The sequence below is a fragment of the Tamandua tetradactyla genome, chromosome 11 (assembly GCF_023851605.1).
Source record: "Tamandua tetradactyla isolate mTamTet1 chromosome 11, mTamTet1.pri, whole genome shotgun sequence".
Lineage (NCBI taxonomy): Eukaryota > Metazoa > Chordata > Mammalia > Pilosa > Myrmecophagidae > Tamandua > Tamandua tetradactyla.
The window spans coordinates 94280348-94568705 of record NC_135337.1 but is presented as its reverse complement, the minus strand read 5'-3'; the positions used below and the strand labels follow the sequence as shown (position 1 = coordinate 94568705).

The 288358-nt window shown below is 44.5% G+C and overlaps 8 protein-coding genes, 1 non-coding gene and 2 pseudogenes across 29 annotated transcripts; 2 read left to right on the top strand and 9 right to left on the bottom strand.

Annotated features, from left to right (window-relative positions):
- Positions 1 to 15257: 15257 nt before the first annotated feature.
- LOC143649705 (olfactory receptor 10H1-like) lies at positions 15258 to 16208 on the bottom strand. The gene has a single exon (XM_077119632.1). It carries the CDS (start codon positions 16206 to 16208, stop codon positions 15258 to 15260), a length of 951 nt encoding a protein of 316 aa, XP_076975747.1.
- Positions 16209 to 34899: 18691 nt separating this feature from the next.
- LOC143649704 (olfactory receptor 10H1-like) lies at positions 34900 to 35850 on the bottom strand. The gene has a single exon (XM_077119630.1). The coding sequence runs from the start codon at positions 35848 to 35850 to the stop codon at positions 34900 to 34902; it is 951 nt and encodes a 316-aa protein (XP_076975745.1).
- Positions 35851 to 57647: 21797 nt separating this feature from the next.
- LOC143649703 (low affinity immunoglobulin epsilon Fc receptor-like) lies at positions 57648 to 66879 on the bottom strand. Its single transcript, XM_077119629.1, has 4 exons — positions 66796 to 66879; positions 66290 to 66441; positions 59791 to 59891; positions 57648 to 58063 (listed from the first exon to the last, which is right to left on the bottom strand). The coding sequence occupies exons 2-4, from the start codon at positions 66407 to 66409 to the stop codon at positions 57934 to 57936; spliced, it is 351 nt and encodes a 116-aa protein (XP_076975744.1). The 5' UTR covers positions 66410 to 66441; positions 66796 to 66879; the 3' UTR covers positions 57648 to 57933.
- Positions 66880 to 95275: 28396 nt separating this feature from the next.
- LOC143649702 (cytochrome P450 4F2-like) lies at positions 95276 to 104350 on the bottom strand (annotated as a pseudogene).
- A 5208-nt stretch (positions 104351 to 109558) lies between these two features.
- LOC143651023 (U6 spliceosomal RNA) lies at positions 109559 to 109665 on the top strand. Its single transcript, XR_013159769.1, has one exon. It is a non-coding gene; the product is annotated as a U6 spliceosomal RNA (small nuclear RNA).
- Positions 109666 to 121009: 11344 nt separating this feature from the next.
- Positions 121010 to 136712, bottom strand: LOC143650762 (cytochrome P450 4F3). 5 transcript variants are annotated; one of them, XM_077121960.1, is made up of 13 exons: positions 136657 to 136712; positions 135769 to 135996; positions 131799 to 131943; positions 130671 to 130724; positions 130452 to 130579; positions 128523 to 128644; positions 127514 to 127784; positions 126414 to 126480; positions 126160 to 126289; positions 122070 to 122203; positions 121910 to 121974; positions 121662 to 121744; positions 121010 to 121263 (listed from the first exon to the last, which is right to left on the bottom strand). In XM_077121960.1, exons 2-13 carry the CDS (start codon positions 135964 to 135966, stop codon positions 121065 to 121067), a joined length of 1596 nt encoding a protein of 531 aa, XP_076978075.1. In that variant the 5' UTR covers positions 135967 to 135996; positions 136657 to 136712; the 3' UTR covers positions 121010 to 121064. The 5 variants fall into 5 exon arrangements, with proteins under 5 accessions (XP_076978075.1, XP_076978073.1, XP_076978072.1 ...); XM_077121958.1 differs by having other exon boundaries at positions 135769 to 136044; positions 136657 to 136710; XM_077121957.1 differs by having other exon boundaries at positions 135769 to 136044; positions 136577 to 136701.
- Positions 136713 to 150905: 14193 nt separating this feature from the next.
- On the bottom strand, positions 150906 to 200375 carry LOC143650759 (cytochrome P450 4F2-like). Of its 6 annotated transcripts, none has more exons than XM_077121941.1 (13): positions 200266 to 200375; positions 167201 to 167475; positions 165318 to 165462; positions 162929 to 162982; positions 162710 to 162837; positions 160593 to 160714; positions 159540 to 159810; positions 156220 to 156286; positions 155890 to 156019; positions 152137 to 152270; positions 151978 to 152042; positions 151732 to 151814; positions 150906 to 151321 (listed from the first exon to the last, which is right to left on the bottom strand). In XM_077121941.1, the coding sequence occupies exons 2-13, from the start codon at positions 167396 to 167398 to the stop codon at positions 151123 to 151125; spliced, it is 1596 nt and encodes a 531-aa protein (XP_076978056.1). In that variant the 5' UTR covers positions 167399 to 167475; positions 200266 to 200375; the 3' UTR covers positions 150906 to 151122. The 6 variants fall into 6 exon arrangements, with proteins under 6 accessions (XP_076978056.1, XP_076978055.1, XP_076978058.1 ...); XM_077121940.1 differs by lacking the exon at positions 200266 to 200375 and adding an exon at positions 167882 to 167995; XM_077121943.1 differs by lacking the exon at positions 200266 to 200375 and adding an exon at positions 167882 to 167964 and having other exon boundaries at positions 167201 to 167428.
- On the top strand, positions 170552 to 172084 carry LOC143649701 (syntenin-1-like; annotated as a pseudogene).
- On the bottom strand, positions 181422 to 200425 carry LOC143650758 (cytochrome P450 4F2-like). 4 transcript variants are annotated; one of them, XM_077121936.1, is made up of 13 exons: positions 200342 to 200425; positions 199525 to 199800; positions 197189 to 197333; positions 194323 to 194376; positions 194104 to 194231; positions 192040 to 192161; positions 190980 to 191250; positions 189828 to 189894; positions 189507 to 189636; positions 182473 to 182606; positions 182313 to 182377; positions 182065 to 182147; positions 181422 to 181669 (listed from the first exon to the last, which is right to left on the bottom strand). In XM_077121936.1, exons 2-13 carry the CDS (start codon positions 199720 to 199722, stop codon positions 181462 to 181464), a joined length of 1605 nt encoding a protein of 534 aa, XP_076978051.1. In that variant the 5' UTR covers positions 199723 to 199800; positions 200342 to 200425; the 3' UTR covers positions 181422 to 181461. The 4 variants fall into 4 exon arrangements, with proteins under 4 accessions (XP_076978051.1, XP_076978054.1, XP_076978052.1 ...); XM_077121939.1 differs by having other exon boundaries at positions 199525 to 199752; positions 200342 to 200423; XM_077121937.1 differs by having other exon boundaries at positions 199525 to 199752; positions 200266 to 200379.
- Positions 200426 to 216638: 16213 nt separating this feature from the next.
- LOC143650761 (cytochrome P450 4F2-like) lies at positions 216639 to 283128 on the bottom strand. 5 transcript variants are annotated; one of them, XM_077121954.1, is made up of 13 exons: positions 283023 to 283128; positions 238053 to 238328; positions 236576 to 236720; positions 234058 to 234111; positions 233840 to 233967; positions 229778 to 229899; positions 228725 to 228995; positions 226186 to 226252; positions 225865 to 225994; positions 219038 to 219171; positions 218879 to 218943; positions 218631 to 218713; positions 216639 to 218235 (listed from the first exon to the last, which is right to left on the bottom strand). In XM_077121954.1, exons 2-13 carry the CDS (start codon positions 238248 to 238250, stop codon positions 218037 to 218039), a joined length of 1596 nt encoding a protein of 531 aa, XP_076978069.1. In that variant the 5' UTR covers positions 238251 to 238328; positions 283023 to 283128; the 3' UTR covers positions 216639 to 218036. The 5 variants fall into 5 exon arrangements, with proteins under 5 accessions (XP_076978069.1, XP_076978068.1, XP_076978070.1 ...); XM_077121953.1 differs by lacking the exon at positions 283023 to 283128 and adding an exon at positions 238966 to 239021; XM_077121955.1 differs by lacking the exon at positions 283023 to 283128 and adding an exon at positions 238966 to 239006 and having other exon boundaries at positions 238053 to 238280.
- On the bottom strand, positions 252046 to 285647 carry LOC143650760 (cytochrome P450 4F3-like). 5 transcript variants are annotated; one of them, XM_077121950.1, is made up of 14 exons: positions 285409 to 285647; positions 283937 to 284092; positions 282057 to 282284; positions 278591 to 278735; positions 276972 to 277025; positions 276753 to 276880; positions 275297 to 275418; positions 265940 to 266210; positions 265551 to 265617; positions 265229 to 265358; positions 254879 to 255012; positions 254712 to 254776; positions 254465 to 254547; positions 252046 to 254133 (listed from the first exon to the last, which is right to left on the bottom strand). In XM_077121950.1, the coding sequence occupies exons 3-14, from the start codon at positions 282252 to 282254 to the stop codon at positions 253935 to 253937; spliced, it is 1596 nt and encodes a 531-aa protein (XP_076978065.1). In that variant the 5' UTR covers positions 282255 to 282284; positions 283937 to 284092; positions 285409 to 285647; the 3' UTR covers positions 252046 to 253934. The 5 variants fall into 5 exon arrangements, with proteins under 5 accessions (XP_076978065.1, XP_076978062.1, XP_076978061.1 ...); XM_077121947.1 differs by lacking the exons at positions 283937 to 284092; positions 285409 to 285647 and adding an exon at positions 283155 to 283248; XM_077121946.1 differs by lacking the exons at positions 283937 to 284092; positions 285409 to 285647 and adding an exon at positions 283155 to 283209 and having other exon boundaries at positions 282057 to 282332.
- Between the last annotated feature and the right edge of the window lie 2711 nt (positions 285648 to 288358).

Here is a 288358-nt window from a genome sequence, read left to right as displayed (position 1 = left end):
AAGGAACAAACAGCAAAAAAGATGGAGAAATTGGAATTGGATCTCTGGGAAATGATGGGCAAGAAGAAGTACACAAACATAAGAATCATTGGTGTCCTGGAAGGAGAAGAGAAGAGTTAAGGTCTAGGAAAATTAGTTGAGAAGATAATGGGGGAAAACTTCCCAACCCTCAAAAAAGTAATAACTGTGCAAATCAAAAAAAGCCAGCTAAACCCAAATAGAATAAATCCAAAAAGACCTACTCCAAGACACATACTAATCAGGTTGTCAAATGTTGAAAAGAGGCAGAAAGTACTGAAAGCAGCAAGAAAAGAGCAACTCACCACATACAAGGGAAGCCACATAAGACTGAGTTCAGACTAGTCAATAGTCAACATGAAGGTGAGAAAGCGGTGGAATGGTATATTTAAGATTCTGAAAGAGAAAGACTTCCATCCAAGAATTCTTTATCCAGCTAAGCGTCCTTCAAAAGAGAGTGAGAGATTAAAATTTTCACAAACAAAGGCTGAGAGAATTTGTCAAAAAGAGACCTGCCCTACAGGAAATACTAAAGGGTATTCTATCAGCTGAAAACGAAAGACAAAAGAGGGAGGTCTGGAGGAGGGTACAAAATTGAAGAGCACCAGTAAGGGTAACTTACAGGATTAGAAGACAGAGAGGGAAAAGAATATACAGATATGACAAATAAAAATTAAATGATAAGATGGTAGAGTAAAAAATGCTTATTCAATAATAACTTTGATGGTTAATGGAATAAAGTCACCAAATAAAAGATACAGTTTGAAAGAGTGGATTTAGAAATATAACTCATCTATATGCTGATTACAAGAGAATCATCTTAGATCCAAGGATACAAATAGATTGAAAGTGAAAGCAAGGAAAAAGATGTTCCTTGCAAGCTGTAACCAAAAGAAAGCAGCAGTAGCTATAATAATATCAGACAAAATAGCCTTTAAATGTAAAGATATCATAAGATACAAAGAAGACTACATATTAGTAAAAGTCACAATTCCCCAATTAGAAAGAACAATCATAAATGTGCACGCTTCTAATCAAGAAGCTCCAAAATACATGAGCAAACATTGGCAAAACTGAAAGGAGCAGTTGTTATTTCAATAAAAATCATTGTAGACTTCAATATACCACTCTTTTCTACAGATAGAACCACCAGAAAGAGGATCAACAAAGACATAAATAACTTAAACAATATAATAAATGAATTAGACCTAACAGACATATATGGATGGGTACACCCCAACACACCAGGATATACATTCTTCTCTAGTGCCCATGGAATGTTTTCCAGGATAGATCATACACTGGGGCACAAAATAAGTCTTTATAAATTTTAAAAGATTGAAATTATTCAAAGTGCTTTCTCTTGTCACAATGAAATGAAGCTGGAAATAAATAATCACAACTTTCACAAATATATGGAGATTAAACAACATACTCTTAAGCTATCAGTGGATCAAAGAAGAAATTGCTAACAAAATCAGTAAATATCTGAAGATGAATAAAAATGAGAATATAATTTATCAGAACTTACAGGATGTGGCAAAGGCAGTGTTGAGAGGGGGATTTACTGCCCTAAGTACCTAAATTTAAAAAGAAGGAAAAGCAAAAATTGAGGACTTAACTGATTACCTAGAGGAACTACAGAGAGAACAGTAAACTAATGCAAAAGGAAACAGAGGAGAAATAACAAGGATTAAAGCAGAAATAAATGAGTTAGAGACAAAAAAATAATAGAGTAAATAAAACCAGAAGTTAGTTCTTTGAGAAAATCAAAATCTATGGACACCTAGAGAGGCTGACAAAGAAAAAAAGACAGAGGAGGTAAATAAACAAAAGCATAAATGAGAGAGGGTCATTACCATGGACCCTGAAGAAACTGTAAAAAATCATAAGAGAATATTAACAACTATACTCCAACATATTATACAAACTTCAATGAAATGTACAAATTCCTTGAAAACACATGAACAACCTGCACTGACTTAAAAAGAAATAAGATTTGAGGGGCAGTGAAGTGTGGAATTTAGTTTGTGCTCCAGAGCAGCTAGTGAATATAAATGGAAGAGAACAACTGTTGGGGTTACATCAATGACCAGACACACAGCGTACATCAGTCTGGACCAGCTGGACTGGCTGGGACCCCGCACAGAACTGTGAGGCCCCCAAGCCACAGAGGTCAGTGCCCCTCCCTTGTAGGCATAGCAGTTTGGTTTCCTGAGGGGAAAGAAAACAGGCTTTACTAGCAGCAAGGGTTTAGCAAACAAAGCTCCAATTTTGCAATTAATTAACGAATTATAACTACTGAAAATAGGCCCTCAGCACAGATAAAGGTGGAAGAAGCACCAAAGTTACTAGGAGCTTTTGCCTGGGCAATGAATTGACAGGGCTGACAGAAAAAAAAAAAAACAGAGACTTTTTGAGTCTGACAGCACAAAATACTGGAAAAGTGCTGAACCCCAAGAAAAGGGGACACATCATGCCTGGAGATACAGAGAGTCACATACCAACTTAGGATCATGGTTGGTAAACCCAAGGACTGAGGATCCCACTCGGAAAAGCCTTTTTTTGCCCCTTTTTTCCTGTCTTTTTTTTTTTTTAATGATGAAATGATACTCATTTTTATTTTGCTTCCAACATCCATCCCACAGTCCAGTATGAAAAGAAATTACCCTGCTAACACCATATGCAAAGGACCTTCCTTTCAACTATGAGGTCTGGGTTCTGGATCTTTTTGAAGTGAATGACTGTATCACACTTCTTCCCCTCTTGTTTTCCTCAGTCTAGTTCCCTCTGGTCTTCCAGATTTTTCTGTATTCTCTTCCCCATTAATTATTGGGGCTTCTTTTTAACTTGAAAGTTGCCAAAGGATCCACCCTCTTCCAAGCTGGAATTCCATGATTAATAAAGTATTATTTGAATTCTAAAATCTCCGCTGGATACTCTTTACACTTCTGTACTTAACTAAACCTTGGCTTTATTCTAAGGATACAGATAACTCCATCAGAAGCTGAATGCTCAAAGCTTCTTCAGTCTTCTCAAATCTCTAAGCATTTTCTTTCTTTTTCTTTCATTCTTCCTTCCTTCCTTCTTTCTAGTATTCATCATCCCAAACTCTGATTTATAATATTAGTCCCAGCAGATGATTTCATTTCTCTCTCTTCTGTCTTTTCGTATCTGACTCTAGTGCTCCCTTTAGTATTTAGTATTTCTTGCAGAGCTGGTCTCTTGGTCACAAATTCTCTCAGTGACTTTTTGTCTATAAATGTTTTAATTTCTCCTTCATTTTTGAAGGACAATTTTGCTGGATATAGAAGTCTTGGTTGGCAGTTTTTCTCTTTTAGTAATTTAAATATATCATCCCACTGTCTTCTAGCCTCCATGGTTTCTGCTGAGAAATCTACACATAGTCTTATTGGGTTTCCCTTGTATGTGACAGATTGTTTTTCTCTTGCTGCTTTCAAGATCCTCTCTTTCTCTTTGACCTCTGACATTCTAACTAGTAAGTGTCTTGGAGAACGCCTATTTGGGTCTATTCTCTTTGGGGTGCGCTGCACTTCTTGGATCTGTAAATTTAGGTCTTTCATAAGAGTTGGGAAATTTTCAGTGATAATTTCTTCCATTAGTTTTTCTCCTCCTTTTCCCTTCTCTTCTCCTTCTGGGACACCCACAACACATATATTTGTGCGCTTCATATTGTCATTCAGTTCCCTGATCCCCTGCTCAAGTTTTTCCATTCTTTTCCCTATAGTTTCTGTTTCTTTTTGGAATTCAGATGTTCCATCCTCCAGTTCACTAATTGTAGCTTCTGTCTCTTTAGATCTACCATTGTAGGTATCCATTGTTTTTTGCATTTTTTCTTCTTTGTCCTTCACTCCCATAAGTTCTGTGATTTGTTTTTTCAGATTTTCTATTTCTTCTTTTTGTTCAGCCCATGTCTTCTTCATGTCCTCCCTCAGTTTATTGATTTGGTTTTTGAAGAGTTTTTCCATTTCTGTTCGTATATTCAGCATTAGTTGTCTCAGCTCCTGTATCTCATTTGAACTATTGGTTTGGTCCTTTGACTGGGCCATATCTTCAATTTTCCGAGTGTCATCCATTATTTTCTGCTGGTGTCTGGGCATTTGATCAGATTTCCCTGGGTGTGGGACCCAGCTGGTTGAAAGGTTTTTCTGTGAAATCTCTGGGCTCTGTTTTTCTTTTCCTGCCCAGTAGGTGGCGCTCGTGGCGCTCGTCTGTCTGTGGGTCCCACCAGTAAAAGATGCTGTGGTTCCTTTAACTTGCCAATCCGAATCTCGCAGTCGGCCCGGGAAACCGCGTGTGGAGGGGGGGTCTCGGGCCACCGTGGCTTGGGGGAGTGCCGGTCCAAATTGCCCAGCTGGCCCGAGACACCAAGCATGGTGGGAGGGCCCCGCTATCCAACGTTCCCAGTCAGACCGGGGAGCCACGTGTGTGGAGGGGATCCCAGTCGCCAGCCGCCCCGGCCGGGAAAATGCGCGCCCCTCGGGTATCTCACTGCAGCGGATTCTCCCTGCCTGTTCAGCCATTCCAGAATGGGGTACGCTGTCTTTTTGGTCTCTGTCGTGGCTCTGGGAGCTGTTTCGTATTGTTTCTGTTTCTTTAGTTGCTGTTTTGGAGGAGGAACTAAGACCCGCGCGTCTTACTAAGCCGCCATCTTCTCCGGAAGTCCCCTTTTTTCCTGTCTTAACAGCACACTAGATAGAACTGGAAGCCTTCTCAGGCTCTAGCATTGCCCCAGGGAAGTGCAGAATTAAGTTTGTCTGAGAGGCAAAGTAACTAGTCAGGTGAAAGGAGTTAATTCCTTAAAGGTTGTACCTTCCCCAAGAAAAAACTTGGGCCCAGTTCAAGTGGAATCCCTCCTTCAAGGAATTCAGGCCCCAGGGACTGGAAAACTGAAGCAATTAATGCCAACCTAGTACCTCACGTCTGTCTCAACCACTCCCCCCAGCAGGAACAGTCTGCTAAAATTAAAGACACCACATAAGTTTATGCTGATGGAAAGCCACAGGCAGACAATTGCCACATGCTGGGCAGGGCAGGAAAAGCACAGAGTCTAAAGGCTTCTTAGGAAAGTCTGACAACCTGCTGGGTCTCACCTTCAGGGAAAATGATGCTGGCAACTCTTTCCTCCTAAGAGGAGGCCAGTCTGGTCTGCAAAACTCTGACTGGGGTCTATAATATATGAGGGCAGGTTACTGAAAAAAAAGTCTCCATATAAGCATGACAAGAAAGAGAAAAACAAGAATTGAAAAATTCTGGTAAGTTAAACAGAACCTATGTTACAGGACTAAAATAAATAACTTCAACTGAATGTCAAAGAACAGATAGTGAACAAAGCCATTCAGCAAGAAAATACTAGGTAAAAGGATGAAAACAACCTCCAGAATAAATTAATCAAGGAAATCATATTCCTAGATGCCAGCAAAAAAAAAAAAAAAGGAGTCATACTAGGAAAATTGAAGATATGGCCCAGTCAGGAATGAACCAACAACTCAAATGAGACACAAGAGTTGAAACAACTATTTCAGAATGTTTGAAGAGACATGAAAAATCTCATAAAAAATCAAATCAATGAGTTGAGAGAGGATATAAAGAAGACATTGGGCAAACAAAAAGAAGATATTGAAAGTTGAAAAAACAAATCATAGAACTTATGGGAATGAAAGGCACAATAGAAGAATGAGAAAACAATGGATACCTACATCAATAGATTTAAAGAGGCAGAAGAAAGGATTAGTGAACTAGAGGACTGGACATCTGAAATCTGACACACAATAGAAAACATAGTTAAAAGAAGGGAAAATAAGAGCAGGGTCTCAGGGAATTGAATGACAACATGAGTGCATGAATATACGTGTTGTGGGTGTCCCAGAAGCAGAAGAGAAGGAAAAAGGAAGAGAAAGACTAATGGAGGAAATAATCCCTGAAAATTTCCCATCTCTTATGAAAGACATAAAAACACAGATCCATAAGTACAGTGTACCCCAAACAGAATAGCTCCAAATAGACATTCTCCAAGACACTTGCTAATCAGACTGTCAGATGTCAAAGAGAAAGAGAGAATTTTGAAAGCAGCAAGAGAAAAGCAACCTATCACATACAAGGGAAGCCCAGTAAGGCTATGTGTGGATTTCTCAGCAGTAACCATGAAGGCAAGAGGGAAGTAGAATGATATAAGAGTCTAAAAGAGAAAACTTGCCAACCAAGAATTCTGTATCTGGCAAAATTGTTCTACAAAAATGAGGGTGAGATTAAGATATTTTTAGACAAAAAATCACTGAGAGAATTTGTGACCAGGAGACTGGCTCTGCAAGAAATACTAAAGGAAGCAGTACAGGCAGAAAGGAACTCCTGGCTAGGAGAGAGAAGTCTGGAAAAGAGTGTAGAAATGAAAACTATCAGTAAAGGTAAAAAGAGAAAAAAATTATATATGACATGTAAAATCCAAAAGGCAAAATGGTAGAAGAAAGTACTGCCTTTATAGTAATAACACTAAATGTCAATGGATTTAACTCCCCAATCAAAAGACATCAACTGGCAGAATGGATAAAAAAAAAAAAAAAAAAACAGGACCCATCTATAGGTTATCTATAGGAGACTCATCTTAGACGTGAGGGCAAAAATAGGTTGAAAGTGAAAAGCTGAGAAAAGATACTTCATACAAACAACAATTAGAAAAGAGCAAGAGTAGCTATACTAATATATGAAAAATTAGACTTCAAATGTAAAACAATTAAAAGAAACAAAGAAGAGAATTATGTATTAATTAAAGGAATGATTCAATAGGAAGACATAATAATCATAAATATTTATGTAACAAGCCAGTGTGCCCCAAACTACATGAAGCAAACACTGAGGGGAGAAATAGACACCTCTACCACAATACATTCCCCACTCTCATCAATGGATAGAACATCTAGTCAGAGGATCCATAAAGAAACATGGAATTTGAATAAAACAATAAATGAGCTAGACTTAACAGACATTTACAGAACATTACACCTCACAACATCAGGATACACCTTTTTCTCAAGTCCTCTTGGATCATTCTCAGGGATAGACCATATGCTGGGTCACAAAGCAGGTCTCAATAAATCAAAAAAGATTGAACTCGTACAAAACACTTTCTCAGATCATAATGGAATGAAATTGTGAATCAATAACAAGCAGAGGCCCAGAAAATTAACAAATAGATGGAGGCTAAACAACACACTGTTAAACAACCAGTAGGTCAAGGGAGAAATTGCAACAGAAATCAGTAAATATCATGAGGAAAATGAAAATGAAAACACAACATATCAAAATTTATGGGATACAGCAAAGGCACTGCTAAGAGGGAAATTTATTGCCTTAAATGCCTATATTTAAAAAGAAGAAAGGGCAAAAATCAAGGAATTAACTGTTCATTTGGAAGAACTAGAGAAAGAACAGCAAACTAACCCCAAAACAAACAAAAGGGAAGAAATAACAAAGATTAGAGCAGAAATAAATGAAATTGAGAACGTGAAGACAATTGAGAAAGTCAACAAAACCAGAAGTTCGTTCTTTGAGAAAAATCAATAAAATCGATATACCCTTAGCTAGGTTGACAAAGAAAAAGAGAGGATGCAAACAAATAGAATCAGAAATGGAAGAGGAGATGTAACCGCTGAAACCACAGAAATAAAGGAGGTAATGAGAGGATATTATGAGTAACAAAAAGCTAATAAACTAGACAAGGTAGGTGAAATGGACAGCTTCCTAGAAAGGCATGAACAACCCAAATATGAACTCAAGAACAAATCAATGATTTCAACAAACCAATCACAAGTTAAAAGATTGAATCAGTCATCAAAAAGTTCCCAAAAAGGAAAAGTCCATCACCAGATGACTGTACATGTGAATTCTACCAAGCACTCAAGAAAGAATTAGTACTAATCCTGCTCAAACTCTTCAAAAAATTAAAGTGGAGGGAAGGCTACTAACTCATCCTATGAAACCAACATCACCCTCATACCAAAGCCAGACAAAGATGCTACAAAAAACAAAGTTACAGACAAATCTCTAATGACTATAGATGCAAAAATCCTCAACAAAACACTTGCAAATTGAATCCAGCAGCACTTTAAAAGAATTATACGCCATGACCAAGTGGGATTTATTCCAGGTATGTAAGGATGGTTCAACATAAGAAAATTAATTAATGTAACGCACCATAACAACAAATCAAAGCAGAAAAACCACATGATCATCTCGATTGATGTAGAAAAGGCGTTTGACAAAATTCAACGTCCTTTCTTGATGAAAACACTTCAAAGGATAGGAACAGAAGGGAACTTCATCAAGATGATAAAGGGAATATATGTCTCCTATGTTCTACATTATAAGGTCATAATGGTGAAATAATACTGTATCTCCAGATGGTTCCTAGGCCAGATAAGTCCTGCTACGCAGTGGTTCAGCCTTTCCAAGAACAGCAATTTGTTCCATCCCTCTATCCCATATTGTCAGTACCTCTTTCCAACATGAAAAAAAGTTAAATTGTTCATAGTCCAAATACTCCTAAAGACTGGGAGAAGAATCAAAAGAGGAGAAGCTAAAGCAGAGAAGATAAGATTCAACAAGTGAGTATAGCTGCTGAATCATTATATTGATGTTTCTTTTGGTCTCCAGTGTCTTGGAGCAGCTAGAAGGAAAAACTTGAAATTGTGGAGTTGTAACCCATACTAAACTTTGAAATCTGTTCTATTACTACTGGTTACAATGTATCTTGAAATGTATTCCTTTTTGCTGTATATGTTATATTTCACCATCAAAAATGTTAAAAAAAAAAAAGAAATGATGACCGTTTTATTGGAAACTGGAGAAAAGGCAATCTTGTTATAAAGTGGCAGAGAGCTTCACAAGATGGCATTGTGATGGGATCAGTATATTTTGTATGTGGAAAGAACATGTCTTTTTGGGACCCAGAGGGCAGACAGTTGGCGACTGAATCAGGTCCTGGATAATGAGGCATGTTCAGGTCTGAATCCCTGGTCCGATGGGTGTGACTGCATTTGTAAATAGGACCTTTGAAGATGTGACTAGTTAAAATGTTCCCAAGCTGAATGAGGGCGGATCTTCATCCAATATGGCTGAAGTCCTTGTAAGCAAAGGAAATTTGACTTAGAAAGAGAAGCCATGGGTAAGCAGCCAGAAGCTGGAAGTCAATAGAACCCAGAAGAAAAAGAAGCTACTGCCATGTGCATTGACATGTAACAGAAAAACCAAGGAATTCAAAGATTACTGGCCAGCCAGAAGATACCAACCATGAAAGGAAGCAAGCCTTCTAGTTTCTGAGACCATGAATCCATAAACTCCCATTGTTAAGCCAACCCACTGGGTAGTATTTGTTTTAGCAGCTAGGACACTAAAACACCATCTCTACCTCAACCCAACACATTTGGCCTCATGGGGAATTTTCTATGATTGGTTGAATAAGGACAAAAACACTGTCTTGTTTTCAGATGATCCAACATGAAGTGGGCTTTATCCAGAAGTTACAGCATCACAGCAACCTTGTGAAGCAGGGGTCATTCAGGGCAGTGAGAGGAAATACCTCCCAGCAGGCATTTCCTTAACCACTGGTGTTTTCAAATAGTTGTTTCAAAATTTCATTCAAAAGCAACCAAATATTTCAACTGGTATTTTCATGGAAGGCCAGGTGGTCCAAAATATAGATCTGTACCGATTTATTGGCAGTAATTAATATTTTGACCAGAAGGTGACTTGGAAGGAAAAACATGATAAGATTTCTGCCAAAGAGGTCTGGGAATGAGCCCCCAGTGGACCCAGTGCGTGGGAGTATTTCTCTCCCAGTGAAGACTCTGCAGCAATGCTCACAGAAATGAGATGGACAAAAGATTGCTTCTCTGGTTGCCATACATTTCCATCTCAGTTCAAGGGTAAACAAAAATAAGATTGCATTTTCCCTGTTGCCAAAAGGGGAAGAGATGTTTTCCTTTTTGAAGCATATTTCCTTGAGAAAACTTGTATTTCCAAAGCTTTCCTCCCTCTCTTTGAGATGTAGGTAAATATTTGCAAAGGCTAAATAAGCCCCTCCCCAGCATTAGTCAGGAATGTTTTTCTTAAGACCTGGGCACCACCTCTTTGAAATGTAAACGTCAAGGAAGGTAGCATCCCTAACTCCCTGCACCATGGAAGAAGACACCTTGCTTCAATCTATAACTACTTGCTTGTCCTGGAGACAAGCGAAGTTTTCTTTTCTTTCAGATAAGGACATACAAAAGTGGCACAGATGGCCACACCAATGATCAGGTGAATTTGGGATGAAGGATGTATAATATTCTGTGCTGTCATGTTCTCTTACCTGAGGGCGGGTTACAATTTATCTTAGCATGTAGGCAATGGACTGTCTCTGTTTAACCACAAAAAGGGGTGATAATCCTTTCTGCATTTGCAATCTCATTAGCAGGTTGCATGTGATGTGCATTGCAATCTGGGTTAAAGCTTATTCAACAATAAAACTTTTTTTTCCTAACCAGGAAAACTGGTAAGGAAGTATGGAAATGGAACTAGGAAGGAAAGGAAGCAAAGTGAGAGGGTACCATTAATCCAAGCCCCATAGAGGGTGGCTTTGGCTTGAGGCCCCAGAGAAGGCTCTGGAGATGCTGAAGGTCACACCTTAATCAGGAGAGGAGTATTTGTGCTCTGAAGTCATTGGTTAAGGGCTGCTTCCAGGGGGAATGCAAACTACCAGGCACCCCTGGCTCTTTGTGGCCAACCAAAGTGCATTTGAAAAGCCCACAAAGCTTCAGCTGCTGGGTCTTGGAGGTGCTGGATGTCTGTGCTTGGAGATGCTGGATACCCCCTCAAATTTTTAAAGCCAGTAAAAGCTCAGCAAGCACCCTGGAACGAGAATGAATCACAGCGGACGACTCCTCTTGAGGGGGTGAACCCATTCCAGGGCACCCTACCCTTCAGGAAGAAAGCAGAACTTTCCCACTCTGGGATGGGTACATATGTGTACTGGACACCTCTCCAGTGGGAGCATCCACACTCCAGATTCGGGGCTCTGAACCCCATGTTCTTTCAATCATTGCCCATCCCCTCGGAAAGCACCAGCTGTTCACACAGAGCTGTCTCCATGGCAGACTTAAAAGTTCTCGCTTGAATATTTGTTGATACCAGGATCTGCTTGTGCAGTGGAGTGAGGCCACTGAGAGGACTATTGAGGGATCTTGCCCCATTCCCGAGTGTCGGTCATGTTCTGGGAAGGGTGGTTGGGGTCAGGGGGCCTGATTGGAGTGGATGCAGCAGTGGAAGAGTGCTTGGTGATGACCAGGTGTGGGGAGTTGGGGGATGACCCTGCCCTCCCTGCCCCCCACCAGCCACTTGAGGAAAGAAGTGGGGATGTAGGAATAAGCAGGAGGTGAAAGATTCATCAGACTTGGCCGACTGCCCATTTACCTCAAACTCTCTCGTCAGCTTTCTTTTCAAACTTCTCTTTCAGCACTTGCTGGCCTTCAGTCTGGCGTAAGCATTTGGCCTCAGATGGATTTTGCCACCACATGGGCTGCTTTTCCAAGTGACCCCTCCAGCATGCTTCCCCAGCCTCTGACTGTCTGTTGGATAAGCCTCATCAGAAAGGACCAAGGTTTTTAAAATCAGAATTCCTTTTATGTGCATGGTAAAGTTGTCCCAGGTCATCATTGTCTTTTCATTTTTGCTTGCAGAATTTCAAAGTCAAAGGTGGTCAAATTTGCCTTTTTCTTTGGACAAATTTTATGTCTAATTCAGATTTTAAAGTCTGCAGTTGCATTGCTTTTCTCTTCAATTTCCTTTCTTAGCCCTATCAGCTATTTTTCATCACATTGCATTGTTTCTTTTCTTGTTCCATAGAGTCTTTAAAATAAATTCCTTGGCCAATTGTCTAAAATATTTCTTTCATTTCCTGGAATAAATCTTTTTGTTCAAAAATTTGATTTTTGTCTATATTTTAAAAGTTTTGTTCTCTTTTCATGCATAATATACATTTTTCCCTAATTACTCACTTTGGGGAAACTTCTATTTGGGTTGGTATTTTCTAAATATCAGTGGCATGCAATCTCTTTTACTCTTGACCCTCTTAATCTAGATTCTGTTTGAATCTTCCATTGCAATTTATCTGGAGAGTTGACTATTGCTCCAGTAATTTACATTCCTTCCTAAGAATGGTTGAGAGAAACTGACATTGGCAGCTGCACATTGAGGATGCCATCCATGTATTTCCTTTTATTTGTTTAAGTATTTGCACCAAGAATCCAAGTCATTATTTGTGGGAATTCTACTTTCCCCATGGAAGATGCCCTTCACATCTTTTTTTTCCCACTCCATTTCAGGGTAAGCCAATATGAGGGGCGATATCTCCAGTGCCCACTTCAAGGCATTCATTAAATAAATTCAGCTCAGCAAGGGAATGACATGGCTTTTTACTATAAGTTTCATAAAGAGATGGGGAAAGTAAGACATAACTTACCATAACACCTATATTCTTTCCATTGAGCATTTCTGAGCCATCACCTTCTTTCTCTTCCCCTAAAGATCCCATCAGCACCTACTGCTAATAAGATTTTCTTCTGTCCCTTCCTTTTCTCACCAAGTAAATCCTCCAGCCCTATCAGGTCCAGCTACCACTTCTTCACTTTTCTGGGTTCTTGCTGTGCCTCTTTATATTCCATTGTCTTTATGGAGCAACATTTTTCTTCCTCTCACCATCCTCCCTTCTCTCTCTGCTCCCCCATCCTAATATGCAATGCCCAGATCAGAAACAGTCTCGTCCTAACACTCACTATCCTCTAAAGGCAGCTAGAGACTAAAATGACAACCCTTTGCTGATACAAATTGCTTTTTTTTCCCCTTCACAGATTTTTAGGACTAAAGGGATGGTGTTTAAAAAGCACTGAACATAGTAGGTACTCAACAGATTCTGACTGTTAAAATTACTTTTTTTTTTACTATTGCTACCATCATTATCACTATTATTGGAATGGCTATTGGAATGGCCAGGAAAAAAAGTTTCTGTTTGCTCATTCAAAACAAAAAAATTCCTATGCCCAGGCATATATGTGTGATAAATACCTCTCCCAATTATATAATCATAGACATGCATAACAGATGGGAGTTCACAGAGACAGTCATTTTCAAGGAGATTTTAATCACAATGAACCCAGGCAAAAGTAGGAATAGACCCCTACCTCACACCATGTACAAGAATGAACTAAAAATGGATTAAAGTCCCAAATGTAAAAGTTAAAATTGTAAAGTTCTTAAAAGAAAAAAAAGGTTTAATGCTTGTTACCTTGGATTAGGCAATTATTTCGTAGATATGACATCAAAAACACAAACAAGAAGTGAAAAAATAGATGAAATGGACTTCTCAATAATTTGAAACTTAGGTGCTTTCAAAGACACCATCAAGAATGTGAAAAGACAATACACAAAATAAGAGAAAGTATGTGAAAATCATATTCATGATAAGGTTTAATATCCAGAATATACAGAGAACTCTTACAACTCACTAATATAAGACAACACAATTAAAATATGAATAGATAGTCCCACAAAGAAGACAGAGAGATGGCCAATAGCCCATGAAAAGATGCTTAATGTTATTAAATTAAAATCAGAATGAAATACCACTTTACTCTCACTGGCATGACTATATTTTACAGATAATAATAAGTGGTGGTGAGGATGTAGAGGCATTGGAACTCCTATGCACTGCTGGTGGGAATGAAAAATGGTGCAGCCACTTTGGAAAACAGTCTGTCAGTTCCTTAAATGGCTAAACTGGAATCCGCAATTCCACTGCTGGATATACATCCAAGAGAAATGAAAATATATCCATACCAATGCTTGCAACTGAATGCTTCTAGCAGCATTATCCACAATAGAACTAGCAAATGAATTCAGCAAAGTTGCAGGATACAAGAGAAGTGCACAGATGTCAGTTTTTCAAGATGTCGATACTGCCAGAGATCCCACTTCACACCCACGAGGGTGGCTAGTATTTAAAAAAACAAAACTAACTAACATATGTTGGTGAGGGTGTGGAGAAATAGGAACCCTCGTGCGTTGTTTGTGGGACTGTGGGATGGTGCGGCCCCTGTGGGAAACAGTCTGGAGATTCCTCAGAAAATTAAACATAGAATGACTATAAGACCTGGCAACTCCACTCCTAGATATATACCCAAAGTATCGAAAGCAGATATTTGCACATCAATGTTCCTAGAAGCATTATTCACGACTGCCAGAATATGGAAGCAACCCAAGTTTTCACCAACAGATGAGTGGGTAACAGCATATGGTAGAGCTGTACGATGGAATATTAACCAGTTTCATCAAAGCAAGTGAAGTGCTGGCCCGTGCTAGAACATGCATGAACCCGGAAGACCTCATTGTGAGTGACACAAGCAAAAGCAAAATGACAAACACTGCATGGTTTCTCTTCTGTAAAACATTTATAATAAGCAAATTTATAGAGACAGAATGCAGAGGAGTACTCACCAGAGATGGTGGGAGGGTGGACTGAGGAGGGAAATTATTGCTAAATGAATGAGTTTTGCTTTAAGATGATGAAAATAATCTGGAAATAAGGAAAAGTGACATTAACGGACTTAATGTCAAAGAATTGTCCACTTAAAATGGTTAAGATTATTTTGTGTTACATTTATCTTCCACAATGCTTAATTCTTAAAGAAATGAAGTTCTGATAGATGCGACAACATGAATGAACCTAAAAAATCATTATGCTGAGTGAAAGAAGCTAGTCACAAAAGATCACACATTTTAAGATTCCATTTATATGAAATGTCCAGAACACCCAAACTTACAGAGACAGAAAGTAGATTAGCAGTTGCCAGGGTCTGGGAAAAGAAGGAATGGGTGAAAGTTAATAGATGTGGATTTCTTTTTTGGGTGATGAAAATGTTCTAAAATTGACTGTACGCTTTAAATGGAGGAATTATATGGTATGTGAATTACATCTCAATAAAGATGTCACAAAAAATTTTAATTAAGATTAAGACACATAGCCAAGAAGGAAGAAGGAAGAAAATGTTTAACACTCGTTGAGCACCTACCATGAAATGGTGTGGTCACACATGGATATCTACAGCAATCTCACAGATGGGTATAACCCCATTGTACAGATGAGGAGACAGGTATCCTCCATGGAACCCAAACACCACCTCACTGGCTGCTCAAGAACTAGAAGGATGGGGTTTGCTGAGGAAGGTCTTCTTCATGGTGATCTTCAGCTCCTGGTTCCTGAGGCTGAAGATGATGGGGCTAAGGAAGGGCGTGAGGACTGTGTAAGTGGTGCCCATGAGGGTGTCTCCTTCCAGAGACTGGGGGCCCTTGGGCTTGAGGTAGATGACAGAGGCGAAGCCGTAGTGCACGACGACCACAGTGAGGTGGGACGCGCAGGTGGAGAAGGCTTTTTGCCGACCCTCAGCAGATGGGATCCTCACGAGGGTGGTCACGATGAAGGCATAGGAGAGGAGGATGAGGATGAAGCAGCCCAGCAGGGCTGTGATGCACACCAGACCCACGCCCAGGGACACGACCGGAAAATCATCTCCACAGGCCAGCTTCAGGAGTGGGGGCACGTGGCAGAAAAAATGGTGGACCTCATGGGACTTGCAGAAGGTGAGGTGGAAAACGGACGTGGTCACCACCAGCCCCATGACTGAGCCTCCTACCCAGGACCAGGCCACCAGGCAGGCACAGCCTCGGGGACTCATGAGCACGTGGTAGTGCAGGGGGTGGCAGATGGCCACGTAGCGGTCATAGCCCATGACGGTGAGCAGGAAGGAGTGGGTGAAGCCAAACGTGAAGGAGAAGAACATCTGGCTGGCACAGGCCAGGAAGGTGATGGAGTGCCGTGAGAAGAGCAGGTCAGCCAGCATGCGCGGGATGATGGTGAAGGTGTAGAGGACCTCGGAGGTGGACAGGGCGCAGAGGAAGAGGTACATGGGCGTGTGGAGGCTGCGCTCACTCCAGATGGTGACCATGATGAGCAGGTTGCCCAGCAGTGTGACCAGGTACATCAGCAGGAAGAGCAGGAAGAAGGCGGGCAGCAGCTGCCACGGGAAGGTGGAGAAGCCGACGAGGGTGAACTCAGGCAATGCAGAGCGATTGGCCCCCTGCATGGGTTCTGTGCCTGGGAGGGGGTGGGACAGGGAGAGGTCAGCCTCTGCATGGGGGAAGTTCACCAGCTCCCACCATCCCAGGACCATAGAAGGGCTGCTGCTGAAAAATGATGACCTCTAGCATTCATTGAGCTCCCTCTCTCTGCCTCTTGTAATTTAATTCTCTCATCAACCTAGAGAGGAAGATGCATTTCTTTTTTAGCAAAAGAAAAGAAAACAAAGATGAAGCAAGTATGTCAAAGCACCAAGAACTGTTAAATAGAGTTGATGTACACATAAGCATTTGTTATGTTCTTTCTACTTTTCTTTGTCTCAAAAGTCTTGTAAGATATAGTAAAATATAAAAAGATAAGAAACTTTGGATCCTATAGTTTATTTTTGTATGTTTATTAAAGATTTACAGAAAAAATTTCTAGAATGTCCAGAGTTCCTGTCAATTACCACTACCCTCATTCACATTTTTTGAATTACCCACAATTACCCACAATTATTGAATTAATATCTTGCTTTAGTGTTTCAGTTTGCTGAAGCTGATGAGATGCTATATACTAGAAATGAACAGGTTTCTAACAATGGGGATACATTTGCTTACAAATTTATAGTTCTAGGCATAATTTGGAAAATGTCCAAATTATGGCATCAAGGAGATGATATCTTCTCCGAAGATAGGCTTCTGCCATTGAGGGTTCCTCAGTCAGATAGCAAGATACGTGACCAGTGTCTGCTAGCCTTTTGCTCCTGGATTTCATTGTTTTCAGCTCATGGTACCAGTGACCTCTTCTCTGAGATTCTATGAGTCCTCTCTTAGCATCTCTGTAACTTTTTTCTGTGTGGCTTCCTCTGTCATTTATCCTCTCAGAACAGAATCCAGCAAAAAGATTAAGACCCTCCTTGAAAGGGCTGGATCACATATCAATTGAAATAACCTAATCAAAAGGTCCCACCCATAATAGGTGTGTCCCAGAGGGATGGGTTAAAAGAACATTGCCTTTCCTGGGGACCCTAACTGCTTCCAAACTATTGCAATTAGTGGGATTCATTTGTTACAATGGATGAACTAGTATTGGTATATTATTAGTAACATAAGTTCAAAGTTTACACGTGAGTTCACTGTGTATACCATTCTATGGCTATCGACAAATGCAAAATGTCATTTATCCACCATTACAGTATCAGATAGAAAAGTTTCACTATCCTAAAATGCCCCGTTCCCCACCTATTCATACACCTGATCTCTTTATTGTCTCCATAGTTTTGCCTTTTTCCAATGTCATATAGTTGGAACCAAACAGTATGTAGCCTTTTCAGATTGGCTTCTTTCATTTAACAACATGCATTTAAGTCTCTTCCACATATTTTCATGGCTTGAGATTTCATTTCTTGTAATCACAGAATATTCCATATATGATTGAGCTACAGTTTGTTTATCGATTCAGCTGTTGAAACAGGAAGTTACCGTTTTCATTGTGCATAACTGAAAAGGAATATTGGGGTGCAGTGACGTCAAGCAGCTTGGTCAAGTGGAATCATTTGAAATGGTAGAGTCAAGACGTAAACCTAGGATTTGCCTTACTCCCAAGACTGTATCTTTTACCATCCCTTTGTATTTCCTCCAAAAATAGAATGATCCTTTACTTAGCTTCCAACCATTGCCACTCTCCCTTTATTCCCTTTTCTTATAGATTCTGACCTGCTCATGCCTCTGGCTACCACAAGTCATGCGGACAGCAACCCCCGCCCTGGGACCAGACATGCCTGCACTACACCATCCTGGCACCATATGTTCCTACCCCATCCTTGGATCACGTGTGCATACCCCTTCCTAGGACCAAATGTGCCTTCCCCATCCTACACCAGACATGTCTACACTGTTCCAGGACCTGACATGCTTCCCCATCCTAGGACCAGATGTTCTTACACCATCCTTGGACCCGAGAGCATCTGTGACTCATCTGAACCCCTCAGATTTTTTCTCTAGGGTTTTTAATGTAAGTACCAGAGTCAGGAGTTTCCCAGACTCCAAGGAAATAGTCAGCAATAACATTCCACTCATTTCCCTGTCCAAGTTCTGGGGCAATGAGACCTCGCAAACAAAAGAGTGGGAGTCCACACACCTGAGCTCGAATCTCTCTTCTGCCCACAATGTAGCCATGAGCAAGTTCCGCCTTTCCTTACTTCGATTTCCTCCTACCTACCTCTGGTGGTTGTGATGAGAAATAAACATGTTATTCTTAGAGCAGAGTCTGTGTTACATATGATAATCAAATCTATGCAATCAGTTTGAGCACACACACGTGATTAGTGCCCAGTAAATAACTTTAATCTAAGGAGATTACAATGTGTCTTTATCAAACACTTAACTATTTTAAACTACATTTTAATTAGGAAAGGCACAGGTTAAACTGTAGTAAGCCTATGGTCTTCTTTGTATCTCTATGGATTTGCCTATTCTGAACATTTTGATAAATAGAACCACACAACACATGACTTTTGCATCTGGCTTCTTTCACTCAGCATCATGTTTTCAAGGTCCATCCATGTCTTAGACGGGTCAGTGTTTCATCCTTTCTATACCTGAATAATATTCCACTGTATAGATGGACCACGTTTGGTTTATCCATCCACATGGTGATGGGGCAAGGGAGCTGTTTCTCCCTTTTCAGCTTCTGTGAATAGTGCTGCTATGAATATGTATGTATATATTTAACGACCAGTGATTGTAGGGTGGAGAAAAAGGAAGAACAGGGCTTGATTGCCCCTGGGGTACAGGGTTGCACTGGGGGTGATGAGAAAAGTTTGGAACTATGTGTGGTTACAGTAGCCCAATATGAATGTGGTTAATGCTACAGAATTGTGTACTTTAAAATGGTTGAAATGGCAAATTCTGTGTTATAAGTATTTTACCCCAATTTAAAAATTAAGGTATCAAATGCCTTTTTATGTGGTGTCGGGTCCTGAAATGAGCCCGACAGGGAGGAGATGAGAACCGAAGATGGAAGCCCTATTATGGGGACTGGAGGTTGCATCCCTTCAACATCGCTGGATTCAGGAAAGTTCTGGCCTCCCTCCCCAGGAGTTCCTTGCATCTTTCTTTACCTACAACAGAGCTTCTGCCCTTAGCTCCCCAGGGCACTGACCCCAATGAGCTACCGCCTGTCATGCCTCTCAGAGTTTATAGGAGGGAGACAAAGTCATTAGCTTAGAAAGAAGAGCCTTGAAGAGAGGCTGGGATCATGCAGGCTGATGTAACAAGTCTCCTGGGGCTCCCCAGTGGGAAGGGACGGGTTTCCCACCTTCACACTGTTGACACAGGAGGACTAATCATTCTCTGTTCCTGGGTCTATTCTGTGCACTGCAGGACTTTAGCAGCATCATTGGCCTTCACCCACTAGAGGCTGAATGCACTCCCCCAAGTTATGATAACACAAAATATCTCTAAACACTACTAAATGTCCCCAAAAAAGATGTGGGTCGAGGCAGAATTTCCCCTTCTTCAGAAGCTCTGATCGTGTGGGGGCAGTCAAATCTCCTTGACATGTTCCCTCTTCCTGAAGCCATGTCGTTGCCCATCATTTCCCTTCTCTGCCCAAAAAAATGCTGTTTATTGTTGATTCAATTAAATATTACTTCTTCTGCTCAGCCCTTTGAACTTTCACTTCCCAAAGCAGAATAAATTGCTTATTCCAAGGTGTCTGAAAAACAAGTCCCAAGTGGATTTAAAGCTCCTTGCTCATGACAGTGTCATGAGACCATGATTTGGAGACATGTCTATTTCCCACCCTTGGACTAAGTGTCCTTCAAGACTAGAGTTGTGATGTCCGTACCATCAGCCAAGTAGTTAGAGATTATGATGTTAATGGGGACAGCTGCCCTTTATTGGATGTGCGTGGTAGACCAGATGGCCCTCATTCACTTCTCACTGGGTCTTTACACCAACATGAAAAGGTACTGCAATGATCCCCAGACTGAGAACTTGAGCCCCACAGAGGATACTTCGGTTTCCAAATGTAGCACATCTCAGGGGTGGGGAAGCCAGGATCAGAGCTTAGTTCTGCTGCACCCCAAAGTTCTTTTTGAAACCTTTATATTATACTCACCACTTATTAGTGACTGTTAATCAGTGTCCGCGCCCCATCTCGGAACCAAAGAGAAGTTTGCTTTCTCATGGATGAGTGTACAACGTTCTCACTCCCAAGATCCCATTAAAATTATAACAAAAGAACAAATCACAAAAATCCACAGCTGTAGGGAAAGCAGGAGGGAGCTTTAGGAGTGCAGTGTCCACGCTGTTTAGGAGACGTGGCACAGAGCTGGGAATATCAGCCTCTGATGGGGTCGCAGACTACAGCTACAAGAGCAGTGGTTTATCACCCAGAGTCATGATGGGGCACGAGTCTTGGACTAAAGTGCACTCCTCACCATATCCTTGGATCCCCAGACTAACTACCTGGCCTCCCGACATTAGTCCACCAGCAGAATACCTAGCAGTTTCTTCTTTAGGTGAAGTGAACAGTCCCAGTGCAAGACTATTACCTGGAGCTCAAGTGAGCCCACCTGGCACTTAGAGGAAACCTCAGTGGAGCCAGCTGCCTACCAAGGGACCTGTCCATGGACAAGTCCTGCTGACATGTACCCCTAAGGCAGAGGTTCTCAGTCTCAGCACTAGTGATATTTGGGGCCAGATCATTGCTGGGATGGGGGTGCCCTGAGCATTATCAGGTATTGAGCAGCTTCCCTGGCCTCCACCCACTGGATGCCAGGAGAACCCTGCCCAGTCCTGACAGTCAAAAGTATCTCCAAACTAAATCCCAGTTCCGCTTTTACTAGTTGTATGACTTGGGGAAAACTTTAAAGTCTCCGTCTCTTTCCAACTGTCAAAGAGAGATGATAATGCTTGCCTTCTCTTATTTTCAATCACAGTTGCACTGGTGAAGTAGGATTGTTGATATAAAAGTTCTTTGAAAATTGAGAAGTACAATGTATCTTCAATGCATTTTTGGGAGAGATGGAGCATCTCTAGAAAAATTTGGTCATGGATAAAAAATTATTTGGTCACGTGCAAATCTACAATAAAACGTGTAATGCTGTTATGACATGCACAAAAAACTTCAGATATTTCAAATGTTTCCTAGAAGTTGGCATCGAAAGGGCCCCCAGGTATGGATCCAACCCTGGTGCCATGTGATTGACAGCACCTTCCTGACAAAAAAGAAAAAGAAGTGTGGGAGGGAAACTAAGGCATCAGTGGCTAGGAGGGATCAGTAGAGGTAGAGTTCAGGGGATATTTTGAAAACTATACATATGCAGCTTCACCTATATATTGCTGGTTTCCATGGTTTGCCAAACCCCAACCAACAGCACTTCTGTTAACTCTTGGCAACACCTAGGGCTCTGACTGAGACCCTATGGAAGTTTCATGCACCGTTCACTTTCCTGGAACCTATAACTTCCAGAGGCTTCTTGGGCCACCTAGATTCTGAAGCCCAGAGGAACCAGCATCTCCAAGATTATCATCTACTTACATATCCCGATCCTTTATAATTGACACATCTCAATAGGAGAAGATCAAGCTGGGCATTGCCCAGAGATCCCTATGGATTTGGAGAGGGATCAAGGGATAAGGAGGAGTTATAAAAAAGAAAATGGGACTTAATGAGTGAGTATGACTGCTGAATCACTACATTCATATTCCTTTTAGAAGCAGCTAGAAGGCAAAATCTGAATTGGTGGAATGATAGCCCATAGCAAACACTGAAATTTGTTCTTTAACTACTTGTTGTGGTGACTTTGAAAATTTTTGCTTTTTCTTTCTTTTCTCTGTATATATGTTATATTTCACAATTTAAAAGTGATATAAAAAAGAGCCCCCAGGAGAGAACAACAGACTTGCTCTGTCTTCTTTCCTTTTCCTGTTTGCCCACAAACTGGCTGCCTCTTCTCAGTGTACCTGTTTTGCCTCCCTGTCTACACAAACTCTCTGCTATCTCAGCCACCTCTTCTCTTCCTTTTCTCTTCCCTTTCTCATCCATACACCCTTCAATTCACCCCATCTTTCCCCTCTGGTCTTTGCAGTTATTACATACCCCTGGTTCAGAATACTCTTGCCTCCTTGCTCTCTCTCCCTAGTGTTTCCCATTGGTTTCCAACCAGGACAGTCAAAGGAAAGAAATAAAGAGAGACCAACATTCTGGGTAACTTTGAGTGATGTCTTACCTCTTCCTACACCTGAGCTTTCCCATCTGTCCAATGAACTTACCTCATGAGGCTGTGAAATCTCTATGTGAGTTCAGACGTGCAAAGCAATCACCACTACTGTGTTCTCCTCGGGCCCTGAATCCTGTCCCTTAGACATGAATCACCTGAGAAGTTGTACAAATGGGGCAATTTCTCTGAGATAGTGGCAGATGCTGCTCTACAAGTCTTCCCTGGTCAGGTGGATGGGAGAGAAGGAGACTCACCTGAGGCTTCAGCTCCTGCACCTGCTTCTGCCCCACCCCTGCAGGATGCCTTGGTTCAGAGTTTCTCTGCAGGCAGAGGCTGAGAGTGTGGGCTGGACGGAAGAAAGACCCTGGCCACCACCTGTGGCAGGGGCTTGCCTGAGCCTGAACCTTGTCATTTATGCTCCCTCAGCTCCTGCCCACTGCCTTCTCTCGCTGTGGTCCTGCCACTCACTCAGCCTCCATAAGGGATGCTGGGACCTCTTGGGACACACAGTTCTCAGGGGGTCTGTGTCCTCCCTTCCCTCCCTCCTGCCTGCCATGGTTGAGTCAATTATTGAGAATCTCAGGGGCTCAAGAAGAGTTTGGTGTCCATGTCTGCGGCTTGGGGCTTTGGTTGCTGATGTTGGCAGGAGAAAAGCTCAAAGATTGCCTGTTGGCGCCGAGAAGGAAAGCCCATATACCCCTCCCCATTCTTCTTTCCCCATCAGGGCCACTTGCACAATTAAATTCCCTTTTTTTTTTTTAACTTATTGAAAGAGTTTTAGTGATATACAATTCATATACCACACAATTCATGCACTTCAAATGCACAGTTCAGCAGCTTTTATTATATTCACTGGTTTGTGCAACCATCATCATGGTTAATTTCAAAACATTTCTGTCATACCAGAAAGAATCCCGTACTATTTAGCTATCACATCCCAATTATTGCACCTCCCCCAATCTACTACCATTCGTCTTCTCTCTGTCTCTAAGGATTTGTTTATTCTTGATGTTTCGTATAAATAAAATCATATGATACATGGAATCTTATGTCTGGCTTCTGTCATTCAACCTAGGTCTTTGAGGTTCAGCCATGTTGTAACATGTGTCAGAACTCCATTCTTTTTTGGGTCTGAATACTATCCCATTGGATGGAGGGACCACATTTTATTTATTCATCCATCTGTTGATGGATTGACATTTGGGTAGTTTCCTCCTTTTAGGATTGTGAATAATGCTATGATGAATATCTAGTACAAGTTTTTGTGTGGACATGTGTTTTTATTTCTCTTGGATATATAATTAGGAGGGGATATATTTCTATTTCGAGACTTTTAAAAATCAAATAATCAATGAAAGTTTGTGTCTTCTTATTAAGTAGTCAAAATGCTGCAAATAGGTCTAAGACTCGCCATGTCTCTGCAATGCAAGGGTGATGGTTAATTTGATGGCTGTCCTTCCAGAGTTTTAGGCCTGTGACATAAGAACCAATGCAAGCCCATAAAGCAAATGTAAAGAAGATGATGCTTTAATCCAGGTCGGGTTGTCCCATAGGGATCTTCCTGCAACTTGACTATTTCATTCAAGTCCTGGAGCAAAGTCCATGTGAATCCATGTAGAACGAGGTTTCTTAACCTTGGCATTGCTGACATCTGGGTTCAGTCCTTCTTTGCTGTAGGGATGGTCCTGGGCATTGAAGGATGTTTAGCATCTCCCTGGTCCCCGCTCACTAGATGCCAGGACCATTCCCTACTCCCAGTCAGGACAACCATAATTTCTCCACACACCACCAAATGCTCGCAGTTGGGAATTATTGCTATAAAGCCACCTAATATTTACAAAGGCATTTTACTATTCAATTTTTTTATTAATTACAGAAAAAAAAGAAATTAACCCAACATTTAGAAATCATTCCATTCTACATATGCAATCAGTAATTCTTAACATCATCACATAGATGCATGATCATCATTTCTTAGTACATTTGCATCGATTTAGAAGAACTAACAAAACAACAGAAAAAGATATAGAATGTTAATATAGAGAAAAATATATAAATAATAATAATAGTACAAAAAAAAAAGACAAACAAACAGACAGACAGACAAAAAAAACCTATAGCTCAGATGCAGCTTCATTCAGTGTTTTAACATGGTTACTTTACAATTAGGTATTATTGTGCTGTCCATTTTTGAGTTTTTGTATCTAGTCCTGTTGCACAGTGTGTATCCCTTCAGCTCCAGTCACCCATTATCTTACCCTGTTTCTAACTCCTGCTGGACTCTGTTACCAATGACAAATTCCAAGTTTATTCTCGAATGTCGGTTCACATCAGTGGGACCATACAGTATTTGTCCTTTAGTTTTTGGCTAGACTCACTCAGCATAATGTTCTCTAGGTCCATCCATGTTATTACATGCTTCATAAGTTTATTCTGTCTTAAAGCTGCATAATATTCCATCATATGTATATACCACAGTTTGTTTAGCCACTCGTCTGTTGATGGACATTTTGGCTGTTTCCATCTCTTTGCAATTGTAAATAATGCTTCTATAAACATTGGTGTGCAAATGTCCGTTTGTGTCTTTGCCCTTAAGTCCTTTGAGTAGATACCCAGCAATGGTAATGCTGGGTCGTATGGCAATTCTATATTCAGCTTTTTGAGGACCCGCCAAACTGCCTTCCACAGTGGTTGCACCATTTGACATTCCCACCAACAGTGGATAAGTGTGCCTCTTTCTCTGCATCCTCTCCAAATTTTATGAATATGTGCAGTGGGTATTTAGCTGATCCCCCACTGTTGGACTCCTTGTTTGATCCAGTATTTCATCCTTAGTAAGAATCAGACAATGGGCATCTTTTCATATCTTTCACTCCACACAAACAACTGATTCAAATCCAAATTAAGTAGCAGGATGGACACGTCTGAGTTCATGTGATTTTTAAATTTTAAGAAAAATTGCCAAATTAAACTGTCAGGAAAGACCAGTATGCCAAGCCAGCTCTGTGTCCCCTTTTCCACAGAAGAGGTAGTTCAAACAGATCTAACAGTGACACCCCCTGGTCTTCTCTTCCCATGGGTACTTATTTTTTGTGTCATAATCCTTCAAGGCATTGGCTTATCGTCATCCAACTGATACCAAGGTGTGAATAGTTCTTTTTGGTATAATGAGCTGACAGTTGCTTATAGTGGGTTATATGAATCCTTAACTCAAATGAATGAGTCCTGGGGAAATTTTAAAAACACTGGAAAAACCTTTAGAAGTCAGGTAGTAGAATAAGTGTACAAATTAAAGCCTTGAAATATTTGCAGGATTTTTTTATGCAGGAATCATATGACTTTGACCTAAAAAATTTGCATCTTATCTGTTCCAACCAGACTAAAAAGAACTTGTCTGAGTTTATATATAGACTCACACCAGGTTAGAAGTATGTGAAAATTTATTGAGCACCTGCTGTGTGTCTGGTACTCAGGTACAAAGATGAATGAGCCTGGATGTTTCTCCTACGAACAACATCACTAGGAAGCAAGACAAAAAAAATCAAATTACAGTTGTAATATGGTGTGATATATCCTGAGCTTGCATGAGTGGGCAAGTAGGACCTGAGAAAGTTCCATAAAGGAGGTGCTGAGAATCTTTAATTGCATAGTGATAGTCAGATATGGAGAAAGAAGGAGAGTGCTAACAGACAGAGAGAATAAAGCATGGAAGAGGATGTGAGAGACATGAGTAGTGTTGGGGCTGAATATAGTTGCCAGGCCGGGGAATGACAAAGACTGAAGATGAGATGGGGAGGTTGTCAGGGTCAATCTAAGTAACCTAAAGTGCTACTCCAAGGAGCTATGCTTCCATCTTGAAGTCTGGGGGTGTTGGCAGAGTATTTTAATCCTGGAAGTAACATGATCTGGTATCCTGGGGGAGGCTGAGTTGAAGAGAAGTTATCAGTGGCATGCTGAAGCCAACTTGAACCAACTCATATAAGTCAATTGGTACATTTTTCAAGAATGTTGCAAGCTAGTTGTCAAAGTGCTACTAAAAGGAAATTAGGGAGATGGAGCCCAAGAAGTAAAGGGTGGGGTGAGATGTTGCTTCAGACTGTGATTAATTTGTACAAATAGTATATATCAGATGTCTAATTTTTTCTTCACAACGTCCTTTGAGAACAAAGTAGAAGTGATGATTTAGAAGCTTTAGTGCACATGTTTAGGTATGTCTGAGAGAAAGTCTTCTTTGGTAAGGCTTAAAAGCTGACACATTAAAAGAGGGGTATCAGAAAATTGGAGATACAAAAGGAGTTGCACCAATAGAAGAGTGAGATGAAAATTTTACAGAAGAAATAGAAATGTATCTTCTTTATGTAAGATTAAATTTTTTTGAAATGCCAGACTATGACTATCTAAAAAACCACTGCTGAATGATTAAACTTTTTATCTGATAAAGGTTTAACATCCAGAATATATAAAGAAATCTTACATCTCAACAACAAAAAGAAAAAAAGCAACCAATAAAAAATGGTCAAAAGACCTGAATAGACTTTTTTTTTTTTTTTTTTTTTTTTTTTTTTTTTAAAGGAAAGACAGAGAGAAGGAAGGAAGGAAGGAAGGAAGGGAAACATTTTTAAACATTTTCTTGTTTTATTGTACTCTGTTTCTCCGTTTTTGTTACATGGGCTGGGGCCGGGAATCGAACCGAGGTCCTCCGGCATAGCAGGCAAGCACTTTGCCCGCTGAGCCACCGCGGCCCGCCCTGAATAGACATTTTAAAAGAAGATTTACAAATTGCCAAAAATCATAGGAGAAGATGTTCAACCTCATTTGCCATTAAGGAAATGCAAATTAAAACCATAATAATACAATTTCACACCCACTAGAATGGCTACTATTTAGAAAATGGGAAATGAGTGTTGGAGAGAATGTAGAGAAAATAGAAACACTCATTCGTTGATGATTTGAATGCAAAAACGGTGCATCTCTCTTGAAAAACACTTTGGTCATAACTTATACAGTTAAGAATAGAATTAGCATATTACCTGGGGTCCAGCTTCTAAGTATATACCCAAAGGATTGGAAGCTGGGACTCAAGAATGTATTTGCGCACCGCAGCTCATAATGTCATTATTCACATTTGCCAAAACATGGAAGCAACCCCCTCATCCATTAACCAATGGATGGATAAATATACTGTGGTATATACATGCAGCGGAATATCATTCAACCACAAAAAGGAATGAAGTTCTGAGACATGCAACAGCATGGATGACCTTTGAAGAAATTATGTTGGATGAAATAAGCCAGACACAAGATGACATATATCGCATGATCTCACTAATGACAAAAAGCAAATTCATAAGGTCAGAAATGAGAATAAAGATTACCATGGGTTGGAGTTTGTGCAAGGAATGGAAAGTTAATGCCTAATTGGTACTTAATTTCCTTTTGGGATAATGGAAATGTTTTGGTAGTGATAGACAGTGATGATAGCACAAGACTGTGAATGTAATTACAGCACTGAATTATATATTTGAATGTCATTTAAAAGGGGAAATTTTAGGTTGTTTTTATATTTCTAGAATACTTTTTTAATGCTATAAAACTGTACAATGTAAACTGTGAACCCATTGTTAAATATGGAATATAGTTAATGGCACAATTACAATACTATTTTTTATGAATTGTAACAAAAGACAACATTTAGGCAAGGTATTTGGAACAGGAGGAGTAACTAGGAACACAGTATTTTCTGCATCATTGTTCTGTGAGCTTACAAGTTCTCTAACAAAAAAATTACCATATAAACAAAAAAAGAACACAGGTCACAGTTGTGTACACTTACATAGGATGCATCCAGCTATGGGCAAATAGTACCTGCAGTTATGCAAATCAGTGAGCGTAACTGCTAATAATATACTTAGAACAATGTAACCCAGAACAATAATGATCCTTTCCACAGCGTTTTCATAAAAACTAAACGATAGAAGAAATCTCATAGAGCTGTCCTTGGGTGGGATGGAGAATGAAGCAAAATAATTAAATGAAGAAATCAACATGGTAACTTCCCAAGAAATGAGAAATTAGATAAACTAGCATTTGAATGTGTCTTTTCAAAAGGAGACAAACAAACCCTCAGAAAGAGGGCAGAAAAAGATGGAAGCAAAGAAGCCAGGAAGCAGGAAGAGAGAAAGGAAGGGACAGAGGAGAAAAAAAGAGTAAAGGGAGGGAAGTCAAGCTTGCAAATATACAAATCTCAAGTTTTGAAGGCATCTCAGGACATGAGATCATTAACTTTCCTTCTGATCAGAGGTCCCTCTACTGGGCAGCAAAATGAAGAGGGTAACCTAAATCATAACATTTAAGGGTTGGGTTAAGCAGAAACTTTTGAAACTAATTCGAAAAGGCCCTCAATCCCAATAGTAATGGGAACTTCAACTCTCTATGTCAGTCCTAGACACCCTGGTCGTTAGACGTAAGTGAAATGCAGAGAATTTAAAGCATGGGATTCATGAGCAAGGACAAAGTGTTATCTGTGCTTGTTTAGCTACACCTCGATGACAGGATGTAGCCCATTTTCTCAAGGAACAATGAACCACTCACAGAAACTCAAGATATGATAAGCCATGAGAAAACATCATTAAATTCAAGTATTGGAAATAGAGCAGACCATAACTTTGACCAAAAGTCAAGAAAATAACAAGTAGTAACAATAATAGAAATAGATCACCAAAAACCTGGGAACTAAACAAACAGAGTTCTCTTCGAAACAATAATTGAATCAAAGGAAACATCAAAACTGAGATTTAAACACATACAGATAAAAGCACAATCACAAAGCCTCTGAGATATCGTTAAATGATAGTCGAAAAAAAATCAGAACATGAAATGCTCATTGTACTAAGCAAATAAAAAGAAATTACCCATTCAGATGAAGGGGTTAGATGAAGAAGAGCAAACTGAATATAAGGAAAACAATTAGAAAAGAATAAAATCGGGAAATTTCAAAGTAGAATTTTGCTTGTTCTTTGAACGTTAAATCAATGAAATCTCTAGCTTCTTGAAATAATTACTGAATTTTTCTTAGTTCCTATGTCTCTGACTTCTTGAAAGAAAAGCCAAAATTGCTTTCTTGACATTTATCCATTCTCTATGTTTTGCAATTGTTTGTTCATTTCCATTGTAATGTAGCATTAAACTTTATATATATATATATACACACACACCATAAATATATATACCACTATTTTTATTTTATTTTTCACTGTAAACATATATTTAAACTGTTTCTAATTTGGGGATTTTACAAATATTATTGTAGTAGTCATTTTTATGCCAATCTCTTAGTAAAACTGCCTTCAACTTTGTGTTGGACGCATTCTGAAGTGTGAAGTTGCAGACACTAAGAGGTGGCGTGTTTTTGTTCTTATTTGTTACCACATTGAATACAGACAGACAGTTTCTCACTGTGAGTCCTCCGGTGTGTTCAAAGTTTACACGGATGTATGAAGACACTTGTGCATTCATGACATGTATAATGTAAGTCCCCACATGTCGTCTGTGGCCACACCATTGACCAGGGGTTTGCCACATGGGTGACACTGGTGTGGATTCTCGCCAGTGTGAGATCTCTGGTGCTCGCTAAGGAAGAGGCTTCGACTAGAACTTTTACCAGAGATGACTCTTATACGATTTCTATCCAGTATGAGTTATCTCATGTCTAAAGTTAGAACACTGACTGAAGACTAGCCACATAGATGACATCCATATGGTTTCTCTTCCATATTGAATTCTCTTGTCATCTCTCGGAAGAATATTTGACTAGTGGCTTTCCCACCTAGATGACATCCATATGGGTTCCCTCAAGTGTGGGACATTTTGTGCTAAGACCAGAGATTGGACTAAAGGTTTTCCCACATAAATGACTTTCATAGGGTTTCTCTCCAGTGGGAGACCTTTCACTCTAAGGCCAGAGAACAGACTAAAGTTGTTCCCCACTAAGTGACATTCCTATGGTTTCTCTCCATTGTGAGTTTTCTCATGTCACCTAAGGCCAGTGCAGTGACTAAAGGCTTTCCCACGTGGATGACACTGATATGATTTCTCTACACTGTGGGACCTTTTTTTTTTTTTTTTTTTTTTTTTTTTAGAAAGAGGGAGGAAGGGAAGGAAAGACAGAAAGAAGGAAGGAAGGAAGGAAGAAAGGGAAACATCTTTAAACATTTTCTTGTTTTATTGTATTTTGTTTGTTTGTTTGTTTTTTACATGGGCTGGGGCCGGGAATCGAACCGAGGTCCTCCGGCATGGCAGGCAAGCACTTTGCCCGCTGAGCCACCGCGGCCCGCCCCCTTTTTTTTTTTTTAATTAAAAAAAATTAACTAACAGAACATTTAGAAATCATTCCATTCTACATATGCAATCAGTAATTCTTAATATCATCACATAGATGTATGATCATCATTTCTTAGTACATATGCATCGATTTAGAAAAAGAAATAGCAAGACAACAGAAAAAGAAATAAAATGATAATATAGAGAAAAAATAAAAAATACAAAAATATATAAGAAAAAAACAACTATAGCTCAGATGCCGCTTCATTCAGTGTTTTAACATAATTACATTACAATTAGGTAGTATTGTGCTGTCCATTTTTTTTTTTTTTTTAGAAATCATACCATTCTACATATGCAATCAGTAATTCTCAACATCATCACATAGATGCATGATCGTCGTTTCTTAGTACATTTGCATCGGTTTAGAAGAACTAGCAATATAACCGAAAAAGATACAGAATGTTAATATAGAGAAAAAAAATAAAAGTAATAATAGTAAGAACAAAACAAAACAAAACAAAACAAAACACAAACCTATAGCTCGGATGCAGCTTCATTCAGTGTTTTAACATGATTACTTTACAATTAGGTATTATCGTGCTGTCCAGTTTTGAGTTTTTGTACTGTGGGACCTTTTGTGCTGTCTAAGGCCACAGGTTTGACAAAAGGCTTTCCCAAATAGATGACATGCCTATGGTTTCTCTCCGCTGTGAGTTCTCTTATGTCTAAGACAAGTTCAGAGACTGGAGCTTCCCACAGACATGACATTCTTATGGTTTCCCGCCAGTGTGAGAACCTCTGTGCTAAGACAAGACATTCTACTAAAGACTTTCCCACGTAGACAGCATGGATGTGGTTTCTCTCCAGGATGAGTCCTCTCAAGTCATCTCAGGACAAAGCATTGACTGAAGGAGTCCCCACATCACTCGCATTCGTATGGTTTCTCTCCAGTGGGAGACTTTTTATGCTGAGGATTAAGATGTGAACACTTTCCCACTTAGATGACACCCATACGATTGATTTCCAGTGTGAATTTGCATATATTCATTAAAGGGTGACTAGTCAAAATTTCTATATTGTTTGCAAAGATGGGGCTCCTTTCCCACAGTATTTAACAAACTTTGAGTAAATCTGGAACTCAAATGAAATCTCCAAAATCATTACAGTCAGGATTTTTCTTGCCTGTGTGATCTCTGCTTCGACACAATGGTGGCTATGTCCTTTGTGAAGATTTTATGGATATAATTTTCTGTTTTTAAGCCCACTTTCTCTGCCTGGACTCTGGCCCTAGAGACACTTTTTTCCTTCTCTCCTCTTTGACCCAACTAGAAAATCATGTCTGATTTGCAAAGATGATACCCACAGAGACCAGATGACTGATATTTTCCAGCGTTATGTCGCGGAACTGGTTTCTCTGGGTTGTGTCCAGCTGGCCCCTCTCCTCCTGGGTGAGGTCTGCTGCTGACCTTGAAGGCTGCTAATTCGTGTGGCTGTGTTCTCAATAACTCAGCCACCAGCTCTTTTTCCCTGGGTGTTCACTCATGGCGAGGTGAACACTGAGCAGTCAAACCCGATGGAGCAGTTAATTTATGTAAATGGTGCGAGGCAGGAGACCCCCTTCATTACCTTCCATGCCAATTCTACCTGCAGTGTTTGTTGAGGAGCCTATTGTTTCCCAACTGAAAGGACTTTGCACCCTTGAAAAAAATTAATTGGCCAGTATCTTATCTAGTTACATCTATAATGAGCTATTTCCAAAGAAGGTCAGATTCTGGAGTTCTGGGAAGCACATGAATCTGGGGTGGAGCACGCTATCCAGCCCTCTATGGTACCCAGCAACTTTCCAGGTTCTCTTTCCATGCCAGGAGGATCAGAAGCCAAGCTTTTACAATGTGACTGTGTGATTGTGAAAATCTTGTGTCCGACGCCTCTTTTAGCTAAGCTATAGCAGATGAGTAAAAAATAAGAATAAGAATAAAATATACATAAATAATAAAGGGAGATAAAGGGTAAAGATTGGGTCAATTGAAATATTATGGGTCAATGAGGGAGGGGTAAGGGGCATGGGATTTGTAAGTTCTCTTTTTCTTTGTATTTCTTTTTCTAGAGTGATGCAAATGTTCTAAAAGTGATCATGGTGAAGAATACACAACTCTGTGATGATATTGGGAGCCATTGATTGTATAATATGGTTGAACTGTACATTTGTGGATATTTCCCAACAAAAATATTTTTAAAAAAAAAAGAAAGAAAGGAATTCAGCTCCAATGCATGCTGGATTTCAGTTGCCCATGTGGGGACTTGAAAGAATGTTAGGATGCTAGGGAGTTTGATTTTGAGATAGACCAGTTCACCTGGACAGATGACCCAGAAAACACACTGTAGAACGGTAGTGTGTGAACTGTTGAATGGACAGGATTTGCCATCAGAATACCTAAACCGGAAACGTTGTTCTACGAGTAGTTTGCTCTTGGGTGAGCCATGCAACCATTTCACCCTGCTTCTCTTCTGAAAATGGGGAGATGATTGTAATCTCTGATCTCCTGATGTGAAACTATAAGGAGCTGATGTACATGAGAATGATAGGTAGACATGCAGTTCAGTATGTATCTACAAGGGTGGGGGCTGCTCTGGGCTCCTCTGTCTTCACTGAAATGGTTTCCCACAGCCTTCTAGTTCAGGTGAACATGGTATGTTTTTATACCCCCAGTTAGAGAGAGAGAGACTGAATTTACACTTGAGGAAGAATGATGACATATCGTAAACTACATATTCGACATAAAGATGAAAATACATATTTTTCAAAAAATTGTAACTCCTATGCAATATGGCCAACTTTAGATCCCTCCTTCTTGAGAAATAGTGACCAGTAAGCCGATGTGACAATGGAGTACGCCTTCACCCTGATCTCAGCTTTTACCATCAGGTTCAACAAAGAGTTCACAAAGGCCCATGTGCCACGTCTCTCTCTAACACAGTAGGTGATTCCTCATGGTGAGACTATTTTCCCTTCACTATTTGCAGAGACTTCTCTGTCTGACAATATCCAGTCAAGATCACCTGCCTTTTACTCTTTCGAACGGCTATGGCACACATCTCTACAATGCCAAAGTTTAGGACGTTTTATCTTCTTTGCTGTTTTCTTTTTTCATTAAATTTTTTATTTTGAAATAATTTTAACCTTGTACAGTAATTGTAAAAACAATACAAATCCACACAAATAACTCAAACATATCCCCATAGGCCCACGCCCACCGACTGGCTGTTTTCTCTTTCTCCCTCCCCCCTCTCTCACATCTCTCATCTATCTATCACCTATATAAATCATCAGTGTATCTAAATATTTGAAACTCTTCAGAGTAGGTTGTATACATCAAGCTCCTTGAACATATAATACTTCCAAGTTGACTTCCTAAGAATAAGGACACTCACTTACGTAAACACCTTAAGTGCAATTATCAAGTTCAAGTAATTTAACATTGATATAAAGCTCACCCTCCATAATCCAATTCTTTCCTATGTCTAATAATGTCTTTTTGAGCCTGTTTTCCACCACTGTCAGATCCCATCCAGGGTCATATATTGCAGTTAATTGCCATTGTCTCTTTAGCTGCTGCTTTTTTTAAATTATGGAAACAAATATACAACATAAACTTCCCATCTCAGCCACCTCCAAGCTCGCCATTTAGTAAGAATACATTTCACAGTAGTCTTTTGTAATCTTACAAAATCCATGCTGTTGCTACCTGTTGCTGACTAGTAGAGTACGGGTGTGGTGACGTTCCTCTCTCTTTGCAGTGTGGGTTCGTGTTTGTGAGAGTAATTAGACCCCCACACAGAGAGACATAACCACACACACTCAAATTTGGAAAGGAGGAGAAAAAGGTTCCAGATCTGGTGCTACATGACAAGGCATCCTGCAGTGGGTAGAAATCATCAAATCCGGTTTTCTCTGTGTCATCATTTCTCACACTGCCTCAACTGTGATACACACATGATGCTCTCTGATCATTTTCTGTACACTTGTGTTCTGTCTACAAGGCTCACAGTAAAGCATAAAACATCAGACAAATGCAGGTCATTACATGGTTATGGAGTGTCATCCAACAGTGGCATCTGATAACTCAATTTAGCTGTCCCCAGGGAAGTTCTTCCAAAGAAATCATCACAATTTTTCTGGGCAGAATTTGCTGAAGAAGGTCTTCTTCATGGCAATCTTCAGCTCCTTGTTCCTGAGGCTGAAGATGATGGGGCTAAGGAAGGGCGTGAGGACTGTGTAGGTGGTGGCCATGAGAGTGTTTCCTTCCAGAGATTGGGAGCCCTTGGGCTTGAGGTAGACGACAGAGGCGAAGCCGTAGTGCACGACGACCACGGTGAGGTGGGACGCGCAGGTGGAGAAGGCTTTACGCCGACCCTCAGCCGATGGGATCTGCAAGATGGTGGTCACGATGAAGGCATAGGAGAGGAGGATGAGGATGAAGCAGCCCAGCAGGGCTGTGATACACACCAGACCCACGCCCATGGCCACGACTGGCACATCATCTCCACAAGCCAACTTCAGAAGTGGGGGCACGTGGCAAGCAAAATGGGGAATCTCATAGGGCCCACAGAAGGTGAGGTGGCAAATGGCTATTGTCACCACCAGACCAATGACTGAGCCTCCTGCCCAGGACCAGGCCACCAGGTAGGCACAGCCTTGGGGGCTCATGAGCACGTGGTAGTGCAGGGGGTGGCAGATGGCCACGTAGCGGTCATAGCCCATGACGGTGAGCAGGAAGGAGTGGGTGAAGCCAAATGTGAAGGTGAAGAACAACTGACTCACACAGGCCATGAAGGTGATGGAATGCTGTGAAGAAAGCAGGTTGACCAGCATGCGAGGGATGATGGTGAAGGTATAGAGGATCTCCGAGATGGACAGGGCGCAGAGGAAGAGGTACATGGGCGTGTGGAGGCTGCGCTCACTCCAGATGGTGACCATGATGAGCAGGTTGCCCAGCAGCGTGACCAGGTACATCAGCAGGAAGAGCAGGAAGAAGGCGGGCAGCAGCTGCCGCGGGAAGGTGGAGAAGCCAATGAGGGTAAACTCAGGCAATGCAGAGCGATTGGCCCCCTGCATGGGGTCTGTGCCTGGGAGGGGGTGGAACAGGGAGAGGTCAGCCTCTGCATGGGGGAAGCTCACCAGCTCCCACCACCCCAGGACCATAGAAGGGCTGCTGCTGAAAAATGATAACCTCTAGCATTCACTGAGCTCCCTCTCTCTGCCTTATATAATTTAATTCTCTTATCAACCTAGAGAGGAAGATGCATTTGTTTTTAGCAAAAGAAAAGAAAAAAAGATGAAGCAAATGTGACAAAATGTGAAAGACTGTTAAATAGAGATGCAAGGAGGTTAAGAAACATGGTGAAGTTCAAGTTGTTGAAATGGCAGGTTCAAACCCTGAACCCACAGTTGGGCTTTCTCCAAAGATCATAGCTTACACCATCCCTGTGTTCATTCCAAGATGAAATGAACCTTCACTGAGTTTCCATCCATTGCCACTCTACCTGCTTTTTCTTTCCTCATAGATCCTGTTCTATCCATGGCTCCAACTACCACAAGTTGTGCCTCTCCCATCCTAGGGCCAGCCTTGCTTTCTCCATCTTAGGACCAGATGTACCCACTCTATCCTACGGCCAGCCATGACTTCCCCATGCTAAGACCAGACATACCCCATCCTAGGACCAGACATGCCTACCCCATCCTAGGGCCATCATGCTTACCCCATGCTAGGGCCAGACATGCCTGCCCCATCCTAGGGCCATCATGCCTCCTCCATCCTTGCACCAAAGACCATCTCTGACTTAATTTAAACCACTCAGATTTTTTTGATCTAGAGATCTTGGGGCTCTAAGGAAAGAGTCAGCAGGAACCTTCTGGTCATTTTCCCCCTCATGTTTCAGGAACAATGCAACATCTCACACAGACGAAGGAGTATGGGTTTGAGCTCTCATCCCCGCTCTGCCTGCAACATAGCCTTGAGCAAGCTCCTTTGCCTTTTCTTACCTCAGTTTCCGCCTACCTACTTCCAGTGGTCACTATGAAAAACAAGTTATTCTTAGAGCAGCATATGTGCCACATATGATAACCAAACCCATGTGGTCGAGTTGAGCACATGCCCTTGATTAATGCTCAGTAAATAACTTTAACCTAAAGAGAATACAATGTGTCCTTATCAATCACTTAACTATTTGTAAACTATCTTTTACTTAGGCAAGGCAAAGGTTAAAATGTAGTAAAGCTATGCTCTTCTTTGTATCTCTATGGGTTTGCCTATTCTGAACATTTCATATAAATAGAACCACACATCATGTGTCCTTTTGCACCTGGCTTCTTTCACTCAGCATCATGTTGCCAAGATCCATCCATGTTTTAGACGGCTCAGCATTTCATTCCTTTTTATGCCTTAATAATCCCACTGGATAGATGGACCACGTTTTGTTTATCCATCTACGTGGTATTGGGCAGTGAGCTGTTTCTCCCTTATTGACTACTATGGATAGTGCTGCTATGAATATTTGCATATATGTTCAAACATTAGTGATTTCCAGGGGCTGAGGGGAAGGAGGAATAGGGAGTGACTGCTTAGGGGGAACAGAGTTTATCTGGGGGTGGTGAAAGCCATTCAGGGACTGGATGGTAGCTCAATGTTATGAATGAAGTTAATGCTACAGAATTGTTCACTTCAAAATGGTCGAAATGGTAAATTCTGTGTTATACGTATTTTAACCCCCCAATTCTTTTTTTTAATTAGCAAGTATCTTCTTATGTGGGCTCGGGTTCATGAAAGAGGCCGACAGGTAGGAGATGAGAACCAAGGGGAGAAGTCACTATTTGGGGATCAGAAGGCTCCATCCCCCGCACATCACCAGTTTCCGGATGTTTCTGGCCTCCCTCTCCTGGAGTTCCCTGCAAATTTCTCCCACTGTCTGGGACAGCTACTACCCTTAGTTCCCTAAAACACCAATCCCAATGAGCTCCAGCCTGTCATATTTCTCTGCCAGTTTCGAAGACAGAATCAGAATCAGCAGTCTAGAAAGAAGAGCCTTGAAGAGGAGCCTGGGGTCATGCAGGCTGATCTAACAAGTCTTCTGGGGCTCCCCAGTGTGGAGGGGAAGGTTTCCCACCCTCAAGCCACTGACTTTTGGGTCTGATCATTCTCTGCAGAGGGGGCTGTCCTGTGCACTGTAGCAATGGAGTAGTATCCCTGGATCTCCACCCACTAAAGGTTAAAAGCACTCAACCCCAAGATGTGACAATACAAAATATCTCTAAGCATTACCAAACGTGCCCTGGTGTTGGGGGTCAGGGGTCAGGGCAGAATCACACCCACTTGAGGAACATGGCTCGAGAGGATGCAGTTGAAATCCCACGGCACATGCTCTCTGCCTGGACCCCCATCCTCCTCCATCACTGCACGACAAACGCCGGTTTCTCACTGACTCAGCTTAAATGTCACCTCTTCTGCTCAGCCCTCCTGCACGTTCTCTTCCCAGAGCAGATTGAACCGCTTGCTGTTGGGTGCTTCCAAAACAACTCCCAAGTAAATCTGAAGCTCTTTGCTCATGTCTTTGAAATTGGAGACACAGCTATTTCCCATCCTTGGATTGAGCATTCTTCAAATCCAGGACTGTGATATCCATTGCACAAGTCATGTCATCACCAGGGGCGATGTCAATGGGGACAAGCTGCCCTTTACTGGATGTGCACAGCACACCAGCTGGCTTACATGCATTTCTCACTGGATTTTCACACCAACACTTGGAGGTACATGCCATGCTCCACATTTTCCAAACACCAAACCTGAGTCCCACAGAAGACACCTCAGTAGCCAAAGGTACCCTGTCTCAGGAGCAGGGGAACCAGGGTCAAAACTTAGGTCTGATTCACCCTAAAGCTCTTTTCATAACCTTTGTATTATTCTCACCACTTATTAGTGGCTGTTCATGAGTTTCAGGAGCCAATCTCAGGCCAAAGAGAGGTTTGCTTCCTCATGGATGAGTGCACAGCACTCTCTCTCCCAAGATCCCATTAAAATTGTAACAAAGGAATAAATCACAAAAACCCACAGCTGTAGAGAAAGTGGGAGGAGGCTTTCGGAGTGCAGTGTCCATCTCGTTTAGGGCAGATGGCACAGAACTGCACATAGCAGCCTCTGTAGAGGGGGGGCAGGACACAGCAACAAGGGGGGCTGGTCCATCAGCTGGAATCATGATGGGGTCTTGCACTAATGCCCACTCCTCATCGTGTTCTCAGATTGCCGGACGGATTCCCTGGCCTCTCAACATTGATCCGCCAGCAAAACACCTGGCAGGTCCTGCTATAGGTAAAACAAACAGTCCCAGTGACAGAATGCTACCTAGAGCTCCAGTGAACTCACTGGCACTTAGAGGAACTCTCAGTGGAGCCAGCTGCCCACCCAGGGACCTGCCTGTGGACAAACCCTACTGACAGGTACCCCTAAGGTAGTTTCTCACCTCAGCACTAGTGATATTTGAGCCCAGATCATTCTCTGGAAAAGGGGTATTCTGTAATTATGGGGTGCTGAGCAGCTTCCCTTGCCTCGACCCACTGGATGCCAGAAGCACCCTCCCCAATCTGCATGATCAAAAGTCTCTTCAAACCAGACTCCAGCTGAACTTTTACTATAGTGGTATGACCTAGGGTAAATGCGTAAACCTCCATCTCTTCAACTGTACAAGAGAGATGACAATGCGTGACTTCACTTATTTTAAATCACAGTTTTGCTAGTCAAGTGGGATCATGAACATAAAAGTTCTTTGAAAACTGAAAGGTGTAATGTATCTTTAACACACTTTTTTAGTAGGAGAGCATCTCTAGAAAAATTTGGTCATGGATAAAACATTGTTCGGTTACCTCCAAGTCTACAATAATTTTTTTTTAATACAGCCATCACAGAAAAGCATCTTCAGACATTGAAATGTTCCCTGGAGGCAGGGGTCAATTCACACCTGGATGAGAATAATGGGTTAGCTGTCTTCTTTCTCTCATACTCTATCTTTCTTACCTGTTTGCCCCCAACCTGGCTGCCTTTTCTTAGTGCACCTGTCTTGTCTCCCTGTCTCCATGCCCTCTCCCCAGCATCAGCCACCTTCTCTCTTCCTTTTCTCTTCCTTTTCTCATCCATAACCCATTAAAATCACCCCACCTGTCCTCTCTGGTGCTTCCCAGGTACCTCACAACCCGGTCCAGAATTTTCTTTCTTCTTTTCTTTCTCTGTCTCTCTCTCTTTCCGATTTTACCATTCGTTTCCAGCCAGGACAGTCAAGGGAAAGAGATAAAAAGTGAGACCAACATTCTGGGTAACTTTGAGTGAAGACTCACTTCTCCCTGCACCTGAGCTTTCTCACCTGTCCAATGAGCCTACCCCATGAAGTTGGGGGTCTCTAAGTGAGGTCAGACTTGCGAAGCAACCCCCTGAAATACCACCTGAAAGCTTGGGACCACTCCCATGCTCTCCTCAGGTCCTCCTGCCTGGCCCTTGCCTCAAAGACCCAAATCACTTAAGGAGTTGTATAAATGGGGCAACTTCTCTGAGATGGTGGGAGATGCTGCTCTACAAGTCTCCCCTAGTCATTTGGATGGGAGAGAAGGTGACACACCTGCGGTTTCAGGTCCTGCACCTGCTTCCGCCCCACCCCTGCAGGACGCCTTGGTTCAGAGTTCCTCTGCAGACGGAGGCTGAGGTGTGGGCTGGACAGAAGAAAGACCCTGGCCACCAGCTGTGGCGGGGGCTGGTCTGAGCCTGAACCTTGTCATTTATGCTCCCTCCACTCCTGCCCACTGCCTTCTCTCGCTGCGGTCCTGCTGCTCACTCAGCCTCCATAAGGGATGCTGGGACCCCTTGGGATGCACAATCCTTGGGGGGTCTGTGTCCTCCCTCTCCTCCCTCCTGCCTGCCATGATTGAGTCAATTACAGAGCTTCTCAGGGGCTCAAGAAGAGTTTAATGCCCTCCCTGGGGCTTGGGTCCTTGGTTGCTGATGTCGGCAGGAGAGAAGCTGAGAGATTACCTGTTGGGGGCGAGAAGGAAAGCCCATGTACCCCTCCTCCTTCCTCTTTCCCCATCAAGACCACTTGCACAATTAAATTCCCTTTTTCCCATATTAAAATGGTTTTATTGAAGTATATTCATACACCATACAATTCACCCACTTAAAGTGCATAGTTCAGCAGATTTTACTATATTCACCGATAAGTACAACATCACCATGGCCAATTTTAGAACATTTTCGCCATCCCAAAAAGAAACCTTGTACCCTTTAGCTCTCACCTCCCAACCATCACACCTCCCCCAATCTACTGCCACTCACCTGCTTCCTGTCTCTATGGGTTAGCCTATTCCAGATATTTCATATGAATGGAATCATACCATACGTGGTCTTTTGTGTCTGGCTTCTTTCACTCAGAATAATGTCTTCGAGGTTCAACCTCACTGTAATACATGTCAGAACTTCATTCCTTTTTGTGACTGAATAATATTCATGGCATTGCATTGTACGGAGGGACCACATTTTATTTACTAATTCATATGTTGTTGGGATGACACTTGGGTAGTTTCCTTCTTTGGGGATTGCGAATGCCTCTGTTGTTAACATCTGTGTACAAGTGTTTTTGGTGGATGTGTGTTTTCATTTATCTTGGATATCACCTAGGAGTGGATGCATTTCTTTACTTTTTTTTCAATTTTATTGAGATAAATTCACAAACCGCATACACCATCTAAAGTATATAATCACTGATTCACAATACCATCGCATAGTTGTGCATACATACCTATGATCAACTTTAGAACAATTTTTTACTCCAGAACCTAAATAACAAGAAAAAAACAAAACCCAAATCCTGTCATACCCCTTATTCCCCACTATTGTTGACCCATAATATTGGTGTCATAAATTTGTTACTGTTGATGAAAAATATTTAAATATTTATGTTATCTAGAGTCTATAGTTTGTAATAGCTATATTTTTCCCATATACCTATCTATTGCTATTTTTTGCATTTATATAGTTCATGTAAGAACTTATTTATATACATGACTTTAACAACCTCTTTCAATCAAATTCACCTACAATATGTCACTATTATTTATAATCCCAATAGCAAGCTACCTTCACCTGTATCCATTCCCAAACATTTAAATTCACCTGGTTAATAAATCCGTACATATTAGATAACCTGTTCCCCTTCTCTAACTTCTGTCCATCTCTAAATCCTCTATAGTCTACATTTCAAGACTGAGTTTACACGTCCTAGTTGGTTCTAGTTAGTTCATATTAGTGAAATCTATCCTTTTGTGTCTGGCTTATTTCACTCAACATAATGTCCTCAAGATTCATTCACGTTTATATATGATTTAGGACATAATTTCATCTTATTGCTGCATAATATTCCCTCATATGTACATACCACATTTTGTTTATCCACTCATCTGTTGATGGATTTTTGTATTATTTCCATCTTTTGTCAATTGTTAATAATGCCACTATGAATATCAGTGTGCAAATGTCTGTTTGTGTCCCTGCTTTCAGATCTTCAGGGTATTTACTGAGTAGTGGAATTGCTGGTTTACAAGGCAACTCAGTATTTCGTTTTCTGAGGAACTACCAAACTATCTTCCACAGTGGCTGTGCCATTTTGCATTCCCACCAACAGAGATAAGTGTTCCTATTTCTCCACATCCTCTCCAACATTTGTAGTCCTATTCTAGTAGGTTTGTGATGATATCTTATTGTGGTTTTGATTTGCATTTCTGTAATAGGTAATGGAGATGAGCATCTTTTCATGTGCTTTTTAGCCATTTGTATTTCCTCTTTGGAGAAATGTCTATTTATATCTTTTGTTCATTTTGTAATTGTATTGTTTGTCCTTTTATCACTGAGTTGTAGGGTTTTTTAATATATGCTGGATATCAAACCCTTATCAGTTTAGATTACCGAATATTCTCTCCCATTGAGTTGGCTCTGTGTTCACATTTTTGACAAAGTCCTTTGATGCACAGAAGCGTTCAGTCTTGAGATTTTCCCATTTATCTATTTTTTTCTTTTGTGCTTTGGGTGCAAGATCTAAGAAGCTACCTCTTATCACTAGGTCTTGAAGACATTTCCTTTTATTTTCTTCTAGGAGTTTGATGGTACTCATTCTTATATTTAGGTCTTTATCTCCTTTGAGTTCATTTTGGTACAGGGTGGGATGTAAGATCCTCTTTCATTCGTCTATGGATATTCAGTTCTCCCAGCCCATTCACTGAAGAAACAATCCTGTCCCAGTTCAATGGACTTGGGGGCCTGATCAAAAATAAACTGACCACAGATCTAAGGGTCTATTTCTGAACCCTCAATTCTATTCCATTGGTCAATTCCTATCACTGTCTATCTTTGTGCCAATACTATGCTGTTTGGACCACTGTGGCTTTATGATAAGCTTTAAAGTCAGAAGTTTAAGTCCCCCTACTTTGTTCTTCAGTTTGATGATTTTTGGCCTTTCACGTCCCCGTCCCTTCTAAATAAACAGAATAACTAACTTTTCCAGGTCTGCAGAGTAGGCTGTTGGAGCTTTTATTGGTATTGCATTGAAACTGTAGGTCAATTTGCATAGAATTCACATCTTAACGACATCTATCCTTCCTATCCATGAGCACAGAATATCTTTCCTCCTAGTTAGATCTTCTTTGATTTCGTTTAGCAATGTTTTCATTTTCTATAAACAGGTCCATTACATCCTTGGTTAAGTTTACTCCTGGGCACTTGATCCTTTAAGGTACTATTGTGAATGGAATTTTTTTCTTAATTGCCTCCTTGTTCTGTCATTACTAGTATATAGAAACACGGCTGATTTTTTGTGTTAATTTTGTATCTCACCACTTTGCTAAATTTGTTTATTAGCTCAAGCAGCTTTGTTGTAGGTTTCTTGGGATTTTCCAAATATAGGATGATGTGATCTGCAATGCGAGAGTTTTATTTCTTCTTTTCTTATTTGGGTGACTTTTATTTCTTTTTCTTGCCCAATTCCTCTAGGTAGAACTTCTAGCATGATGCTGAATAACAGTGGTGACAGTGGGCATCCTTGTTTCATTCCCAATCTTAAGGGGAACGCTTTCAGTCTCTCACCATGGAGTATGATTGCTGGCTATGAGTTTTTCATATATGCCTTTTATCATGTTGAGGAAGTCTCCTTCGATTCCTACATTTTGAAGTGTTTTTATAAAGAAAGGATGCTGAATTTTGTTGAATGCCTATTCCACATCAATCAAGATGATCACTTTCAATTTTTTTCCCTTTCAATGTTTTAATGTGTTGTATTACATTCATTGATTTTCTTGTGTTAAATCACCTTTGCATTCCTGGAATAAAGCCCACTTGCTGTGGTATGTAATTCTTTCAATGTCCCATTGTTGAGAATTTTTACATCTACACTCATTAGAGATTGGTCTGTAGTTTTCCTTTCTCATGGTGTCTTTTTCAGGTTTGGATATTAGAGTGATACTTGCTCCATAGAATGAGTTAGCTAGTATTCCCTTTTCTTCCATTTTTTGGAAGAGTTTAGTAGGATTGGTGTTAATTATTCTTGTAATGTTGGTAAAATTCTTTTTAGGGAGGTTTTTGATGACTGATTGAATCTCTTTACTTGTGATCGGTTTGTTGAGATCTTCTATTTCTTCTCGAGTCAATGTACCTTGTTCATGTGTTTCTAGGAAATTGTCCATTTCATCTAAGTTGTCTAGTTTGTTGGCATACAATTTTTTCATAGAATTCCTCTATTGCTTTTTATGATTTTTTTTTCCCCTTTGGGGTTCATGGTAATGACCACCTCTCGTTACTGATTTTATTTATTTGCATCTCTCCTTTTTACTTTATCAGTCTAGCTAATGGTTTGTGAATCTTGTTGATCTTCTCAAAGAACCATCTTTTGGTTTTATTGATTCTCTCTATTGTTTTTTTTGTTATTATTGTTGTTCTCCAATTCATTTATTGCCCCTTTAATCTTTGTTATTTCTTTTCTTCTGATTGCTTCAGGGTTAGTTTGCTGTTCATTCTTATTTTCTTCAGTTGTTCAATTTAGGTCTTTCCTCATTTTTAATGTAGGCATTTAGAGCTCAGTGCTACCTTCACTGCATCCCATAGGTTTTGATACGTTACATTCTTGTTTTCAGTTCACTTCCAGATATTTACCGAGTTCTCTTGGAATTTCTTCTTTGAATCACCAATTATTTAAGAGTATTTTTTAACTTCCATATATTTCTGAAATTCCAGTTCTTTAGTGCTTATTGATTTCCAGCTCGTTCCAGTAAAATCAGAGAAAGTGCTTTGAATAATTTCAATCTTTTTAAAATTATTAAGACCTATTTTGTGCCTCAGCACATGCTCTATCCTGGCAACTGTTCCACGAGCAGTTGAGAAGAATGTATATCCTGGTGTTTGGGGGTGCAATGATCTGTATACGTCTGTTAGGTCTAACAGAATTACGATGTGGCTCAGCAATCCCACTTCTAGGTATATCTCAAAAGGTTTGAATGGAGGAACTTGAAGAGATATTTGCACACTGACGTTCATTGCGGCATTGCTCACAATTCAAAAGAAAGAAGCAACACAAGTGTCCATCAAGGAATGAACGGATAAACAAAATGTGATACGTTCAAACAATGGAATATTATTCAGCTGTAAAAAGGAAGGGAGTTCTGACACAAGGAAACAATATAGATGAACCTTGAAGACATCAAATTGAATGAAATAAGGCAGACACAAAAGGACATATCGTGTATGATCTCACCGATATGAAATAATTAGTATAAGCAAATTCATAGAGTCAGGAAACTAGAGTACAGGTTACTCAGGGCCAGAGTGAGGTTAGGGAATGGGAGTTGATGCTCAATTGGCACAGATGTTTTCTTTGGGAGGATGGAAATGTCTTGGTAATGAATGGTGATAGTAATAGCACAACAATGTGACTGTAATTAACACCACTATATTAAATATTTGGATACAGCTAAAAGAGGAAAGTTTAGGTTGTATATATGCTAGTAGAATAAATTTTTAAAAAAACTGTAAGAGCAAAGTTTCCAGGCACTAGGGTAACTTTCCAGAAACGTATGACCTCCAGATGGGTCCCTGGACTGGATAAGTTCTGAAACCCAGAGGATCCAGCCTCTCCAGAACCTCAGATAGGTCCATCCCCCTTCCCCATATTATTGACAGCCCCTTCCAACATGGAAAAGTTTGAATGGGCATAGCCCAAATACCCCTAAAGAGAGGGATGGAAAGACCAAAAGTGCTGGTGGAGCTATACAGAGAAAGTCGGGTTTAACAAACGAGTATGACTGCTGACTCTTTATATTGATATTTCTTTACTTTCCAGTATCTTGGAGTAGCTAGAAATAAAAACATAAAATTGCTGAATTGTAACCCATATTGTAGCCCATCTGTTCTACAATGAATTGTTGTGACGTGCCTTGAAATTTATTGCTTTTTAATGAATGTGTTATTTTTTACAAAAAAAAAAGAAACAAATATATTTCCTCTAGCCTCCAGTGTTTTGGATCAGCTGGAAGGAAAAATCTGAAGTAGTGGGATGGTAACACAAAACAAACACTGAAATCTGTTCTGTATCCACTTATTGAAGTGTACTTTGAAACTCATTGTTTCTTTTTCTTTTCTTTGTATTTATGTTATTTTTAATGATAAAAAAAGCATAGGAGTATTCAGCAGAAACAGTGAACCCAAAAGTAAACCATGGACTATCATTAATAGTACAATTATTAATAACATTCTTCCATCAATTGTGACAAATATGCCACACTAATACAAAATGTTAATAAATAGGGATGTCTATGGGAACCCTGTATTTTCTGCATTATTTTTGTCTGTAAAATTACAGCTTCTAAACTAAAATACAATTTCAAAAAATAAATTATATAAATTTATACTTAAATTTATAACTTCTGACAGGTCATTTCTGTCACTGTTGAGAAGGTTAATTCATTTTTCTTAGCACTGAAACCAATGGATGACAGGCCTTGTGCATATACGGATTCTAAGGAGATTGATCCTTTCATCTGAAAGTCTCAGAAGCAAAAAGTTCTGAGAGAAAAAATATTTTGCTTAAAGAGTGAAGGTTAATGGTGCAAACAGTAGCAAAATCTAGAACCTAAACAGAAGGAATTAAGTGCTCAAAATGCATCGTTTCCCAATTGTTTTATTACATTTTGCTATTAGGTATAATGAAGTTATCCATGACTACTGCATCTGTATTCTGGAAGTATTTTATCACACCCATTCATACATGCATGCATGCTGCACATCTCTTCAATGCCGTTAGCCAAGGTGGAAGTATTTACACCATGGAAAGTGGCAAGTGTCTGGAGACAAGCCTAAGGCAGGTAAGGTGGGGAAGAGGTGCAATGAGACAGAGAGTTGGAAATGGAGAGAATGGAAAAGGAAATCATTACCTCAGAGAAATATTGGAGATTAACAGACTTTGGTCGCTGAAGGTCAGTTCAGGCAAGCCATTTTGCATTCTAAAGTCCAGGAAGAGGATAAAAATCAGCAGATGCAGTAGAACTTGATGAGGGGAATAATGAAAAAAATTAAAACAAAGTCTCTGATAGTAAAAGTCACGTTCATGAGTTGAGGATTACTTTGTTATTATTTTTCTAAGCCCTCTCTTTAAAAATAAGCCTCTTATATCTCTGTTGGCACAAAACCTGGCATTATTTCTCCAAAGCACAGTAAGATCTTCGTTTAGTCAATGCTTTCTTCTCTCTTAAAACCCACTGATTCTCTTGAATTGACAAACTCTCAAATGCTGAGGATTCTTTTCAGTTCTTCATGGTTCGGTTTTTCTAAGTTGAAAACATTTTAAAATCAGTTCAATAAACAAGTTCGCAACTCCTGTTTGAAAAAAATACCCTTTTAAAAGCAATAAGCGTATGTCATTTTAAATGCATCTTTAAAGTGAATCTTTAGCTCCCTGAGCTTGTGGTATCAGTCTTTCTTTGCTTTTAACTAAATACATCCCCTTTTATTAAAAGCCAACCCATCTCTGGTGTGTTGCATTCTGGCAGCTTTTGCAGACTAGATGGTGTACAATCAGTGGCTCACAATATCATCACATAGTTGTATATTCATCACCATGATCATTTTTTAGAACATTTGCATCATCCAGAAAAAGAAATAAAAAGAAAAAAGAAAATGCTCATATATCCCATACCCCTTACCCCTCCCTCATTGTGGTTTTGATTTGCATTTCACTAACAACTAATGAGGTTGAATAACTTCTCACATGTTGACTGATGTTCCGACATGGTGATCCTCAAGAGCATTTGGCTCAGTGAAAAAAGGTAGCCACAAAAGGCTCCGTATTGAATGATTCTACTTTTATGAACTGTCCAGAATAGGAAAACGCACAGAGACAGACAGCAGATTAGTGGTTGCCAGGGGCCCGGGAGAAGGAAATAGGGAGTTGTTTCTTCATGGTAGTGGGTCCCCTTTGGGGATGATAAATATGTTTTGGAAGTCAATAGAGGGGATGGTTGCACAACATTGTGAATTTTCTGGATGTCGTTGAATTGTACGTCTTATGTTACGCAAATTTGACCTCCATAAAGTAAAATTGAAAAGATGCCTGACCTCCAGGAGGTTCCGCACCTGCCAACAGGAACACGATGTAACTTCTGTCCTGAAAGACTCACAGGAACGAAGACCACGGACGGCTCTCGGGACTGGCTTGGGGGTGGGAAACAAGCCCTCTGAGGCATGGTGGGGGGGTGCAAATGGGACAGCACCTTGGGGAGGGCAATTGGTGGGTGGAATCTGCCTCCCCTCTTGTGGAAGAGCCACCCTCCTCGGGGCCCCGAATACCAGAATGACAGCTTCTTCAGAGGTCCGCGGAGGACACAGCACTCAGGGTGTCCGCCAAGCCATGCCCAAGCTCCTGAGATGGCTTTGCAACCGCTCCTTCCCCACTACATTGTCTTTGTTCATCTAGACCCTCCGAGAAGGGGATGCGAAGACAGAATGAGATGAACAAGAGATGTATTAGGGAAAGCTCCCATGACAGAGAATTGGGGGAGAGCTAGAGGAGGAGAGAACCATCCAACTGCAGTGTATGTATGATCCCTGCGGAAGAGAGAGGCAAGGGCGGGTGGGTAAAAAACGTCTAAGAGCACAGTTTCAGGAAAGTTTTGGCAGGGCAGCCAAAGCCTCCTGTCTAAGGGGGCCCACATCTTTCGTGAGTGGGCCTTGTCATCCCAGCTGCACTCAGCCATCGTTCTGGGTATAAATTCAGCAGGAATTGAGGGCACCAGCCACTTTCGTCCCCTACATTCTTGACCTGAGAGCTTCAGGTTGGTAGCCATCGCACACATTCACTGTCCCTTCTCGGATGCCCACAAGTAGCCCAGTGGCCGGGACAGAGCAGAGACCTCAGAGTGGCATCAGGTGATTTCTATTCCTAGGCCCCCTCTCTTCCTTGAGCCTCATTGCTCATCAGTGACATGGATCATTTTGGTCCTTACCTTCCAGGTTTATTGTGGGACTTTGATGTATGAGTATGCGAAGCACTTAGCAAAATGGTCAGTGCCCACCAAATTCATACTTCACAAAAGGGTGGTCATCCGGCATGCGTGACCGCTGCAAATTCAGCATCTTCTGAGCCCCCCTTCCTTGGTCCTCTCCCAATATCATTTCCCACAACACGGTTCTGAATTTCCCACCCTGCCTTCCCAATGCCTGTGGCTCTGGGGTCTGGATTCTATCACTCCTTGAAAAGGAACTCAAGATTTGTCTGTCCTGAGATCACAGCAAGAACAGACCTGGTTCCATTTCAAACATACAACTACTTTTTTAAGAAAGAAGTCTTTCCTTTTGCTTTGTGACTCCGCAGATAAACTCCTCATGGGATGGGTCAAGAGGGTATTAGCATCCCCAGTAAAGGCGGCCCATCACTCCAGCTCACTTCCCCCTCCTGTCCTGGACGGCCCTGGGCAGCGGGTCCGACATATCTGTGAAGAGTTGTACCCTGTGCCAAGCAGTGTGTGGCTGCCGGATACATGCAGTCACTAAAGAAAGCCCCTTTGATCTTTGCACCTTCGCCCAGCTCTTCTTCTCCCAGGGCAGGACACATGGATTTCTGGGTCTCTCTACTGTGTCTGGCAGCCAGGAAATGACCAATGAATACTAGTTCAAATTGTCACAATTCCCCAAACACGCATCAGCCACTCACTCGGTGCGAGAACCTGTGCTCACGGCTGTGAACGAGGGGATGGGTCAGACCCCATCCCTGCCTGCAAGAGAAACTTCCTGCCACTGCCCTCTGCCCTTGAGCAAGGAAGTCACGGGGCAATGCTCATGCTTCTGTAATTCCACTCCTAGGCACATACTCCAAAGACGCGAGAGTAGGGACTCAGACATTTGCCCATTGCTGTTCATGGCAGCATATTCACAAAGGCCAAGGAGTGGAGGTGAACCAAGTGTCCATCCAATGGGTGAGGAAAACGTGATGGAATATTATGCAGCCATGAAAAAGGAAAGAAGTTCCGTACCTTGTGAAACACGGATGACGCATGAAGATGTCATGTTGAGTGAACTGAGCCATGCACAAAAGCACCCATATTATATGATATCATTTATGTGAAATGCTTAGAATATACAAAGTCATGGAGTCAGAAAATAGAGTGAGGTCACAGGGGCAGGGCTGGGGAATGGGAGTTAGTGCTTACTTGGTACCGAGTTTCTGTTTGAAAGGAAGGAAACGCTGTGGAAATGGATGGGGTGATGGTGGCACAGTGTGAATGCACCCACACCCCTGAATTGCACACTTGAAAGTGGTTAATTGAAACTTTTAGGTTGCATATGTGTTACCACAACAACAAAAAATTAAATCACTAAAAAAAGAAACAAAAAACCCACATTTCCAGTCATTCTCCAATCTGATTCCAAATACATGAAATCTGATAAATGTTCTTTTCTGCTAATGGTATCTTCATCGTGGATGGATTTCCTTTGGGGGCCATTTTATTTCAGAGGTCTCAGGGAAGGGGAGGGGCTGTGACCGCTCCAGGAGCCCGTCAGGTTATCCCGGCATCTGATCCTGGATCTGAAAGGCTCAGACTCTCCTGCCTCCCTTCCTAGCCCCGGAGCTGTGAGAGAGGGAGCGGGGCCGCAGGCGTACTGCACCTGTAGCCTGGCAGGTGCGCCCCACGCATTTCTAGGGTCCGCATCACACCAGGAATGGAGGGTCGGGTGGGCTGCGGGCTCTTGACGTTTCTGCTCGATGTCTTGCTCAAGAGGCCCCTCTTTTCCGAGATAAGCGGTTGCACGAGACCGAGCGGAGGAAGGAAGCCTCTGGCTGGGCTGTGCTCTCTGATAACTGTGGGAGGCAACTCGGGCCCCACTCGCTGGTCAGCGTGATAAGGATGACCGGCCTCAGGATGAGACTGCACAGGAGGTGACTCTTCCCCAGCGCCATGGAGCTGCCCCAGCTGCCAGGGCTCAGCAGAGGCACGTGGGCCCATCGAGGCAGGCGCTGAGCAGGGGCTGGAGATGGCGGTGAACCAGGCAGGCCAGTCCCTGCCCTCGTGGGCTCTACAGGCCGGGGGAGAGGAGAAAGGAGAGAATTTCAGACAAGGGCATGAGGAGCGCCAGGATGGAGAAGGTCATGAGCTGCAACAACCCAACAATCTAATCCACAGACAGCTGGGCTGTGGGGAGAGGGTCAGGGAGCTGTGGACATTGCAGATGGAACACCACGGGGATCAGCCAGAGGCTGGAAGTCCATGAAGAGAAAGGAGCGGACGCCCCCACGTGCATCGCCGTGTGGTGGGAAAGCCGAGGAACCCCAGATGGCAGGACGAGCCAGAAAACACTGCCGGGAGGAGGAACCTTCTGGCCTCTGGAACTATCAGCAATAAATTCCTGTGGGGAAGCCCACCCACTCAGCAGTGTCTGTTTAGCAGCTAGGAAGCAAGTGAAATGTTGAACAAGAGGCCAATGGGACAGTGTGCGGTGGGGTCCCGTGGAGGAGGGAGGCTAGAGCCTCCCCAGAGGCTCTCCGCGCCCAGCAGCCCTGAGCGTTCACAGCCCCCGACCGAGGTTGGATGCTTTGGGTTCTGTGTGGTGCCGCTGCCGCACTTGGCTGCTGGGAGCCTGGGAAACTTGGGTCTGGGGACAGGAGAAGGGAAGCCCGAATTCCGACGTGTGCCTCCTTACTGCCAACTCTCCGCAAGCCCGGGCTGAGGCTCAGTGGGGAACTGGGGGCCGTTCCTCTGGGCCGGGTGAGCCCGCGGCTGCCTCCACCTCCAGCCCCAGGCTATGGGGCATCAAACCCCGTCTGCCCGCGGCTCCAGGGCTGGCCCTGGGGACTCTCCAATGCGCACAAATGCGGTGGAGATGGGGATTGTGCGCCAACTTTTAATGAGATCTCAGGGGCCACGGAAAATCCCATGACTTTCCTCTAGCGAGGCGAGCCCCTTGGGCTCTTTATCACCAGACCCGCCTGGAGCCTTGTTTGCCTCAAATGTGTCCTTCAGGAAGGACGCCCAGGGGCCCGGGCGATGGGCACAAAGAGCATCCAAGTGGGGCAGGTGGCAGGTTCAGACCAATTCAGCGAATGACCTGGTGTGGAGACCCCGTGGCATCACCTCAAGTGAACTCTGTGGTGGCTGGTGTTTCCTTGTTCAGCGGAGACCAGCCGCCACCCCGGGGTGAATCATTCTACTTCCTTTAGGCTCTTAAATGGATTAATAGGCAAGGGGAGATTTGTACAGTAGCCTGAAGAGCCTCCTGCTTCAGGGCACCAGCTCCAATTGCACTGGCTCGGGTTCAAATCCCGGCCCGGCTGTTTTCTGGCTGTACGGTCTTGGGGAAGTGAATTTTCCTCTCTGAGCCGCCATATACAAATGGGGAGACCAATCTTATAGTATGTGCCGTGTGGACTTTCTGGCTCTCTGTAACTGCTCAATACACACTAGAATGTGTCCTGCCATCACCCAGGATAGTCCTGTGGGGTTTGCTACAGCTGACACAGCCAGCTGCCTGTCTCACTGACCTCTCCGCATGCCTTAGAACCGTGGGTTAAAACTTCAACGTGACACGTGGGGGACAATCCTCACCCCATAACAGTGTCTAGGGATGATGATGTAGGCGACAATTGCCCAATATTGCTAATGTAACTAATGCCACGGAATTGTTCAAAGTGGTTAAAATGGGAAATTTTGAGTTGTATCTGTTACTAAAATAAAAAGTTATATATCAGAACCACATTTTTTTTAAAAAAGTAAGAAATCACTCACTACCTTAAAAAAAAGGCAAAGCCGAAATAGAATATTTAGGCATGGTTATGATTCCATTCTCAATTCAAATACAGCAGCGCTTTCAGCAACTGCAGGGAACAAAGCAATAAATTTCTAAGAGGTTTTCATATCTTGAAAACTCTTTCATGCCATGCATTGTGATTTGAATATAAGCACTAACGGAATGCTGTTTCTGACACTGGGTGAATGAGACACGACTGTGAAAGAGAGTTTTCTTTAAGGCGTGATGTGATCTTAAGAACTGAAGACCACGTTAGAAATGGTGATCCCAGAAGCTCTGTCTTGGGGAGGTGACAGTCAAGGCTGAAGGAAGATGGAGCCATGTCTGTGGAGACCTGAAGTGAAGCTACTCCAGACTCAGGGAACAGCTGCAAGGGTCCTGGGGTAGGAAAGCAGACACTGGGTCAACACGGTGATGACAAATGGTGCATCCTCTGTGACGGTGAAGCTGCATCCAACAGAGGGAACCCTAGACTTAGGGGCTCCATGGAGGAAAGGTGCGCTAATGAGTAGGGACATCCAAAGAGGAAACAACCCACCCAAGGAGAAAAGGAAGCTTTCCACAGAGGCTGGACAAGCCCATCCCAACTGGGGAGAGGACCCTTGCATTGGGTGTGGATGAGATGACCATTAACTCGTTAGAATAGTCTCTTCTGCCAACAGTGAAATAGATTCCCAGTCCCTGCTGCTCCACAGCCTTGCTCACACTTTCTACAGACAACCCGTTGCATTCTGTCCTTTACTATCTCATTGATTGCTCATAAAAAGGAGCCTTATTGTGCTTTTAATACTGAACTCCCTGAATGAGATTAAGTCTGTTTTCATGTGCCTGTTGATCTTTAAATTTGTTACCCAGTGTTTCTCATTGATACTCAGGATTTCTCAATACTTGGGCACAAGTTCTTGTCATTTGTATGTGGTTTAAATATATTTTTCAATACTGTCACTGGTTTTTCCCTCCATGGTGTCTCATGTAGAACACACTTTATGCAGTGGAATCTGTCTTTTCTGAGCCTATGAGTTTCCTGGGCTTGTGTCTGCTTATAGCCTGAGGAGTGTCCTGTTACAGGAAGCCAAGTGCCCCCTCGCCTCCCTGGGAAGTAGACTTTCCCCCATGTTAGGGCTCTGCCTGTGACTCATGGTAGGAACCCACTGCCCCAGCCCACTCTGCCTGGGTGTTCCTTACACTGCTCTAGCTGTCTGCAGGCTGCTGCTGCTCCTAGGACAAGGCTTGGGAGAGTGAGATGAGTTTTCTGGCTCCGTCTTTCAGGGTGACCCCCTAGATTAATGGGCACCCCAGTGTGGGCAAAGGGGTAACTCTGCTCCCTCCAGAGCAGAGCCCTGCACCCCAGTGGGAGCACAGGCTGAGCTCCACACTGCACTGGGGAGGGAGCTGGGGGAGCCAGCAAGGGTTCCATGAGCTTCTCTTAGCACTTCTTAAAGCTGCTTTTTCCTGATTCTGCGCTCAGCCACTGCACGTTTTAAGTGTCTTCCTGGGTTCTGAGGTAGAGGCTTTGCTGGTTTTTACTTCCACTTTTACATTTATTGAATGATATTGACTTAATTGGAATCTGCAGGTGTTTAATGACCAGCCATGTACCCATATGTAGCTGTTTCTGGAATTGGTCATTTAGGAAAAGACTCAGGCATGATTGAAAAATAACAGTAATTATGGGAAAAGGGCAATGTTTAGCCCACTGTTTCTTCAGGATCTTTAATGACACAAACTCTTTTTAAAGTATATTCTTTGACCAAGGACAAAAAACATTTACACAACTACAGTTAAACTATAGAAGATTCTAAGAACAAATGGCCCCTTAATGGTTAAAATTTGAACCATAGTGACAAGTAGCAAACTGTAAAATCAGTCATCTCCAATGCTTTTCTTGTCCACCAAGTATGAAGCCAAAACAATGCATATTCTGGTGTCACTTTTTCAAGACTACACAGAGTCTAAGTTCAGTCTCCCTGGACAATACTGATAGGAGATGCTTCAACTGACAATTGTCTTATAAAAACCAGCTTCTTGCCACCACTGAAACTAGCTATCGAATAAATCCCTTGGCTTTAATCTAGCTCCTCGGTGCACTGGGGAACTGGAAAGCCGTAACAACGCACGTGATCACGGTCGGTTAATGAAAGATAAAACCCCATATTTACAATTAACATTATTCCCTCTTACTCTACTAAGTTGAAAAAGAGAATGGTTCATAACTGTTAAAAGAGTTAACAAAACCCATCTCTGGAATTCAAACTAGTGCCCTATTTCTCTTGGTTCTGTTCTATAAAGAACATGTATTGTCATGCTCTCTTAATATTGAACCACAAACCCAAGTTTAAGTTTCTGTGTTTCCAGGAACAGGAAAGATTTTTCCTAAAATGCTTATAGGAAATCTATCACACACTCTAGGAAAGACAAAGCTTTTCCCAAAGTGATGCCACTCACTGGGAGACACAAAACTTCCAGGTTATAATGACGTAACAAGCTCAGAACGTTTTCCCTGTCCTCCCTCATGGCACCAAGAAGTTTTTTTTTTAATATTTGACATTCTCAACAGATGCCATCCATTTTTTTCTCATGAGGAATGACTGTCACCACGGATGTGTCAGGCATATGACTTCTCTCAGTCTGGCCATCCTGAGATCTGGAACTTTTGAATTTCTTTTTTCTCTGTTTCTTTGTGTTCTTTCTCTTTGTTTTGCACTTCAATAACAGAAATAAAGCCATTTTTTCACCTCCTTCTCCAACTCGAGTTCATCTCACTGGGGTGACAGCTGCCCCAGGTCTTAATGGAATCCTTAATTGTGATCTCAGTTCCTCCAAGGAGTTCATTTAATTTGGACACTGGCAGCCTCTTTACTCTCTCTCCATACCTGCTTGGGCTTGACCACTTAAGGGTTTGGGTTTCCTAGGAAAGCACTTGAAAGCTGATCTGTTTCTTTTGGGGTTTTTATCATCTTTGGGTTTGGCGATTCCTGCATCATTTCATCTATTCTTCAATAACCTCAACTGCAGTGAAGTGGGACTTATCACTGGCTGACTTGAAGGCCAGCATTGAAGCACATCCGTCTGTTCTCTCAGTTCCCCATCAGCTCGTGGACCAAAGAGAAAACTGTCACTTTCCCCTTATTCTGAGAGGCTCAGAGTTAAGCAAAAGCCATATTATGGTATGAAATGACTTCACAGGCATGAGGTGTCTGCCATTATCAGACAGAGCATTCCAAATATCCCCTACAAGAGTCTGCCCCTCAGGCTGCTTGGTGCCCCCACCCAAGGGGCAGCAACTGCTCAGCTTCTCTTCCTTGTCTGCTCTTGTCATGGCCTTAGGGATCAGATTTCAGTTCTCCTGGTCCAAAGGCTCCAGGCCAGCTCCTAAGGTCAGGAATCCTGCTAGCTCCTAGGAGACGGCCATAGCCACCCCAGCGGACCATGCCCTCCCTCTGCTAAGTTCTGTTCATTGTTCAAAAATTCTGTAGGGGAGAGCACCCTGGAGCATGTGATACTACTGTCCTGGTGACCACAGATGTCTCAGGTAGCTAAAACCTTTACATAACTGTTTAGTATGCTAAAGTTGCCAAAGAAAGAATTGTTTTTTACAGTGGGGATGTACTAATGTGCAGTTCTAAGGCCATGAAAATGTCCAGCTCCAGGCAGCAACAGGACAATACCTGGACTCTGAAAACAGACTGCTGCCCTCTGGTTCAACTCCGTCATAAGGAAAGGCACATGGCCGGTGTCTGCTGGTTCTTCTCTTGTGTTTCGTTGCTTCCAGCTTCTGGTGCCTCCACGCTGAGCTTCTGTGGGTCCTCTCTTAGCTTCTCTGGGCTTTTCTCTAAGAGCTTTTCTTAATTTCATCTTTTAGCTTCTGCATGTGTCTTATCCTCTTATAAGGACTCAGCAGGAGGTTCTAAAAACGTCCTGAATAAGGCAGGTCCCATCTCAATTCAGATAACCAATCAAAAGTTTCCGCCCACAATAGGTCTACACCCGCAGGAATGGATTCAAAGAGCATGGCCTTTTCTGGGGGACACAACAGCTCCAAACCACCACACAGGATAAGGCGCTTCTCTTATACTCCAGTGAGCTAAATTTCTTCCTTAAATCATGTTTTCCTTTCTAATTAGTTTATATGATGAATTACATTGAGTACTTAAAATTTCACTTGTAAATTTCCAATGTACATGAAAGTAAAAGAAAAATATGAAGTCCTATATTTTTCAACAATCACCAACATTTAGCCTATTTCATTTCATCTATGTCCCCTTCCCACTTGTTTGTTTTAATATTTTATAATAAAAACACAGGCACAAACTATTTCAACCCATAATGACTTAAGCATAAATATCTAATCTATATCTTCTATTTAATATTTAAATATCAATCCATTAGCACACTAACAAATCCATAAGAATCTCTTCATATGTCCAATACAAAATCCATAATCAATTACTGTGATTGCCTGAAAATGTTATCCTGTAGGTGATTTGTTCAAATTAAAATATGAATGAGGTCCACATACCAGTTTACATTGCTTTAATCTCTTTTATTGAATGACAATCTCACATTATCTTCTAATCATTCCTCTTATATTAGAAAAACTGCGTCATTCCTCCTGTAAAAAGTTCCACATGCTTTACTTTGCCACAGGTTTTCTCGTGGCATCACTTGTTTGTTTCTCAACGCAGTTAAAGAGGACAGTAAGAGACAGAATGGGGAATGGCACTTCTGGGGTTTACACAGACTTGGGTTTTGCAGAGAAGTTAGGAAACCCTGCTGAGGTCACACACCAGGAGACCCGTGAACTACTCAGGGCCAAAGAGAAGGGAGCAGGTTCAACAGACCTGAGGCTTCTCACAGATCCATGAGTAGTGCCAATATGACTCACATTCGTCGCTCCACCAGTAGCCTGATGGCTCCATGTAGACACAACGTTCCCAATATGATATTTCAGGATTCCAGTTGCTGTAAACAGACAAACAACACCAACCACATTCCTAAACCATGCAGCATGGGTGAGGTACACAAGACCATGCACAGCTGTAACAACCACCCACAAGGTCTCAGCTGAAGATCAGCCTAACATAATCGACTTTAGGATACGTCGGAAATTGCAGGAAATTGGAAATGCAGGCTGTGTCCTACAGCGAGGTCCATCCAACTCAATATTGCTGACATTTGGGTCATTACTGAGGGGGAGCATCCCTGAGCCCTGTAGAATTTTGAGCAGGATTCTTGGACTCAACCCACCAGATTCTCGTAGCACCCACCCCAGTGTGAAACCCACAAGATCTCCAGATGTCCTTAAAATCATTTCTAGTTAAGAACCACAGTTTTATACCAACCAACTGGTCTAACCTCTTGGACTATCAATGAGGCCCCAGTGGGCATGCCACGTAACTTCTCTGGAACTCTGTTTAATAATGGGGTTGTGTGAGGGTATGATACATTTGAGTGTCTGGCATACAGTGGGTGCTCAGTGTATAAAATGTATCCTGAAATGTTGCAACTCGTTCATTTATTCCAAAACTGCTCATTGAGGACTGCTGGGTACAAAGCCTGTACAGGTGCTGGACCACAGAGACAGCCCAGAACTCCTTTCTGCCCTCAAGTAGAAGCTAGTCTGATGGAAGAGACAAGATTAAGTAGAGGTAGACCATAAAAAAGGTAATCAAAAGCATCTAAATAGAATGTAGTAAGGAAAAGGAAAGAGTGTGATTGATGCAACATTGGCACAGGAAGGACATCCCTAGAGCGGACATATGTCTTGGGCTCCACACACATTGTGCAGCTCACCAGACAAGGAAATGTGTCCTGGGCAGTAGACACAGTGAGAGGAGGACAGTGTGAGCCAACTCTGGGAAAACCGAGTCCTCGGGACTTACCGTAGGGCAAGGATGAGGAGAGAACTTGGAAGTATAGGAGATGGAAGAGTGGAGATGGAAGCTATCCAGTGTGCAAGCCTGGAAAACTGCCATCATAAAGAGTCTAGACTTCACGGTTGTATCACTGGGGCATGGGGGTATTTCCTTAAGATATGATTAGAAATATTATACCTTGGGCTTGAGTAGAGCATGGGTCAGTAAGGGCAAGATTAGATCTAGGATACATAGCAACGGTCCAGTCTAGAGAACATGAGACCTGAGATGAGAAAGTGCAGTGGAGAGGAAGCTAAGGAGGAATAAACAAGAGTGGCCCAGGAGTTATTGGTTGTGGTTGTGGTAAAGGCTGAGTGGAAGGAAAGGAAAGGACAAACTGAGGTGGAGACTAGAATGGGAGGGTCATTAAATGCTATAGAGGATGTAAGACTGGATCCTCCAGGCATGTCCCTTATGTGCGCTTTAGGGGATCCTAGTGTCTCCAGATGATGTGCCCTTAAGAGCTCTAGATCTCAGTGAGTTAGCAAATGAAGTATCGTCCCTTCCCCCATGAAAGTGCTATGAAGACCCCCAGCAATGAAGAGTTTCCTCTTCAATGTTCTTTAATCTACTGTTTACACGTATACACGTCTATAACTCATAAAATAACAAACAGTAAACCTAGTAACAACGGATGTGACAGGCAAATGTTTGGTTTATGTCAGAATGAGAACTGAGAGGCAGTGGAGAAAACTTCTGTAAGAAGACCTCTCTCACACTCCTGCAGGACAAACTGGGTGGGGTGAGGAGCTCTGAGCCAACAAGGACACTCACGCGTAGGTGACAGCTGAGCCATCTTGCCACGTGTAGGGGTCATTCTCATACTGTTTCCTGAGGCCGATCCAGGAAGTCACTCCTTGAGATGTCAGGAATTTCTACTTGGAGAGAAGGCAGAATTAGTCAAGAAATATCTAGGTACAGATATGGCACTGGGGTGGAGACATTGGAACATAAAGAGAATAAGACCAGACGGCATTCAGGACAGGAGATGCTACCTAGTGAAGCAGATGAGAACACTGATTGGAACCTCCAGACAGACCTCCACTTCCACCATGATTATGAAGCAGATGGTCAGGCAAATGCTGGGCAGCTATGATCGTCAGGGTCCTCTTCTGTAGCTGCCTCCTAGGATGGGCTGAGGTTTCAGTGAGTAAATGAGAGCACAGGAGGTGGCCATGCTAAGCACTGTTCAAAGGGTAATGGAGGATATTATAGGTGGTCATTGGATGACAGGATAAGGAGTTTGGACACTTCTACTGGAAAGGGTTCTGGGAATCAACCTCACCCCATTGACAAATCCTGGGTGCTTCTGCATGGCTAGCCTGATTCCAGGCACAAAGGACTCGATGATGGATTGGGTCCTGCCCCTGACCTGGGAGATTCCTGATGTTGGGGGGATTACCCACAAGCGGGCAGCCAGTCCATTGTTGAAGTGAAAGAAGAAGAAGGTAAAGTTGTTGAGAAAGTGTGTGTGGTCTGGGCTGCAATGGGGCAGGAAGTGGCCCTGTAGCTTAAAGGAATAGAGACCCACAGAACTTATGGGAGTGAAGGAAAAAGTAGAAAAGATTGAAAAAACAATGGATACCTGCAAAGATAGATTTAAAGAGACAGAAGATAGAATTAGTGAATTGGAGGATGGAACAATGAATTTCAAAAAGAAACAGAAACTATAGGGAAAAGAATGGAAAAATTTGAACAGGGGATCAGGGAACTGAAGGACAATATGAAGCACACAGATATACGTGTTGTGGGTGTCCAAGAAGGAGAAGAGAAGGGAAAAGGAGGAGAAAAACTAATGGAAGAAATTATCACTGAAAATTTCCCAACTCTTATGAAAGACCTAAAATTACAGATCCAAGAAGTGCAGCACACGCCAAAGAGAATAGACCCAAATAGGCATTCTACAAGACACTTACTAGTTAGAATGTCAGAAGTCAAAGAGAAAGAGAGGATCTTGAAAGCAGCAAGAGAAAAACAATCCATCAAATACAAGGGAAACCCAATAAGACTATGCGTAGATTTCTCAGCAGAAACCATGGAAGCTAGAAGACAGTGGGATGATATATTTAAATTACTAAAAGAGAAAAACTGCCAACCAAGACTCCCATATCCAGCAAAAGTGTCCTTCAAAAATGAGGGAGAAATTAAAACATTCTCAGACAAAAAGTCACTGAGAGAATTTGTGACCAAGAGACCAGCTCTACAAGAAATACTAAAAGGAGCACTAGAGTCAGATACGAAAAGACAGAAGAGAGAGGTATGGAAAAGAGGGTAGAAAGAAAGAAAGTCAGATATGATATATGTAATACAAAAGGCAAAATGGTAGAGGAAAATATTATCCAAACAGTAATAACACTAAACGTTAATGGACTGAATTCCCCAATCAAAAGACATAGATTGGCAGAATGGATGAAAAAACAGGATCCTTCTATATGCTGTCTACAGGAAACACATCTTAGACCCAAAGATAAACATAGGTTGAAAGTGAAAGGTTGGGAAAAGATATTTCATGCAAATAACAACCAGAAAAGAGCAGGAGTAGCTATACTAATATCCAACAAATTAGACTTCAAATGTAAAACAGTTAAAAGAGACAAAGAATGACACTATCTACTAATAAAAGGAACAATTAAACAAGATGACATAACAATCATAAATATTTATGCACCGAACCAGAATGCCCCGAAATGCGTGAGGAATACACTGCAAACACTGAAAAGGGAAATAGACACATATACCATAGTAGTTGGAGACTTCAATTCACCACTCTCATCAATGGACAGAACATCTAGACAGAGGATCAATAAAGAAAGAGAGAATCTGAATATTACTATAAATGAGCTAGACTTAACAGACATTTATAGGACATTACATCCCACAACAGCAGGATACACCTTTTTCTGAAGTGCTCACAGATCATTCTCAAAGATAGACCATATGCTGGGTCACAAAGCAAGTCTTAACAAATTTAAAAAGATTGAAATCATACACAACACTTTCTCGGATCATAAAGCAATGAAGTTGGAAATCAATAATAGGTGGAGTGCCAGAAAGTTCACAAATACGTGGAGGCTCAACAACACACTCTTAAACAACGAATGGGTCAAGGAAGAAATTACAAGAGAAATTAGTAAATATATTGAGGTGAATGAAAATGAAAACACAACATATCAAAACTTATGGGATGCAGCAAAGGCAGTGCTAAGAGGGAAATTTATTGCCCTAAATGCCTATATCAGAAAAAGAAGAAAAGGCAAAAATGCAGGAATTAACTGTCCACTTGGAAGAACTGGATAAAGAACAGCAAACTAATCCCAAAGCAAGCAAAAGGAAAGAAATAACAAAGATTAGAGCAGAAATAAATGAAATTGAAAACATGAAAACAACAGAGAAAATCAATAAGACCAGAAGTTGGTTCTATGAGAAAATCAATAAGATTGATGGGCCCTTAGCAAGATTGACAAAAAGAAGAAGAGAGAGGATGCAAATAAATAAGATCAGAAATGGAAGAGGAGACATAACCACTGACCTCACAGAAATAAAGGAGGTAATAACAGGATACTATGAACAACTTTGCACTAATAAATACAACAATTTAGAGGAAATGGATGGGTTCCTGGAAAGACATGAACAACCAACTTTGACTCAAGAAGAAATAGATGACCTCAACAAACCAATCACAAGTAAATAAATTGAATCAGTCATTCAAAAGCTTCTTAAAAAGAAAAGTCCAGGACCAGATGGCTTCACATGTGAATTCTATCAAACATTCCAGAAAGAATTAGTACCAATTCTCCTCAAACTCTTCAAAAAAATCGAAGTGGAGGGAAAGCTACCTGATTCATTCTATGAAGCCAACATCACCCTGATACCAAAACCAGGCAAAGATATTACAAAAAAAGAAAACTACAGACCAATCTCTCTAATGAATATAGATGCAAAACTCCTCAATAAAATTCCAAATCGTATCCAACAACACATTAAAAGAATTATACATCATGACCAAGTAGGATTCATCCCAGGTATGCAAGGATGGTTCAACATAAGAAAATCAATTAATGTAATACACCATATCAACAAATTAAAGCAGAAAAATCACATGATCATCTCAATTGATGCAGAGAAGGCATTTGACAAGATTCAACATCCTTTCCTGTTGAAAACACTTCGAAATATAGGAATACAAGGGAACTTCCTTAAAAGGATAGAGGGAATACATGAAAAATCCACAGCTAATATCATCCTCAATGGGGAAAAATTGAAAACCTTCCCCCTAAAATCAGGAACAAGACAAGGATGTCTATTATCACCACTATTATTCAACATTGTGTTGGAGGTTCTAGCCAGAGCAATTAGACAAGAAAAAGAAATACAAGGCATCAAAATTGGAAAGGAAGAAGTAAAACTATCACTGTTTGCAGACGATATGATACTATACGTTGAAAACCCAGAAAAATCCACAACAAAACTACTAGAGCTAATAAATGAGTACAGCAAAGTAGCAGGTTACAAGATCAACATTCAAAAATCTGTAGCATTTCTATACACTAGTAATGAACAAGCTGAGGGGGAAATCAAGAAACGAATCCCGTTTACAATCGCAACCAAAAGAATAAAATACCTAGGAATAAATTTAACTAAAGAGACAAAAAACCTATATAAAGAAAACTACAAAAAACTGCTAAAAGAAATCACAGAAGACCTAAATAGATGGAAGGGCATACCATGTTCATGGATTGGAAGACTAAATATAGTTAAGATGTCAATCCTACCTAAATTGATTTACAGATTCAATGCAATACCAATCAAAATCCCAACAACTTATTTTTCAGAAATAGAAAAACCAATAAGCAAATTTATCTGGAAGAGCAGGGTGCCCCGAATTTCTAAAAGTATCTTGAGGAAAATAAATGAAGCTGGAGGTCTCATGCTGCCGGACTTTAAGGCATATTATGAAGCCACAGTGGTCAAAACAGCATGGTATTGGCATAAAGATAGATATATCGACCAATGGAATCGAATAGAGTGCTCAGATATAGACCCTCTCATCTATGGACATTTGATCTTTGATAAGGCAGTCAAGCCAACTCACCTGGGACAGAACAGTCTCTTCAAGAAATGGTGCCTAGAGAACTGAATATCCATATGCAAAAGAATGAAAGAAGACCCGTATCTCACACCCTATACAAAAGTTAACTCAAAATGGATCAAAGATCTAAACATTAGGTCTAAGACCATAAAACAGTTAGAGGAAAATGTAGGGAGATATCTTATGAAACTTACAATTGGAGGCGGTTTTATGGACCTTAAACCTAAAGCAAGAGCACTGAAGAAAGAACTAAATACATGGGACATCGTCAAAATTAAACACTTTAGTGCATCAAAGAACTTCATCAAGAAAGTAGAAAGACAGCCTACACAATGGGAGACAATATTTGGAAACGACATATCAGAAAAAGGTCTATTATCCAGAATTTATAAAGAGATTGTCCAACTCAACAACAAAAAGACAGCCAACCCAATCACAAAATGGGAAAAAGACTTGAACAGACACCTCTCAGAAGAGGAAATACAAATGGCCAAAAGGCACATGAAGAGATGCTCAATGTCCCTGGCCATTAGAGAAATGTAAATCAAAACCACAATGAGATATCATCTCACACCCACCAGAATGGCCATTATCAACAAAACAGAAAATGACAAGTGCTGGAGAGGATGTGGAGAAAGAGGCACACTTATCCACTGTTGGTGGGAATGTCAAATGGTGCAACCACTGTAAAGGCAGTTTGGCGGTTCCTCAAAAAGCTGAATATAGAATTGCCATATGACCCAGCAATACCATTGCTAGGTATCTACTCAAAGGACTTAAGGGCAAAGACACAAACGGACATTTGCACACCAATGTTTATAGCAGCGATATTTACAATTGCAAAGAGATGGAAACAGCCAAAATCTCCATCAACAGACGAGTGGCTAAACAAACTGTGGTATATACATACGATGGAATATTATGCAGCTTTAAGACAGAATAAACTTATGAAGCATGTAATAACATGGATGGACCTAGAGAACATTATACTGAGTGAGTCTAGCCAAAAACTAAAGGACAAATACTGTATGGTCCCACTGATGTGAACCGACATTCGAAAATAAACTTGGAATATGTCATTGGTAACAGAGTCCAGCAGGAGTTAGAAACAGGGTAAGATAATGGATAATTGGAGCTGAAGGGATACAGACTGTGCAACAGGACTAGATACAAAAACTCAAAAATGGACAGCACGATAATACCTAATTGTAAAGTAATCATGTTAAAACACTGAATGAAGCTGCATCTGAGCTATAGGGTTTTTTTTTATTGTTTGTCTGTTTGTTTGTTTGTCTTTTTCCCCTTTTTTACTATTAATATTATTTTTATTTTTTCTCTATATTAACATTCTATATCTTTTTCTGTTGTTTTGTTAGTTCTTTTCCTAAATCGATGCAAATGTACTAAGAAATGATGATCATGCATCTATGTGATGATGTTAAGAATTACTGATTTTATATGTAGAATGGAATGATTTCTAAATGTTGTGTTAATTTCTTCTTTCTTTAATTAATAAAAAAAAAAGGAATAGAGACTCTTCAGACGCAATAGCTCCATGTGTTATGCCCACAAGAAAGACATTAAAGAATGGTAGCCAAGACTGCATGTTATCACAAGTCTGCATGGCTATCATGAAGGGCAGACTTAAAGACTCACACCTGTGGGGGTTGAATTATTTCTGCCGTAGGAGGAATGTTCAGTACCCAACTCCTGGTCTGTGCTATGAACCCATTTGCAACAGGACCTTTGAAGATGCTATTATTTCAGGTGTGCCCAAACCGAATGTAGGTGGGTCCTCATCCAGTAAGGCTGAAGTCCTCATGAGCAGAGGAATTGGACACAAGAAGCCATGCAGAGTTGCCAGGAGGTGGAAGTCAGTGGACCCCCGATGAGAAAAGAGAAGACATCACCATTTGCACTGCCATGTGACAGAGAAGTCACGGACCAATGCTCACTCATGCACAGCCAGCCTGAGAGCAGCACAGTCTTCACAGACAAAGCATTGTTTGCTCACACATCAGTTTTGAACTTCTCTTAGTCTCAAACCGTGAACCAAAAAATTCCCAGATTTAAGCCAACCCATTGCATGCTATTTGTTTTAGTAACCGGGAAACAAATGCAGACAGGGACGTGACCTCGCATTTCCTTTAAAAATGCCCTTACAGCCTCCTTTCCCTGGCCTACCTGCTCTGCTTCACTGTTGATGATGACCAGGTGAGCTCCTTCCTGGGTACAGGAGTTCCTGGCGTCAATCCAGTTCAGCTTGTTCGTGGTAAAGTTGTAGCAGGAGCCCTCAAAAGCCATCCACGCTTCTGGACAGGGATTGCAGGAGGATTCTAAAGGAAAGGGGCAGTTCTGCTGGGATCAGGAGCGGCAAAAGCCACTGATTCCAACCCCAATTCGATGAAATGATTTGAACCCAACCACACTGATGCATCCTTGACATGTTGCAGCAGGAGCTCAGTAGCTTCCCACATGTCCCATGCCAGAGGCCAGCATCAGCAGAAGGCAATGGAAATAATGCAGGGCTTCAGACTTATGTTAATAGCTATGATGAGTGGGGGTCAGTTAAAATGCCCTTTGCAGATTCATATGTTGCAAGGATTGCTACTGGTAGTGTTGCAAAAACCAGCATCTCTCCCCCAACTGTCACTCTCCATAAACCAAACTCCAAGGCCCTGTCTCCTCACCATTTCCTGCCTGTACAGCTTCTATTTGCCGGAACAGTTCTCCCCAGAAGGTGTCTTGATTGTGTCTTGCATCTGCCAGTCCCTGAGTAACTAAGAGACACATAGAGAGAAGTTGGTCACAGACCCAGAAGGAGGAAGGGCCATAGCGTGGGGAGGAGCCCCCCATCCCACGCAGCACTCACATTTCTTGCTCAGTTGGTTCAGCTCTTCCTGCATCTGGTGATTCACCTGCAAGACTTTGGTGTGGGGAAGAGAGGAAATGAAATGCCCCAGCTCTTCAGACCCCTGATGGATTCTATTCCAACCCTCAGAGTCCTCCAAGCCAGGGTGGGGAGGAAAGTTTCCATCTGAAACCAGGCGCTCAGCACAGCCAAGCTCACTGCCCACACCTGACCCCACCCCAGGACCTTCCCCTGAAAGCTGCACATGCTGGAGAAACCGGTTCCCTCTGACCCCCCATTCCCACTGGTTCATCAACTCACCATTTCCCAGGACCACACCAACGATCAAGACTAACAGAAGCATCATCAGGGTCAGTGCCAGGCTTAGAAACTTCCAGAGATCAACCTCGGGAATATTCTGGTCCCACCGTCCTGTGGAGAACGGAGAAAAGTTCAATCCACACCAGCTGGGGAAAGTGCTGGGAAAGGGAAGAATCAGGTACCAAGGAGGTACGAGGCTGAATTACTCGCCATTGGAGAGTGGAGTCTATGAGTGCTGGTTGGTACCAAGGAGAGGACCTAGGAGGGATGGGGGTCCCCAAGCTTCCTGCCCCCGCACGGTCAGAGCTTGGAAGTGTCCTCAGGACCCAGCACTTCAGGATGGGTAGCACTGACCCTTCCCACTCGCCGGATTCCCCAAGTGGGGACAGGGACTTGCCCCCCATTGGCGTGTGGTCCTGCTCTGGCTGCCACCCACCCTGCCTGCACTCAGCCATGGCTGCAGCTCATTCTGCTTTGAGTTGCTCACAGCCCACCCTCTGATACAAAATGCCCCCACCTACCCCCACGTAAACCCTCCCATGTTTTCTTTTGGGCTCATATGACACCCAAGTCCCTCCCACGTTTCCTTCCGGGCTCAGACCACACCCAAGATCTTTAGATGCTTCTCCCCAATCCATGTCATGGGACAGACATAGGCGTCTGGGAGAAGTCATTTAGTCCCACGTGTTTTCTGCATATTTGATTTTCTCCAAGTTAGTGGTGACAGAATTTGCCCCAGGAATGTGCCTTGAGGTGCTTTTGTCCTTGCAGGCTTCTGGTGACCTTAGCCTTAGAGATCTTGCAGTTTTGCAGAGATAAAGCTGTGGTGTTTACAACTGATAAGTCATCCTTATGTCTCTTCTCTCTGGGAAGGTGTCTCCAAAGACACTTCCCAACCCCTTTAATATTTAAACTTTAAATGGAGAATTTGCAGCACCTGTTGGAGGAAGGAGCAGTTGCTTATGAATTACCTTCCAGTTATCAACCCCCTTGGTGGCGAATCTACAAACATACCGTTTAGTTTGTCTTTTTCCATCCTTCTGTCTTCATGATTTCTCTTTTTCTTTGTTTTATTTTGGTGGTCTTTTGGGGGGGGCAGCTTTCCAAGGATGCATCGAGGTGTGTGTGTGCGTTTGTGCATTCACGTGCACACTCTTTGGAATTTGTCCTCCTTAGGATTCTCTGAGCTCCTTGCATTGATCGCTTGATAATCTTTCATAATTTTTAGAAAAGCAGGTTATTAGCCCCAGCACATCATGTGCTGTGACCTCAGATAAGTCATCTTATTCTGAAACTCACTTTCTTCTTGTGTAAGTAATAAAGGAAAGTAATAATACCTGTATCCAGGAATGTTCTTGGGCATGAAAACACGGTTCCTGTTTTCTCATGAACACTGGGTGAAGTTGGCTAAGATTATCGTTAAAGGGAACGATCCTTCCCACAGGCTCAGTCCAGCTGTGCCCCTCTCGGCCCTGCTCCTCGGGGACATCCGAGGAAGTCCTCTTCCGGTAGCCGGGCCAACCGGGTCTGTCACTGCCTCTAGGAGGGGCTCCCCAGGCCCGGCTGGAGCTGAAAGTGTCCCAGTCTTAGGGTATGCCTACCTGGAAAATGTGAAAGCCCCTCGATGCCCTGTTTCAGATAAGTCCCTACAGAAATGTCCAATCTAAGGCATCCAGGGAAAGATACCTTGGTTCAAGAAGGCTGATGAAGTTCAGGGTCTCTCTCTCAAGTGGAAGGGCACATGGTGAACACAGTCAGAGTTTCTCTCTCATCTGGAAGGACACATGGCTTGCACGGCATCATCTGCTAGCATCTTCTCCTGGCTTCCAGTTTCATGAAGCTCCCTGGGAAGCATTTTCCTTCTTCATCTCCGAAGGTCACTGGCTGGTGGACTCTGCTTCTCATGGCTATGTCATTCTCTGCTCTCTCAGAAATCTCTCATCCTCCAAAATGTTTCCTCCTTTATAGGACTCTAGAAACTAAACAAGACCCACCCAAATGGGTGGAGACATGTCTTTACCTAACCCAGCTTAACAACCACTCTTGATTAAATCACATCTCCAGGGAGATGATCTAATTACAGTTTCAAACATACAGTATTGAATAGGGATTATTCTACCTTTATGAAATGGGATTTTGATTAAAACATGGTTTTTCTAGAGGGTATACATCCTTTCAAATCAGCACAGTTATTTGAAGAGAAGGAGAAGCACAACAGAGAAAGAAAGGATTTAACAAATGAATACGACTGCTGAATCATTATATTGATATTTCTGTTGGTCTCCAGTGTCTTGGAGCAGCTAGAAGAAAAAAGAAGAAATCATGGAAATGTAACCCATACCAGACTTTAAAATCTGTTCTATAGCTAGCTGCTAAAAATGAACTTGGAAAATTATGGCTTTTTAAGTATATGTTATATTTCACAATAAAAAATTGTTTTTAAGTCTCCTCTGTGGCTGCAACTTCCAGAGCCAGTGCAGGTCCCCATTTCTCCCCTTTGGGGCACCCTTGACATTAGCCCCACTCGTGGGTTGCCAGATGCCCCATGTAGCTCTGTGATTTGTATCAATGCCGCATTGGTGTGGCATTTCTCTCACAGGTTTAGCCAGGGTTCAGCCATCATGGTGCTTCCTTGCTCAGTTATGTGTGTGTGTGTGCACATGTGTGCATATGTGTTTGTTTTTTGTTTTATTTTTTATTAAAGATGTCATAGCTGTACAAAAACAGCATAAAGAAAACACAGAATTCCCATAGATCCCTCAGATATGCAGTTTGCCCTATAATTCCATTCTTCATTAGTTTGGTAACTTTGTTACAGTTATTGAAATCATATGGTTCTAATTACAGTATTGAATGTGGTCCATAGTTTATAGTGGAGTTCACTATTGCTTTATACAGTTCTAGGTTTTTTATTTTATTTTATTTTATTCTAGTAATATATGCACAGCCTAAAATTTCCCTCCTTAACCCCACTCATTCATCCATTCCAGTGGTGTTAATTAATTCACAATGTTGTGCTACCATAACCACCCTCCATTGCCAAAACTTTTCAGTTACAATTTCTGTACAAATTAATTTGGGGATGGTTTCAGCAGGATTGGGGTTCATTCTTTTTGGGGCATTTGGCAAAATTCGCCAGTGTTGCCATCTGGCCGTGTGCTTTTCACTGTTGGGAGGTTTTTTATAATTGACTCAATGAATCTTTTTAATTGTCATTGATCTGTTGATATCTGCTATTATTTCTCGTGTCAGTGTAGGTAGTTTTTGTGTTTATAGGAATTCGTCTGTTTCATCTAGGTTGTCTGATTTGTTGGTGTTCTAGTTTGCTAGCTGCTGAACTGTGAACTACCAGACATGAAACAGCTTCTAAAAAGGGGAATTTATTAAGTTGCTGGTTTACAGTTCTATCACCATGAAAATGCCCAAATTAAAGCAAAGCTATAGAAATGTCCAAGCTAAGGCATCCAGGGAAAGATACCTTGGCTCAAGAAGGCCGATGATGTTTAAGTTTTTCTCTCAACTGGGAAGGTACATGGCGACATCTACTAGCTTTCTCTTCAATGGCTTCCCAGGGCTCTGTCCATTCTGTTGACTCTGTGAGTTCTGGTGGCTCTAAAGCTTTTTCAAAAATGGTTCCCTCTTAAAGGGTTCCAGTAGGCAACTTTGAATGAGCAGAGACGCATCCCCATGAAAACCACCTAATCAAAAACTACCACCCATCATTGGATGGGTCACATCTCCGTGGAAACAATCAAAAAGCTCCCATCCAGCAATATTGAATGAAGATTAAAGAACTTGTCTTTTCTAAGGTTCAGATTCACACTGGCACAGTTGGGTATACTGTTATTCCTTGTATCCACTTATGATCCTTTTCACTTCTGTGGGGTCAGTAGTAATATCCCCCCTTTCGTTTATGAGTTTTAGTTGTGTCTTGTGTTTTTCTCATTGTCAGTTTTGCCAAAGGTTTGTCGATTTTATTGTCATTGTCAAAGAACCAAGTTTTGGGTTCTTTGCTTCTATCATTTATACTCTCTATTTAGTTTATCCCCACTCCAATCTTCATTTCCTTCCTTCTGCTCACATTGGGCTTAGTTTTCTGTTTTTTAGGTCTCTAGTTTGAAATATTTCTTCTTTCTTTTAACAGAAACTTTATAGCTATAATTATAGATAATTACAGAGCTGTCATTGTCCCCTCAACACTGTCTTTGTGGCATACCCCTAAGTTTTTCCTAAGTTGGATTTACATTTTCTTCAAGATTCTTCCAAATTTCCTCTGTGATATCCTTTCACCCACCGGTTTAAGAATGTGTTAATTTCCACATCCTTGTCAATTTTCCAGTTCTACCTTCATCCCCTTATGATCGGAGAAGACATGTTGCATGATTTCACTATTTTTTAATTAATGGAGACTTGTTATGAGACCTAGCATTGATCTATCCTGGAGAATGACCCAGGCACACTAGAAAAGAATGTGTATTCTCTGTGGTTGGGTGAAGTGTCTACATATGTCCTTTAGGTCTAGTTGGTTTAGTTTGTCATTCAAATTCTGCATCCTTTTTGGTCTTCTATCTGGATCTAGTACTAACACTATTCACTGTGGTGTACTGAAGTCTCCTATTAATGTAGAACTGTGAACTTGTCCCTTCAAATCTGTCAATATTTGCTTCATATATTTTGGGGCTCTGCTGCTATGCCCATATATATATATATATATTTGTAATTGTTATGCTTTCTTATTGAATTGACCCTTTATCAGCCTCTAGTGACCGTCTCTGTCCCTTGTAATAGTTATTTTGACTTAAAATCTGTTTTGTCTGATATTAGTATAGTTGTCCCAGCCCACTTACTATTGGCATGGCATATTTTTTTTAATACTTTCAGTATCTACAACTTCTCTCTGAATTTAAGGTGAGTTTCTTGTAAATAGCATATACTTGGGTCATGCTTTTTATCCAATTGTCCAATTTCTGCCTTTGAACTATAGAGCTTATAATATTTATGTTTAAAATAACTACTGATTGAATGCAGGACATTCTTTAATTTGGATAGCTGGTCTTTGCAAATCATACCTTTTTCCCCTTAATTCTTCCATTCATACCTATTACAATGTTTCTTTGATTTTTTTTGTATTTTACCATATTGAGTCCCTTCTCATTTTTCACAGTATACATTTTTCACATGTTTTCTTTGTGGTTACTGTGGAGCCAAAATATAACATCCTAAATCTCTAACAATAACGTTTAATTTGATTTCAGTTGAACTGCAGCAGCATGGGCATACTCTGATCCTATAACCCCTTCTCTCAAAACCTGTTTGTTTCACTTGTTAAAAATTATATCTTTAGATTGCATAATGTTACAGCTTTCACAATGTGATAGTGTGATTGTGAAAACCTTGTATCTGATGCTCCTTTTATCTACTTTATCAATGGACGAGTAGAACATATGGAATAAAAATAAACAGTAGGGGGAACAAATGTCAAAATAATTTTAGTAGATTGAAATGCTAGTGATCAATGAAAGGGAGGGGTAAGGAGTATGGTATGTATAAATTTTTTCTGTTTTTCTTTTATTTCTTTTTCTGAATAGATGCAAATGTTCCAAGAAATGATCATGATGATTAATATGCAACTATGTGATGATATTGTGAATTACTGATTATATACTTAGAACGGAATAATCAAAATAAGAATGTTAGTGTTTGTTTCGTGTTTTTTGATATTCAAAAATAAATTTTGTAAAAAATTAAAAAAATAGATCATATGCTCAATAGCTTCAAAAAATTATATCTTATACATTGTATACAATGTGGTAGTCCTGGCATTTATAACCAAAGATGGCTGCAGGATACTTTCATTTCCTTACTCTGCCTCAGAGCACACTGCCTGGTGCCCTCTTCTCTCAGTCTGAAGAACTCCCTCTAGCACTGCCAGGAGGGCTGGGCTAGTGGTGACAGTGCAGTTTCTGTTTATCTGAAAACACCTTAATCTTTCTCTCAATTCTGAAAGATAGTCTTGCCAGGTATAAAAATTCTTGGTTGGCAATTGTTTCCTTCCTGCACTTTAAATATTCCATCCCATGGGCTTCTTCCCTCCCAGGTTTCTGATGAGAAATCATTCGTTGTTCTTACTGGGATTCCCTTGTACCTAACTCTATTCCCTTGTACCTTTCCCTTGGAGTGCCGTGAGGAGAGCACGTCAGATAGCATGCACTGGACAATGGTGACAGTGTAGAGGACCTCGGAGGTGGACAGGGTGCACAGGAAGATGCACATGGGCGTGTGGGGGGTGCGCTCACTCCAGATGGTCACCAGATGAGCAGGTTGCCCAGCAGCATGAACAGGTACATCAGCAGGAAGAGCAGAAAGAAGGCGGGCAGTTTCCCACACTTGTGCAATTCTTCTCCTAGGCTTTTCCTCCAAAGAAGGGAAATCAAGGACTCAGCTATTTGCACACTGATGTTCACAGTGCCATTATTCACAATAGCCAAAGGGTAGAAGCAAACCAAGTGCCCATCATGGATGGATGGGTAAGGAAAGTGCAGTTCATCCATGCGATGGAATGTGATGCACCCATAAAAAAGGAAGGAGGTTCTGATCTACGCTACATCATGGATGACACAGGATGACATCATGCTGAGTGCCATAAGTCAGACACGGGGGGATGGATTTTGCACGAGTCATTTATATGAAAGAATTGGAATATGCAAATTCATGGACTCAGACTAAATTACAGGTTACTTTTGTTTTCATAAGAAAATAGTTTATTGGAGAAAAACGGGAGAGAGTTGAGGTGGAAAAAGTGCTGAAAGGATGTGGGACAGGAATAGTGGGACAAGGCACAAGGCTGGCGAATGCGGAGTTTGGACTTAATTGGTACCAAGTTTCTGTTTGGTAGGATGGAAACGTTGTGCAAATGGATGGGGAGATGGAGGCCCAGTGTGAATGCATCCACACCCCTGAGTTGTATGCTTGAAAGTGGTTAACTGAAACTTTTAGGTTGCATATGCGCTACCACAACAACAGAAAATTAAATCACGAAAAAATAAGCAAAACACCCACAATTTCCTGTCATTCCCCAATCTGATCCCTAATACATGAAATATGACAGATGTTCTTTTCCGCTAATGATAACTTCATCGTGGATGTATTTCCTTTGAGGACCATTTTATTTCAGAGTTTTCAGGGAAGGTGAGGGGCTGTAAACACCCCAGGAGCCCATCTCATCGTCCCTGTATCTGATCCCGGGATCTGAAGGGCTCAGACTCTCCTGCCTCCCTTCCTAGCCCCTGAGCTGTGAGAGAGGGAGTGGGGCTGCAGGTGTCCTGCACCTGTAGCCTGGCAGGTGTGCCCTACGCATTTCTAGGGTACGCATCACACCAGGAACGGAGGGTCGGGTGGGTTGCAGGCTCTTGAAGTTCCTCCTCGATGTCTTGCTCAAGAGGCCCCTCTTGTCCGAGATAAGTGGTTGCACGAGACTAAGCATAGGAAGGAAACCTCTGCCTGGGCTGTGCTCTCTGATAACTGTGGGAGGCAGCTCGGGCCCCACTCGCTGCTCAGCTTGATAAGGATGACCGGCCTCGGGAGCAGACTGCACCCAAGGTGACTCTTCCCCAGTGCCACAGAGCCGTCCCAGCTACCACGGCTCAGCAGAGTCACGTGGGCCTATTGAGGCAGGTGCTGAGCAGTGGGCTGGAGACAGCGGTGAACCAAGCAGGCCGATACCTGCCCTCATGGGCTTTACAGGCCAGGGGGAGAGGAGGAGGAGAAAGGAGAAAATTTCAGACAAGGGCGTGAGAAGTGCCAGGAGTGCCAGGACGGAGAAGGCCATGAGTTGCAAGAACCCAACGACCTAGTGCACAGACGGCTGGGCTCTGGGGAGAGGGTCAGGGAGCTGGGACGTGAGATTCCCAGAGGCAGAGGCCAAGGGGAGGAGCACCAGGGGAGGGAACAGCACGTGCAAAGTCCTGTGGTGTGAAGGTGATGCCCATCTGAGGAGGGAAACAGGCCCACAGGACAGACACTGGGCATCAAGGACGGGGGATACTCAAGAGGAGAGGCAGGGCTCCATGAGCTGAGGGCAATTCCAGCTCCATGAGATGAGTCTCCTCTGCTCAGGATACTGTCTATAGTATGTGTGCAATGGCAAATTGGCACCTGTGGTGACAATCACACTTGCAAAGAGAATTCCAGTCACATCAGGGAATGGCCATTTGCATCTCAGAACGTTTCCATTCAAAGACTCTCCCTAGGGTTCTAATGAGAGGATCATTCATCTGCTTTCGCAAGAACTGTTTATCGTATTATGTAAAAATACTCAGCATATGTATGTAATACATGTAATATACACTCAGTATATATTACTGCATATACATAAGCATGTGTGCTATGCATTACATAATACATATGTATACTCACAACATATATATAATATATGTACAGATACTCAGGAAGTATTTCTTATGCATCTGTTCGATGCCTGGTGGTGGGAATAAAGGTGAGCAAGCCCAGAGGGGTCCTGGCCTTCTCAGGGTGCTGGTCCAGTGGGGGAGGGGTAGAAGTTTGTGGGGGGCTGGGTATTGCACCCCAGTTCAGACTCGTTCTTGGCTGTGGTCCTCATTCTGGTGGTGTGGACTCATTGTAAAGAGGCTCCCGGTTAAGGTGTGGCCCCTCTGAACCCATCTGGATTGAATCTATACTGGATCCTTTAATAGCAGAAGGAAAGTCAGACAGAGAAGCTGCCAGGAGCAGCCAGAGGCTGGAAGTCCATGAAGAGAAAGGAGAGGACGCCCCCACGTGCATCGCCGTGTGGTGGGAAAGCCGAGGAACCCCAGATGGCAGGACGAGCCAGAAAACACTGCCGGGAGGAGGAACCTTCTGGCCTCTGGGACTATCAGCAATAAATTCCTTTGGGGAAGCCCACCCACTCAGCAGTGTCTGTTTAGCAGCTAGGAAGCAAGTGCAATGTTGAACAAGAGGCCTATGGGAGAGTGTGCAGTGGGGTCCCATGGAGGTGGGAGGCTGCAGCCTCCCCATAGGCTCTCTGTGCCCAGCAGCCCTGAGCGCCAACAGCCCACGACCGAGGGGGATGCTTTGGGTTCTGTGTGGTGTCACCGCCGCATTTGGCTGCTGGGAGCCTGGGAAACTTGGGTCTGGGAACAGGAGAAGGGCAGCCCCAATTCCCATGCCGCCTCCTTGCTGCCAATCCTTGGCAAGCACGTCCTGAGGCTCAGTGGGGAACTGGGGGCCATTCCTCTGGGACAGGTGAGCCCGCGGCTGCCTCCACCTCCAGCCCCAGGCTATGGGGCATCAAACCCCATCTGTCCGTGACTGCAGTGATGGCCCTCGGGACTCATCAATGCACACAAATATGGTTGAGATGGGGATTGTGCATCAACTTTTAATGAGATCTCAGGGGCCACGGCAAATCCCATGGCTTTTCTCTAGCAAAACGTGGGACTGGCTTCTGGGGAATTGCTATGCTGAGGAGATCCAGAGGCCGTGTGGGGGTGAGCCCCTCGGGCTCCTTGACGCCAGACCTGCCTGGAGCCTCGCTCGCCTCAGATGTGTCCTTCAGGAAGGACGCCCAGGGGCCCGGGCGATGGGCACAAAGAGCGTCCACATGGGGCAGGCGGCAGGTTCAGACCAATTCCGCTAATGGCCTGGTGTGGAGACCCCGTGGCATCACCTCAAGTGAACTCTGTGGTAGCTGGTGTTTCCTTGTTCAGCGGAGACCACTTGGCCCCCCCAGGTGAACTATTCCACTCCCTTTAGACTCTTCAACAGATTAACAGACAAGGGGAGAAATGTACAGTAGCCTGAAGAGCTTTCTGCTTCAGGGCACTGGCTCCAATTGCGGTGGCTCGGCTTCAAATCCCAGCCGAGCCACTTCCTTAGGGAAGTGAATTTCCCTCTCTGAGCCTCCATTATACAAGTGGGGAGTCCAATCTTAGAGTATGTGCCATGTGAACTTTCTGCCTCTCTGTAACTGCTCAGTACATACTAGAATGTGTCCTGCCATCACCCAGGATAGTCCTGTGGGGTTTTCTACAGCTGACAGAGCCAGCTGCCTGCCTCACTGTCTTTTCCGTGTGCCTTAGAACTCCTCCATGCTTGCATTCCCTCATCAAACATTTATTCATCACTTGCTGTGTCAGGCTCTGCGAATTCAAATGCAGGGCAAAGAAGACAAGACCCCCTGCCCTCCTGATGCTTAGCTTCTAATGGGAAGAGCATAATTTATAGCCGTATGAGTTAATGAATAAAATGGTTACAGATGTGTATAAATGGGTGACTTAGATTCCTAGGACTGCCACCACAAGGTACCACACACGGAGCGACTTCAAATGGCATAAATGTGTTCTCCCAGAGTTCCGGAGGACGTTAGTCCGAATAAAAGTGTCAGCAGGTCCATGCCCCCTCCGAATCCTTCAGGCAAACACTGTCTTGCCCCTTCTAGCTTCTGGAGGTGCCCAGCTATCCTTAGGGCTCCCTGATTCACAGCTGCTTCACCCAACTCTACCTCCCTCATCATGCGGTCCTGTGTCTGTCTGTGCCTGCCTGTCCCTGTGTCCAGATTTCCTTGCTCTTGTCTGAGGACACCAGTCATTGGATTTGGAGCCCACCCTCATCTGGTTAGTCTCATCTTAGCAATCCATCTTCAGAGACCGTATTTCCAAGTAACACCGACCCATGGGACTGCGGGTTAGAACTTTACCATGTCATCTACGGGGACAAGCCTCACCCATAGCAGTGTCCAGGGGTCATGAGGTCAGCAACCATTGCCCAATACTGCAAATGTAATGAATGCCACTGAATCGTACAAAGTGGGTAAAATGGGAAATTTTGAGTTGTATATATGTTATTCTAGTTTGCTGCTGCCAGAATGCAATATACCAGAAACAGAATGGCTTTTAAAAAGGGGAACTTAATAGGTTGGTAGTTTACAGTTCTAAGGCCGAGAAAATGTCCCAATTAAAACAAGTCTATAGAAATGTCCAATCTAAGGCATCCAGGGAAAGATACCCTGGTTCAACAAGGCTGATGAAGTTCAGGGTTTCTCTCTCATCTGGAAGCGCACATGGCGAACATGTCATCATCTGCTATCTTCTTCTCCTGGCTTCCTGTTTCCTGAAGCTCCCTGGGAGGCATTTTCCTTCTTCATCTCCAAAGGTCACTGACTGGTGGACTCTGCTTTTTGTGGCTATGTCATTCTCCTCTGCTTTCTCTGAATTGCTCTCTGAATCTCTTTCATTCTCCAAAACATTCCCTCTATTATAGGACTTCAGAAACTAATCAAGACCCATCCAAATGGGTGGAGACATATTTCTTCCAATCCAGCTTAACAACCACTCTTGATAGGTCACATCTCCAGGGAAATGATATAATTATGGATTCAAACATACAGTATTGAATAGGGATTATTCTGCCTTTACAAAATGGGATGTAGATTGAAACATGGCTTTTCTAGGGGACATGAATCTTTCAAACCGACAGTTACTAAATAAAACTTTATATATATCATAATTACACAAAGACATTCAAAGATTTTTTAGGGGATGGCATCCTGGAACATGCGGTCATCTTAGTGACCACAAATGTCTCAGGTAGATAGCTTTCACAGAGTGCTTTAGTTTGAGAAAGCTGCCAAAATGCAGTCTACCAGTAGTGGGGTGATTTTGACAGTGGGGATGTACAGATTTACAGCTCTTAGGCCACGAAAATGTCCAAGTCAAGGCTTCAATAAGATGATACCTGGACTCTGAAGACAGGCTGCTGGCATCTGGGGCACCTCGGACACATGGGAATGCACATGGCCGGTGTCCATTGGTCCTTCTCTTGGGTTTCGTTGCTTCCAGTTTCTGGTTCCATGGCCTGCCCTCTGAGCTCCTGTGGGTCTCTCCTAGCTTCTCTGGGCTTTTCTCTAAGAGCTTTTCTTACTTTCATCTCTTACCTTCTGCATGTGTTTTATCCTCTGATGAAGACACAGCAGCAGGATCCAGAACCGCCCTGAATGAGGCAGGTCACATCTCAATTCAGATAATGAATCAAAAGTTCCCACCCACAATAGGTCTAGACCCCCAGGAATGGATGAAAAGAGCATGGCATTTTTGGGGGTACACAACAGCTTCAAATCACCACACAGGATAAGGCGCTTCTCTTATACTCCAGTGAGCTAAATTTCTTCTTTAAATCATACTTTCCTTTTTAAGGAATAATTTGATGAATTATATTGAGTATGTTAAATTTCATTTGCTAATTTCCAATACACATGAAAGTGAGGGAAAAATATGAAGTCCTATATCCCAGCTTCAACAATTACCAAGATTTAGCTTATTTTGTTTGATCTATACCTCTTCCCACTAATTTGCTTAATATTTTACAGAAAGTCCCAGGCACTAAACGTTTTAATCCCTAACAACATAAAGAGTCTTGATATTTAATCAACATCTTCTTTTTGATATTTAACTATCAAGCCATTATCACACCTAACAAATTAACAAATATCTCTTCATACGTCCAATACCCTATCCATAGTCAATTACTGTGATTGCCTGAAAATGTTTTTCTCCAGGTGATTTGTTCAAATCAAAATATCAATAAGGTCTACACGTAAATTTATTTCATTAAATCTCTTTTATTGAATGATTATTCCTGTTATTTTAGAAAAACCAGATCATACATCCTGTAAGGGTTCTACATGCTTTATTTTGTTCCAAGTTTCATTATGATGTCACTTGCTTATTTCTCAACACAGTTAAAGAGAACAGTAGGAGCCAGAACGGGGAAAGGCACTACTGGGGTTCAGACAGACTTGGGTTTTGCAGAGAAGTTAGGAAATCCTGCCGAGGTCACACACCAGGAGACCCTTGAACTAGACAGGGCCAAAGAGAAGGGGGCAGGCTCAGCAGACCTGAGGCTTCTCACAGATCCAAGAACAGCACCAATTCATCTCACAATCCTCGCTCCACCAGTAGCCTGACGGCTCCATGCGGACACAACCAACCCGATACGATGATATTTCAGGATCCCAGATGCTGTAAACAGACACACAACACCAACCACATCCCTAAACCACGCGGCACGGGTGAGGCACACGAGACCATGCACAGCTGTAAATACCACCCCCAAGGTCCCGGGTGAAGACCAGCCTAACATAATCAACTTTAGGATACTTGGGAAATTGCAGGAAATGGGAAATGCATGCCGTGTCCTACAGTGAGGTCCATCCAACTCAATATTCTTGACGTTTGGGTTCTTTGCTGTGGGGGAGCAGCCCTGAGCACTGTAGGATTTTGAACAGGATTCTTGGACTCAACCCACCAGATTCTAGTAGCACCCACCCCAGGGTGACACCCAAAACATCTCCAGATAGCCCTTAAAATCACCTCTAGTTAAGAACCACAGTTTTAAAACAACCAACTGGTCCAATTTCTTGGACTATTAATGAGGCCCCGTGGGCATGTCACGTAACTTCTCTGGAGCTAGTTTACTAATGCGGTTGTTTGAGGTATGATACATTTGAGTGTCTGGCATACAGTGGGTGCTCAGTGTATAAAATGCATCTTCAACGTTGCAACACTCATTCATTCATTCCAAAACTGCTCATTGAGGACTGCTGGGTACAAAGCCTGTACAGGTGCTGGACCACAGAGACAACCCAGACCTCCTTTCTGCCCTCAAGTAGAAGCTAGTTTGGTGAAGGAGACAAGATTAAGTAGAGGTAGCCCATAAAAAGGTAATCAAAAGCATCTAAATAGAATGTGGTAAGGAAAAGGAAAGACTTTGACTGTTAAAACATTGGCACAGGAAGGACGTCCCTAGAGTGGGCATATGTCTTGGGCTCCAACACATTGTGCAGCTCACCAGACAAGGAAATGTGTCCTGGACAGTAGACACAGTGAGAGGAGGACAGTGGGAGCCAACACTGGGAAAAGTGAGTCCTCGGGACTTACCGTAGGGCAAGGATGTGGAGAGGACTTGGGAGTATAGGAGATGAAAGAGTGGAGATGGAAGCTATCCAGTGTGCAAGCCTGGGAAACTGCCATCATAAAGAGTCTAGACTTCACTGTTGTACCACTGGGGCATGGGGGTGTTTCCTAAAGATATGATTAGAAATATTATACCTTGGGCTTGAGTATAGCATGGGTCAGTAAGGGCAAGATTAGATCTAGGATGCATAGCAATGGTCCAGTCTAGAGACCATGAGACCTGAGATGAGAAAGTGTAGTGGAGAAGATGGGAAGGAGGAATAGACAAGAGTGGTCCTTGAGTTATGGGGTATGGTTGTGGTAAAGGCTGAGTGGTAGGAAAGGAAAGGACAAAGAGAGGTGGAGACTTGAATGTGAGGGTCATTAAACCCATAGAGGAGGTAACACTGGATCCTCCAGGCATGCCCCTTACGTGCGCTTTAGGGGAACGTAGCATCTCCAGATGATGTGCCCTTAAGAGCTCCAGATCTCAGTGAGTCAGCAAATGATCTATCGTCCTTTCCCACTCCTAAAGGGGCTACATAGACCCAGTGCAATGAAGAGTTGCCTGTTTAATGTTCTCTAATCTACTGTTTATACACAGACACGTCTATGACTCATAAAATAACAGTACACTTAGTAACAGCAGATGTGACAGGCAAATGTTTGATTCAAGTCAGAATGAGAACTTTGTGGCAGTAGAGAAAACTTCTGTAAGAAGACCTCTCTCACACTCCAGCAGGACAAACTGGGTGGGGTGAGGAGTTCTGAGCCAACAAGGACACTCACGCGTAGGTGACAGCTGATCCATCTTGCCACATGTAGGTATCATCCTTGTACTGTTTTCTGAGGCCAATCCAGGATCTCACTACTTGAGATGTCAGGAATTTCTACTTGGGGAGAAGGCAGAATTAGTCAAGAAATATCTGGGTACAGATTTGCACTGGAGTGGAGGTACTAGAACATAAAGAGAATTAGACCAGAGGGCATCCAGGGCAGGAGATGCTGCCTAGTGAAGCAGATGAGAGCACTGATTGAAACCTCCAGACAGACCTCCACTTCCACCATGATTATGGAGCAGATGGTCAGGCAAATGCTGGGCAGCTATGATCGTCAGGGTCCTCTTCTGTAGCTTCCTCCTAGGATGGGCTGAGGGTTCAGTGAATAAGTGAGAGCACAGTGTGGGGCCTCGATAAGCACTGCACAAAGGGTAATAGAAGATATTATAGGTGGTTATTGGATGACAGGATAAGGAGTTTGGACTCTTCTATAGGAAAGGGTTCTGGCAATCAACTTCACCCCATTGACAAATCCTGGGTCCTTCTGCATGGCTAGCCTGATTCCAGGCACAAAGGACTCGATGATGGATTGGGTCCTGCCCCTGATCTGGGAGATTCCTGATGTTCGGGAGATTTCCCACAAGCCGGCAGCCAGTCCACTGTTGAAGTGAAAGAAGAACAGGGTAAAGTTGAGGAGAAAGTGTGTGTGGTCTGGGCTATGATGGGGCAAGACTTGGCCATGTAGCCTAAAGGAATATAGACCTTCCAGACAGAATAGTCACCATGTGTAACGTCCACAAGAAGGACATTAAAGAATGGTAGCCAAGGCTGCATATCATCACAAGTCTGCATGGCTATCACGAAGGGCAGACTGAAGGACTCACACCTGAGGGGGGTTGAATCATTTCTGCCATAGGAGGCATGTTCAGGACTCAACTCCTGGTCTGTGGCTGTGAACCCATTGCAAACAGGACCCTTGAAGATGCTATTATTTCAGGTGGGTCCACATCCAGTAAGGCTGAAGTCCTTATGAGCAGAGGAATTAGACACAGAAGCAGAAGCCATGAGGAGCTGCCAGGAGGTGGAAGTCATTGGACCCCCGATGAGAAAGGAGAAGACACCACCACGTGCACTGCCATGTGACAGAGAAGTCTGGACCTACGCTCACTCATGCACAGCCATCCTGAGAGCAGCACAGTCTTCACGGACAAAGCATTGTTTGCTGACACATCAGTTTTGGTCTTCTCTTAGTCTCAAAACCGTGAATCAATAAAATCCCAGGTTTAAGCCAACCCATTGCATGGTATTTGTTTTAGTAACCAGGAAACTAACACAGACAGGGATGTGACCTTGAATTTCCTTTAAAAATGCCCCTACAGCCTCTCTTCCCTTACCTACATGCTCTGCTTCACTGTTGATGATGACCAGGTGACTCCTTCCTGGGTACAGGAGTCCCTGGCTTTAATCCAGTTCAGCTCTTCCATGGTAAACTTATAGCAGGAGCCCTCAAACGCCATCCAGTCTTCAGGACAGGGATTGCAGGAAGATTCTAAGGGAAAGGGGGTCAGTGCTCCTGGGACTGGGAGCTGTAAAGGCCACTGAATCCAATTCCAATCTGATGAAACGATTTTAATCCAACCACCCTGCTGCATCCTTGACATTTTGCAACAGGAGCTCAGTAGCTTCCCACATGTCCCACGCCAGAGGCCAGCATCGTCAGAAGGCAGTGGAATGCAATGCAGGGCCTCAAACTTACACTAACAGCTACTGTGAGTAGGGTGGCAGTTAAAATGCCCTTTGCAGATTCATATGTTGCAAGGATTGCTACTGATAGTGTGGCAAAGACCAGCATCCCTCTCCCAACCATCTCTCTCCATAACCCAAACTCCAAGCCCCTATCTTCTCACCATTTCCTGCCTGTACAGCTTCTATTTGCCAGAACAGTTCTCCCTAGAAGGGGTCTCGATTGTGTCTCGCGTCTGCCAGTTGCTGGGTAACTGAGAGACACATAGAGAGAAGTTGGCCACAGACCTGGGAGGAGGAAGGGCCATAGCGTGAGGAGGAGGCCCCCATCCCACGCAGCACTCACATTTCTCACTCAGTTGGTTCAGCTCTTCCTGCATCTGGTGATTCACCTGCAAGACTGGTGTGGGGAGGAGAGGAAATGAAATGCCCCAGCTCTTCAGACCCCTGATGGATTCTATTCCAACCCTCAGAGTCCTCCAAGCCAGCATGGGGGGAAAGTTTCCATCTGAAACCAGGAGCTCAGCACAGCCACAGCCTACTGCCCACACCTGACCCCACCCCAGGACCCTCCCCTGAAAGCTGCACACACTGGAGAAACCAGTTCCTTCTGACCCTCCATTCCCACTGGTTCATCAACTCACCATTTCCCAGGACCGTGCCAACAATCAAGACTAAGAAGCATCATCAGGGTCAGCGCCAGGCTTAGAAACTTCCAAAGATCATCCTGGGGAAGACACTCATCCCACCGTCCTGTGGAGAACGGAGAAAAGTTCAATCCACACCAGCTAGGGAAAGTGCTGGGAAAGGCAAGAATTGCGTACCAAGGAGGGATGAGGCTGAAGCACTCGCCACTGGAGGGTGGAGGCTGTGAGTACTGGTGGGTAACGAGGAGGGGACCTAAGAGGGATGGGGGTCCCCAAGCTTCCTGCCCCTGCACGGTCAGAGCTTGGAAGTATCCTCAGGACCCAGCACTTCAGGATGGGTAGCACTGACCCTTCCCACTCACCGCATTCCCCAAGTGGGGACAGGGACTTGCCCCCCATTGGCGTGTGGTCCTGGTCTGGCTGCCACCCACCCTGCCTGCACTCAGCCATGGCTGCAGCTCATCCTGCCTTGATCTGCTCACAGCCCACCCGCTAATACTAAATGCCCCCACACCCCCCACGTAAACACTCCCATGTTTCCTTCCGGGCTCAGATGACACCCAAGATCTTTAGATACTTCTCCTCAATCCTTGTCATGGGACAGGATATAGGCGTCTGGAGAAGTTATTTAGTCCTACATGTTTTCTGCATATTTGATTTTCTCCAAGTTAGTGGTGACAGAATTTGCCCCAGGAATGTGCCTTGAGGTGCTTTTGCCCTTGCAGGCTTCTGGCGACCTCAGCCTTATGGATCTTGCGGTTTTGCCAAGATAAAGCTGTGGTGTTTACATCTGATGAGTCATTCTTATGTCTCTTCTCTCTTGGAACATGGGACCAAAGACACTCCCGAACCTATTCACTTAATATTTAAACTTTTAAATGGAGGATTTGCTGCAGCACATTGGAGGAGGGAGCAGCTGTTTAGGAATTATCTTCCAGTTATCAAACCCTGTTCTAGTTTGCTAGCTGCTGGAATGCAAAACACCAGAGATGGATTGGCTTTTAATAAAAGGGGATTTATTTTGTTAGTTCTTCAGAGGAAAGGCAGATAACTTTCCACTGGGGTTCTTTCTTACGTGGAAGGCACAGGATGGTCTCTGCTGTTCTTCTCTCCAGGCCCCTGGGTTCCAACAACTTCCCCCGGGGTGATTTCTTTCTGCTTCTCCAAAGGCCTAGGCTGAGCTGCAAGTGCTGAGATGAGGAATGCCGAGCTGCTTAGGCTGTGCTACCTTGCACTCTCTCATTTAAGCACCAGCCAATTAAGTCAAACTTCACTCACTCCAGCAGACACACCTCCTAGCCGACTGCAGATGTAATTAGCAACAGATGAGGTTCACGTACCATTGGCTTATGTCCGCAGCAAAAAAAACTAGATATGCTCACCTGGCCAAGTTGACAACGGAATCTAACTAACATGTCCACCCCTCGTCAACTTGGCAACTTCAAGCATCACCTTAAACAGGTGCAAAAAATTCTGTTCTTGCTGTGGACCTGTGAATCTCAATACAAGTTGTCTGATGCCAAGATGCAAAGGAGGATATTCACAGGATATAGGTTTTCATTTCCATCGGGAGAAACTGGAAGAACGCAGATGTACAACCTGCAAGGCAAACACCATTGGATTTCGAAGTCTGAAAGTCATTCATCCTTCAGCTTTAGAAAGTGGCAGTCCCACCCTTTCCAAGGGCCTATGCAGTGTCCCGCCTCTTTCCAAATCAACCTCAAGGAACATCGAGGAGACCACTTCTCGGGTCCACTCTCTCCAGGCATCAGGGCCACCCCTGGGCTCTCTGCCATTTCTGGGGCACACGCTCAACCCCTCCATGTGGTGGCAGCCAGGCTCTCCCAGTCCCCCAAGGAGCGTGCTCTACCTTCTCCAAGGCCTGAGGCTACACAACTCTTCCACTGCAACAAGATGAGAGGCTCATCCTCACTCTTCAGGGTAAACTCACCCTCTCCATGTATATGGGTGGGTCCACTCTCTTGGCCGAGGTTTCTTGGCTTCAGACCTGAGCTTCCATGGTTCTCACTCTACAAACTCCAATCTCTCCCTTTTGTGTCCTCCTTTGTCAAGATTGGCAGTGGTTCCATTTACACCAACAGTCTCTTCAAACACTCCAGGACTTCTTCATCAATCTCTTCACAATTCCTCCAAAGCCTTCCCCTTAGCCATCCAAAAAAACGTTCCAACATATCTGGTATTTGCAAACTGCAGCTGCACCCACTCTCAGGTACCAAATCTGTTCTAGTTTGCTAGCTGCCAGAATGCAATACACCAGAGACGGATTGACTTTTAATAAAAGGGGATTTATTTTGTTAGTTCTTCAGAGGAAAGGCAGCTAACTTTCCACTGAGGTTCTTTCTTACGTGGAAGGCACAGGATGGTCTCTGCTGGTCTTCTCTCCAGGCCCCTGGGTTCCAACAACTTTCCCTGGGGTGATTTCTTTCTGCATCTCCAAAGGCCTGGGCTGAGCTGCAAGTGCTGAGATGAGGAATGCCGAGCTGCTTAAGCTGTGCTACATTGCGTTCTCTCATTTAAGCACCAGCCAATTAAGTCAAACGTCACTCACTCCAGCAGACACGCCTCCTAGCCCACTGCAGATGTAATTAGTAACAGATGAGGTTCACATACCATTGGCTTATGTCTGCAGCAAAAAAAAAACTAGGTATGCTCACCTGGCCAAGTTGACAACTGAATCTAACTAACATAAACCCCTTCTTAGGGATCCTACAAACATGCCATTTATTTTGTCTTTTTTACTCCTGCTTGCCGCGTCCTCTTTTTCCTCCCCGGTTTGACATGGTTCCCTGGAAGGAAGGGCGGTGGCAAGGCCTTCAACGCCCCAAAAGAGGATGAGGCATAAAATGGTGTAATAGAAAAATACTGGGATTAACGACACTAATTGTGTGTTTCTTGTTGCTGGTTGTGCTCCAAGCATTATATCAAAACGAATCAGAAAGCAAAAATTTTGTATTAAGAACTGGAAAAAATTATACAAATTGTACAAATTGCAAAATTTTGTTAATGACTGTTTGGGAAAAATTAGGCTGGGATGCCCCCATTAAGCAAGTCATGCTGCAGATACAGCAGGCAGAAGTGCTTTTAGAACAAGTCACAGAAAAGTACCCCATAGAGAGTAAACACTTACAATTTAAAAACCCTGCATTGAGCCATCCTAGAAATTTACTTCCCACCACGCAAGGACCACCTAATGTGAAATATAAAATTGGAGACAGATGGTGGGAACCCCCTAAAGGAGCTAATGTCAATAAGAAAAGATTCCCTGACCCTCCATTACCATACACAGGAGTTTACAATGAAGATGGCCATAGAATTGTAAATGTCAACGGTAGGCACGTTAGATTTAACTCTTTATCATTTATAGAAAAACTTAGAAGAGCAAGCCCCCCTTGGTGTCTTTTTGGGGCCTAAAACGAAACGAGATCTTTTACAACAGTTAGTGAAATCACAGTTAAGATGGAGTTTAACATGCTGCCCCTGGTTCAGGGAACCTGTCCAAAAACTTCAAGAGGAAATAAAAGAATAAGAAAAACTGATACCTATCACCACCCAATCTCCCCCACCACGGCGCCGGTCCATGCCAATGAAACAATAAAAAATCTAAGTAGACAATGTAACCTTTTAATCATAAACCAGATTAAAATAGGTCTTGACATATAGCCTCACCTGTAGAATAATAGGAACAGAAAGTCTAAACTCAAAAAAACTGCAAACACAATGTCTGCGGCTTAAGCCAATATCTTGCTGCTATCGAAATCTTATGTACATGTTCCTAAGAAAATCAAAACGTGTACTTTCGCTTTGCTTCCCTGAACCTGTAACTTTACCTAAAATGTAAGCCATGACGCAACCATGATCCTGTGATACCTTTTTTTTTGCCAAAAATAAGGGTATAAAATCAGTTAGGCAAAAATAAATTTAAGCGACTCTTCTCAGAGCACTCTAAGCTGTCTCCTGGTGTTCTTCTCGCGCTGACGACCCTCCACACCTTCAAGCCCGTTCCCTCTGCTGCGGCTGGACCGCGGCACCTGCTGTCTTCATGATTTTTCTCTTCTTCTTTGTTTTGTGCCAGTGCTTTATTTGCTAACACTGCTGGGATGTAAAATATCAAAAAGGATTGGCTTTTATAAAGGGGATTTATCAAGTTCCAAGTTTACAATTCTAAGACCATAAAAATATGCAAACTAAGGCATACAGCGAAAGATACCTTGACTGTGAAGAAAGGTCAACTTCTGTCACATGGGCAGGCCTGTGGCTGGCATCTGCTGGTCCTTGTTCCTGGTTGGTTGCCTTTAGTTCTGATTCCAGTGGCTTTCTCTTTAAGCATTTGTGCGTCCTCACCTAGCTGCCCTGGGGTGAACTCTGGATTTCATCTCTTTGCTGCCTTTTGCTCTCTCCAGGTTCTTACTTGCTTAGCATCTCATGGAAAGGCACATGGCCACATGTGCTGGACGCTGATTTCTGTCCTGCTTCTGTCAGCTCTCTCAGCTCCTGGTGTTTCCTGGGGCTTCTGCCTTTCCAAATGTCTGTGCCTGTGCCTGCAACTCTGTCGACTCTCCAAGTGTCTCCAAATGCCTGTGCTTAGCTTTCTTCAAAATGATTACCTTCTTAAAGGACTCCAGTAAACTAACAAGGCCCACCTTGAAGGGGTGGAGTCACATTTCCATCTAATCAAAAGGTCACACCCACAATTGTGTGTGTCGCATCTCCATGGAAACAAACTAATCAAACGATTCCACCCTACAATATTGCATCGGGTGTAAAGAACATGGTCTTCTGGGGTACACAACAGTTTCAAACCAACACAGGTGGTTATGCTATGATGTGTCTAGATGTATGTGCATGCCTTTGGAATTTACCCTGCTTGGGATTCTCTGAGCTTCTTGGGTCTATGGTTGGATTATCTTTCATAATTTTTAGGAAATCAGAATTCTGAGTCCCAATGTATCATATGCTAGGATCTCAGATAAGTGACTTAATTCTGAAACTCTGTTTTCTCTTCTGTAAGTTTAAAAGAAAAATAATAATACCTACATCCAAGAATGTTCTCAGGACTGAAAATTCAGTTCCTGTTTTCTCATGAGCACTGGCTAAAGTTGGCTAAGGTTGTTGTTAAAGGGAACAATCCTGCCTACAGACTCAGTCAAGCTGTGCCCCTGTCAGTCCCTGCTCCTCAGGGACATCCGAGGAAGTCCTCTTCTGGTAGCCGGGCCAACTGGGGCTGTCACTGCCTCCAGGAGGGGCTCCCCAGGCACGTGGACTGGATCTGAGTGAGCCCCAGTCTTAAGATATGCCTACATGGAAAATTTTAAAATCCCCTCTGTGGTTGTAACTGCCAGAGCCAGCCCAGGTTCCCATTACTCCCCTTTGGGGCACCCTTGATATCAGCCCCACTTGCGGGTTGGCAGATGCCCCATGTAGTTCTGAGACTTGTATCTATGCTGCGTTGGTGTGGCATTTCTCTCATAGGTTTATCTGGGATTCAGTCACCAGATAGCACTATCTTGCTGAATTTTGGGGACACTTACAATGGACTTAGGATGAGTTCTGAGTTCTGGGTTACAAATAGACCAACATCAACCCTTTGACATGAGTCATATGTGGACCTGAGTGTCCACTCATCTGTGTTCATTTTCTGGTGCCACCTCTGGTCTGCAGTGTTTGAAGGGAGCAGAGATGCTGGCAGGAGTATTTCTCTTGTTCCCATCTTCTGTTGCCCTCTGTATGGTGACCTGTAGGTCAGTTGCTGCTCTGCACCCCTTGTCTAGTAGTCCTCAGGGATGGCCACACCAATATCTTCCAAGCGCTTTTTAACCTACAACACAATAGGCTTTTCCCATCTACATACTCTTTAGAGCCCTGGGTTTGTACCCCAAATCCATCATCAGCATGCCATGTAACCTCAGAAAAAAATGACTCAAATGTATTGACCCCAGTTTCCTCACCTGACAATTGGGGGTAATCAACCTTCCTGCCAGGGTTCTGACAATCAGATGAGTTCATATGAACTTGGCGTATGGCATTTATGACGTGCTCCAAATATTTGCACCTTTGAGTGTTATTACAGGGCATGGAACACCAGGCTAGAGACTTTAGACACTAAGCAACAGGAGAGGCTCTTTTGTTTACCTCCATACAAGAAGCAAGCTTTCAGTTGTTAGTGTGCCCATCAATGTTCTAGGCCCTGGGGACATAAAGATAAATTATATCTAATCTCAGACCCATGATCCAACAGTACAATGTGAAGGCTGGGATGGAGACATCTTTTAGGTGTTATGGGAAAATGTGGGGGAAGGAATATTTCCTTGGTGTTTTGAAGGATGAAGAGGAATTCTCTTAGTTGGTGGCAGGGAAAAAGGCATTGCAGGCACATGGGCTGAAATGAACAAAAGTATAGAGCAGGGAAGTGCATGGTTGGATCATATCCACATGCTGGCAGAGGAGGGAAGGAGAGAGAGAAGCATCTGAAGGCCAGATATGGAATTTGAACCAGATCCTTCAGGGTTCAAGGACAGGATCTTGCACTGTCTTATAGAAACATCCTAAAGGTTCCACCTGTCCTTACCACCTTTTCTATTTTGCTGTCGATAGTGACTTGGTGAGTACCTTACTGGGTACAGCCAGTCTTAGCCTGAATCAAGAAGAGTTTGTCAGTGGAGATATAGTAGGAGGAGTCTCAAACATCTGCCATCCTTTGGGGGTAAGAGTTCTCAAGTGGTTTTGGGGGACAAGAGGTCAGCTCTGCTGGGGCCCAGAGCTGGACAGGCCCTGGAGTCAAGCTTTCCACCCAGTCAGTTTTGAGCCATGCACCACTCAGCCACTGCATTCCTGACCATCTCTGCATTCATCACCGTCTCTGCCCGAATGTCCCAGGAAAGGACACCTCACTGCCGGGAGCACGGGGCTTGGTCTTTCGCTGAACTCTGGCATAAAGTAGATATTTTATGTGGAGAACTTCAAACTCATCGGTTGTAAACATTGTTGAGAAGGAGAGTCGTCTAAAATGCAACTTTCTCTGTGGGCACACATGTCAAGAAAGACAAGATAATGATATTAAGTAAAAGTGCCAGATACGGAATAGTGGCTCCAGTCTGCAACATTTCCTCTAAAACAGGTTGGAGAGTGAATGAATATATGCCCATATTTGCCATTTCTGCATTTAAAAAAAAACGGACACGAATACTTTTTCAGCTTGACTATACTAAATGTGGACTCATTTCACATGCTCAGGGTTGTTGTTTTTTTTTCTCTTTGTGCAGCCAGTAAGTCCCTCCCCACGCCCACCCTGCAGACCCCAGCAAGGTGCTCAGGCCTGGACTCTGTGCTCCAGGCATCCACCGGATGCACCTAGTCGGGCGCCCCCTGGCGGCCCGGAGGTTGTACCGCTGGGTGGCCGCTGTCCCAGGTGCTGAAGCAGGCGGGTCCCCTCGCGTCCTCTCTGTCCTCCTCTCACCATTGCGGCCTCTGCTTCACAGAACATCTGAACGAGAGTGCAAGTCCGAGTCGCACTTGGCTTCAGCCAGTCCATGAGTCGTTGGAAGACCCCGGGAAGTGCTGTCGGGGTCCGGCAGGGGTGGTGTCAGGACCCTGAGAAGGTTCCTGCTGTCTCCTGCCCCACTCACCTTCATTTCTCATCTCCTTCTGCACCTCTTGCTACTGATTCAGCATTGCCAAAACTACAAGTGTTCGGTGCCCAGCCTCTGACTAAGCCCAGGGTTCTCCAAATCCTGGAACCCTCCTGGATCTGTGGTCTTTTCCTTCCTCCTGTACCAGGACTTGGACCCCAAGAGGTGGGAGGCGGGCTTCCCAGCTCCACTGTGCACTGCCCCCAGAGCCTGCTCTTCTCACCCTTAACATGAGGCCACCGGCCTGCCTTCAGGATTTCAGAAGCTCCCCCAGTGAGCTGAAATTCACTGTGGTGGCTGACTGGGGCTAACGAAGGGGCATCAGCCCAGCCCAGATGGAGAGGGAGGGCAAGGTCGTCAGGGCTTTGCATGGGGTCCAGCTCAGTGGGTTTGTGGTCTGCCCTTATCACTAGAGTTGTTTCCTTTATTTCTAGAAGTTCACATACCCTCTTTTCACTCTCTTTCATCAACCCTCTCACCCACATCCACAAACACACCCCCGTTTCCTCCTATAGGCAACCACCATAGTAGTAATAATACCCATTGCTGCTCAGAACAGCCCAGCATGTGACAGTCCTTGGTATAAATACTGTTCATGCACCATCTCATTAAAGATTCAAATATCTAAATAAATTTAAGGATATTCCATATTCATGGATTGAAAGACTAAATATTGCCAAGATGACAATACTACCCAAAAGCAATATGCAGAGACAATACAACTCCAATCAAAATTTCAACAGACTTCTTTGCAGAAGTGCAAAAACAGTCATCAAGTTCATGTGGATGGGTAAGCACACTTGAATTGTCAAAATGATCTTGAAAAAAGAGGAACAAAATTAGAAGACTCCCAATTTCTGGTTTTGAAATGTATTATAAATTTACATAGTCAAAACAATGTGGTACAAGCACAAGGACAGGTATACAGACCAATGGAATTGATTGAGAGTTCAGAAATAATTCTTCACATTTTTATCCAATTGATCTTTGCCAAAGGTGCCAAGTCCATGCAGTAGGGAAAGAATAGTCTCTTCAGCAAATGGAGAACTGGACAGCCACATGCAAAATATCAAAGGTGGGCCTCTCTGTACCATCGTATTTAAAAAATAATCTCAAAATGGATCAAATATCTAAGTATAAGAGCCAGTACCATAAAACCATTGGTAGAAATTATCTCTCTGGTGGGGATAAAGGAAGAAGCTGTTTTTTATTTTAAGCCAGTTTGCACTGTTCTATTTTTTTTCCTTTACCAAAAGCATGATTTTGCTTTAAATCTTGGTTGTAAAAGCATTGGAGTGGAGAGAAACACCTCCAAAATGTCTCTCAGTCTAACAACTCCTCTCTGTCTCCCAGCACATTGCCAGGCCTTAGAATATGCTCCCTGGGCCCCCAGCTCTTCTACTACAGTTTTCTCCCATCCATCACCCTACAGGCATCTTTGTGATAGCCTAATATGACCTGCCCCACCCCTGGTCAAACATCATCCATGACTACCCATTACCCATGGATCAAGCTCAAAGCCATTGTGTGGTCTCGCTGATATGCAATGCCCAGAACAAGCAAATTCATAATGTCAGAGACTAGAGTAAAATTTACCAGTGGCTGGAGTGGGGGGAGGGAGTGGGGAGTTAGTGCTTAATTGGTACAGAATTTCTGTTTGGGGTGATGAAAAAATGTTTGTAATGGATTGTAATGATGATGGTAACAACTTTGGGAACATAATTAGCAGCACTGAATTATTTGCTTGAACGTGGTTAAAGGCAGAAATTTTAGATCGTATATGTATCACAAGAATAGAAATATTTCTTTAAAAAAATCATAATACCGTACAAACAGTAAACCGCAATGTAAAACATGGACCATGGTTAGTGGTACATTTATAATATTATTCTTTTATCAGTTGTAATAAATGTTCCACCGTAATGCAAGCTGTTAATTAGAGGGGTAAAAGGGAGCTCTGTATTTTCTGTGTTGTTTTCTGTAAACCTACAACTTCTCTAATAAAAAAATATGAATGAGTGAATAAAATTGAGGCCATTAGAAGTGCTTTCAGAGTATACCACAACCAGTCTCTGTTGCCATCTCTAGCATCATCTCGTGAGCCCCTCTGTCCCTCACACCACACACTTCAAAAGTATTTAGCTACCCTTTGTTGACCCAAATGGCTTGAATCACTTCCCTCTTTACCTCTCCTCTCATTCCCTGCCCCCTGCTTCTCTCCTTGGCCTTTATCTCTTTGATGTAAAGCATTGTTAACTAATTTCACTTAAATGGCTACTTATAATCATTCAAGGTCTTAGCTGAAAACTTTTCTCTAGACCACCACTATCTCCATTACTTTCTCTCAGCCCTAGACCTGTCCATGTCAGGTAAGAGTATCCTGGTTTGGGACTGTTTTCCCACCAGATCAGGAGCACCTGGAAGGCACAACCTGAGATCTGATCCCTCCTGGAACAGAATGAGGCTGGGAACAAAGACGAGGATGAGGAGCTCAGGATGGATAAATGAGGCAGGGGTTCTTCAACAAGGTATGGAAAACTTTTATGCCCACATGTCTCTTATGAATTCTTGAACTGGAACCCACCACAGGAATTAAGAGACAGAAGAAGGACAAATATTCCAGAGAGTGAAGTTCTTTGGAAAGCTGATTTCAGGAGAGAAAAGCAAGACCACAGCTCGGCTAGCATGTTCCCTTACACATTGCTGCTGATTCTCCAAGGACAGCTGGTCACTGTAGAGTGATCCCATAGTAGAGGAACAATCTCAGTCTCAGAGAGAAGAAATGACCCACTTAAGATAATGCAGCAGATTAGTGGAGAATCAAGCATTCAAAACCAAATCTCTCTACTCAAAAACAAACACCATTTCCCTTAAAAACAAACCTGCCCAGCCCCCGGTCAAACATCACCCATGACTACCCATTACCCATGGATCAAACTCAAAGCATTGTATGGTTTCACTGATATGCAATGCCCAGAACAAGCAAATTCATAATGTCAGAGACTAGAATAAAGTTTACCAGTGGCTAGAGTGGGGGTAGGGAGTGGGGAGTTAGTGCTTAATTGGTACAGAATTTCTGTTTGGGGTGATGAAAAATGTTTGTAACTCTGGCTCTCCTTCTCTTCCCACCAATAATGGAAGAATTTTTAAAATCTTCTTCTGCTCCACTTGGGAAGCAGAGCCAATGAGAGGGGGTTGGGGAACAAGAACCTGCACTCACCATTCAATATCCCCTGACTGGCAGTCCCTCAGCTCTTGCACCTCCTGCCGGCAGCGCCCCTGGTATTCTGGGTGTTTTGAAAGATTATACAGGACCCAGGAGAGGCCACTGGATGTGGTGTCATGGCCTGAGGGGCAGCCAGGTAGGCTTGAGTGTCTGGGTTGATTCAGCACCAAGGGGTGGACACCTCCCGTTGTCCAAAAGGGAGGAAGGGGGAGGATAGATGGGTGGCTTAGGGTCCACCTACCAAGTCCCTGGTATGGAGACACATTGCCTCTACCATAATCCCACCCCGGGACCCTCACCCTCGAACCTGGAGGTGTCAGTTTCCACTTGGATGTCCTCATCTGACAGTACCTTCCCATCTTCATCCTGGAGAGAAGGCAGGACTCTCAGATTCACTCCTACCCTGAGAGCCTCCCACACTAACTGACACATTGTCTTAAGAGCCATCATCCATCCTGAAACACAAGCCCGCCCTGCATTCTTAGACTTTGCTTGTTCACCATCTGCACAAGACCCACCCACAAACCACCTCCCTGGTATGTTCACGTCCCGTTTTGCACTAATGGAAGGAATCAGTGCTTCATGAGTATTTTCAAGCACTGCACGATGAGGCCTTTCTGAGAAAAAGATTACTACAATCTGAGTTATGAGATGATTGGATGGTAATGTGCCTTGGAAGGTAGAGATTGTGCCTTGCTCAAGACATTGTCTCACCATCTCAGAAAGTGAATCCAGAGGTTCCTTTATTATATCCCCCCCAGAGGGGTATAAACTAGAGACTTTGCCTTTGGTTATAGAGGACTTGTTTGCAGTTCAGAAATAAGGTATTTGTATCTATCTACTTATCTATCTATCTATTGATTGATTGATCGATCGATTGACTGACCAACCTACCTACCTTTGTTTCATCTTTGTAAAAGTACTCAGACAGGAAGATGGGCAGATGTGCCAGCTCTCCTACATAAATTCCAAGAATGATAATATCAGTTGTCTTCTGCTGTGGTGCAATCTCTGTGGCATGCACAGATGAAAATATGGGACCATATCATGTTGTCCTTGGTACTTGAAAATAAAGAAGCATCACGAATATTCTTCTGGTTACTGTTACTGAATTTAGTAATAAGTGGTCTGCTTTGCTCTCATAAGCTAACGTCTAATACATCTGTCAGTATATATCTACTGCATATCTATTTACAAATGTCATCAGGGCAATGTATTAGCTTGTAAGTAAGGTAAATTTTCAAGCCCTCCACAGCTTCAGACTGAACTATTCCCTGCAGGCTGCGTTCCAAAAAGTGGCCACTGATATAAATTTCTGCCTCATCCCTCCCTTTCTCAAAGAGCTCCCACGGCTCTCCAGTTCCCTCTGGATTGAATCCAAGTTCTTCAATCTGATTTGAGATCAAGGTCTGCTCTACCACTTGAAGTAAGATCCCCACCTTGGCCAGCAGAGGGACATCGATGAAGTCCAAAGTCTTGGTCTTGGCCTTGTCCATGAGGAAGTCATCAGCACCTTGATTGGGGAGGGTGCAGCACAGACGGCGTTCGTGAAGTCGTGCATCAGGCTGCAGGCCCTGTGGAAGCGCTGCCCGTCTGGAGTGAGGTGCTACAGGGAGTCCACGTGCAAGAAAATCTGCTGGTGGCGTTTCACCAAAGGGCGCTGAGCTCCAGGATGGTGGCAATATATTCACTGGGCTTCCTGCAAAAGGAGCGCATGACGGGAAGTAACAACTTAACATACCTGAAACCTGAGGAACTTCCCACGTAGAAGTTGGGAACTACCTCTCAGGAACCTGAATCTCCAGAAAAAGATGGCCCCAGGGATACATGGCTGGCAAGACCTAGCAGGTATGGCTCTCCCAACTGTCTTCTCTTCCTGCCTCCCCACCTCATGGAGCTGCCTCCAGACCCCCAGGTCCCAAGGGCAGACTTGGACATCTGGACTATCTCTCCCCTCCTGCCCAATATGCCATCCTGTCTCATCCTCCCACAACCTCTCCACCTGTCTCAGTTATCATCCACTCATTAGGACCGTGGTCCAGCCCTCTCCTTGGTATCTTCGTATCCAATGTCAGCACAAGAATCAGAAGGCAGACCTACACAGAGACAGATTACCAAAGCTCTGTTCTAACTATAGACTTCCTCTGATCACCCCTTTCCATCTTTTCCTAGAAACTTCAGAATAAGGTTCATACAACTTTGCCTGCTAGACCCTGTCTACCTCGTCAACCCCATTTCCAAGGTGCATCCTCTCTCTATTCATCATAACCTCCTCGCCTTTACTCAAATATTTCTACATATCTGGAAATTCCTGTTTCTCTCCCCCCACCAACCTTGTCCTTCAATGCAAGGTCTGGCTCACCTCCTCAAGGAAGACCCTTCTAGTTGCCGTGGTTTGTCCTCCCTCCCCCACCTACTCCCTTGTGTCAGCGAACCAAGTACCCAGAACCTGCTGAACTCACTCTTGGAAGTGGTTGTTGAAGCTGAAGACACATTTCTGAAGACTGTCAAGGGTCATCAGGCTGATGTGCTCAAATATGTCCAAGCGGCCAGGTGCTGTCACTTGGCCTGGTCAGAGAAGAGGGAGAACTGGGAATGGACCCGGTCTTCCCTGAGCCCCCTCCCCAACTTCAGCCACTAGGTCGGACTCATTCTGAACCCAGCCTTCTGGTCCTGTACCCAAGGCTCCCACTTTTAGGGAGGACAGGCTTGGATGAGAAATCTGTCACAAAGTGCATGAAGGTTCCATGACTGGGAGTCAAGGACACAAGGTCAAGTCCCAACTCTGCCTCCTGTGCTTTGTACAGCCTTCTCCTCTGGTACCAGCTGTCAAATCCTTAATAGCAGTTAGGACAACCCTCTTTTGGTGTTAGAAAAAGCAGCCTATTTACTAGCTAGTGACCCCGAGTAAGTTCCTTATCCTTTCTGAGCTTCAGTTTCATTGCTTGTATTAGGACAAAAGAAAATGACAAGCCTTTAGGGTTTTCAATATTAAAGTAGACAACATATATCTTAGAATGACACAGGTTATGATGTATACTGAGTGCTTAATAAATGTTAGCTTTCATTATCTCCTTCATCATCATCATCTTCTTCATCCTTGTCACAGACTGATTGCACATTTGTCCCTTATGTTGGGAAGGGAGCACATCAGGGGGCCTAAGCATCACTTCCATTCTGGCTTGGCATACCAAGGAAGCAAGGACCTGACACTCTTTACCTGGACTATTTCTCAGAACTGTGTTTGCGGAGATCAACCATGAGGGATGAGAGAATGTCTTTCCTTGGAAAAAATTCAGGTTTGATTCTGCTTACTATAAAAGTTGCAGATTCCCTAAACTTAGTGGTCCTCCCATATAATGCAGCCTTCTGCATGGGAAGTCATCCATTTTGGCCCATCTGTATCCTCCCTCTGAGTTTTCTGTGGTTTAAGATAGAATACAAAGCAACATGAAGCACACTCTGCTTACTGCGCTACAAATAGGAAAGTCCTTTGTTTCTAATCCAAGAGTCTTACATCTTCTGGCAAAGTTCATGAAATAGTTACAAGCTAAGTTATTAGATTACAATTAGGGAAAAATAACAGAATTTCAGAAAACTTTTTCCCCAGTGCTTCCTGTCACCCAATACCCACACCCTTTGCAATACTACTATGCAGCAACTTCCACTGGGAAGTGGAGACTATTTCCCCACCCTTTGATTCTAGACTGGTGTTTTAACTTGCTTTGTCTGATAGAATTTAGTGAACATGGTCACATGGTAATTTTAAACCTAGGCTTACAAAGACATTATGATTCCCTCTCACTCTCTTGGAACTCTGCCTCCACCATGTGTGCAGCCTGGCTGCCTGCTGGAAGGCAAAAGATCACGTGGAGAAGTCCAGTTGTCCAACAGAGGCCATTCTAGGTCAGCCTGAGCCAACCAAGACTCAACCATATGAGACAGGTGAGTCTGGATCAGCTGAGCTGCCTACCTGACCCCCAGCTGATCACAGATAAATGAGTGTGCCCATCCAAGCCCTGAAGAATGAGTCAACTGACCCAAACATTTTGAAACAATGATAAACTGTTATTGTTTCAAACCAGATAAGAAAATTGAGGCACAGAGAGAAAGAGCTATGGACTCAAACCCACCCAACAAAGCCAAGACTCCAGACCCTGTGTCTGAGGTATCTTTCTTCCAAGGCTACATCTGGGAAAGTGGGTTCAATAGACTCACATGCATGATGTCTGCACACTCCGTGAAATGTTTCACATAGGGCTTCAGGATGTTGAAGTGGAAAGCAGGAGTCAGCATGCAGCGGTGTTGGCTCCACTTGTCACGAGCCCTCAACAGGAGTCCATTCCCTAGTAGAGGCAGCCATGGGCTGTGGGTGAGATACCCCCTTCACCTGGCCCCCATGACTATCCCCAACTCCCATTTTCTGCAGTTACTCACCTAGCCAGGGCTTGAGGAAGTGGTAGAAGAACACCACTTTGGATGTGATTGTGACTGACATGGATAGATGGGTCATCAGGAGTCACAGAGGAGGTTGGGGAGGACCTTGGTTTGGGCTCTGTCTTCCCCCCACCAAGCCCAGCAAAATAGCAATGGGGCCATGCACAGGGAAAGCAGGAAGGAGGTTGAGGTGAGTAGGAACCAAATCAGGCTGCAGCAGCAAAACAAAGAGCAAAGGGACAGCCAACAGACACACCTCAGCATGCCTAGACACACTGACATAGCTCACCATGCCCCATCACACCACGACCTGTCTTCTCCACAGTATGTGTTCTGAACAGCTGAGTACACCCCAAAATGCATCACATGGGCCTAGGACACCTCTAGCACCTCAGAATTATATGACATCTCCTGACATGGCCTCAACTTACATGACACGCCCTGGTGTGTACCACATGAAACAACATGCTGTGACTAGGGACCATCTGACATGACTTCAGCTTGCCCCACAGACGTGCCCCAGATATAATAAGAATATGACCCTATCCATGCCCAAAAATGGAAAAGATGTTATCCAGAGATACCTTATACCTGCCTCATACATGATTCAAATAAGGTCCCAGATATTTCTCAGAGAAACCATAGGACCCAGACACATTCCAGCATTCACATCAAATAAAACATAAACATGATTCAGACATGGCCAAGACAGTCAAACTATCTCAAACTGCATCTCCAAAAAGATGCAGAGAGACATGTGCAAGAACCAAAGTGCCCTTGGCCACAGCTGAGCTCCAGACGTGACTAAAGCCATTTCACTATGATTCCAGGTGTAAGCACACACCAGATGGGACGAGATGTGTCAGCAGCAGACATCACACAGACTCGCTATAAAAAGGCATAGATGTGACCAATGGCGAGACAGGTGACCTGTCCCTCACCCCCTGGGTCACCCACCCAGCTGCAGAGAGCACAGAGACCTCAATAACGGGTAGGCTGTGCCTGTGGGGTGCCTACCTGGAGCAAAGGTGGCATGCTTGGTGAAGGTGCAGTGGGAAAAGAGGACGCTGTCATGACAGGCCCACTCACAGGCAGCACAGCTCTGCCCAGCTGCTTACCAGATCCCCCTATAGAGAGACCCTCCTCTGAGCTCTGGATCTGGGTAGGAACAAAGTGGACCAGAGTCACACTCTTACAGGCTGCCCGAGAGAAGTATCTGGAGGGCTGAGACCAAGTCCCAGCCCTGTGAACCTCACTAGCTGCTCACTCTGTCAACACCAAGCCTCCTTCTGGGTCCTACACCCTGACACAAAGCAATTTGGGATTCCTCAAGTAGAGGACAAAAAAGGTCTTTCTCAGGGCATGCGAGGGTAGTTCTGTGGAAGAATTCTCACCTACCATAGGGAGACCCGGGTTCAATTCCTGGTCCATGCACTTCCTAACAAACAAACAAACAAGCAAATACAAACAAACAAAAATTCAATAAATGGTGCTGCAATAACGGGATACTCACATGGAAAAATAATGAAATGTGACCCCGTCGTACAGCATACAAAAAGAAAAAAGAGGTCTTTCTCCATTTCATTCCCCAAATATCACATTCACCTTGGTTCTCTTTCCACCCCCTTCTTCCCCTAAGGGAAGTGATGATAAGGTCATTGTCCAGGGTCCTTCAGGTTGTAGCAGCTGTCAGAGACCTGAGCATAGGTACGTCTGAATCCAAGATCTGGTTCTTAATGTCTGGACTCTTGTGCCACCAGAACAATAGCTCTGAGAGTCCCCAATCCACCAAGACTTGGCAGTCAGGGACATGCAATTGTCACAGGAAGTGGTCCTGTGAGCCTGGCCAAGACAGGGATGGTAAATCCAGGCTATTTATTGGAATGGTAATTATGAATGAGCTTTTCCATAGGAATTGAGCTTCTTGGCTTCCTTGTTTACACCCTGAAGATAGAGCTGTCTTGAAAGTAGGACTGATGCAAAGACAAATGGAACTAATGGAGTTGGAGACAGATTGATGAAGACTAGAGTCTGAATCCTGGATTCTGCTGTCCCTGAGGATGGTTCTTCTTGGATTTTTCAGTCATTAGATTCCCTTTCTTTTCTTAGACCTCAGCAATTAGAGAGAAGGACCTGGGCAGCGCCACTCACTACCACTGCCCACTGCACTCCCTGCCACCTGTATAAAACTCCTACTCCTTGTTGCTGACCCTGTTCTTTCAATCCCTCATTGAGGAAGGCTTCCATCCTGCCTGGCATCTTCTCTGGGTTGTCCCAGCCCATCTCTGTCTCTCTGACTCCATGTCTGCCCACACCGTGTTGAAGGTATCTCTACCCAGATCTGTCTCCCAACACTGGGAGTTTCTCCAGAACTCGGTTTGGGTTTGAAGCTTCATTAGACCCCAGCAGTGCCCAGAACCCTAGGTGGGGGCCAATGGTGAGATGGGGTTTGGTGTATAAATAGGAGGAAGGGAGCTGAGAGAGAAGATGGGAAGAGGGGAACAGACTCCCAGGAGAAGCCCTTGGAAGATTGGGGTGAAGGGTCTCAACACCCTAGAAACCCCTGCAATGCCTATCACCACAAGCTTTGCATGGGTACCTGAGGCACTGCTGACACACTGTATGGTGTCTGGGTGCCACAGACTTATGATGGGGTAATTGGCCCCAAACAGGACACAAGAACCTGGGGGCAGGTAGGTGGCTATCAACAGAGCCAGTGCAATCAAGCTCTGCTTGGTGAGGGTTGCAGTCAACTCCCCAGGAGGACCCGCTGGCAGGCTCCATGCTCAAGCCATGGGGGGTGGCACTGCCTCTGCAGGAAGCAGTGTGTAGGGATGCTACAGTGATGGCGAGAGCCAAATGAAGTCTTTGGATCCTAAGGGCATGACCAACAGAACAGAAAAAATTTTCTCTGCTCACTGAGAGGGAGAGCTTGGGTGAAGAAGGCAGTTTTTCTCATCTGAGAGATGTTCCAGCACAGAGGACAGCTAGAAGGTCTTGCAGAAGGACCCTTGGGAGAGTACCAATGAGGGTCTTGTAGAGAGGGGTAGATGGAGTACCTTCCAGTTTGGATGACTCCCAGAGATGGATCTGAACTCTGTCAGAATGGTGATCCCAACTGGAGGACCATCTGTATGCCAGGCTGGAGGCAGAGTGTCTCCTTGCACTTTCTCCCTTTAACTTACAAACATGCCCAACAAAGGGTCTAGGCTGTGACGGGCAGGTGGACAAAAGCCCCCGTCACCTTCGTGAGCCTCTACATCCTTCCTAAAGACTGTGGGGCAAAGATTCAATGTGCTGGGTGAAACCGGTTCAGAGAGGGAGAATGACAGCAAGAGAGACTGGAGGAGGGAAAAGGTAACTAAGACCAGCCTTCAAGGCCACATTAGGAGGTGGGACTGCGGTCACTCTGTGACATTCCCATCGCCTCCAGGACGTCCAAGACCCAGATGTCATAGGCAACATTCAGGAAGACCTTGTGAGCATCACCTTTCCCAAGCTGTAGTTCTTATCTCCAGGAGAGAGGGCAGCTGGTCAGTTATGCACGTTCTATAGTTGCCCTGGGGGAGGGGAGCTGCTGGGGGTGCATCCTGCTGAACTTGGTGACCCAAGGAGGTGATGCAAAACAACTACTAAGATATCAAGTATTTGTTGAGCGCCTCCCGTATGCCAGCCCCCTTGGCTGAGCATTGTGGATAGAGTGTCTGCTTCCCAGTTTAACTGAGGAGATAGATGATTAACTAACACTTACACAGTTAACTGTTTACATACAAGTGTGTGCAAGGCCAAGCCATAGGACGTCAAAGATGGGGTGTTAAGAAAGGCTTCTGCGAGGGGAGGTGGCCAACTTTCACCCAGATTGGCGATGGGGTCACTGGCACAGTATGGGATTGGAGGGCAAGATCAGAAGAGGGAGGTGCCCCAGGAGAGCTGGGGCTTAGACACCCCCTCCTCTGGCCCAGCTGTTCCCCTTGTCCCAGGGAAGGCCAGGCACTGCCTGACGTCTGCTGAGAGGACCAGGCAGGGGCACAGCTTGCATGTTGCCCCTAGGGTGGCCCCATGTTCAGGGGAGACTGTGGGCTGGACCGATCAGCCATGTCCATCCAGCAGCCCTGGGACCCCCCCAGGGGAGTCAGAGGTGCACTAATGTGGAAACAATGGCAGGAAGGTGGCCCAACAGGCTTGGTGGGGTGGGGGTTACAAATGGGAGAGAGGCCTCAGGCATGGGGTGGACCTAGAGTGAGAGCGAGGGGCTCCCCTCGGCCTCCCTGGGTCTCTGCTGTACCCAGTCCATTCCCCAATCCCTCAGCTCCCTGAGCCCCATCCTTGAACCTTCAGAAAATCCAGCCCATTTACAAGGTGTAAGTGATGGTAAAACCAGTTCTGTCTGGGGGGCTGCCGGAAGCACCGGAGGCGGTGGCACATGTCGTAGAAGGCAAAAGACCGGACCAGGGCACGGGCCAGGAGCCAGGAGGCCCCAACCATCAGCAGGAGCAGCCACGGGGAGGGGGCCACGGGCCCGAGTCCCAGCCACAACAGGCTCAGCAGCCGCATCCTCAGGACAGCCGGGCAGAGGGTGAGCTTCTGAGGGCAGGAAAAGGGGGTGGCGATGGAGGGCTTGGAGGGTGGGACCTGTGGGCCACACGGTAGAGGGAGAGGGCCAAGGAGGTGAAGGGCAGGACAAGGGGCGGGCAGGGAGGGGGAGGGAGGGAGGAGACAGGGATGGGGAGATAGAGGGATCAAGGAAGGGTAGAAGGAGGGGAAGAGTGAGGGGAGGGGAACCAGGAGGGAAGAGTGAGGGAGACAGGAGGGAGACAAGGTAGGGGCGGCAGAGGGAGGGGCAGAGAAGAGTGAGGTGGGTGGATGGAGGAAGGCTAGGGATGGGAGAGGACAGGGAAGCAGAGCACTGAGCCAGGGCAGCAAGAGTGCAAGAGTGTAGAGACCAGGGAGCATGGAATCCAGAGAAATTCGGGGGGCAGAGGCAAAGGGAGAGGAAGAGGAAGACAGACAGACAGACAGAGAACAGAGACAGAGAAACACAAAAAAGACCGAGAAGAAGAAAGTGAGAGAGAAAGGAGAGCTAAAGAGACAGAGGCAGCTGGAGTCCAGAAAGGTCCAGCCTGAGACAGCAGCCAGGGGGAAGAGGTCAGGGGACCAGTTCACCCAAGAGCCACCAGTGTTCTGGGCCAGGGCACTCACCCAACCTCAGCGGCACCCTTCTCAACAGGGGCCAAGAAAAAACACCCCCAGCCCTGCCACTCCCAGGCAGGCACCTTCTGTCAGAAGAGGCTCTTCCAGGGCAACCTCCTCATGTCTCATCTGGGAACGTCTCTGCCCCTGGACCCTGACCTGGGGATGGCTGGGAAGGACAGAGATAGACCAGCCAATCCCCACTGGCCTCCTGCCTTCTCCCTGCCTGGCAGCCTGCCCGAAATAGGGGGAGGGAAGGTATTGAGAGAAACTTGAGCACTGGCTCAGCATCCCACAGCCTGGGCCAGGGATCCCCAAGGCTCAGCAGCTACCAGCAGGGGAGGGGAAAGAGCTGGGGACAGAAGGACAAAGGTCCCTGGCCCCTAGGTTTACAGCCACCCTGCACTCTCCAGGGCCAGGGCGTGGCAGGATGAAGCAGGAGGTCAGGGGCCAGGTGGGCATTGCCAAGCCACGTCCTCTTCCCAAAATGCCTCCCAGCACCTGGACCAGGAGGAGGTCGCACAGGGCTCTCAGCCTGGCAGGAATCCAAGTCTGACTCCAGCCAGCTCAGTTTTTTACATGCAGAACCTTCTGTATGCCTACTCTGTATCAGACGCTCTGCACAGAGTACCTACTGTGTGCCAAACACTCTACATAGAACGCCGACTGTGTAGCAGGCACTCTACATAGAGCACCTACTGTGCACAGTGGTTCTACATAGAATGCCTACTGTGTGCAGGGACTCACATACAGTCACATACATTGTGTCCTGGCCATTCTGCATACCGTGTGCCTAATGTGTACTGGGAACAGTACATACAGCACCCACAAGGCACACCTACTGTGTGCGAGACACTGCACAGCGTGGGCCTGTGGGAAAATGGCCACAGGTCAGCATGCTTCCACAACGCAGGTAAAGGTGTGGACCTCGGAACACCAGGTACGGCCAGGGCGGAACGCTGTCCTGCGAGTACATGATTGTTTGCAGAAGGAAATATCTGAATCTTGGCGTGCCTGAGATTAATGTGGATGTAGCAGTTGGGGCAAAAAACAACTTACTAACAACCTTGAAAGATACTTTCTGTACTGAAGTTCCCCAATACATATGACGAGGAGCTCGGGGTCGATGCTCTTGTCCTTTGAGACATGAGTCCCCTGATCTCATCTTAAAAGACTTTTCTGCGTGAGCGTCTTTAGTTTTCAGATCCGTGGTGCCTTCCTCGGCGCCTCGTGCCAAGCTGGTCTCAGCAGGTTGCGCCCAAGGTGGGGCTCAAAGAAGAAGATTCGCCAGAGCAAAAATTGAAATTGTCACATCATGAATCCCCGAGTGGATTTAGAGACCTCTTGAGTTCAGGAAACAGAAACTAAAGGTACAGACACTCTCGGGTAAAATGAGCAGGGCAGCCATGGGGACTAGTGCTAGCACTATTAAATATCACCCCTATGTCTGCCTCTGAAACAAATCCTCCGAGCAGGAGGAGCTAGGGCCAGTAGGTCCTGCAGTATGGAATTTTGCAAGTTATAGAAAAGCACTGTTCCTGGTTTCCAACATAGGGCAGTTCAGAATTAGGAAGATTGGGAGCCAGTGGATAAAGAGTTACAAAAGCTACATATTCAAAGGGTCCCTCTCCCAGCATTATCTGTCTGACCTGGACTATTAATTAAATCTGTTCTGGAGCCTTGGCAGACTGATAAGGAGGACGAGGAAGAGGAAAAAGTATTTGATAAAGTTCCTCCTATTAAATCTTCTGAGGATTCTAATGTTAAAATTAATTTGCCCTCAGCCCCTATGTTAATTCATTTTGGAGGGACTGACTTAGTCTCCACCTCCTCCCCCAGCCCCTCCGCTGATGCCCGGAGACACCCGATGACCCCAAATTTGTGGCTCCCCTTTAGTTTTATATTCCATATTTTTAATTTTAAAGGAGCTGTTTAATATTGAGAAACCCCTTGCTTACTGTTTTCCTTTACTTTTCAGTTAAAAAATCTGTTAACTTTCCATTATATAAATTGGACACCAGTGAAAAATAACTTAAGGTTGACACTTGAAATTTCAATAGCATCTTGTAATTAGATTTGTTTTATAAAAGAAATATAATCAAAAAACTTTTTAAAAAGTGAAAATTCTTCTTAAAAATTGTATCTTGATATGCATTAACTAAAGTATTTTAAGTATTTAACATTATTCTAACAAATTTGACTTTGATGGTAATTGTATGGGGTGAAATGTTTGCTTGAAGTAATGACTTATGTATGAAGAATATAAAGGATGTGTTTTTGTTAATAGGAAAAAGATAAGTTTTGTCTTAAGATAAATTAAATGACTGTTACAGTATGAGAAAAATGTAAGACAAAGCCTAAACAGATATAGTAAGTTGCTGAAGGTTTGTGTAAATGGAAATTATGGTCAAAGTCAAGAAAGATTTAATGGGTCGATCTATAAATTTTTTTTAAAAAAACTTTAATATCAAATAATATAGTGATGCAAGACTAAAGTTTAGTTTTCTCTCCATTGAAGTGATAAAGTTTTCTTGAACTGTTGGCCTGTTCTAGTGAAAAGTTATAAAAGTCTTTTCTAAGTTATCAATGTAAAAAGCCGAGAGTCTGTGTTTTATCTGAATAACTTCTTATGTTAACTTTATCATGCCCTGGGCTGTGTAAGAAAAAGAAATCATCCCACTGTTTGAAATAAAATGTACTGATTCACAAACAGGGGCTCATGGATGAACTATTTGAATGTCCATCTGAAAATAGAATAATTAAGAAATACATGGAAGGAAATTATGGGGAAAAAAACCATTATGGAAAAGGAAATATGGGAAATCATTCATTGTGTCAATGAATCCGCTTTTCATGTAGATGCCTACTGGATCCTAAATTCACCTGAACAGGAGCATAATGCTACTGTAGATGTCACAGCAGAAATTGCTGTAAATACTTTTACTACAGATTTGTTCTTTCATGAGGAATGTTTAAACAATGCTATAAAAATTAAAAGAGGGGACAACCCAAATCAATAGGCCAAGGCCTCAATCTTGGGGTTGCCCCCTGTGAAACTTATCCCCACAGAGGATAGGCTAAGCCTACTTAAAAATAGGCCTAAGAGTCACCCCCCGAGAACCTCTTTTGTTGCTCATATGCGGCCTCTCCTTCTCAGCCAACTCAGTAGGTAAACTCACTGCCCTCTCCCACTACATGGGACATGACTTCCCATGTGGGACATGACTCCTGGGATGAGCTGGGACCTGGAATCAAGGGATTGAGAAAGCTTTCTTGGCCAAAATGGGGAAGAGAGAAATGAGACAAAATAAAATTTCAGTGGCTGAGAGATAACAAAGAGTGGAGAGGTTATCTTGAATGTTATTCATATGCATTATATAGATATCCCTTTTTAGTTTATGGTGTATTGGAGGGGCTGGAGGGAAGTACCTGAAACTGTTGAGTTGTGTTCCAATAGCCTTGATTCTTGCAGAAGATCGTATAAAGATATAACTTCTAAAATGTGATTATGTGATTGTGAAAACCTTGTGTCTGATGCTCCTTTTATCCAGGGTATGGGCAGATGAGTAAAATCATATGGATAAATAAATAAATAAATAATAGAGGGATGGGAGTAAAATAAATTAGGTATTTGGAAATATTAGTGGCCAGTGAGAGGGAGGGATAAGGGGTATGCTATGTATGAGGTTTTTTTGTTATTTCTTTTTCTGGAGTGATGCAAATATTGTAAAAAATGATCACAGTGATGAACACACAATTATGTGATGATATTGTGAGGCATTGATTGTACACCATCTATGGAATGTATGTGTGTGAAGATTTGTCAATAAAAAATATTTTTAAAAAAATTAAAAGAGATCATCTAACCTATTGGTTACTGGTCTGCAAAATATTAGACAACAACATAATGTTGCTAGTTATAGTTTTATTTATTTTTTAAAAATGTTATATGTCACAGAATAAAGCAAATTTCCCTGTCAATTTACATGGTTTTACTCTAATGCTCCTTTGAAAATGTTTGCAGCCAGCCAAACCTTCATCTTCAGCAAAAAGAGAATTTTAAAAATAAACTTGGTACTCAAGCTTCACCTAGATATTGCTATTTACTATGGCTTGCCAAACCTCAACTAAAACCATGCCTGTCAATCCTAAAGAACACCTAGGGCTCTATCTAAAATTCTAAAAAATGTTTCTTGCACAATGGTTACTTTCCAGGAAACTACAACTTCCATATGGTCCCTAGACCAGATAAGTCCTGAAACCCAGAGAGTTTCAGCCTCCCCAGAACATCAACTAGTTCCACTGAGAATGGAACTGTTCCATATTATCGACAGCCCTTTCCAACATGAAACAGTTAGAATGGGCAGAGTTCAAATAACCCTAAAAATTTGGAGAAAGATCAAAGGGAAGAGTGGGATTATAACAGAAAAGATCAGATTTAACAAACGAGTATAACTGCTGAATCATTACATTGATATTTAGTATCCAGTGTCTTGGAGCAGTTAGAAGTAAAAACCTAAAATTGTGCAACTGTAACCCAAACCAAACCCCTAAGTCTGTTCTGTAATTACTTGATACAATGTGCTTTGAAATTTATTGATCTTTTGTATATATGTTATATTTCATAATTTAAAAAGCATGGCAAGGTGCTTGTTTCGGCAGCACATGTACTAAAATTGGAACGATAAAGAGAAGATTAGCATGGCCCCTGCACAAGGATGACATGCAAATTTGTGAAGAGTTCCATAGTTTTTAAGCTCCAATTGTGGAATTAATTCACAAATTCTGACTACTAAAAATAGGCCCCCAGCTCAGCTGAATCTCGTCAAAGTGGAGGTTGCTGATTTTTGCCCCAGTGCCAAGCAGCAGGGCTGATGGAAAAAGAAAAAAAGAAACAGAGATGTTTTGGATCAGATAGCACATAATACTTGAAAGGGTCTGGGCCCTGAAGGAAAGGAGGGGGCATAAAGGATCTGTAAGTACACAAAGCAACATATCAATTTATGCTCTTGATTGGGAAACCCGAGAAACAGGGGTCCTGCTCTGAGAAGGATTTTTCTCTTTCTTTTTTGTGGTTGTGTTTCTACAAAGGCTTGACTGCCTTTGGATACAGCAGCATGGGCTTCTCAAGTTACAATTGCCCCAGGCATAGGCAGAAACAAACTTGATTGAGAGCTTTTCTGGAGCCTGTGCCTTCCCCAGGAGAGGGGTAGGGCCCAGCTCAGGTGGATTCCCTCCCTCAAGGAATTCAGACCCCAGGGTTTGGAAAATTGAAGCAATTAAAGCCAGCCTACAACCTCTCCTCTGTCTCCACCATGCCCCCTGCAGGGATAGTCTGCTGAAGTTAAAGGTACCACATCACCTTATGCTGGTGGGACCTGCACACAGACAAGCACCACATACTGGGCAGGACAGGAAAAAATGCAGAGTCCAGAGACTTCATAGGAAAGTCTTTTAACCTGCTGCATCTCATCCTCAGGAAAAACTGATGCAGGTGACTTTTCCTCTTGACAGGAGGCCGGTTTGGTCTGGGAAAATCTGGCAAGGCCTATAATACCTAAGTAGACCCTCCTAAGGTTGGGGGGGGAGAGAAGGCACCATACAGGGAGGGCAAGGAACAAGAAAACAAGAACTGAAAAATTCTGCTCTGTTAAACAAAATGTAAGCTAGTGGTCCAGAATAAGCTGAACTGAATGCCAAAGAACAGATAGACAACAAAGTATCTAGCAAGAAAATCCTAAGTAAAAGAAGTGAAAACAATCTCCAGAATAAACTAATTGACGTAACTGAATGCCCAGACACTAGCAAAAAATAACACTAGGAATCACACTAGGAAAATTGAGGATATGGCCCAGACAAAGGAACAAACCAATAATTCAAATGAGATACAGGAGTTGAAACAATTAATTCAAAATGTTCAAACAGACATGGAGAACCTCATCAAAAATCAAATCAAAAAATTGAGGGAAGATATAAAGAAGGCAAGGAATGAAAAAAAGAAATCAAAAGTTTTTTGAAAAAAAAACACAGAATTTATGGGAATGAACAGCACAGTAGAAGAGATGAAAGAAACCATGGAAACCTACAATGTGGATTTCAAGAGACAGAAGATAGGATTAGTGAACTAGAGGATGGAACATCTGAAATTCAGCAAATGAAAGAAAACATAGGGAAAAGAATGGAAAAATATGAGCAGGAACTCAGGAAATTGAATGACAACATGAAGTGCATGAATATATGTGTTTTGGGTGTCCCAGAAGGAGAAGAGAAGGGAAAAGGAGGAGAAAAACTAATGAAGGAAATTATCACTGAAAATTTCCCAGCTCTTATGAAAGACTTAAAATTACAGATCCAAGAGTGCAACGTACCCCAAAGAGAATAGATCCAAATAGATGTACTCCAAGACACTTACTAATCAGAATTTCAGACATCAAAGAGAAAGGGAGAATCATGAAAGCAGCAAGAGAAAAGCAATCCATCACGTAAAAGGGAAGCCCAATAAAACTATGTGTAGATTTCTCAGCAGAAAACATGGAGGCAAGAAGACAGTGGGATGATATATTTGAATTACTAAAAGAGAAAAACTGCCAACCAAGAATTCTATATCCAGCAAAATTGTCCTTCAAAAATGGTGGGGAAATTAAAACATTTTCACACAAAAAATCACTGAAAGAATTTGTGACCAAGAGACCACTCTGCAAGAAATACTAAATGGAACACTAGAGGCAGATATGAAAAGACAGGAAAGAGAAGTGTGGAGAAGAGTGTAGAAATGAAAAATATCAGTAAAGCCAAAAGGAAGAAAAAATTAGATATGACACATAAAATCCAAAAGGCAAAATGGTAGAAGAAAGTACTACCCATACAGTAATAGCACTAAATGTTAATGGATTAAACTCCCCAATCAAAAGACATAGACTGGAAGAATGGATTAAAAACAGGACCGATCTATATGCTGTCTACAGGAAACACATCTTAGACCCAAGGATAAACATAGGTTGAAAGTGAAAAGTTGGGAAAAGATATTTCATGCAAATAACAATCAGAAAAGAGCAGGAGTAGTTGTACTAATATCGAACAAATTAGACTTCAAATGTAAAACAGTTAAGAGAGACAAAGAAGGACACTATGAATTCATTAAAGGACCAATTTAACAAGAATATATAACAATCATAAATATTTATGCACCGAGTCAGAATACTCCAAAATACATGAGGCAAACACTGAAAAGAGAAATAGACACATCTACCATAATAATTGGAGACTTCAATTCCCCACTCTCATCAATGGACAGAACATCTAGACAGGATCAATAAAGAAACAAAGAATTTGAATAATACAATAAATGAACTAGACTTAACAGACATTTATAGGACATTACCCCCCACAACAGTAGGATACACCTTTTTCTCAAGTGCTGATGGAACATTCTCAGGGATAGACCATATGCTGGGTCACAAAGCAAGTCGCAATAAATTTAAAAAGATTGAAATAATACAAAACACTTTCTCAGATCACAAAGGAATGAAGTTGGAAATCAATAATAAGTAGAGAGCCAGAAAATTCACAAATATGTGGAGGCTCAACAACACACTCTTAAACAACCAGTGGGTCAAGGAAGAAATTACAAGAGAAATCAGTAAATATCTTGAGGCAAATGAAAATGAAAACACAACATATCAAAATTTATAGGATATATAAAAGGCAGTGCTAAGAGGGAAATTTATTGCCCTAAATGCCTATATCATAAAAAAAGAAAGGACAAAAATCAAGGAATTAACTGTCCGCTTGGAAGAACTAGAGAAAGAATAGCATACTAACCCCACAGCAAGCAAAAGGAAAGAAATAATGAAGGTTAGAGCAGAAATATATGAAACTGAGAACATGAAAACAATTGAGAAAATCAACAAAACCAGAAGTTGGTTCTATGAGAAAATCAATAAGATTGATGGATCCTTAGTGAGGTTGACAAAAAGAAGAAAAGAGAGGATGCAAATAAATAAAATTAGAAATGGAAGAGGAGACATAACCACTGACCCCATAGAAATAAAGAAAGTAGTGAGAGGATATTATGAACAACTTTATGCTAATAAACTCGACAATGTAAATGAAATGGACAACTTCCTAGAAAGGCATGAACAACCAACATTGACTCGAGAAGAAATAGATGACCTCAACAAACCAATCACAGGTAAAGAAATTGAATCAGTCATTAAGAAGCTCCCCAAAAAGAAAAGTCCAGGACCAGGTGGCTTCACATGTGAATTCTACCAAACATTCAAGAAAGAATTAGTATCAATCCTGCTCAAACACTTCAAAAAAATTGAAGAGGAGGAAAAGCTACCTAACTCATTCTATGAAGCCAACATCACCTTCATACCAAAGCCAGACAAAGATATTACAAAGAGAAGAAAACTACAGACCAATCTCTCTAATGAATGTAGATGCAAAAATCCTCAACAAAATTCTAGCAAATCAAATCCAGCAGCACATTAAAAGAATTATACACCATGACCAAGTAAGATTTATCCCAGGTATACAAGGATGTTTCAACACAATAAAATCAATTAATATAATACACCATATCAACAAATCAAAGCAGAAAAACCACATGATCATCTCAATTGATGCAGAAAAGGCATTTGACAAAATTCAACATCCTTTCCTGTTGAAAACACTTCAAAGGATAGGAATAGAAGGGAACTTCGTCAACATGATAAAGGGAATATATGAAAAACCCACAGCTATATCGTCCTCAATGGGGAAAAACTGAAAACTTTCCCCCTAAGATCAGGAACAAGACAAGGATGCCCACTATCACCACTGTTATTCAACATTGTGTTAGAAGTTCTAGCCAGAGCAATTAGACAAGAAAAAGAAATACAAGGCATCAGAATTGGAAAGGAAGAAGTAAAACTATCACTGTTTGCAGATGATATGATACTGTATTTTGAAAACCCTGAAAAATCCACAGCAAAACTATTAGAGCTAATAAGTGAGTACAGCAAAGTGACAGGTTACAAGAGCAACACTCAAAAATCTGCAGTGTTTCTATACATTAGTAATGAACAATCTGAGGGGGAAATCAAGAAAAAAACTCCATTTACAATTGCAACCAAAAGAACAAAATATTTAGGAATAAACTTAACTAAAGAGACAAAAGACCTAAACAAAGAAAACTACAAGAAATTGTTTAAAAAAAATCACAGAAGAGATAAATAAATGGAAGGGCGTACCACGTTCATGGATTAGAAGACTAAATATGATAAGGTGTCAATTCTACCTAAACTGATTTACAGATTCAATGAAATACCAATTAAAATCCCAAAAACTTACTTTTCAGAAATAGAAAAACAAATAACTAAATTTATCTGGAGGGGCAGAAGGGCAGGGTGCCCTGAATAGCTAGAAGTACCCTGAGAAAGAAAAATGAAATAGAAGGTCTCACGCTACCTGGCCTTAAGGCATATTATAACGTTGCAGTGGTCAAAACAGCATGGTACTGGCATAAAGATGGATATATTGACCAATGGAATCAAATAGAGTGTTCAGATATAGAACCTATCATCTATGGACAACTGATCTTTGATAAGGTAGTCAAACCAACTCACCTGAAACAGGACAGTCTCTTCAATAAATGGTACCTAGAGAACTGGATATCCATATGCAAAAGAATGAAAGTTGATCCATATCTCACACCCTATATAAAAATTAACTCAAAATGGATCAAAGACCTAAATATTAGATCTAAGACTATAAAACAGTTAGAAAAAAATGTAGGGAAATATCTTATAAATCTTATAATAAGAGGCAGTTTCCTAGACCTTATACCCAAACACGAGCATTGAAGAAATAAATAAATAAATGATAACTGGGAACTCCTCAAATTAAACACTTTTGTGCATGAATGAACTTCATCAAGAAAGTGAAAAAGGCAGCCTACACAATGGGAGACAATATTTGGAAACAATATATCAGGTAAAGGTCTAGTGTCCAGAATATATAAAGAAATTTTTCAACTCAACAACAAAAAGACAACCTAATTACAAAATGGGCAAAAGACTTCAACAGACACTTCTCAGAAGAGAAAATACAAATGGCCAAAAGGCACAGGAAAATATGCTCAACTTCCCTGGTTATTAGGGAAATGCAAATCAAAACCACAATGAGATATCTCACACCCACCAGAATGGCCATTATCAATAAAACAGAAAATGACAAGTGTTGGAGAGGATGTGGAGAAAGAGGCACACTTATCCACTGTTGGTGGGAATGTCAAAAGGTACAAGCACTGGTGAAGGTCGTTTGGCAGTTACTCAGGGAGCTAAGTATAGAATTGCCATATGATCCAACAATACCATTGTTAGGTATCTACTCAGAGGACATGAGGGCAAGGACACAAACGGACATTTACACACCAGTGTTTATAGCAGGATTATTTACAATTGCCAAGAGATGGAAACAGCCAAAATGTCCATCAACAGACGAGTGGCTAAACAAGCTCTGGTATATACATACTATGGAATATTATGCAGCTGCAAGACAGAATAAAGTTATGAAGTATATAACAACATGAATGAACCTTAAAGACATTGTGCTGAGTGAGATTAGCCAGAAACAAAAGGACAAATACTGTATGGCCTCACTGATATGAACTGACATTAGTGAATAAACTTGGAGAATTTCATTGGTAACAGAGACCATCAAGAGATAGAAATAGGATAAGATATTGGGTAATTGGAGTGGAAGAGATACAAATTGTGCAACAGGACTGATTGTAAAAACTCAAAAATGGATAGCACAATACTACCTAACTGTAATACAATTATGTTAAAACACTGAATGAAGCTGAATGTGAGAATGATAGAGGGAAGAGGCTGGAGGCACAAATGAAATCAGAAAGAAAGATAGATGTTAAAGATTGAGATAGTATAATCTAGGAATGCCTAGAGTGTATAATGATACTGACTAAATGTACAAATTTAAAAATGTTTTTGCATGAGGAAAAACAAAGGAATGTCATTACTGCAGGGTATTGAAAATAGATGGTAATTAATATTTTAAAATTTTACCACGTGTGAGACTAAAGCAAAAAAATGTTTGTTTGGTACAAAATTTTTATTTTAACTAGTGCAGTTCCTAATATAACTTATGTGAACAGCTTAATCGAACACCATAAGTACATGGAACCTTGAGTAGGGCATAAGATTTTGTAGGTTTGTCCAGAATGATGCCCCAAGAAATCCCAGAGTGATCTGAACAGTTAATTTAAAAAGTATTTGCAAAGTGGAGAGAAAGGGGGAAAATTCAACTTCCCCAAGTGGAGAATTCTTGATATTCTCACAAGCAGTGGGGACAACCAAAGCAACAGGCTGAGCTCCCAATCTTGGGGTTTGTTCATATGAAGCGTAACCCCACAAAGGATAGGTCAAGCCTACTTAAAATTAGGACTAAGAGCCACCTCCAAGAGAACTTCTTTTATTGCTCAGATGTGGCCTCTCTCTCCAGCCAACACCACAAGCAAACTCACCGCCCTCCCCCTGACTACATGGGACATGACTCCCAAGGGTGTGGATCTTCCTGGGTACGTGGGACAGAAATCCTAGAATGAGCTGGGACTCAGCATCAAGGGATTGGGAAAACCTTCTCAACCAAAAGGGGAAGAGTGAAATGAGTCAAAATAAAGTGTCAATGGCTGAGAGATTCCAGCCTGGAGCTTATTCTTACGCATTAAATAGATATCACCTTGTTAGTCAAGTTGTAATGGAGAGGCTGGAGGGAAGTGCCTGAAAATGTAGAGCTGTGTTCCAGTAGCCATGTTTCTTGAAGAAGATCATATAATGATATAGCTTTCACAATGTGACTGTGTGATTGTGGGGGGAAGAAAAGCATGGCAAGTATATAAACTATGTTTTACACGCTAATTAACATAACCCTAGTAAAAACGTAAAAGGAAAAATTGAACCTGTGTTTTAACCGAAATGCTTACATTGAACCAGACACCCTAGAACTGTGCATGCTGTCTCCCCATCTGAGTTATTGGGTAGACCCATTTCTGTGGTTCCTAAAACTACAAAGGTATCAGCCACGTCTCATGGACATGCCCCAGAAGTAGATGAGAATATGCTGTTATTGCAAACACCTTGATATTACAGACATCTTTAGCTCCACCTGCTGAAAAAGGCTCAGTCGCTTTAGCTCTTCAGTGGACACTGCCTCCAGACTGGTTCTGCTGCAAGTGCCAGAGGGCATTATGAGGCAGGCCATTGGAAACCTGAGCCCACCATCCTGTTTTCCAGAAAACCAAAGATGCTGCAGTACAACAATTGTACAAAGAACATACTTCCCAGAGCTATAATTGCCAGAGTGATGTGGTTAATACCTAAAATGTCACAATTAGCAGAAAGTCTGCTCCTACGAGGGGAAAGCACATTTAGGTTTGTAAACTTAACACCCAATGAATCTCAGGAAAAAAACATTTGTGCATTAATTACTCTTACGTGCTGCACATACATACCAGGTAAATATGACAATATCTATTAAATACTAAATCATGTGTAAGATAACGTTAATCATGCTAAAAATTATAGCAAACTAGACTCATTTTCTGAGTAATTAATAAAACTACCTGTGAAATGTAGAGTAGCATTAGCATAACTTTTATTTTGCTTACCATATGTTTATATTGCTGTTGCTGCATTGTATCTGTGGGTTTATGTCCAAAGCATCTTCGGATTAATATAAAAACTTCTTCACCCTTTCCCAACAGGGAATGGTTACAGAAAATTGGAATATTGCCCACTTTCCCTTTATAAGAAATGCTCACAAGATTCCACTTCTTAAGAATAAGGAGCTAGTACATAAAAGAAGAGGGATTTGAAAGCTTGGAAGATAGGAAAAAATACTCGATACAGTCCTTTAGCTGGAAAATGCTTAGTGTAGTCTTCAGTCGCTAGAAAACTAACACGAACAATTCACTCAAACAGCCTTGATTTATTTTAAGCATAAGAAGTCCTTTGTTGAAATAGTTTGCTGTTGGTCTAATCTCAACAAAAAAAGAAAAAAGAAACTTATGCTCTGTTCCAGGAACCCTCTCTTGCTCTGCTTGCAGGAATGAAACATCCTATGAACTAATATCAGCCCCTTCCTCCTGCTAAAGGACAAGCTCAAAAGCCCAAATAGTGAACAAGAAAGGCTATCAAATAACAGAGCATGCTGGCCAAACAACCTCTCCTCTTCTGTGTTTTTTTCTCATCTGCTTTCTTCTGGATCCGGCCATTTCTTAGTCTGTTTGGGGTTATGGAAGCCCAAACCACACTTCTCATTGCAAGCTAGTCTTGGAAAGTTTTTCTTCCAGTTCCTTACATGGGCACCTGTCAGAATCTGACCTTGTCGAGACAGAGAGACTTGTTTCTCTGTTTAATGTGGGATCAGGCAATCTGACTGTCTAGGTCTGTGTTTTCTGAAGGAAATACGAATATATTACTATATGAAAACCCCAAATTAACAAAATGTTATATGGTAAAAATAGTATTTTTTTAACAAAAAAATTACATGTGAATAAATTAAGGGTAAATTAGGATATTACGGGTAAAGAGATCACATGTAAGTAAAACCAGGAAGGATATGCAAGAGAATATTAACTACTTATTTTTACATGTTGGAATTGGCGATTTTTATTTCTCACTTTTGCTTAACTTCATCATTGCCCTAAATAGGCATCACTTTTAGAAAAAGAAAAATATTTTAAATAAAACCTAAAGGCAAAGAAAAACAAATTTGACTTTCAGTTTTTTATACATTAAGTATTTTTGCATCTCATTTTGCGGTTTTCCATTCCTACTTTGCAGCCAGTCATCTTTCCCCTCCCCAACTCTGCAGCCCCAGCAAGGCGCTCAGGCCTGGACTCTGTGCTCCAGGTCCCCATGGGATGCATCTACTCGGGCGCCCCCTGCAGGCCCGGAGATGGTATCGCAGGGCTGCCGCTGTCTCTGGTGCTGAAGGGGCGGCACCTCTCCCTCTCCCCCTTCGCCCTCCCCTCACCATTGCGGACCCGCGTGGCCGCCACTTCACGGAACATCTGGGCGAGATTAAAGTCTTGATCGTGATTCGCCGGGCAATGCTTTGCTTTATTTTGTTTTGTTTTCTTTTGTTTTCCCCTGTTCTCTGCTTCGGGCCAGCTTCACATCAAAAGCTCTTGTAGTTTCTCAGATATCTAAGAATTTTTTGAACTTACTGAAAAATCTAAAGATGGTTTTCTTTACCAGCATGTTGCCACATTTCCCATAATTTATGTTTATGGTTCCTGAATGTTTGTGATTGCTGAATCATGGCAAAACTTAAAATGGGATGCAAAAAGGAAGGTCGAAATCCATCCCAATGAATGTTAATGAATATTGTGCACTGATTAAGGCATGCTATACAGGCTGCCTTATTCAATCTTCACAGCAACCCAATAAGGCAAATGCTATAATGTAGTAAATAAACAGAAGCTTAAACAACTGTCCTCAAATCAAACAACTATTAAGTAACAGACAGGTACTCAAACAATGATGTTTACAGCTCCAGAGTCAGTGAATCCAAGGCAACAGAACATGGCATGGTTCTAGCTTTCTACTCCCCCACCCCTAAAGTGCACTATTTGTCCTTATTGCCCAGTATGAACTTCCAGCTGCCACATCAATGTGTCAACCATTAGGAATAAGGAATGGGAAGAATAGACAGAGAGATTTCCTGGCTTCCTGTTAATGAAGGTCCTCAGAATTACCACGAAATCATCTACTTCTCCATATGTGAGAAGAAACTATTATATAAACATTCAAGCTTCAAGTGGGATCAGATCCCACTTGTCTCAGATGACAAATGTATCAGGCTGCCATGCAACCAGCTAAAAGTTCTGGATTCTAAAGGGGCTAGAATGCCACTCAGTTCCTCTGACGCCTTCACTTGCTTGCGCTTCCAGGTGCCCCCAACACTCTCAGAAAAAAATATTTCTCAGATGCACAGCCCTCAAGGGAGAAAGATGATTCAGCGAACCCAAAGATTAAAATTCTTGCCTCTTGGTTCCAAGACACCCTTAAAACTCATAACAGAGATACTAATCTAGAAAGGGCAACATGTTTTTTATTTGAAAGAGGTGGACTTCTGAGCAAGAAAGGAATAGTAATCACATGTATTAAGTATTTGATGCACTAAGAACAGCATCAAGTCATTCATGTTTTGCCATTAGGATACCCCAGGTACTGTTGTTGGTTCCATTTTAAAATTAGGGAAACTGAGGCATGGAGGAGGAAATTAACTTGCCTAAATCACACAGCAGAGCCAAGCAATCTGACTCCATGGCCCATTACTCTTGGGTTTTATTTTTGCTTCCAGTGCTTTGGCTATGAATATCTGGGGTCAAACAAGATGACCCTGTCCCACACTTCATACCAAGATGAGAAAGGGTGGCCTGCGACAAGAATGAAGGAGGAAACTGTAGGGGGAAGGATCCAGATGAATGCTTCCCCTGGTGCTCTTGAAGAGTGCCTGGTACACAGTGGGGACTCAGTTGGTATCTGTTGGCCAAGCTGCCTGGGCAGCCTCAGGTCTCAGAAGAGAAGAGGGAGGAGACTCCCTGAATTCAGGGGAAGGGGACCATGGATGGACAATTAAGAAAGGCCAGGCACATGGGTGGGAAGGTAGGGAACTGTGAGCCCTGGACAGACTGTCAGGGTGTGGGCTGCAGTCCTCCCTCTGTGTTCTGTGCAGCCAGGGGCCCTTATCTTTGGGGAGACCCAGGTCCCAGGGAAATGGATCTGCCACTATGGGATCTTCTCTTCCTCTGCTCAGTGCCTCAAACTTGCCCCTTGAGTCCGTCCATAACACCAGTCCCTCTCTTGCACAAACACCTTCCATGGCTCTCGTTGGTTCACAAATAATGTCTGTGACTGGGCTCTGGGAGAAACCTCCCCCATCTATATGTGGTCCCTGTGGTCAGCCTCCAGAGAGTCAGGTTCATAGGTTCAGAGTCTGCAGACAAGCACCCGCCCAGCCACCCCCACTCCTCAGATCCCGGCTGTCCTCAATCACACCCGTGAGACTCCAAGAGACCTGAGAGCAAACCTTTATTCCTCTGAATCTGCAAAGGTAGATAGATGGTCAGGGATGGAACTAAGGCCCTGGGGCGGTGGGTGCCAGCAGACGCGCGCTCAGCGGCTCCACCCGCAGCCAAAGTCCGCCCTCCGCGCGCAAGATCAGCTCCGGCTTCCTCCGTGGCTCGGTCTCGTCAGGCAGGACGCGGAAACGCAGCAGCGTGAGCGCCAGCACTGCCTTCATCTCGGTCATGGCGAACGTCTGCCCGATGCAGTTCCTGCCGGCGGCGGGAGTGCGGCTCAGACAACACCCGGGACTCCCATACACACCCCCATTGCCCCTGGACCTGGCCCGGGGCCCCCACCCTCTTCCTCATCCGCCTGAGGATAGAAGGGGGCTAACCTTGCATGGGCCCCCATGTGGACTTCCATGTCCCCTGAGCTTGGCCCAGCTCAGACCAGCAGGTGTGGAGGAGGGGCTCTGAGCACACCTGGGATCCCTCCTTGGGCCCCACCCCTTTTCTCCAGATCCTTGTCCATCTTTCCCAGGAGGGGAGAGAAGGGGAAGGAACTCTGACCACCTGTAACCTCCTCTTGGCCCACAATCAGACCAAGACCAAGTCCAAGACACATGCCACCTGTCACCCCATCCCTGCTGAGGTACCCCTGGCCTCACCTGGGCCCCACTGAGAAGGGAATGAAAGCCAGAGGTGACCTCTTCTGGGTGTTCTCTGGGTCGAAGCGGAAAGGGTCATAGACCTGGAGGTAGATGAGACAGGACAGCTGGTGGGGGTTCTCACAGGGCAGCAAGATCCCAAGAGGCAGATGTGTGTAAGGTGGAGGAGGCGGGTCTGATTTCCCGGTAGGACCTGCACCATCCCCCGGGTCTGCGCAGTGGTTACATCAGTGGGGGAGGGGCAGCACCTCAGGGTTGGGCCAGACAGATGGGTTGTGATGGGTCCCGAATATGCTGATGAGGCAGATAACACCTACAGGAGAGGAAGGGACAGTCAGGAGGAGGTCCCCGCTGCCTGATGGAACCCCCTTCCTTCCCAGGAGCCTCCCGCGCCTGCCATTTAAGCACCTTTAGGGATGACCCGTCCATCTGGGAGCACAATGTCCTGGGTACAGCAGCGGGAGACAATGGTGACCGGGGGATACAACCGAAGACTCTCCTTGATGCACATGGTCAGGAAGGGCAAATGGGCCAGGTCGTCCCTGTTGAACCCCCCACGAGTTCACCAGGAAGCAAAGACAGACTCCCTCCAGCCCCCTGCTGCCTCATGACAGTCACCTCTCTCTGACTCTCACTCCCATTAACAAAATAAATCCCAGATAAATAATAGATTTGAGCATTAGAAAAGCAGTATCACAAAAGTACCAGACAAGATTTCGACACCTAATAAGCCATCCATGAAAAGGTTAACAAATTTGCATAAAAATAAAATATTCTTCCAACCGCGAGAACAAAACCAAAAGACCAATAAGGAAGAAAAAAACACACACACACAGTATTTTATTTTTATTTAACATTGTACTAGAGTCACTAACAAATACAATTAGACAAGAAAAAGAGAGAAAAGTATAGTAACTTGAAATGTAGCAGAAAATGTATCATTACTGACTGACAGTGGTTTCATTTTGGGGAAACTCAAGAGAACCCAGGAGAAAATGTTTATAAACAGTGAGAACTCAGTAAAGGGGCTGAAATTTTATCCCTTTCTTTTTGTGTGACAATTTAAAATTTCAATAGATGATAAAGTGAAATGGTTCAAAATTTGAAAACTCTAAAGGAACACCCCTATGTCCCAGCATCACCCACTGGTCCTCCCCACAGTTTGTCCAAATTATTTTTCTTTATATACCCTTCCAGAGTTACTTCTCTTAATTTTAAAAAAAATTACATAGTAACCTACTCTTTACACACTACTCTGTACCTCTTTCATTTAAAACTGTACTGATCTCTTCTTTTATATCTCCTGAGTCTTGTATCAAATTAAGGGCTTTAGTATATTCCCATAGTTTTTCTCGGACTTTTAAGACTTTACATTTTTAACAATCTCCTAGATTTGGGTAACTTTAAAAATATATATGTCTTTGTATCATCTGAATGTTATCTTGTTATTAGATATGAAAATCAGATTGGAGTAATGTTTCTCCTGGTAATCCTTCAGTTTCCCAAAGAGTTTTATTAAATGATCCATATTTTCCCCCGCTTATAATAGGATGCCATCTCCAGCACTCACTAAGTTGATAGAAATTTTTTTCTCTATACAGAAGTCACTACTTGTTATAAAAGATAATGAAAGAACAAAAGCTAAAATGAGAATATAAAGTACCTGGATTACATATGACAAGAAATGTAAACGCTCTTTGCATCAGTTTGAATCTGTGATGTACCCCAGAAAAGCCATGTCCATTAATCTTCATTCGATATTGCTAGGTGGGAGCTTTTCGATTGTCCACGGAGATGTGACCCACCCAATTGTGGGTGGTAACTATTGATTAGATACATTCCATGGAGATGTGTCTCCACCCATTCAAGGTAGTTTTGCTTATTGGAGCTCTTGAAGAAGGAACCATTTTGGAAAAAGCTTTAGAGCCATTAGTGCCCATGCCACCAGAGACCTTTGGAGAGGAAGCAGGAAATTGCCTCTGGGGAGTTTCATGAAAAGAGTAGCCTGGAGAGAAAGTTAGCAGACTTCACAATGTTTGCCCTGTGCCTTTCCAGTTGAGAGAGAAACCCTGAACATCGTCGGCCTTCTTGAACCAGGGTATCTTTCCCTGGATGCCTTAGATTGAACATTTGTATAGACTCGCTTTAATTGGGACATTTTTTTGGCCTTAGAACTGTGAACTAGCAACTTACTAAATTCCCCATTTTAAAAGTCATTCCATTTCTGGTATATTGCATTCTGGCAGCTAGCAAACTAGAACAATAACAAAAACATCTAAATATTAATTAACAATGCATGCATAAGAACTCTAGGTAGCAATTTTAAACGCTACTGGAAGACTTTATGATTATTTGATAAATGGGGATCCATTCCACACTCTAAGATAGTATGTGCTAATATCATGATATAACCAGTTTTCCACAAGTCAATCATGTATTCAATTCAATCCAAGCGAAAATCTGGCTGAATTCTTTTAGGAATTTGATAAAATTATCCTAATTTTTTTCTTGAAGAATGAGAGCAGAAAAGATCTAGATCAATTTAAAACTTAAAAAATCCAAGAAGGAAAACTTACTCCACTAGATATTAAGACATATTATAAAGCTGCAGTAAAGAAAAAAGAAAGAAAAGAAAAACAGTGCTTTTCTGCTGTAAGGACATGAAAATGGACCCATGAATAGCAATAGAGAACTCAGACACAGGCACATAAATAGGTGAAAACATAACATCTGGTAAAGGAGGACCAAAATATCCCAGTGATGGATTGTCTGGTAGAAGGTGGTGAAACAACTGATTTGCTTTCATGATGACATGGAAACAAATATAACTGGATCCTCATCTGCTCCATATAAAGGGAGACTCTAGATGGCTTAGATACTTATCATGGAAAGGTAAAGCTATGAAGTTAAAAAAAAGATAATGTGAGACAACTTTGTGACCTGGGGGAAAGAAAGAATTCTTAAAATTCCAAAAGTGCAAGCACAAGACCCCCAAAAATGGATAAATATGCATCAAAATTAAGGAAATAACAGACATTTCAATTATCATACTAATAAAATTATGTTGATAATAAATACAGACACCATAGACCAACTTAGCCAGATGAGACATTGAGAGAAGCTTTTGTAAAATATTGATAAAGAGGGAAATTTTAGATTGTATATATACTACTAGAATAAAAATACTTGCATAGAAATCATAAAGCGGGAATTTTATATTATAAGGGAGAAATTTTAGACTGTATGTATACTATTATAATCAAGTATTTTTAAGCAGTCATAGTACTGTAAACACAGCGAACCTTAATGCAAATCATGGACTATGGTTAATCGTGCAATTATAATAATATTATTTCATCAAATGTAAAAACATGTACCACACTAATGCAAGTTTATATAATGGGGGGTGTATAGGAACTCTGTATTTTCTACATGTTTTTTCTGTAAATCTACAACTTCCCTAATTAAAAAAATGAATGAATAAATAAAATCGAATTCACTAACAGCATTCTCAGAATTTTCTGCAGCTGGTGTCTGTTGCTATCACCACCATCATTACCTTGTGAGCCCCTCTGTCCATCACACCACACACCTCAAAATGATTTCGCCACCCTTGGTTTACTCAACAGGCTTGATTCACTTCCCCTTTTCACTCTCCTTCCTCTACCCTCTCTCTCTTCAGACTTTGTCTCTTGGCTTAAAGCCCTGTTCTCTAATTGCACCTAAATGGGTAATGATAATCATTCCAGGTCTTAGCCTAGATCTTTTTACCACCGACAACACCAACTGGACCTTTATTCGCTTTCTCTCATCCCTGGACCTGTCCATATGAGCTAGGAGTATCCTGTCCTGTGACTTCTCCCACCAGTCCAGAGCGCCTGGAAGGCACAACGTAAGTCTCCACCCCTCTTGGGCCAGACCAAGGCTGGAAGCAGAGGTGATGATGAAAAGCAATGCAGGATGGATAACTAATGCAGGTGTTCCTCAACAACAGATGGAAAACTTTACCCCCAAATGCCTGCTGTTATAGGCAGGATTTATGGGGGTGAAGAAGAGAAAATATTCAGGAAAGTAATGAACTTTGGAAAACTTATTTCAGGGAAGAAAATTGTGGGAGAAGAGGAGATCAACATTGACCGATCACATCCTAACCAGCAGCTGCCCTTATATATTGCTGCTGATTCTACCAGAAGATTTGAGGGCTGGAGACTGGTCCCATGTTAGAGGGAGAAATTCAGGCTCAGAGAGAAGAAATGAGCCATGTAGGATCACACAGAAAATTTGTAAAGGATCAAGGATTCAAAACCAGATCTTTCTCACCCAAAAGCCTACAGCATTTCCCTTGAAAGTGAGGCTGGGTGCAGCCCTGCCTCTGGATTCTCCTCCTATTTCCGGAAATCAATATTGGAAGAATCAACAAAAAGAATATCTGTCCCCACCTGGAAAGCAGAGACAATGAGATGGTATTGAGGAACGGACTATGAGAACCTGCACTCACCATTCAATCTCCTCGGACTGGCGGTCCCTCAGGAGTTCTTGTACCTCCTGCCGGCAGCGCTCCTGGCATTCCGGGTGCTTTGCAAGGTTATACAGGACCCAGGAGAGGCCACTGGCCGTGGTGTCATGGCCTGGGGGCAGCCAGACAGGCAGATTCAGACCCACCAGGTGGACAGCTCCTTTACATGGAAGCCCTCAAGGAGGAAGGTAAGGAAAGCCCCTCCCCCTACTGTAATTCCAAGCTGGGATCCTCACCCCCAAACATGACGGTGTTAGCCTCTGCTCGAATGTCCTCATCTGACAGTACCTTCCCATCTTCATCCTGGAGAGAAGACAAGACTCCCAGAATCACTCCAGCTCTGAGGGCTTCCCACCCTAACCAATCATTGCCTGAAGAGCCATCATCCGTCCTGAAATCCAAGCCCACCCTGAACTCCTATACTTTCCTTCCTTACCATCCCCACAGCCCGCAACCACAAACCATCTCCCTGGTGTCCCTGAGATGTCTTTGGCCCTAATGGCAGGAATCAAAACTATGTAGGAATATTTTCATGTTTCTGCAATATGAGAGCTTTCTTAGAAAAAAATTGCTGGCAATCTAGGCTATGAGATGATTGAATAACAGTATACCTTGGAAGTTAGAGATTGTGCCTTGCTCAAGACACTTTTTCTCACCATCTAGCACAGCGAATCTAGAGAATTGTTTTATCTCTTCTTAGAAGAGTTGTAAACTAGAGATTTTGCCTTCTTGCTATAGAGAACTTGTTTATACTCCATGACAAAGTACTTGGCATCTATCTGTCTATCTATCAATCTCAGTCTCCACTCAGTGAGGGAGAGGAGCAAACATACCAGCTTTCCTATATAATCTCCAAGAATGATAATGTGGATTTCCTCTGCTGTGTTTGCAAACTCTGCTGCATATACAGGAGAAAACAGCAGCCCACATCATCTTGCCTTCAGAGTAATTGAGAATAGGGACCATCACAACTATTCTACTGGCTGATGTCATTGCATTAAGTAATAAATGGTCTGCTTTGATCCCAATGTTGAAGGTTTCATGCCTCTGTCAGTAATCTGTCAGATAAATGTATATATAAGCAAGCCTCAGCAGGGTAACTTATCAGCATGTAAGTAACATAAATTCTCTTGCCCTTCACAATTTCAGGCTTAACTATTTCCTGCAGGCTGGGTTCCACCAGGTGGCCCCTGATATCATCTCTGCCTCATCCTTCCCTTTCTCCAACACCCCCCATGGCTCTCCAGTGCCCTCTGGATTGAATCCAAGTATTTTGATATGACATTTTAAATCAATTCTGGTCTACCTCTAGAATTCAGATCCCAAATGAGCCCACCTTGGCCAGCAGGAGCACGTCGATGAAGTCCAGCGTCTTGGTCCTGGCCTTGTCCATGAGGAAGTCATCAGCGCCCTGGTCGGGGAGGGTGCGGCGCCGCTCCTGGATGACGGCGTCCGTGAAGTCGTGCACCAGCCGGCAGGCCCTGCGGAAGCGCCGCCCGTCGGGACTGAGGCGGTACAGGAAGTCCGAGTGCAGGAAAATCTGCTGGTGGCGTTTCGCTACGAGGGCGCTGAGCTCCAGGATGGCGGCAATATATTCACTGGGCTTCCTGCAGGAGGACGGCATACAGGGAGGCAACAACGTAACACACCTGAAGTCTGAGAGCACATCCCACCCGGAAGCTGGGAGCTACCTCCTGCCAGTAATCTGAGCGTCCAGGAAAAGATGGCTCCAGAAACACATGGTGGCCAAGATCTGGAAGCATGGCTCTCCAACTTTCTTCTCTCCTTACTTCCCTGCCTCAGGGAGCTGCTTCCTGGTCCCCATGTTCTCAGCTCAGGGCTTGGACATCATGACAAACTCTCTCCCCTCCTTCCCAAGATTCCATGCTCTTTTCTCCTCCCCTAACCTCTCCACCCATCTCAGATATCATCCACTCAATGAAACCCTCCCCTTTCCCATGTCTCTTCATATCCAATATCAGCATAACAGTCAGAAGATGGACCTACACAGAACAGGATCTCCAAAGCTCTGTTCTGGTCATGCCCTTCATCTTCTCACCCCCTTCCATGCATCCTAGAAACTTCAGGATAAGGTCCATCCACCTTTATCTGGTTTTGAGAGACTTGTCCACCTCCATGACAGTATTTCCTTCCTTGCCTTTACTCAAATATTTTTACCCATCTGGAAGTTCCTATGCTTCTCTCTGCCCTCCCTTGTCCTTCACTGTCCCAGCACTGACACACTCCACCAGGCAGGTCCTTCTGATTGCCCTATTCAGTCTTCCCTCCCTTACCTACTCCCTTGGGTCAGTAGACCAATTTCCAAAGACATGGTGAGGACTCACTCTTGGCAGTGGCTGTCGAAGCTGAAGACACATTTCTGCAGACTGTCCAGGGTCATGAGGCTGATGTGCTCAAACATGTCCAGGCGGGCACTGCCCTCTGAGGCCAGGCGCTGCCACTTGGCCTGGTCAGAGAAGAGGGAAGCATTGGGGCTGGACACTGTCCACCCTATTTCCCCTCTCCAACTCCAGCCACCAGTTTGGACTCTACTCTAAACTCAGCCTTCTGATAAGTCATCCTAGACACCCACTATCAGGGAGCAACAGGCTTGGGTGAGAACACTGTCACTCATAAGACATGAAGATTCCATAACTGAGAGACAGGAGACATGGGTCCCATTCCAAGCTCTGCCTCCTGTGCTTTGTATGCCCTTGATTAAGTCATCCTCCTTCTCTGGCTACCAGCTGTCAAATCTTTATTAACAGTTAAGATGACCTTCTTTGGTGCCAGATGTAGCAGCCTACTTAGTAGCTGAGTACCCTGGGCGGGTTCCTTAATCTCCTTGAGCATTAGATCCATCTTTTGTAATAAGCAGAAGAAAATGGTCATCTCTAGCTCTTAGGGTTGTGAAAATTAAATGAGACAACAGATATCTGAGAATGGTACAGTTTCTGACATATAGTAAGTGCTTAACAAATGTTAGCTTTCATCCTCTTCTCCCTCATCTTTATCATCATCATCATCATCATCATCAAAATCCTTGCTACAGACCAATTGCAAAAGTGTCCCCAATGTCCATCTTGGTCCCTAGGCCATACTTCACATTTCTGCTGTCCACTCCAAGAATGCAAGGACAAGACACTCTTTTTCTGTACTGTTTCTCAGAGTTTTGTTTGAAGCAAGTAACCCTGTGGGATGATATAATGTCATTCCTTGGACAAAAATCAGGCTTGCTTCTGCTTCCAATAAGTTGAAGATTCCCTAAACTTAGCATCCCACCCCTATAATGCAACCTTTCACATGTGCAGGAATCCATTTGGGCCTATTTGTGCTACTCCTATGAGATTTGGGTGGCCTAGGGAAAGAATAAAAACCAGAATAAAGCATGTGTTCCATGATGTTCCTTGTGTCTCTGACCCAAGAGACTCCTTCCTATGGCAAATCCATGAAGTAATTAAACTAATTCATTAAATTACAAGTAAGGAAAATTACAGAAAATCTTTTTCCCCAATGATTGAACTCGCCCTGCATTCATGCCCTTTGCAATGCAAGTTTGCAGCGAATTCTACTATTTCCCCACCCTTTGATTCTGCCTGGTGTTGTGATTTGCTTTGTTTAATAGAATTAGTGAAAATAATGACATGGTAATTGTAAACCTAGGCCTGCAAAGTTATTGCTGTTTTCTCTTACTGTCTTGGAAACCTCACTCTGTCATGTGGGCAAGCTGGGCTGTCTGCTGGAGGGTGAGAGATAACATGTAGGAAAGTCCAATTGTCCCAGCAGAGGCCATCCTATGTCAGCCTCAGCCATCCAAGACCCAACTGTGTGGGACAGGTGATCCTGTCAGATCTGCCTAACTAACCCACAGCTGATCACAGATAAGTGAGTAAGCCTTTCCAAGTCCAGGATCCAAAAATTTTCTGACCATTAAGAAACAATTATTTTTTTTAAACAAATGAGCTTTGATGTGGTTAATCAGCAACAGCTACTGTGCACTCTTCACCTTTATCATGAATCAATTCCGAGCAAGATTAGAAACCAACACCTTCTCATCACCTCCTATGTACTAGGCACATGATTCCATTAAGTTGTCTTGATCCCCCTTTGAAGCAGAGATCGTTATCCCCACTATGTGGATGAAGAAACTAAGAATCAGAGAGAAAGAGCAATGGCCTCAAAGCAACCCAACCGAGCCAAGACTCCAGACTGGGTGCATCTGAGGTCCCTTCCAACCAAGTCTCCATCTGGGACCATGAGTTCAAAGGACTCACATGCATGATGTTCGCGCTCTCATTGAAAATCTTCACATAGGGCTTCAGGATATTGAAGTGGAAGGCAGGCGTCAGCATGCGGCGGTGGCGGCTCCACTTGTCACCAGCGCTCAGCAGTAGACCATCCCCTGATAGAGACAGCGATGGGCAGTGGGTGAGGACACTCTCTCCCCTGGCTCCCAAGGTTGTCCTTGACCCTTTTTTCCTGGAGTTACTCACCCAGCCAGGGCTTCAGGAAGCGGTAGAAGACCATATCTTTTGGTGCGATGGCGGCTGACATGAGAGATGGGTCATCAGAAGCCACAGAGGGGTAGGGGAGGGACTGTGAGGGCAGGTCTACCCTTCCTCCCACCAAAACCAGCACAGCAGGAAAGGGACCATGAACAGAGGAAGCAGGGAGGAAGGGAAGGTAAGGGGGAAGCAAACCAGGCTGTAGCAGCAGAAAAGAGAAAAGTCAAAGTCCACAGACACCTCGGCAGACTGAGACACACCCTGACGTTGCTCCACGTGATACAGAACAACACAACATGTCTCCACATAATGCATAACAACACATGTCTCCACATAATGCATAACAACACAACACGTCTCCTCCATAGCCCAACATGTTCTGAAACACCAGAGTCCAGCTAACATTCTACAGAAGGCATCATGTGGACTTAGAACACACTGACCTCCCCAGCATTGTATGACATCTCCTGACATGTACCTTGCCACAACAAACGTGACATGCCCTGACATGCATAACATGAAACAGCATGCTCTGACTAGGGCCAAAGACCATCTGACATAACTTCAGGTCACCCACAGTCAGACCCTAGATGGAATAGAAATATGGTCTTATGTCCCAAAACGGACCAGATGTGATCCAGGTGTACCGTATACCTGCCCCAAACACAATCCAAATCATGTCCCCAGACATTTCCCCGAGGAACCATATGTCCCAGACACATTCAAGCTCTGATTTCAAACAAGAAATAAACATGACTCGGACGTGAACAGGAGAAGAACCAGACTATCTCAAACACCATCTCTGATAAGACCCAGACAGATCCTGACATGGCCCAAATGTTCTTGGCCACAGCTGGACCACAAACATAACCAAGACCATCTCCCTATGATCCCGGGTGTAAGCACACTCCAGACTCAGCCAAACATATCTACACAGCAGAGATCAGACAGACTCGCCTTGGACAAGACTAGACATGACCCGTGGTCAGGCAGGTGGGGTTCTAGGTAGGCAGGAGGCAGTGGCTCCTCCTGTCCTTCATTCCTGGATTATCCACCCAGCTGCAGGGAGCACAGAGACCTCAGCAGTAGTCAGGCTGTGGCTGGTGGGAAGTCTACCTGGAGCAAAGAGGACCGGCTTGATGAAGGTGGGGTGGAAGATGCGGACGACCGCGTGACAGGGCCCCACCCACCAACAGCACACCTTCCCATAGGTGCTCGACAGATCCTGCGTGTAGAGAAGACCCTCCTCTGAGCTCCGAATCTAGGGAGGGACAAAAGAGATAAAATTCACACCTTCCAGGCTGCCCGAGAGAAGCACCTGGACGGCAGGACCCAGATCTGAACCCTGTGAATCCAGCCAGCTGCTCAACCTCTCTGTGCCCAATCTTCTCCTGGGTCACATAGCCTGACACGCAACAATTCAGGGCCCTCTGGGGAGGTGCAGAAAAGGTCTTTTCCAATTTTGGTCCCCAAACATCACATTCAACTTGGTTCTCTTCCTATCCCCATCTTCCCAATAAGGACATGAAGATTGTGGCAGGAATATCATTGTCCAGGGACCTTCCAATAGTAATGTGGGTGCCCAAGACCTAAGTTCAAGTATGTCTGAACCCAGGACCTGCATTCCTCACATTTGGGCAGTTTTGTGCCACCAGAACAATAGCTCTGAGAGTCCCAAGTCAGCCAAGACTGGGCAATCAGAGACATGGCAGTTGTCTCAGGAAGTGGTCCAGTGACCCAGTTCAGAACATGGAAAGTAAATCCAGGCCATTTATAAGAATGGGAACTATGGAGGAGCTTTTCCCTAGGAATTGAGCTTCTGTAACTCATTACTTACACCAGGAAGAAACAATTGCATGGAAAGAAAGACTGATACAAAGAAAAGTAGAACTAAGGCTTAGAGACAGATTTGTGATGACATCACTTAAATCCTGCATCCAGCTGTACCTAGGATGGTTCTTTCTGGACTATTTAGTCAATGGATTCCCTTTCTTTGATTAGATCTCAGCAACCAGAGAGACCAAGAACCTGGTAGAGTCACCCACTATCAAAGCCAACTGAACCATGGTGAACCCTTCATAAAAATTCTTACTCTTTGTCCAGACCCAGTTCTAGCAACCCCTCCTCCAGGAAGCCTTCCAGCCTGTCCAACAGAAGCCTGGCATCTCCTCTAGGCTGCCCCATCCTGTCTCTGTCTCTCTGGCTCCATTCCTGACCACACAGGATTTAAAATATCCCTACCCAGATCCATCTCCCCAACACTGGGAGTTCCTTCAGAACAGGGTTTTGGATTCAGGCCTCATAGGATTCCAAGAATATTCAGAACACCCGGGAGGGGGTAGGGCCATGGTGAGGTAAGGGCTGGTAAAAATGAAAAAGAATATATAAGAGAAATAAATGTAAGAGTATAAAGGGGAGGAGAGGTCTGGAATCCCTGCAGACGCCCTCAGAAACTTGAGGCTGAAAGGTCTCAACACCCTTTAGATGCCCTCAGTGCCTGTTCTCACAACCTCAGCATAGGTACCTGAGGCATTGGTGACATACCAGACAATATCTGGGTGGTATAGCCTGATGATGGAAACTGGTGCCCCAGCCAGACCATAAGACTCTGGGAGCATTTGTCTACCCACTGAGACAGTTTGATCTTGCCTTGCTCATTGGGGTTGACCTGCAAGTAAGGAGGTGTGGTCACTGTGCTGGTTTGAAAGGAAGTATGCCCCCTAAGAAAAGCCATGTTTTAATATGGATCCCATTTCTTAAAGGTAGAATAGTCTCTATTCAATGCTGTGTATTTGGGACTGTGATGGGATCATCTCCCTGGTTGATGAGATTTAGTTAAGAACGGTTGTTAAACTGGATTAGGGGATGACATGTCTCCACCCATCTGAGTGGGTCTTGATTAGTTTCTGAAGTCCTATAAAAGAGGATTGAGAGACTCAGAGAGAGCAGAGAATGCTGCAGTACCATGAAGCAGAGTCCACCAGCCAGCAACCTTTGGAGATGAAGGAGGGAAATGCCTCCCGGGGAGCTTCATGAAACCAGAAGCCAGGAGAGTAAGCTAGCAGATGACGCCGTGTCTGCCATGTGCCCTTCCAGCCGAGAGAGAAGCCCTGACTGCGTTCGCCATGTGCCTTTCCAGATGAGAGAGAAACCCTGAACTTCATCGGCCTTCTTGAACCAAGGTATCTTTCCCCGGATGCCTTTGATTGGACTTTTCTATAGACTTGTTTTAATTGGGACATTTTCTCGGCCTTAGATCTGTAAACTAGCAACTCATTAAATTTCCCCTTCTAAAAGCCATTCCGTTTCTGGTATATTGCATTCCGGCAGCTAGCAAACTAGAACAGTCACCTTCCCAAAAGAAGCCATTGGCAGGTCCCCATAAACCTCTGTCTAACCTTAGAGTAAACAGTGTGTAGAGGCTCTGCAATGAAGGAGGGAATCAAGTGTCCCTAGGGCCAGAAGATCCTGGAGTCCCCAAATTCCAAGCGCATAACCGAGGGCCGATAGAGAAGACAACTTTTCTGCTCACTGAAGCAGAGTTTGGGTGAAGACACATATTTTCTCATCTGGGAGAGGTTTCAGAACAGAGGGCAGCTGGAAAGAGAGGACTGTGGGACAGGACCAGTAGGGGTAGTCTCATGGGGGGTGGTGTCATCCAATAGGTAGGAGCAGAAGGAGCAGATGGGGCCCCTTCTGGCCTTGGAAGCCCCCCGGAGATGGACATGAGGTCTGACTACCTATCAGAATGGTGGTCCCACCTGGAGCACCCCCTGAATAAAAGGCTTGGTGCACAGTGTCACCATGTACCTTCTCCCTGAACCGACAGATGTGCCCAGATATGCCCTCAAATAAAGAGTTGAGCTTCATGCCCCAAAGACGCTGGGTGCACTGTCCTCCCCAGTGCCACAGGATGCCCAGGCTACTCCAGGCATGGACATAACTCACCATCACCTTTGTAACTGCCTACATGCTCCGCAAAGACCGTGAGGCAAGGATTCAATGTGCTGAGCAAAATCAGTCCAGAGAGGAAGAGTGACAGCAAGAGAGATGGGAGGGAAAGGTGATGAAGGCAGGCCTTTTCAGAGGCCATGCCCGAAGGTAGGACTGTAGTCACTTATGACACGTCTAGAAGCCTCCTGGAATTCCCACACCCAGAATCTCAGGAAACCTCTAGGAAGAGTTTGGGAGAGTCATCTTTCCCGAGCTGTATTTCTCATCCCTGGTAGAGAGGGAAGCTCTTCAGTTATGCACATCCTCCAATTGGCATGGAGGGAACCAGGTGGGATTTCGTCCCTTTGGCCTTGGATGTCCCAAGGAGGTGATGAAAAACCCAACCACTGGAACATCAAACCTTTGTCGAGTGCCTGCTGTATGCCAGCCCTTCGGATGAGCATTGTGGACAGACTACCTGCCCGTGTAATGGGAGAAATAATTAACTAAAAATGAGACAAGTTACTGTTTAAGTAGAAGAATGTGCAAAGTTAAGTCTGAGAAGGTGAAGAGCTGGGAGTCAAGGTAGGTTTCTGAAAGGGGAAGTGGCCAACTTATATCCAGGTTGGGTAATAAACTTATTGGCACATCTTGAGAGTGGAGGGCAAGATAAGAAGAGGGAAGTGTCCAGGAGGGGTGGGGGATGGGGAGGCACCCCTCCATTGGCCCAGCTGTACCCGTTGGCTGAAGAAGTTTAGCCACTGGCCTGAAGCCCACTGAGAGGACCGGACAGGAGCTGACCCTGTACTATGCCCGAGGGTGGCTCCGTGTTCAGGGGAGACTGTGGTGCAGGACAGGTCCCCATCTCCATCCAGCAGCTCTGGGAAAGTGCACTAATGTGGGAACGACAAGCGGGAGGGTGACCCAAAGAAGGTTTTGAAGGGGTGGGGGTGACAATGAGAGAAAGGAGTCAGGGTATGGGGAGGACCAAAGAGGAGAGAAATGGATCTGGATGTCTGGAGGCTGAGTGAGGAAAGAGGGGCTCCCCTCGGCCTCCTTGTCTTCTCTGCTGTGCTAAGCTCAGCTCTCAGCTCCCTGAGTCCCATAACTGACCCCTCAGGGAGTCCAGGCCTTATCCTGGGGCCCCACTCACCAGGCCCAGGTGACCCAAGAACCAGTTCCGTCTGGGGGGCTGCGGGAAGCACCGGAGGTGGCGGCACATGTCGTAGAAGGCAAAGGACCAGGCCAGGGCGCGGGCCAGGAGCCAGGAGGCCCCAACCACCAGCAGGAGCAGCCACGGGGAGGGGGCCACGGGCCCGAGTCCCAGCCACGACAGGCTCAGCAGCCGCATCCTCAGGACAGCCGGGCAGAGGGTGAGCTTCTGAGGGCAGGAAAAGGGGGTGGCGATGGAGGGCTTGGAGGGTGGGACCTGTGGAGTAGAGGGAGAGGGCCAAGGAGGTGAGGGGCAGGACAAGGGAGGGACAGGGAGGGGGACAGGAAAGGGAAGAGATAGGGAACAGAGGGAGGACAGAAATGGGAGGAGAGTGGGAACCAGGTACAGGGAGTGAAGGGTGGAAGGAGAGGGAGATGCAGAAGGGAGGGAGGGAAGGAGGGATCTGGGCGGACAGGATAAACAGAGAAGGGAGAGGAGGAGAGGGAGGGGACCACTGAGCCAGGGCAGAGAGGGCTTGGACATGGATAAGCATGGGACAGAGGGAGGGACGGAGTCCACAGAAATCAGGGGGCAGAGGCAAAGGGAGAGGAAGAGGAAGACAGACAGACAGGGAAAGAGAGACACAGAAAGAGACAGAGAGAGGGAGAAAGGGAGAAAGGGAGAAATGAGAGATACAGGGACACAGGCAGCTGGAGTCCAGAAGGGTCCAGCCTCAGCCAGCAGACAGAGGGGAGGTCAGGGGACCAGTTCACCCAAGAGCCACCAGTGTTCTGGCCAGCACGCTCACCCAGCCTTGGTGGCACCCTTCTCAATGTAAGTCAAGACAGAAAAAGAGGGCAGTGCAGCCCTGCCACCCCAGGCAGGCACCTTCTGTCAGAAGAGGCTTGTCCAGTGCAACCTCCTCCTTCCTCTTCCTGGAATACCTCTGCCCCTGGTCCCTGACCTGGGGACGGCTGGGAGGGACAGAGCTAAACTGGCCAATCCCCGCTGGCCTCCTGCCCCTCCCTGCCTGGCAGCCTGCCCAAAATGGGGGAGGGGAGGGTTTTGAGAGAAACTCGAACACTGGCTCAGCATCACACAGCCTGGGGATGAGCCGAAAGCTCAGCACCTCCTTGCAGGGGAAGGTAAAGAGCTGGGGACAGAGGGACAAAGGTCCCTGGCCCCCAGATTCATAGCCACCCTGCAGTCTCCAGGGGCAGGGTGTGGTGAGACGAAGCAGGAGGTAAAGGAGCAGGTGAGCATCGTCCAGCCACGTCCTCTTCCCAAAACGTGGGCCAGGAGGGGGTCGCTCAGGGCTCTCAGCCGGGCAGGAATCCAACCCTGACTCCAGCCATCCAGGAAGAAAGAGTCCAGCCTCGCCAGGGATTATGAGGATCAGAATTTGTGGATTAAGGGTGCAGGGCAGCAAAGGATGCAGAGAGCTGGGGGTATGTGATGGTTGGGTTCATGTGGCAACTTGGCCAGGTGATGGTGTCCAGTTGTCTGGTCAAGTAAGCACTGGCCTGACCATTACTGTAAGGACATTTCATGGCTGGTTAGCAAACCAGAAGGCAGGCTTATTAAATCATCAGTCAGGTGATTGCATCTGTGGCTGATTGATATGCAGTCAACTAAGGGACTATCTTTCTCAAGGAGAGAATCCAATCAGCTGGATTTAATCCAGTCAGTTAAAGACCTCTTTAAGGGAAAAGAGAATTTAGTTTCTCCTTCAGCCAACCAGCTTTCCCTAGAGTTCATCAGTGGTCTTCCCCAGAGTTGCTAGCTAGCGGCCTGCCCTATAGAGCTCGGGTTTGTGCATCCCCACAGTTGCGTGACACACTTTTTTTTTTTTTGCTTTCTTTTTTTTTATTCAACATAACAACATACAGTCACCAGCACTCTTACCATATGATCATTCCATTCTTGACATATAATCAATAACTCACAATATCATCACATGGTTGTACATTTATCATCATGATCATTTCTTAGAACATTTGCATCAATTAAGAAAAAGACATGAAAAGAAAACAGAAAAAAAGTTCATACATACCATACCCCTTGCCCCTCCCTTTCATTGATCACTAGCATTTCAATCTACAAAATTTATTTTAACATTTGTTCCCCCATTATCTGTTTATTTTTAACCCATATGTTTTACTCATCGGTTGATAAGGTAGATAAAAGGAGCCTCAGACACAAGGTTTTCACAATCACACAGTCACATTGTGAAAGCTGTATCATTATACAATCATCTTCAAGAAACATGGCTACTGGAACACAGCTCTACATTTTCAGGCACTTCCCTCCAGCCTCTCTGTTGCGCCTTAACTAAAAAGGTGATATCTATTTCATGTGTAAGAATAACCTCCAGGATAACCTCTCAGCTCTGTTTGGAATCTCTCAGCCATTGTCACTTTATTTTGTCTCATTTCTCTCTTCCCCCTTTTGGTAGAGAAGGTTTTCTCAGTCCCTTGATGCTGAGTCTCAGCTCATTCTAGGATTTCTGTCCCACGTTGCCAGGAAGGTGCACACCCCTGGGAGTCATGTCCATTACATGAGACACTTTCATAAAATCTCTCATTTACATGTATCTCCAGTTGGTCTGTTTCTCTGGAGACTCCTGACCAATACAGGTGTAAGCCTGAGAGGGGCCCTGAGCAGTGTGGTCCAGGTAAGGGAGAGGCAGACCCGAAAACCTTGAGAGGCCCCCGTTCTGCCCCCTGCTTGCTCTGACTATGGGCGGCCCTGGCCCTTTCTGCGACCTCAGTCTTCCCATCTGGAATGAGGCATGGGTGGGGCTTAGACGGGGACAGGGTGGGTGGGGTCTTAGATGGGGACAGGGTGGGTGGGGTCTTCTTAGATGGGGACATGGCCGTCCTTCAGGAGGTGGAAGGATCAGAAGCTCCGAAAACAGGGAGAGAAGGGAAGGGACTGGCAACTCGGACTGGAGTGGGCCAGTACTGTCCATAAAGCAACCTACTCTGTGCAGTGAATTTTACATAGTATGCCTACTGTGCATTAGGCACTCTTGATAGAGCACATGCTAAGGGCAAGAACTCCTCATAGAGTACCTATGTTACAGACGCTCTGCATAAAGCACCTAGTGTGTCTGGGAACTCTTCATAGGTCATCTACTGTGTGACAAGAACTCTTTACAGAGACCTACTAAGAGCCAGGAACTCTTCAAAAACACCTACTGTGTTCCAGGCACTCTACATAGAGCACTTACAGCATTATAGGCACTCAAATAGAGCACCTACTGTGTGCCAGGAATGCTTCATAGAGCACCTATGCTGTGGCAGAACTCATCATACAGCACCTACTATGCTCCAGCACTGTTCATAGAGCATCCACTGTTTGCATGGAACTCTTCATACAGCAGCTACTGTGTTCCGTACTCTTCATAGAGTTCCTTCCATGTTCCTGGCACTCTATTGTGTGCCAAGCAATCTACATAGAGCATTTAACGGTGTTCTGCACTCTTCAGAAAGCACTTCCAGCGTGCTTGGCAGTCTACACTGGGCCTAAGGCACTCTATAAAGCGAATCCGCTATGCGTGAAATGCTCTATGTGGAGCACCTGCTGTGGTTCCAGCATCCATCATAGAGCATCTGCTGTGTCCCAGACTCTGTACAGACAGCCCTTACCATCTCCAGTCCCTCATTAGAGTTGGTGCTGGGGAGTCTGTGCAGTGTGCCTACTGGATGCCAACTCTCTACACAGTGCACCTAATGTGTGCTGCTCACTCTACGTAAGTCAGCCCTATGTGCTGGACGCTATGGACTCTCTACACAATGAGCCAATAGTGTGACAGGCACTCTACATAGGATGGCCTACTATGTGCAAGGTACTCTAGGTTGTGCCTATTGTGCACCAGGAAACCCACAGTGTGCCTGCTGTGTGCCAGAAACCCTACATAGAATGTGCCTACTCTGTGTCTGGTATTTTACCCAAAGCATGCCTACTGGGTGATGCATAGTCAGCTAGAAGCAGGCCTGCCCTTCCCCAGGCTCTCTGCATGAAGTGAACCCACCATGTCTCAGAAACTCTGCCTGCAAGACAACATCCAATGCCTCCCCACCACCCTCCTCTCAGCTTTCTAGGCCAGCACGCAGAGGCAAGTCTGAGAGACCCAGGTGGCATCCACAGGAGGGGAGATGCCCATTTAACAAAAGAGGTAACTGAGGCTCAGAGAGGGGAAGCCTCTGGCCCAAGGCTGCACAGCTGGAATGAACAGTGATCTGTCAAACTCCCATTCCCAAACCCCTTCTCTCTGCCACGCTCACCACCCTGTTATCCAGGGACATTTCTGCTGGCGGAATCTCAGGCACCAAGGTGGCCCCATGGGGAAAGTACCTCAAGGCCTCATGCCCCTGCCTGGCTCCTGCCCCCACAGCCAGGATGGAACACCCAGTAGGACTAGTGCCACCGTCCTCTCCCTCCCTGGCTTCTGCTCGGTTGTCCCCTGAGGGGTGGTCCCAGGTGAGGGAGAACTTGAAAGGTGAGGCTCCCAGCAGACCTGCTGAGCAAGAAGCTTGGAAAGACAGTTTTCCTGAGAGAGGGGGAGGGTGGGGAGACTCCAGACCTCCCTCTCCTCACCCACACTGCCCCGTCCAGCCCAATCCAGCTCCAGGCTTCAGGCACCAGGTCCTGGCTGGAGCTGTGAGCAGGATGGACTGCAATCCCTTCACACAATTCCCTTCACCTCTACTGGGGCTGACTTCTTCTGACTTTGCTAAACTAGGCAGGGTCTTGGGAGACACAAGAGAAAGACCCCAGAGGCTAGAGGGGCTCAGCTCACTGCAGACCTACTATGTGCCTAAGGTGGAAGCAGCAGGAGTGGGGCCACCACCAGCAACAGCCAACATAAGCCACAAACTATTTTAAGTCCTTTAAGTATATCAGCCATTTTCTTATTTTTCCATTTTACAGATGAGGAAACTGAGGCTGAAAGATATTTAAATGACTTGCCCAAAGTCACACAGCTGGTAGTGAGTGGATTGAGACGTGCACCTGGGAAGGACAACTCCCCACGGTGCACCTTTCAGCCTGAAGCTGGACCCTGCCCGCCGGTAAAGGGGCATCCACTAGCACCCAGCTCTCAAGGGAGTGGTGACTATGAAAAGAGATGGTGCCTGCAAAATGCTTAGCCATAGTAAGTGCTCAAGAACACTGGTCATTGTTATTGTCATTCTTGTTGTTGGTTAACCATCCAACAACCTTGCAATCGCACGTTCACAAGCCTGTTTTCCTAGAAGGGGAACTGGAGATTGAGAGAGCTGAAGCAACTCTCTCCAGCCACACATCTAGCCACACACCTAGATAGAGGTGCTGACTGCCCCACCTTGAGAACGGACGTAAACACCACTGAATTGCACTCCATAAAAGGTTCGTCGCTAATTTTACGTGACATGAATTTTACCTCAATAAAAAACTATCAGACTATGAAAAGTGAAGTCAGAGTGGGGACTTAGCTAGTCCCAAATTTGGCCAGGGGTCAGGGAGGACTTCTAGGAGGAGGTGTCTTGGAGCAGGGACATAGATGAAGAGGGAGAGCTTCCGAGGTAGGACATGGGGTGGGCATAGAGGGTATGTGGGAGCTTTCTCCCTGGACTTGTGCCAAGGCCCCCAGTAAGCAGGAGAACTTCTCAATCAGTGTCCTTGGGAAACGCAACATTGGCAGCAGGGTCTGGCCAAATATTCGACCAAAAGTGGGCACTGAACATTCACGAGCCATGACCAAGAGCTCAGAACCCAGCGGGTGGTGGCAGTCTTGACTGGGATCCATGGAGCTGGCACCGTGGGTTGCTGGAGAAGGTGGGGAAAAGGGAATCAGTGTGAGAGGTGGGAAGCCCTGAGGGGAATTCCCTTTTCTGGGCTCTTTCCCCGAGGGGACTGGAGGCTCCCTGGTGCTTTCTCACGCCAGGAGTGTCTCAGCTGCCTAATCACACACTTATGACTCATGGAATGTCCCTCGTGGGTGTGGATGGAAGGGAAACACATATGGGGAGACTGAGGCTCATTCATCTACAGGGTCCCTCCACCCCACCCAGAGTGGGGATCTGGGAAGGTGTGTCAGAGCAGTGGGGTCTGTGACCTGTAATGACCACCCCCAGGCACAGCCCTTCACCCTTCTGAACCTTGGTCTCCTCATCTGAAAAATGTAAAATCTGTAAAATGGGTTGATAGAACTTCAGAGAATGCGGAACAGGTTCTACCAGACACAGGCAGACCTACAAGGAAAAATAAGCTCCAGAATGATTTGTGTGCAAAGATCCCATACGGACATAAAACGTAGGAATGTGTGTGCCTGTGGCACATGTTTTATGTGCACAGGAGAAAGATCCAGAAGATTCCACTCACACAGTTGGAAGCAGAATTGGAGGAAAGAACCTTTCAGCTGTCTACAATCTCTATTGCTTTGTTTTTCACACTGAGCAGGTGTGCCTTTCATCATTAAACATGACTTAAGAGGAAAAAGGAGCAGGGGCAGAGGGAGGGTGCACTAACCAGTGAGGGGTTGGTAGTTTCCATCACCCTGAAGACACACCTCCCAGGAATCAGAGGATCCTCTCTTGGGCCACGGTGGAGGCTGCTCCAGGAGCCAGGATGGACAAAGTTACAGTGCCACAGTGCTCACGTCTGATGGGGGAAGCCAACACGTATTGTGACCAAGTCAGACAGTGACGGCAAAGCACTGCAAAAGAAATTAGTAGGTGAGTAGGGTAGAAATGACAAAAGGGCTGCTCTGCACAGGGTATTCAGGACAGGCCTCCCGAGAAGGTGGCACTGGAGCAGATCTGCATGGTGCAGAGGAGAGGACCAGCCCCTGTAGATGCGTCAGGAGTCTAAAGGCCCAGCCACATGTGGGACCATCGATGAGCCTAAAATGTGTCCGTTCTTGCTTCCTTCCTCAAACAAATTCAGATAAACAGAGAGCATCAGGGCACCTGAAGAAAACAGGAACCAGCTGTGCTGGGAACCCAGGTTGGTGATGAAATCTGAACCAAGACTCAATACGGAAGCTTCATTGCATTTCACATAACGTAATAAAAATAATGAAATCCCTAACCATCCCCTGAAGCCAAGTCAGGAGCTGGATCCATTGGCCAAGGGAGCCAGCCTCTTCCCAGAGGTGCGGGAGATCAAACAGCTGATACAGGAAACTCCAGAAAAGTCCAGAAGACTCATGGATGGGATTTGTTGGGTGAAGCCACGTCAGGAAACATGGACTCACGGAGGCTCAGCAGAAGGTGCCCCTGTGAGGGAGGAAAAGAGAGTTTCTTATCCAAAAGCCAAGGATGGGTGTTCTAGTTTCCTAGCTGCCAGAATGCAACACTCCAGAGACAGATTGGCTTTTAATAAAAGGGGATTTATTTCGTTAGTTCTTCAGAGGAAAGGCAGCTAACTTTCAACTCAGATTCTTTCTTACGTGGGAAGGCACAGGGTGGTCTCTGCCGGCCTTCTCTCCAGGCCTCTGAGTTCCAACAGCTTTCCCCTGGGGTGAATCCTTTCTGCATCTCCAAAGGCCTGGGCTGAGCTGCGAGTGCTGAGATGAGGTATGTGAGCTGCTTGGGCTGTGCTACATTGTGCTTTCTCATTTAAGCACCAGCCAATTAAGTCAAACATCATTCATTGCAGCAAATATGCCTCCTAGCTGACTGCAGATGTAAATCAGCAACAGGTGAGGTTCACGTATCATTGGCTCATGTCCACAGCAACAGAACTAGGCGCCTTCACCTGGCCAAGTTGACAACTGAATCTAACTACCACAAGGGGGTACCCCCCAAAATTCACACTTCCCCTTCCCATCTCCAGTCATTCACCTTTGTGGCACTTAGGGGAAATTTCAGAGCCTGCTTGGAGTGGGGGAGGAGAAACTTGGCACCTCAAGTATACGTCATTTTTAGAGGAGTTCTACTGTACAGTGAAGAAAAGAAATGGGGCATTTGGTGATGAGAAAGGGGGATCAAAGGATTTTTAAGTTTGTAAAACCTAAAGTTTGTAAAAATAACAGCATTACTTATATTTCAGTGGAATGATCCAATGGAGAATAGACCTGAATGTAAAATTGAAAACTATAAAACTTTGAAACAAAAATATGGGAGAAACTCTTTGTGACCTTGAGTTACATAAACAGTCTCATGTATAACACATAAGCATAATCCAAAATAAGAGGAAAAGTTCATAATCTCTACTTCATACAAATTTAACACTTTTTGCTCCCTGCAAGGCAGAAGAGAGTTAAAACATTAGCCATATTTTTGGAGAAAGTACTTGCAAATCACTTTTCTGACAAACGGCTTCTCAACAGAATACATAAACAACTCTCAAACTCCAACAATATGAGTGCAAACAACCCAAAGAAAAGAAGTGAACAGAAGATGTGAACAGACATTCCACAAGAGATATGGATGGCAAATAGGACTTGAAAAGATGGTCAACTACATCAGTCATTAGGAAATGCAAATTAAACTTGCAGTGATACACCGCTGCATGCTTACATGAATGGTTTGTTTTTTGTTTTTGCTTTTTGTTTTTTTAGCATAGGCAGGCACCAGGAATTGAATCCAGTTCTCTGGTATGGCAGGTGAAAACTCTGCCTGCTGAGCCACCGTGGCCCACCTTCCATAAATGGTTTTTGAAAAAACTGAAAACACCAAATGCTGATATGTATGTGGGACGACGAGAACCCTCGTATGTTACTGTTATAAATGAAAAATGGCAGGCACTTTATGACACAGTCTGGCAGTGTCTTATAACACTAAACATATACTTCTCATATGACCCAGCAATTGCATTCCAAGAACAATGAAAATTTATGTTCACATGAAACATGTACATGAATGATCACAAAAGTTTTTCAAGAAAGCAAAAAACTGAATACCATCCATGTATCCTTCAGCTGGTGAACATGCAATAGAATACTAGTTAGTAATAAAAAGAAGCAATGTATTGATCCACGAAATATGGACGAGTCTCAAATGCATTAGGCTAAGGGAAAGAAGCCAGACACCAGGGCTATATGCCATAGCACCTCATTTATACATTTACATAACAAAACTAAAGGGATGGAGAACAGATCAGTGCTTTACAGGGGCAAAGGGTGCAAGGATATTTTGACTACGAGACGGGCAGCATGAGAAGATGCTTTGGGACAATGAAACTGTCTGAATCTTGATTATCGAGGTGGTGGTTTCACAACTCCAGGCATTTTTCCAAACTCAGAACCATTCATGAAATAAAACACATTTTTCTGCATCTAAATTTAAATGCAATGCTTAAATGGCATTGAGGTTGATTGCACAAATATACTATGAAAGGATTCCAAAAATAAAAGTGATTACCTGAAAGTCAGGAATCTGGCAAATGAGGTACATAAGTGTTTCATTTATTATATTTCATTTTTTATGTCAGTGAATGTATTACCTGTCCAAAATGTTAAATTAAGTTTTGGGCACTACCTGTCAAAGAGTATCCCCTAATAAGCCCTGGGTGATTTTCCATTTGATGCATTTAGAGTTGAGGCACACTTTGGAAATCGCTCCCTTTTTTAGGTTCAGGCAAAACCTCTAAAGCTAAGCTGACCAAATCCATCCTTTGCTCCACCTCTGAGTGACCTTGGACAGCTGAGTTAACCTTGCCAATCCACAGGACTGGTGTGAGGATGCAGTGAGTTTTCACCAGGGGCAGCAGAGTGTTGCCTTCCCCTGCTATTGGTCTCCTGAGGACAAAGAATTCAGGGTCTGTGAGGGCCTCCGATCCATACGTGTTACAGGAAAGGTGTTTAACCACAGCTCCATCATACATGAAAGTATGTGCATCTATTACCGTAAAAATGAAATTTCTAAAACAAAAGGTACATATTCAAGAGTAAATCAATTTATAATGGGCAGTGATATCGCAAGCCATCAACGTGCATAAAGAGAAGTCTTGGAAAATGAGACGAAATGACGGTTCACATTATTTTCTAGCATAATGCCATTTAAAAAATACAGTGTCAGGCTTGTTGCACTTGGCATCATGTTCTCAAGTTTCACTCCTTTTGTTGCATGTATCAGAACTTCATTCCTTTGTAATATTTCATAGCATATATAGACCACGTTTTGTTGATCCATTCATCTGTTACTACCAAGAGTTCAGGGAAGGATGAATGCAGAGGTATTGCTATAGGGTACACAGTGTCAATTGAGGTGATGAAAAATTTAGAAATAGATCGTCGTGATGTTTGCACAATATTGTGAATGTAATTAGGCTCATGAGTTGTACACTTAGAAAGGTTAAAATGGGAAATTTTATGTCATATGCATTAAAACAATTTTAAAAATTGAGTGGCTTATATACTTAATGTTTAAAGATATCAAGATGCACAATGACATCTCAAAGATTATTTAATATGCTGGAAAGACTTCAGCATATTATAGATCATAAATATAAAAGTTTAATATATAGGAATATATTATTATATGAAAACCCTAAATTAACACAATGTTTCACGGTAAAAAAAAAAGTGTATTTTAACCAAAAATGACGTGAATGAACTTACGTGTACATTAGGATATTTTGTATGGAAAGATCGCATAAAGCACAAAATTTGAACGATATGCAAGAGAGTATTCACAGTGATTTTTTTACATGTTGGAATTGTAGGGGATTTTTATTTCTCATTTTCGCATAATTCCATCTTTTCTTTAAACATACATCGCTTTTTGAAAAAGAAAAACATTTGAAATAAAAAGTCTAAAGACAAAGAAAAACGGATCTGACTTTCAGCTAATATACATTCGGGTTTTTTTGCATTTCACTTTGCAGTTTTCCTGCCAGATTGAAGCCGGTCGTCTTCCCACGCCCACTCTGCAGCCCCGGGAAGGCGCTCAGGCCCGGACTCTGTGCTCCAGGTCCCCATGGGATGCACCTGCTCGGGCGCCCCCTGCAGGCCCGGAGGTGGTATCGCGGGACTGCCGCTGTCCAGGTGCTGAAGGAGGCGGGACCTCTCCTACCCCTTCAGCCCTCCCGTCACCATTGCGGACCCGCGTGGCCGCCACTTCGCGGAACGTGTAGGTAAGATTAAAGTCTTGGTCGTGATTCTCTCGGACATGCCTTTGCTCTTCTTTGTTTTTTGTCCTTTGATTTTCTCCAGTTCTCAGCTTCACATCAAAGTCACTTCGTAATTTCTCAGATTTGACTTTGAGTATTTTGAATTTACTGAATAATCTAAAGATGGTTTTCTTTACCAACAGGCTGCCACATTTCCCAAAGACTACGTTCATTTAACTTTTGTGGTTTCTGAAGCATGGTAAAATTGAAAATGTGTTGCAAAGTGGGGTGGAAAGGGAAAATCAACACCCAATGAATGTTAATGTTTAAAAGGGCTAGAACGCCTCTCATGGTGCACAGTTAGTGTCCCTGACACAGCCCACCGCTTTGGCTACTCAAGCATCTGATGTACACCCTCTTTCCTGTATATAGAACACACTCATCACAGCTATAAGGGAATCAAGACCTAAGTCCAACTGACACCCCCATTCAATTCAAATTCCAGGATATCTGGGTGAGGGACAATGCACCCCCATATCCTTGTGTGGGTTTTTGTGGTCTGTAAATCTATAAACTCAATGTCATTGTCATCCAAGAAGAATGTATTAACCAGATAATGACAATTTGAAATCCCATTTGAGACTTCTTGTTTCCATTATTGGCTAGGTTATTTGAATAAACTATCCAACATTTTAAAATTTTAAACCTGAATACTCTTACAATACTATTAAGTGAATGAATTAACTGAAAAGACTAATAGGATTTACAAAAACACTACTCAAATGAAAGCAGAAACCTAGATATAAAGTGAATATGAACTATACTTTTACTTTAGTGGCATTTTTCAATTCAGGAAAGTGAGAACCTCTCTTTTGATGGCCTCCTAGTAAGGGGACAAAGACTCAAAACCCAAGGGTGTTATAAGGAAGAGAGTCTGTAGAGATACCCTCCTCACATAAGAGGAGCTCTCAAAAGGTTAAACCTCAGGGTGATATAAACTGAAGTATAGGAGCCCTCCTCAAGCATGGTGACAGTTTGAGATTAAACTGCCTTGGTCATTTTGGCACCCCAATCCCTGAGCTTCATGTGACATAAACCTTGATTAGCAGGGTTCCAAAGACTCCTCTCTTGAAAAGGATACCTCCTCCAGATTCTACAAATATTATATCAAATATGACAGTTAATACACAAGGACATCCGCTAACAAGGACACTGACCCCGTGAGTGAAAAACCTGCAAAAAAAAACAGAGAATATAACAGACTCTCAAGAACATCAGTTGTTGCAGCAATCAGACACACATTATAAAATGGCCAGGCTTGTTATACTCAAATAAATGAAGTAGCATAATAACTTAATGACCATAGAAACATAAAAAGGAACCCTGTGGTGAGAAGACTGGGAATATTAGGAGAACAGGAAAGAAACCAGGCAACCTGGGATGTCATGAGGAATAGGAGATCAGCTGGAGAGGAACAGAGGCTCAGTGGTGCAGGGACCCTTGGGATATGAAAAGAGAACAACACTGATGGGATGTTATTCTGATATAGTAACTGAAATTTACCTGACAATCTCAACTCCTCACACTTCTCCTTGCCCCAACCACTTTCAGAGACAATTATTTTCCATATGCACAGCTCTCAAAGGCTTGGGGTCCTGATTTCATGAATACAAAATTTAAAATTCTTGCCGTTGGGTTCCAAAACACCCCTAAAACACATAATAAAGATGCTAATCTTGAAAGGCAGATGGTTTTTATTCGCAAGAGCCAAATTTCTGAGAGATAAAGGAACAGTCATCACATTTAATTAGCATTTCCCTGTACCAGGAAAAATTTTAATTCATTCACATTTAGTCATTGGGCCAACCCAGGCGCTGCAGCTGGTCCCATTTTACAATTGAGGAAACTGAGGCACAAAGAGAGGAATTCACTTGCCTAAATCACACAGTAAAGCTGAGCCATCAGACTCTGCAGCCCATGGCCTGGGCAGGTTTATTTTTTATTCTGGTAGTCTGACTATGAATATCTGGAGTTAAACAAGATAGCCCTGCCCCTCATTATACACCAAGATGAGAAATGGTGACCTGTGACAAGAATGAAGATCTGAAGGTGCAAGGATGGGATGAAACATATCCTGGTGACTTGGGGGTGTAGTCCGGCACACAGTGGGGGCTCAGCTGATATCTGCAGACTCTGCTGCCTGGGCAGCATCAGGGAGTGCAGAGGAGAAGGAGGAGAGCCCAAATGCCTTCCACGGCTCTCTATAGCCCAAATAAAAATGTCTGTGACTGGGTGCTGGCAGAACCCAGCATCAGTGTGGCGGTCCCTGTGGTCAGCCTGCAGAGAATCAGCCTGGTTTACACTTGAATACACCAGAGGTGGTAGTTAGGTTTCCAAGGGAAGGTGCCTAGTTCTTTTGCTGCAGACATGAGCCAGTGGCATGTGAACCTCATCTGTTGCTGATTACATCTGCAGTCGGCTAGGAGGCGTGCCTGCTGCAATGAATGACATTTGAGTTAATTGGCTGGTGTTTAAATGAGAGACTCAACGTAGCACAGCCCAAGCAGCTCAGCATACCTCATCTCAGCACTCACAGCTCAGCCCAGGTCTTTGGAGATGCAGAAAGAAATCGCCCTAGGGAAATTTTGGAACCCAGAGGTCTAGAGAGAGGCCAGCAGAGACCACCCTGTGCCTTCCCATGTAAGAAAGAACCTCGGTTGAAAGTTAGCTGCCTTTCCTCTGAAGAACTAAACACTTTTAACCAAATAAATCCCTTTTTATTAAAAGCCAATCCATCTCTGGTGTGTTGCATTCCAGCAGCTAGCAAACTAGAACAGATTTGGTAACAGAGAAGTGGGGTGTTGCTGCAATTTGCAAATACCAGTCATGTTGGACCAGTTTTTTTGGATGGATAAGGGGGCTATTTTGGAGGAAGTGTGAAAAGAATGATGGAGAAATCCTGGAGTGCTTGAAAAGACTGTTGGTATAAATGGAATCACTAACAATCTGGACAAAGGAGGACACAAAACGGAAAAATTGGAGTTTGCAGAATGAGAACCATGGATTTGGGTCTAAAGCCAAGAAACCCCAGCCAGCAGAGTGACTTTGGATATAAATGGAAAGGGTGAGTTTGCCCTGAAGGGCAAGAATGAGCCTCCCACCTCATTGCAGTGAAATGGTCGTGCAGCCTCAGGCCTTAGAAAAGGTACAACACTCTCCTTGGGGACTGGGGAGAGCCCGGCTGCCACCACATGGAGGGGTTGAGCATGTGCCCCTGAAATGGCAGAAAGCCCAGGGGTGGCCCTGATGCTTGGAGAGGGTGGAACCAAGGAAAAGGTGGTCTCTTCAGTGTCCCCCGAGGTTGCTTTGGAAAGAGGCAGGCCACTGTGCAGGCCCTTGAAAAGGGTTGGACTGCCACTTTCTAAAGCTGAAGGATAAATGACTTTCAGACTTTGAAATCCAATGGCGTTTGCCCTGCAGGTTTTCAGAATGGTTTGGGTCTTGTGACTCCTGTGTTCCTTCCAATTTCTCCCTATGGAAATGAAAACCTGTATCCTGTGAATGTCCTACTTTGCATATTGTCACCAGGTAACTTGCTTTGAGATTCATAGGTCCACAGTCACAAGAGAATTTTTCTCACTTTAATATCATCTAAGGTGATGTGTATAGTTGCCAAGTTGGAGAGGGGTGGACATATGATAGTTAGGTTCAAGTGCCAACTTGGCCAGGTGAAAGTGCCTAGTTCTTTTGCTGTGGACATGAGCCAATGGCATGTGAACCTCATTCGTTGCTGATTACATCTGCAGCTGGCTAGGAAGCATGCTTGCTGCAATGAATGATGTTTGATTTGATTGGCTGGTGCTTAAATGAGAAAGCTCAAGGTAGTACAGCCCAAGCAGATCAGCATAATTCATCTCAGCACTCGCAGCTCAGCCCAGGCCTTTGGAGGTGCAGAAAGAAATCACCCCGGGGAAAGTTGTTGGAACCCAGAGGACTGGAGAGAAGGCCGGCAGAGACCATCCTGTGCCTTCCCACGTAAGAAAGAACCTCAGTGGAAAGTTAGCTGCCCTATTCTCTGAAGAACTACACGTTTTTAATGAAATACATCCTCTTTTATTAAAAGTCAGTCCATCTCTAGTATATTGCATTCTGGTAGCTAGTAAGCTAGAACACCAGGCCCCACTTTCCATCCAGCCACCCCTACCCCTGAATCACTGTGGTCCCGGGAGCACCCTCTAAAACTGCAGCAGAAGTGAGAGCAAAGTTTTATTCCTGGGACTCTGCCAAGCCCAATGGGTGGAGTCAGGGATGGAACTAAGACCCTGTAGCGGGGGATCCCAGTGGACTCGCACTCAGCGGCTCCACGCGCAGCCAAAGCCCATTCTCCGCGCGCAGGATCAGCTCCGTATTTCTCCGTGGCTCGGTCTTGTCGGGCAGGAAACGGAATCTCAGCAGCGTGAGCGCCAGCACCGTCTTCATCTCGGTCATGGCGAACGTCTGCCCGATGCAGTTCCTGCCAGCGAGAGTGCGGCTCGGACCACGCCGGGGACTCCCATCCGCGCCCCCTTCGCCCCGGACCTGCCCCGGGGCCCCCACCCTCTCCTTCATCCACCTGAGGATAGAAGGGGCTAACCATGCTTGGGCCCCCTATGTGGACTTCCATGTCCCCTGAGCTTGGCCCAGAATCCAACCCCCAGCTCAGACCAGCAGGTGTGGAGGAGGGGGCTCTGAGCACACCTGGGATCCCTCCTTGGGCCCCACCCCCTTTCTCCAGATCCTTGTCCATCCCCTAGGGGAGGGCAGAAAAGGAGTTGGAACTCTAACCGCCTGCAACCTCCTCTCCACCCACAATCAGGCCAAGACCGAGCCCCAGACCCCCACCACGCTTCCCCCATCCCTGCCTGAGATGACCGCTTGCTTCACCTGGGCCCCGCTGAGAAGGGAATGAAAGCCAGAGGTGACCTCTTCTGGGTGTTCTCTGGGTCGAAGCGGAAAGGGTCATAGACCTGGGGTGGATAAGACATGACAGCTGGTGTGTGGCTCTCATAGGACAGCAAGACACCGAGAGACAGATGTATAAGGCCGGGGAGGCAGGTTTGATTTCCCGGTAGGACCTGCACCATCCCCCAGGTCCCCGCAGTGGTTACATCAGTGGGGGAGGGGCAGCACCTCAGGGTTCGGCCAGACAGATGGGTTGTGATGGGTCCCGAAAATGTCGATGAGGCAGATAACACCTGCCGGAGGGGAGGGGACAGTCAGGAGGAGGTCCGCACTGCCTGATGGAACCCCCTTCCTTCCCAGGAGCCTCCCGCACCATCACTGAAGTACCTTTGGGGATGACCCGTCCTTCCGGGAGTGCAATGTCCTGGGTACAGCAGCGGGAGATGACGGGCACCGGGGGATACAACCGCAGACTCTCCTTGATGCACATGGTCAGGAAGGGCAAATGGGCCAGGTCATCCCTGTTGAAACCCCCAAAAATAGACCAGGAGCAAAGACACTTCCCCTAGCCAGTACTGCCCTGTGAGTCTCTTCCATCACTTCTCCCTAATGTTCACTCTTTATAATAAAATAAATCTTAGATTAATCATTTGAGCATTAGAGAAGCAGCATCACAAAAATACCAGAGAAAAATGAGCCACCTAATTTTAAAAGTTCTGAGTAAAATCCAAGTTGACAAACTTCCATAAATATAAAATATTCTTCCTGGTAAAGAAACAAAATCAAAATCAAAGGTAAGTAAGAAAATAGGTACATCCAATGTTTTACTGTTATTTAACATTGTACTAGAGATACTAGTTAATGCAATTAGACAAGAAAAAAAGAAGAGTATAGTAATTTGTAGTATGGGAGAAAATATATCATTATTAGCTGATAGTGGTTTTATTTTTGGAAAGCACAAAATGACATGCAAAATACCTTTAGAAACAGTGGTAATTCAATTAGGTAACTACGTTTTTTGCCCCTTATTTTTGCATAGATATTTTAAATTTCCATAGCTGATAAAGTCAAATGGTTCAAATTTTGAAAACTCTTATAAAGGACACCCCTATGGCCCAGACCACCCACTTCTCCTCCCCAGAGGTTTTCCAAGTTATTATTTCTTTGTGTATCCTTCCAGACCTAATTTTCTGCATCAAAAAAAATATAGACTAGCATAGTATATACACACTATTCTGTTTCAGTTTCATGTAAGATTGTACAAATCTCTTCTTGCATATCTCCCGAGACTTGTATCAAAATAGGACTTCACTATTTTCCCATGTCTACTTCTAGGACTTTTAAGACTTCTTCTTCTTCTTCTTTTCTTTTTAACAATCTCCTAGTTTTGGGTAAGTTTTTTTGTTTTATTTTTCTTTCAAGTGCAAATCTTTCTTTTATCTGAATGTTATCTTGTTATAAGATATGAAAAGCAGATTGGACTCTTATATTTCCTAATGGTTCTTCAGTTGTTCCAAGGGCTTCTGTTAAATGATTCATATTTTCCCCCACCTATATAAGAAGACTTCTTTAGCATTTACTAAGTTGTTAGCTTTCTCCAGGGATTACATCCCAGGGAAATTCTTGGGCAGGTAGGTGGAGACATTTAAAAGGAGGTTCACTGCAGTGGAAAGTTTACAGCAGCCTGGGTCCACATGTTAGAGGAGGGGAGAGGACAACACTACCCAATGGTTTAAAACAATGAACTAAATGTATGTGGCACCCTGGTTGGTTGATAAAATCACAGTGATGTGTGAGAAAGAAAAGGAATTGAATGAGCTCAAAGCATTAGATATAAAGTCATGAACTGTAAAAGAACTAAGAAAAAGCATGCCACAGTTTTCTGTTTTAATATTTCAAGAAGTGGCAGGCTTCCTAACAAAGATGCAAATCCCAGAAGCTGTAAGTGGTGACTTACCTCAGTCTTATTTAAAGATGTGTGCACCACAAGAAAAAATAGCAATGGCAACGACAGATAGAATTCAATAGTACACTCTATAAGAAAAGGTATCATCAGACTCTGTTGTCAGGAATGGATTTGCTATAGTTACAAAATTTTAAAATTTGGAGGGTCTTTGATTCAGCAACTGCATGTCTAAGAATTTGTTCTACAGAAAAACAAAGAAACAACGTTCAGCCTACATGGATGTCCAATTATGTTATTGTAACCAAGCCCTGGAAGCAATCCAAGTGCTCATCAGAATGGGAACAGGTAGATAAGTCATGGTTCTGCCATAAGTGGAATACTATACAATTATCACAAAGGGAGAAATAGGGTCATGTGTTGCCTAACACAGTGAAAGCAGTTTGGAAGGTATTTTGGCAAAATCTATTCTAATTGGAAATAGACATACAAATGTCCTCAACAAAGGAATGGGCTGAGTCCACTGGAATGCTAGGTAATGTGCAGAAACACAAAAGTTTGAGTGAAAAGGACATGTGACAAATGTATGTGCAAATGTAAAGCGGAAGGTCTGGGAGGAAATATAATAAATTGATTGTTCTTGACACCCCTCAGGAAAGAGGGACATGATTTTTGGTGGGGGATGTCAAGGGTGACATTAGTGTCTCTTCAATTTTTTTGTAATTTTATTGTAATTTTTAATTACAATAACAACAACAAGAACAAGTTTTTTCTTGCATAAAAAGAGACATTATTGTCTCTTCAATAAGCCATATTTCTTGAAGATGATTGCATAATGATATAGCTTTCGCAATGTGACTGTGTGGTTGTGAAAACCTTCTGTCTGATGCTCCTTTTATCTACCTTATGAACAGATGAGTAAAACATATGGATTAAAAATAAATAAATAAATAATAGGGGGAACAAATGTTAAAATAAATTTAGTAGATTGAAAAAAATTCATTTTCCAAACCTTGTATTATGAAAGAAAAAGAGAATATTTTGAATATATATATATGTACATATATATGTGAAGGGCCCAGGGAGAAGATTCTGAAGTCTGAGCCAGGGCAAGGGATGGAAAGGAGTTGTTAGATTGAGGGACATTTTGGAGGTGGTGCCCTCCACTCCAAGCCTTTAAAACCAAGATTTAAAGCAAAATTATGCATTTGGGAAAAGAAACAAACAACAACAACAAAAATAGTACGTCTGGCTTATCACAAGAGGAGCTACTTATTGAACCCCACCAAAGTAAGGACTTCCACCAGTGGCTATCTGGGTGTCCTTCGAGAAGATAGCAGTTCTTTTAAGACTTCAACAGGGACACACACACACACACACATGAAAACACACACACACATCTCTCTTCATGGCCTGTGTCTCTTTGGCAGAAGAACTGTTCCCTCATTGCACCTACATGGTTCTCAAGAATCACTCAGGGTCTTGGTTGAGAACTTTTCCCTACAACAACACTATCTCTATCACTTTATCTGTCCTAGTTGAGTCCATGTGAGCTGGGCAGATCCTTGTCTGGGACTGTTCTCCCAGCTGGCTGGGAGCACCTGGAAGGCACAACCTGAGGCATGACCTTTCCTGGACTAAAATGAGCCTGGAAGCAGAGATGAGGAGGACGGTCAGCATGGGTGGGATGAATGATGGAGGTGTTTCTCAGAGAGAGTTGGGAAACTTTTACCCCCAGGTGTCCCCCATGAATCTGTGTCCTGAAAAACAGAGCAGGAAATATGGGTGAAAGGAGAAAATATTCAGGAAAGTGAAGATCTCCGGAAAACTACTTTCAGGGAAGAAAAGCATGGGAGGAGAAAAGAATCATATTGACTAAATATCCTGACCAGAATCTACCCTTCTGTGTGCCTCTAATTCTCCCAGAAGCCCTGGAAGCTGGAGACTGGTCCCATATGAGAGGAAAAAACTCAGTCACAGAGAAAAAGAAATGAACCATATTTTAGATCACACAGTAAATTAGTAGAGGATCAAGTACCCAGAACCAGCTCTTTCTCGTTCAGAAGTATACACCATTTCAAATGGCAGCCAGGCTGCATACACTCCTGCCTCTGGCCTCTCCTCCTGTTCCCATTACTCAATAATGGACGAATCAACGAAAAAAACTTCTATCTCCAACTGGAAAGCAGAGCCAGTGAGATGGCGTCGAGGAACGGCCCATGAGAACTTGCACTCACCATTCAATCTCCTCGGACTGGCGGTCTCTCAGGAGCTCTCTCACCTCCTGCCGGCAGCGCTCCTGGTATTCCGGGTGCTTTGCAAGGTTATACAGGACCCAGGAGAGGCTGCTGGCGGTGGTGTCATGGCCTGGGGGTGGGGAGGGGGCAGCCAGGTAAGCTTGAGTCTCTGGGCAGTTTCAGCACCACTGGGTGGACAGTTCCCTCCCAGGGAAGCGCTTGGGGAGGGTGGTAGAGGGTGGTGCAGAAGGGGGGTTCAGGGTCCACCCGCCAAGTCTCCGGGATGGAAACACTCCTTCCCCTACTGTGGTCCCAAGCTGGGACCCTCACCCGCGAACATGACGGTGTCAGCCTCTGCTCGGATGTCCTCATCTGACAGTACCTGCCCATCTTCATCCTGGAGAGAAAAATAGACTCCCAGATTCACTCCAGCTCTGAGAGCCTCCCACGCTCACCAAGGCGTTGTCTGAAGATCCATCCTCCATCCCGAAACACAAGCCCACCCTGCACTCTGACACCTGCCTTCCTCTCCATGCCGCAGGACCCACCCACAAGCCACCTTCCTGGTGTCCTTACCTCCTGTTTGGCCCTAGTGGAAGGAATCAATTCTACATGAATATTTTCATGCATGCTGAGAGCTTTCTGAGAAAAATATTGCTGCAGTTTGAGTTATGAGATGATCGAACGGCAATACACTTTGGAAGTCAGAGCTTCTGCCTAGCTCAAGACACTTTTGCTTGCCATCTCAGAAAAGGAATCCAGAGAGTCCTTTATTCTCCCCTCCAAGAGGGAATGTAAACTAGAACTTTGCCTTCCTGCCACAGAGAACTTGTTACACTCTAGAACAGAAGTCTTGGTATCATCTATCCGTCTGTCTGTCTGTCTATCTATCTATGTATCTATCTATCTAGCATCCATTTCCATCTCCCCCAGAGGAGAAGAAGGGCGGATGTGACAGCCTCCCATACAAACTCAAGGAATGATAATGGGGACTTTACTCTCCTGTGGTGCAAATTCTAGGCAGGTACAGGGAAATGCATGGGCCCACGTCCTGTTGCCCTCAGAATAATTGGAGAACAGAGAACTGTGCTGGTATGAAAAGATATATGTGCCCTAGAAAAGCCTTTAATCCTAATCCCATCTTGTAAAGGCAGCCATTTCTTCTAATCCCTATTCATTACTGCATGTTTGAATCTGTATATAGATCATCTCCCTGGAGATGTGACTCAGTCAAGAGTAGTTGTTAAGATAGATTAGGTGGAGATGTGTCTCCACCCATTCAGGTGGGTCTTGACTAAGTTACTGGAATCCTATAAAGGAGGAGACATTTTGGAGAATGAAAGAGATTTGGAGAGAGCAGAGCAGAACGACGTAGCCATGGGAAACAGAGAGTCCACCAGCCAGCGACCTTTGGAGATAAAGAAAGAAAATGCCTCCTGGTTCATGAGACAGGAAGCCAGGAGAGAAAGCTAGCAGATGATGCCGGATTCACTACGTGCCTTTCCAGATGCGAGAGAAACCCTGACCATGTTTGCCATGTGCCTTCTCACTTGAGAGAGAAACCCTGAACTTCATCAGCCTTCTTGAACCAAGGTTTCTCTCCCTGGATGCCTTAGATTGGACATTTCTATAGAGTTGTTTTACTTGGGACATTTTCGCAGACTTAGAACTGTAAACTTGTAACTTATTCAATTCCCCTCTTAAAAATCCATTCCCTTTCTGGTATATTACATTCCAGCAGCTAACAAACTAGAACAGGAGCCGTCATGATTTTTAACTGGCTGTTGTTATTGCATTGAGTAATCAATGGTCTGCTCTGCTCCCAGGTTCTAATGTCTAATTCATCTGTCATATACATCTGACAGTATAACCGAGAGAATAGGATTGGGCAAACACGTATGACTGCTAAATCACGGTATTCCTATCCGGCCCAGCCTTCAGTGTTTAGGAGCAGCCAGAAGGAAAAACCTGAGACGGTGGAATTGTAACCCATGGCAAACTCTGGGACCCGTCTGTAACTACCAGTTGAAAAGTGCTTTGAAAATTATTGCTTTTTTCTTTCTTTGCTTTGTATATATGTTCTATTTTACAATTAAAAAAATGTCAAAAAAAAACTGAAAAGGACTCAGAGTTAGAGCTCTGAAGCTAAGAAAGTCAGCAGTACCCCATACGTGAACTGTTTAAAAAGTTGAAAAGGGGATCAGACCTAAACTAGAGATAAGAATGAAGGTGATCTGGACAGGTAAATCAGAACACAAGGCAACATTTTAAATCTTCCACTTCTGTGTGAGACCCAAGGGAAGGCTGTTTATTTGGTGCAAAATTTATACTTTGGGTAGTGCATTTCCTAATTTGACTTGAATAGTCAGTTTAGGTAAACACCAAAGGTACATGGAATCTTGAATAGGGCGTGAGATTTTGTTGATTTGTTCAGGTTAGTGTGATGCCCCGATATATTCCAGAGAACTTTGCACATTGAATGAAGAAGTATTTGCAAAGTCCCTTTGGGGGACTGGGGAGAAAGGAGGAAATATTCAACCTCTCCATTTGGAGAATTCCTCATATTTTTGCAGGCAGTGGGTACAACCAAATCAATAGGCCGAACCCTTGATCTTGGGGTTTGCCCCTATGAAACTCATTCCTGCAAAGAATAGGCTAAGCTTACTTATGATTAGGCCTAAGCATCACACCTAGAGAACCTCTTTTGTTGCTCAGATGTGGCCTCTCTCTCTCTCTAAGCCCAACTTGGCAGGTGAACTCACTGCCCGTCCCCCTTCGTGGGACATGACTCTGAGAGGTATAAATTTCCCTGGCAAAATGGGACAGAAATCCCAATCAAGGTGTGTTAGTTAGATTCGGTTGTCAACTTGGCCAGGTGAGCATACCTAGTTCTGTTGCTGCAGACACAAGCCAGTGATACGCGAATCTCATCTGTTGCTAATTACATCTGCAGTCAGCTAGGAGGCATGTCTGCTGCAATGAGTGACGTTTGACTTAATTGGCTGGTGCTTAAATGAGAGAACGCAATGTAGCACAGTCAAGCAGCTCGGCATTCCTCATCTCAGCACTCGCAGCTCAGCCCAGGCCTTTGGAGATGCAGAAAGAAGTGACCCCGGGGAAAGTTGTTGGAACCCAGGGGCCTGGAGAGAAGACCAGCAGAGACCATCTTGTGCCTTCCACGTAAGAAAGAACCTCAGTGGAAAGTTAGCTGCCTTTCCTCTGAAGAACCAACAAAATAAATCCCCTTTTATTAAAAGCCAATCCGTCTCTGGTGTGTTGCATTCTGGCAGCTAGCAAACTAGAACACAAGGGATTGAGAAAGCATTCTTCACTGAAAGGGGACAGGGAGAAATGAGACAAAATAGTGTCAAATAGAGCCGAGAGGTTATCCTGGAGGGTCTTCTTACACATTCTATAGATGTCCCTTTTTAGTTTGTGATGTATTGGAGCAGCTGGAGGGAAGACCCTGAAACTGCTGAGCTGTGTTCCAGTAGCCTTGATCTTGGAAGACGATCGTATAATGATACAGCTTCTACAATGTGACCGTGTGATTGTGCAAAAAAAAAAAATCTCAAAGGACACTTAGGAAAAAAAAAAAGGGAAATCAAATCCTAGTCTACGTCTAGAATTGAGGTCATAGAGAAGCCCACCTTGGCCAGCAGGAGCACGTCGATGAAGTCCAGCGTCTTGGTCCTGGCCTTGTCCATGAGGAAGTCATCAGCGCCCTGGTCGGGGAGGGTGCGGCGCCGCTCCTGGATGACGGCGTCCGTGAAGTCGTGCACCAGCCGGCAGGCCCTGCGGAAGCGCCGCCCGTCGGGACTGAGGTGGTACAGGAAGTCCCAGTGCAGGAAAATCTGCTGGTTCCGTTTCTCCGCGAGGGCGCTGAGCTCCAGGATGGCGGCAATATATTCGCTGGGCTTCCTGCAGGAGGACGGCATACAGGGAGGCAACAACGTAACACACCTGAAGCCTGAGGAGCACGTGCCACCTGGAAGCTGGAAAGCTGTGCTTTCTCCCAGGAACCTGAGCATCCAGGAAAAGGTGGCCTCAGGGACATATGGCGAGCAAGACCTAGTAGGCATGACTTTCCACCATTCTCCTCTCCCTGCTTCCCCATCTCAGAGACCTGCCTTCTGGTCCCCATGTCCCAAGGGCATGCCTGGGACATCATGACTAACTCTCCTCTCCTGCCCAATATTTCATATTGTCCCTTCTCCTCCCCTAACCTCTCCACCCACTTCAGACATCACTCTTCAACAGAACCACAAGCCCAGCCCTTGCCGGTGTCTCCTCATATCCAGTGTCAGCACAAGCATCAGAAGACAGGCATACGCAGAGACACATCTCCAAACCTCTGTTCTGACCACACCACCCATCAGCTCACCCCCTGCCATTCTTCCTAGGAACTTCAGGATAAAGCTCATTTACCTTTGCCTAGTTTATGAGAGCCTTAGGATGTAGCCCTTACATGTCCCCAATCAGTTTTCCTAAGCGCATCCTTGCTCTCTTCATCCTAGCCTCCTTGCATTTACTCAAATATTCCCATTTCTTTCTGTCTGCCCCCCTCCCCCACACTGTACTCCAAAGCCCAGCTCTGGCCCACTTCTTCCAGGAAGACCCTTCTGATTGCCCTGGTCAGTCCACCTCCCCCACCTATGCCCTGGGTCAGTGGACCACGTTCCCAGGACCTGGTGAGGACTCACTCCTGGCAGTGGCTGTCGAAGCTGAAGACACATTTCTGCAGACTGTCCAGGGTCATGAGGCTGATGTGCTCAAACATCTCCAGGCGGGCACTGCCCTCCAAGGCCAGGCGCTGCCACTTGGCCTTAGACAGGGAAAGAACTTGGGCTTGGCTCACTCTGCCCAGAGCCTCCTCCCCATCTCCAGCCAGCAGATTGGACTCAACCCTGAACTCATCCTTACTGTCCTTCACCCCGGACACCCCCTTTCAGGGAGGACCAAGTTTTGATGGGAAAGCTGTCCCTGTGAGGACATGAAGACTCCATGACCGGAATTCAGAAGACATGGGTCACGTCCCGGCTGTGCCTCCTGTGCTCTGTGTGCCCCTGATGCAACCTTCCTTCTCTAGGGACCAGCTGTCAGATCCTCAGTAACAGTTAAGATGACCTTCTTCAGTGTCAGATAAAGAAGTTTACTTACTGATTGAATGACTCTGGGCAAGCTCCCCAATATCGCTGAGCCTCAGTTACCAATACTGGTAATGACAAACTCTACCTCTTATGGGTATGAGAATTAGACAGCATAGATCTTAGAATGGCGCTGTTTCTGATATATACTGAGTGCTTCATGAAGGTTTGTTTTCATTCTATTCATCAGCAGCAGCCTTGCTATAGACTGACTGTAGAAATGTGCACCTTTGTTGGGAAAGAGGGTCCATCATGGATCCTGAGCATCACTTCCCTTCTTGCCAGGCATGCCATGAATGCAAGGACCTGAAGCTTTGTACTTGGACTCTCTCTCAGAGCTGTGTTTGTATTGCGCAACTTGAGGGATGATATGTCTTCCCTTAGATAAATATTAGGATTGCTTCTGCTTACTACGAAAGTTACAGAATCCCTAAACGTAGTGGTTCTCCCCTATAATGCAATGTTCTCCATGTGAAGGCACACGGTTTTTTTGTATGCTGTATGGCAGGGTCACATTTTGTTCTTGCAAAACGGGATACTCACATGGAAAAAGAGTTCACCATTTGATGAATTTTTGTGACTTTGTTTTGCTTGTATGTTTTTTGGGTAGTGCATGGGCTGGGTATCAAACCCAGGTCTCCCTCATGGCAGGCGAGAATTCTACCACTGAACTACCCCTTCAGCCCACATTTTGACCCACCTATATCTCCTCTATGAGATTTGCATGGCTTCAGAAAACCATACAAAACAACATGAAGCAAACGCTTCTAGCTGTGTTGTGAATGGGAAAGTCCTTTTTCTCTGACTCAAGAGCCTTTTCATTTAGGGCAGGATCTGTGAAATAGTTGCAAGCTAATTTATTAGATCACATTTAGGGAAAATCACAGGCAGTTCACAAAGTATTTTACCCCAATGCTTCCCTTAGCCCTGTATCCACGGCCTTTGCAATGCAGATTTGCAGCAACTTCCAGGAGGAAGTAGAGCTTATTTCCCCAGTAAAATAGCCTGATGCCATGACATACTTTGTCTAATAGAATGTAGTGAAAATGATGAAGTGGCAATTCTTCCCCTAGGCTTCCAGAGGCATTTCCATTTACTCTCACTCTCTTGAAAACCTGCCTCCACCATGTGTGCAAGTCTGGACTGCCTGCTGGAGGGAGAAAGATCTCATGGACGGAAGTCCAGTTGTCCCAGAAGAGGCTATCCTGGGTCAGCCTGAGTCAACCATGATCCAACTGTGGAAGACAAATGATCCTGGACTAGCAGGTCTGCCTAACTGCCCCCAACTGACCACAAGTATATCCAAGTCCAGGAGAACCAGTCACCTGACCCATGGACATCTAAGCAAGAATAAACTCTTATTGTTTTAAACCAGTGAGTTTGCCATGGTTACTCAGCAACAGCTACTAAGTCCTCATCACCTTTATCATTGATCAATCCCAAGGACTGTGGGAGGGAGATAGGAACTGACACCTTTTGATCACTACTAAGTCACCGTGACCCCCTCCGACATGGAGATAATTATCCCCTTAAGTATATGAGGAAACTGAGGCACAGAGAGAAAAAGCAATGGCCTCAAAGCCATCCAAAATAGCCAAGACTCCAGACCACATTTTGTCTGAGGTCCCATCCACCCAAGGCTCCAGCTGGGATCGTGGGTTCAAGGGACTCACGTGCATGATGTTTGCGCTCTCGTTGAAAATCGTCATATAGGGTTTCAGGATGTTGAAGTGGAAGGCGGGTGTCAGCATGCGGCGGTGACGGCTCCACTTGTCACCAGCACTCAGCAGGACCCCATCTCCTGGTAGAGGCAGTGATGGGAAGTAGGTGAGGGCACCCCTTCCCCTGGCCTCCAAGGTTGTCCTCCACCCCCTTTGCCCACAGTTACTCACCCAGCCAGGGCTTCAGGAAGTGGTAGAAGATCACATCTTTGGGTGCTATGGCGGCTGACATGAGAGATGGGCCATCAGGAGTCACAGAGGGGTAGGGGAGGGGGTCTCTTGTGGGAGCCTGTCCTTCTTCCCACCAAGCCCAGCAAAGCAGGGAAGGGGCCTTGGACAGAGGAAGCATGGAGGAGCGAGTGCTTAGAGGGAACCACACAAAGCTGCAGCAGCAGAGAAGGGCACAGAGAGAGCCACAGACACACCTCAGCTTACTTAGACACACCCTAACACAACCCAACACACCACTCTAGCATGACACGTCTTCTCTACAGTCCAACATGTTCTGAAATACCTGAGTGTAGCCAACATTCCACAGAATGCATCGTGTGGACCAAAGACACCCTGACTGCCCCGTCATTGCACGACACCTCCTGACATGGACCTCAATATCTGCAACGGCCACAACATATACAACGTGCCGTGATGTGTACAACATGAAACAGCATGCTCTGACTAGGGCCAAAGGCAATCTGACATGACTTCAGGTGCCTCACATATGGGTTCCAGACATAACAGGAATATGGTCTTGTTCATGTCCCCAAATAGACCAAATGTGATCCAGGGATATCTTTTAATAAAGGCCTTATTTTAATTTTCCTTCATTATCACTGCTTATCAGCAAGGATTAATATTGCATTCATTAGAATTCATCCAATACAAAATAAACTTGTTCCTCTAAAGTTGCTTTCCACATGCTCCTTCTGATGCCAGATATTTTTCTACAATGTCTTTTGTTACATAGCTTGATGGAGACAGAGCCCATACTTATTATTCCTATTAATACAGCAAAAGATTGGGAGGAAGGGACAAGCCGGAGGGCAGCAGGACCCAGGTTTCTTCGCTCCAGCAGAGCTGACATGATGGATACTCTATTGGCCACATTACCTCTCCTAATGGATGTGCTGTTCTAATTGGCAGGTTAAGTGCCCTGGGAAAAAGGGCTTGAGCCATTAGCATCTACAAAGACAGCATGGTCATGACTGATATCTTATACCTGCCTCATTCATAACTCAAATAAGGTCCAGACATTTATCAAAGAGACCGTGGGTCCCAGACCCATTCCAGCACTGACCTCAAGCAAGACATAAAACTGACTCAGAGGTAAGCAGGAGGAGAACCAGGCTATCTCAAACAGCAACTCCAAAAGAGACCCAGAGAGACACCAGCGCAACCTAAATGCCTTTGGCCAGAGGTGAGCCCCAGACATGAGTGAGGCCAAGATGATCCCAGGTGCCAGCACACACCAGCCTTGTCCAGATGTGGCAAGACAGCAAACATTACACGACCTTTACCCTAGGCAGGACCAAACGGAACCACTGGTCAGACAAGTGGGGGTTCAGGTGGGCAGGAAACAGCAGCCCCTCCCTTCATACACCTGTGGGCCATCCACCCAGCTGCAGGCAGCACAGGGACCTCAGCAGTGGTCAGGCTGTGGCTGATGGGAAGTACACCTGGAGTAAAGAGGATGGGTTTGATGAGTGAGGGGTGGAAGATGGAGGCACCTTCATGATCGGGGCCCCCCACAAGCAGCCCACCTCCACAGGTGTTCACCAGACCCTGTGTGTAGAGAAGACCCTCCTTCGAGCTCTGAATCTGGAGAGGAACAAAAAGGATCAAATTCACACCCTTCCAGGCTGCCCTAGACAAACACCTGGAGGATAGGACCCAGACCCAAGCCCTGTGACCCCAGCCAGCTGCCAACCTCTCTGCACTAAGCTGTCTCCTTGGTCCCACAGCCTGAGGCAGGAAAAAGTACTCATGATGCATATTGGATGGTTCTTCCTAGACTTTTCAGAAAGATTCTCTTTCTTTGCTGAGACCTCAGCAACCAGAGCAACCAGGAGCTGACAAGAGTCACCCACCACCACTGCCCTCTGCACCACCCTGTCCCCAGCATTAAAATTCCTACTCATTGTTCCTGACCGAGTTCCAGCAACTTCTCCTCCAGGAAGTCCTCCAGCCTTCCCAGCAGAAGCCTGGCATCTCCTCTGGACTGTCCCAGCCCATCTCTCTCACGCTGTGGCCCCATTCCTGACCACACATGTTTGAAGGTATCTCTGCACAGATCCGTCTCCCCCACACCGGGAGCTCCTCCAGACCAGGGTTTGGGTTGAAGCCTTATTGGGTGCCATCAAGACCCCAAACATGAGGGTGGGTGGCAGATAGTGAGTTGACGGTTGGTGCATAAGTAAAGAAAGAGAAGGAGAAAGAGAGCTGAGAGGGGAGAGAGTCGGAGGTTCCTGGACTCCCTGCAGAGGCCCTCGGAAGCTTGGTGGTAGGGGTCCTAACACCCTTGAAGCCCCCATGGTGCCCATCCCCACAAGCTCTGCATGGGTACCTGAGGCGTTGGTGACACACCGGACAGCGTCTGGGTGGAACACACTGATGACAGGGTTGAAGGGCCCCAACCAGATCATGAACGTCTGGGAGTAGGTGGCCACCAGCTCAGTCACTTTCATGATGCCTTCTTCATTGAAGATGATCTGCAAGCAAGAGCGTGTGGTCACCTTACCAAGAGGAGCCGCTGGCAGAGCCCCCCACTACCTGGTCCAGCTTCTGCAGTGAACAGTGGGTGTAGGGGCTCAGCAATGATGGAGGGAATCAAGGGTCTCTGGGGCCAGAAGATCCTGCAGTCTTCAGGTCTCAAGGGCATGACTCAGGGCAGAGAGAGAAGACAATTTCTCTACCCGCTGGGAGGCAGAGCTGGGGGAAGAAGACAAAGGTTCTCATCTGGGAGAAGCCTGAAGGGGAGGGCCTGTGGGGCAGAGCCGGTGGAGGAGGTCCCGTGGGGAGGATCGTGTAGGGAGGTCTGCAGAACGGGCACCATGAGGTGTTGGACGGCCCCCGGAGACAGACATGAATTCTATCAGAATGTCGCCCCCCCTGGAGCACCACCTGTATACCAAGCTGAGTGCAGAGAATCTCCGTGTACCTTCTCCCTGAGCCTACAGAGATGCCCATCGTTGGGGCCGTTCACAAATCAAGAAACTGCGGCCATGTCCACAGAAGAGGCCAGGTGAACAATCCTCCGTAGTCGGACAGGATGCCCAGACTCCTCGGGCAAGTGGGCACAGATCATTGGCGCCTGTGTGACCCATCATCTACCTGCAACAACCCTGGGGCAAGGATTCCATGCACTGGATGAAGTCTGTCCAAGAGAGGGAGAGTGACAGCAAGAGGATCGCAGGAGGGGATAGGTGATCAGGACCAGCCTCCAAGGCCGCTCGGGGAAGCAGAACTCCATAGCCTCTGGGAATTCCAAGACCCAGAATTTCAAGAAACCTCCAGGAAGGGTTTAGGAGATTCGCGTTTCCCGAGCTGTAGTTCTCATCCCGGGCGCGGGGGGGAGCTCGTCATCTACGCACATCCTCCAGATGGTGTGGAGGGGACGAGGTTGGACTCCGTCCTTCTGGCCTTGGATGTGCCAAGGAGGTGATGGAAAACCCAGCCACAAGGACATCAAACCTTTGTAGAGTGCCAGCTGTATGCCAGCCCCTTGGGTGAGCATTGTGGATCGATAACCTGCCCCCCAGTCTAATGGGAGAAATAGATAATTAACAAACAATTAGACAATTAGTTGTTTAATTAAAAGTGTGAGCAAGGTCATGTCAGAGGAGGTCAAGGCTGGGAGTCCGGGAAGGCTTCTGAGAAGGGAAGTGCCCCACTTTTATCCAGGTTGGGACATGCAATGATTGATCCAATCTTGGGAGCAGAGGGCAAGATAAGAAGAGGAATTTGCACCAGGAGGGCTGGGGGAGGGGAGGCACCCCTCTTCTCGCCCAGCTGTTCCTCTCGGCCCAGCAAAGGCCGGGCACTGCCTGAAGTCCACTGAAAGGACAAGACAGAGGCAGACCCTGGACTTTGCCCCTGAGGGTGGCTGCATGTTCAGGAGAGACTATGGGTGGGCAGATCAGCTGTGAGTCCTTCCAGCCCGCCCTGGGAGCCGCCAGGGGAGACAGAGGTGCACTAATGTGGGGCCGACGGCAGGAAGGTGACCCAAAGCAGGCTCAGTGGGGTGGGGTAGGAATGAGAGGCCTCAGAGCGTGGGGTGGAGTAAAGGGGAGAGAAGTGGCCCTGGAGGCTGAGTGAGGAAAGAGGGGCTCCCCTCGGCTCTGAGCTTCTCTGCAGTGCTGGACCCAGCCCAGCCCCCCATCTCTCAGCTCCCTGAGCCCCATTTCGGACCCTCAGGGAGTCCAGGCCTTGTCCTGGGGCCCCACTCACCAGACCCACGTGACCCAAGAACCAATGCAGTTTTGGGGGCTGCGGGAAGCACCGGAGGCGGCGGCACATGTCGTAGAAGGCAAAGGACCAGGCCAGGGCGCGGGCCAGGAGCCAGGAGGCCCCAACCATCAGCAGGAGCAGCCACGGGGAGGGGGCCACGGGCCCGAGTCCCAGCCACGACAGGCTCAGCAGCTGCATCCTCAGGACAGCCGGGCAGAGGGTGAGCTTCTGAGGGCAGGAAAGGGGGTGGCGATGGAGGGCTTGGAGGGTGAGACCTGTGGAGTAGAGGGAGAGGGCCAAGGAGGTGAGGGGCAGGACAAGGGGCGGGCAGGGAGGGGGAGGGAGGGCAGAGGGCAGGGTGCACCAAGCCAGGGCAGGGAGCCCATCGAGCTGAGGAAGGGTGGGGCCACACGGCAATTCAGGGCATGGGGAGAAGTGAGAGGAAGAGGAAGACAGACAGAGAAACAGAGACAGAGAGGCACAGAAAGAGACAGGGAGAGGAGGAAAGGGAGAAAGAGATGCAAGAACTAGAGACAGAGGGAGCTGGAGTCCAGAAGGGTCCAGTCTGAGCCAGGAGCCACCAGTGTTCCGGGCCAGGGCGCTCACCCAGTCTCAGTGGCACCCCTTCTCGACAGGGGCCAAGACAAAACACCCCCAACCCAGCCAGCCCCAGGCAGGCACCTTCTGTCAGAAGAGGCTCTTCCAGGGCAACTTCTTCCTTCCTCTTTCTGGAATATGTCTGCCCTTGGTCCCTGACCTGGGGAGCCTGGGAGGGACGGGGCTAAACCGACCAATCCCCGCTGGGCTCCTGCCTCTCCCAGCCTGGCAGCCTGCCCAAAATAAGAGGAGGGGAGGGTGTTGAGAGAAAGTGGAGCAGTGACTCAGCATCCCACAGCCTGGGCCAGGGATTCCCCAAGGCTCAGCAGCTCCCAGCAGGGGAGGGGAAAGAGTTGGGGTCAGAGGGACAGAATTCCCTGGCCCCCAGGTTTCCAGCCACGCTGCAGTCCCCAGGGCCAGGGTGTGGTGGGACAAAGCAGGAGGTCGGTGGCCAGGTGAGCATCGCCCAGCCATGTCCTCTTCCCAAAACACCTCCCAGCACGTGGGCCAGGAGGGGGTCGCGCAGAGCTCTCAGCCGCGCAGGAATCCAACCCTGACTCCAGCCAGCCGGGAAGAAAGGGTCCAGGCTCCCCAGGGATTATGATCATCAGAATTTGCGGATAAAGGGCCCAGGTTGGCACAGCACACCTGATGGGCTGCAGCAGTGAGCCTGAGAGGACGGAGGGGAAGCGGTGGGTCAGGTGAGAGAAGTGGTGAGCACGTGGGGTCCAAGCAGGGGAGAGACAGACCCCCAGGGCCCCAAGTCAGGCTCCATTCTGCCCCCTCCTTGCTGACTGTGGGCAGCATGGGCCCTTTCTGTGGCGTCAGTTTTCCCATCTGAATGAGGTGTGGGGTTCGGCCTTAGAGGGGTGGAGGGGTTTTCCTCAGGAGGTGGAAGGATCAGGAGCCCCGAAAAGAAGGAGAGAAGGGAAGGGACTGGCAACGTGGACTGGAGCTGCTTGTGGGCCAGTACTGTCCATAAAGTGGCCTACTCTGTGCAAAGAGCTTCATATAGTGTGCCTACTGTGTGTCGGGTACACATTGTAGACCACCTACTGTGTGCTGGGCCCTCTTCAAAGAGCACCTACCATGTATCAGGAACTCTTCATAGAGCACCTACTGTGTTCAGGGCACTCTACATAGTATACCTACTGTGTGCCTGACTTCTACGTAGAGCAGCTACTGTATTCTAGGTGCTGTTAATAGAATATCTACTGTGTTCCAGCATAGAGTGCTTACAGTGTGCTGAGCAGTCTGAACACTGGGCCTACTGTGTGCCGAGCTTCTGCTGTACAAGACCAACTGTGAGCCCGGTCCTCTTAATAAAGCACCTGATGTGCATGGGACACTCTTCATAGTAAGCCTACTTTATGCTGATTTTCAATACAGGACACTTACTGTGCGCTGCACACGGTATACCAAGCAAACTGTGTGCTGAGCATTCTTCATAGCGCACACCTATTGTGTACCAAGCATTCTACACGTAGCACCTACATGTAACCGGCACTATACATAAAGCACCTATTGTGTGCTGGACCCTCTGCATAGTAGCACTCTAAAAAAAAATGCCTACTTTGTGCCAGGCACTCTATATAGAGCATTTACTCTGAGCTGGACACTGCACAGTGTAACTACTGTGTGCCAAATAGTTTATGGAGAGTGCCTACTCTGTGCCAAGTGTACCTTCTATGTGCCAAACACTCTGCACAGAACACCTACTGTATGCCTGACTTCCACACATGCTGTGCCTATGGGTGCCAGACAGCCTACTTGGAACACCTACTTCTGTGCTGAGCACTACAGAGTGCACCTACTGTGTGCAGAATCGTCCACATAGAATGCTAAGTGTCTCCTGGGATTTTACACAGAGTGCACCTCCCGTGTGCCCAGCAGTCTTGGTAGAGCATCTACTGTGCGCTAGGCACTCTACATGAGGCACCTGCTTAAGCACCTACTGTGCACCTGGCACTCTGCATAGAGTGGGCCTATTGTGTTCCATATATTCTACAGAGGACATGCGTGCTATATGTCCAGCACTCCACACTGTGCCTGCTGTGTGCCAAGCACTTTGCATAGAATGTGCCTACCTCTCGTCTGGCATTTTCACTAAAGCATGCCTACTGTGTGACATGTAGTCAGCTAGAAGCACACCTGCCCTACCCCAGGCACTCTGCATGAAGCGAGCTCACCATGTCTCAGAAACGCTCCCTGCAAGACAACGTCTAAATCCTCCCTGCCACCTTTCTCTCGCTTTCTAGACAAGTCAGAGAGACCCAGGTGGTATCCACAGAAGGGGAGATGCCCATTTAACAGAAGAGGAAACTGGCCTTGGAGAGGGGATGCCTCTGGCCCAATGCTGCACAGCTGGAATGAACACTTGTCTGTCAAACTCCCAATCCCAAACCCCTTCCCTCTGCCACGCTCGCCACCCTGTTATCCAGGGACATTTCTGCTGGCGGAATCTCAGGCATCAGGGTGGCCCCATGAGGGCAGTACCTCGAGGCCTCATGCCCCTGCCTGCCTCTGCCCCCAGATGGAACACCCAGTGGGACTACTGCCACCATCCTGTCCCTCCCTGGCTTCTGCTCAGTTGTCCCCTAAAGGGTGGTCCCAGGTGAGGGGGAGCTTGAAGGGTGAGGCTCCCAGCACCTCCCAGGATGCTGGCAGGAGTGCTTTATCTTCCATGAATTTCACGGTTTTTCCAGTTAAAAAACCAGGAGAAACAGTTATACATCTCTCAGGTTTTGAAGTCTGTACAGAGAAAGTGATGGTGAACAGTCCTGCCACCCAGAAAATCACTGCAAAAATGTCTTTGTATCCATCTCTTGAAGACCTGAAAGTAAACAAAGTAATTGAAGGTCAAACTGCCTTTTCTGCAAACCCTGCCAACACAGAAGTTTTGTCAGAAGCTTCTGCTCCCATCGCTGAAGATGGAAGTTTCTATCCTGAGCTGTATCCAGCGCTCTCACAATGCATGGACTTGAGTCTAAATGAAGAAGGAGTACGTGCAAATATGGCCACGGTCCCTGAGAACCAGCGCAGAGGTTGGTAGTAAGACCTTCCAGTGTGAATTACATGGTGGCTCCAGTAACTGGTAATGATGTTGGAATTCGAAGATCAGAAAATAAGCCACGGATTTGTGAAGTTAGTTTTTGTAAGGATCACGATGGAAAATTTGGCCTCAGATTTAAGTCAGTAGATCATGGTGATTTTATCTAGCTAGTCCAAGCTAATTCTCCAGCATCTTAGGGTTGGTCTGAGATTTGGCGATCAAGTACTCCAGATTAACGGTGAAAACTGTGCAGGCTGGAGCTCGGATAAAGCACACAAAGTGCTCAAACAGGCTTTTGGAGAGAAGGGTACTGTGATTATTCATGAAAGGTTCTTTGAACGGACTGTTATCATGCATACAGATAGTACTGGCTTGTTGGCTTTATCTTCAAAAATGGGAAAGTCGCATCCAAAGTGAAAGATAACTGTGCAGCCCAAAACTGTCTTCTCAGAGAACACATCTGTGAGGTCACTGGACAGAATATCATCGGATTGAAGGACTCTCAAATTGCAGACACAATGTCAACATCGGGACTGTAGCTGCAATTACAGTCATGTCTGTTTGTGTCCTTGAATTTATTCTTTAAAGAAAGATATCCAGCATTGCGAAAAGCCTGTTGGATCACACCATTCCTGAGGTTTAAATGCCGATTACATCATGGAAACTAAGCTGAACCATTCCACTGCAGTGCACTTCTCCAGCAACTTGTACATTTGGCACATGAAGCTTTTCCAGAGCCAAGGAACGTATGCTGCATGGAGGACTTTCTGTCTTCCACAGGGCTGGGAATCTTCCTGTAAGACTGCCCAAGCTTCAAGAGAGTTGTAGCCTTATCCTGGTTTTACAGGTGCGGAACTTTCAAAAGATACGCAGACTTTCATAGATTAATTTATCTACCAGAAACTTGATGTTTTCTGTAAGCCATCGTAGTTAAAATGACTGATACTGGGACCTTAGTTCTGTATTGGAATCACCTTTATAGAATGAGTCCATCCTATCACTTTATTTCTATGGTAAATTGCATTTGTAATGTGTTGCCATGTGACATTTAGAATGATTGCCTTTGATAGTTTTTCCCTTAGGTCTTTTTTATGTGGGTATGTGTGTGTATAAGACACCAATGAAGTACACTGATTTAATTCCATTGAAGCATTATACAATATGTGTGGATTGCAAAAAAGAAAATGCGGTGAATGTCATTACCTTCACTTAAAACTGTTGCCTTAACGTGTTCATGAAGCATATAAAATAAAAGCCAAAGTGTAATTAATTGCTGTCTTTGTAAAATACACAGTGCAGTGCTATACTAAACTGAAATGTACACTAATGATTTCATGGTACTTATTAAGCTATAGCAGAGCTATTTGGTTGCATTTGAGATTCTCTAGCCGTTGCATTTTGGTATTCTTAACATTATAAAACTAGCTCCTTTGGAACTGTCTCCGAAGGCTGGCACTGTTCCATTTCCAGGCTCCTCCCTGCCAACAAAATGGCAGGGACACTTTTTCCTGATATTTTTGCTTTGTGTTTATTCTAATTACACATGTGCAAATAAAACTTAATTTAAAGAGAAAAAAAAAGGCTATACCTCCCAGAGCGTCCATCCTGCCATATGCTACTTAAGAACCTGCTTGTGCTCTAGACTCTGAGATGCAGCAGTGGCTATAGAAGACAGTCTAAGCCATCAAGAAGATGACATGCAGTGGGGGGACAGACAATTGTCACATCAATGAGCCAGAGCCTATGAGACCACCCTCGCCCAGTGCTGGTGGGAATGCAACATGGTGTGGTCGCTTTGGAAACAATTTAGCAGTACCCCTGCAGGTAAACCAGAGTTACCATAAGACCCTGCCATTCCACCGCCAGCTATTTATCCAAAAGAATTCACAGAAGCACTTGTTCAAGAACGGTCAGAGCCCAAAGTTGAAAACAACCCTAGTATTCATCAGGAGATGAATGGATAAACAAAATGTGGTCAGTCCGTGCAATGGACTATTACTCACCCATAAAAAGAAAACAAGTTCTGACCCATGCCACCACATGGGGGAACCTTGATAAAATCATGCAAGGGAAAGAAGCCAGACACAAAAGACCACATATTGTACAATTCCACTTTTTTGAAATGTCTGGAATAAGAAAATCATAGAGATAGAAAGTAGATTAGTGGCTGCCAGGAAAAGGGGGGGAAAGAGGAGTGACTTCAGTGCATATGGGGTTACCTTTGGGGTGATGAAAATATTTTAGAACTATATAAAAATGATGGCTGTACAGCCTTGTAAATATAACTAAATACCTCTGATTGCACACTATAAAATAGTTAATGGTTAATTTTATGTTATGTGAACAATATGTCAATTAAAAATACTATATCCGACAGTGATGTTATGTCAGGGTGGGTACTTAAGACAGCCCCACCTTAGGCCAAAGTGAAGGACGGCTACCAGGGGGAGGTGTCTTGGAGCAGCGGCACGGATGAAGACGGAGCATCTCCAAGGTTGGGGACCATATGGGCACAGCAGGTGTGGGGGTGTTTGCTTCCTGGACTCATGCTGAGTTCTCCAGCAAGCGGGACCTCAATCAGTGTCCTTGGGAAAGTCGACGTTGGCAGCAGACTTCTGACCTATTATCCAGCCAGAAGCAGGTGTTGAGTGTTCACTAGCCATGACCAAGAACTCAGAACCCAGCAGGTATCTGCAGTCTTGACCAGGAGCCATGGAGCAGGCATCCTGGGTTGCTGGAGAAGGTGGGGAAAGGGAATCAGTGTGAGAGGTGGAAACCCTAAGGGGAATCTCCCTTTTCTGGGGGTCTCTGCCTGAGGAGGCTGGAGGTTCCCCAGTGATTTCCCATGCCAGGAACGACTCAGCTACTTAATCACACAGGTGAGACTCATAGAAAGTTCCCAGTGGGAGAGAGAGGACATACAGGGAGATTGAGGCTCCTTCATTGCCAGGCCTCTTCCACCCGCCCAGAGCAGGCTGGGGGGCAGGTGTGTCAGAGCAGGGGGCCCATGACCTGCAGTGACCAGCCTCAGGCCCCATCATTCTGCTGAACCTCAGTTTCCTTGTCTGTAAAATGGGCTGACAAGGATTCGACCAGACACAGGCAGCCCTAAGAAAAAGCAAGTTCCTGGATGATTTGTGTGTAAAGATCCCATCCAGATATAAAACTTGTGAACATGCGTGCGTGTGCGCACCTGTCTGTACGAGCACTGGAAAAAGGATGAGAAGAATTTACACACAGAATTGGAAGCAGAATGGAAGGAAAGACCCTTTTAGCTTTCAATGTGTCCCTATTGCTTTGTTTTTCACACTGAGCAGGTATGCCTTTTATCATTAAACAGGAAAAAGGAGCAGGGGCAGAGGGAGGGTGCACTAACTAGGTGAGGGGTTGGCAGTTTCCATCACCCTGAAGACACACCCCCCAGGAATCACGGGGTCCTCTCTCAGGCCACTGTGGGGGCTGCGCCAGGAGCCAGGATGGACAAAGTTACAGCTGTCACAGTGCTCACGTCTGATGGGGGAAGCCAACAGATCTTGAGACCAAGTCAGATAGTGGCAGCAAAGCACTGCAAAAGAAATGAGCAGGTGAGCAGGCTAGAAATGACCAAGGCGCTGCTCTGCACAGCATATTCAGGCCGGGCCATCCATTGGAATCTGCATGACACAGAGGAGAAGACCAGCCTCTGTAGATACGTCAGGAGTCTAAAGACCCAGCCATGTGTGGGGCCATCAAAGGGCCTAAAAAATGTGTCAGCTATTGCTTCCTTCCTCAAACGCACTGAGATAAACAGAGACTGTGGGACAGCTGCCTTCAGGGCAGATGAAGTAAACAGGAAACAGCTGTGCTGGAAACCCAAGTCGGTGATGAAATCTGGCCCGACACTCATGCCAGAAACATTTGCTGCATTTCACTTAACATAATAAAAATAATCAAATCCCTAACCAACCTCTGATGTCAGCTCTGGGGCCAAATCCGTGGATCAGGGAAGCCAGCCTCTCGGAGATCAAAAGAGCTGACGTGAGAAACTTCAGAAAAGATCATGGATGGGATTTGTTGGGTGAAGCCAGATCAGAAAACATGACTTAGGGAGGCTCAGCAGGGCCCAACCCTTGGGGGAGGAAAAGGGAGTTTCTCATCCAAAAGCCAAGGATGGGGGGCTCAAAAAAATCAGGCCTCCCCTGCCCCCATCTCTATTCCTTCACCATCACGGCTTCTAGGGGAATTTCAGAGCCTGCTTGGAGTGGGGGAGAAGAAATTTGACACCCCAAGTGCACATCATTATTTAGAGAAGGAAGAAAAGAAATGGGGTATCTGGTGGTGGGAAAGGGGGTCAAGGGGATTTTTTTTTTTTTAATATAGGCAGGCACCAGGAATTGAACCCGAGTCTCTGGCACGGCAGGCGGGAATTGTGCCACTGAGTCACCGTCGCACCACCCCCAAGGGGATCATTTTTAAGTTTAAGAAAATATCAGCATTACTGGTATTCCAGTGGGGATGATCCAATGGTGTATAGACCTAAATGTAAAATCTAAAACTGTAACGGGTTGAAGCAAAACTATGGGAGGAAATCTTTGTGACCTTGAGTTAGACAAAGAGTCTTCATGTATAACATGTGAGCATAATCCAAGAAAACAGAAAAAGTGGAAGATCTGTACTTCATATAAATTTAACATGTTTTTGCTGTCTGAGAGACACAAGAGAATGAAAACACAAGCCACATGTCAGGAGAAAATACTTGCAAATCGCTTATATGACAAATGGCTTGTTTTCGGAATACATAAACAACACTCAAAATCCAACAATAAGAGGGCAAACAATGCAAGGAAAAAGAAATGAACAGAAGACGTAAACAGGAATTTCACACAAGAAGTATATGGATGGCAAATAGGATTTGAAAAGATGGTCAACAGTATTAGTCACTAGGAAATGCAAATTAAAGTTGCAGTAATACACCATTGCATACCTATATGAAAACCTATTTAAAACACTGAAAATGCTAAGTGCTGACATGTATTTGGAAGGACAAGAACTCTCATATGTTACTGACAGAAATGCAAAATAGCAGGCGCTTTAAGGTACATTCTGGCAATTTCTTATAACACTAAACATGCACTTCTAATATGAACCAGCAATCACATCCCAAGAGCAATGAAAATTTATGTTCACAGAAGAACCCGTACATGAAATACTCATAGAAGTTTTATTTATAGAGCCAAAAACTGAGCACAGCTTATAAATCCTTCAGCTGGTGAATATACAATGGAATACCACTTGGTAATAAAAAGAAACAAAGTATTGATCCAGAAACATGGATGAGTCTCAAATGCATTAGGCTAGGTGAAGAACCCAGACACCAGGGCTACATACCATAGAATCTCATTCATGCATTTACATGACAAAAGTAAAGAGATGGGGGACAGGTCAGTCGTTTCCAGGGGCAAAGAGTGTAAGTATATTTGAACTACCAAAGGGACAGCATGAGGAAATGTTTTCAGATGATAAAGCTGTCTGTATCTTGATTGTGGAGGTGGTGGTTACACAACTCTAGGTGTTTTTCAAAACTCAGAATCATTTACCAAATACAGCACATTTGATTGCATGTATACTTAAATGCAATGTTTAAATGGCATTGAGGGTGATTGCATAAATATACAATGAAAGGATACTGAAAAATAAAAGTTGTTGACCCAAGAGTGAAGTAGATCTGGCATATAAGGGACATAACTATTTTATTTATTGTGTTTTATTGTTCATGTGAGTGAATATATTATCTGTCAAAAATACTAAATTTAAAATTGAGGCACCACCTATCAAAGAGTCTCATCTAGTAAGTCTTGGATGATTTTCCACGCGATGCACTTAGAACTGAGGCACACTTTGGAAATTGCTTTCTTTGTAGATTCAGGCAAAACCTCTAAAGCTAAACTGACCAAACTCATCCTTTGCTCCACCTCTGAGTGACCTTGGACAGCTGAATTAACCTCTCCAATCCGCAGGATGGTGTGAGGATGCAGTGAGTTTTTACCTGGGGCAGCAGAGTGTTGCCTTCCCCTACCCATTGGTCTCCTCTGTCATAAGGACAAAGAATTCAGGGTCTGTGAGGGTCTCAGGAAATACGTATTCTAGAAAAGGTGCTTAACCACATCTCCATCATACGTGAATGTATGTGCATCTATTGGCCACAAAAATGAAATTTCTAAAACAAAAAGCATTTATTCAAGTGTAACTCAATTTATAACTGGCGGTGATATCACAAGCCATTCACAAGCACAAAGAGAATTTTTACAAAACGAGACAAAATTACTGTTCAAATTATTTTCTAGCATAATGCCACTTAAAAACTAGTGTCAGGCTTAAATCATTTGGCACAGTGTTTCAAGGTTCATTCATGTTGTCGCATGTATCACAACTTCACTCCTTTTATGGCTGAGTAATATCTCATTATATATAAGTACACATATTGTTTATCCATTATATTTGTTGAAAAACATTGAGTTCTTACCAAGTGTTCAGAGCGGGTTGAATGGAGAGCTATTGCTGAAAGGGTACAGAGTGTCTGTTGGGGTAATAGGGGTAATAAAAAATTTGGAAATATTCTGACGGTTACACAACATTTGAATGTAATTAACGCTCTTGAATCATACACTTAGAATGGTTAAAATAGCAAATTTTATGTTATATACATTTTACCACAGTAAGAGAATTTAGAGGCTTGAATGCTTAACATTTAAAGATATTAAGATGCACAATGATGTTTCAAAGAGTGATGCAAACGTTCAAAAAAATGATGAATAGAAAACTGTGATGATATCACGAGCCATTGATTGTGCACCATGTATGGAATGTTTGTATGTTACAAATGTCTGTTTGTATTTTGCTTTATCAATGAAAATATTTTTTAAAAAACAAATTTAACTGCAAAAAAAGGAAAACTTGAGGCCCTACAAAGTTGTTAGAATTAAAAAATATAAATTTACATATTAAAACGTATGAATAATGCTGTATGGTAAAATACTATTTTTAAGAAAAAAATTACATGTGTATAAGTGTATGTGTTAGATTCAGTTGTCAATTTGGCCAGGTGAGCATACCTAGTTCTGTTGCTGCGGACACAAGCCAATGGTACGTGAACCTCATCTGTTGCTAATTACATCTGCAGTCGGCTAGGAGGTGAGTCTGCTGCAATGAGTGACGTTTGACTTAATTGGCTGGTGCTTAAATGAGAGAACGCAATGTAGCACAGTCTAGCAGCTTGGTATTCCTCATCTCAGCACTTGCAGCCCAGCCCAGGCCTTTGGAGATGCAGAAAGAAGTCACCCCAGGGAAAGTTGTTGGAACGCAGGGGCCTGGAGAGAAGACCAGCAGAGACCATCCTGTGCCTTCCACGTAAGAAAGAACCTCAGTGGAAAGTTAGCTGCCTTTCCTCTGAAGAACCAACAAAATAAATCCCCTTTTATAAAAGCCAATCTGTCTCTGGTGTGTTGCTTTCTGGCAGCTAGCAAACTAGAACAGTGTACAAATAATTTAGGATATTTGCATGTAACAAGATCACATGCAAATAAAAAAACGGAAGGATATGCACGAGAATATTCACACTGATTATTTCCACATGTTGGAATTATGGGGGACTTTCATTTCTTGCTTTTGCTTAATTTTATCTTTTCTATAAGTGTGCCTCACTTAGAAAATGAACCGTTTGAAATAAAAATTCAAAGGCAAATAAAAACAAATCCGACTTTCAGTGTACATAAAGTAGTCTTGCATTTTTAGTATGCATTACGTGTTCTTGCATTTCGCTTTGCGATTTTCCTTTCGTTTTTTGAAGCTGGTCATCTTTCCCCGCCCCCACCCTGCAACCCCAGCAAGGCGCTCAGGCCTGACTCTGCTCCCCGCGTCCGCAGGATGCACCTACTCGGGCGCCCCCTGCAGGACCCGAGGCTGTAGCTCAGGGCGGCCGCTGTCCCGGGTGCTGAAGGAGGCGGTGCCTCCCCAGCCACTTCCGCCCTCCTTTGCGGACCCTCATGGCCGCCAATCCACGAAACATGTCGGCGAGATTGAAGTCTTGGTCGTGGATCACTGGGATATGCATTTGCTCCGCTTTGGCTTTGGCTTTCTTTTTCTCTGTTTCTAACTTCCATTCAGCTTCCCATCAAAGGCTCTTGTAGTTTCTCAGATAGGACTATGAGTATTTTGAACTTACAGAATAATCTACAGATGGTTTTCTTTGCCAGCAGGTTGCCACATTTCCAAAAATTTATGTTTATTTAACATTTGTGATTTCTGAAGTATCTTAAAATAAACATGTGATCCGAAATGGAGGGGGATAATCAACCCCCAATAAATGTTAATGTTTGAAAGGGTAGAACGCCTCTCACAGTGCACTGTTAGAGTCTCTGGCACAGTCCACTCCTTCGGCTATTCTAGCATCTGATGGATGCTAGGAACACACTCTTTCCTATATATAGGACGCACTCATCACAGCTATAAGGAAATCGAGACCAAAGTCCAACTGATACCTCCATTCAATTCAAAGACCAGGATATCTGGGTGAGGGGCAATGCACCCCCACATCCTTATGTGGGTTTTGTGGTCTGTAAATCTATAAACCCAGTGTCATTTTCACTCATAATACATCCAAGAGGAGAGTAATAACCAGGTAATGACAATTCAAAATTCCATTTGAGACTTTCTGTTTCCATTAGTGGCAATCTAGGTTATTTGAATTAATCATCCAACATTTTTTAACAACTTTAAAGCTGAATTCTCTTCCAATGTTAAGTGAATAAATGTACTAAAAATTACAAAAAGGAATTACAAAAAAAAACACTACTCAGATGAAAGTGAAAACCTTAGCATGAAATGAACATGAATTATATTTTTATTTTGGAGGCCTTTCTCAATTCAGAAAAAAATGGGAACCTCTATTCTGATGGCCTCCTAGTAAGGGGACAAAGAATCAAAACCCAAGGGTGTTACTAGGAGGGGAATCTGTAGGGAGACACTTATCACACAAGTGGAGATCTCAAAGGGCTAAACCTCAGGGATAAAATAAACTCGAATACAGAAGCACTCATCAAGTGTGAATACAGACTGAGTTTAAACTGCCTTGGTCATTTTGGGCACCCCAAACCTTGAGCTTCATTTAACATAAAACTTGGCGAGCGGGGATCCAAAGACTCCTCTCTTGAAAAGGATACCTTCTCCAGATTCTACAAATATTATTTCAAATACGATAGTCAATGTTCAAAGATATCAGGTACACAAGGACATTCACTCCATGGGTGAAAACCTGCAAAACAAGAGGCGACATAACAGACACTCAAAGGCTTCAGTTTTTGAAGTGACCCAGACACACACTAAAACAACTAGGCTCGTTATCTTCAATTAAGCAAATTAGCATAATCTTAGTAACCACAGTAACTTGGTAAAGAACACTGCGGTGAGAAGATTGGGAAGATTAGGAGAACAGGAAGGAAGCCAAGGAACCTGAGACATCATGAGGTAGAGGAGATAAACAGGAGAGGAGGTTTGAGAGTCAGCACTGGCTCAGTGGTACAGACACACCTGGGCTATAAAATAAAGAACACTTGTAGCAGGATATTGTTCTGAGATATTAACTGAAGTTTTTCTGAAACTCTTACCACCTTGTCCTTCCAATTGTCCCCCACTTTCAGAAACAATTATTTCCCATATGCACAGCCCTCAAGGGGCGGGGGAGCTGATTCAACGAACACAAAGATTAAAATTCATGCCCTTTAGTTGCAAGACACACTTAAAACATGGCACAGATAATAGTTTTGAAAGGCAATATACATTTTATTCACAAGGGGAGACAGACTTTCTCAGCAAGAAAAGAAAAATAATCACATTTAATTAGTATTTGCCTGCACCAAGAACAGGTGCAGTTGACTAGGCTGCCTAGGCAGCATCGGGGGACCCAGAAGAGAAGAGGGAGGGGACTCCCTGAATTCAGGGGAAGGGGACCGTGGATGGACGATTGGGAGGGGCAGGCACATCCGTGGGGCCTTTGGCAACAGCAGGAAGAGAAAGGCAGTCCTAGACAGGCTGTCAGGGTGTGGGCTGCGGTCCTTCTCCCCCGGTGTTCTGGGCAGGACAGGGACCTTTTTCACACCCTGAGTCCCAGCAATTTTCCAAACGCTCCTGTTGAATCCCAGTGAAGCTTGGGCAGAGACGGAAGCAAAGTTTTATTTCTGGGAGTCTGCAAAGGCAGGGGAATATGTCAGGACTGGACCTAACGCGGTGCAGTGGGTTGTCCTGACCCGCAGGACAGTCAACGGGGTCCGCCACCTGCTGAGGGAAGAATGGCTATGGGACAGAGAGACGCAAGAAGGACAGCAAGACAGGATTCTGATCAAGCTGCAAATTTTATTAAGCAAGCCGGGTGTATATATACCGGCTTGGGGAGGGAGTAGGGTATGTGGGGCATTATGATAGGAGGGAGTTGCGCCAGCGGGAAGGGCTGGTTAGATAATTGGTGGGGAGTTCGCCGGCGGGAAGGTCCTGGCAGGAACCTATTTCCGTGAAGAACCTTGTTGTACTATATAAATGCCATTGCATTAGCCGGGGTGGCCATGTTGGCTCAATCGCTATCTTAGGTTAGCCTCTGGTCCCCAACAGTGGGTCCCTGCGGACGCGCGCTCAGCGGCTCCACCCGCAGCCAAAGTCCGTCGTCCGCGCGCAGGATCAGCTCCGGCTTCCTCCGCGGCTCGGTCTCGTCCGGCAGGACGCGGAAGCGCAGCAGCGTGAGCGCCAGCACCGCCTTCATCTCGGTCATGGCAAACGTCTGCCCGATGCAGTTCCTGCCGGCGGGAGTGCTGCTGGGACCGCGCCCGGGACGCCCATCCGCGCCCCCTTCGCCCCTGGACCTGCCCCGAGCCCCCACCCTCCTCCTCCTCAGCCTGAGGATAGAAGGGGGCTAACCGTGCATGGGCCCCCATGTGGACTTCCATGTCCCCTGAACTTGGCCCAGCTCAGACCAGCAGGTGTGGAGGAGGGGGCTCTGAGCACACCTGGGATCCCTCCTTGGGCCCCACCCCCTTTCTCCAGATCCTTGTCCATCCTTCCAGGGAGGGGAGAATAGGGATTAGAACTCAGCACCTGCAACCTCTTCTCCACCCAAAATCAGGCCAAGACTGAGTCCGAGACCCCCATCACGCTTCCCCCCATCCCTGCCTGAGATGACCGCTCGCCTCACCTGGGCCCCGCTGAGAAGGGAACGAAAGCGAGAGGTGACCTCTCCTGTGTGATTTCTGGGTCGAAGCGGAAAGGGTCATAGACCTGGAGGTGGATGAGACGTGACAGCTAGTGGGGGTTCTCACAAGGTAGCAAGACCTCGAGAGATAGATGTGTGTAAGGTGGGGGAGGCGGGTCTGATTTCCCGGTAGGACCTGCACCATCCCCCGGGTCCGCGCAGTGGCTACATCAGTGGGGGAGGGGCAGCACCTCAGGGTTCGGCCAGACGGATGGGTTGTGATGGGTCCCGAAAATGCTGATGAGGCAGATAACACCTGCGGGAGAGGAGGGGACAGTCAGGAAGAGGTCCCCGCTGCCTGATGGAACCCCCTTCCTTCCCAGGAGCCTCCCACACCTGTCATTTAAGCACCTTTGGGGATGACCCGTCCATCCGGGAGCACAACGTCCTGGGTACAGCAGCGGGAGATGACGGTGACCGGGGGATGCAACCTCATACTCTCCTTGATGCACATGGTCAGGAAGGGCAAATGGGCCAGGTCGTCCCTGTTGAACCCCCCACCAGTTGACCAGGAAGCCAAGACAGACTCCCTCCAGCCCCTACTACCCCATGAGACCCTTTCATCACCTCTCTCTGACTCTCCTACTAATAACAAAATAAAATCCAAAAAGATCATAGATTGAACATTAGAAAGGCAATATCACAAAAATACCAGAGCAAATTTAGCCAGCAAATTTTTGACATTCTCTGCGAAATCCAACACCCAGAAACAATCCATGGAAAGGTTAACAAATTTACGTAAAAATAAAAATATTCTTCTTGGTAGGAAAATAAAACCAAAAGATGAATGAGTAAGAAAATAAGCGTATCCAATGCTTTCCTCTTATTTAATATTGTACAAAAGATATTAGCTAATTCAATTTGACATACACACAAAAAAATAAGAATAAAGGGTATATATAGTGATTTGAAATGTAGGAGGAAACACATTGTCACTGGCTGACAGTGGTTTTATTATAAAACCACTGAAAAAGAATCCACTGGAAAACTTTTAGAAACCATGAGAATTTGGTAAAGGGGCTGGATTTTTATACCTTATTTTGTGTGGTGTGCCGGTTTGAAGCTATTACGTACCCCAGAAAAGCCACATCCTTTAATCCTCATTCAATATTACTGGATGGGATCCTTCTGATTGTTTCCATGGAGATGTGTCTACACCCATTCAAGGTGGGGTTGCTTACTGGGGTCCTCTAAGAGGGAAACATTTTGGAAAAAGCTTTAGAGCCAACAGAATGGACAGAGCCCCAGGAAGCCATTGAAGGCCTGGAGAGAAAGCTAGCGGACATTGCCATGTGCCTTCCAAACCGAGAGAGAAATTTCAAATATCATTGGCCTTCTTGAACCAAAGTAGCTTTCCCTGGTTGCCTTAATTTGGACATTTTCATAGGCTTGCCTTAATTGGGACATTTTCATGGCCTTAGAATTGTAAACTTGCAATTTAATAAATTCTCCTTTTTAAAAGTCATTCCATTTCTGGTATATCACATTCCAGCAGTTTATAAATTAGAACATGTGGCTATTTAAATTTTGATAGCTGATAAAGTTAAATCATTCAAATTTTGAAAGTATAAAGGAGAACCCCTATGGGCTATCACTACCCACTTCCCTTCCCCAAAGGTTGTTTAAGTGATTACATCTTTATGTATCCTTCCAGGGCTTCTTTTCAGCATTTTAAGAAATTATATAGTAGTATACTATATACATGCTACTCTGTATAATCACTTCATTTAAGACTGTACCAATCTCTTCTTGTATATTTCCTGAGACTCTCAATATAAGCTTTCACGGTTTTCTTATGGTGAGCTTTTAAGACCTTCTTTTAAAAAAAAATCTCCTAGTTTTGCCAACTTTATCTTTACAAATTTGTAAATGTTTCATCTGAATGTTACCTTGCTACAACATATGAGAAGCAGATTGAATTAATTTTCTCCTGATAGCAATTTTGGTTGTCCCAAAAGCTTTTATTAAACAATCCATATTTTCTCCCAACTGATACATGATACAACCTTAGCATCTACTAAGTTGAAAGAGCTCTCTCTATATATTAGTTTCTCTATATGGAAGTAACGACCACTTAAAAAATAAAAGAAATTATGCTAACAATAATAACATGAAATATTTGTATTAAATGTAAAAGAAATGTGAATGCTCTCCATTCCAAATTGTTCTAGTTTGCTAGCTGCAGGAATACAATATACCTGAAACAGAATGGCTTTTAAAAAGGAGAATTTAATAAGTTGCATGTTTACAGTTCTAAGGCTGAGAAAATGTCCCAATTAAAACAAGTCTATGAAATGTCCAATCTAAGCCATCCAGGGAAAGATACCTTGGTTCAAGTAGACCAATGAAGTTCAGGATTTCTCTCTCAAGTGGAAGGGCACATGGTGAACACAGTCAGAGTTTCTCTCTCATCTGGAAAGGCACATGGAGAACACGATCAATGTTCCTTTCTCTTCTGGAAGGGCACATGGCGAGCACGGCGTCATCTGCTAACTTATTCTCCTGGCTTCCTGTTTCATGAAGCTCCCCAGGAGGCATTTTCCTTCTTCATCTACAAAGGTCGCTGGCTGGTAGACTCTGCTTCTCGTGGCTATGTCATTCTGCTCTGCTCTCTCTGAACCTCTCTCGTTCTCCAAAATGTTTCCTCTTTTATAGGACTTCAGAAACTAATCAAGACCCACCCAAATGGGTGGAGCTATGTTGTCACCTAACCCAGTTTAACAACCACTCTTGATTAAATCACATCTTCAGGGAGATGATCTAATTACAGATTCAAACATACAGGGTTGAATAGGGATTATTCTGCCTTTACGAAATGGGCTTTTGATTAAAACATGGCTTTTCTAGGGGACATACATCCTTTCAAATGAGCACACAAATGAACTTATAAATTTTATCCAGTGAAATATCAGTAGAAGATAATATTTGCCATAACTCCAAAAGCATTTAAGGGTTAGTTTAACAAGGCATGCATAAGATCTCTAGGAAATACTTTTTAGGTCTATTAAAAGACTTCAATACTATTTGAATAAATGGAAATTGACTCCACACTCTAGGATGCTATGTGCTAATATGATGATGTAACCAGTTTTCCACAATTCAACCACATATTCAACTCTATCCAAGTGAAAATTTGGCTGAATTCTTTTAGAAACTTGATAAACTTACTCTAAATCTTTTCTAGAAGAATGAAAGATCATGAAGAGCTAGGTCAATTTAAAACTAAAAAATCAAGAAAGGGAAACTCACTCCACCAGATATTAAGACCTACTACAAAGTTGCAGTAAAATAAACAGAAGAAACAGCGTTTTCCTGCTGCAAGGACATGAAAATGGACCTGTGAATAAGCCTAAAGAGCTCAGAGGCAGGCACATAAATAGATGAAAGCGTAATAGCAGATAAAGTAGGACCGAAAACCTTGGGAATGGATGGATTGTTTGGTAGAATATATCCAATCAACTGATGACTGGAAACAAATCGAACTAGTTACTCATCTAGTCTATATGCAAGTGTGCTCCAGGTGAACTAAATACCTATAAGGGAAAGGGAAAGTTGTAAAGTGAAAAGAAGATAACAGGAGACACCTTTGTGATGTAGAAAAGAATTCTTTAAATATCAATACAAGAAACTTCAAGACCAAAAAAAAGATAGCTATGCATTAAAATTAAGGAAAAACAGGTATTTCACTTGTGTTGATACCATTATGTTAATAATAAACATTAATAACAAGTGTTAATATTATTTCTTTCTGAAAACAGAAATAACAGACACCATAGGCCAACTTAACAGCCGCATGAGACATCATGAGAATTTATTTGTAACATATCTTCAACACTCAAGGAATTCCTTCAAATCAACAAGAGGAATAACAGCAAAACCAAGAGACTTTCAACAATATGAAAAGATGCTCAAAGTCATTGGTTATCAGAGAAATGAAAGTCAGATAAAACTGAGTTGATATTTCACACACATTCGAGCAAGAATTAACAAAATGTGGATGCTAAGGGCATCTATTGGCATATGTTCAAGGAAAGGTGAGGTGTGTTTTATGGCCAACCTAGCTTTTCCCAGGGTATGCATTCCAGGAATATTCTAAGCCATGTAGACAGAGACATTTAAATAGGTGTTCACTGCAGTGTAAAGTGGGAGGCAGTCTGGGGGCACATGACTGAGCAGGGGAGAGGAGAATACTACACAATCGTGTGAAGAAATGAACTAAATGCACATAGCACTCTGGGTGACTGATAAAATCAGTAATAACTAAAACAGAGAAGGAACTACAGGAGCTCAAAGTATTAGGTATAAAGCAATAATTCATAAAAGAACTATGAGAAAGTGTGCAAACTTTTATAGTTTAATATCTCAGGGGTTGGCAGGCCTTCTTCACCCAGATACAGGTTGTAAGATAAAAGATGGATGAATTTGACTACTTAAAAATTAATCAAAAGTAACCCCCTGAAGTATAAAAAGGCAATTTCTTCCAATAGAAGACAGAAAAAGGATTAAGCTGCAACATATAATGAGTTATCACAAGTAAAGAAGAAAAAAGTGAAAGAAAAAAAAAACCAAAAAGGTACTCAAAAAATAAATTGATCACCCACAGAAAAGGAAAGACAAATAACTTATCAACATGTCTGAAAGATGCTTCACATCACTCTTATCTAAAGACAAGCTCAGGACGAGAAGAAATAGCAATGGCAAAGATATAAATGCGATGACACACTATCATAAAGGTGTCATCAAACTCAACTGATAGGAATGCATTTGCAATAATTATGGAATTTTAAAACTTGCAGGGTCTTTGACTCAGCAATTGTACTTTCAGAAATTTGCCCTGCAGAGACACACACATGAAAACCAAGCTCAGTGTATGCAGACACTCAATTTTCTGCAGCTTATTTTAACCAAATACTAGAAACAACCCAAGTATACATAAAAAATGGAAACATCTAGATAAGTTATAATGCCACCATTCAATGGAATAATATGTAGTTATCAAAAGGGGAGAAATAGGGGTCATATGTCCCATCACGCACTGCAGACTGGAGGGTAAATCAGTACAGACACTCTGGAAGGCATTTGGCAGTATCTATTCTGATTGAAAATGTCTATAGAAATGTCCCCAACAAAGGGACAGGCTGAGTCAACTGTGGAATGCTAAGTAACATGCAGAAAGACACGAGGTTGAGTGAAAAAGAACATGTGACAAATGTACAGGCAAATGCAAAGGGAGAGGTCTGGAAGGACATATAATAAATTGATGGCTCTCGTTACCCCTCAGGAAGTGGACGAGATTAGATTTGGCAGGGAGGATGTCAAGGGGAAGCCTTGTCCTTTCAATAATATCTCATTCTATGCAAGAAGAACTTGTTCTCACTGTTGTTTCTGTAATTCAAAATTAATTTTCAAAGTTTGCTTTACCAAAGAAAAAGAATTTTTAAGATAAACATGTGCAATGTGAAGACTTGTGCACATTGTACATACAGAGAGAATGTGTTTGTGTATTTGTGTGTGTGTATCCATGGAAACGTGCTCATAAGAATTGATGTCTTCTATAAGAATACCAAGAAAGCCACTGCATGGATGGGGATCAAGGAAGCTCCTGGATCCCCATAACCATAAACCAACTTGCACTGTTTTGTTTTTGTTTCTTTTTCCATATGCATAATTTTGTTTTAAATCTTAATTTTAAAGCCTTGGGATGGAGGGCACCACCTCCAAAATATCTCTCAGTCCAACAACTCCCCTCCATCTTCCAGCACCTGGCCTGGCACAGGCTTTTGAAGGTCCTTGGGGCCCCCAGCTCATACACTGCAGTTTTCTCCTGAATCCAGCCCTTCAGATATGTTTGTGATAACTTAAGACGATCTGCCACTTCGCTGCTCAGACATCTGCCACAACTACCCATTGCCCTTGGGTCAAAATCGAAGCCATTTATATGATCTCATTGATCTGAAGCAATTAGAACAAACAAATTCATAAACTCATAAGTTAGAATACAGATTACCAAGGCCTAGAAGGAGTGTAGAGATGGGGAGTGAAGACCTAATTGGTACTGAATTTCAGTTTGAGGTGATAGAAATATTGTGCTGATGATAGCAACAATTTTGTGAATATAATTAAAATCACTGGATAACATACTTGGATAACATACTTGAAAGTTATTAAAGGGGGATATTTTAGATTGCATAGATACTATTAGATTAAATATATATTTTTAAAACCTTGGTACTGTACATACCAAACAATGGATCCTAATGAAAACAATGGACCATGGTTAAAAGTACAGTTATAATAATATTCTTTCATCGGTTGTAACAAAACTACTCACTAACACAAGGATTTATAACAGGGTGGTATATGGGGACTCCATATATTCTGCACAATTTTCCAGTAAACCTACAACTGCTCTAACACAAAAATGAATGAATAAATAAAATTGAAGTCATTAACAGCACTCTCACAGTTTCCCACAACAAGCTTCTGCTGTCATCTCCAGCATCATTATCTCAGGGGCCCCTCTATCACTCACAACACACACTTCAAAGGGATTTAGTCACCTGGGTTTACTCAACGGGCTTGATTCACTTCCCCCTTTCCCTCTCTATCTTTCTCTTTGGTCTAAGGCTCTGTTCCCTAACTACACCTCAACGGCTACTGTTAATCATTCAAGGTTTTAGCAAAGACGTTTTCTCCACTACCACCACCATCTCTATCACTTTCTCTCAGCCTTAAACCTCGCCATGTGAGCTGGGATTATCCTGGTCTGGGACTGACCTCCCACCAGGCTGGGGGCACCTGGAAGGCACAACCTGAGGCTGGATCCTTTCTGGACCAGAACAAAGCTGAGAGTAGAGGTGGGTAGGAGGACCAATGCAGGATGGATGGCTAATGCAGGTGTTCCTCAACAAGAGAGGAAAAACGTTACCCCAGGATGTCTCCTGTGCATCCCTGGACTGGACCACAGGGGAGGATCTATGTGACTAATGGAAATGAAATAATCAGGAGAGTAATGATCCTTTGGAAAGCTGGTTTCAGGGAGAAAAGCATGAGAGGAATGCAGAAGGTCATTGACTGAACACAATCCAGTCTGCCTCTGCACTTTCCCAAAAGACATAGGGTCTGGAGACTGGTCCCATATTAGAGCAAAGGAGCTCAGTCTTGGAGAGAAGAAATGGGCCATTTAAGATCACACTGCAGGTTAGTAAAGGATCGAGGATTCAAAACCAGAATTTTCCCACCCACAAGCCTACATCATTTCCCTTGAAAGCCAAGCTGGGTGCCTTCCCTGCTCTGGGCACTGCTCTTACTCCTACTAATGAAAAATGGAAGAGCCAACAAAAATGAGAGGGTCTAAGGGATCAGGGAACAAAGTCTGCACTTACCATTCAATCTCCTTTAACTGGCGGTCTTTCAGGAGCTCTTGTACCTCCTGCCGGCAGCGCTCCTGGTATTCTGGGTGCTTTGCAAGGTTGTACAGGACCCAGGAGAGGCCGCTGGCCGTGGTGTCATGGCCTGAGAGGCAGCCAGGTAGGCTTGAGTCTTTGTGAAGATTCAGCACCACAGAGTGGACAGATCCCTTACATGGAAGCCCTCAGGGGGAATGGGGGAGGATGGTGTAGAAATGGTGGTTGAGGGTCCACCCACCAAATCCCTGGGATGGAGACATGCCTTTCCCTACTGTAAACCCAAGCTGGAGCCCTCACCCTCGAACATGAAGGTGTCAGCCTCTGCTCGGATGTCCTCATCTGACAGTACCTTCCCATCTTCATCCTGGAGAGAAGAAAAGATTCCATGATGTACTCCAGCTCTGAGAGCCTCCCACCCTAACTGAGACATTGTCTGAAGAGCCATCATCCATCCAGAAACACAAGCCCACCTTGCACTGCTTACTTCTCTTCCTCACCACTCCGCAGGACCCACCCGCAACCATCTCCCTGGCGTCCCTGCCACCTGTTTGGCCCTAATGGTAAGAATTGATGCTCTGAATATTTTCATGTTTCTGCATGCTGAGAGCTTTCTGAGAAAAAGATTACTGCAATCTAGGTTATGAGATAATCGAACGGCAATGTGCCTTGGAAGTTAGAGGTTGTGCCTTGCTCAAGAGGCATTTGCTCACCGTTCTCAGAAAATGAATCCAGAGGTTCCTTTATTATCTGCTGCCCCTCCCCTGTAGGGTGTAAACTAGAGATTCTGCATTATTGCTATGGGGACTTGTTTGCACTCCAGAACAAGGTCTTGTTATCTGTCTATGTATGCAGCTGTCCATCTATCTATCTTTATACATCCATCGCAGTGTCAACCCATTATCTATCTTCAGATTGATCTCCCCCAAAGGGGAAGAGGGGCAGAGTGCCAGCTCTCCTATATTTTCTCCAAAAATGATAAGGTGGGGTTTCCCTTGCCGTGGCGCAAACTGTGCTGCATGTACAGGTGAAAACACGACCCACATTGTGTTACCCTCAGAGTAATTTGAGAAGAGGGAAGCATCATGATTATTCTACTGCCTGCTGTTATGACATTGGGTAATAAATGGTCTGCTTTGCTCCCAGGGTTAATGTCTAAGTATGTCTATCTACATCTCCTGCATATCTATACACAAACTTTAGCAGCCTGACTTATTAGCTTGAAAGTATAGACAATTTTCATGACCGTCAGTTTCAGACTGCCACAATCACATATCCCTACAGGCTGCATTCCACAAAGTGACCGCTGATAGAAATGCCTGCCCCATCCTCCTTTCTCAAACACCTCTCATGACTGCCCAGTGCCTTGTGGATTGAATTCAAGCTCTTTGGTCTGACATTTGAACTCAAGATCCCGTCCACTTCTTGAGGTCAGGTCGCAGAGAAGCTCACCTTGGCCAGCAGGAGCACGTCGATGAAGTCCAGCGTCTTGGTCCTGGCCTTGTCCATGAGGAAGTCATCAGCGCCTTGGCCGCGGAGGGTGCGGCGCCGCTCCTGGATGACGGCGTCCGTGAAGTCGTGCACCAGCCGGCAGGCCCTGCGGAAGCGCCGCCCGTCGGGGGTGAGGTGGAACAGGAAATCCGGGTGCAGGAAAATCTGCTGGTTCCGTTTCGCCACGAGGGCGCTGAGCTCCAGGATGGCGGCAATATATTCGCTGGGCTTCCTGCAGGAGGACGGCATACAGGGAGGCAACAACGTAACACACCTGAAGTCTGAGGAGCACCTCCCATCCAGCATTTGGGTGCTACCATCTCCCAGGAACCTGGGCATCCAGGAAAAGATGGCTCCAGTAATACACGGTGGGCAAGACCTAGGGGGCATGAAGTTCTAAACTTTCTACTCTCCCTGCTTCACCACCTCAGGGAACTGCCTCCTGGTCCCCATGTCCCCAGGGCAGAGCTTGGATGGCATAACTATCTCTCCCTTCCTGCCTACCATTCCACCCTGTTTCTTCTCCTCCTCCAACCTCTCCCACCAAATCAGACATTATTTTCTCATAGGATTCATGGGCCCAACCCTCACCCTAGTTCCCTCCTCCCTGATTTCAAACAACAGTCAGAAGTCAGACCTACACAGAACAAGATTTTCAAAGCTATGTTCTGACAATGCCCCTGATCTGCTCACCACCATCTATACCTTCCCCAAAACTTTAGGGTAAAATTCACATATCTTTGCCTGGTCTTCATAGCTTTAAGGTCTAGCCCCCATCCACCTCCCCAATCCCATTTCCAAGGTGCATCCGTGCCCCATCATCCTAACGTCCTTGCCTTTAATGCAAATGTTTCTACCCATCTAGAAGTTCCTGTTTCTCTCTTCCTTCCCTCGTCCTTCAATGCCCAACTCTGGCCCACCTCCCATAAGAGGTCCTTCCAATTGCCCTAATTGACTCTCACTCCCACACCTACTCCCTTGGGTCAGTGGACCAAATTCCCAGGACTCAGTCAGGACTCACTCCTGACAGTGGCTGTCGAAGCTGAAGACGCATTTCTGCAGACTGTCCAGGGTCATGAGGCTGATGTGCTCAAACATGTCCAGGCGGGCACTGCCCTCCGAGGCCAGGCGCTGCCACTTGGTCTGGTCAGAGAAGATGGAAGAACTGGGACTGGACCTTCCCTGACTGCCTTGCCAACTCCAGATACTAATGTGAACCCAGCCTCCTGCTCTTTCACCCCCAACACCCACTGTCAGCAGGGAACAGGGCTGGGTGGGAAAGCCGTTACTGTTAAGATATGAAGATTCCATGACTGGGAGTCAGGAAACATGGATTCATGTCCCAGCTCTGCTACCATGCTTTGTATGTCTTTGATCGAGTTATCACCCTTCTCTTGGTACCAGTTGTCAAATATTTAGCAATAGTTAAGATGACTTTCTTTGGACTCAGATAAAGCAGCTTACTTACACGCTGAGAGACCCAGGGCAAGTTCCTTAATCTCTCTGCACCTCAGTTTCATCATTTGTTAAAAGGGCGAACAAATGACTATCTCCACCTCTTAGGATTGTGAAAATTAAGTTGGCAATAATATCTTAGAATCGCACACTTTCTGACATATAGTGAGTGCGTAATAAATGTTAGCTCTCATCTTCATCACATCAGTACCAGCTTTGTTTATAGACTGATTGCAAAAATGTCCCCTATACTGAGAGAGGCAGTCTTTCCTAGGTCAAAAACATCATTTCACGTTCTTGCTGAGCATTCCAAGAATGCAAGGATCTGACACTTTTGCCTGGACCATATGTCAGACTTGTATCTTCAGAAAGCAGCTTTAACACATGAAATGAGGTCTTCTCTTCCATAGCAATCAGGCTTGCTTCTATTACCTATAAAAGATGCAGGTTCCCTAAACTTAGTGGTTCTCCCTATTCACACAATTTTATGCATGTGCAGGTATCCATTTAAGCCCATTTGTGTCGCCCGTATGAAATTTGGGTGGCTCGGGGAAAGAATACAAATGAAAAAGAAGAAGTCACAGCTTGCTGTGCCATGAATAGGAAAGTCCTTTGTCTCTGACCCAAGAGACTCCTGGCTTCTGGCAAAATCCATGAAATAGTTACAAACTAATTTATTAGATTACAAGTGGAATCTCAGAATCTGTAAAATCCCAGACAGTTCACAAAATCTTCCCCTCCCACAATGCTTCCACTATTCTTATATTCACGTCTTTGGCAAGAAACTTCCTAAATGAAGTGGAGCCTATTTCTCCACCCTTTGATTCAAGCCTAGTGTTGTGACTTGCTTTGACTAATAGGATGTAAGGAAAATGATGGTATGGTAATTCTAAACCTGGGCCACCAGAAGCACTGCAGTTTTCTCTCACTCTCTTGGAACACGACCTTTGACATGTGCAAGCCTGGGCTGCATGTTGGAAGAAGAGAGATCACTTGGAGGATAGTCCAGTTGTCCAAGCATAGGCCATCATAGGTCAGACTGAGCCAGCCAAGACCCAGCTGTGTGAGATAAGTGAGATGGATCATTTGCCTACCTAACCACAGCTGACCCCTGATACATGAGTGAGCCTATCCAGGTCCTGGGAAACCAGTCAACTGAGCCATAGACTTCTAAGCAATCATGAACACTTGGACTTTTAAACCTATGAGTTTTGAAGTGGCTATTCAGCTACTGTGCACTCTCCATTGTTATCATTCATCAGTCCCAAAGATTCTGGGAGGAAGATAAAAAACCAACACCTGGGTGGGCCACAGTGGCTCAGCAGGCAAGGATGCTTGCCTGCCATGCCCGAGGACCCGGGTTCGATTCCCGGTGCCTGCCCATGTTAAAAAAAAAAAAAAAACCAACACCTTCTGATCACCCTGTATGTCTTAGGAACGTGGTTCCATTAAGTCATCTTGATCACCCTCAAAGTAGAGATCATTATCCTTATCATGCAGATGAGGAAACTGAGGCACAGAGAAAAGACCAATGGCCTCACGGCAACCCAACAGAGGACTTCTGACAAGATGTGTCTGAGGTCCCCTCCACCCAAGGCTCCACACGGGACTGTGGGTTCAAGGGACTCACGTGCATGATGTTTGCGCTCTCGTTGAAAATCTTCATATAGGGTTTCAGGATGTTGAAGTGGAAGGCAGGTGTCAGCATGCGGCGGTGGAGGCTCCACTTGTCACCACTACTCAGCAGAAGCCCATCCCCTGGTAGTGTTATCCATGGGCAATGAGTGAGGGCACCCCTTCCCCTGGCCCCCAAGTTTGTCCTCGACCCCCATTTCCTGCAGTTACTCACCCAGCCAGGGCTTGAGGAAGTAGTAGAAGATCACATTTTTGGGTGCGATGGTGGCTGACATGAGAGATGGGCCATTAGGATGCATAGAGGAGGTTAGAGGTGGACCTCGAGTGGTGGTCTCTCTCCCACCCACCAAGCCCAGCATGGAATGGGGCCATGAACAGAGGAAACAGGGAGGAGTGGGTGGTTACGGGGAACCAGACGAGGCTGCAGTTGCAGAGAAGAACAGACAGAGCCCAGAGACACGTCGGCATGCTTAGACACACCCCGACACAATTCAACACACCCCACCATAGCATGACATGTCTCCTCCACATTCCAACATGTTCTGAACAGCTGAGTGCAGCCAACATTCTCCAGAAGGCATCCCATGGACCTAGGACACCCTGTCCACCCCAGCATTGTATGACATCTCCTGACATGGACTGCTCTAGTCTACCAGAGCTGCCAGAACGCAGCACATCAGAGATGGATTGGCTTTTAATAAAAGGGGATTCATTCTAAAATGTATAATTCTTCAGAGGAAAGGCAGCTAACTTTCATCTGAGGTTCTCTCTTACACAGGAAGGCACAGGGCAATCCAGGTCTCTGGGTTCCAACAACTTTTCCCAGGGGTAATTCCTTTCTGCATCTCCAAAGGCCTGGGCTGAGCTGTGAGTGCTGAGATGAGGTGCTGAGCTGCTTGGGCTGTGCTACGTTGAGTCTCTCATTTAAGCACCAGCCAATTAACTCAAACGTCATTCATTGCAGCAGACACGCCTCCTAGCCAACTGCAGATGTAATCAGCAACAGATGAGGTTCACATGCCATTGGCTCATGTCCACAGCCACAAAACTAGGCACCTTCACCTGGCCAAGCTGGCACCTGAACCTAACTCCCACAAGGACCTTGATACCTGACACAGCCATAACATACATGACGTGCCCTGGTGTGTACCACATGAAACAGCATGCTCTGACTAGGGCCAAAGACCATCTGACATGACTTCAGCTTGCCCCACGGACATGCCCCAGACATAATAGGAATATGGTCTTGTTCATGTCCCGACCAGATGTGATCCAAGGGTACCATATAACTGCTTCATACACGATTCAGGTAAAGACCCCAATATTTACCTGAGGGACCATGAGTCTGATATACTTTCCAGAACTGAGCTTAAAGAAGACACAAACATAATGCAGATGGAACCAGGATGAAAACCAGACTATCTAAAACAGATTCTCCGACAAGACCCAGCCAGACCCTGACATGACCCAAATGGCCATGGCCACAGCTGTACTCGAGCACTGAGTTAGACCATCTCCCCATGCTCCCAGAGGTAAGCACACATCAGACATGACCAGATTGGGCTATACAGCAGACATCACCCAGACTTGCCCCAGACAGGACCAGAAAGGACCAATGGTCAGACAGGTGGGGGTCCAGGTGGGCTCCCATTGTCCCTCACCCCTGGGTCACCCACCCAGCTGCAGGGAGCACAGCAACCTCAGCAGTGGACAAGCCATGTCCAGAGGGAAGTCTACCTGGAGCAAAGAGGGCGGGCTTGATGAAGGTGGGGTGGACGATGTGGATGACCATGTGACAGCGCCCCATCCACCAGCAACCCACCTCCCCACAGGAGCTCCCCAGACACTGCATGTAGAGAAGACCTTCCTCCAAGCTCTGGTTCTAAGGGGGAACCTAGAGGACCACATTCACACCTGTCCGGATTGCCCAGGCTGACCCTGACCACTACTCACCCTCTTTGCACAAAGTGTCCCCTTGGGTCCCACAGCCTGATGCACGCAGCTCAGGGTATCTCAGTTACAGTCACAGAAAAGGTCTTTCCCCATTTCAGTCCCCAAGCATCACTGTCACCTTCGTTCTCTTCCCATCTCCATTTTCCCAGTAGGGAAACGAAGGTTGTAACGATGCTGTCAACTGTGCAGAGTCCTTCAGATTGGAAGCGGGGTGCTGAGACCCAAGCCCAGGTATGTCTGAACCCAAGACTTGTGTTCTTCACATTCTGACAGTTTCGTGCCATGAGAACAATCGTGCTGACAGTCCCAAGCCCACCAAGACTGGGCAATCGGGGACATGGCAATTACCTAAGAAAGTGGTCCCGTGAGCCAGGCCAGGACATGGAAAGTAAATTCAGGCCATATGTACAAATGGGAACTGTAGGGGAGCTTTTCCATAGGAATTGAGCTTCTGGGACTGTTTACACCAAGAGGAAAGAGCTGCCTTGAAAGTAATATTGATGCAGAGAAAAGTAAAACTATGAGTTGGAGACGGATTTGTGATGACATCGCTTGAATCCTGTATCCAGCTTGGCCTGAAGATGGTTTTTCCTAGACTTTGCAGGAAGACTCCCTTTCTTTACTTAGACCTCAACAACCAGAGAGACCAAGGAACTGTCCAGAATCACCCACCACCACCGCCCTCTGCACCACCCTCCCCCAGCATTAACATTCCTACTCATTCTTCCAGACCAGTTCCAGCAGTGCCTCCTCCAGGAGGACCTCCAGCCTGCTCAGCAGATTCCTGGCATCTCCTCTGGGCTGCCCCATCCTGTCTGTGTCTCTCTGGCCCCCTTCCCGACCACAGATGTTTGAGGGTATCTCTACCTACATCCAACCACAGTGCTGGGAGTTGCTAGAGAACAGGGTTTGTATTGCAGCCTGATTGGGTGTCAGCAGAACCCAGAACACCAGGGTGGAGGGCAGATGGTGAGAGGAGGGCAGGTACATATAAAAGAAGGAGAATGAGAAAGAAAGCTGAGGGTGGGGGCAGGAGTCCTTGCAGAGGCCCTCGGAAGATTGGGGAAAGGGTCTCAACACCCTTGAAGCTCCCATGGTGCCCATCCCCACAAGCCCTGCATGGGTACCTGAGGCGTTGGTGATACACCGGATGGTGTCTGGGTGGATCAGACTTATGGCAGGGATGAAGGGTCCCAGCCACACCAAAAAAGCGTTTGAATAGGTGGCCACCAGTTGAGACAGTTTGATCATGCCCTCCTCATTGGGTTCCACCTGCAAACAAGGGGGTGCAGTTACCCTATCAAGAGGAGGCACTGGCAGGTTCTGCATGCCCCTGTCCAGCCTTAGAGTAAGTAGTGTATAGGGGCTCGGCATATTGGAGGGAATCAAGTGTCTCTGGAGGCAAAAGATCCTGAAGTCTCCACATCCCAAGGGAATGACTCAGGGCAAACAGAGAAGACATCTTCTCTGACATGAGAGGCAGAGCTCAGGTGAAGAAGACAGATTTTCTTATCTGGGAGAACCTGAAGGGGAGATCCTGTGGGGCAGAGCCCATGGAGGCGATCCCACTGAGGGAAGATCCTGTAGGGAGGTCTACAGTTGGGGGATCTTCCAGCCTTGGAAGCCCCTCAGGGATGGACGTGAAGTCTGACTGTCTATCAGAATGTCACTCCCACCTGGGGCACCATGTTGATCCCAGTCTGTGTACAGAGTGTCTTCATGTACCTTCTCCCTGAACCTAGAGTCATACCTATCATTGGAGCCATTCACAAATAAGGAAGCTGAGGCCACAGTCCTGAAGAGGGCAGGTGAATCATCTTCCCTGGTGCCACAGGATGCCCAGGGTCCCCCAGGCAGGTGGACATACGTCATTGTCAATTTTGTGCCCTGCCACATGCTTCCCTGAGTCCTGGGGCAAGGACTCAACATACTGGGTGAAATCAGCCCAGAAAAAGGAAAGTGACATGAGGAGGGTGGAAGTAAGGAAAAGGTAATCAAGATCAGCTTCCAACCTAGGCCAGAAAAGTCTAAAACCTAGAGGAGCCAACCCACATTACCAACATGAGAAAGTAATGATGGGCATAGCCTAAATACCCCTAAAGAGAGGGAGAAAGATCAAAGGAGAAGGTGGAGTTCTACAGAGAAGGCTGGGCATGACAGATGAGTATGACCACTGAATCACTACATTGATATCTCTTTTAGTCTCCAGTGTCTTGAAGCAGCTAGAAGTAAAGACCTAAAACTGTGCACTTGTAACCCATACCAAACTCTGAAATCTGTTCTGCAACTAATTGTTGTGGTGTGCTTTGAAATTTATTTCTTTTTCATATATGTTATTTTTCACAATAAAAAAAATTCAAAATAAATAAATAAACATAAAGAATAGCCTTCAAGGCCAAGCAGAGAGGTAGCTCTGCAGTGACTTTATGACACTGCCACAGCCACCGAGGGTTCCTAGACCTACCATCTTAGGAAATCTCCAGGAAGGGCTTGGGCCATCCCCCTTTCCAGAGCTGTAATTCTCATCCCCGGCAGAGGGGGGAGCTGGTCAGCCTCCGTGCATCTACAGTTGGTGTGGAGGCGGGGCCCAGGTGGGAGTTCACCCCTCTGGCTTTAGATGTCCCAAGAAGGTGTTGGAAAACTCAATCACTAGGACGTCAAACCTTTGTAAGCGCCTTATGTATGTCAACCCTTGGATGAGCATTGTAGATAGATTACCTGCCCCCCAGTCGAATGGGAGAAATAGATAATTAACCAACAATTAGACAATTAACTGTCTAATTAAAAGTATGAGCAAGGTCATGTCAGAGGAGGTCAAGGCTGGGAGTCCAGGAAGGCTTCTGAAAGGGGAAGTGCCCCACTTTTATCCAGGTTGGGACACGCAATGATTGATCCATCTTGGGAGCGGAGGGCAAGATAAGAAGAGGAATTTGACCCAGGAGGGTTGGGGGAGGGGAGGCACCCCTCTTCTCGCTCAACTGTTCCCCTCTGCCCAGCAAAGGCCGGGCACTGCCTGAAGTCCACTAACAGGATCAGACGGAGGCAGAGCCTGGACTTTGCCCCTGAGGGTGGCTGCATGTTCAGGAGAGACTGTGGGTGGGGCAGGTCACCTGAGTCCTTCCAGCCCGCCCTGGAGCCTCCAGGGGAGACAGAGGTGCACTAATGTGGGGCCGACGGCAGGAAGGTGACCCAAAGCAGGCTCGGTGGGGTGGGGTAGGAATGAGAGAGGCCTCAGAGCGTGGGGTGGAGTAAGGGGAGAGAAGTGGACCTGGAGGCTGAGTGAGGAAAGAGGGGCTCCCCTCTGCTCCGGGCTTCTCTGCAGTGCTGGACCCAGCCCAGCCCCCCCCCCCATGAACCCAGCCCAGCCCCCCCATGGACCCAGCCCAGCCCCTCATCTTTCAGCTCCCTGAGCCCCATTTCGGACCCTCAGGGAGTCCAGGCCTTGTCCTGGGGCCCCACTCACCAGACCCAGGTGACCCAAGAACCAGTTCAGTTTTGGGGGCTGCGGGAAGCACCGGAGGCGGCGGCACATGTCGTAGAAGGCAAAAGACCGGACCAGGACGCGGGCCAGGAGCCAGGAGGCCCCAACCATCAGCAGGAGCAGCCACGGGGAGGGGGCCACGGGCCCGAGTCCCAGCCACGACAGGCTCAGCAGCCGCATCCTCAGGACAGCCGGGCAGAGGGTGAGCTTCTGAGGGCAGGAAAAGGGGGTGGCGATGGAGGGCTTGGAGGGTGGGACCTGTGGAGTAGAGGGAGAGGGCCAAGGAGGTGAGGGGCAGGACAAGGGGCGGGCAGGGAGGGGGAAGGAGGACAGGGAAGGGGAGACAGGGTGATGAATGGGAAAAAGGAAGGAGACAGGGAGAAGGGGAGGGACGCATAGGGAGGAGGGAGGGAAGCAAAGGTGGGGGCAGTGAGGACAGACAGGGAGGGGACAGGGAGGGGACAGGGAGGGCTTAGAGAAGGGTGAGCATGGACCCCACAGAAAGTCAGGGGACAAATGCAAGTGAGAGGAAGAAGAAGACGAAGACAAAATGACAGACAAATGAGAAAGAGACAGCGGGAGGAAGCGGGAAAGAGACATGAGAGCTTTAGAACCGGAGAGGTGCTGGAGTGCAGAAAGGTCCAGCCTGAGCTAGCAGCCAGAGGGGGAGGTCAGGGGGCCAGTTCACCCAAGAACCAGCAGAGTTCTGGCCAGCACACTCACCAGCCTCCGTGGCACCCTTCTCAACGCAGAACAAGACAAACTGCCCACCCTCAGCCCTGCCACCCCAGGCAGGCACCTTCAGTCAGAAAAGGCTTGTTCAGTGCAACCTCTTCATGCCTCTTCCTGGAATACCTCTGCCCCTGGTCCCTGACCTGGGGACGGCTGGGAGGGACAGAGCTAAACCAGCCAATCCCCGCTGGCCTCCTGCCCCTTCCCTGCCTGGCAGCCTGCCCGAAATAGGGGGAGGGGAGGTGTTGAGAGCAGCGGGGTCACTAGTTCAGCATCCCATAGCCTGGGCGCAGGATCCCCAAGGCTCAGCACCGCCCACCAGGGGAGGGGAAAGAGCTGGGGTCAGAGGGACAAAGGTCCCTGACACCCCAGTTTCCAGCCACCCTGCAGTCCCCAGGGCCAGGGTGTGATGGGACAAAGCAGGAGGTCAGGGGCAGGTGGGCATCGCCCAGCCACGTTCTCTTCCCAAAATGCCTCCCACACGTTGGCCAGGAGGGGGTCGCGCAGGGCTGTCAGCTGGGCAGGAATCCAACCCTGACTCCAGCCAGCCGGAAAGAAAGGGTCCAGGCTCCCCAGGGATTATGAGGATCAGAATTTGCGGATAAAGGGCCCAGGTCGGCACAGCACACTTGGTGGGCTGCAGCAGTGAGCCTGAGAGGATGGAGGGGATGCAGTGGGTCAGGTGAGATGGGCTCCGAGCGGGTGGGGTCCAGGCAGGGGAGATGCAGACCCCCAGGGCCCCAAGTGGGGCCCCATTCTACCCCCTCCTTGCTCTGACTGTGGGCACCACTGGCTGATTCTGTGGCTTCAATCTTCCCATCTGAATGAGGCATGGAGTGGGGCCTTAGAGGGGAGAGGTCATCTCCTCAGGAGGTGGAAGAATCAGGAGCCCCAATAAGAGGGAGAGAAGGGGAGGGACTGGCAACTTGGACTGGAGCTGCTTGTGGGCCAGTACTGTCCATAAAGTGACCTACTCTGTGCAAAGAGCTTCACTTGGTGTGCCTACTGCGTACCAGGCACATTTGATAGAGCACCTATATAAGAGCCAGAAACTCTTCATAAAGCACCTACTGTATGCCAGGAACCCTTCATAGAGAGCCTACTGTGTGCCAGGAACTCTACAAAGAGCACCTACTTTGTGCCGGGCACTCTTTTCAGGGCACCTACTGTGGGCCCAGCACTCTTCATAGACCACCTAATGAACCAGGCACTCTAAATAGAATGCCTACTGTGTGCAGGGACTCTACATAATGTGGAACGTCTGTGTGTTTGGCACTCTATATTCAACATTTACTTTGTGCCTGGCTTCTACACAGAGTATGTCTACTGTGTGACAAGGTCTCTATGGAGTGCCTACTGTGTACCAGACCTACTGTGTGCTGGTCACTCTACATAGACTGCCTGCTAGGCACAACTACCCAGCATGCCAGACACTGCATACAGTGTGCCCACTGTGTTCCAGTACTACACACAGAGCACTTACTGTGTCTCAGAAACTCTCCATAGAGCAATTACTGTGTGTGAGGCAATCTGCACATTGTGCCTACCATATGCCAAGTTTCTACATTGTGCACCAACTGTGTGTGTGCTGAGAATTCTTCATAGAGCGTGTGTGATTTTTGTGTCAGGCACACTACATAAAGTAACTATTGTGTGCCATACACTCTACGTGGACACCTACCTGTGTGCTGGGCACTAGACAGTGGACCTACTGTGTGCTGCTCAGTCTACACAGTGTGCCTACTATGTGCCAGGCACTCCAGAAAGGATGTGCTTACTCTGTGCTGGGCACTCTACATAGAGTGTGCCTACTCCATGCCAGGCACACTACAGAATGCGCCTACTGCTTCCCTGGCATTTTACCTAAAGCATGCCTACTAGGTGGCATGTAGTCAGCTAGAAGCAGGCCTGCCCTACCCCAAGCTCTCTGCATGAAGTGAATCCACCATGTCTCAGAAATTCTGACTGTAAGATGATGTTCACACCCTCCCTGCCCCACCCTTCTCTCAGCTTTCTAGGCCAGCACACAGAGGCAAGTCCGAGAGACCCAGGTGGCGGCATCTACAGGAGGGGAGATGCCCATTTTACAGAAGAGGTAACTGAGGCTCAGAGAGAGGAAGCCTCTGGCCCAAGGCTGCACAGCTGTCTGTCAAACTCCCAATCCCAAACCCCTTCCCTCTGCCATGCTCGCCACCCTGTTATCCAGGGACATTTCTGCTGGCGGAATCTCAGGCATCAAGGTGGCCCCATGAGGGAAGTACCTGGAGGCCTCATGCCCCTGCCTGGCTCCTGCCCCCACAGCCAGGATGGAACATCCAGTGGGACCAGTGCCACCGTCCTCTCCCTTCCTGACTTCTGCTCAGTTCCAGGTGAGGGAGAGCTTGAAGGGTGAGGGTCCCAGCAGACCTGCTGAGCAAGAAGCTGGGAAAGACAGTCGTCCTGAGAGAGGGAGGAGGGGGGAATACCCCAGACCTCCCTCTCCCCACCCACACTGCCCCATCCAGCCCAATCAGGCTCCAAGCTTCAGGCACCAGGTCCTGGCTGGAGCTGTGAGCAGGATGGACTGCAATCCCTTCACACAATTCCCTCCACCTCTACTGGGGCCGACTTCCCCAGACTTTGCTAAACTAGGCAGTGTCCTGGGAGACACAAGAGAAAGAGCCCCAGGGGCTAGAGGGGCTCAGTTCACTGCAGACCTACTATGTGCCTGGGGTGGAGGCAGCAGAAGTGGGGCCACCACCAGCAATAGCCAACATAAGCCACTGAACTTTTTAAGTCCTTTAGGTACATCAACCATTTTCTTCTTATTATTACTTTCTTACATTTTACAGATAAGGCAACTGAAGCTGAAACTATTTAAATGATTTGTCCAAAGTTGCACAGCTGTTAATCAGTGGATTGAGACATGCACCAGGCCCAACACTCAAGCTGGAAGCATTTGCTGCATTTTACTTAGTATAATAAAAATAATGAAACCCCAAACCATACGTTGAAGCCAGGTGGAGACCTAATCCAATGCCAGGGTTGCCAGCTTCTTGGCAGAGGTGCAGGAGATCAAATGAGCTGATTTGGGAAAATTCAGAATAGTCCAGAAGACCCATGGAGGAGATTTTTTGGGTGAAGCCCAGTCAGAAAACATGGATTCAAGAGGCTTATCAGGGGCCATCCTGTGAGGGAACAAAAGGGAATTTCTCATCCAAAAGCCAAGGACAGGTGCCAAAAAAATCACGCCTCCCCACCGCCATCGCCAATCGTTCACCATCACAGCTCTTAGCAGAATTTCAGAGCCTGCTTGGAGTGGGGGAGGAAAAATTAGACACCCAGAGTTCACGCCATCGTTCAGGAGAGTTTTACTGCATGCTGAAGGAAAGGAACAGGGCACCTCGTGGTGAAAAAGGAACATTAAAGGAAGGATTTTTTAAGTTTGAAAAAATAACAGCATTACTAGCATTCCAGTGGGAATGATCCACTAGAATATAGACCTGAAGGTAAAATCTAAAACTATACGATTTTGAAAGAAAAACATGGGAGAAAATCTCTGTGACCTTAACTTAGACAAAAAGTCTTAATATATAACACATAAACCTAATCCAAGAAAACAGAAAAAGTCGACAAACAGTACTTCATGCTAATTTAACAATTTTTAGCTCCCTGGAAAGCACAAGGGAATGAAATCATTAGCCACAGTTTAGGAAAAAGGACTTGCAAATCACTTATCAGACAAAAGGCTTATGTACAGAATATATAAAGAACTCTCAGACTTCAGTAATAAGAAAACAAACAACTCAAAGAAAAGAAATGGCCAGAAGATATGAACACACATTTCACCAAAGAGATATGGATGGCAAGTAGAACTTGAAAAGATGGTCAACATCGGTCATTAGGAAATGCAAATGAAAATTACAGTGATACACTTCTGCATGCCTCTGTGAAAACACCAAGTGCTAATATGTATGTGGAACGAAGAGAACTCTCATATGTAACTGATAGAAATGCAACATGGCAGGCACTTTAGGGTACATTCTGGCAGTTTCTTATACTGCTAAACATACACTTCTCATATGACCCAGCAATGGCATTCCAAAAGCAATGAAAATGTATGTTTACATGAAAATCTGTATGCAAATACTTATTGAAGTTTTATTCTTAAAGACAAAAACTGAATACAACCGACGGATCCTTCAGCTGGTGAATGTAGAATGAAATACTACTTAGTAATAAAAAGAAACAAAGTATTGACCCATGAAATATGGATGAGTGTCAAATGCATTAGGCTAAGTGAAAGAAGCCAAACACCAGGGCTACATACCATAGAATCTCATTCATGCATTTACATAACAAAACTAAAGGGACGGAGGACACATTGGTGGATTCCAGGGGCGAAGGGTGCAAAGACATTTTGACTACGAGGGGGGCAGCATGAGGAGATGCTTTGGGAATATGAAGCTGCCTGTATCTTGATTACAGAGATGGTGGTTACACAACTCTGGGCATTTTTCAAAACTCAGAACCGTTTACCAAATAGAGCACATTTTATTGCATGTAAATTTAAATGTAATGTTTAAATGGCATTGAGGATGATTGCATAGATATACTATGAAGAGATACTCAAAAATAAAGTTGTTGACCTAAAAGTGAAGGATCAGTCAAATGAGGGACATAAATTTTATTTATTGTATTTTATGCTTTATGTGAGTGAATATATTATGTCAAAAATATTAAATTAAAAATTGAGACACCACCTGTCAAAGAGTCCCGCCTAGTAAGTCCTAGCTGATTTTCCACTTAATGCACTTCAAAGAGACACACTTTGAACATTGCTTCCTTTCTAGATAGAGGAAAGACCTCTAAAGTGAAGCTGGCCAAATCCATCCCTTGCTCCACCTCTAACTGAGGTGGACAGCTGAGTTCACCTCTCCAATCAACAGGACTGGTGTGAGGATGAAGTGAATTTTCACCTGGGGCAGCAGAGTGTTGCTTGCTCCCTGCTCATGGGTCTCCTCTGTTATGAGGACAAAGAATTCAGGGTCTGTGAGGGTCTCCAGGCCATACATATTACAGGAAAGGTGTTTAACCGCATCTCCATCATACAATCAATGTATGTGTATCTATTGCTATAAAAATGAAATTTCTAAAACAAAAGGTATTTGTTCATGTTTAGATCAATTTATAATTGGCAGTGATCTCAGGAGTCATCAATATGCATAATGAGAGTTCTTGTAAAATGAGACAAAATTAATGTTGAAATTATTTTCTAGCATAATGCCGCTTTAAAAACTACAGTGCCAAGCTTACTGCATCTCGCATAATGTTTTCAAGTTTCTTTCATGTTGTCATGAATATCAGAACGTCATTCCTTTTTATGGCTGAGTAATATTTCATTGCATGTATATGCCACATTTTGTTTATCTATTCATCTGTTTAAGGACATTTGAATTGTTACCAAGAGTTGGAGGATGGTGAATGGAGAGCTATTGCTAAAATGTACAGAATGCCTGTGGGGTTATGAAAAATTTTGGAGATCGTCAAGATGGTTGCACAACATTGGGAGTGCACAGAATGCTCCTGAATTGTACACTTGAATGGTTAAAATAGCAAAGTTTATTACTGATTGTATATGTAGAATGGAATGATATCTTAATGTTTTGTTTGTTAATTTTTTTAATTAATAAAAAATGTTTTAAAAAAGTTTAAAAAAAGCAAAGTTTATGTTAGATACATTTTACCAAAATGAAATAATTTAGCGACTTGAATGCTTAAAATTTAAAGATACTAAGTGCACAATGACGTTTCAAAGATTACTTAACGTCCTAGAAAGATATTAGCACATTATCAAATATGAATAAACATATTTAATACACACGAACATATTACTATATGAAAACCCCAAATTAACCCAATATTATATGTAAAATAGCATTTAACAAAAAAATACATGCATATAAATTTGTGGGTAATTTATGATATTTACATGTAAACAGTTCAAATGTAAATTTTAAAATTAAAAGGATATGCAAGAGAATAGTCACAGTGATTATTTTACGAGTTGGAACTCTGGGGGATTTGTATTTCTCACTTTAGTTTAATTTCCACTTTTCTACAGATATGCATCATTTTCAGAAACCGCAATTATTTTAAGTAAAAAATCAAAGGCAAAGGAATAGTAATTTGACTTTCAGCTTCACATACATTAACCATCTTTGCACTTCTCTTTGCAGTTTTCTTCCCCCGCCCCCACTCTGCAGCCCCAGCAAAGCGCTCAGGCCTGGACTCTGTGCTCCATGGACCTACTCGGGCACCCCCTGCAGGCCCGGAGGTGGTACCGCGGGGCGGTCGCTGTCCCAGGTGCTGAAGGAGGCGGCCTCCTCTGCACTGCCCTCACAGTGGCAGAACCGTGTGGTCGCCACTTCACGGAACCTCTGGGCGAGATGCAAGTCTTGGTCGTGGTTCCCTCGCAAATGCTCTTGCTTGTTTATGTTTTTTTATTTTCTCCACTTTTCAGTTTCCCATCAAAGGCTTTTGTATTTTCTCCTATACGACTATGAGTATTTTGAACCGGATAGCATTTGAACATAGTTCAGATTATTGGATAATCTAAAGATGGTTCTCTTTACCAGCAGGTTGCCACATTTCCCAAAATTTATGTTTATTTAACTTTTGTGATTTCCGAAGCACGGTAAAATTTAAAATGTGATGTGAAATGGAGGGGGAGAATCAACCCCAATGAACATTAATGTTTAAAAAGCTACAGTGCCTCTCAGGGTGCACAGTTAGAGTCTCTGACACAGTCCACCCCTTTGGTTATTCTAGCATCCGATGTACACCCTCCTTCCTATATATAGAATACACTTATCACAGCCATAAGGGAATCAAGATCAAACTCCAACTGATACCTCCATTCAATTCAAAGACCAGGATATCTTATGAGAGTTTTTGTGGTCTGTTAATCTATAAATTCAGTGTCATTGCCAGTCATAATACATCCAATTGGAAAGTAATTACCAGATAATGACAATTTGAAATCCCATTTGAGACTTCCTATTTCCATTAATGGCAAGTTAGGTTATTTGAATTAACCTTCCAATATTTTAAAAATAACTTCAAAATCTGAATACTTTTCCAATATTATTAAGTGAATAATAAACTGAAAAGGCAAAAAAGAATTACAAAAATAGACTCAAATGGAAGTAGAAATCTAGAGATAAAACAAATTTGAATTATACTTTTATCTTGGAGGCATTTCTCAATTCAGAAAATGAAAACCTCTCTTTTGGTGGCCTGTGCTGGTTTGGAAGGATGTATGTCCCCTAGAAAATCCATATTGAATCAAAATCCCATTTCATAAAGGCAGAATAATCCCTATTCAATAGTGTATGTTTGAAACTGTCATCAGATCCTTTCCCTGGAGATGTGATTTAGTCAAGAGTGATTGTTAAGCTGGATTCGGTGACGACATGTCTCCACTCAGTTGGGTGGGTCTTGATAAGTTTCTGAAGTCCTATAAAAGAGGAAACATTTTGGAGAATAAGGGAGATTTGGAGAGAGCAAAACAACATAGCCATGAGAAGCAGAGAGCCCAAAAGCCAGCAACCTTTGGAAATGAAAAAAGAAAATGCCTCCCAAGGAGCTTCATGAAACAGGAAGCCAAGAGAAGTTAGCAGATGATGCTGTGTTTGCCATGTCCCCTTCCAGATGAGAGAGAAATGCTGACTGCTTCACCATGTGCCCTTCCACTTGAGAGAGAAACCCTAAACTTAACTGGCCTTCTTGAATCAAGGCATCTTTCCCTGGATGCCTTAGATTGGACATTTCTATAGACTTGCTTTAACTTCTTTTAACAGTTGTCCCCAACATTTTCAGAAACATTCATTTCCCAAATGCACAGTCCCCAATGGGGGAGATGATTCAATGAATACAAAGATTAAAATTCTCCCCTTTTGAATGTTATTATTGCAGGGTGCTGAAAATAGATGGTAATTAATATTTTAAAAGTTTACTTTATGTGTGAGACTAAAGTAAAAAAATGTTTATTTGGCACAAAATTTATATTTTGACTAGTGCATTTCCTAATATAAGTTACGTAGACAGCTTAATTGAACACCGTAAGGACATGGAACCTTGAGTAGGACATGAGATTTTGTTGGTTTGTCCAGAGTGAAGCCTGATAAATCCCAGAGTGATTTGAACAGTGAATAAAAAAGTATTTGCAAAGTTCCCTTTGGAGAATGGTGTGAAAGGGGGGAAATTCAACTTCCCCAAGTTGAATTCTTGATATTCTCACAAGCAGTGTGGACAATCAAAGATATAGGCTGAGCCCCCAATCTTGGGGTTTGTTCATATGAAACTTAACCCCACAAAGGATGGGTCAAGCCTACTTAAAATTAGCTCTAAGAGTGTGGCCTGAAAGATGGCGGCTTAGCAACGTGCACATTTCAGTTCGTCCTCCAGAACAACAACTAAATAGCCAGAAACAGTACCGAACAGCTCCCGGAGCCACGTCAGTGACTGAACACACAGCGTACCCCAATCGGGACCAGCTGGACCGGTTGCAAGCCTCCCCAAAACCATGAGTTCCCCAAGCTGTGGCAGCCGGTGCCCAGTGCCACTCCCTCAAAGGCAGCTTCCCAGAGGGAAAGGAAAGAAACTCTAAACCTGGTCAAGGCAGACGTCAAACGCCGGGCTCACAGAAAAAGAGGAAAGGGGAGGAAACGGAGGCTTTAGTGGCTGTGTCTCTATAGAGACTTGGCAGCCGCTGGATTTAGCGGCGGGACTTCTCAGCCTGCAACTACCCCAGGCATAGGCAGAAATTGTCTGTTTTCAGGGCTGTCTCCCACCCCAGGAGAGGGGTGAAGCCCAACTAAGGTGGAATCCCCCCATCAAGGACTCAGACCCCAGGGTTTGGCAATTTGAAGCCATTAAAACCAGCCTACAACCTCTCCTCCATCTCCACCACGCCCCCAGCAGGGAGAGTCTTCCAAAGTTAAAAGTGCCACAACATCTTTTGCTGGTGCGACCCGCAGGCAGACACACCACATACTGGGCAGGATAAGAAAAACAGAGCCCAGAGACATCACAGGAAAGTCTTTTAACCTGCTGGGTCTCACCCTCAGGGAAAACTGACGCAGGTGACTCCTTGCCCCAGATAGGAGGCCAGTTTAGTCCCGGAAAACCCGGCTGGAGTCTATAATACCTACATAGACCCTCCTAAGGGTGGGGAGGGAAAAGGCACCATACAAGCAGGGCAAGAAACAAGGAAACAAGAACTGAAAAATTATCCTCTGTTAAACAAAACCTAAGCTAGAGGTCCAGGAAAAGCTGAACTGAAGGTCAAAGAACAGATAGACAACAAATTCATCTAGCAAGAAAACCCTAGGTAAGAGAAGTGAAAGCAATCACCAGAATAAACTAATTAAGGTAATTAAATGTCTAGATGCCAGCAAAAAATAACAAATCACACCAGGAAAATTGAAGACATGGCCCAGTCAAAGGAACAAACCAATAGTTCAAACGAGATAGAAGAGCTGAAACAACTAATTCAGAATATACGAACAGACATGGAAAACCTCATCAAAAATCAAATCAATGAATTGAGGGAGGACATGAAGAAGGCAAGGAATGAACAAAAAGAAGAAATGGAAAGTCTGAAAAAACAAATCACGGAACTTATGGGGATGAAAGCTACAGTAGAAGAGATGAAAAAAACAATGGAAACCTACAAGGATATATTTCAAAGACAGAGGTTAGGATTAATGAATTAGAGGATGGAACATCTGAAATCCAAAAAGATATAGAAACTATAGAGAAAAAATGGAAAAATATGAGCAGGGACTCAGGGAACTGAATGATAATATGAAGCGCACAATTATATGTGTTCTGGGGGTCCTGGAAGGAGAAGAGAAGGGAAAAGGAGGAGAAAAACTAATGGAAGAAATTATCACTGAAAATTTCCCAACTCTTATGAAAGACCTAATATTACAGATCCAAGAAGTGCAGCATACCCCAAAGAGAATAGATCCAAATAAACGTACACCAAGACACTTACTAATCAGAATGTCAGAGGTCAAAGAGAAAGAGAGGATCTTGAAAGCAGCAAGAGAAAAGCAATCCATCACATACAAGGGAAACCCAATAAAACTATGTGTAGATTTCTCAGCAGAAACCATGGAGGCAAGAAGACAGTGGGAAGATATATTTAAATTACTAAAACAGAAAAACTGCCAACCAAGACTCCTATATCCAGCAAAATTGTCCTTCAAAAATGAGGGAGAAATTAAAACATTTTCAGACAAAAAATCACTGAGAGAATTTGTGACCAAGAGACCAGCTCTGCAAGAAATACTAAAGGTAGCACTAGAGACAGATACGAAAAGACAGAAGAGAGAGGTGTGGAGAAGAGTGTAGAAAGAGTGAAAATTAGATATGACATACAAAATACAAAAGGCAAAATGGTAGAGGAAAGTACTACTCAAACAGTAATAACACTAAATGTTAATGGATTGAACTCCCCAATCAAAAGACATAGACCGGCAGAATGGATTTAAAAACAGGATCCTTCTATATGCTGTCTACAGGAAACACATCTTATAAACATAGGTTGAAAGTGAAAGGTTGGGAAAAGATATTTCATGCAAATAACAACCAGAAAATAGCAGGAGTAGCTATACTAATATCCAACAAATTAGACTTCAAATGTAAAACAGTTAAAAGAGGCAAAGAAGGATACTATGTATTAATAAAAGGAACAATTCAACATGAAGACATAACAATCATAAATATTTATGCACCGAACCAGAATGCCCCAAATACATGAGGCAAACACTGCAAACACTGAAAAGGGAAACAGACACATCTGTCATAATAGTTTGAAACTTCAATTCCCCACTCTCATCAATGGACAGAACATCTAGAAAGAGGATCAATAAAGAAACAGAGAATTTGAATATTACAATAAATGAGTTAGACTTAACAGACATTTATAAGACATTACACCCCACAACAGCAGGATACACCTTTTTCTCAAGTGCTCATGGATCATTCTCAAAGATAGACCATATGCTGGGTCACAAAGCAAGTCTCAACAAATTTAAAAAGATTGAAATCATGCACAACACTTTCTCAGATCATAAGGGAATGAAGTTGGAAATCAACAATAGGCAAAGTGCCAGAAAATTCACAAATATGTGGAGGCTCAACAACACACTCTTAAACAACCAGTGGGTCAAGGGAGAAATTACAAGAGAAATCAGTAAATATCTCCAGGCAAATGAAAATGAAAACACAACTTACCAAAACTTATGGGATGCAGCAAAGGCAGTGCTAAGAGGGAAATTTATTGCCCTAAATGCCTATATCAAAAAAGAAGAAAGAGCAAAAATACAGGAATTAACTGTCCACTTGGAAGAACTGGAGAAAGAACAGCAAACTAACCCCAAAGCAAGCAAAAGGAAAGAAATAACAAAGATTAGTGCAGAAATAAATGAAATTGAGAACATGAAAACAATTGAGAAAATCATTAAAATCAGAAGTTGGTTCTATGAGAAAATCAATAAGATTGATGGGCCCTTAGCAAGACTGACAAAAAGAAGAAGAGAGAGGATGCAAATATTTTTTTTCTTATATATTTTTGTATTTTTTATTTTTATTTTTATTTTTTCTCTATATTATCATTTTATTTCTTTTTCTGTTGTCTTGCTATTTCTTTTTCTAAATCGATGCTTATGTACTAAGAAATGATGATCATACATCTATGTGATGATATTAAGAATTACTGATTGCATATGTAGAATGGAATGATTTCTAAATGTTGTGTTAGTTAATTTTTTTTAATTAATAAAAAAAAAGAAAAGAAATGGAAGAGGAGACATAACCACTGACCCCACAGAAATAAAGGAGGTAATAGCAGGATACTATGAACAACTTTATGCAAATAAATACAACAATGTAGATGAAATGGACAACTTCCTAGAAAGGCATGAACAACCAACTTTGACTCAAGAAGAAATAGATGACCTCAACAAACCAATCACAAGTAAAGAAATTGATTCAGTCATTAAAAAGCTTTCCAAAATGAAAAGTCCAAGACCAGACGGCTTCACATGTGAATTCTACCAAACATTCCAGAAAGAATTCGTACCAACTCTGCTCAAACTCTTCCAAAAAATTGAAGTGGAGGGAAAGCTACCTAATTCATTCTATGAAGCGAACATCACCCTCATACCAAAACCAGGCAAAGATATTACAAAAAAAAGAAAACTACAGACCAATCTCTCTAATGAATATAGATGCAAAAATCCTCAACAAAATTCTAACAAATCGAATCCAGCAACACATTAAAAGAATTATACATCATGAACAAGTAGGATTCATCCCAGGCATGCAAGGATGGTTCAACATAAGAAAATCAATTAATGTAATACACCATATCAACAAATCAAAGCAGAAGAATCACATGATTATCTCAATTGATGCAGAGAAGGCATTTGACAAGATTCAACATCCTTTCCTGTTGAAAACACTTCAAAGGATAGGAATACAAGGGAATTTCCTTAAAAATGATAAAAGGAATATATGAAAAACCCACAGCTAATATCGTCCTCAAGGGGGAAAAACTGAAAACATTCCCCCTAAGATCAGGAACAAGACAAGGATGTCCACTATCACCACTGTTATTCAACATTGTGTTGGAAGTTCTAGCCAGAGCAATTAGACAAGAAAAAGAAATACATGGCATCAAAATTGGAAAGGAAGAAGTAAAACTATCACTGTTTGCAGATGATATGATACTATATGTCGAAAACCCTGAAAATTCCACAGCAAAACTACTACAGCTTATAAATGAGTACAGAAAAATGGCAGGGTACAAGATCAACATTCAAAAATCTGTAGTGTTTCTATCCACTAGTAATGAGCAATCTGAGGGGGAAATCAAGAAACAAATTCCATTTACAATTGCAACTAAAAGAATAAAATACTTAGGAATAAATTTAACTAAAGAGACAAAAGACCTATACAAAGAAAACTACAAGAAACTGTTAAAAGAAATCACAGAAGACCTAAATAGATGGAAGGGCATACCATGTTCATGGATTGGAAGACTAAATATAGTTAAGATGTCAATTTTACCTAAACTGATTTACAGATTCAATGCAATACCATTCAAAATCCCAACAACTTACTTTTCAGAAATAGAAAAACCAATAATCAAATTTATCTGGAAGGGCAGGGTGCCCCGAATTGCTAAAAGTATCTTGAGGGAAAAAAAACGAAGCTGGAGGTCTCACACTGCCTGACTTTAAGACATATTATGACGTCAAAGTGGTCAAAACAGCATGGTACTGGCATAAAGATAGATATATTGACCAATGGAATCCAATAGAGTGTTCAGATGTAGACCCTCTCATCTATGGATATTTGATCTTTGATAAGGCAGTCAAGCCAATTCACCTGGGACAGAACAGTCTCTTCAATAAATGGTGCCTAGAGAACTGGATATCCATATGCAAAAGAATGAAAGAGGACCCATATCTCACACCCTATACAAAAGTTAACTCAAAATGGATCACAGTTCTAAACATCAGGTCTAAGACCATAAAACAGTTAGAGGAAAATGTAGGGAAATAGCTTATAAATCTTATAATTGGAGGTGGTTTTATAGACCTTACACCTAAAGCAAGAGCACTGAAGAAAGAAAGAAAGAAATGAGAACTCCTCAAAATTAAACACTTTCGTGCATCCAAGAACTTCATCAAGAAAGTAAAAAGACAGCCTACACAATGGGAGACAATATTTGGAAACAACATATCAGATAAAGGTCTAGTATCCAGAATTTATAAAGAGATTTTTCAACTCAACAACAAAAAGACAGCCAATCCAATTACAAAATGGGAAAATGACTTTAACAGACACTTCTCAGATGAGGAAATACAAATGGCCAAAAGGCACATGAAGAGATGCTCAACGTCCCTGGCCATTAGAGAAATGCAAATCAAAACCACAATGAGATATCATCTCACACCCACCACAATAGCCATTATCAACAAAACAGAAAATGACAAGTGCTGGAGATGATGTGGAGAAAGAGGCACTTATTCCCTGTTGGTGGGAATGTCAAATGGTGCAACCACTGTGGAAGGCAGTTTGACGGTTCCTCAAAAAGCTGAATATAGAATTGCCATATGACCCAACAATACCATTGCTGGGTATCTACTCTGAGGACATAAGGGCAAAGACACAAACAGACATTTGCACACCAATGTTTATAGCAGCATTATTTACAATTGCAAAGAGATGGAAACAGCCAAAATATCCATCAACAGACGAGTGGTTAAACAAACTGTGGTATATGCATACGATGGAATATTATGCAGCTTTAAGACAGGATAAACTTATGAAGTATGTAACAACATGGATAGACCTTGAGATCATTATGTTGAGTGAGACTAGCCAAAAACTAAAGGACAAATACTGTATGGTCTCATTGATATGAACTGACATTAGTGAATAAACTTGGAATATTTTGTTCATAACAGAGACCATCAGGAGATAGAAATAGGGTAAGATATTGGGTAATTGGAGCTGAAGGGATACAGACTGTGCAATAGGACTGGATACAAAAACTCAGAAATGGACAGCACAATACTCCCTAACTGTAATATAATTGTTAAAACACTGAATGAAGTTGCATGTGAGAATGATAGAGGGAGGAGGGCTGGGGACATATTGAAATCAGAAAGATAGATGTTAAAGATTGAGATGGCATAATCTAGGAATGCCTAGAGTGTATAATAATAGTGAAATGTACAAGGTACAATTTTAAAAATGTTTTTGCATGAGGAAGAACAAAGGAATGTCATTATTGCAGGGTACTGAAAATAGATGGTAATTAATATTTTAAAATGTCACCTTCTGGGCAGGCCACGGTGGCTCAGCAGGCAAGAATGCTTGCTTGCCATGCCAGAGGACCCCGGGTTCGATTCCCAGTGCCTACCCATGTAAATAAAAAAATAAAATAAAATAATGAATAAAAAAGGAAAAGCAGGGAAAGGAGATTTAGTATGAGAAATCAGGGACATTTAAAAAAGAAATGTCACCTTCTGTGTGAGACTAAAGCAAACAAATGTTTATCTGTTACAAAATTAATATTTTGACTAGTGCATTTCCTAATATAACTCATGTAGATAGTTTGATTGAACGCCATAAGTACCTGGAATCTCAGGTAGGACATGAGATTTTGTTTGTTTGTCCAGAGTGATGCCCCGATGAATCCCAGAGTTATTCGTTCAGTGAGTGGAAAAGTATCTGCAAAGCCCCCTTCAGGGAGTGGTGAGAATGGGGAGAAATTCAACTTCCCCAAGTTGAATTCTTGATATTCTCACAAGCAGTGTGGACAACCAAAGCTATAGGCAGAGCCCCCAGTCTTGGGGTTTGTTCATATGAAACATAACCCCGCAAAGGATAGGTCAAGTCTACTTAAAATTTAGGCCTAAGAGTCACCCCCAAGAGAGCCTCTTTTGTTGCTCAGATGTGGCCCCTCTCTTCAGCCAACACAACGAGCAGTCTCACCACTCTACCCCTCTCTACATGGGACATGACTCCCAGGGGTGTGGACCTTCCTGGCAACATGGGACAGAGATCTTGGAATGAGGAGAGACTCAGCATCACGGGATTGAGAAAAACCCTAGAATGAGCTGACGCTTAGCATCAAGGGATTGAGAAAACCTTCTCTACCAAAAGGGGGAAGAATAAAATGAGACAAAATAAAGTGTCAATGGCTGAGAGATTCCAAAGAGTGGAGAGGTTATCCTGGAGGTTATTCTTATGTATTAAGTAGATATCACCCTGTTATCCAAGATGTAATGGAGAGGCTGGAGAGAACTGCCTGAAAATGTAGAGCTGTGTTCCAGTAGCCATGTTTCTTGAAGATGACTGAATAATGATATAGCTTTCACAATGTGACTGTGTGATTGTGAAAACCTTGTGTCTGATGCTCCCTTTATCTACCTTATCAACAGATGAGTAAAACACGTGGAATAAAGATGAATAATAGGGGGAACAAATGTTAAAGTAAATTTAGAGTGAAATGGTGGTTATCAGTGAGGAGGAGGGGTGGGGATTATGGTGTGTATGAATTTTTTCTGTTTTCTTTTTATTTCTTTTTCTGAATAGCTGCAAATGTTCCAAGAAATGATCGTGGTGATGAATATGCAACTATGTGATGATATTGTGAATTACTGATTATATATGTAGAATGGAATGATCAAAAATTACAAGTGTTTGTGTTTGTTTGATGCTTTTTGGTATTTTAAAAAAGTTTAAAAATTAAGGGAAAAAATTCTTCCTTTTTACTTCCAAGACACTCTTAAAACTCATAACACAGTTACTAATCTTGAAAGACTGTATGCTTTTTATTTTCAAGAGACTGACTTTCTCGGTGAGAAAGGAAAAACAGTCCCATTTAATTAGTATTTACCTGCACCAAGAAGAGTTTTAACTCATTCACATTTAGCCATAAAGACAACCCAGCTTCTGCTGCTGCTCCCTTTTTATAGTTAAGTAAACTGAGGCACAGAGAGGGGAATTAATTTGATTAAATCACCCAGCAAAGCCAATCAATCTGATTCCACAGCCCATATTCTTGGATTTTATTTTTGTTTCCAGTAGTCTGGCTATGAATATCTGTAGTTAAACAAGAAAGCCCTGCCCTACACCTCACACCAGGATGAGAAAGGGTAGCCTGCAACAAGAATGAAGGAGGAACCTGGAGGGAAAGTATGGGATGAACCCTCGCCCTGGTGCCCTTGGAGAGCTCCTGGTACACAGTAAGGACTCAGCTGGTATCTGTTGACCCGGGCTGCCTGGGCAGCATCGGAGGACCCAGAAGAGAAGAGGGAGGGGACTCCCTGAATTCAGGGGAAGGGGACCATGGACAGACAATTGGGAGGGGCAGGCACATGCGTGGGGCCTTTGGCAACTACGAGTCCTGTACAGACTGTCAGGGTGTGGGCTACTGTCCTCCTCCCTCTGTCTTCTGGGCAGGACAGGTGCCTTTGTCACCAGTCTCCGAGTCCCTGTGTAAGAATTTGAGAGTTTTGCCACGCAAAGGAAGACTCCAAGAGACATTCTCTCATGCAACACGCAAGGGGGTTATTTACCACACATGCGTGGGGCTCACTGAACACACAGGAACAGAGAGCCCCGAGCCTGAGTTTGGAAAAGCTTTTAAGGGGTAAGATGAGGGGGGTGGGGGTCGAGCATGGGTCACAGGTGCTGTTTTGCAAAAAGCAGATAACGAACAGTTTTACAACAAGCACTTCTAATAGTTTTACAGCAAGCATTCCTTGAGCATGAGTCATGGGAGTTGCTTTCTGCATGAAGCAGATAGCCGCAGTTTTACAACAAGTAATTTTGGCGCAAGGAGTCATGGGGGTGGCGAGAAGCAGATAACCGCCCTAGGAAAGTCCGGGATTATTTATCTTCAGCCTGATGGGGCCCATAATTCTTTTCTTTACAATTCTTAACTCACACCAAATGCATAGCCGTGAATATAAAATGACACAAATGCTTTTGCTGGATATTTCTATCATTCAGAAGCTAAAACATATGTAAATAGCTAAATTAAGCAAGAAAAATTAGCTACTATTAAGCTTTATAAAATCCTTCTTTACACCTGCAGTCTCCAAGTGCTCCCTGCTAAAGCCCAGAGGTGGTAGCACTGTTTTAGTCCTGGGAAACTTCAAAGGAACGCGGATGGGTCAGGACTGGATCTAAGGCCCTGTGGCAGTGGGTCCCAGCGGACGCGCGCTCAGCGGCTCCACCCGCAGCCAAAGTCCGCCCTCCGTGCGCAGGGTCAGCTCCGGCTTCCTCCGCGGCTTGGTCTCGTCCGGCAGGATGCGGAAGCGCAGCAACGTGAGAGCCAGCACTGCCTTTATCTCGGTCATGGCGAACGTCTGCCCGATGCAGTTCCTGCGGGCGGTGGGAGTGCAGCTCGGACCACGCCCGGGACTCCCATACGCACCACCATCACCCCTGGACCTGGCTCGGGGTCCCTACTCTCTTCCTTATCAGCCTGAGATCCCATGCTAACCGTGTATGGGCTCCCATGTAGACTTCCATGTCCCCTGAGCTTGGCCCAGCTCAGACCAGCAGGTGTGGAGGAGGGGCTCTGAGCACACCTGGGATCCCTCCTTGGGCCCCACCCCCTTTCTCCAGATCCTTGTCCATCCCCTAGGGGAGGGCAAAAAAGGAGTTGGAGCTCTGACCACAGGCAAACTCCTCTTCACCCACAATCAGGCCAAGACCAAGCCCCAGACCCCCACCACGCTTCCCCCATCCCTGACTGAGATGATCGCTCGCTTCACCTGGGCCCCGCTGAGAAGGGAATGAAAGCCAGAGGTGACCTCTTCTGGGTGTTCTCTGGGTCGAAGCGGAAAGGGTCATAGACCTGGAGGTGAATGAGATGGGACAGCTGGTGGGGGTTCTCACAGGGCAGCAAGACCCCGAGAGGCAGATGTGTGTAAGGTGGGGGAGACGGGTCTGATTTCCCAGTAGGACCTGCACCATCCCCCGGGTCCGCACAGTGGTTACATCAGTAGGGGAGGGGTAACACCTCAGGGTTCGGCCAGACGGATGGGTTGTGATGGGTCCCGAAAATGTCGATGAGGCAGATAACACCTGCGGGAGAGGAGGGGACAGTCAAGAAGCGGTCTCCCCTACCTGATGGAACAGATTCTTTCCCAGGAGCCTCCCGCACCTTTCAGTTAAGCACCTTTGGGAATGACCAGTCTATCCGGGAGCACAACGTCCTGGGTACAGCAGCGGGCGATGACGGTGACGGGGGGATGCAACCGCATACTCTCCTTGATGCACATGGTCAGGAAGGGCAAATGGGCCAGGTTGTCCCTGTTGAAACCCCCACCAGTTCGCTAGGAAGCAAAGACAGACTCCCTCCAGCCCCTATTGCCCCATGAGACCCTTTCATCACCTCTCTCTGACTCGCATTCCCTATAACAAAATAAAACCCAGAAGGATCATAGATTTTAGCATTAGAAAAGCAATCTCACAAAAGTACCAGAGAAAATTTAGCCAGCGAATTTTAGAAGTTCTCTGCAAAATCCAACACCCAGAAACAATCCGTGAAAAGGTTAATGAATTTATCATAAAATTTCCTAGTAAGAAAGCAAAATCAAAAGATGAATGAGTAAGAAAATAAGCACACCCAATGCTTTACTCTTATTTAACATTGTACTAGAGATAGTAGCTAATGCAATTAGACAAGAAAAAATGAAGAATATAGTAATTTGAAATGTGGGAGGATATGTGCCATACTTGGTTGATAGTGGTTTTCTTTTTGGAAAACATGAAAGAACTCACTGGAAAACTTTTGAAGCAGTGAGAATTTGGTAAAGAGGCTGGTTTTTGATACACTTATTTTGTGTGACTACTTAAATTTTCATAGCTGATAAAATCAAATGGTTCAAATTTTTGAGAGTATAAAGGAGAACTCTTATGGCTCAGCACTACCCACCTCCCCTCTGCACAACTTATCTATGTTATTATTTCTTTAGGTATTATTCCAGGGCTACTTTTATACATTTAAAAAAATTATATTTACACTATGTACACACTACTGTATATATCTGTTTCATTTTAAGACTCTACCAATCCCTTGTTGTATATTTCCTGAGAATTTCAAAATAGGACCTTCACCTTTTTTCCATGGTTTCTTCTAGTTTTAAGGCTTTTTTCAAACAATCTTCTAGTTTTGGTAACTTTATTTTTATAAATATACAATGTTTCATCTGAATGTTATGTTATCTTGCTACTAGATATGAGAATCAGATTGAATTTTTTCCCAATAGCTCTTCAGTTGTCCCAAGAACTTTTATTAAATGATCCATGTTTTCTCCCAACTGGTATACAATGGTGTTGTAGCATCTACAAAGTTGATGAAACACCATGTAGCTATGTATATATCATTACTTCTTCCATACAGAAAGCAACCAGTTAAAATAATAAAAGAAAAAGATGTTAATACTGATAATATAAAATACCTGGATTTAAATATAACAAGAAATGTGAAAGCTCTCCATTCCAAATGAATGTACACATTTTGTCCAATGAAATACCAATAGAAGATAATATTTGCCATAACTATAAAAGTATTTAAGGGTTAATTTAACCAGGCATGCATAAGATCTCTAGGTAGAAATTTTTAACCATTAAAAGACTTTAATATTATTTGAATAAATGTAAATCCATTCCACACTCGAGGATAGTATGTGTTAATATCATGACCTAGCCAGTTTTCCACAAGTCAATCACGTATTCAGCTCAATATAAGTAAAAATCTTGCTGAATTCTTTTAGAAACCTGATCAATTTGCTCTTAATTCTTTTCTGGAAGAATGAAAGATCATGAAGGCCTAGGTCAATTTAAAACTAAAAAATCAAAAAAGGGAAACTCACTCCACCAGATATTAAGACCTATTACAAAGCTACATAAAATAAAGAAGAGAAACCATGTATTCCTGCTGCAATGACATGAAAACGGACCCATGAGTAAGAATACGTAGCTCAGACACAGGCACATAAAGGTGAAATGTGACGGCTGTTGAAGGAAAACCCAAAACCTTGCATATGGAAGGACAGTTTGGTAGAAGGTGATCAAACAGCTAATGATGTGGGAATAAATAGAACCAGTTACTCATCTACTCCACATACAGATGTACTCCAGGTGGGCTAAATACCTAGAAGGGAAAGGTAAGATCATAAAGTGAAAAGAAGATAATATGAGACATAATTTGTGACACAGAAGTAGAAAATAATTCTTTAAATCTCACAACAGCAAACTTCAAGGCCAAAAAAAAGATAAATATGTATCAAAATTAAAGAAAAACATACTTCATTTATTACATTAATAGCTAAGTTAATAATAAACATCAATAACAAGGGTCAATTTTATTTCTGTTCTTTCTGACAACTGAAATAGCAGACACCATAGACCAACATACAGCCAGATAAGACATCCAGATAAGACATCCAGAAAATACATTTGTAGAATATCTTCAATATTCAAGGAATTCCTGCAAATCAACAAGAGAAATAACAGTAAAACCAAGAGAAAAACAAGCGAAGTATATGCACTAGCAATTCACATGAGCTCAAATACAGGAGGCTTTCAAGTAAATGAAAAGTTGCTCAAAGTCACTGGTTATCAGAGAAATTAAAGTCAAATAGCAAAGAGTTGATATTTCATACCTGTTTGAGGCAAGAATTAACACCATATGGATGCTAAGGGTTGGCTGAGATGTGGGGATGGAAGGTCCCTGGAGATCTGATGGTGGATATCTGCACCTCTGAAGGCAACTAACTATTGGCATATTGTCAAGGAAAGTTGAGGTATGTTTTATACCTAGCCTCCTTTCACCAGAGGATGAAAATCCTCAGGCAGGTAGATAGAGACATTTAGAAAGATATTCACTGTAGTGTAAAGTGGGAGGCAGTGTGGGGGCACCTGACTGAGGAGGGGAGAGAATATTACACAATGGTTAAAAGAAATGAGCTAAATGTACATAGTACCCTGGATGGCTGATAAAATCACAGTGATGAGTAAATAAGATAAGGAACTACATGAGCTCAAAGGATTACATATAAAAGAACTATGAGGAAACATGCAAGACTTTTATATTTTAATATTTTAGGAGGTGGCAGATCTTCTTAACCCAGCCAAGAAAGCCAGAAGTTGTCAGATAAAAGATGGATGAATTTAACTATATAAAACTTAACCATAAGAACCCCCCAAGTGCTAATAGGCATTTTTTTTGCAATAGAAGACAGAAAAAGATTAAGCTTCAACATATAATGAGTTATCATAAGTAAAGAAGAAAAAAGTGAAAAAAATAAACTGACCACTCCCAGAAAAAAAAGACAACTTATCAACATGTGCAAAAAAATGTTCAACATTGCTCTTATTTAAAGACAAATTCACGAAAAGAAGAAATAGCAATGGCAAAGATATACATTCAATGATGCCCTTTGTCTGTAAAGGTATCATCAAACTCAGCTGATAGGAATATATTTGCAATGGTTATGAAATTTTAAAACTTGGAGGGTCTTTGATTCAGCAACTGAACTTCTAGGAATTTGCTACTGCAATGACACACACACGGAAACAAAGCTCAGTGTACACAGATGTTCAATATCCTGCACTGATTTTAGCCAAACACTGGAAACAATCCAAATGTCCATCAGAATGGAAACTTTTAGAGAAGTCATGATGCCACCATTCAATGGAATAATATAAAGTCATCAAAAAAGGGAGAAATAGGGGTCATATGTCCCATCACGCACTGCAGACTAGAGGGTAAATCAGTACAGACACTCTGGAAAGCATTTGGCAGTATCTATTCTGATTGAAAATGTTTATAGAAATGTCCCCAACAAAGGGATAGGCTGAGTCAACCGGAATGCTAGGTAATGTGCAGAAAGACACAAAGTTGAGTGAAGAAGAACATGTGACAAATGTACATGCAAATGCAAAGGGAAAAGTCTGGAAGGACATATAATAAATTGATGGCTTTCATTACCCCTCAGGAAATGGACAAGATTAGATTTGGTGGGGAGGATGTCAAGGGAAAGACTTGTCCTTTCAATACTATCTCATCCTATGCAAGAAGAACTTGTTCTCACTGTCATTTCTGTAATTCAAAATTAATTTTCAGAGCTCATTCTGTGCAAGAAAAATAATATTTTGAAGATGATATTCTTCGTGTGAAGACCTGTATATACTGTATACACAGAGAGAATGTGTGTGCACATTCTATGGAAATGTGCTTATCTGAACTGACGTCTTCTACTACCTATTAAAAGGCCTAAGAGTTGCTTCCAGGAAGCCTCCTTGTCGCTCAGATGTAGCCTGTCTCTCTCTAAGCCCAACTTTGCAAGGAAAATCATTGCCCTCCCCCTATGTGCTACATGACATTCAGGAGTGAAATCTCCATGACGTGGGGAGTTACTCCTGGGAATGAGTCTGGCCCTGGCAGCAGAGGATTTAAAATGCCTTCCTGACCAAAAGGGGAGAAAGAAATGTAATAAAATAAGGCATCAGTGGCCAAGAGAGATCAAATGGAGGCTGCTTTTATACAAACTTCAGTTAGTGCTAATTGCCATGGCTTGCCAAATCCCAATCAACACTATATCTTTTGACTCTTGAGAACACCTAGGGCCCAGACTGAGACTCGATAAAGATTTCATCCACAGATTTGCCTTCCTGGAGCATATAATTCCCAGAAGGTTCATTCTTAGGTCAGATAAATCCTGAAACCCAGAGGGACCAACCTCTCCAGGATTATCAATTAATGACATCCCCCTATCTTTTAGTTGTGGACACCCCTTCCCATGAAAAAGTCAGAACAGACACTGCTGAAGATTCCCTAAGGATTGGGAGAAGGATTAAAGGAGAAGGAGGGGATATGACAAAGAAAACGGGGTTTAACAAATGAGTATGGCTGCTGAATCAGCATATTAATATTCCTTCTAGTCTCCAGTGTTTTGGAGAAGCTAGAAGGACAAATATGAGATGATTTAAGGTAGCCCATGACAAACTCTGGGATCTATTCTGTAAATCATTGCTGAAGTGTGCTCTGAAAATTATTGGTTTTTTCTTTTTTTGCTTTGTACATATATTTTACAATTTAAAAACATTTTAAGAAAAAGAATTGATGTCTTCCAGAAGGATATCAGAAAGCCGCTGGTGGAAGTCAGCTCCTGGGTGGGGATCAAGGAAGAAGCTACTGTTTCTTATAAGTCAGTTTGTACTGTTTTTTGTTTTTACCATATGCACAGTTTTGCTTTAAATCTTGGCTTTACGAGCCTTGGAGGCACCACCTCCAAAAATCTCTCCGTCCAACAACTCCTCTCCATCTCCCAGCACCTGGCCTGGCACAGGCTTCAGAGGGTCCTCCCAGGTCCCCCAGCCCATCCACTGCAGTTTTCTCCTGAATCTAGCCCTTCAGACATCTTTGTGATAACCTGATATGAACTCCCACTTCCCTGCTCAAACATCTGCCGTGATGACCCATTGCCCTTGGGTCAAAACCAAAGCCACTGTATGATCGCGTTGATACGAAACAATTAGAATAAGCAAATTCATAAAGTCATATACTAGAATACAGTTTACTAGGGCCTGGGAAAAGGATAGAGATGAGAAATGAAGGCTCAGTTGGTACAGAATTTCTTTTGGGGTGATAGAAATCTTTTGGTAATGGATGGTGATGATGATAGCAACACATATCTGAAGGTAATTAACATCACTGAATAACATACTTGAAAGTGGTTAATGGTGACATTTCAGATTGCATGCATACTGTTAGAATAAAATATCTCTTTTAAAAATCATCATACTGTACACTCAAATGGTGAATCCTAACATAAACAATGGAACACAGTTAATAGTACAGTATAATATTCTTTCATAAGTTGTAATAAATATACAACACTAATCCAAGGTGTTAAAAATAGGGTGGTATCTGGTGATCCCAATTTTTCAGTAAACCTACAACTTCTCTAGCAAGAAATGAATGAATAAAGTCGAATCCATTAACAGCACTTTCAGGGTTTCCCATAACAAGTCTCTGCTGCCATCTCCAGTATCATTATCTCATGCGCCCCTCTAGCACTCACAACACACACTTCAAAGGGATTTAACCACCCTGGGTTTACTCAACAAGCTTGGTTCACTTTCTCCTTTCCCTCTCTCTTTCCTTGGCCTTTGTCTCTTTGGTCTAAGGCTCTGTTCCCTGACTACACCTAAATGGCTACTGTTAATCATTCAGGGTCTTAGCAGAGACATTTTCTCCACTACCACCACCATCTCCATCACTTTCTCTCAGCCTTAAACCTCGCCATGTGAGCTGGGATTATCCTGGTCTGGGACTGACCTCCCACCAGGCTGGGGGCACCTGGAAGGCACAACCTGAGGCTGGATCCTTTCTGAACCAGAACAAAGCTGAGAGTAGAGGTGGGTAGGAGGACCAATGCAGGATGGATGACTAGTGCCGGTGTTCCTCAACAAGAGAGGGAAAACATTACCCCAAGATGTCTCCTGTGAATCCCTGGACTGGACCACGGGGGAGGATCTAAGGAACTGAAGAAAACCAAGTATTCATGAGAGGGATGATCTTTGAAAAACTGATTTCAGGGAGAAAAGCATGAAAGGAGAGAAGAAGGCCATTGACTGACCACATGCTAACCAGCAACTGCCCTTGCATATTGCTGCTAATTTTCCTAGAAGACTTGGCAGCTGGAGACTGGTTCCAAATTAGAGCAAGCACCTCAATCTTGGAGAGAAAAACTGACTCACTTACAAGTACACAGCAGATTAGTTAAGGAACAAAAATTCAAAGCCAGATCTTTCCCACCAAAAAGTCTCATCATCTCCCTTGAAAATGAGGCTGGGTGCCAGCCCTACTCCAGGCTCTCCTCTTACTCCCACTGATCAATAATGGAAGAATCAACAAAAAGAACTTCTGTCACCACCTGGGAAGTGAGACAATGAGAGGGGGTCAAGGACCAGGCCATGAAAACCTGCACTCACCATTCAATCTCCTCGGACTGGCAGTCCCTCAGGAGTTCTTGTACCTCCTGCCGGCAGCGCTCCTGGTATTCCGGGTGCTTTGCAAGATTATACAGGACCCAGGAGAGAGCAGTAGCCGTGGTGTCGTGGCCTGAGGGGCAGCCAGGTAAGCGTCAGTCTCTGGGATGATTCAGCACCACAGGGTGGACAGCTCCCTTACCTGGAAGCCCTCAAGGGGGATGGGGGAGGATGGTGCAGAAATGGTGGTTCACGGTCCACCCACCAAGTCCCTGGGATGGAAACACCCCTTCCCCTACTGTAAATCCAAGCTGGAACCCTCACCCCCAAACATGAAGGTGTCAACCTCTGCTCGGATGTCCTCATCTGACAGCACCTTTCCATCTTCATCCTGGAGAGAAGAAAAGACTTCAAGATTCACTCCAGCTCTGAGAGCCTCCCACCCTAACTGAGACATTGTCTGAAGAGCCATCATCCATCCAGAAACACAAGCCCACCTTGCACTGCTTACTTCTCTTCCTCACCACTCCGCAGGACCCACCCGCAAGCCATCTCCCTGGCGTCCTTGCTTCCTGTTTGGCCCTAATGGGAGGAACCAATTCTACATGAATAATTTCATGTTTCTGCATGCTGAGAGCTTTCTGAGAAAAATATTACTGCAATCTAGGTATGAGATAATTGAACGGCAATGTGCCTTGGAAGTTAGAGGTTGTGCCTTGCTCAAGACATATTTGTTCACCATCTCAGAAAAGGAATCCAGAGGTTCCTTTATAACCTCCCCCCAAACGGGTGTAAACTAGAGATTTTGCCTTATTGCCAGAGAGGACTAGTTTCCACTCCAGAACAAAGTATTGCTGTCTGTCTGTCTCTGAATCTATACATCTATCTATATGCTCCATTGAACTATCTATCATCTATTTCAATCTCCCCCAGAAGGAAACAGGGACAGATGTGCCACCTTTCCTATATTTCCTCCAAAAATGATGTCAGGTGTCCTTTGTTGTGGTAATGAATGTACAGGTTAAAACTGGCCCATAAATGAAATCATGAAGAAAGATAGACGCTAAAGATTGAGGTGGTGTAATCTAGGAATGCCTAGAGTGTATAATGATAGTGACTAAATGTACAAATTTAAAAAATGTTTTCATGTGAGGAAGAACAAAAGAATGTCATTACTGCAGTGTGCTGAAAATAGATGGTACTTAATATTTTAAAATTTCAACTAATGTGTGAGACTAAAGCAAAAAATGTTTATTTGGTACAAATCTATACTTTGACTAGCGCATCTCCTAATATAACTTATGTAGATAGTTGATTGAACACCTTAAGTACATGGAACTTTGTATAGGACATGAGATTTTGTTGGTTTGTCCAGGTGATGCCCTGATGAATCCCAGAGTGATTTGATCAGTGAGTGGTAAAGTATTTGCAAAGTCCCCTTCAGGGAATGGTGAGAATGGGGGAAAACTCAACTTCCCCAAGTTGAATTCTTGATATTCTCACAGGCAGTGTGGACAACCAAAGCTATAGGCTGAGCCCCCAGTCTTGGGGTTTGTTCATATGAAACTTAACCCCACAAGGGATAGGTCAAGCCTACTTAAAATTAAGCCTAAGAGTCACCCCCAAGAGAACCTCTTTTGTTGCTCAGATGTGGCCTCTCACTCCAGCCAACACAGCAAGCAGACTCACCACCCTCCCCCTGTCTACGTGGGACATGACTACCAGGGGTGTGGATCTTCCTGGTAGCGTGGGACAGAAATCCCAGAATGAGCTGAGATTCAGCATCAAGGGATTGAGAAAAACTCTAGAATGAACTGAGACCCAGCATCAAGGGATTGAGAAAACCTTCTCGACCAAAAGGGGGAAGAGGGAAATGAGACAAAGTGTCAATGGCTGAGAGATTCCAAACAGAGTCGAGAGGTTGTCCTGGAGGTTATTCTTATGCATTAAGTAGATATCACCTTGTTATCCAAGATGTAATGGAGAGGCTGGAGGGAACTGCCTGAAAATGTAGAGCTGTGTTCCAGTAGTCATGTTTCTTGATGATGATTGTATAACAATATAGCTTTCACAATGTGACTGTGTGATTGTGAAAACCTTGTGTCTGATGCTCCTTTTATCTACCTTGTCAACAGACGAGAGGAACATATGGAATAAAAATAAATAATAGGGGGAACAAGTGTTAAAATAGATTTAGTTTGAAATGCTAGTAATCAATGAAAGGGATCAGTAAGGGGTATGGCCTGTAAAAATTTTTTTTTCTGTTTGCTATATTTTTCTGTTGTCTTTTTATTGCTTTTTCTGAATTGATGCTAATGTTCTGGGAAATGATCATGATGATGAATATGCAACTATGTGATGATATTGTGAATTGCTGAGTGTATGTGTTGGGAATGTTTGTGTTTCTTGTAATTTTTTTAATTAATAAAAAATTAAAAAAAAAAAAACATGGCCCACATCATGTTGCCCTCAGAGTAGTTTAAGAATAGGGAAGCATCATGATCATTCTACTGCCTGCTATTGATGCATTGGATAATAAATGGTCTGCTTTGCTCCCAAGGTCTAATGTCTAAGGCATCTGCCTGTATGTATCTACTGCATATCTATAAACAAACTTCAGCAGAATAACTTCTCAGCTGAAAAGTAGCTTAACCTCTCATGCCCTTCACAGCTTCAGACTGAACTGTTCCCTGCAGGCTGCATCCCACAGTGACCTTTGATAGTCATCTCTGCCCCATCTCTCCCTTCCTCAACCGCCTCCCATGCTCTACAGTGACCAATGGATTGAATTCAAGCTCTTTGGTCTGACATTTGAACTCAAGATCCCGTCCACTTCTTGAGGTCAGGTTGCAGAGAAACTCACCTTGGACAGCAGGAGCACGTCGATGAAGTCCAGCGTCTTGGTCCTGGCCTTGTCCATGAGGAAGTCATCAGCGCCCTGGCCGCGGAGGGTGCGGCGCCGCTCCTGGATGACGGCGTCTGTGAAGTCGTGCACCAGCCGGCAGGCCCTGCGGAAGCGCCGCCCGTCGGGACTGAGGTGGTACAGGAAGTCCGAGTGCAGGAAAATCTGCTGGTTCCGTTTCGCCACGAGGGCGCTGAGCTCCAGGATGGCGGCAATATATTCGCTGGGCTTCCTGCAGGAGGACGGCATACAGGGAGGCAACAACGTAACACACCTGAAGCCTGAGGAGCACGTGCCACCCGGAAGCTGGGAACTACTGCCCAGGAACCTGAGCATCCAGGAACAGGTGGCCCCAGGGACACATGGTGGGCAAGACCTAGGAGGCATGATGTTCTAAATTTTCTACTCTCCCTGCTTCACCACCTCAGGGAGCTGCCCCCTAGCCCCCATGTCACCAGGACAGAGCTTCAATATTATGACTAGTTCTCCCTTCCTAATATTCCATCTTATCTCTTCCCCTCCTCCAACCTTTCCAATCATATCAGACATCATCCTCTCAAGGAATCCATTGACCCAGTCCTCACCCTGGTATCCTCCTCTCCAAAATCAACACAACAGTCAGAGGTCAGACCTACAGAAAACTGGGCCTCCAAAGCCGTGTTCAATGCCCCTCATCGGCTCACCCCGTTCTATACCTTCCTGACAACTCTAGGATGAAGTTCATACACCTTCACCTGGTTTTGAGAGCCTGAAAGTCTAATCCCTGTTCACCTCCCCAACACCATTTCCAAGGTGTATCCTTGCTCTACTCCTCTTAGCAACCTTGCCTTTACTCAAATGTCTCTACCCATCTGGAAGTTCCTCTATTTCTCTCTCCCCTCCCTTGTCCTTCAATGCCCAGCTCTGACCCACCTCCTCCAGGAAGGCCCTTCTGATTGCTCTTGTTGGTCCTCACTCCCACATCTCCCCTCTAGGGTCAGTGGACAAAGTTCCCAGGACCTGATCAGGACTCACTCCTGGCAGTGGCTGTCAAAGCTGAAGACGCATTTCTGCAGACTGTCCAGGGTCATGAGGCTGATGTGCTCAAACATCTCCAGGCAGGCACTGCCCTCCGAGGCCAGGCGCTGCCACTTGGCCTGGTTAAAGAAGATGAAAGAACTGGGAGTGGACCTTATCTACCCTGCACCCCTTACCCAACTCCAGATACCAGTCTGAACCCAGCCTCCTGGTCCTTTACTCCAGACACCTGCTGTCAGGGAGGAACAGGGTGGGGTGGGAAAGCTGTGACTATTAGGACATGAAGACTCCATGACTGGGAGTCAGGAGACATGAGCTCATGTCCCAGCTCTGCTCCCATGCTTTGTATACCCTTGATCAAGTTATCATCCTTCTCTTGGTACCAGTTGTCAAATATTTAGTAGCAGTTAAGATGACCTTCTTTGGAGCCAAATAAAGTAGCTTACTTACAAGCTGAGAGACCCAGGGCAAGTTCCTTGATCCCTCTGCCCCTCAGTTTCATCGTTTGTAATAGGGCAAGCAAATGACTATCTCCACCTCTTAGGATTGTGAAAATTAAATTGGCAAAATATATCTGAGAATGACCCAGTTTCTGATATATAGTGAGTACTTAATAAATGTTAGCTTTCATCTTCATCACATTAGCATCATCTTTGTTATAGGCTGATTGCAAAAATGTCCCCTCTATTATGTGAGAATAATAGAGGGAGGAGGGCTGGGGACAGAAATGAAATCAGAAACAAAGATAGATGTTAAAGATTAAGATGGTATAATCTGGGAATGCCTAGAGTGTATAATAATGGTGATTAAGTACAAATTTTAAAAAATGTTTTTGCATGAGGAAGAGCAAAGGAATGTCATTATTGCAGGGTGCTGAAAATAGATGGTAATTAATATTGTAAAACTTCACCTTATGTGTGAGACTAAAGCAAAAAATGTTTATCTGTTACAAAATTAATATTTTGACTAGTGCATTTCCTAATATAACTTATGTAGATAGTTTGATTGAACACCATCAGTACTTGGAATCTCAGGTAGGACATGAGACTTTGTTGGTTTGTCCAGAGTGATGCCCCGATGAATCTCAGAGTGATTCGATCAGTGAGTGGAAAAGTATTTGCAAAGCCCCCTTCGGGTAATGGTGAGAACGGGGAGAAATGCAACTTCCCCAAGTTGAATTCTTGATATTCTCACAAGCAGTGTGGACAACCAAAACTATAGGCTGAGCCCCCAGTCTTGGGGTTTGTTCATATGAAACTTAATCCCAGAAAGGATAGGTCAAGCCTACTTAAAATTTAGGCTAAAGAGTCACCCCCAAGAGAACCTCTTTCGTTGCTCAGATGTGGCCTCTCTCTCCAGCCAACACAACAAGCAATCTCACCACCCTCCCCCTGTCTATGTGGGACATGACTCCCAGGGGTGTGGACCTTTCTGGCAACGTGGGACAGAAATCCTAGAATGAGCTGAGACTCAACATCAAGGGATTGAGAAAACCTTCTCGACCAAAAGGGGGAAGAGGGAAATGAGACAAAGTGTCAATGGCTGAGAGATTCCATACAGAGTCAGAAGTTATCCTGGAGGTTATTCTTATGCATTAAGTAGATATCATCTTGTTATTCCAGATGTAATGGAGAGGCTGGAGGGAACTGCCTGAAAATGTAGAGCTGTGTTCCAGTAGCCATGTTTCTTGGAGACGATTGTATAATGATATGGCTTTCACAATGTGACTGTGTGATTGTGAAGGTCTTGTGTCTGGTGCTCCTTTTATCTGCCTTGTCGGGGAACGAGCAGAACATATGGAATGAGGGTGAATAATAGGGGGAACAAGTGTTAAGGTGGATTTGGTTTGAAATGCTGGTGATGGATGGAGGTGAGGGGTGGGGGGGTGTGGTATGTATAATCTTTTTTTTCTGTTGTTGTTTTGTTTCTTTTTCTGTTGTCTTTTTGTTTCTTTTTTCTGGGTTGGTGCAAATGTTCTAAGAAATAATGAATATGCATCTATGTGATGATGTTGAGAATTGCTGAATGTATAGGTAGAACAGAATTATATGTTAATGTTTTTATTTGTTTGTTCTTAATTTTTTTTAATTAATAAATAAATTTTTTTTAATGTCCCCTCTGTTGAGAGAGGAAGTCCTTCCTAGGTCAAAAACATCATTTCACATTCTTGCTGATCATTCCAAGAATGCAAGGATCTGACAGTTTTACCTAGACCATTTCTCAGACTTGTATTTGCAGAAAGCAACCTTGACAGATGACATGCTGTCTTTCTTTGGTCAAAAATCAGGCCTGCTTCTGCTTCCTATAACAGTTGCTGATTCCCTAACCTTAGTGGTCCACCACTATAATGCAATTTCATGCATGTTCAGACATCCATTTAGGCCTATTTATGTCATGCCTGTGAAATCTGGGTAGTTTTAGGAAAGAATATAAACTAATGAAAAGCACACACAGCTTGCTGTGCCATGAATAGGAAAATCCTTTGTCTCTGAACCAAGAGACGCCTGTCTTCTGGCAGGATACATGAAACAGTTACAAGCTAATTTATTAGATTACAAGTAGGGAATGTCACAGACAGTTCACAAAATCTTTTCCCCCGATACTTGACCCTATATCCAAGTGCTTTGCAATGCAACTTTGCAGCAACTTCCAATAGGAAGTAGGGCCTATTTCTCCATCTGTGCCATTTTGAAGGAGTTGTATATCCCAGAAAAGGGAGGTCCTTTAATCCAGATTCAGTGTTGTAGGGTGGGACAACCTTTGATTAATTTATCTCCATGGAGATGTAGGGCTCTTGGTTGCACATACGATCTTTTGATGAGCTTATCTCCAGGAAGATGTGGCATGCCTGATTGTGGGTGTGACCTTTTGGCTAGATGGAGATCTGACTCTGGTCATTCAAGGTGGGTCTTGATTAGTTTACCTGAGTCCTTTAAAGGAGGAAACGTTGTGGAGAAAGCACAGAGACGACACAGATGCTTGGAGAGCAGCCTACACAAGATTAAGACGTTTGGAGATGCAAGGCCCAGCAGATGTCACCACGTGCCTTCCCATGAGATGCTGAGCGAGCCAGAACCCATAGACCCCAGAGGAGCTACATGAAAACCCATAGATGCTTAGAGAGGAAACCACTGGTATCAGAAGCTGGAAGCAAAAGAACCAGGAAGAAGGAGCAGCAGACACCAGCCAGGTGCCTTCCCAGATTCCCTTTCCTGGAGCCAACGTATCTCTGTGGATGCCTTACTTAGGACGTATTTATGACCTTAAAACTCTAATCTTGTAGTTTATTAAATTCCCATTTTAAAAGCAGCTCCATTTCTGGTTTATTGCTTTCCAGAAGCACTAGCAAACTAATACATCACCCTTTGATTTTAAGCTGGTGTTGTGACTTGCTTTGTCTAATACAATGTAGGGAAAATGATGACATGGTAATTCTAAACCTAGGCTTCCAGAGGCATTTCTGCTTTCTCTTACAGTTAGAACCCTGCTGTGCCTTGTGTGCAAGCCTGGGCTGCCTGCTGAAGGACGAGAGAGCACATGTAGGTAAGTACAGTTGTCTGAGCACAGGCCATCCTAGGCCAGCCTGAGCCAGCCAAGACCCAACAGTGTGAGACAGGTGAGACCAGATGATCTGCCTACCTTACACCAGCTGATCAGAGATACATGAGTAAGCCCATCCACAGCCTGGAAAGCTAGTCAGCTGACCCACAGAATTGTAAGAAATAACAATCTCTTATCATTTTAAACATGAGTTTTGAAGTGGCCAGTTAAGAACTACTACTAGGCACTCTTCATCATTATCACTAATCAATCCCAGGGATTCTAGAAGGAAGATTAGAAACCAACACCTTCTGATCACCCTCTATGTCTTGGGAGTGTGGTGCCATTGAGTCATCTTGATCAACCCTCAAAGTAGAGGTCATCATCCCTATTATGCAGGGGAGGAAACTGAGGCACAAAGAAAAGAGCAACCCAACAGAGCCAGGACTCCTGACAAGATGTGTCTGAGGTCCCTTCCACCCGAGGCTCCATCTGGGACCATGGGTTCAAGGCACTCACGTGCATGATGTTCGTGCTGTCGTTGAAAATCTTCACATAGGGCTTCAGGATGTTGAAGTGGAAGGCAGGTGTCAGCATGCGGCGGTGGCGGCTCCACTTGTCACCAGCACTCAGCAGGAGCCCATCCCCTGGTAGAGTTATCCACTGGCAGTAGGTGAGGGCACCCCTTCCCTTGGCCCCAAGATTGTCCTCAGCCCCTTTTGCCCACAGTTACTCACCCAGCCAGGGCTTGAGGAAGCGGTAGAAGAGCTTATCTTTGGGTGCAATGGTGGCTGATAGGAGAGATGGGCCATCAGGAGCCATAGAGGAGGCTAAGGATGGACCTCGAGTGGTCATCACCCTTCTTCCCACCAAGCCCAGCATAGCAGGATTGGAGCCATGAAAAGAGGAAGCAGGGAAGAGTAGGGAACTAGGCAAGGTTGCGGCAGAGAAGAGCAGACAGAGCCCAGAGAAACACTTCGGCATGCCTAGACACACGCTGGGACGCAACTCAACACACCCTACCGCAGCATGACACGTCTCCTCCACAGTCTACCATGTGCTGAACATCTGAGTGCAGCCAACATTCTACAGAATGCATCCCATGGACCTAGGACACCCTGGCTGCCCCGGCATTGTATGACCTCTCCTGACGTGGACTTTGACATCTATGGCCACAACATACATGATGTACCCTGGTGTGTACCACATGAAACAGCATGCTGTGACTAGGGCCAAAGACCATCTGACATGACTCCAACTTGCCTCACAGATGTGCCCCAGCTATGACAGGAATATGATCTTGTTCATGTCCCTAAATAGAGCAGGGGTGATATAGGGATACCTCACACCAGCCTCGTACACAGTTCAAGTAAGGACCCCAATATTCCTCAGAAGATCCATGGGTTCCATACACATTCCAGCATTGACATCAAACAAGACATAAACATGACTCAGATATGAGGAGGAGGAGAACCAGACTACCTATAACAGCATCCCCAACAAGACCCAGATCGACCTTGACATGACCCAAATGTCTTTGGTAACAGCTGAGCCACAGACATGACCAAGACCATCTTCCTATGATCCCAGGTGTGAGCACACACCAGACATGACCAGACATGACCAGATGTGGCCACACAGCAGACGTCACCCAGACTCACCTTAGACAAGAACAGACATGACCAGTAGTCAGACTGGTGGAGCTCCAGCTGGGCGCCTCCTGTCCCAAACCCCTGGGTCACCTACCCACTTATAAGCAGCACAGAGACCTCAGCAGTGGACAGGCTGTGGTTAGCTCAGTATCTACCTGAAGCATAGAGGAACAGGCTTGTTGAAAGAGAGGTAGAAGATGCAGAGAACCTCATGACAGGGACCTATGCACCAGCAGTCCACCTCCCCATAGGTGCTCTCAAGACCCTGCTTGTAGAGAAGACCCTCCTTCGAGCTCTTATTTGGAGAGGATTATAGAGGTCCATATCCACACCTGTCCAGATTGTCCAGACTGCCCTCTGCACCCAGAGAGCAGAGACTTAGAACCCTTCCCTGTGAACCCAGCCAGCTACTCATCCTCTCTGCACAGAGCGTCCTCTTGGGCCCCACAGCTTGGCACACACAACTCAGGGTACCTCAGGGTTCTCTTCCCATCCCCATCTTCCCAGTAGGGAAACGAAGGTTGTAACGATACTGTCAACTGTGCAGAGTCCTTCAGATTGGAAGCGGGGTGCTGAGACCCAAGCCCAGGTATGTCTGAACCCAAGACTTGTGTTCTTCACATTCTGACAGTTTCGTGTCACGAGAACAATCGCGCTGAGAGTCCCAAGCCCACCAAGACTGGGCAATCGGGGACATGGCAATTACCTAAGAAAGTGGTCCCGTGACCCAGGCCAGGACATGGAAAGTAAATTCAGGCCATATGTACAAATGGGAACTGTAGGGGAGCTTTTCCATAGGAATTGAGCTTCTGGGACTGTTTACACCATGAGGAAAGAGCTGCCTTGAAAGTAAGATTGATGCAGAGAAAAGTAAAACTATGAGTTGGAGACGGATTTGTGATGACATCGCTTGAATCCTGTATCCAGCTTGGCCTGAAGATGGTTTTTCCTGGACTTTGCAGGAAGACTCCCTTTCTTTACTTAGACCTCAACAATCAGAGAGACCAAGGAACTGTCCAGAATCACCCACCACCACCGCCCTCTGCACCACCCTCCCCCAGCATTAACATTCCTACTCATTCTTCCAGACCAGTTCCAGCAGTGCCTCCTCCAGGAGGACCTCCAGCCTGCTCAGCAGATTCCTGGCATCTCCTCTGGGCTGCCCCATCTTGTCTCTGTCTCTCTGGCCCCCTTCCCGACCACAGATGTTTGAGGGTATCTCTACCCAGATCCAACCACAGTGCTGGGAGTTGCTAGAGAACAGGGTTTGTATTGCAGCCTGATTGGGTGTCAGCAGAACCCAGAACACCAGGGTGGAGGGCAGATGGTGAGAGGAGGGCAGGTACATATAAAAGAAAGAGAATGAGGGCGGGCCACGGTGGCTCAGCAGGCAGGAATGCTTGCCTGCGATGCCAGAGGACCCGGGTTCGATCCCCGGTGCCTGCCCATGTAAAAAAAAAAAAAGAAAAAGAAAGAGAATAAGAAAGAAAGCTCAGGGTGGGGGGTAGGACTCCTTGCAGAGGCCCTCAGAAGATTGGGAGTAAGGGTGTCAACACCCTTGACGCTCCCATGGTGCCCATCCCCACAAGCTCTGCATGGGTACCTGAGGCGTTGGTGACACACCGGATGGTGTCTGGGTGGAAAAGACTGATGATAGGGATGATGGGTCCCAACCAAGACAGAAGAGCCTGAGAGTAGGTGGCCACGAGCTGAGATACGTGGATCAGACCCTCTTCATTGGGGTTCACCTGCAAGCAAGGGCATATGGTCACCTTACCAAGAGGAGCCACTAACACATCCCCCACACCCCTGTCCAGCCTTCGAATAAAAAGTATGTAGGGGCTCAGCAATGATGGAGGGAATCAAGTGTCCCTTGGGCCAGAAGATCCTGGAGTCTCCAGATCCCAAGGGCATAATCCATGGCATACAGAGAAGACACCTTCTCTACCCACTGAAAGGCAGAGCTTGGACAAAGACAAATTTTCTTATCTAGGAGAAATCTGAAGGCAAAGTCTTGTGGGACCTTAGAGAAGGCTCCATCATGGGCGGGGTGAGGGATTGATCCTGTAGGGAGGTCTACAGTTGAGGCACCTTCCAGCTCTGGAAGCACCCTGGGAATGGATGTGAAGTCTGGCTGTCTATCGCAGAGGGAGAGGGATACCAAGACGGATGGGAGGAGGGGAAAGGTGGTCAAGACCAGCCTCTCAGGTCAAGCAGTAACTTGATGACACTCCCATGGCCCCAGGGGAATTCCAAGACCCAGAATCTCAGGGAACCTCCAGAAAGAAGCTAACTTGGGAGATTCACCTTTCCTGAGCTGTAGTTCTCATTCCTGCAGGGGGCGTGGGGGGGGGTGCTCTTCAGTTAATGCGCAAACTCCAGTTGGTGTGGAGGGGACCAGGTGGGAGTTCATCCTTCTGACCTTGGATGTCCCAAGGAGGTGATGGAAAACCCAACCACTTGGACGTCAAACCTTTGTCGAGTGCCTGCCGTATGCCAGCCCCTTGGATGAGCATTGCGGATAGAGGTCAAGGCTGGGGAGTCAGGGCAGTCTCCAGAAAGGGGAAAGGGCCAACTTATATCTAAGATGGCCAATTGGGTCATAGGTATGTCTGGGGAGTGGAGGTGGGGGGGTCACCCTCCTGTGGCCCAGCTGTGCCTCTTGGCCCAGCGAAGGCCAGGCACTGCCTGAAGTCCACTGAGAGGACCAGACAAGAGCAGACTCTGTACTTTGCCTCCAGGATGGCTCAGTGTTCAGGAGAGACTGTGGGTAGGGCAGGTCACCGGCTCCATCCAGCCCGCCCCAGGAGCCCCCCAAGGAGACAGAGGTGCACTAATGTGGGGCCGACGGCAGGAAGGTGACCCAAAGCAGGCTTAGTGGGGTGGGGTAGGAATGAGAGAGGCCTCAGCGCGTGGGGTGGAGTAAAGGGGAGAGAAATGGCCCTGGAGGCTGAGTGAGGAAAGAGGGGCTCCCCTCGGCCTCCTTGTCTTCTCTGCTGTGCTAAGCTCAGCTCTCAGCTCCCTGAGTCCCATAACTGACCCCTCAGGGAGTCCAGGCCTTATCCTGGGGCCCCACTTACCAGGCCCAGGTGACCCAAGAACCAGTTCCGTCTGGGGGGCTGCGGGAAGCACCGGAGGCGGCGGCACATGTCGTAGAAGGCAAAGGACCAGGCCAGGGTGCGGGCCAGGAGCCAGGAGGCCCCAACCACCAGCAGGAGCAGCCACGGGGAGGGGGCCACGGGCCCGAGTCCCAGCCACGACAGGCTCAGCAGCCGCATCCTCAGGACAGCCGGGCAGAGGGTGAGCTTCTGAGGGCAGGAAAAGGGGGTGGCGATGGAGGGCTTGGAGGGTGAGACCTGTGGAGTAGAGGGAGAGGGCCAAGGAGGTGAGGGGCAGGACAAGGGGTGGGCAGGGAGGGTGAGGGAGGGAGCAGACGGATGGGGAGAGAAGGGAGGACAGAGAAAGGGAGAGAGAGTAGGACAAGAGGGGAGACAGGGTGATGAATGAGAAAAAGGAAGGAGACAGGGAGAAGGGGAGGGGCGCATAGGGAGGAGGGAGGGAAGCAAAGGTGGGGGCAGTGAGGACAGACAGGGAGGGGACCACTGAGCCAGGACAGGGAGGGCTTAGAGACGTGAGAGCACAGACCTCACAGAAATTCAGGGGGAAAGAGAAAGTGAAAGGAAGAGGAAGACGAACAGGCAACCAGAAGTTAAAAAAAAGAGAGGGATAGAAAGACACAGACACAAAGGGAGAAAGAGAGAAATGAGAGCTACAGAGACAGAGGTGGCGGGAGTCCAGAAAGGTCCAGCCTAAGCTAGCAGCCAGAGGGGGAAGTCGGGGTGGGGGGGGGTGGGGGGGGTGGGGGGGGTGGGAACAGTTCACTCAAAAACCACCAGAGTTCTGGCCAGCACACTCACCAGCCTCCGTGGCACCCTTCTCAATGCAGAACAAGAGAAACTGCCCACCCCCGCCCTGCCACCCCCAGGCAGGCACCTTCAGTCAGAAAAGGCTTGTTCAGTGCAACCTCTTCGTGCTGGGAGGGATGGAGCTAAAGCAGCCAATCCCAGCTAGCCTCCTGTCTCCTCCCAGTCTGGCAGCCTGCCCAAAATAGGGGAGGGAGGGTGTTGAGAGAAACTCGAGCATTGGCTCAGCAACCCACAGCGTGGGCCAGGGATCCCCATGACTCAGCACCACCCAGCAGGGGAGGGGAGAGAGCTGGGGACAGAGGGACAAAGGTCCCTGGCCCCCAGGTTTACAGCCACCCTGCAGTCTCCAGGGCCAGGGCGTGGCAGGACGAAGCGGGAGGTAAAGGGGCAGGTGAGCGTCGCCCAGCCACGTCCTCTTCCCAAAATGCCTCCCACACATGGGCCAGGAGGGGGTCGCACAGGAAGAAAGAGTCCTGCTCCCTGGGGATTAAGGGGATCAGATTCTGGGGATAAAGGGCGCAGCACACCTGGAGCCGGAGAGGAGGACAGAGGGGATGTGGTGGGTCAGGTGAGAGGGGTTCTGAGGTGGTGGTGTCCCAGTAGGGGAGAGGCAGACCCACAGGACCCCAAGTGGGGTCCCTATTCTGCCCCCTCCTTGCTCTGACTGTGGGCAACAACTGGCTCTTTCTGTGGCCTCAATTTTCCCATCTGAATGAGGCATGGGGTGGGGCCTTAGAGGGGAGAGGTAGTTTCCTCAGGAGGTGGAAGGATCAGGAGGCCGGAAAAGAGTGAGAGAAGGGAGGGACTGGCAACTCGGGCTGGAGCTGCTTGTGGGCCAGTACTGTCCATAAAGTGACATACTGTGTGCAAAGAGCTTTACATAGTGTGCCTACTATATGCCCAGCACTCATTATTGAACCCTACTAAGGGCCAGGAATTCTTTATTGAACACCTACTGTGTGCCAGGAACTCTTCATAGAGCACCTAGTGAGGGTCAGGCACTCTACATAGGGCACCTACTGGATGCTGGTGACTCTCCACATTGCAACCACTATTAGTTGGCCATTCGGCATAGAGTGTGCCTACTGTGTGCTGTGCCCTCTGCATACTGCACCTTCTAGGCACACCTACCTGGGTGTCAGACAGTGCTCAGAATATGCCCATTGCATTCCAATACTATACACAGAGCATCTACTGTGTTTCAGGCACTCTGCATAGAGCACCTACTGTGTGGGGGGCAGGCTACACATTGTGCCTACTATATGCCAAGTTTCTACATTGTGCACCTACTGTGTACTGCGTGCTATACATAGAGTGTGAGTCGCTTTGGGCCAGACGCATTACATACAGTATCTACTGTGTGCCAAGCACTCTGCATGGACACCTACCTGTGTGCTGGACACTAGGCCGTGCACCTACTGTGTGCCAGACCCTGTACATGGACACCTACTTGTGTTGTGCACTCTACATAGATTGTGCTATTGTGTTACATGTACTTTACCTAGAACATGTACACGTACCTTCTGTGTGCCAGATACTCCTCACAATGTGCCTACCCTGTGCCAGGAACCCTACATAAAGTGTGCCTGTTTTTGTCTGGCATTTTACCCAAACCATGCCTACTGTGTGACATGTAGTCAGCTAGAAGCAGGCCTGCCCTACCCCAGGCTGTCTGCATGAAGTGAGCCCACCACATCTCAGAAACGCTGCCTGAAAGACAAGGTCCAAATCCTGCCCCCTCCTCTCAGCTTTCTAGGCCAGCCACAGAGGCAAGTCTGAGAGACCCAGATGGCAGCATCCACAGGAGGAGAGATGTCCATTTAACAGAAAAGGAAACTGAGGCTCAAGAGGGGAAGACTGACCCAAAGCTGCACAGCTGGAATGAACACTTGTCTGTCAAACTCCCATTCCCAAACCCCTTCCCTCTGCCACGCTCACCACCCTGTCATCCCGGGACATTTCTGCTGGCAGAATCTCAGGCACCAAGGTGGCCCCATGGGGAAAGTACCTCAAGGCCTCATGCCCCTGCCTGGTTCCTGCCCCCACAGCCAGGATGGAACACCCAGTAGGACTAGTGCACCATCCTGTCCCTCCCTGGCTTCTGCTCGGTTGTCCCCTGAAGGGTGGTCCCAGGTGAGGGAGAGCTTGAAGGGTGAGGGTCCCAGAAGACCTGCTGAGCAAGAAGCTTGGAAAGACAGTTTTCCTGAGAGAGGGGGAGGGTGGGGAGACCCCAGACCTCCCTCTCCTCACCCACACTGCCCCGTCCAGCCCAATCCAGCTCCAGGCTTCAGGCACCAGGTCCTGGCTGGGGCTGTGAGCAGGACGGACGGCAATCCCTTCACAGAATCCCCTTCCCTTACTGAAAATAGATGGTCATCCATATTTGAAACTTCGACTTCTGTGTGAGACTAAAGGGAAACCTGTTTATTTGGTGCAAAATTTATATTTTGACTAGTGTGTTTCCCAGTTTAACTTGTATGGTCAGTTTAATTGAATACCCCAAGTATGTGGAACCATGAATAAGGCATGAGGGTTTGCTGGTTTTGTTCAGCGTGGTGTGATGGCCGATATAACCCAAAGTAATTTGAACAGTTAATAAAGAAGTATTTGCAAAGTCCCCTTGGGGGATGTGGTGAAAAGGGGAAATATTCAGCTACCATTTGGAGAATTCCTGATATTCTTGCAAGCAGTGGGGACAATCAAGTCAATAGGCTGAGACCTCGATCTTGGGGTTTGTTCCTGTGAAACTTATCCCTGCTCAGGATAGGCCAAGCCTACTTAAAGTTAGGCCTAAAAATCACCCCCAGAGAACCTCTTTTCTTGCTCAGATGTGGCCTGAATCTCTCTAAGCTGACACAACAGGTGAATTCACTGCCCTCCCCCCTCTACAGTAGGACCAACTTCCAGGAACCTTCCTGGCAACATGGGACAGAAATCCTGGGATGAGCTGGGACACGGCATCCAGGGATTGAGAAAAACCTTCTCGACCAAAAAGGGGAAGAGCGAAATGAGACAAAATTAAGTGTCAGTGGTTGAAAGATTCCAAACAGAGTTGAGAGGTTATCCTTACTCATAATGTAGATATCTCTTTTAGTTTATGGTATATTAGGCTAGAGGGAAGTATGTGAAACTGTAGCACTGTGTTCCAGTAGCCTTGTTAATTGAAGACGATTGTATAATGATATATAGCTTTTATGATGACTGCGTGATTGTGAAAACCTTGTGTCTGATGCTCCTTTTATCTACAGCATAGACAGATGAGTACAAAACATGGATTAAAAAAAAACAAATAATAGGGAGAACAAAGGTTAAAATAAATTAGGTAGACTGAAATACTAGTGGTCAATGAGAGGGAGGGGTAAAGGGTGTGGGATGTATGAGTTTTTTCTTTTTTATTTCTTTCGCTGGAGAGATGCAAATGTTCAAAAAAAATGATCATAGTGATGAACACACAACTATGTGATGATATTGTGAGCTGTTGAATGTACACCATGTATAGAATGCTTATATGTCAAGAATGTTTCTATGTTCCTTTGTTACAGTTTACAATAAAAAAAAAAAAAGAATCCCCTCTCCCTCTGCAGGGCCGACTTCCCCAGACTTTGATGAACTAGGCAGGGTCCCGGGAGACACAAGAGGAAGAGCCCCAGAGGGTAGATGGGCTCAGCTCACTGAAGACCCACTATGTGTCTGGGGTGGAGGCGGCAGGAGTGGGGCCACCACCAGCCACAGCCAACATAAGCCACTGAAACTGTTTTAAGTCTTTTAGACACATCAACCATGTTCTTATTTTTCCATTTTACAGATGAGGAAACTGAGGCTTAAAGATATTTAAACGACTTGCCCAAAGTCACACAGCTGGCAATTAGTAGATTGAGATGTGCACCTGGGAAGTCCAACTCCCCTCAGCACGCCCTTCAGCCTGAAGCTCTATCCTTCCCACCTGTAAAGGGACATCCACTTGCACCCACTTCTCAAGGGAGTGGTAAGGATGAAGAGACAGTGCCTGCAAATGCTTAGAACATAGTAAGTGCTCCATAAATGCCAGCTGTGGTTGTGGTGGTTCTTGTTGTCTAACCATCCAACAGCCTTGCAATATCATTGCTCTAGTTTGCTAGCTGCCGGAATGGAACACACCAGAGATGGATTGGCTTTAAATAAAGAGGGATTTATTTAGTTAAAAGTGTATTGTTCTATATAAAGCATATACTAAATAGGTGGTTCCTAAGAAAGTTGGACATAGAATTGCCATTTGACTTGGCAATCCCATTTCTACGTATACCCCAAAATAATTGAAGGCAAGGTCTTAAATAGATATTAGTTCACCAATGTTCCTAGCAGCATTGCTTACAATAGTCAAAAGGTAGAAGCAACCCAAGGGCCCATCAATGTATGAATGCATAAGCAAGATATGGTACATGCATGATGGAATATTATTCAGTTGTAAAATGGCATGGAGTTCTAATACATGCAACAACAGGGATGAGGCTGGATGAAATCACACTGAGTGAAATATGGAAGGCAAAAACAGAAAGATATTGCATGATTCCACTTATGTGAAATAACTAGAATATGCAAGTCATAGAGTCAGAAAGTAGAGTAAAAGTTCCCAAGGGTGGTATGAAGGGAAGCAGGGGGTTATTGCTTAATGGATGCAGAGTTTCTGTTTGAGATAATGGAAAAGTTCTGAAAATGGATGGTGGTGATGGTAACACAGCATTGTGGCAATTAATACCACTGAATTGTATACTTGAAAGTGGTTAAAATGGAAAATTCCATGTTATATATAAGTTACCACAATAAAAATTTTAAGAAAAAAAGTGTATTGTTCTTCAGATGAAAGGCAGCTAACTTTCAACTAAGTTCCTTCTTATGTGGGAAGGCACAGGGTGATCTCTGCTGGCAGAGATCTCTGCTGGGTGATCTCTGAAGGCACAGGGTGATCCACAAACTTGCACCATCAGTATTTAAACAACTCCGGGTTCCAACAACTTTCTCCAGGCCTCTGGGTTCCAACAACTTTCCCCAGGGTGATTCCTTTCTGTATCTCCAAAGGTCTGGGCTGAGCTGCGAGTGCTGAGATGAGGTATGCTGAGCTGCTTGGGCTGTGCTACATTGAGTCTCTCATTTAAGCATCAACCAATTAAGTCAAACATCATTCATTGCAGCAGGCATGCCTCCTAGCTGACTGCAGATGTAATCAGCAACAGATGAGGTTCACGTGCCATTGGCTCATGTCCGCAGCAACAGAACTAGGTGACTTCACCTGGCCAAGTTGACACCTGAACCTAAATACCACAGTCATGTTCACAAGCCTGTTTTCCTAGAAGAGGAACCGTGATTGAGAGATTGAAGCAACTTGCCCCAGCCACACAGCAAATTACATAAATGAGACAGCACAGATGACAGAGAAGCTTTGCACATAGTAGGCACTGTTGAGATATCTAGGGAAAGAAAGGGAGATATGCACCCCTGAGCTCTAAGGCCCAGCTTTCAAAGTGTGATCCACAAACTTGCACCATCAGTATCACCCAAGAGTGTGTTGGAAATCAGAACCTTGAGTTCCCATCCAGAAATGCTGAACCAGAATTGCATCTTAAAAATATCCACAGAGGCTTTGTGTGCATTCACTCAGGTTTGAGAAGTGTTACCTTTAAGACCCATGAATTCAGGCTCTGCAAAGGATGCTTCTGGGGGCACTTTACCTTCTGATTTTCTCAGGGGTATTTTCCAGTTATAAAACGAGGAGAAAATCTATAGTTCCTAGAGCTGCTCATTCAGTCTTATGTTAGTTAAGCACCTACTATGTGCTGTAGATGCTGAATATAGGAGACAGACTAAGTTATCAAGAAGATGACATGCAGTGCGGAGACAGATAATTATCAAATCAATGAGCCAGAGTCTGTGAGACAACCAGGATCTGTTACTGGTGGAAATGTAACACGGTGCAGTCGCTTTGGAAACAATTTAGCAGTACCCCCACAAGGAAAACAGAGTTACCATAGGACCCTGCCTTTCCACCACTAGCTATTTATCCAAAGGAATTCATACAAACACTTGACAAGAAAGGTCAGAGCCCAAAGATGGAAACAACCCAAGTGTCCATCAGCAGAAAAGTAGATAAACAACATGTGGTCTGCCCATGCAATAGACAATCATTCGGCTGTTAAAAGAAATGAAGTTCTGACCCACGCCACCACATGGGTGAGCCTTGAAAACATCACGCAGAGTGAAAGAAGCCAAACACAAATGGCCACATATTGTATGTGCTGGTTTGAAAGGAAGTATGCCCCCTAGAAAAGCCATGTTTTAATCAAAATCCTATTTCATAAAAGTAGAATAATCCCTGTTCGATACTGTATGTTTGAAACTGTGATTGGATCGTCTCCCTGGATGATGTGATTTAGTCAAGAGTGGTTGTTAAACTGGATTAGGCGACGACATGTCTACACCCATTTGGGTGGGTCTTGATTGGTTTACTGGAGTCCCATAAAAGAGGAAACATTTTGGAGAACGGGGACTCAGAGAGAGCAGAATGACATAGCCACAAGAAGCAGAGTCCACCAGCCAGTGACCTTTGGAGATGAAGAAGGAAAATGCCTCCCGGGGAGCTTCATGAAACTGGAAGCCAGGATAAGAAACTAGCAGGTGACGCCGTGTTTGCCATGGGCCCTTCCAGATGAGAGAGGAACCCTGACTGTGTTCACCATGTGCCTTCTCACTTGAGAGAGAAACCCTGAACTTCATCAGCCTTCTTGAACCAAGGGATCTTTCCCTGGATGCCTTAGATTGGACATTTCTATAGACTTGCTTTAATTGGGTCATTTTCTTTGCCTTAGAACTGTAAACTAGCAACTCATTAAATCCCCCTTTTTAAAAGCCATTCTGTTTCTGGCATATTGCATTCTGGCAGCTAGCAAACTAGAACATTGTACAATTCCATTTTTATTGTCTGGGATAGGCAAATCATAGAGATAGAAAGTAGATAAACAGCTGCCAGGGAAAGAGGGCAAAGGGGAGTGACTGCTCCATGCATATGGGGTTCCCTTTGGGCTGATGAAATTATTTGTGAAGCCAGATAGAAGTGATGGCTGCACAACCTTGTGACTGTAACTGAATGCCTCTGATTGCATGCAATAAAGTGGTTAATGGTTAATTTTATGTTTATGAACTTTACCTCAATTAAAAAAATGATTAGACAGCAGCAAGTGATGACAGAGTGGGTTCCTAGACCATTCTACCTTAGGCCAGTGGTCACGGAGGGCTTCCAGGAGGAGGTGTCTTGGGGAAAGGATGTGGATGAGGAGAGAGAGCCTCCAGGTTGAGCACAGCGGGTGTGTGGTGCTTTCTCCCGGGACTCATGCTGACTTCTCCAGCATGTGGGGCCTCAATCGGTGTCCTTGGGAAAGTCAACACCGGCAGAGAATCTGACCCAATATTCAACCAGAAGCGGGTGTTGAGTGTTCACTAGCCATGACCAAGAACTCAGGACCCAGCAGGTATCTGCAGTCTTGACCAGGAATCATGGAGCGGGCATCCTGGATTGCTGGAGAAGGTGGAAAGAAGTAATCAGTGTGAGAAGTGGAAACCCTAAGGAGAATCTCCCTTTTCTGGGGGTCTCTGCCTGAGGGGGCTGGAGGTTCCCAGTGATTTCTCACACCAAGAGTGTCCAGGAGCCAAAGCATGCATTTGTGACCCATGAAACGTCCCTGGTGGGTGTGGACAGGGGGAGACTGAGACTCGTTCTTCTCCAGGGTCCTTCCACCTACCCGGAGTGGGCTGGGGGCAGGTGTGTCAGAGCAGTGAAGGCCGTGACCTGTAGTGCCAACCTCAGGCCCCATCACCACTCTGAACCTTGGTCTTCTTGTCGGTACAATGGGCTGACAGAACTCTGCAGCGTGCTGCGATGGTTCACCAGACACAGGCAGACCTAGTAGGAAAAAGCAAGTTGGTAGAATGATTCGTGTGTAAAGACCCTATCTGGATATAAAGTGTATGAGTGTGTGTGCATGTGGGCACATGAGGTATGTGCATAGGAAGAAGATCTGAAGATTCCACATGCGCAATTGGAAGCCAAATTGGAGGAAAGACCCTTTTAGCTTTCTACATGTCTCTATCGCTTTGTTCTGCACACTGAGCAGGTGTACCTTTTATCACTAAACAGGAAAAGGAGCAGGGGCAGAGGGAGGGTGCACTAACCAGATGAGGGGTTGGTAGTTTCCATCACCCTGAATTCACACCTCCCAGGAATCAGAGGGTCTTCTCTCAGGCCACTGTGCAGGCTGCTCCAGGACCCAGAATGGACAAGGTTACAGCTGTCACAGTGCTCATGTCTGATGGGGGAAACCAACAGATCTTGAGATCAAGTCGGATAGTGGCAGCAAAGCACTGCGAAAGAAGTGAGCAGGTGAGTAGGGTAGAAATGTCCAAGGGGCTGCTCTGCACAGGGTATTCAGGACAGGCCTCCCGAGGAGGTGACACTGGAGCAGATCTGCATGGCAGGAGGAGAGGACCAGCCCCTGTAGATGCGTCAGGAGTCTAAAGGCCCAGTGACATGCACGGCAATTGAAGGGCCTAAAACCATGTGTTCGTTTTGGCTTCCTTCCTTAGACAAGCTGAGAGAGTGGCCTAAAAAAAAGGTGTCAGTTTTTGCTTGCTTCCTCAAACGCACTGAGATAAACAGAGACCATGGGTCAGCTGCCTTCAGAGTACATGAAGAAAACAGGAACCAGCCATGCTGGGAACCCAAGTCGGTGATGAAATCTGGCCCAATGCTCAAGCTGGGAGCGTATGCTGCATTTCAGTTCACATGATAAAAATGAAATCCCTAGCCATGCCCTGAAGTCACATCTGCGGCTGGATCCACTGAACGTGACTGCCAGCTTCTCGGCAGACGTGCAGGAGATCAAACGAGCTGATACGGGAAACTTCAGAAAAGTCCAGAAGACCCATGGATGGGATTTGTTGGGTGAAGCCAGGTCAGAAAACATGGGCTCGGGGAGACTTCCCTCCTGTGAAGGAGGAAAAGGGAGTTTCTCATCCAAAAGCCAAGGATGGGGTAACACAAAATATCACGCCTCCCCTCCCCATCTCCATTCATTCACCATCATGGGGAATTTCAGAGCCTGCTTGGAGTGGGGGAGGAGAAATTAGACACCCCAAGTAACATCCTTATTTAGAGGAGTTTCACTGCATGGTAAAGAAAAGAAATGAGATGTCCAGTGGTGAGAAGGGGGGTCAAGGGAAGGATTTTTAAGTTTGTAAAAATAACAGCCTTACTTGTATTCCTGTGGGAATGATTCGATAGAGTATAGACCTAAATGTAAAATCTAAAACTACAAAACTTTGGAACAAAAATATGGGAGAAAATCTTTGTGACCTTGACCTAGACAAAGAGTCTTCATGTATAAGCATAATCTAAAGAAGGTGAAAAAGTTCGTAATGTGTACCTTATATAAATTTTGCAATTTTTGCTCTCTGAAAGACACAAGAGTATAAAGACATTGGCCATAGTTTAGGCTTTCAAATCACTTATATGATAAAGGGCTTGTATCCACAATACATAAAGAACTCTCAAACTCCAGCAAGAAGAAAATAAAGAACTCAAGGAAGGGAAATGAGCAGAAGATATGAACAGACATTTCGCCAAAGAGATATGGGTGGCAAACAGGACTTGAAAAGATGGTCAACAGTGTGGGTCATTAAGAAATGCAAATTAAAATGGCAGTGATACACCACTGTGTGCCTACATGAATGGTTTTAACAAAAACTGAAAACACCAAGTGCTGGCATGTATGTGGAACGACGAGAACTCTGTTACTGTTAGGAATCCAAAACGGCAGGCACTTTAGGATACATTCTGGCAGTTTCTTACAACATTCAACACGCACTTCTCATATGACCCAGCAACCACATTCTAAGAGCAATGAAAGTTTATGTTCACAGGAAACCTGTACGTGAATCCTCATAGAAGTTTTTCAGTAAAGCCTAAAACTGAACACAACTCACATATGCTTCAGCTGGCGAATGATGTCATACTACTTAGTAATAAAAAAAAACAAAGTATTGATCCACGCCATATGGATGAGTCTCAAATAAATTGTGCTGAGTGGATGACAGACACCAGGGCTACATACCACAGAATCTCATTCATGCATTTACCTAACAAAACTATAGGGACGGAGGACAGATTGGTGGTTTCCAGGGAAAAGGGTGTGAGGATATTATGATTTCCAAAGGGGTAGCATGATGACATGTTTTCAGATGACGAAGCTGTCTGTACCTTGATTATGGTGGTGGTGGTTTTACAACTCTAGGCGTTTTTCAAAACTCAGAGTCATTCACCAAATGCAGCACATTTTACTGCATGTAAATTTAAATGTAATGTTTAAATGGCATTGGGGATGATTGGACAAATATACTATGAAAGGATTCCAAAAATAAAAGTGACTCACCTAAAAGTGAAGAATTTGGCAAATGATGGACATAAATATTTTATTTATTGTATCTTATTGTTTAGGTGAGTGAATATATTACCTGTCAAAAATATTAAATGAAAATTTGAGGCACCTGGTCCAGATAAGTCCTGAAGCCTAGTCCAGCCTCTCCAGAACATCAGATAGTTCCATCTCCCTACCCCATATTAGTGACAGACCCTTCCAATATCAAAAATTTAGAATTGCTATGGCTCAAACACCCCTAAAGAGAAGGATGGAAAGATCAGAGGGGATGATGGAGTTATACAGAGAAGGTAGGGTTTAACAAATGAATATGAATTCTGTATCATTAAACTGATATCTCTTTAGTCTCTAGCATTTTAGAACAGCTAGAAATAAAAATCTAAAATTCTGGAATTGTAACCGGTCAAACTCTGAAATATGTTCTACAACTAATTGTGGTGCTGTGCTTTGAAATTTATAGCTCTTTTGTATATATGTTATTTTTCACAAAAAAAAAAAGAAGGAAAAAAAGTCGATTGTGATAATAAAAAAATATATTTAAGCCCTGTAGCCTCCTATATTCTGGAGCAGTTAGAAGGAAAAATATGAGAAGATCGTATGGTAGGCCATGACAAACTATGGGATCTGTCCTGTAACCACTTTTTGAAGAGTGCTTTGAAGACTATTGCTTTTTTATTTCTTTGCTTTGTATATGTATTACGCTACACAATTTTTTTAATAGTTTGAAAAAAGTGAGGCAGTGCATCCTGACCAAAAAGGGGAAAAGAAGTGTAACAAATAAGGTATCAGTGGCTAAGAGAGTTCAAATAGAGTCAAGAGGCTACTCTGGTGGTTGCTCTTACACAAGTTTCAGGTAGACCTTGCTACCTGTCATAACCTGCCAACCCCCAACCAGGACCATTCCAGCCAATCCTAAAGAACACTAGGGCAATATATAAGATTCTACAAAGGTTCCAGGCACTACAACCTCCAGATCAGTCCCTGGACCAGATAAGTCCTGAAATGCAGAGGAGCCAGCCTCTTCAGAGCATCAGATAGTTCCATCCCCCTACCCCATATTATCGACAGCCCCTTCCAACATGAGAAAGTTAGAATAGGCAAAGACCAAATATCCCTAAAGAGTGGGAGAAACATCAAAGGTGACGGTGGAGTTATACAGAGAAGGTAGGATTTAACAAATCAGTATGACTGCTGAATCAGCATATTCATATTTCTTTAATTCTCCAGTATCTTAGACCAGGTAGAAATAAAAACCTGAAATTGTGGAATTTTAACCCTTACCAAACTCTGAAATCTGTTCTACATCTAATTGTTGGCATGTACACTGAAATCTATTGCTTTTTTGTATATATGTTATTTTTCACAAAAACAAAGAAAAAGAGAAGGAAGAATATAATAGATAAGATAGGATTTAACAAATGACTATGACTGCTGAATCAATATATTGATATTTGTTTTGGTCTTCAGTGTCTTGGAGCAGCTAGAAGAAAAAATGAAAATCTCATGGAACCATAACCCATAGCAAACTTTAAAATCTGTTGTATAACTACTTGTTAAAATATACTTGGAAATTTATTGCCTTTGTGTATATATACTATTTTTCACAATTTAAAAAAAAACGTTAAAAAATAAAAAAAATTGAGATGCCACCTTTTTAAGAGTCTCCCCTCGTAAGTCCTGGGTGATTCTCCAGGTGATGCACTTCCGGTTGAGACATGCTTTGGAAACCGCTTCCTTTGTAGGTTGAGGCAAAACCTCTAAAGTTAAGCTGACGAATTTTGTCCCTTGCTCCCCCTCTAACTAAGTGACCTTGGACCGCTGAGTTAACCTCTCCAATCAACAGGACTGGTGTGAGGATGCAGTGAGTTTTCACCGGGGGCAGCAGAGTGTTGCCTTCCCCCTCCTTATTGGTCTCTTCTGTTATGAGGACAAAGAATTCAGGGTCTGTGAGGGTCTCCAGTTCATACGTGTTACAGGAAGGTGTTTAATCACATGTCCATCATACATGAATGCATGTGTTCTAGTTTGCTAGCTGCCAGAATGCAATATACCAGAATCAGAATGGCTTTTAAAAAGGGGAATTTAATAAGTTGCTAGTTCACAGTTCTAAGGCCGAGAAAATGTCTCAATGAAAACAAGTCTATAGAAACGTCCAATCAAAGGCATCCAGGGAAAGATACCTTGGTTCAAGAAGGCCGATGAAGTTCAAGGTTTCTCTCTCAAGTGAGAAGGCAGATGACGAACACAGTCAGAGTTTCTCTCTTGGCTAGAAGGGCACATGGCGAGCACAGCGTCATCTGCTAGCTTTCTCTCCTGGCTTCCTGTTTCACGAAGCTCCCCGAGAGGCATTTTCCATCTTCATCTCCAAAGGTCACTGGCTGGTGGACTCTCTGCTTCACGGTGCTGCAGCATTCTCTGCTCTCTCTGAATCTCTCATTCTCCAAAATGTTTCCTCTTTTATAGGACTCCAGAAACTAATCAAGACCCACCCAAATGGGTGGAGACATGTCATCACCTAATCCAGCTTGACAACCACTCTTGATCAAATCACATCTCCAGGGAGGTGATCTAATTACAGTCAAACATACAATACTGAATAAGGATTAGAAGAAACGGCTGCCTCTACAAAATGGGATTAGAGTTAAAACATGGCTTTTCTAGGGTACATACATCTTTTCAAACTAGCACAGTATGTATATCTACTACTGTAAAAATGAAATTTCCAAAACAAAAGATATTGATTCAGGAGTAACTCAAATTAAACCCAAGTAAATGCAAAACTTTAGAAGAGTCAAGGAAACCAATTCGCAAAATAACTTTATTAAGATAATCAAGGGCTCCAAGCACAATAGAAAATCACAAAGCACAAGAAGATCCAGATAGAAATAGCCCAGCTAAAAGACCAATTCAAAACCCCAGAGGGGACACAGAGTATGAAACAACTACTCAAGGATATTTATAAGGAAACAAAGGATAGCGAAAGTCACCAGAAGAGTATAAAGAAGAATCTGAATGATTAAATAGAAAAATGGCAGGTCTCACAGAGATGAAAGATACTGAAGACCAAATTAGAAATATACTAGAAACACGCTATAGCAGATTCAAAGAAGCAGAAGGAAGAATAAGTGAGCTGGACGTCAGAACAATTGAACTAGAGTGCAAAAAAGAACAAATGGCAAGAAAGGTGGAAAAAATGGAAGTGGGTCTTGGAGAAAATGATGGACAACAAAAGGTGCCCAAATACAAGAGTCATCTGTGTCCCAGAAGAAGAAGAGAAAAGGGCTGGGAAGGTTAGTTGAAGATATAATTGGGGAAAACTTCCCAACCCTTATAAAAGATATAAATATGCAAATCAAAGAGGCCCAATGAACTCCAAATAGGATAAATCCAAAAAGACCTACTCCAAGACACATGCTAATCAGACTGTCAAATGTTGAAGAGAAGCAGAAAATCCTGAAAGCACCATGAGAAAAGTGATCTACTGCATACAAGGAAAGCCACATAAGCCTGAGTTCAGACTACGCAACAGGGACCATGGAGGCAAGAAGGCAGCGGTTATGATACAGTTAAGATCCGGAGTGAGAAAGGCTTCCAGTCACGAATTCTTTAGCCAGCCAAGTTGGCGTTTGTGCTGGTTTGAAAGGATGTATGCTCCCTAGAAAAGCCATGTTTTAATCAAAACCCCATTTCATAAAGGTAGAATAATCCCTATTCAATACTGTACATTTGAAACTGTAATCAGATCATCTCCCTGGACGATGTGATTTAGTCAAGAGTGGTTGTTAAGCTGGATTAGGGGACGACACGTCTCCACCCATTTGGGTGGATGTTGATTGGTTTATTGGAATCCTATAGAAGAGGAAACGTTTTGGAGAAGGGGAGATTCAGAGAGAGCAGCACCACAAAGCAGAGTCCACGAGCAAGTGATTCTTGAAGATGAAAAAGGAAAACGCCTCCCAGGGAGCTTCAGGAAGCAGGAAGCCAGGAGAAGAAGCTAGCAGGTGAAACCGTGTTCGCCATGTGCCCTTCCAGCTGAGAGAGAAGCCCTGACTGTGTTTGCCATGTGTCTTCTCCCTTGAGACAACAGCAGGGAGGGAACTGCGAGCTCTGGACAGGTTGTCAGGGTGTGGGCTGCAGTCCTCCCTCTGCGTTCTGGGCAGCCAGGGGCCCTTGTCTTTGGGACACCCATATCCCCCAGGGGAATGAATTGGCCACTACGGGATCTTCTCTTCCTGGACTCGAAGCCTCAAATTTGCCCCTTAAGTCCTTCCTTATCCCTCGTCCCTCTCCTACTCAAACACCTTCCATGGCTCTCATTGGCGCATAGGATAATGTCTGTGACTGGGCTCTGGGAGAACCCGCCATCCGTGTGGGGTCTCCTGCTCTCTGCTCCTGTGGTCAGCAGCAGAGAGCCAGGGTCATGAACTCGGAGATTGCAACCCCACATCCCACCAGACACCCCCGCTCCTCGGATCCCCGCTGTCCCCAATTGCATCCGTGACATTCCAGCCGAGGTGAGAGCAAAGCTTTATTCCTGGGAATCTGCCAAACTGGAGGGGCGGAGTCAGAGATGGATCTAAGGCCCTGGGGCGGTGGGTCCCAGCGGACGCGCGCTCAGCGGCTCCACCCGCAGCCAAAGTCCGCCCTCCGCGCGCAGGATCAGCTCCGGCTTCCTCCGCGGCTCGGTCTCGTCCGGCAGGACGCGGAAACGCAGCAGCGTGAGCGCCAGCACCGCCTTCATCTCGGTCATGGCGAACGTCTGCCCGATGCAGTTCCTGCCGGCGAGAGTGCGGCTCGGACCACGCCCGCGACTCCCATCCGCGCCCCCTTCGCCCCTGGACCTGCCCCGGGGCCCCCACCCTCTTCCTCATCCGCCTGAGGATAGAAGGGGGATAACCGTGCATGGGCCCCCATGTGGACTTCCATGTCCCCTGAGGTTGGCCCAGCTCAGTCCAGCAGATGTGGAGGAGGGGGCTCTAAGCACACCTGGGATTCCTCCTTGGGCCCCACCACCTTAAGATTTTGTGGAAACTTCTGGTCCACTGAAACAGGCCGCCCACCGGAAGCCCCTCCCATCCCCACCTCTGAGACACCCGTTGCCCTCACCTGGGTCCTGCAGAGAAAGGAATAAAAGCCAGAGGTGACCTCTTCTGGGGGATTTCTGGGTCGAAACGGAAAGGGTTGTAGACCTGGGTTGAAGAAGATATGGTGGGTGGGTTCTCTGAGGACGTTCAGCCACCCCCAGAAAAAACAGAAGTGGACACAGCAGAGAGGGAGTGCCAGATTTCCCTGCACAGGATGCCTGCCCCTGCGCCAGGTCTCCATGGATGGAGAGACCCAGAAAGGGCAGTACCTCCGGGTCTGGCCAGACTGACGGGTTATGATGAATCCCAAAGATGCTGATGAGACATACATTTCCTGTGCAAGACGAGGGTACAGTCAGCACAAGGTCCCGCAATGCTTAAGGGAGCCACCACCCTGCTCAGGAGGCGCCACCCCCCACCCCGCCACTGTGGACACCTTTGGGGATGACCCGTCCATCCGGGAGCGCAACGTCCTGGGTACAGCAGCGGAAGATGACGGGCACTGGGGGATGCAACCGCAGACTCTCCTTGATGCACATGCTCAGGAAGGGCAAATGGGCCAGGTCGTCCCTATTTTTAAAAAAATAAAGAATTAACCAGAAATCAGTAACAAAGGCTCCCCCGCTCCCAGCCCTGCAGCCCCATGACACCCTCACTGCCTCTCTCTGTCTTTCTCTCCCTAAAGCAAAATAAATCCCAGATGGATCTAAGGTTTAAGGATTAGAAAATTAAAAGTCAGATAACTAAGAGGGAAAACTTGGCCTGGCAGTTTTGGCCTTTCTAAGCAAGGCACAGCGCTCAGATGACATCTGAGTGTGAATAGATTTGCTTAACAATTAAAATTTCTGCATAGTAAAAAAGGCAAAATCAAAGGACAAATGAGTCCAAAGCAAAACAAGAATATCCACCATTGCAATCCATAATGTGAATCTGTGTGCAGATACTAGCTAAAGTAACATGAGAAGAAAAAGAATAGAAATGAGGAGAGAACTGCCTTTTTTTTTTTTTTGATAGATATATTATTTTGCACTTGGGCAGTATGAGAATCCTCTGAAAAAAATTACAAACAATGAGAATTTAGTGAAGACACTGGGTTAGAAATTTTGTTATTTTTATCACTTCTATTTATGAGTGGCTATTTAATTTTACATTTAATTAATATAGATAAGTGGTTCAAAATTCAGAGTATAAAAGAGGAAATTCTCCTTCATACCCCTTGGTTCAAGAACCATCCAGTTCCCTTACCCACAGGCTGTCCAGATTGTTAGTTCCCATAAATCCTTCCAGAACTTTTTTTTTGCATCCTTGTTAAAACATTAGTTGCACACTATATTTTACATGCATTGTCCTGTATCTTGTTTTTTTTTCTTTTATTTAACTGTTTATCTTGGAGATATTTCCCTCATAGCATACCTTCTCTTTTATGACCATAAATTACATCAATTACCATAATTTATTTAGTTTCCCAATGATATACATTTAAATTGTTTCCAATCCTTTGACATTCCAAACATGTTGCAATGAATTACTTGGTATGTGTGTCATTTCCCAGAAGTGTAAGTATACAAAAAATTCTGAAAAGTGGAATTGTTGATACAAAGAATCTTTGAATATTTTATAGTTGTGGCCAACCTCTACTTCATAGAAGTTGCTTCAATTTACATCTGCCAGCCATGTACAAGGGAATCTATTTTCCCACATCATTCCCAACACAGCACAATATATAGATTTTTGTCTTCACCTTGTGAAAGGTGAAAAATGGCATCTAAGTGTGATTTTAATTGGTAATCATCTTATTATGAGAGAGGTTAGATACTCTTTCACACATTAAAATGTAAGCTGTCCTTGCACATATATCCATTGAGTTTTTGGCCTTTTTTGGATTTATTTTCATTAGTATTCATATTATATAATAGTCTATTGTGATGTAATTTGCGATTTGTTTTCCCATTTTGATTTTGAGCTTTTGGCATTGAAATTTAATTTTTATGTGTTTGAATTTATCAGCCACTTCTTGTATATTTCCTGAAGATTTAAATCATAATAGGGCCTTCCCTTCTTGGAGATTATAAAATAAATTTTTCATGGTTTCCTTTAAAGCTTTTAAGATTTTATTTTTTTACATTTTAAAGTATTGATTCATCTAGGTTTTATCACTCTATGAAGTTTGAAAGCAGATTGAAATAACACTTTTGACAGATGACTTCTCAGCTATCCCATGGGCATTTATTAAATAAGCTATTTATTCCCTCACTGTCATTAGCCAATTACTTTGCCTGAATACAAGATTATCATTAAAAATCATTAATTTCTAGGCCTAAGAGTCACCCCCAAGAGAACCTCTTTTGTTGCTCACATGTGGCCTCTCTCTCTCAGCCAACACAACAAGCAAACTCACTGCCCTCCCCCTCTCTACATGGGACATGACTCCCAGGGGTGTGAACATTCCTGGAAATGTGGGACAGAGATCCTAGAATGAGCTGAGACTCAGCATCAAGGGATTGAGAAAACCTTCTCAACCGAAAGAGGGAAGAGAGAAATGAGACAAAATAAAGTGTCGGTGGCTGAGAGATTGTAAATAGAGTCGAGAGATTATCTTGGAGGTTATTCTTATGCATTAAATAGATATCACCTTTTTAAGGCATAACAGAGAGGCTGGAGGGAAGTGCCTGAAAATGCAGAGCTGTGTTCCAGTAGCCATGTTTCTTGAAGATGATTGTGTGATGATACAGCTTTCTCAGTGTGACTGTGTGATTGTGAAAACCTTGTATCTGATGCTTCTTTTATCTACCCTATAGACAGATGAGTAAAACATATGGATTAAAAATAAATAAATAATAGGGGGAACAAAAGTTAAAATAAATTTAATAGATTGAAATGCTAGTGTTCAATGAAAGTGATCATGAATTTTTTTCTGTTTTCTTTTTATTTCTTTTTCTGAATTGATGCAAATGTTCTAAGAAATGATCATGATGATGAATACCCAACTATGTGATGAAAAAAAAGAATGTTTGTATTGTATGTTGATTGGTTTTATTAATAAAAATTTTTTTTTTAATCATTAATTTTGAGTGACACATCAGCAAAAATAGCGTAGGCAGCTTCAAGGGCTCATCCCTTCACAGAAACATTGAAACATCAATCAGAAACTATCAGACTCAACTTTGTCAAACACAGGAAAACTGAAAAAGATTTACAGCAATAAGGAAGATACTAAATCATGAAAAAGGCAACCTATCTCCCTCTAACACAACTCGGCAGGTAAACTTGCTGCCTTCCCCCCTTATGGGACATGACTCGCAGGGTGTAAATCACCCTCTCAAGGTGGGACCTAACTTCTAGGGATGAGCCAGGACCTGGCATCATGGGATTGAGAAAGCCTTCTTGGTCAAAAGGGGGAAAAGAGAAATGAGACAAAATAAAGTTTCAGTGGCAGAGAGATTTCAAACAGTCCTGGAGGTTATTCTTATGCATCATATAGCTATCCGTTTTTAGTTTATGGTGTATTGGACTGGTGGAAGCAAGTACCAGAAACTGTTGAGCTGTGTTCCAGTAGCCCTGATTCTTGAAGACAGCTGTCTAGCTATACAGCTTTTACAACATAACCATGTGATTATGAAAACCTTGTGTCTGATTCTCCTTTTACCCAAGGTATAGACAGATGAGTAAAACATATGGATAAAAATAAATAATAAGTGTAATAAAGGGTTTAAAAAAATGTTGGGTAGATTGAAATAGTAGCAGTCAATGGGGGGGGGTAAGGTATGGGATGTATGAGTTTTTTCTTTTCATTTCTTTTGCTAGAGTGATGCAAATGTTCTAAAAATGATCATAGTGATGAATACACAATTGCAGAACGGGGTAAAAATAGAAAGGCAACCTAAAAAAGAGGCATTTAATGATATCCCTGTCAGATCATTGGCTGACCACTGAGATAATAGGACGAAGACTTTGGTGACTCCACGTGACGAGGAATACCAACTATGCAAAAATAGCTTGAAAAGGTCACTAAAAATTGATGCATTTAGCTCCCAACAGTAAATAACAGCAAACTGTAGGGAAGGAGAATCCATAGTGACCATATTACATTCATATAACTAGTTTCAAAAAAAAAATGCAAGGCATCCAAAGACACAGGAATGAATATCCCATTCAAAGGAAAAAAAATTAATTGACTGAACCATCTCTGAGGAAACTCATACATTGGACATACCAAAGACTGTCTTAAATATGCACAAACAGCTAAAGGAAACCAATGACAAAGAACTTAAGTAAACCAGGAAAATGATGCATGAATGAAATGAGTATGCCAAGTTAGGTAAAAAGGGACCTAACAGAATTTTTGCACTGAAAAGTAGAATAATTGATGAAAAAAAGAAGGAAGAAATGTAAGCAAGCCTAAGGAGCTTGTGAAGCACAGCGAAGCATTTGGAAGTGACAGAAGAAAGCGGAGGGCAAAAAGAATATTTGAAGAAATGGTGGCTGTAAACATCTCAAATCTGATACACAGCCAATAATCTCAACAAACTCTAAGTGGATAAATCCAAAGAGATCCTCACCACGACACATAATAACCCAACTGTCAAAAGACAAAGATAGGGCAGGCAATGGTGGCTCAGTGACAGAATTCTCATCTGCCCTGCTGGAGACCCGAGTTTGATTCCCGAGCCTGCCCATGCAAAAAAAGATACAATGCTAAGAGGAGGATTTTGGAAGGTGGTGAAGTAGGAAGCTCTGGGTGTCAGTGACTTCACCAAGACAACTATCGAACTGGAAAGAACTGTCTGAATCAACCATTTTGGAACTTCGGAACACTGTGCATCATCCAGGAAAGAGAAGAGCTGGAAGAAGAAACTGATAAAGATGGGTGAATTCGCCCCATACTCCTACTGTATGGCAGACAGCAGTGGGAACTGCAGACCAGCCTCCTCAGCAAGTGGGCTGGTGCCAGAGAAGGCTATAAAGACCCAGTCCTCCAAAATTCAGGGGAGGGGTATGTGTGGTCTGAACGTCGATAACTGCTTTTGTCCAGCTACTTCAGATCACCGGGTTACTGGCTCTGAGGACAATCATCGTTCCAGCCACCCTCAGGCAAAAGCAGCAGAGCAGTTTTAAAGAGGTACTACCTTCTTTTTCCAATTTTTTTCTTTGCATTCCCCACTTGGGAGCAAAAATAATTTGCAAAAGTCACAAATTGATGGTACAAGTCCTCAACAAAAAACAAAGGCAAAATAACCTGCAATCCCAGAGGAGTGGGGAAAATAGACTTCCAGAGTTATAACAAAATAATACTCAGGATGTCCAGATGACAAGAAAAAAAAAATACAAGACACAGAAACAAGAAAACATGGCTCATTCACAGGGCAAAAAGATTTTGCCAGAAACAATCCTTGAGGAAGTGGATACATTGGGACTATTAGTCAGGATTTAAGTCAAGTGCTTTAAAAATATTCACTGAGCTAAAGGAATCCAATTACAAAGAACTGAAGGAAATTAGGAAAACCTTGTCTGAACGAAATACAGAGATTGAAATTATAAAAAGGAATCAAATAGAAATTCTGGAGCTGCAAAGTTCAGTAATTGAAATGAAAAACTCACTGGACAGATTCAACAGCAGCTTTGAAAAGGCAGAAGAAAGGATCAGCAAATGTGAAGGCCAGACATTGAAATTATTTATTGTGAAAGCAGAAAGGAAAAATAATGGAGGAAAATAAACAGAGCTTGAGAAACCCATGGGACACCATCAAGTATACCAACATATACATCATGAGAGTACCAGAAGATAAGAAAGAGAGAAGGGAGAAGAATGAAGGGATTCATGAGGAAAATAATGAATGTCAGATAATATCTACATTTCAGTTAATAATAACCATTTTTAATTTTCCATTCTTAATCATTATTCTATGGTTGCATAAAGTATAGACATTAGGAAAGTGAGATAAGGAATACAATGGAACTCTGTATCATTTTTACAACTTTTCTGTAAGTCTCAAAATAGTTCAATATTTTAGCTTAAAAAAGGTATACAATTAGTTTTAAAAAAACTCTGGTTCCTCTAGATATTTACTAATTTTTCTTGTAATTTCTTCTTCAACCCACTAGTAGTTTAGCCTCCATGTATCTGTGAATTTTCCAGGCTTCCACCTGTTATTGACTTCTGACTTCATTTCATTATGATCCGAGAAAGTGTTTTGTATAATTTTGATATTCTCAAATTTACTGAGAACTGCTTTGTGCCCCAACATGTGGTCTACCCTGGAAAATAATCAATGAGAACATGACACCCAGGGAGTGAGACTGGACCTGGCATCATGGGAGTGAGAAAATCATCTTGACCAAAAGGGAGAAGAGAAATGAAATACAGTGGCTGATAGATTTCAAATAGAGCTAAGAGGTTATTCTTATAGAGTTTATTATTATGCAGTATATACATATCCCTTTTCAGTTTTTGGTGTATTGGAGCAGCTAGAGGGAAATACCTGAAACTATTGAACTGTAACCCAATAGCCTTGATTTTTGAAGATGACTGAATAACTAGAGATTTTAAGGTGTGAACATGTGTCAAAACTGTGACTTGGTGATGAATACACAGCTGTGTGATCATATTGTGAGCCATTGATTTACACAATGTATAGAATGTTTGTATTTCAAGAATGTTTGCATGTTTTTTGTTAAGGTTTACAATAAAAATATATTTAAAAAAACAACAACCTAGTGACTGACCCTTCTTTTATCTAGTATATTGGCAGATAAGTAAGAAAAAAAAGACAAAAATAAATAGATAAGCGACAAGGGGTGTGGGTTATGGGATGTTTGGGGTGTTCTTTTTCACTTTTGTTTTTATTTTTATTATTATTTTGATTGTTTTTGGATAATGAAAATGTTCAAAAAACTACTGAAATGATGAATGCAAAGCTTTATGATGATACTGTGAACCACTGATTATACACTTTGAATGATTAAATCTCAATTAAAAAATCATTGAAGAAAAGAAAAGGAAAAGGCTTATAAGAATATTTGAATAAAGGTCCATTTTATACTCTAGGGAGTAATTACTAAATATTGTAAAGGTACCAGTTCCTTCTAAATTAATAAGTATCTTCAATGCAACAAAATATAAATCTATATTTAGCTCAACTTTTTTAGAATGTGATAACCTTATTCTACTTGGAACAATTAAAGTTCATGAAGAGCTAGGTCAATCAAAAAAATAAAAGAACACCATGTCCCGCTCCCACCCCATGCCCCACCACATGCCCGCCTTGTGCCATGTTCCATGCCCACACTGCTTCCCATGGCCACCCCATGCCACACCAGTGCCACACCGTGACCCCATCATACACTCTGCACCCCTGCCCTTGCACTTTGTGCCCTGGCCACACTCCACACCACACCCCACAGCCCCCACACATTGCCTCTCACCTTACTCTACCTCATGTCCCATACCATGCCTAGCCAGCAGGCATTTACAGATGCTGTGGACAGGGACAGCTGACATACCCAGTTCCACAACCCAAGGTATTTCCAACATGGAGGCTGGGAGTCACCAGTCCCATTGTGCCCACAAATGGAATCTCTGCTGAGGTACACACTGCCCACCCCCATGCTTTCAGCATGCAATGGGACCAGTAGACCTGGGTGGCATTGCAGCAGGTCTCCATCTGCCTCAGCCAGTTCCACAGGTGGAGAGAGGTGGGCCTGAAGGAAAGAGGAAGCCCAAGAATGCCATCTGTTGGGAAAAATGGAAAGTGCAATCTGGCAAACTGCCTACCTGCCTAGCTTTCAACAGACCCTCCAGGAGAGTTGCATTCCCTGCATGATGAACCAAGTGCAAAAGGAGATCTTCAATGCAAATCAGGTGACTGTGGGAAATCGACTTCCAAAATAACCCTATTAAGGTAATCAATGCCTCAAAGCCAACTTACAGTCACAAAGCATATGAAGATGCAGGTAGATACAGCCCAGCCAAATGACCAAATTGAAACAATGGAGGAGACACAGACTCTGGAATAACTAATCAAAGAAGTTCATACAAATCTCCTAAATAAATTCAATGGGTTGGCTAATGACATAAAGTAGATGAAGAAGACACTAGAAAAGAATAAGGAAGAATTTGGAAGAATAAGTCAAAATATGACAGATATCACAGAGATGAAAGATACAGTAGACCAAATTAAAAATCTATTAGAGACATACGACAAAAGATTTGAAGAGGCAGAGGTAAGAATAAGCAAACTAGAGGACAGGACAGTTGAATTCAAATGCACAAACGTACAAACGGAAAAAAAAGATAGAAATACTTGAATCGGATCTCAGGGAAATGATGGACAACACAAACTGCACAAATATAAGAATCACTGGTGTTACAGAAGGAGAAGAGAAAATGGCTAGGAAGATAAGTTGAGAAGATAAAGGGGAAACAGAGAACAAGGAAATAGAGAACTTAAACAATTTGATAAATGAATTAGACCTAACAGATACATTTAGATAGATAGATCGCTACACCCCAAAACACCAGGATATGCATTCTTCTCTACGCTCATGGAACATTCTCCAGGACAGATCATTCGCTGGGGCATAAAACAGGTCTTTATAAATTTAAAGGATTCCAATTATTTCAAAGTACTTTCTCTGATCACAACGGAATGAAGCTGGAAATCATTAACCTCCAAAGAGTTAGAACTTTCACCAATAAATGGAAAGTAAATAATGCTGTCTTAAACAATCAGTGGGTCAAAAAGAAATTGCAAGAGAAATAAAAATGAAAGCTTAAACAGGGACAACTCATTCTGCCATATTAAGACCTATTACAAAGGCATAGTGATGCAAACAGTATCTTTGGCAAAAAAAAAAAAAAAAAACACATGAGATTGGATGCCCAGAACAGAACAGAAAGCTCAGAGACAGAAAGGTAAATAGGTGAAAAGTTAACATCTGGTAAAGAAGAACCCCCAAAACTCTGGGCAACAGACACTGTATAAACAAAGTAATAAGCAAAACCAACTTTATCAAATATGAAAATGTTTTAGAAGGTACAGTAATGAAGACTTCTTGGCATTTGTGTATGAAAATATAAATAAATGGAACAGAACAGTCAAGAAATAAACCTCATATATAAATAAATTTTTGTTATTGCTTAAAATCATTTAAAAGCATAAGGCAAATGCAGAATATTCATTAAATACTGGTAGAACAATTAGCCATTTGGAGAAAAATATAAAGCGGATTTTTACCTCAGTCTTTATATTAAAATAGATTTTACATGAAGCAAGAGATTAACTTTAAAGATGAAACCATAAACACATTCGAGGAAAATGAACAAGAGTTTCATATTTTCATATTAGAGTGCGAAAGACTTTTTCAAGCATGGTTTAAATTGAATAGAAGCTATCAAAGAAACAATAAATTAGTTTGGCTACAAATAAATTAACCAAAACCAAAAATAAATTGGAAAAAAAGTTTGCATGCCTGGTGGAGGACTAATTTTTTACTACATAAAGAGTTTGTTAAATTGATAAAACAAAACTGAGAAAAATCCAAAGAAATGGGACAAGTTATGCAAATTAACATTTTACAGAAAAAAAATACATGACTTCTCAACAGGTGAAAACAATGCTCAAGCTACTCATATTTAAAGAGATGTCCATTTAAAAAAATGAAGAGCTATAATTCACATATCTTATTGGCAAAAGTTTAAGAATTTGATGTTGCACACTGTTAGGATACAGGAAAACCTGCTTTCTCAAAATTTGTTTGTGGGAGCTGTTAAATTGCAATACTTCAAATCACCTTTGATTTAGCAACTGCTCTTCTCGGAATTTGTCTTGCAGAGACACACATGACAGCAAGCTTAATGTGCATGGATACTTACTACTCAGTTTCTTTTAGCAAAAGACTGGAAAGAATCCAAATTTCCATCAAAGGGGAAGGCTTAGATAACATTATCTGGCAGAATACTATACAGCTATCGTAAAGGAGGAAGTGGGCATCACTTGTCCTATCACACACTGCAGGCTGGTGGGTAAATCAGTACATAAACTCTGGAAGGCGGTTCAGCAATAACTATTGTAATGGAAAATGTTCATGCAAATGAATTCAACAGAGGGATGGGCCAGGTAGACTATGGAAAGATATCCAGCACACAGAAAGAAAGATGTAGGTCCATATGTATAGACATGAAAGAGATAACTTCTCGTATGAAAATAAATGAAAGGAATGTAAATATTCAGAAATACAAAGAGAAAAACCTGGAAGTGCATATAAAAAATTGACACCTCTGGAAATTCCTCAGAAAATACGGAGTGGATTTTGAGTAGGTAACAAAAGTGCCCCTACTCTTCTTTAAGACGTTTTGCTGTGTGCAAGAAACACTACAACAAAAGCATTCATTCCAGTCATTGTTTTTGCAATGCAAAATTAACTTTCCAGGGTGGGCAATGGTGCCACAGTGGCAGAGTTCTCGCCTGCCATGCTGGAGACCCAGGTTCGATTCCAAGTGCCTGCCCATGCAAAAAAAAATAATAATAACTTTCAAAAACTTATATTTAAAAAAAAAATAAAAGATATTGAAGACAGAGACAAACAAAGGAAGATTGAGCAAAACCAGAGAAATTATGAGTATGTAAATGTTGGGATAAAGCTGGCATTTTCTGGAAGGACACACAAGAAACCATTGAAGGCATTAATCCATCATGGCCAAACCAACTGAAAGATCTTTCCTGTCCCCACCTGGGGAGTAGAGCCAATGGGAAGGGCTTAGAGGACAAGGAACTGAACTTACACTCACCATTCAATCTCCTCGGACTGGCGGTCCCTCAGGAGCTCTCTCACCTCCTGCCGGCAGCGCTCCTGGTATTCCGGGTGCTTTGCAAGGTTATACAGGACCCAGGAGAGGCCGCTGGCTGTGGTGTCATGGCCTGGGGGTGGGGAGGGGGCAGCCAGGTAAGCTTGAGTCTCTGGGCAGTTTCAGCACCACTGCGTGGACAGCTCCCTTGCCTGGAAGCCCTCAAGGAGGATGGGGGCAGATGGATGCAGAGTGGTCCACCCACCAAGTCCCTGGGATGGAGAGACTCCATACTCCTACCGCAATCCCAAGTTGGGACCCTCACCCTCGAACATGAAGGTGTCAGCCTCTGCCCGGATGTCCTCATCTGACAGTACCTGCCCACCTTCATCCTGGAGAGAAGGCAAAAAAAAAAAAAAAAACCCTAACTCTTAAAGCTTCTAGGCTTAAGTTGAAAGAGATACCTCTCATAACATCCCCATAACCCATGCCCCAGCACAGTCTTCCTTCTTGTCTCCTTGCCCCCCTTCTCTTTCCTCTTCCAGGTAAAGTTCCACAGAGTGACCTCTAGCACACATCTCTTCCCCATCTCTCCCCTCCTCAAACACCTTCCATGGATCTCCAGTGCACTGAGAATCCAATCCAAGCTCAGCGATATGTCATTTGAAATTGGGTCCTGCCCTCCTCTCTAACTCAGATTTCAGAGAAGCCCACCTTGGTCAGCAGGAGCACGTCGATGAAGTCCAGCGTCTTGGTCCTGGCCTTGTCCATGAGGAAGTCATCAGCGCCCTGGTCGGGGAGGGTGCGGCGCCGCTCCTGGATGACGGCGTCCGTGAAGTCGTGCACCAGCCGGCAGGCCCTGCGGAAGCGCTGCCCGTCGGGGGTGAGGTGGTACAGGAAATCTGAGTGCAGGAAGACCTGCTGGTGCCGTTTCATCACGAGGGCGCTGAGCTCCAAGATGGCGGCAATATATTCGCTGGGCTTCCTGCAGGACCAAGGCAGAGAAGGAGGCACATGAAGCCCTGGGAGCACTGACACCCATAAATCTCAGAAGCACAGCCTGTCCAAGTTTGCATCTCCCCCTGCATGCCAATCCCGATGAGCTTCCTCCATTTCTCCAGACCTCCAGAGCAGAGCTTGGACGCCATGCACCTCTCCTCTCTCTCCTTTCCATTCTTCTTGGATTTCTCCCATATCTGTCTCATCATCTCCTCCAAACCCAGGACTTCTCTACAAGGTCTCATTGCATCCAGTGTCAATCCCACAGCCCTTCCACCCCAGCATCAAATTTCTGCAGTTCAGCTCTATGTCCCTCATTGGTTCAAACACTTTCCATAGTCCCCTGAAAACTTCAGTACAAAGTTCATATCCCTTTGCCTGACTTTTTTTTTTAATTGAGGTTAAATTCACATAACACAAAATTAGCCAATATATAGCATACTGTTCAATGACCTTTAGTACATTCACAAAGTTGTGCAGCCATCGCTTCTACGGTTTCAAAACATTTTCATCAACTCCAAAGGAAGACCCAAATGTGTTAAGCAGTCACTCCCCGTTTCCTGCTTCCGCAAGCCCCTGTCTCTGTGGATTTGCCTATTCTGGACATTTCATAAAAATAGAGCCATATAACATATAATCTTTGGGGTCTGGCTTCTTTCAGCCAGGATCATGTTTTCTAGGTTCATCCATGTTTAGCATGTGTTTGAACTTCATTCCTTGCTAAGGCTGAATAATATTGCATTGTACTGAGAGACCACATTCATTTATCCATTCATTTTTTGATGGATACTTGGGTTGTTTCCACCTTTTGACGATTGTGAATAGTGCTGTTATGAACATTTATATACAAGCTTTTGCTTAAATATCTGTTTTCAGTTCTTTTAAGTGGAGTAGAATTGTTGCATCACATTTTATATTTAACTTATTGAGGAATTGCCAAGGTGTTTTTTTAGAGGTGCAACATTTTATGTTCCCAGCAGAAATGCATAAGGGTTGCAAGTTCTCCATATCCTCACCAACCCTTGTTACTTTTCATTATTTTAAAATAATAATAATTATTATTATTATAGGTATCCTAGTAAGTGTGAAGTTGTATGTCAATGTGTGTTTGATTTGCGTTTCCTTCATGATTAGTGAGTGATGTTGAGCTCTTTTCATGTGCGTATTGGCCATTTATAAATCTTGTTTGTAGAAAGGTCTATTCAAGTCATCTGCCTTTTAAAAAATTATTTTTTATTGTGAAATATAACACAGATACAAAAAAGCAATAAATTTCAAAGCACATCATAACAAATAGTTACAGAACATATTGCAGAGTTTGGTATGTGTTACAGTTCCACAATTTCAGATTTTTCCTTCTAGCTGCTCTAAGACACTGGTGACTAAAAGAAATATCAATATAACGATTCAGCAGTCTTATACGCATTTATACTCATAATTTATAACTCATTTATACTCATAAATCCTATCTTCTTTGTTAACTCCTCCTTCTCCTTTGGTCCTTCTCCTAATCTTTAGAGGTATTTAGGCTCTTCCCTTTCTAATTTTTTCATGTTGGTTAGGGTTGTGGATAATATGGGTTGTGGGATGGAACTAGTTGATGTTCTTGGAGAGGCTGGCCCCTCTGGGTTTCAGGATTTATCTGACCTGGAAACCATCTGGAGGTTGCAGGTTTCTAGGAAGTAATCACAGTGCATAGAACCTTTGTAAAATCATGAATAGAACTCTAGGTATTCTTTAGGGTCAACAAAAATGGTTTTGTTTCGGGCTTCACAGACTAGTAATCAACAATATCTAGCTAAAGGTTACAGAGAGTAGCTTCCAGAATAGCCTCTGGACTCTATTTGAGTTCTCTCAGCCACTGATACCTTATATGCTACAATTCTTATCCATCCTTTGGTCAGAAAGGTATTGTCAATCCTATGGTGCCAGGGTTAGGCTCATCCCTGGGAGTCATGTCCCACATTGCCAGGGAGATTTTCACCCCTGGATGTCATGTCCCACATAGTGGGGAGGGTAATGATTTTCCTTGCAGAGTTGGATCTGCCTCTTTTTTAATTGAGTTGCTCATCTTTTTGTTGTTGAGTTTCAGTTCTTTTCATATTCTGGATACTAGACCCTTGTCAGATTTATGAATTGCAAATGTTTCTACCCAATTGGTAGGTTGTCTTTTCACATTCTTGATAGTGCCCATTGATGCACAGAAGATCTTAATTGATCCAGCTTTTCTTTTGTTGTTTGTGCTTTTAGTGTCATTTCTAAAATTCCATTACTATTTTTATTTTTTGGTTTTATATTAGAGGACTTGTAAGTTTATGGAAAATTCATGCATAAATACAGAATTCCCATATATCACCCTATTATTAACACCTAACAGTAGTGTGGTACTGTTATTACAATTCACAAAAGAACATTTTTATGATTGTGCTATTATTGTAAATGATAGTCCATCATTTACAATAGGGGTTCACTGTTTGTGCTGTATGGTCCTATGTCCTTTTTAATTTTTATTCTAGTAGCATATATACAAACAACATTGTTAAATTCAAGGTTATGAATATTTGCTCCTTTAGTTTCTTCAAAGAGTTTTACAGTTCTAGCTCTTCTATTTGGGTCTTTGATTCATTTTGAGTTTATTTTTGTATGTGTATATGAAATAGGCATCCAACTTCATTCTTTTGCATGTTAATGTCCAGTTGTCTTAGCATCGTTTGTTGAAAAGACCATCGTTTTCTCCATTGAATATACTTAGCACCTCCATTAGTTTGCAAGCTATCAGGATGCAACATACCCAAACTGGAATGGCTTTTATAAAGGGAATTTAATAAGTTGCAAGTTTACAGTTCTAAGCCCATAAAAACATCCAAACTAAGGCATCCAAGTAAAGCTACCTTAATTCAAGAGAGGCTGATGGGTCTAGAGCACCTCTGTCAGCTGGGAAGTCACGTGGCTGGCATCTGCCGGCCCCTTGCTCCTGGGCTCCCTTGCTTTGAACCTCTGTTCCTGTGGGGGGTTCCTCACTCTCCTTCTCTGAGGCTGGCTTTCATCTCCTGGCTTCCCTTGGCTCTCTCCAGGCTCTGGCTTGCTTAACATCTCATGGCAATGCCTGCTGGGCTCCAAGCACCTCCATTCATGTCTCTGTTCTCCATGTGTCTGCATCTGTGCCAGCTCTGCTCTATAGTTTCTGTTGGCTCCATCATTTCTAAACTCTCTCCAAAATGTTTCCTCTTTTAAAGATCTCTGCTAACTAATCAAGACGCATCTTGACTGGCTGGAGTCACATCTTCATCTAATCAAAAGGTCACACCCACAATTGAGCATGCCACATCTCTGTGAAGACAATCTAATCAAAGTTTTTCCACCCTTCAGTATTGAATCAGAATTGGAAGAAATGGCTGCTCTGACAAGATTGAATCAAGAGTAAAATATGGCTTTTCTGGGGTGCATAATACTTTCAAACTGGCACAGCACCCTTGTCAAAAATCAATTGATCATAGATGTATAGGATTATTTCTGAGCTTCCAATTTTAATCCATTGGTCTTCCTTTGCATGAACAGAGAATGCCTTTCCATTTATTTAGATCTTCATTAATTTATTTCATCAGTGTTTTGTAGTTTTCCATGTACAAGTGTTTTTCAATGTACAAGTCTTGTGCCACCTTACTTAAATTTACTCTGAGGTGTGTTTTTCATGTTGATGCTATTGTAAATGAACTGTTTCTTATTTTAACATTTGGATCACTCATTGCTAGTGTATAGAAGACAACTCATTTTGTGTATCAAACTTGCATCCTATAACTTTCTGGGTTCATTTATTAACTCTAATAGTTTTGGAAGTTTTTTTAGGATTTTCTGCACACAGGACCATGTCATCTGTGAATAAAGATAATTTCACTTCTTCCTTCCCAATCTGGATGGCTTTTATTTCTCTTTCTTCCCTAATAACTCAGGCTAGAACTTCCAGTTTTGAAGGCAATGCTGACAGCAGCCTTTCTTGTTCTATTCATGATATTAGAAGAAAGCTTCCCATCTTTCTCCATTGAGTGCATTATTAACTGCGGATTTTTCATAAATATCTTTAATCATGTTGATGGAATTACTTCTTATTCCTAGTTTGTTGAGTGTCTTTATTATGAAGTACTTTGGGATTTTTTTCAAATGCTTTTTCTGCATCAATTGAGATGATCATTTGATTTTTTCCATCATTTTATTCACCACATTAATGGTGATTGATTTTTATATGTTGAACCATCTTTGCATTCCTGGAAGAAATTCCATTGATCACGGTGTATAATCTTCTCAGTATGGTGCTGGATCCAGTTACTAGTATTTTTTTTTAATTTTTTATTAATTAAAAAAATTACAAGAAACACAAACATTCCCAACACATACACTCAGCAATTCACAATATCATCACATAGTTGCATATTCATCATCATGATCATTTCCCAGAACATTAGCATCAATTCAGAAAAAGAAATAAAAAGACAACAGAAAAATATAACAAACAGAAAAAAAAATTTACATGCCATACCCCTTACTGATCCCTTTCATTGATCACTGGCATTTCAAACTAAATCTATTTTAACATTTGTTCCCCCTATTATTTATTTTTATTCCATATGTTCCTCTCGTCTGTTGACAAGGTAGATAAAAGGAGCATTAGACACAAGGTTTTCACAATCACATAGTTACATTGTGAAAGCTATATCATTATACAATCGTCATCAAGAAACATGGCTACTGGAACACAGCTCTACAGTTTCAGGCAGTTCCCTCCAGCCTCTCCATTACATCTTGGATAACAAGGTGATATCTACTTAATGCATAAGAATAACCTCCAGGATAACCTTTTGACTCTGTTTGGAATCTCTCAGCCATTGACACTTTGTCTCATTTCCCTCTTCCCCCTTTTGGTAGAGAAGGTTTTCTCAATCCCTTGATGCTGGGTCTCAGTTCATTCTAGAGTTTTTCTCAATCCCTTGATGCTGAATTTCAGCTCATCCTGGGATTTCTGTCCCACGTTTCCAGGAAGATCCACACCCCTGGTAGTCATGTCACACATAGACAGGGGGAGGGTGGTGAATCTGCTTGCTGTGTTGACTGGAGTGAGAGGCCACATCTGAGCAACAAAAGAGGTTCTCCTGGGGGTGACTCTTAGGCTTAATTTTAAGTAGGCTTGACCTATCCCCTGTGGGGTTAAGTTTCATATGAACAAACCCCAAGACTGGGGCTTAGCCTATAGCTTTGGTTGTCCACACTGCCTGTGAGAACATCAAGAATTTCACTTGGGGAAGTTGAGTTTTCCCCCATTCTCACCATTCCCTGAAGGGGACTTTGCAAATACTTTTCCACTCACTGATCAAATCACTCTGGGATTCATCAGGGCATCACCTGGACAAACCAACAAAATCTCATGTCCTATACAAAGTTCCATGTACTTAAGGTGTTCAATCAACTATCTACATAAGTTATATTAGAAGATGCACTAGTCAAAGTATAGATTTGTACCAAATAAACATTTTTTGCTTTAGTCTCACACATTAGTTGAAATTTTAAAATATTAAGTACCACTTATTTTCAGCACACTGCAGTAATGACATTCTTTTGTTCTTCCTCATGAAAAAAACATTTTTTAAATTTGTACATTTAGTCACTATCATTATACACTCTAGGCATTCCTAGATTACACCATCTCAATCTTTATTGTTTATCTTTCTTTGTGATTTCATTTATGCCCCAGCCCTCCTCCCTCTATCATTCTCATATGCAGCTTCATTCAGTGTTTTAACATAATTGTATTACAGTTAGGTAATATTGTGCTGTCCATTTCTGAGTTTTTATATTCAGTCCTGTTGCACAATCTGTATCCCTTCAGCTCCAATTACCCAATATCTTACCCTATTTCTATCTCCTGATGGTCTCTGTTACCAAGGAAATATTCCAAGTTTATTCACTAATGTCAGGTCATATCAGTGAGACCATACAGTATTTGTCCTTTTGGTTTTGGCTAATCACACTCAGCATAACGTCCTTAAGGTCCATTCATGTTGTTACATACTTTATAACTTTATTCTGTCTTACAGTTGCATAATATTCCATCTTATGTAAATGTCACAGTTTGTTTAGCCAACTGTCTGTTGATGGACATTTTGGCTGTTTCCGTCTCTTGGTAATTGTTAATAATGCTGCTATAAACATTGGTGTGTAAATGTCTATTTGTGTCCTTGGCCTCATGTCCTTTGAGTAGAGATGGCATATAGATGGGTCCTGTTTTTTAATTCATTCTGCCAGACTATGTCTTTTGACTGGAGAGTTTAATCCATTAACATTCAGTGTTATTACTGCATGGGTAGTACTTTATTCTACTATTTTGCCTTCTGGATTTTGTATGTCATATCTAATTTTCCTTCTTTTTACCTTTACTCATAGTCTTCCTTTCTACACTCTTCTCCACACCTCTCTCTTCTGTCTTCGTATCTGTCTCTAGTGTTCCCTTTAGTATTTCTTGCAGAGCTGGTCTCTTGGTCACAAATTCTGTCATTGATTTTTTGTCTGAAAATGTTTTAATTTCTCCCTCATTTTTGAAGGATAATTTTTCTGGATATAGAATTCTTGGTTGGCAATTTTTCTCTTTTAATAATTTAAATATATTATCCCACTGTCTTCTCGCCTCCACGGTTTCTGCTGAGGGATCTGCGCATAGTCTTATTGGGCTTCCCTTATATGTGATGGATTGCTTTTCTCTTGCAGCTTTCAAGATCTTCTCTTTTTCTTTGACCTCTGACATTCTGATTATTAAATGTCTTGGAGTATGTCTATTTGGATCTATTCTCTTTGGGGTACACTGCACTTCTTGAATCTGTAATTTTAAGTCTTTCATAAGAGTTGGGAAATTTTCAGTGATAATTTCCTCCATTAGTTTTTCTCCTCCTTTTCCCTTCTCTTCTCCTTCTGGGACACCACAACACGTATATTCTTGCACTTCATATTGTCTTTCAATTCCCGGAGTCCCTGCTCACATTTTTCCATTTTTTTCCCTATAGTTTCTGTTTCTTGTCGGATTTCAGATGTTCCGCCCTCCAGTTCAGAAATCCTATGTTCTGTCTCTCAAAATCTACCATTGTAGGTTTCCATTGTTTTTTCCTCTCTTCTACTGTGTCTTTCATTCCCATAAGTTCTGTGATTTGTTTTTTTCAGACTTTCAGTTTCTTCTTTTTGTTCATTCCTTGTCTTCTTTATATCCTCCCTCAATTCACTTATTTGTTTTTTGATGAGGTTTTCCATGTCTGTTTGTACATTCTGAATTAATTGTTTCAGCTCCTGTATGTCATTTGAATTGTTGGTTTGTTCCTTTGACTGGGCCATATCTTCAACTTTCCTAGTGTGATTTGTTATTTTTTGCTGGTGTCTAGGCATTTAATTACCTTAATTAGTTTATTCTGGAGATTGCTTTCACTTCTTTTATCTAGGTTTTTCTTGCTGGATGAATTTTTTGTCTATCTGTTCTTTGACATTCCGTTCAGCTTTATCTGGACCTTTAGCTTAAGTTTTGTTTAACACAGGAGAATTTTTCAGTTCTTGTTTTCTTGTTTCTTGCCCTGCTTGTGTGGTGCCTTCCCCCACACACACACTTAGGAGGGTCTACTTACATATTATAGACCCCAGCCAGATTTTCCCAGACCAAACTGGCCTCCTATCAGGAGGGAAGAGTCACCTGTGTCGGTTTTCCCTGAGGGTGAGACCCAGCAGGTTGAAAGACTTTCCTGTGAAGTCTCTGGACTCTGTTTTTCTTATCCTGCCCAGTATGTGGCGCTTGTCTGCCTGCAGGTCCCACCAGCATAAGATGATGAGGTGCCTTTAACTTTGGCAGACTCTCCCTGCTGGGGGCGTGGTGGAGACAGAGGAGAGGTTGTAGGCTGGTTTTAATGGCTTCAAATTACCAAGCCCTGGTGTCTGACTTCCTTGATGGAGGGATTCCACCTGGGTGGGGCTTCACCCCTCCCCTGGGGAAGGCACAAGCTCCAGATAAGCCCCCAAAAGAGCTCCCTTCTGCCTATGCCTGGGGCAGTTGCAGCCTGAGAAGCCCTGCCACTGTATCCAGAGGCAGTCAAGCCTTTATAGATACACAGCCACAAAAACCTCTGTTTCCTTCTTTTTTTTTTCCCCCTTTTTCTGTCAGTCCTGGCCCCTTGGTGCCGGGGCAAAAATGAGCAACCTCCGCTTTGATCAGGTTCACCTAAGCTGGGGGCCTATTTTTAGTAGTCAGAATTTGTTAATTAGTTCCACAATTGGCGATTGATTGTGCCCAGTCCCTGCTGCTGGTAAAGTCCTTTTCTTTCCCCTCTGGGAAGCGGCCTGTGGGGGAGGGGCACTGGCTGCCGCAGCTTTGGGAACTCAGGGTTCTGGGGGGTGCTTGCAGCCAGTCCAGCTGGTCCAGACCTGGGTACGCTGTGTGTCTGGTCACTGACGTGGCCCCAGGAGCTGTTCTGTACTGTTTCTGGTTATTTAGTAGTTGTTCTGGAGGACAAACTAAAACGCGCACGTTGTTAAGCCGCCATCTTGACCCGGAGTTACTAGTATTTTTGAGGATTTTTTTTTATCATATTCATAAGAGATGTTAGTCTGTAGTTTTCTATTGTGATGTCTTTCTCCAATTTTGGTATCAGGGTAATGGGGGCCTCATCAAATGAATTTGGGAGTGTTCCCTTCTCTTCTATTTATTTTTTTAAAGAGTTTAAGAAGGATTGGTGTTAATTCTTCTTTGATGTTTGGTGGAACTCACCAGTTGTCTGGCTCTGAAGCCTCTTAATGTCTAGCCCCTGTCCACCTCCCCAACACCATTTCCAAGGTGCATCCTTGCTCGGATCATCCTAATCTCCTTACCTTTACTCAGATGTTTCTTCCTGCCTTGAAAATTCCTCCGTATCTCTGTCTGCTCCCTTGTACTTCAATGCCCAGCTCTGAACCACCTCCTCCAGGAAGACCCTTCTGATTGCCCTGGTCAGTCCACCTCCCCAACTACCCCCTTGGGTCAGTGGACCACGTTCCCAGGACCTGGTCAGGACTCACTCCTGGCAGTGGCTGTCGAAGCTGAAGACACATTTCTGCAGACTGTCCAGGGTCATGAGGCTGATGTGCTCAAACATGTCCAGGCGGACACTGCCCTCCGAGGCCAGGCACTGCCACTTGGTCTGGTCAGAGAAGAGGAAGAACTGGAAGCGGACCCTGTCTGCCCTGAGCCCCCTCCCCAACTCTAGCCAACAGGTTGGACTCTACTCAGGAGGACCCAGTCTCCTGGTCCTTCATCCCAGACACCCACTTTCAGGGAGGACCAGGCTTGGGTGGAAAAACTGTCACCATCAGGGTGTGAAGATGCCATATCTGGAGACCAGAGACATGAATTGGAGTTCAACTTCTGCCTCTGATGCAGATCATGACTTCATGTCATGGCCCCCTCTGGAACCCACCTGCCAAATGTTCAGTGACCTTCGCCAGTGTCTGACGAAGTAGGTTGTAATCCCAGCTCTGCAATTATCTACCTCACCAGACGGGTGAGCACGGGCAAGCACTGCAATGTCTCTGAGCCTCTTTCATCATCTCTAATATGGTTAAAATAACACCGTCTGCCTCATGGGCTTGCCAAGCTTAAACAAAATACATATAGACTGGCACAAAGTTTCTGGCATATAAAAAGTGCTCACTAAATATCAGCTCACATCATCATCTTCATTATTACCATAAGTGGTAGATAATTGCAAAAATGTCCCCAATTCTTCATTCTTCCCTGTATCCAACCTTTTCTATGAGGCTTTGTAGGAACTTTCTTTATGAGGTGAAATCAATTGTGGCTTGCTTTGGCCTATAAAATTTGGTAAAAATGATGTGCTAGCTCTAAAACTAGACTTCAGGAGGTAGGGAATGTTTCTGCTCTCCTCCTTTAACCCTGTCTGTGGCATGTGAGCAAGACTGGGATAATTACTGAAGAAGGAAGGACACATGGAGAAGTTCAGCTGTCCCAACTGAGGCCATCCTGGACCAGCCTACAGCCAACAGAGCCTCAGACAAGTGAGCGAGCAGAGCCTGGATCAGCAGAGCTGTCTACCCAACCCTCCACTGGCCACGGAGGGGGGAGTGAGCACAGCCAGGAATAATTAACTTTAGACTCACGAGCATTCATTCTCTTAAGCCAGGGAGCTTTCAAGTGTCTTGTTTTACACGAATAGCTACTATGCACTCTTCATCTTTGTAATAACACTCTCTTGGGATTCCAAGAATTCTGAGGGGGAAACTAGAAACCAACACCTCCTGATCACCTACTATGTACCGGGGGCATGATTTTATTGTCATCTTGATCACCCTTCAAAACGGAGACCACTGCCCCCATTTTACAGAAGAAGAAACTGAGGTATGGAGAGAAAGAGCCATGGCCTCAAAGCCACCCAACAGAGCCAAGTCTCCGGGCCAGATGTGTCTGACATCCTTCCACCCAAGGCTCCATCTGGGACCATGAGTCCAAGGGACTCACGTGCATGATGTTCGCGCTCTCGTTGAAAATCTTCATATAGGGCTTCAGGATGTTGAAGTGGAAGGCGGGTGTCAGTATGCGGCGGTGGCAGCTCCACTTGTCACCAGCACTCAGCAGAAGCCCATCGCCTAGTAGAGACAGCCATGGGCAGTGGATGAGAGTACCCCTTCCCCTGGCCCCCAAGGATGTCCCCACCTCCTTTTGCCCAGAGTTACTCACCCAACCAGGGTTTCAGGGAGCCATAGAAAAACATGTCCTTGGGTGCGATGGTGGCTGTCATGAGAAGAGAGCCATCAGGGACCATGGAAGGAGAAGAGGAGGGACCTTGGTTGGAGGTTGGCTCCCAGCCAGGGGTCTGGCCTTTCCTCTTACACCAGGCATAGCAGGAGAAGGTGAAGGTCAGAAGAAGCAGTGAGGAGGGGGAGGCAAGGGATGACCAGACCAGGCTGCAGCAGCAGAGAGGATCAAGGGCAGACATCTCCCAGCATGCTTAGACATACCCTGTCATGGCTCAACATACTGCATCATACCTGGGCATGTCTCGTACAGTCCAGTCTGTTCTGAAGTGCCTGAGCTCAGCATAACACTCCACAAAATACATCACATGGATCTAGGACATCCTGACCATCCCAGCCTGCTCTAACATCTCCTGACATGGGCCTTGACATGTGACATAGCCCCAAGATGGAACACACCAACCTATCCATGACATGATACAACGTGATGGTCTGACATGACCTCAACTTGCTCTACAGACATGCCCCAGATAAGATTTAAATACAGTCTTGTTAGCATCCCCATACATGGCCCAGGTGACCTCAGGGTCCTGCCTCCACCACCAGAAAGGGTGTTAAGTGCTTTGTCCTGCCAGGGACCAAAGGATGTTACTCCATTCTACTTGGACTAAGCTGTGGCCACCATGAAAAGCTGCCACCGCTGCATCCTTCACAGACACTGTGGACCAACAGGTGTCTGGTGTATATTCTCCCCCTACCCTGAACACCCCTAAGTCCTCTTCCAACTTAGGGTCCCCCATCACAGATGGCTGGGGTGGCCAAGAGTACACAGAACCAAGATGGAGGACTGGGATGCAGTGTGACCTTGGGAGGGTCCATGTGTCTCCCTGAGCCTCATTTTCCTCACCCAGGAGATGCCCACCTCTCGGGACACTGGTGCATGGTCACCTGTTCTTCCCTGTCTAGCACTCATTCCTTTTCTCCTAACACCAGCACTTCTGTGTTTCTTTAGGAGCCCCTCCTCCTCACCTTTCTCTAGTGGCTCGCCTGCCCCACCCCCTGCTCCAGAGCTGAGCCTATGACCCTAAACTTGGCAATCAGGTTGCAATGATTGAATGAAGAATTGATCATGTGACCCAGGCCAATGAAAGTGAATCCTGGGACTTTTGGTAGGATTGTGGGGATTGAGTTTTGCATTTCCATGGGAGTTGAGCTTCTGGGTCTTGTGTTTACCAGCATGAGAGTGAAGCCACCAGACAGGAAACTAGGACCAAGGGATGAAGATGGCCATGACATTGTTTGGGAGCTTAGATCCAGCCATACCTGAAGCTAGCCCTTCCTGTACTATTTGATCTGCAGATCCCTTTTGTTTGCTTTGGCCACTTGGGATTGAATTTCCACCACTCACAACTGAAAGGAACCTTGGCCACCAGAGAGAGCCAGAGACCTGCCCAGTTTCACTCACATTTTGGTTGAAACAGGTCTACAACTGAAGTTGCCTGTTCCCCTGCTCAGCCTGGCCTGTCCCAGGGTAGGAATAGCAGGGAAAGGGGCAAGAGAAAGGCTGGGGGTTGAGAGGGGTGGTGCTCATGAGAAAGATACCTGGGGCCTGCAGCAGGAAAGCAATGAACTTGGGGTGGACGAGACGCAGGATGGGGAAGAAGGGGCCAATCCACCAGAGGTGGACGTCACGGAAGGAATGGCCCAGGTCCTCCAGCAGCCGCAAGCCCTCTTCACTGTGCTGGACCTGGGGATGGACAGGGCTGACCCTACCACTGCCCACCAAGCCCCCTGGCCCCTTCCCACTGCCCACCAAGCCCCCTGGCCCCTTCCCACTGCCCACCAAGCCTCCTGGCCCCTTCCCACTGCCCACCAAGCCCCCGGCCCCTTCCCACTGCCCACCAAGCCCCCGGCCCCTTCCCACTGCCCACCAAGCCCCTGGCCCCTTCCCACTGCCCACCAAGCCCCCTGGCCCCTTCCCACTGCCCACCAAGCCCCCTGGCCCCTTCCCACTGCCCACCAAGCCCCCTGACCCCTTCCCACTGCCCACCAAGCCCCCTGACCCCTTCCCACTGCCCACCAAGCCCCCTGGCCCCTTCCCACTGCCCACCAAGCCCCCGGCCCCTTCCCACTGCCCACCAAGCCCCCGGCCCCTTCCCACTGCCCACCAAGCCCCCTGACCCCTTCCCACTGCCCACCAAGCCCCCTGACCCCTTCCCACTGCCCACCAAGCCCCCGGCCCCTTCCCACTGCCCACCAAGCCCCCTGACCCCTTCCCACTGCCCACCAAGCCCCCGGCCCCTTCAGCCTAGACTGTTGGTCTGTACCACTCCCAGCCAAGTCAACTTGTCCCTACAGGCCTCTGTATATGTCTTTCTGTGTTTGTCTGTCTGTCTCTTCCTGTCTCCTCACTCTCTTCATATCCCTCTTTCTTCCTCTCTCTCTCATTATCTTTTCATCCGTCTATCATTCATCATCAGTGATGAATAGCTATCATCAATCAATCTCATTCTACCACCTATTTATTACCTGTTTATCTACCCATCCATCATCTATCCATATCTGTTTGTCTACAATCTATCTATCCGTCCATCCATCCATCATCTATCCATCCTTCCACTCATCACAATCATCATTCTATAATGTATCTATTATTGATTTATCTGTCTATCCATCATCTATCATCAATCTGTGTCTACCTGTCTTTAATCTAGCTATCTACCTATCATCTGTCAATTTTTGTATCTATCTCTATGCGGTGTTCGGGCTTGCCTAGCCCGACCGCACTGGGGTCTCGTCCTCGGATGTGGTTCGGCTGGAGAGCCGCGTCAGTCGAAACCACGGGGCTCGAAGGTCTGGAGGGCGCGCGAGCACAATAAACCGAGACTAAAGAATAATAGCAGTCGTTTATTGCATAGGTGGCTCGCGGGACCTAGCTGGCTGGCAAGGCTTATAGGCTAGGCTCCTCAGATGAGGAAGCATATGGAATATAAAGAGTTGGTATGGGGGAGTTAATGGAGGTGGAGAAACTTTGATGGACAGCTGGTATGGTGTCATGTAGGATGTGGATTGGTTAGGGGGTGTGTTAAACAAAAGTGAAGTAATGTAAGTATTATAATGGGCGGAGAGATGAGGAGTGTGCCTGGTTCAGTGAAGAAGGGGTGAAAGGTTAGTGTGATACATGCTCAGGAGTTGCTAGGCAGAGGACTAGATTGGCAGGGCCTGCAAGATTAAAAGATGTTGGGACATGTCAGGGCATGTTAAGGCAGATAAGAGGAGACAGTTACGAATATACGCAGCACTCTATATCTACCTCTTTGTATGTGTTTCATTTGCTCTGTTGATCTGTCTCTCTGTCTTTCTGTCTCTCTCCCTCACTCTTTCTCTCTATATCCTTTCTGCCTGTCTCCCTCTCCAGCCACCTCCCTCTTTGTCACTTTCTCTCTGCTTCTCCCTGTTTCTAACGCTCTACCTCTCTATCTTTCCCTTCCCCTCCTCAAACCTTACAGTTCACCCTTCACTCTTAAAGTGAATTCACAGCTAACCTCACCCCATCAGAGTTGCTCCCTTGCCCCCCAACTCCAGCACAGCACCCTGCCACTAGCCCTGGCCAGGTGCCTTCCAGCTTTGCAGAAAAGCTTTGCCCAGGCAGGAGAGTGCCTCCCCACCCCCCATTTTCTCCAATGTTTCTTCTCTTCACCTTAAGATAAAACCATGAGCAAACACAAGTCTGCCCCTGGGGCAAGTGTGAGCACAGCCCCTCACCCACAAGCCTGGATCACCACCCCAAGACCCCATGCGGGCACGTGAACAAGCCCCAGTCTGGAGACCATAGGAGAATGCTCTGCCCAGCCCGGCTGCCACCACCATCCCACACCTGTGCCCGGCTGCAGCCAGCTGGGGAAGACCAAGTGGCAGCCCTGAAGGGACTGGGAAGGAAAAGGATGGAGCCACTCATGGGGAAAAAAAAGGCAGAGGCAATAGGAGATGAGTGGGAGAAAACTGAAGGATAGAGTACGGTGTCTCCATTTGGGCTCTACAAGACCCTGACATGGGAATGCTTGGGGAAGTGGTTATAGAAGGAGGGCTCCCCGAAGGAGGCTGCAGGGAAGAAGCCAGGCAGATGTAGGCACAGCTAGTGTCCAGCGCAGCCTGAGCCTGCAGCGAGGGGGTGGGGGGCTCTGGAGCATGCACAGCACCTCAGAATGCCATGACTCTGGAGCGAGCAGGCGTGGCTTTTCTATCCCCGTATCCATCGGTTCCTAGCTGCAGCACCCACCCCGTCCAGGGATGAGGGTCTGTGCCTCCCAGGCGCCTCTCCCATTAGGGAGGGTGATTTGATGAGCCTGTAAAGGATGCTGGCAGGACACCAGCATCTAACAGACTCTTGGAGAGAGGTAGAAAGACAGACAGACAGAGGGAGAGATAGAGATGGAAGCAGGTGACGGTAAGAGAGACAAATAGACAAACGGAAGGTGAACACACAACCATGCCCTGCCTCTAGCACTTTCCTCTTGGCTCCCAGTTACCGCTCCTCTCCTGAACTCCCTTCCACTCCTCTGGTGACGCCTCTACTTGACCCCAAAATTGTGGGGTTCCTGGGCTCAGGCCTGTACCTACTCTTTCTCTCTCTGGGCTCTCATCACCTAGATCCTGGCCCTGACCCACCCCCCAGGTCCCCATCTCCAGCCCCAGCCTCTCTCAGCAGCCTCACCTCGGTCCAGCCCCCTCCTAGGGATCCCCCTGGATACCCCAGACCATCAGGCTCAAGGCCAGCCCCTCACCCCCAATTGCTCACTCCACAGGCCAGAAGCCTGGTGTCAAGCTCACCCCTCCACAGCCCTCGAATCAACCCAGCGACATGGCCTGGTGTGCGGACACAGCCTCCTCCTGAGCCTCCTACCTCCACTCCTGCCTCCTCCATGCACCATCAGACATGCAGCTCTGCCTGCCCCTCCCCTGCTCACACAACCTCCATGGCTCCCCATTGCCCTCAGCACCATGTCCGTCCCCCAGCCCTGCAGAGGCCTGCCTGCCTCTCAACGCGATTAGTCAGAGCCCCACTCACCAGGCCCAGGTGACCCAAGAACCAGTTCCGTCTGGGGGGCTGCGGGAAGCACCGGAGGCGGCGGCACATGTTGTAGAAGGCAAAGGACCAGGCCAGGGCGCGGGCCAGGAGCCAGGAGGCCCCAACCACCAGCAGGAGCAGCCACGGGGAGGGGGCCACGGGCCCGAGTCCCAGCCACGACAGGCTCAGCAGCCGCATCCTCAGGACAGCCGGGCAGAGGGTGAGCTTCTGAGGGCAGGAAAAGGGGGTGGCGATGGAGGGCTTGGAGGGTGGGACCTGTGGAGTAGAGGGAGAGGGCCAAGGAGGTGAGGGGCAGGACAAGGGGCGGGCAGGGAGGGGGAGGGAGGGGATGGAGAAAGCAAGGTGGACAGAGAAAAGGAGAGGGAGGGGTAGAGGGGAGCAAGGTGAGCAGGGACGGGAAGAGAAGGGAGAAGGACAGACATGGGAGAAGGAGGAGGGACAGACATGGGGGAGGGAGGAGGGACAGACATGGGAGAGGGAGGAGGGACAGACATGGGAGAGGGAGGAGGGAAAGACATGGGAGAGGGAGGAGGGAAAGACATGGGAGAGGGAGGAGGGAAAGACACGGGGAGAGGGAGAGAAAGCACCTGAGCCAGGCCATGGGGGACTCAGAGAGGGGGCTGAGGGAAGGAGGGACTCCCTGGAAGATTCAGGGGGAGGAAGCGAAGTGAGAGGTAGAGGAAGGCCAACAGACAGACACAGAGAGTTGGATAAAGAAACAGAGACTGAAGAAGAGAGGGGGAGGGAGAGAGAAAGAGAAAGTGAGAGATACAGATTCAGAGAGAGAGTGTGTGCTGAGAGAGACAGGCAGAGAAAGAGGGAGATGGAAGGAGAGAGGCAGAGAGGCAGAGAGGGAGTGAGAAAGAACCAGAGAAAGAGGGACAGAGACCAAGAGAGGCCGCTGGGGTCCAGGAAGGCCGGCCTGTTCCCAGGGATTCCAGTTACCCAGTAACCGCCCGTCTTTCGGGCCAGCTCGCTTTCTGGGGCTGCCCCGGGTTGGGTGGCGCTCCCCACTCCCCACTGCAGGCCAAGACACCGCCCCACCCCCAGCCCTGCCACCCACCCCCAGGCTGGCACCTTCTATCCACAGCAGCTTTCCCAAGACATTCTCCTGGCCACCCGGGGGCTGCGCTAGGGCATGGGGGAGGCGGAGCCAGGCCAGCCAATCCCCGAGGGCCATCCTCCCTCCTCCCGGCCTGGCAGCCAGCCCAACGAGTTGGGGCAAGCCCTGCTGGGCCGGAGAGAAACCAGCTCATGGCCACAGGTGCAGGACATGGGAGCTCAATTTCCAGAGACGAAGTTCCCTGGGGTTCCCACATTTTCCGGGGTGCAGCGGGGCAGTGTTGGGGGCCGGGGCCACGTGGAAGCATCACTAAGCCAAGACCTTTGCCCAAAACGCCTCCCAGCACGTGCACAGGAAGGGGACATGCAGCTGCAACCAGCCCAGGGAGACGGAATCCGGCAGCACAGGGAATTGCCAGGGCACAGGTTGTGGGCAAAGCTCCCTTGGAGGGCTGCACTCAGGTTCGGAACTGGAGAAGAGGTGGAGGGAAGTGGAGGGTCAGCCTGCAAGGAGCTGTGAGCAGAGGAGGTCCAGCCCCCCCAGGGACTCTGCCCCCTCCTCGCTCTGACTGTGGGCGGTATCTTATTGCCCATGTTGCAAATGAGGCGTCAGATGAGGTCCTGGGGTGGGGGCAGGGGGGACACAATTTGTCCAGGTCCAGCCCTGAGCTCCTGGATGGGGGAGTTCCTGGCTGAGAGAACTGGGCCTGGCGACCCTCCTGAAACTGCTAGCATGCTGGGGAGACACCCCCCCCCAGGCTTTCCCTCTCCGTCCCCCAAGTTCCTTCCAGTGTTACATGATCCAGCTTCGGGTGACGGGTCCTGGAGCCCTTAGCAATTGGGGGCACCTTGCCCCAGAATCTCCTTCTCCTCTGCTGGGGTGCATCTCCTTCGGGCACAGCCGTGGCGTGTCAGGGCAGTACGTGAGAGGGGACAGGCCTGGCCAGATTGATCTGGGGAGAAGCAGGAGAAAAGGAATTGAGCAGCAAGACAGCGCAGGTGGAAAGAAAGCCTCACTCAGAGGAAGTGCTCATTAAATACCTGGGGGTGGAGGGTGGGGGAGAGACTTTCATAGCTGCACGTCTTGAGAACAGGTTGCTCAAAACGTGGTCCTCAGACCAGCAGCATCTGCAGGAGATGCAGGGTCTGGACCTCTGCTCCACGTGGGGGGATCAAAGTTGGCTGCAAACTCCCTTTCCCTTGAATCTGAGCTGGCTGGTGCCTTTTCTTCTTTTTTTTTTTTTTTTTAACTTTTTATATAGAAATAATTTAAAACTTTCAGGACAGTTGCAAAAATAATACAAAGCCCAACACACGCCCACCCAGATACCCAGATCCACCACCTCTTAACATTTTGCCACATTCACTGTCATTCTCTCTGTCCTCTGTCCACCTATTCTCTATCCATACATCCACCCTATCCATCTGACATACCCGCCTATCAATCCATCTACCTGGCTCTATCTACCCATCCATCCATCTCTGTATTTTCTAAACACGTGAAAGTAGATTGTCTACAATGTGTCCCCTGGACACTAAATACTTTCCTGTACATTTCCTAAAACAGGAATAGTCACTTACGTAACCATCTTAAGTACAGTTATCAAGCTCAAGAAGTTTAAACTGATATAAAGCTATGATATTCCCAATTTTTTTCATAGGTTCCTAAGGTCCTTTGGGGACCTTTTCCCCTTCTTTATTAGGTCCCACCCAGGATCACCTGTTGCATTTATTTGCCATTGTCTCTTTGGATGTTCCTTTTTTCATAATTGTCAAAATATGCACAGCAGAAGCTTCCCCGTCTCAGCAACACCCGAGAGTACCATTCAGTGACACAAACCATGCTCATGATTCCACGCTACCCTCCCCACCTTCCATTTCCGTTACTTTCCCACCCCACCCAGATGGAAACCCTGCACCCATTATGGACTAACTCCCACCCTCCCTTCCCTCACCCTCGGCAGCCTGTGCTCTACCTGTTGTCTCCGCATGTGCACATCCTAGCTAATCTGGGGGCTTCTTGGTCAGTAGGATGTGGGGAAGGTGATTCAGCTACGCGTGGGTGCCTTGTACTTCTTCTCCCTTGCAACGTTTGCTCTTAGAACTGTTCTAGTTTGCTAGCTGCCGGAATGCAATATACCAGAAACGGAATGGCTTTTAAAAGGGGGAATTTAATGAGTTGCTAGTTTACAGTTCTAAGGCCGAGAAAATGTCCCAAAGAAAACAAGTCTATAGAAATGTCCAATCTAAGGCATCCCGGGAAAGATACCTTGGTTCAAGAAGGCCGATGAAGTTCAGGGTTTCTCTCTCAAGTGAGAAGGCACATGGCGAACACAGTCAGAGTTTCTCTCTCATCTGGAAGGGCACATGGCGAACACAGCATCATCTGCTAGCTTTCTCTCCTGGCTTCCTGTTTCATGAAGCTCCCCGGGAGGCATTTTCCTTCTTCATCTCCAAGGGTCGCTGGCTGGTGGACTCTCTGCTTCGTGGTGCTGCAGCATTCTCTGCTCTCTCTGAAACTCCTTCATTCTCCAAAACGTTTCCTCTTTTATAGGACTCCAGAAACTTATCAAGACCCACCCAAATGGGTGGAGACATGTCATTACCTAATCCAGTTTAACAACCACTCTTGACTAAATCACATCATCCAGGGAGATGATCTGATGACAGTTTCAAACATACAGTATTGAATAGGGATTACTCTGCCTTTATGAAATGGGATTTAGATTAAAACACACATCCTTTCAAACCAGCACAGCACACTCCCCCTCGGAGCCCAGCTGCACACTGTAGGGAGGCCATGTGGAGGCGTCTTGTGTAACACTCTCATCAACAGCCTTGGCTGATGGCCCAGCTGATACCTAGTACCAACCGCCAACTCGACGTGTTGCAGAACAACCGTCCGACTGAGCTCAGTCAACACATGGAATCATAAGGGATAGGAAAAGGGTCATTTTCAAACACTAGGTCTGGGGGTGGTTTGTTACGCAGCCATGGAACACAGCTACACCTCCTGAACTGGAATCTGCATTCTCACCACATCCCCAAGGATTCGGTGCATGTTAAAGTTTGAGAAGTACAGCGTTGAGAGATCTGACTCCAGGCTCGGCGTTGGCTCCTGGGAGACCTTCTCTGGTTTGCCTCTCAGTTTCATAACATATAACATGGAAAGAAAAATCTCCACCTCCTGGAGATAAGACTGCAGGGCTGCTCCTACAGTTTTGTGTTTATTGAGCAGTTACTATGTACTGGGATCTGCACTGCTTTCAAGGAGCTCACAGGGAGATGAGGATCATACAGTGATGATGAAAATGAACCAGATCCTATCAGGCTGCCTTGGTGACGTAAGCCTGGGTGACCAGGAGGGCTTCCAGGAGGAGGCAAATGTCCCAGGACCTGGATAATGGGGAAGCAAGCCACGGTGCTGAAAGGCCCCCCCGCCCCGGTCACGGATGAAGCTCCCAGCCGTGTGTCCCCACAAGCCTGACCCCACTGCTTTCCACCGCATGGTGATGGCATTCGGTGACCTTGGGAGAACCAGCCAAGGTGGCAAAATGTGCAGCAACGTTTGAGCCAAAGTAGGGAGGTGGGGATTCCTTCGCCATGATCAGGAGCTCACAGCCCAGCATCCCTCTGTGGTCATGGTGAGAACAGGCTCCACTGGCCAGGTGCCCACTTCCTAGACCAGGAGGCAGAAGGTGGACAGGGAGCCCGTGTGGGAGGTGAGAAGTCACCAGAGGATGCTTTGTTCTGAGCCTGCCCAGAGACGTCTCCTATCAGCAACGACCGCTGCCAAATCCCACACGTGTGACTCATAGAAAGTCCCCAGCAGGTGAGGGAGAGAAGGACACACATACGAGCAGGCAGGGGCTCGTTTGTCTCCAGGGTCTTTCCACCCCCACCCAGAGTAAGGCTGGGGACAGGTGTGTCAGAGCAGTGGGGCTGTGACCTGTAGAGACCAGCCTCAGACACAGTCCATCGCTACTCTGAACCTCGGTCTCCTCGTCTATAAAATGGGCTGACAGAACTTCAGAGTGCTGCAAGGTTTTAATCAGACACAGGCAGACCTAGTAGGAAAAAGCAAGTTCCAGGATAATCTGTGTATAAAGATGGCATGTGTGTGTAAAATGAGTGTGCATGCATGTGTGCACACATTTGTATGTGCCCTGGAAAAAGATCCAGAAGAAACCACACTTGCAGTTGGAATTGGGAGAAGTAGAATTGAACTAAAGACCACTTTTAACTTTCTACACATCCATATTGCTTTGTTTTTCACACTGAGCTGCTGCAAATTTTATCTTTAAAACACAATTTTCAGAGGGAAAAGGATTTGGCACAGTGGGGCACAGAGTTGGTGCACAAAACAGATGAGAAGTTGTTACATTCCAGCACGCTGAAGGCACAGCTCCCGGGAATCGGCTGCAGGTCTCTCTAGGGCAAGCCTGGACGCTGCCAGCCGTCTGGGGTTTCTCGTTTCCATTTCTCAGCCGCACTGGGCTTGGATTCATCAGAGTTCAGTTCAAGCCTTGGTTTTGCCGCTTGCTGGCTGTGTAACTTTGGGCAAGTAGCTTGCCCTCTCTGAGCCTCATTTCCTCCTCTGTAAAATGGAAAGAAGGATTGACACCCCTGGGGAAGTTCACTTGAGTACAACGAACTTTGCTTGAGCACCTGTTCTGCACAGGGCATGGTGCTAGGACAAAACAGACTATCCGATATTCATGGTTTCATGGGGGAGCCGCCAGGTATAGGGACTGAGATAGATGGTGGTGGCAAAACACCACAAAGAAAATGAACAGGTAGCACACTCTAGAGATGGAGTAGGGGCTGATCTGCCCAGGGCAGGCATCCCTAAGGAGGTGACACTGGAGCAGAAAGCAGAATGACAGGGAAGAGAAGACTGCGTAAATGCCTACTCCCTGAAGCCACGTTGGGACTGAAAAGTCCCAGCACACATGTCTGTTCTTGTTTCCACCCTCAAATATGCTGACTAATCGGGGAGAGTGTCCTTGGAGCCATGTGGAAAGTCAGGACTGCCAAGTGCCCTCATAGATGGCAGAAGATCAAAGAAACTAGTTTAGGAGGCAGAAAGCTTGGAGGAAACTTTGTAAAAAATAAAAAATCAGGGGACATGCAACAGTTACCAGCAACCACAAAGGGGCATTGTTGTAAGTACTTCACTCATCTATTCTACCTCTGCCTTGTTTTCTCTCCCTCTCTCT

What these genes read in the sequence shown, in the direction of transcription:
- LOC143650759 (XM_077121941.1), bottom strand. Translation starts at nt 167,398, where the DNA reads ATGCAGCTGCTGAGCCTGTCGTGGCTGGGACTCGGGCCCGTGGCCCCC. An exon ending in ACGTGCTCCTGCTGGCCAAG is followed by an intron (nt 156,287 to 159,539) that starts GTGGGCTTCTCT and finishes TTTTCTCTCCAG; the next exon opens with GATGAAGATGGGCAGGTACT. An exon ending in CCCTTCTCAGCGGGGCCCAG is followed by an intron (nt 151,322 to 151,731) that starts GTGAAGCAAGCG and finishes TCTCGCTGGCAG; the next exon opens with GAACTGCATCGGGCAGACGT.
- LOC143649703 (XM_077119629.1), bottom strand. Translation starts at nt 66,409, where the DNA reads ATGGCTTTTGAGGGCTCCTGCTACAACTTTACCACGAACAAGCTGAAC. An exon ending in TCAACAGTGAAGCAGAGCAG is followed by an intron (nt 59,892 to 66,289) that starts GTAGGCCAGGGA and finishes CTCTCCAAGTAG; the next exon opens with AAATTCCTGACATCTCAAGG. An exon ending in GGCTCAGCTGTCACCTACGC is followed by an intron (nt 58,064 to 59,790) that starts GTGAGTGTCCTT and finishes GTCTGTTTACAG; the next exon opens with CAACTGGAATCCTGAAATAT.
- LOC143649704 (XM_077119630.1), bottom strand. Translation starts at nt 35,850, where the DNA reads ATGCAGGGGGCCAATCGCTCTGCATTGCCTGAGTTTACCCTCATTGGC.
- LOC143650760 (XM_077121950.1), bottom strand. Translation starts at nt 282,254, where the DNA reads ATGCGGCTGCTGAGCCTGTCGTGGCTGGGACTCGGGCCCGTGGCCCCC. An exon ending in TTTCCTGCTGCAGGCCCCAG is followed by an intron (nt 277,026 to 278,590) that starts GTATCTTTCTCA and finishes TTCTCATGACAG; the next exon opens with CCACCATCGCACCCAAGGAC. An exon ending in TGACACCTTCATGTTCGAGG is followed by an intron (nt 265,359 to 265,550) that starts GTGAGGGTCCCA and finishes CCCCACCCCCAG; the next exon opens with GCCATGACACCACAGCCAGC.
- LOC143649705 (XM_077119632.1), bottom strand. Translation starts at nt 16,208, where the DNA reads ATGCAGGGGGCCAATCGCTCTGCATTGCCTGAGTTCACCCTCGTCGGC.
- LOC143650758 (XM_077121936.1), bottom strand. Translation starts at nt 199,722, where the DNA reads ATGCGGCTGCTGAGCCTGTCGTGGCTGGGACTCGGGCCCGTGGCCCCC. An exon ending in CTTCCTCAAGCCCTGGCTGG is followed by an intron (nt 194,232 to 194,322) that starts GTGAGTAACTGC and finishes TAACACTACCAG; the next exon opens with GGGATGGGCTTCTGCTGAGT. An exon ending in CAGTTAAAGGAGATTGAATG is followed by an intron (nt 182,607 to 189,506) that starts GTAAGTGCAGAC and finishes GGGGTTCAACAG; the next exon opens with GGACGACCTGGCCCATTTGC.
- LOC143650761 (XM_077121954.1), bottom strand. Translation starts at nt 238,250, where the DNA reads ATGCGGCTGCTGAGCCTGTCGTGGCTGGGACTCGGGCCCGTGGCCCCC. An exon ending in GTGTGTCACCAACGCCTCAG is followed by an intron (nt 234,112 to 236,575) that starts GTACCCATGCAG and finishes CTCTCCTATCAG; the next exon opens with CCACCATTGCACCCAAAGAT. An exon ending in ACGTGCTCCTGCTGTCCAAG is followed by an intron (nt 226,253 to 228,724) that starts GTGAGTTTCTCT and finishes TCTTCTCTCCAG; the next exon opens with GATGAAGATGGAAAGGTGCT.
- LOC143650762 (XM_077121960.1), bottom strand. Translation starts at nt 135,966, where the DNA reads ATGCGGCTGCTGAGCCTGTCGTGGCTGGGACTCGGGCCCGTGGCCCCC. An exon ending in TCTTGGGTCACCTGGGCCTG is followed by an intron (nt 131,944 to 135,768) that starts GTGAGTGGGGCC and finishes GTCCCTCCCTAG; the next exon opens with ATTCGGAGCTCAGAGGAGGG. An exon ending in TTCGACAGCCACTGCCAAGA is followed by an intron (nt 127,785 to 128,522) that starts GTGAGTCCTCAC and finishes GTCCTCCTGCAG; the next exon opens with GAAGCCCAGTGAATATATTG.